The following is a 270,167-nucleotide window of genomic DNA, read 5'->3' as shown; positions in this document are numbered from 1 at the left end:
GTTTGCACTAGGTTCACCCTTGGTGTTATACATTTTATGGATTTTGACAAATGTATCATTACATGTATCCACCACTATGGTATCACACAGAGTTGTTTCACTGCCCTAAAAATCCTCTGTGCTCCATCTATTCATCTGTCCTTCCCCCCTAGCCCCTGGCAACCACTGATCTTTTTACTCTTTCCATAGTTTTGCATCTTCCAGAATGTCTCGTAGTTCAAATTGTATAATATGTAGCCTTTTCTTTTTTTTTTTTTTAAGATTTTTTTATTTATTTGCGAGAGAGAGAATGAGAGACAGAGAGCATGAGAGGGAAGAGGGTCAGAGGGAGAAGCAGACTCCCTGCTGAGCAGGGAGCCCGATGTGGGACTCGATCCCAGGACTCCAGGATCATGACCTGAGCCGAAGGCAGTCGCTTAACCAACTGAGCCACCCAGGCGCCCTGTAGCCTTTTCATAGTGGCTTCTTTAACTTAGGAATACGAATTTAAGTTTCCTCCTTGTCTGGATGAAGCATAGTTTATCCATTCACCAACTGAAGGACATCTTAGTTTTTTTCCAAGTTTTTGCAATTATAAATAAAGCTGCTGTGAACATCCACATGCAGGTTTTTGTATGGACATGTTTTCAGTTCATTTGGGTAAATGCCAAGGAGCACAATTACTGGAATTATGGTAAGAATGTATTTAGTTTTGTAAGAAACTGCCAGACTAGTCTTCAAAGTGTCTCTACCATTTTGTGTTCCCACCAGTAATGAAGGAAAATTCCTGTTACTCCATAGCATTACAGCATTTGGCGTTGTCCGTGTTCTGGATATTGGCTGTTCTAATAGGTGTGTAGTGGTGTGAAATAACAGAAGAAATATTATGTTGGTCTCTGCACCTGGTTTCTGGCACAGAGCTCCTAAACCCCTGTAATTTCCTGTGATAAGAGCACTAGGAGCATCTTTTGTTCTAATATTTGATCTTTGACCCAGGTTCCTGACATAGGGATCTTAAGTCCCTTGGAATTTCCTGGGTGATAGGAGTGTCTTTTGTTCGAAGGAGGTGACTCTGGGTAGGTTCCTGGATGGCTCCTGTGTGGGTCTGCTCACTAGAAAGACCATGATTCAAAGCTTGGAATTTTCAGCCCTGTCCTCCCATTCTGGAAAGAGGGGAGAGGGGATGAAAATGGACTTAATATTTAATGCCTCCATGATGGTTGGGGAGCTTCCAGGTGGGTAAACACATCCACGTGCCAGGAGGGTGATACACCCCAACTCCACAGGGACAAAAGCTTGGAACCCTCCCAGATCTTGCCCTATGTATCTCTTCGTCTGGCTGATCATCTGGCCTTTATCATATCCTTTAATAAACTGGTAAGCATAAGGAACTGTATTCCTGAGATCTGTGAACTAGCAAATTAATCGAATCTGGGAAGGAGGAGGTCATGGGAACCTCTGACCTGTAGACAATTGGACAGAGTTCTGGGTAACCTGGGACTACTACTTGTGATTAGCATCTGAAGTGGAGGGAAGTCTTGTGGGAGTGAGCCCTTAACCTGTGGGATCTGACACTATCTCTAAGTAGAGAGTGTGAGAATTGAGGTAAATTGCAGGACACCCATGTGGTGTTGCAGAATTGCTTGGCATGGGGGAAAAAAAACCCACACATCTGGTGTCAGAAGCAATGTGAGTATGGTAGTCATGTGAGAGTAAAGGATAAACATATAGGAGGACTATAAGGTTTTTCCTATACATGTGATATCTCATCTTTATGTTAATTTTCATTTCCCTGATGACATATGATGTTGAGCAACTTTTCATATACTTATGTGCCATCTGTATATATTCTTTGGTGAGGTGTCTGTTCAGGATTTTTGCCCATTTTTTAATCAGATTGTTAATTTTCATATTGTTGAGCTTTAAGTTTATATATTCTGGGGTTTTTTTGTTTTTGTTTTTGTTTTTGTTTTTTTTAAAGATTTTATTTATTTATCTGACAGGGAGAGAGAGCCCAGGCAGGCAGAGGGAAAGGGAAAAGCAGACACCCTGCTGAGCAAGGAGCCTGATCTATGCGTAGCTCTATCCCAGGACCCCGGGATCATGACCCAAGCCAAAGGCAGACGCTTAACCAACTGAGCCACCCAGGCACCCCAAGAGTTTACATATTTTGGACAACAGTCCTTTATCAGATGTATCTTTTGTAAATACTTTATCATAATCTGTAGCCTGCCTCCTCATTCTCTTGACATTGTCTTTTGCAGAGCAGAAGTTTTTAATTTTAATGAAGTCCAACTTATTAATTATTTCTTTCATGGATCATACCTTTGGTGTTCCTTCTGCAAAGTCATGACCTTATAAGGTCATTTAGGGTTTTTCCTGTGTTTTCTTCTAGGAGTTTTGTAGTTTTGAGTTTTATATTTTGGTCTGTGATCCATTTGGAGTTAGTTTTTGTGAAGACTGTAGGCCTATATCTAGATTCCTTTTTTGGTGGATAGATGTCCAGTTGTTCCAGCACCATTTATTAAAAGAATATCTTTGCTCCATTGTATTGCCTCTGCTCTTTTATTAAAAATCAGTTGGCTATAGTGCTCATTTCGGGAGCACATATACTAAAATTGGAACAAAACAGAGAAGATTAGCATGACCCCTGTGCAAGGATGACACGCAAATTCATGAAGCATTCCATATTTTAAAGAAAAAAATATCAGTTGGTTATATTTATGTGGGTCTATTTTGGGTTCTCTATTCTGTTCCATTGACCTTTTTGTCAATTCTTTCACCAATACCACACTCTTGAGTTTGGGTATTGTCAATCCTCTCTGACTTTGTCTTCTCCTTCAATATTGAGTTGGCTATTCTGGGTCTTTTGTCTCTCCATATAAACTTTAGAATCAGGTTGTTGATATTCACAAAATAAGTTGCTGGAATTTTTATTGGCATTGTGTTCACTCTACAGATCAAGTTGGGAAGAACTGGCATCTTGACAATATCGAATCTTCCTATACATGAACATTTAGTTCTTTGATAGCTTTCATTGGAGTTTTGGAGTTTTTCTCATTTAGATCTGTTTATATGATATTTCATATCAAAAATAAATAAATATTTCATTTTGGAGGGGGCTGCTAATGTAAATGGTAATTTCAAATTCCATTTGTTCCGCTTGCCTAGTATATAGGAAGGTGATTCACTTGGGTATATTAATCTTGTATCCTGCAACCTTACTACAATTGCTTATTTTTTTTTTTTTAAGATTTTTTATTTATTGATTTGACAGAGAGAGACATAGCGAGAGAGGGAACACAAGTGGGGGAGTGGGAGAGGAAGAAGCAGGCTCTTGGCCGAGCAGGGAGCCCAATGTAGGGCTCGATCTCAGGACCCTGGGATCATGACCTGAGCTGAAGGCAGATGCTTAACGACTGAGGCACCCAGGCGCCCCTACAATTGCTTATTAATTCTAGGACTTTTTGTTGTTGATTCTTTTAAATTCTCCATATAGGCAGTCATGTCATCTGTGAACAAATACAGCTTTGTTTCTTCCTTCCCAATATGTATATCTTTTATTTCCTTTTCTTGTCTTATTACATCAGCTAGAACTTCCAGTACAATATTGAAAACAGTGGCTAGAAGGGACATCCTTACCTTGTTCCTCATCTTAGTGGGAAAACTGAGTTTCTCATCATTAAGTATGATATTAGCTATAGGTTTTAGGTAGATGTTCTTTATCAAGGTGAAGAAGTACCTCTCTATTCCTAGGAGCTGTGAGTTTGTATCATGAATGGGTGCTGGATTTTGTCAAAAGTTTTTTTCTGCATCTGTTGATATCATCATGTGATTTTTCTTCTTTAGTCTGTTGATATGATGGATTATATTAATTGATTTTTGAATGTTAAACCAGCTTGCATACCTGGGATAATTCTCACCTGGTCATGATGTATAATTTTTATACATTGTTGGATTCAATTTATTAATATTTTGTGGAGGATTTTTGCATCTATGTTCATGAGAGATTTGATCTGTAGTTTTTTTCTTTTCTTGTAATGTTTTTGTCTGGTTTTGGTATTAGGGTAATGCTGGCCTCATAAGAATAGTTGGGATGTATTCCTTCTGCTTCTGTCTTCTGAAAGAGATTCTAGACAACTGGTATAATTTCTTCCTTAAATGTTTGGTAGAATTTGCCAGTGAACCCATCTGGGCCTGGTGCTTTCTGTTTTGGAAAGTTATTAGTTATTGATTCAATTTCTTTTATAGAGGCCTATTCAGATTATCTATTAGTAATTTTTTTTTAAAGGATAGATTTCTAGAGATAGGATTCCTGGTCAAGAGTTGACCAGAGCCTTGGTGGTTCTCAGTCTTGGCTGGACATTAGAATCACCTGGGGGAGCTTTTTAAAAATCCCAATGCTGGGTGCCTGGGTGGCTCAGTCAGTTAAGCATCTGCCTTCGGTTCAGGTCATGATCCCAGGGTCTTGGATTCGAGGCTTTGTCAGTCTCCCTGCTCAGCAGGGAGTCTGCTTCTTCCCCTCCCTCTCAAATAAATAAATAAAATCTTTTTTAAAAATTTACTTTTCTAAAGGACTCTTTGGCTCCTGTATTGGAAGCAGTGTGATGGGGCGTCTGGGTGGCTCAGTCATTAAGCGTCTGCCTTCGGCTCAGGTCATGATCCCAGGGTGGGCTCCCTGCTCATCAGGAAGCCTGCATCTCCCTCTCACACTCACCCTGCTTGTGTTCCCTCTCTCACTGTCTCTCTCTGTCAAATAAATAAATAATCTTAAAAAAAAAGGAAGCAGTGTGCATAGAGACCAGAGTGAAAAGCAGGGAGGTCTAGATATAGGCTATTATATTTGCATGGGTGAGAAATATAGGCGATTTGAATTTGGGAGGTCAAGGGGCAGATGCTGAAAAGTGTTTGGGTTCACGATAGATATTCCAAGGCAAAACCTATTGAAGTTGCTGATAGATGAGATGTGGGTCATGTGAGAAAAAAAGGAGTAATATATAAGTCCAAGGTATTTGCCCTGAGCCAGTGATGGTGGAACTTGGGTAGAGGGAGGGTGGGGGGTGTTGGAAGTAGGTTTGGGAGTGAAAGAAGAGTTCAGTTTAAGCACAGACCAATCAAAATTGATGTGTCCTTTAGAATGTGTGTAGGAAGCGTTGAAGCAATGAAGATCCCATATGCTAAGAATATGTATTGGGGTGGGGGCTAGGGTATGGAAAAATGGGAGATAAAACACACTGCAATAGGGGCGCCTGGCGGGCTCAGTTAATGGAGTGTGCAACTCTTGATCTCAGGATTGTGAGTTTGAACCCTATATTGGGTGTAGGGATTACATAAAAATAAAATCTTAAAAAAAAAACAAAACTAAAAACACTTCAGTAGATTATACAGGGCCGTGAATGCCAAACTAAGGAATTTGAAATTTATATGATAGGAATGGGAGGAAGTTTGGAAATTTTTGAAATATAATTAATATGATCAGAGCTTAACTTTACAATAACAGTTGTGTGTTTAATAACATGAAAAATACCCATGAGATAATTTTCACTAAAAGTTTAGATGTAGGGGCGCATGGGTGGCTCAGTCGTTAAGCGTCTGCCTTCGGCTCGGGTCATGATCCCAGGGTCCTGGGATCGAGCCCCGCATCGGGCTCCCTGCTCGGCGGAAAGCCTGCTTCTCCCTCTCCCTCTCCCACTCCCCCTGCTTGTGTTCCCTCTCTTGCTGTGTCTCTCTCTGTCAAATAAATAAAGTTTAAAAAAAAAAAAGTTTAGATGTAGTGTGATTATAGCCAAGTTTAAAAAAAAAAAAATCTCACATATGGATAAAAAAGGCTTCATGTATTAAAAAAGAGAGGCTGGAAGGAAGTTATCAAAATGTTTGTAGAGGGCGCCTGGGTGGCTCAGTTGGTTAAGCGACTGCCTTCGGCTCAGGTCATGATCCTGGAGTCCCGGGATCGAGTCCCGCATCGGGCTCCCTGCTCGGCAGGGAGTCTGCTTTGCCCTCCGACCCTATCCCCTCTCATGTGTTCTCTCTCATTCTCTCTCTCTCAAATAAATAAATAAAATCTTTAAAAAAAAAATGTTCGTAGAGATGGTTTAGGTGGTTGGTAAGACTATGAATAAGATTGGATTCTTTTTGCTTTCTTTTCTTTCTGCTTGTCTGTATTTCTCACCTATTTTTAACTGAACATAACTACTTTTATGATGAGAATAAGCTTAACCCAGCAACTTAAATGTGTGCAAGAGGATGCCTCGATGGCTCAGTCAGTTAAGCATCCGACTCTTAAGCTCAGCTCAGGTCTTGATCCCAGGGCTGTGAGTTCAAGCCCCGCACAGTAAGTAAGTGAATTGATGAGTGAATGTGTGCAAGACAGGAGGGAGGAGTACATTAGATGCAGAGAGTGGAGGCAGGGAAATGGGTTGGGTTTACTGCAGCAATCCAGGGGAAATGGAAGGAGAAGTTGAACTGGGGCAGCAGCCATGGGAGGAGGAGGGGAGTGGAGGTATTTCTTGCATTCAGATTGGCTGTGTAAGGGAGCCTTATACAACAAGTGTGGTAGTTAAGAGGAGGGGCTCTGGAGCCAGGCTGCTGAAGTTGGAATGTGAACTTGGCCACATACGTGGGCAAAGTAGTCCTTGTGCTTCCTAAAAATCTGTCAACAGGAATACTAATTATACCTACCCCATGAGGTTGTTCTAGGCAGGAACTGAGTGAATACATATTAACCACTTAGAGCAATGCTCGGCTAGTAGGGCGCTGGCTGCCGTAGCGATTACTCCTACGCCTCACCTGGCCTCACTGGAATCGCTGCTGAAGGTGGTTGCAGAATGTGCAGTGGAGGGCACCTGGGTGGCTCAGATGGTTAGGCATCTGCCTTCGGCTCGGGTCATGATCCCGGGGTCCTGGGATCGAGCCCCACATCGGGCTTCCTGCTCCTTGGGAGCCTGCTTCTCCCTCTGCTTCTCTCTCTCTGTCTCTCATGAATAAATAAATAAAATCTTTAAAAAAAAAAAAAGAATGTGCAGTGGAGGGAAGGGAGGAAGGTTCCTGAAACATTATCCCTAACAGATTAATTTTTTATAAGAATATATTTATATATTTTTAAATATTTTATTCGTTCATTTGAGAGAGAAAGAGTGAGCACAAGGAGGGGGAGAGTCAGACGGAGAGGGAGAAGCAAGCTGCCCACTGAGCAGGACTCTGGGATCATGACCTGAGCTGAAGGCAGACACCTAACCTCCTGAGCCACCCAGGCGCCCCTATATTTATATATTTTAAAAAATCTTAGTAGTTAGAGTTTTTTGAAACTAAGTCGGGCTGTCTCAAATGGTGAGCTCCCAACACTGAGGAAGTTTTAACAAGTGCTGCATGGATCATTGGGGGCTGGTACAGGGCTGTGATTCCAAACTAGTTTTCATCAGAGGATGTACTGCGTTTTTTGTGTAACTAAGTTCATTTCACTGAAAGTACTATCCTTGGGACGCCTGGGTGGCTCAGTTGGTTAAGCGTCTGCCTTCGGCACATGTCATGATCCCGGGCTCCTCAGATTGAGTCCCGCATCTGGCTCCCTGCTCAGCGGGGAGCCTGCTTCTCCCTCTGCCTGGCACTGCCCCTGCTTGTGCTCTCTCTCTCTGTCTCAAATAAATAAATAAAATATTTTAAACAGACAAAAAGTACTATCCTTTAGGTGTGCCTGGCTGGCTCAGTTGGTAGAGCATGCTACCTCTTGATCTTGGGGTTGTAAGTTCGAGCCCCATGTTGGTTGTAGAGTTTACAAAAAATCATCATCGTAATAATGAAGATTAGACAAACCATAATAGACGCTTAATTGTAGGAAACAAACTGACGGTTGCTGCGGGGGAGAAGGGTGAGGGGATGGGGTAACTGGGTGATGGACATTAAGGAGGGCACGTGATGTAATGAGCAATGGGTGTTATATAAGACTGATGAATCACTGACCTCTACCTCTGAAGCTAATAATACGTTGTATGTTAATTAATTGAATTTAAACTAAAAAAATAAATAAAAGGAAAAAATATTAATAAAGATTAGATTTTAAAAAAAGTACTTTCATTTATTCTGAGCCTTCTCTAAGGGTTTGGTGTTCAGGTATTCTTTGTTTTATGAAATATAGTATATATATAGACCAGAGGTTTTTTCCCTAATAGCCTCACTTGGCAGTAGTCTTACTTTTTGGTGTCCAAAATTTTGGGGGAAATTTTATTGGTCTTTGAAATGTAAATTTCTGGGAACTAGGGTTGTGGGGAAAATGAATAATTTGGTGAGGCTGAAGTCAAGGTGCCTTTGAATCCCCTTCTGAGCCTGAGATTCTCTCATTTCAGGGCCACAGGTTGGACCCCCTCATCCCAGTGAGTCATTCTGCAAATGAGAGCTTTTAGGTGGAGGACTGGGGAAAGAGGTGAATGGTTCTGCCCAGCTCTGTTGCTGCAACTATCGTAGAGTTCTTCCAGTACACCCTCTGGGCAGCCAGCCTGTGTGAGGGACAAGCTGCCCCGAGGCCTCGAGCAGACAGCAGCTTCACGCATCCTTGTATGCCAACTTGCAAGCGGATGCTGAGGGCTCCAGGTGGGGAGGCTCTGTGCTCTGTGCCGCGGGGCCAGGAGATGTTCCTGAGGTCAGTCCACCAGGGTCTCTACCCCACGGAGCTTAGAGTCTGACATCCTTTGTATACAAAGGACAGTTTTGTTAGCACAATTCCTCGTATATAAAATGAGGATAATAGTACCATCTAGCAGCCACGGAGCGGCATCTCTCCCTACTTCCCTCACGTCCAGCCAGAGCTGCCAAGAAGACTCCGACTCGGAGACATAGACCCTGAGATCAAAACAGAATGGATACATTAGCAGTGTGCCAAGTTACCTTTGAAGAGAATGGCTGGTTCCAAACCATGACACCTGATTGTCACTGGACCCAAACCTAACATATCTACAAAGAAAGGTCCATTAGCTCTGGACACTTTATTTATTTATTTATTTATAAAGATTTTATTTATTCATTTGAGAGAGAGAGAGGGGAGGGGCAGAGGGAGAAGGAGAAGCCAGTTCCCCGCGGAGCAGGGAGCCCGATGCAGGGCTCCATCCCAGAACCGGAGATCATGACCTGAGCCGAAGGCAGACGCTTAACTTACTGAGCCACCCAGGCGTCCCAGCTCTGGATACTTAAAAAAAAAAAAGGCATGGGCGCCTGGGTGGCTCAGTTGGTTAAGCAACTGCCTTCAGCTCAGGTCATGATCCTGGAGTCCCTGGATCGAGTCCCTGGATCGAGTCCCTGGATCGAGTCCCGCATCGGGCTCCCTGCTCGGCAGGGAGTCTGCTTCTCCCTCCAACCCTCCCCCCTTTCATGCTCTCTCTCTCTCAGTCTCTCTCTCTCTCAAATAAATAAATTAAAAAAAAAATCTTTAAAAAAAAAAAAAAAGGCACGAGGTCACTGAGTAGAGAGGGGGCTGGACCTGGCCTAGTGATTTTCCATTTTGTGGAAAAAGTCACCTCTCCCAGCCCATGCCCCCAACACAGGAATCTTGTTGGCTGCCTCCCTTAATTCTGCTCCTCTACCCCCCCGAGCCCCCTTCTGCTTTGCTGCTGGCTGCCTTTGGGGAAGGGTCTACAAGGAGAGAATGTGCCGGCCAGTGGCCTCAGGTGCCTCTGTCCTGTCCACTCGGTCGCTGTGTCTCCCACTGTTGGTTTTCACTTGGCTGTGTGGGGTGCGCCTCTGTCTTGGGGCACTGGTTACCTTGAGGTTCCCCCAGGAGTGGAGGCCCCCCTGGACATGTTGGCAGGTCCTATTTTGGAGCCTGAGAAGCTGAGGAGGTAGGCCCAGGCCTTGCTGAGGTCATGCCCTGCTTGTGGCCTTGGAGCTTGCCTTCCCAGGCAACACCCCATACCTCCAGTGGTCTTACCTTGCCCCCGCTGGAGTTCCTTCGGTTCAGCTCCCCGGGTTCTTGTGAAGATGAAGTCCATTAGTGGCAGAGAAAACGCATTCTCACATGTTCAAGCATTATAAACATGTAGACTATGACCATCATGATCCAATGGGACCATGTGTGCATAGGCTCTGAAAAGTGTAACCCTATTGCCCTACGCATTACCCGGGTTCTGTTGGGAGTCAAGAACCGTGGGAAATTGACAGTTCGTCTCAAGAGAAATAGCAGATTGGCCACCGACCGCCCCCCCCCCCCCTTTGAGGGTTAAATTGATAATAGTGCCAGGGTTTACCCAGAGGAAGAACTAAGATGGGAACTGAGCGGGGCTGTGGTTCAACAGGTGGCTGCCTCTCTGTGACCCCGGCTAAGTCGGGCTGTTGTTGAGTGGTAACCGGGGCACTTGGGACCCTCCATCAGGAGCCCGCTGCAGACAGCCGCTGAGTTTCCAGTAAAGCTCAAGGGTAATGCACACCATCATGTGGCTCACCATACCCTGAGCTCAGGCTGTTGTTTGTCCACTGGACTGAAGTGAGCCCCAGCACCCTCCAGCTGCCCCTGTTCCAGGGGAGAGGGCTAGTGCCTGCTTAACCAGTTCTTGCCCACGACAGACACCCCTGCCAAGGGGCCCATGTGGGCTGCATCCAGGTTGATGGTGCCCATCTGGAGTAGCTCAAGTGTTCTTTTTCAAGGTGGTGCGTTCTGGGCAACTTGGACTTATGTTTATATTCAGGAATCACCAGGCAGGTGAGAGGTGGCATGGGAGTGGGGGGGTGACAGTCTCCGATTAGCTGCGCTGAGTACTAATCTAAGGATTTAACATGTTATCTCATTTGATTCTCACCCCCAAAAACCCCCGGGTGGTAGATCCTATTTACAGATGAGGAAACCGAGGAACAGAAGACCTCATTAACCAGTCCAAGATCGTACAGCTATTAGAAAGTGACAGAACCAGGATTTAAACCAAGCAGGAGTGGAGTCCGACTGTGGGGTCAGAGCTTGCTTTATTATTATTGTCATTTTTCCGACGCACACCTAAGGCAGAGAGAGACTTGTCAGGGTCACACGGCTGGTATGTGGTGGACCTGGGAGTCAACCCCAGGTCGGTCCACCTCCAGGGTTCACACTGGTAATCACCACTCAATTCTGCATCCGTGTTTGCCCTTAATATTCAACAGTAACGTGCAATATAGCATTATATGTAACGTAGCACGACATTCTATTATAGTACATTCCCCTATTATAGTATAATCTGTTATGAGGTTACAGTTTATTTGATGAATTCTCTGTTGTTCGACATTTAGGTTGTTTCCATTTTGTCCCTATTATAAATAAATGCCAAGTTTTTTTGTTTGTTTGTTTTTAAGAGAGAGAAATGGTAGGAATGTTGTTTGGTTTATCAGTTTATTTGTTTCTTTTCAAGGATTTAGAGCAGATGGGCTGAGCTCTCAGACGCTGGAAGAATTGGAGGCTTTGAGTTGACTGCTTGAATGGGGAATGAAATTCTGATTAGGAATGGTGCCAATGTGGAGAGAAGGAAAGAACAGACCCTGTGCTTCAGCCCAGAGATTTGGTGTTGCCTGCTGAGATAGAAAGTTGGGGATGCATTTCAGAAATATCTGTAATTCCCACTTTGGATATTTTAGTGTTCTCTAGCATTTTCCAGCCCAGTGTCTCATTGACATTGCCCAGATACACGTGGGTGGGGCTGGGCAGAGGGTGAGCCATTTTCTTCTCCAGATCAGCCATGTGCGGCCATCTGGAGTCACACCATCTGTCCATCCCATGTCCCTTGCTCCTTCGGCCCTTTCCAACTCTGCTCCCGTTGAAGTTTCCCCTTTGGTTCCTATGTCCCAGGTCGAAAACGGATGAGGAGGCCTGAGCACATCGTACACATTGATGACCGTCCTCAGCATGAGTCCAGGCCTCACCTCTTGTATGCTCACAGCTTTGTGGGGTGGGGACCTCTACGAAATCGCCATCTTATGGAGGAGGAAAAGGAAGCTTCAAGAAGTTAAGGGCTTGCCAAGGCCACGTAGCCAGGGACTGGTGGAGCTGTGGTTCAGAGCCAGGGCTGTCTGAACGCTGTGGCCACATCATGTGAACTGCCACATCTACTTTGCAGCCTTCATGATACACTATGAAAAGAGGAGCCTCTAGTTCTTGGGGGGAATCTGCAGGAAATCAGCAGGAATATGTCCAGTTACCTGCATGTGTGTTTACCAGATGGGCTCACTTAGAGGTTGTTGGGACGGAAAAGGATCCTGGAAGTATCTCTTTCCTACCTTATTTTTAAAGTATGTCAGACGAGGTCTAGAGAGATCAACGGACATGCCTAAGGGCAAGATGGTGGCCCAACCAGATTAGAACCAAGGCCTGATGCCCACCCTGTGGCTCTCTAGAGGCAAACAGCTCTTAGCTGTACTCTCTCTGGAGCAGTGGGAGCAAAAGCATGTGCCAGGAGGATAGGTATAGAGAAATAGAAGTAGGTTGGTATGGCTGGGCATTGCTAGGGTTCGTGGAGATAGGGAACCACAAGAATCCTCTGATTTCCACTCCCTATTCCAGCACACACCTAAATCCTAATTCCACTGTACGGAAAAATACAAGTGGGGGCAATTGGCAGGAAGGCAGCATGGCGTAGTGATTAAGAGTCTGGGCTCCAGGGGTGCCTGGGTGGCTCAGTCAGTTAAGCATCTGCCTTTGGCTCAGGTCATGATCCGGGGTCCTGGAATCCAGCCCCGCGTTGGGCTCCCTGCTCAATGGGGAGCCTGCTTCTCCCTCTCCCTCTACCCCCCCACCCCCGCTTGTGCATACTCTCTCTCACGCTCTCTCTCTCTAATTAATTAACCAATTTAAAAAAAGAGTCTGAGCTCTGTCATTAGACAGCCCAGGATTCACATCCATCCCTGAGCCTCAGTTTCTTCATCCACAAAATGGGAGTTCCAACTGCTTATCACATGGGGCCATGGTAAGAAGGAAATGAGACAATGCTTGTAAGGAGACTAGCGCAAGTTTGTGGAAAGAAGAGAAGAATCTTGGGGTTGTTTGAGTTGGTAGAAAAAGGAGAACACAAAACTGGTAACCAAATATGTGATTTCAACAAAAGGCCAAGTATTTCTTCATTTCATCTGATTCATTATTTCCCACAGGCATTGTCGGTGGGGTGCTCATTGCACATCCCCACATGGAGGCGAGTGGCTCGGTGGCCTCTCTTCTGGTGAAGAGTGGGGGTGGGCTCAAGATAATACAGGATGCTTTTGACTTCCTGTCTTAAACGGGGTGGGAGATGGAGAAAGGAAGATTGTTAATATAAACTTGAAATCCAGATTCTTTCTGAAGTACATCTCCTCAGCTGTGGGACCTCAGATGAACCCCTCGCTGTCTCAATTGTCTCTTTACCCCAAGGTCATTGAGATGGCCACTTAATAGCCACTTTACATGTGATATCTTATTTAATCCTCAGACAAGCCTGCAAGATAGATATTACCATCCCATTCTAGATAAAGGAGAAGACTACAGTTCGGGGAAGTTAAGTAACTTGTCAAAGGCCACACAGCACACATCCCAGCGAGAGGTGGATCTGTGATGTAAGCCCAGGGCTGACCCCAAAGCCCACGTGCTTCCCGGTCTACCCAGGGTAGATTCAGATTTTGTTGGGTCTAAAGCTTATGCAATTTTGGAAGCCCTCTTTAAGGAAAGCAATACAAAATCACAAATTAATATTACAGATACAAGAGTGGATATTTACTTAGATTTTGCAATGAAGTCACAACATATTTGAAAAACATGTCAGAGCCCAAATATCACAAACATCACAAAATCCAAAAAAATAACATAATATTTGTGATAACTGCTTGACACTCCTCTGTAACACCTTTGTCCTCCGTCTTCTGGTTACATCCTCTTTGGTTGCATTCCCCTGTGCGATGATTTTGTAATCTTTCCCATGGAGAAAATAAAAAAGATAACTCAGTGTTTCTCTAGTGCCGTTGATTGAAAGGTTAAAAAAAAATTATTGATAGTCTAGAAAAGTTTAATTCAGCTTCACAAGTCATTATTGGTAATGTCATATAAATATCAGGATAACTGTCAATTTTGGAAAAACCTCCATCAAAGTTTCTTCCATAAGATTTTAGGGCATTTCATGTTTTCTGGTGCCAGTGATTCATCTAAAATAATCTCCGAATTGGTGATACTTCTTATCCAATTTTGTGTCAGCTAAATGTTATCTTTGTTGTCAGTATCGTGGGTTAAATTGGCAAAGAATTCTCCTCTTTTCTAGTACAGCCTCCTGTCTCCCAACCCTTTAAGATGGAATGAGGATGGTTATATTACTGAAAGATTCATAATTAAAGTTCTTTCTCACAAGTCTATGACCTTTTCAAGGGAATTCATTACAAAATACCGGATGTGAAAACATTTGAAGCATTTGGATGATTTGGCCTGGAAAGAGGAAGGCTGGAGGCAGCAAATGAATAACCACCTTCAAGGATATGAACCTTAGTGAGCATCAGAGTCAGCAGGGTGTATCTGAGCCTGATTCCAGGATCTGGGGAGGGGCTCCGTTAACTGCCTAGTTAACAGGTTCTGCAAGTCACTTTGAGCAGGTTGCCCTAAAATGGATACAAAGACTTAATAGAAAAGTGTGTGAGTGAGAACAGCTCAAACTGCCTCGCTGTGGACTCAAAGTGTGGCCCATGGTCTGGCACCTGCTGTGAGAGCTGGTTCAAAGTGCATCATCGGGGTGGGGCGGGCCCCGTGGGGGCACCTGGCTGGCTCACTTGGTAGAGCATGCGACCCTTGATCTCAAGAGTTCAAGCCCCACGTTGGGCCTGGAGATGAGGGAAGGGAGGGAGGGAGGGAAGGAAGGGAGGGGAGAGAAAGAAGAGAAATGCATAATCTCGGGCCCTACCCAGGACAGCTAACTGGGAATATGCATTTTCACAGAGCTGCAGGTGAATATCTGAGAAGCCCTGGACCAGAAACTTGAGCTAGAACTTCCGATGTGCCTGCCCAGGTTTGGCAGCTGTCTTTGTCCTCTCGGTGTCCTTAGCTTAGGAACTGGCCTCTCTTCTCGCTTCTGGCAGTTGCCGATTGTGTAGATTCGTTACATCTCTGTTCCCCTCCCACCAACCAGACAGCACACTCCTACAGGGCTGAATTGTATTCTTCTTTGATTTCTGGCCCTTCACAGTGCTGGGCACCCAGGAAGTACCATTTATGGAATGCCCACTGCATGCCAAGAGCTTTGCCTCTCTTACCTCACTTGGCACTCACTTCAGGCCTGTAGGCTGAAACGAATATCCCTATTTTATGTATGTATGTATGTATGTATGTTATCCCCATGCCCAACGTGGGCTCGGACCCATGACCCCAAGATCAAGAGCTGCATGCTCTACTGACTGAGCCAGCCACACACCCCAGATATCCCCTATTTTATAGATGAAGAAACTGAGGCTCTGTCACTTGCTTGTCATAAGTGGCAAAAGCTGGGAACCAAACCTAGGGGTGTCCAATTCCAAAGCCTTCAATAAAGGGGATCAGTAAATGTTTCTTGAATCACTTATTGACTTGATTATCATTCAAGCATTCATTAATGTTCTTATTTATTCACTGAAGAGACTCGGGAAGATGAGCAAGTAGAATCTGTTTCTTCTTGGTGAACCCTTTCTAGAACTGGAGCTGTATGGCATCAACCTTCCAGAGGCAGGGGGCTGGGCTGCAGAAGCCCCCAGCCCGTCCTTGGGAGTGGGGAGATGATACTCTTACCCCCACCCCTTTCATAATGTCCTTCATGACTCAGCAAAGAAACCATGGGTCTGAAATCAGAGATGAGGCAAAAAAAAAAAAAAAAAAACACAAAACACAACCCCCAAAAATGTTTTCTTTTCCTGGAGGAATTTCCCTTTCATGTTGCTCATTCCTCTGCCAGGGAATCCAGGAAGCCTTGGGCTTGGGGTCAGCTGTGACCCTCCAGTCTGGTTTCTCTGGGGCTCGCCTCTCCTCCTGACTCCTCCCCAGGCCCCCGGGGAACAGCACCAGGCCTTCTTCCTCAGTGGTCTCTGGCTACGGGCCACCAGGGGCCCGTCCAGCCCAGCTCTCCTTAGCTTATGTTACATGGTTAATCCTGATCCTGGACCCAGATTGTCTGAGTTCAGATTCTGCCTCTAAGTCTTACATTTGTGTGACTTTGGGCAAGTCACGTCATCTTTCCTCTTCTATGAAGTGGGAATAACAGTACATTTGAGGGTTAAAATAATTAATCTATGTAAAGCACTTAGGGCAATGCCTGGCACAGAGTAAGCACTATGTAACTGTTCTTGTTCTTATTCATTATGGAGCAGTTATTAATACCTGGATGAGATCTGGGTGATGTCGTGCTGAACTTCTCTTTCCATTTGTTTTAGCCTCACCCCAGAATTTGCATGGATTCCCAGTTATTCATGCTTTAGAGAGTTTAAGGGGGCAACTGAGTGAATAAATTAATGAGTGAATAAATTAATGAGTGAATAAATTAATAAATTAGAAAGCTCTGGGTTGCTCTCTGAAAATGAGATTATTTTAATGGACGATGAGACATGAGTCAATCGAGTTGATTTGGGAATAACCACAATTCATCTGGAGGAGAGTGGCCCTCTGAGAATTTCTAGTCATGGTGTAGACAGACTTACTACCAAAGGCAGTTTACTGATGGACTGTTAAAATTCAGTATGAAGATCTCCAGACAACAGGGGAAGGAGAATAATTCTTGGCTAGAAGCTGGCTTGTAGTTCTCAGCCCTGGATGCATTTCAGAATCACTGGGGAACAAACATACAGAACCTGGGCCCCATACCTAGGGATTCTGAGGCCCAGGCCTGGGAGTGGAACAAGGGCATCAGAATTCTTTTTTTTAAGATTTTATTTATTTATTTGAGAGAGAGAGCACAGAGGGGTGAGGAGCAGAGGGAGTCTGATGTGGCACTCGATCCCGGGACCCTGAGATCATGACCTGAGCTGAAGGCAGACACTTAACCAACTGAGCCACCCAGGGGGCATCAGAATTCTTAAGAAGCTCACCAGGTAATGAGGGTAATGAGGAATGAAGTCCAACAGTAAGCAGAGACAACCTAATAATAACAGCACATTACTATAAACTAGTGGGTACATTTCTCTCCCCTTCGTAACCATCCCTACAAGGCAGCTTATATTATCCCTGTTTTATAGGTAAGAACACTGAGGTTTGAGTAATTTGGCTAAGGTCACACGGCAGAGCCATTGTTTAATCTGGGTCTGAGTCTGAAGGCCTGAATGCATTGTGCTACATTCCACATGGCAGGAGGTCAGCCTGGAAGAAACTTCCCAGAAATTGAAATTAAGATTGTTCCCTCTGATGTAAACTATAAAATCGATACATAATAGGTCAGAGCAAAGATATGCAAACTGATTTAAAGAGACACAAAGGCTTCCAGAGCCACAGAAGCCTCGACCTTAACCTGTGGCCTCTATTAACATATCTAAATAAAGAATGCGTCGGTGGGGGTGGGAGGGTGCTTGGGCCAATTGGTCTGACCCTCGTGGGCTGAGGGACCGGGTCCCGCCCGGCCAACCCCTGGCCCTGGCAACATCGTGATCTGTGATCTGGCTTCAGCTCTTTCCCTGGGCTTCCTTTCGTTCTCTCCGGACCTCTCGGACTGTTGTATCCTTCTGTGGCTCCTCTTTCTACACCTGTCCCTTAAAAAAAGGTGTTTTCTGCATTCCACTCTCCACTCTCTGAGGACTTCAGAGGTGCATACTCCAGATGTCCAAACTCTAGGCATCAAGGTTAAGGTCAGGGAGCTGGGAAGGACCGGAAGCTCACATCCGAGCTGGGTTGCTTGCTGGCTGTGGACCTTAGAAATTTCTTTACACTGTTGTTTTAGCCTCGGTCTCTTTACCTGTGAAATGGGGTATTAATGCCTACCATACATGATTGTTGTAAGGATGAAAACAGACAATAGGCATTCCAAGCACTCAGTAGGAACGCTATTAATAGTACCTATTTATTACGTCCAGCGGGCATAGGACTTCTCCGTGGGCACTTCAGAAGCAACAAGTAAAATAGAGAACCCTCTTTACTAAATCTGTTCTTTCACTTAGATTCCTAATCAGATTCCATCCAATTCTGGCCAAAGCCAGAATCCGTAGAGTCACCCTGGACTGTCCCTCCACTACAATCCACGTGGCCACTGAGTTCCAGTGATTCAGTTTCCTGCATTTCTCCTATTTTCATAAGCCACCCTTGGAATTTCTCATGAGGTTATTGCAAGCACCTCTCTCTCTCTTTTTTTTTTTTAAGTTTTATTTATTTATTTTTAAGCAATCTCTACACCCAACGTGGGGCTTGAACTCACAATCGTGAGATCAAGAGTCTCATGCTCTTCCGACTGAGCCTGCCAGGTGCCCCAAGGTTATTACAAGAACCTCTAAACTGCTTTCTCTACTTACTCCTCCCCAAACTCCAAACGCTTGTGTACTCAGGTTCTGGTCCAGATGAAAACCCTTTAACAGCTCTCCAGTGCCTTTAGGGCACAGCTGAAATTCTGCTGTGGCCACAGGCCCTTCATGATCTGCCCTGCCTTCCTGTCCCGCCCCCCTTCCTGGCACCATCCTGTCTTGCACCCCCCCTGTTGGCCGTGCTGGACCACACCCCGAATATGCCAGGTTCTCCTGCCTCGCTGCAGCATCACTAAGTTCCTGAGGCTTCCGTCCGTCTTTCCAACAAGAGCGAGCCCCTTGAGCTCTCAACTCCTTTTGGGCATCTCTGGATACCTGGTATGTGACAGGCTCTCTCAGTAGGAGGCTTTCCTAATAAGATTTAATATTTATGGATCTTTGGTGTGGGCCAAGCCCCATTCTAAACACTTCATATCCTCACAACTCTTATGGGGAAGGCACGCTTCATTCATCCATTCTGCTGTGCTTATTACATGGATGGCTAAGCCCTGATCCGGGCACCTGGGATACAGCAGGATACGCAGCATGGCGGGTGCTAGAAATGAGGGGAGGAATTTCTATTTTATTTAGGAAGGTCAGGAAAAGCCTCTCTGAAAAGGTGAAAATGGAACAGAGGCCTGAGAGAAGGAGAGGGTGCTATGTGGGTATCCAGGGGAAGAGTGGTCCAGGCAGAGGGAATAGCCAGGGCAAAGGGGATCATTAGCTCCATTTGACAAATGAGGAAGCCAAGAGTCTAGGTAGGTTGATCCAAAGTCACAGAATAAGTGAAGGAGCTGGGTTTCAAACCCACACTCTGTAACTCTTGACTCAACCATTCCTCTACACTGTCTTTTGCGGGGCACAGTGGGTGCCTTGGCTGAGGGCAGGCTGGCTCTGTGTTCACCATGCAACCCTCTAGCTGGAGCTTGCTTCCCGTGTCAAGGAAAACATGGGCTCATCAGCGGGCTTGGCATTCAGGTTCACTTGGCTCTGGTTTGCTCTTGTGTGTGAAGGCCATTTCTGTGGCCTTCATTGGAGACAATTAAACTATATCTACTCTTCAGGCAGTCTCAAAAAGCACACTTGTGCAAAGCTGAGGACCGGATCCTGAAATATGGTGACTTGGCCATATTTCACATTCCCCCTCCTTGGTCAGTAGCCGGAGCGGCCTCTGTGGACAACTGCTGTACCTCCCCCCATACCTTCCTTCAGACTTCAACAGGAGGATCTGAGGCAAGTGTCTTTGCAGGGGTGGTATCTGAGCTGGCCTTGAAGGACACGGAGCATCGCCAAGAGAGGTGTGGATGAGATATTTAGGTAGAAGGAAGTGTGTGAGTTGTGCAAAAGCATCAGTGCTGGACTGTTGAGTCCATCTGGAGTATAAGTACTCAGAGGATGTGTTTGTTGAGGGAGAGGAGATAAGGCTGGAGGGAGAATGTAGGGTAGATCATGACAGCCTTTTTTTTTTTTAATAGCAGACTTGGCATGCCCATTTCAGATAAGTGGTCTGGATTTTATCTCCGTCATTGTAGGGATTTTAAGGTTTTAAGAAGCAAAGGAAGCATGTGTGCATTCCTGATGTTTTTGAAAGAATGCCTGGGCAGTAGTAGGGAGTGGGGTTGGAGGGGTGCGTGGGGGGAGAGAGACCAGTGGGGAGAGAGAGGACTGCACCAGTCCAAATGTTAGGTCAGAGCAAGAGGCACTGAAAAAGAATGATGTCAGCATCTTTAGCTTGGGCGACTCAGTGGATCACAGTTAACTGACACATAATACAAAGGAGGAGGGACAGGTTTTGAGCCCTTTGAGTTTGAGGCAGCTGTGTGACATCTAGGTGGGGGTGTAGGCTGGGAGTTCGGGCTGGAGGTTAGAACTGGAGAAACATGAGGCTGAAGCTGAAGGAAGAGAGGGGGGTCTCTGATGTGTTTGTGAGAAGAGAAAACAAGGGCCTTAGCTTAAGCCCTGGAAGATGTTTACAGTTCTCGAGGCTGATGGAGGAAGAGGAGCCAGGGAAGGAGCTGTGGAGGAGTGTTTTGGTGAAGGCATCTCTGGGACCGTTTGACATAGCTCAGCAGCGATGGGAAGTGATGGAGGCCATGTCCCAGGGGGAACACGCAGTTGACCTATTCTTGGTTGTCTGTGCAGAGCCACTCAGAGATCAAGAGTACTTCTGCTCAGGCTGGGTTTGTTTGCATGGTCTTGTGTGGACACGTGTCTAGCCTCCCACTGATGAGGGATATCTCCTGAAAGTGGGGATCCTGACTTCTCCCCCATTATTCTCCAGGAAGCTCAGCCTAGGGTTTTGTACACTGTGGGGCTCAGAACACTAATGAGGGGGCTGAATGGCCAACCAGGATGGGTGGCTGTGGTGAACTTGGTCCACTTCTCCTTAAGTTCCTTTTTAAGAGAACATCTTGTTTTATGGAATGGGCGTAATCTGCTCTCTGAATCTTGAGTTGCTTCAGGCCTGTTCCACCCATTGGCCCATCCATCCGCCCATCCATCCACCTATCCATCCATCCAGTAAAGGCTTTTGCTAAAAGTTGAACACTTTGGGGACGCCTGGGTGGCTTAGTCAGTTAGGTGTCTGCCTTCAGCCCGGGTCAGATCCCAGGGTCCTGGGATCGAGTTGTGCATTGGGCTCCCCGCTCAACGGGGAGTCTGCTTCTCCTTCTCCCTCTGCCTCTCCTCCTGCTTGTGCACTCTCTCTCTCTCTGGCAGATAAATTAAATAAATACATAAATACATAAATAAATAAATACATACATACATACATACATACATACATAAATACCGAACACTTTGCACATGGAGTTGTCCATCCATCCATTCTGTAAAGACTTTTGCTAAAAGTTGAACACTTTGCACATGGAGTTGGAGTCCTCCCAGCACTCGTCATGCATTATCTTACATTACAACAAGCCTCTGAGGTAGGCATGACTGCCCTGTTTTGCAGATGAAAAAGCAGATCATTTCCCCCAGGTCACACAACACATGAGGGGTGGATTCAGGCCTAACTCAGAAGTCCCTACGCTCTCAATTACTGATGGTAAGGCCTCCCTAGGAAGGAGGTAATCATAGAATTTATTCTCCAGGGGTGCCTGGGTGGCTTAGTGGTTGGGCATCTGCCTTTGGCTCAGGTCATGATCCTGGAGTCCTGGGATCGAGCCCCATGTCGGGCTCCCTGCTCAGTGGGAAGCCTGCTTCTCCCTCTCCTTCTGCCCGCAGCTCCCCCTGCTAGTGTGCTCGAGTTCTCTCTCTCTCTCTGTGTCAAATGAAGAAATAAAATCTTAAAAAAAAAAAAAAAAATTTCTTCTCCAAACTGGAATACTTGAAAAAAAGTTTTATCAAGGGGCACCTGGCTGGGCTGTGAGTTCAAGCCCTATGTTGGGCATGGAGCCTACTTAAAAATAAATTAATAAAAATAAAAAAAATTAAAAAGTTGTATTGGGGGCGCCTGGGTGGCTCAGTTGGTTAAGTGACTGCCTTCGGCTCAGGTCATGATCCTGGAGTCCCGGGATCGAGTCCCACATCGGGCTCCCTGCTCAGCAGGGAGTCTGCTTCTCCCTCTGACCCTCCCCCCTCTCATGCTCTCTCTATCTCATTCTCTCTCTCAAATAAATAAATAAAATCTTAAAAAAAAAAGTCGTATTGAGATCTAATTTTCATATCATAGAATTCGCCTATATCGAGTGTACAATTCTATGGTTTCTTTGGTATATTTACAGAGCTGTGCAGTAATCACCATCATCTCATTTTAGAACATTTTCTTTCTTTCTTTTTTTTTTTTTAAAGATTTTATTTATTTATTTGAGAGAGAGAGAATGAGAGAGAGCACATGAGATTGGGGAGGGTCAGAGGGAGAAGCAGACTCCCTGCCGAGCAGGGAGCCCGACGCAGGACTCGATCCCGGGACTCCAGGATCATGACCCGAGCCGAAGGCAGTCGCTTAACCAACTGAGCCACCCAGGCGCCCCTAGAACATTTTCATCACCCCAGAATGAAACCCAGTACCCATTAGAGGTCACTCCCTGTTACCATCACCACCCGAGCCCCGGGCAACCACTAATCTATTTTGTGTCTCTATAGATTTGCCTATTCTGAACACTTCGTATAATTGGAAGCATATGAACTGTGGTCTTTTTGGTTGGCTTCTTTCACTTACCATCAGGCTGCAGGGTTTCTTCCTGCTGCAGTAATACATCAGGACCAACTTTCTTGGCGTGAATGACTGAGTGATATTCCATTGTATGGATGTACCGCATCATGTCCATTAGGTTTGTTCACGTGTGGACACGTGCTTCCACTGAATAATAATAATGCTCTGACATCTGTATACAAGTTTTTGTGTGGATAGATGTTTTTTTATTTTTCTTGCATGTATGCTCAGGGGTGGAATTGTGAAGTTATACAGTAACTCTGTGTTTAACATTTTGAGGAACTGCCAAACCATTTTCCAAAGTGGCTACAATGTTTTGCATTCCCACCAGCGGTTAAGAGGGCTCCAGTTTTCCACATCCTCACCAACACTTGTTATTCCAAACTGGGACACTGTTGATGGCAAAAGGGTCCACCATTAATAATTACGCCAGGACAATCAGTAGTAATTGGAACATCTGAACTCTACCTACTTACCAAAAAAAAAAAAAAAAAAAAAGTGAGAAGATTCAATTCCTGATTTCAGGGAACTTTTCTGGCCACGCGATGAGTCAAAGCCCAAAAACCCCCATACTTGAGTCAATTAAAGAATCAAGCAAAGGTAAATTATTAAGAAGGAAAGCAAAGCACATTTTATTTCCCCCAGGAGATTGTGTTCTCTTTAATAAGAAAGAAAGAACTGTCTTATATTTGTACCGTTTAGGGCCCCAGGAGTATCTTGGCATGTCATAGGGTCTCAGTAAGGATCTGTGGAATAAATGAATGAATGAGAATGAATGATACAAACTCTCCTGGAGGGAATGGAAAAAAAGAAAAATAGAAATGAGTCACCTGGCCTGGATTTGTGAGTTTGGAGGAAGTGTGGATCTTTTCTAAAAATGAATTTTTTGGTCGGTGTGGTAACAACACTAATGACAATTTTATTTTAATTAATTAATTTTTACTAATGACAATTTTAAAAGGAAAAAGTAAATAACCTACAATTAGAGGAATCTTAAACCGGATTTTGGGAGGGTAAATGGCTGACAGAAGGTGGGAGAAAGACCTCCTGAGCAGGGAGTCTTGGAACCAAAGTGCACAGCTTTATGCAGAGCACCTCTGTACAGAGGGCTAACCGAATTTGGGAATGAAAGGATGTGTGACCTACGCACCCCCCCACCGCAAAGAGTTTCCAGTGTTTTGTTCACAGGAAACAATGAGAATAATTTAAAAGGACCCTTAGCTGGCTGTGTGCCCTCGGGCAACTCAGCTCCCCTCTCTGACTGTCATTGATCCTTCCGGCTCTAAATTTCCCTGATTATTCAGTCCTACAGCCCTGGAAGCTTCATGGGATTGGTGGCCCAGGAGCTAGGCCTTGAAGGAAGAGCGGGATTTGGAGAAAGGGGCAAGATGCCAGTGGTGGATGATAAGGCCTTGAGGTGGACTGGAGTGCTCTGGCTGAGATAAAATTGGATAGGGTGGTTGGAGCCTCTTGAAGAAGAACTTTAAAAGCCAGGCTGGTTGACTTTTAAATTTGACCCGATAAGCATGTCCTTGGACTGGAGATGAAAGGAGTGTCTATGAGAGATTAATCTGATGGCTCTGGGCCATTGATCTGGATCTATCTGGAAGCAGTGTGAAGACCGAGAGGCTCTCTGGGAAGCTTTTGCAATAGTACTAGAAGCCCAGACCTTCAAAAGAGGGTTTGAAACTCTTGCCAGTCTTACTGTATACATGGCTAGAGAGTTTTAATTTTCCTTCACCATAAGTGATTTATTTTTATTTTATTTTATTATTATTTTTTTTAAGATTTTATTTATTTATGTGACAGAGAGAGACACAGCAAGAGAGGGAACACAAGCAGGGGGAGTGGGAGAGGGAGAAGCAGGCTTCCCGCTGAGCAGGGAGCCCGATGTGGGACTCGATCCCAGGACCCTGGGACCATGACCTGAGCCGAAGGCAGACGCTTAACGACTGAGCCACCCAGGCGCCCCCACCATAAGTGATTTAAACCATTATTTTTATATTACAACAATTATGGCTCTATTCTACACCAGAATCCTAAATGTATATATAAATTTCTAAGGCAGAATGTTAGACTTCAAATAAATTTCAGGTTTGCAGGGGGTTAATTTTGGGATTATGCTACCAGATTCCTCAGATGCATTCTCTCTTCTCTGCTGTAAAGGGTTTACTTTGGTGGCAGGTTTTGAGAAATTTGCTAAAAGCCCACTGGAAAGATAAGAAGGGTGGGATCTTAGTTTCAGGGGTGGCCTCATTTTGGCTCAGGTAATGGATTAGATGTCGGAAACCAAAGAAAGAAATCCAAGATGGCGCCAGAGTTTAAAATCTGAGGACTCAGAAGAAAGATGGTGCTATTCATAAAAATGGACCAGTTGGGTGCCTGGGTGGCTCAGTTGGTAAAGCGTCTGCCTTCCGCTCAGGTCATGATCTCGGGGTCCTGGGATCTAGTCCTGCATCGGGCTCCCCGCTCAGCGGGGAGTCTGCTTCTCCCTCTTCCTCTATTTCTCTCTCTCTCTGTCAAATAAATAAATAAAGTCTTTTTTTTTTTTTAGATTTTATTTATTTATTTGACAGAGAGACACAGTGAGAGAAGGAACACAAGCAGGGGGAGTGGGAGAGGGAGAAGCAGGCTTCCCGCCAAGCAAGGAGCCCGATGTGGGGCTCGATCCCAGGACCCCAGGACCACGACCTGAGCTTAAGGCAGACGCTTAACGACTGAGCCACCCAGGTGCCCCTAAATAAATAAAATCTTTTAAAAAAAAAAGTACCAGTTGAGGGGCACCTGGGTGGCTCAGTCGGTTGAGCCTCCAGCTCATGGTTTCAGATTGGGTCCTGATCTCAGGGTCCTGGGATGGAGCCCAAACCCGCCTGGGGCTCTGAGCTTGGCAGGGAATCTGCTTGAAGAGTCTCTCCCTCTGCCCCTCCCCCCACTCAGTCGCCTTCATGAGCGTTCTCTCTCTCTCTCTCTCCTTAAAATAATAAAATAAATTAATTTAAAAAAATGTACCAGTTGGGAAGATGATGGTTTACCATGAGAACATTGGGAACAGATGACCTTGCTGGTCCCAGAAAAGGACTGGGCAGACTGGACATGGAGAAGGAACTGGCACTTCTGGGTCTTTCTCAGCCTTTGCCCTTGAAGTTCTTCCACTGGCCTGGATGTTTGGCATTTTGCCTGCTTTACTATTGATGTATTCCTATGAGATAGGATGTTTACTATAGGGTTTTTGTAGATGTCCTATATCAGACTAAAGAAGTTCTCATCCATCCCTGCTTTGCCAAGAGTTCTTTTCTTGCTGTGAACGGGTGTTGAATTTTATCAAATGCTTTTTTGGGTATTTGTTGATGTGATCATATGGGTTTCTTGACCCTTTAATCTTTTAGTGTGATAAATGATATAGATTTAAAAAAATAGTCTCTGTCCAAGCATTTTTGGCATAAAGTCAACATAATCATAACATAGTATCCTTTTATATATTGCTGGAATCGGTTTGCTAATATCTCGTGTTGGATTTTGCATTCGTGAGTGTAATTTTCTTTTCTCATACTGTTCTTGTTTGGTTTTGGAATCAAAGTGACACTAAAAAAAAGTTGAGAGGGGAACCCTCTTTTTATATTTTCTGAAAGACTTTAAGTAATACTGAAATTGCTTCAGGCGCCTGGGTGGCTCAGTTGGTTAAGCGACTGCCTTCGGCTCAGGTCATGATCCTGGAGTCCCAGGATCGAGTCCCGCATCGGGCTCCCTGCTCAGCAGGGAGTCTGCTTCTCCCTCTGACCCTCCTCCCTCTCATGTGCTCTCTCTCATTCTCTCTCTCTCAAATAAATAAATAAAATCTTTAAAAATATATATATATCGAAATTGCTTCGTTCTTGAATTTTCCATAGAACTCTTTGCCTGGTTGCTATTGAAGGTCGTGCCATCATGTGGGTGATAGTAGAGAAAGGATTTTTTATTTGAGGAATTAAATGAAACAATAAGGAGAATCTGTTGGTTAAGGATTGGTTAATTCAGCAGTTCAACATTATCAGGGAGACGAATTTATTCTGATATTGCAGCTGTGTCATTGTCAGGTGTCAGCTTCTTCTCTTACTGCAGGATAGCTGCAGTTGCTCCAGGCATCACAACACAGTGGTGAAGAGGGTGGGTTTTGCAGCTAACGAGGGTTCCAAATCCCATAGCTATATGACACTGGGTAATTGCTTAACCTTTCTGGAAAATGGGATTATAATAGTATTTTTTCAAAAGTTTGATATTATATGGATTAAATGAATCAGGGTTTGGTTTTGTTTTTTAACTCTTAGACTAGTACTTTGCACATGGTAAGCATACAATAAATATTAGTATATCTTACTCCATTTCTCACATAGGGCAGAAATGAATTTTTTTCTCTTGTACTCCATTTATTGAAGCCTCTCAGCAGACTTACTTCACATTTATTGGCTAGAATTTGGCAGGTGCCCATTTCTAAACCAGGTGTGGGATTATCATGATTTGGTTTGTTTGGAGTAATTTAGATTCAGCTTCTGAGATGAGTGTCTAGCCTCCTCTGAAATATGACGACCTGACACCTCATCAAACCTGGGTTGCTTGCCAGGAAGAATTTGGAATGGTGATGGTGGGGACTTCTGAGTCACACAAGGAGGAGCAAAGTAGGAGTCCCCATCCCTGTGGGTCCTCCAAAGGATTCCTTGGAATTACCCCTTAGATTTGCCTATAGCCCTTCAGTTTACTTGGTGCTTTTAAAAAAAATTTTATTTATTTAAGTAATCTCTAGACTCAATGTGGGGCTCAAACCCACGACCCCGAGATCGAGTCACACGTTCTTCTGACTGAGCCAGCCAGGCACCCCTCCTTAGTGCTTTTTAACTGGTGCGTGATCTCTGCTGGTCTCAGAATCCCCCTCTAAGCAGTGTGTGTTGTTGTTATCCCTCTTTTGTAGCCGGGAAACAGGCTTCTGGGGTTGAAGTGTGCTTGCCTGGTTCCATGTGTGTCGTCAGGGCAGAACCAGGGCCTGGGACTCAAGTGCATGTCTTCAGATTCCAAGTTCTGCCCTTTCATTCCTCTTCTGTGAATTCCCAACTGTCTGGCATGGACATGCTATTAAGATTATTTATTTATTTATTTTTGAGAAAGAGAGAGAGAACATGAACATGAGTGGGGGAGGGGCAGAGGGAGAAGCAGACTCCCCGCTGAGCAGGGAGCCCCACTCGGGACTCGATCCCGGGACTGGATCCCGGAACTCCGGGATCATGACCCAAGCTAAAGGCAGACGCCCAATCGACTGTGCCGCCCTGACCCCTGACGGGGCTGGAATAACAGCTTTGCCAGTGTGGTATATACAGCTGGGCTCCACCCCGCCGCTGCCCATGGAGCCCACCACTGCAGAGTGCACCAACCCTACTTCCAAGTGTCAGCACTGTGACTTTGCCTGATGGCTTGTTCTGTCTGTCCGAGTCCACCGTGCCCTCCCACAGGAAGCAAGTGGTAGCTGATTAATTCCAGGCCCTTCCCTCCATCCCCAGCAGCCCTCAGCCTCTGGCTGTTGGGAATTGGTGGACACGTATCCCGGCTCCCTCGCCTCTCCCCTCTGGGTGCAGTGACTTCCAGGCAAGCGCTTTTCCTCATATCCAGCAGAAATGAGCTATATTTGCCCACAGTGGTAATTTACCCAGTCATGCACTTTTTACTGCCTTCCTCCCCTTTCCCGGCTCATTTCCCTACTCCCTTTTGGGTGTTTCCTGGGACCATCTCTCAGGTAAATTACTTCCCTGGAATCCTTGTCAGAGTCTGCTTCTTCGGAGCCCAGACCAAGGCAGCCGTACACTGGCTGTCTGTGTTGACGATACCTAACTTCTTTGTGTTTCTCTGTTTGCATCCATCATATGAAGATCGTTAACAGCACCTATATCTCATAGAGCAAATATGGTAAAGCTCTCAGTGCCTGGCTAAGAGAAACTGCTCAGCAAGTATTATTATTATTACTATTACTGTTATTATTACTACCTAAAATTCTGTGGTGTGCCAAATTGGTGGTTACCCCACAGTTGAGACACACTACTCCTTGCCTCTCCCTTCTTATGCCCCACTTACTCTCTGAGCTCCTACAGCCCCACCTCTTCCACCACAGGCTGTCTCCTGCAAATCAGGTGTCCAGGACCACCAGCCCCCACCACTCCCAATGCAGTCCACCCTTCCCATCACATAGAGCACCCCGCATGCCTCTGGTGGGTGTTCACAAATACCCAGGTAAAAGTCTTCTGTTTGAATGACATCTCAGGATTTCTCCATGATGCAGGATCATCACAGTTATCCACTTTACCCTGGAAACTCTTAAAGTGGAGGCTTCTCATTTCTGATTCATGTCCAGAATATTCTAGGACATCTTGGGACGCCTGGGTGGCTCCACGGTCAAGTGTCTGCCTGTGGTTCAGGTCATGATCTCAGGGTCCTGGGTTGGAGCCCTCAGTGGGGCTCCCTGCTCAGTGGGGAGCTTGCTTCTCCCTCTCCCTCTGCTCCATTCCCGATTCGTGTGTGTGTGTGTGTGTACGTGCGCACGCAAGCACTCTCTCTCAAATAAATAAATAAAATCTTAAGAAAAGAAAAAGAGGGCGCCTGGGTGGCTCAGTTGGTTGAGCAACTGCCTTCGGCTCAGGTCATGATCCTGGAGTCCCTGGATCGAGTCCCGCATCGGGCTCCCTGCTCGGCAGGGGGTCTGCTTCTCCCTCTGACCCTCCCCCCTCTCATGCTTTCTCTCTCTCTCTCATTCTCTCTCTCAAATAAATAAATAAAATCTTTAAAAAAAAAAAAAAGAAAAGAAAAAGACTATTCTAGGACATCTTAAAGCCTTCCTGAGGCCTGAGGCAGGGAAGACAGTTGATAAATGTTGATTGTTGATCACAGCTACTGAGTGCTGACTAAGAGCCTGGCGCTGTTGTCGATATTTTTTTCATATTAATTTTTGCAACCACCCTATGAGGTAAGTGTTACTACTGTCTCCAGTCTGCAAATGAGAAGCCTAGCACAGAGAAGTTAAGTAACCTGCCCAAGATCACACAGCTGGCAAATGGCAGAGCCAGGCATCAACCTAACTCTAGAGCTCACTTACTTAGTCATGATGCTAAACCAATGCCAGGACTGTCTGGTGCCTAGAATGAAGCATGCTGGCTTCTTTGCTTCCCAGCTAAGAAGAGCCCAAGGACAGGTCTCTGTTCGCCAGGTATTTTGCTGTAGCAGGTTACTCATCCACATGCTCATCTCACCCTTAGCTGTTGAACAGGAATCTCAGAAAGAGTAATAGGACAGGAAAGCTTCGTGTATTCAGAATCCAGACAGCCAGGAGGGAGAAAAAGCAAATATGTTACATATATAGTCAGTGTTCTAATTTTATGGTAAGGAGAGAGACTAAACAGGTTCAGGCTAGCACCTGAGGTTTCTTTTCACAAGCAATTTATGTGCTAGAGCGGTACCTGGGTGGCTCAGTTGTTAAGCGTCTGCCTTCGGCTCAGGTCATGATCCCAGGGTCCTGGGTTCGAGCCCCGCATCGGGCTCCCTGCTCAGCGGGAAGCCTGCTTCTCCCTCTCCCACTCCCCCTGCTTGTGTTCTCTCTCTTGCTGTGTCTCTCTCTGTCAAATAAATAAATAAAATCTTAAAAAAAAAATGTATGTGCTAGAGATTGCAAACTGCTCCCCGCCCCTCCGATCCAATCCCTACAGCCTCGTGTGTGCCTGGAAAACGAAAGGGATATGCAGCCGCACTCATTACCACAGTGCAGCAAAAGGCTGGAGCTAAGCAGCACCTCCCAGCTTTGGGTGGGTCGTGTGCTGTCCCTGTGCCCAGCCCCACCCCTCCCCAGCAGCTCCCTTACCACCACCAAGTTGCCGTTTATCCTGTGGCTCAGGCTGGCCTTTTTCTTACATCTAGTTTGTTTCATTCATTCATTCATTCAGAAAAGTTCTTTTGGACACCTACTACGACCAGGCACCATTCGGCTTTGGTGGGGTGCAGATATAGGATGTCAGCGACACATAGTAGTGTCTGTTCCAGAAATAGCCCGGGGGTGAGAGAGTAGCGGGAAATGGGTGGGAGCAGATCGCGCAGGGTCTAGGGCACATTGCGACTACTTTGGCAGTCACCGGGACTGGACTGAAGAGCTGCGGGAGCATTGCTGTGTTGAGCCAAGACCGGAGGGGCAAGCGTGGATCAGGGATACCCACTGGGAGGCTATCCCAACTGTGAGCCAGGCAATGCGCCAGGCACCCCAGAAACTATGCCAGGGCGGTGGCAGTGGAATTGGGGGGAAGGGGAGGACTGGAGATGTGTTTGGGCCATAGAATCAACCAGAAATGGGTAAGGGGGTGGATGTAGGAGACCAATAAGGACAAGGAAGGATTGCATTTGGACCAGGGAGGTAGCCGAGGCAGAGGAGAGAAGAGGGTGGGTTCTGGAGATATTTCGAAAGTAGAGCGTCTCTGCTCGGCTGAGGGATGGATGTGGGATTTGAAAGAGAGGACTCAGGAATGACACCACGCGTTTTGGCCTTGTGTTGGAAGGATGGAGTTGCTTTTTCCTGATGTGGGGAAGCCTGTGGGAGAAGCAGGCTTGGAACAGGGAAAAGATTAGGAACTCAGTTTTGGAGAAGTTGAATTTAAAAGTGCCTATTGGGGGTACCTGGGTGGCTCAGTCGGTTAAGCGTCTGCCTTCAGCTCAGGTCATGATCCCGGTGTCCTGGGATCGAGTCCCACATCGGGCTCCCTGCTCAGCGGGGAGCCTGCTTCTCCCTCTGCCTACCCCTCCCGATTCTCTCTCTCTCAAATAGATAAATAAAATATTAAAAATAAGAGGTGCCTATTGGACATCCATGTGGAACAGCCACGAAGGCAGCCTCCTATGTGAAAGAGAAATAGAAAACAGTTCCGCTCACATGGCAGCTCTGATTTCTCTGATTTGGTAGCGCTGCCTGCAGGGTTGTGTTGACTGTGTTGAGATTTCTTTTTTTAAAGATTTTATTATTTTTTTTAAGTACTCTCTACACCCAACACGGGGCTCGAACTTACAACCCTGAAATTAAGAGTTGCATGCTCGACTGAGTGAACTGTGCGCCCCTGTGTTGACATTTTTAAGGTTCACCCAGTCTCAGTGGGAAAGAGGGTTTTTTTTGTTATTGTTGTTTGTTTTTTAGTATTTTATTTTTAAGCAATCTCTTATACCCAATGTTGGGCTCAAACTCACAACCCCGAGATCCAGAGTCACATGCTCTACCCTCTGAGCCAGCCAGGAGCCTTGGGAAAGAGTTCCCTGATCAACAGTGAGTGGGGCCTGTCTCCGGAGCTGGTTAGGCAAATAACCAGCTCTGGGTGTAAGATTTTCTGTTGTGGAGTGGGAAGAAAATGTGAAAAATTCTATTCTACGTATTTTTGTCTTACCCTTTAAAATTTCTTTCTTTCTTTCTTTCTTTTTTTTTAAGATTTTATTTATTTATTCATGAGGTACAGAGAGAGAGAGAGGCAGAGGGAGAAGCAGGCTCCCAAGGAGCTGGGAGCCCGATGCGGGACTCGATCCCAGGACGCTGGGATCATGACCTGAGCCGAAGGCAGACGCTTAACCATCTGAGCCACCCAGGCGCCCCCCTTTAAAATTTCTTAATGTGTTCTACAGTGTGCATGATATCACAGAGTAGCAGGTACGGACATCACTTACAAATTTAGTATCCTATATAGAAATGATATGCTCAGTTTTTACTGAGGAATGGAGAGATACTTCTGAAGATTACTGATTTGAGATATTGTACTACAGATGCTCAAAAGTATGGCCTGAAACACTGTAAACCCTGAAGCATCTCCTGAATCCTTGAAGAAAAAACAAAATTATGTTCAATTTGGTTCAATGCTTGATTTTTCTGCTATACAATATACACTTATTTATTTACTTATTTTATTTATTTACTTACTTATTTATTTATTTTTAAGTACACTCCACACCCAGCATGGAGTCCAACATGGGGCTTGAACTCACAACCCTGAGGTTAAGACTCGGATACTTAACCGGTTGAGCCATCCCAGGTGCCCCTAAAATATACATTTAGACACAACACTACCTGTGTAGTATCTCTCCCAAAAATATTTAATCTTTATATAATCAGTAGAAAACAATCAGACAAATCCAAATCAGAGCACACTGGGTAAAATAGTTGACTTTCAAAAATGTAAGTGTTGGGGTGCCTGGGTGGCTCAGTCATTAAGCGTCTGCCTTCAGCTCAAGTCATGATCCCAAGGTCCTGGGATCGAGCCCACATCAGGCTCCCTGTTCAGTGGGAAGCCTGCTTCTCCCTGTCCCACTCCCCCTGCTTGTGTTCCTTCTCTCACTGTGTCTCTCTCTGTCAAATAAATAAATAAAATCTTTAAATATATATATATATATATAAGTGTTATTAAAGACTTTTATTTATTTATTCTTAAAGATTTCATTTATTTATCCGAGAGACAGACAGAGAGAGAGAATGAGCGGGGTCGGGGAGGGGAGAGGCAGTGGGAGAGGGAGAAGCGGACTCCCCACTGAGCAAGGGATCCCGATGTGGGACTCGATTCCGGGACCCTGGGATCATGACCTGAGCCAAAGGCAGACACTTAACCGACTGAGCCATGAAGGCGTCCTCAAAGACTTTTAAAAAAAGGGTCAGGGACTGTTCTAGAATAAAAGAGATTGAAGAGTTAGGGAACAATGCACGCATGAGCTTTGAGGGGATCTTGGGTTGAGAAGGAAAAAAACCACGAAAGGATATTGGTGGAACAACTGGGCACCTTTGTATATAGATTGTTTATGGTATTGTGTTAGTGCTAGTTTTCTAATTGTGATCATTGTTTTGTGGTTATGTGGGAGACGGCTGCATTCTTAGGAGACATAGGCTGAAATATGTAGGGATGAGGAGTCATGATGTTTGTAATTAGGTCTCAAATGGTTCAACAAAACACACATGGATTTAGGTGAAGGGCATGACTATTCTTGCAGCTTTTCTGGAGGTTTGAAATATTTCAAAGTAGAAAGTTGGGGGAAAACAGGATTCACATATAGGTTCCTTCAGTTCTCAGAAAACGAGGAAATCCAAGAATGGTGTATTAGACCATGTCTATTTTATTTTTATTTTTTTTCTTCCCCCACCTCTCAGACCACGTGTGGTGTACTAGATTGTTTCAGTGACTAGAATGCTGTCTTCTTCACCCTCTCTGAGGCAAAGAATTTGCCAAACCTTTGCCACCGCAAGAGTAATCCCTCGTGTGTTTTATTTGGCAGGTGCCTTCATAGCCATTGTATTACATTTATTATCATAAATAGTCCATATGCATGAAGAAGTTTGTGTCTTTAACTACCACAGTCACAACTAACTTTTTTTAATGGCTTACCATATGTGAGGCACTGTTCTGCGTATTTTACACAAAAGAGCCCGTTTCAGCCTCACAACCACTCTGTAGGGGAGGTACTATTATTATCCTCATTTTCAGAAAAGGAAACTGAGGCAGGTGGTATAACTTGCCCACAGTCATGAAGCCAGGGATGGGGAGTGCGGAGCCCTGTGGCCCTGGGCCCTGCAGCATTCACCACTCACCCCTGACCACACGCTTCACATCATGAGCTGGATCATAGACGTTTGCTAGAGCTGCCTGCCCAGGAGGGGGGCTTCCGCTGCTCAGACTTTTGCTTTCCTCTGAGGGGTTCTGGGTGCATGTCCATAGCAGAAAGGGTACTCCTTGAGAGAGGCAATAATAATAATAATAATAATTATAATAATAATAATAATAATAATTGGGTACCCCTTGAGAGAGGCAATAATAACAACAAAAACGACAACAGAAACTACCATTTTTTTTTTTTTAGGATTTTATTTATTTATTTAAGAAAGAGAGAGAGCATTAGCAGGGGGAGCGGCAGAAGGAGAGGGAGAAGCAGATCCCCTGGGATCATGACCTAAGCCAAAGGCAGACGCTTAATCCACTGAGCCACCCAGGCGCCCCAGAAACTACCGTCTTCGAGGGCTCGCCATGTGCTAAGCCAGGGTGAGACATTTTCTGCCTGTTTAGTTATCCTCATTGGACAAAAGAGGAAACAGACCGAGAGGTTCCAGTAACTCCCTCGGAGTCATAAGACCTGGAGCCAGGCTTTGCACTGCAGCAGCCTGATTCCAGAGCCTTTCCCCACCCTAGGGGTGCCTTGCGTCTACCTGTCCTCTCAATGAGTTTGAAGGTAACTAAGCCACCGAATGGAGACAGGTAGTCAGGCCGGGAGTGAGGGGAGTGAGGGTGGAGTCAGGGGGTGGGAGGTGATGGGGGGAAGGGAGGGGAGCTGAGCCTCCCTCAGAACTTTGTTCACCCCCTCAGTTCCCAGATGGGGACATTTCAGTGTCGCAGAGGAAGAGGAGTGGGAGAAGGAAGAAGAGGAGGAAGAAAGCATTGTAATGCTTCCTTCTTGGAGCTTTTCATCTGACCTGTGGCATTCCATTCCCACCCCTCTTCTAACTTGCCATTTCCTTGAGCAACTTTTTCTAATTGAGTGCACCTGGCAGAAACTCCTCCCATATTGGCCCGGGTCACTGCTTTGTCATTTTTGGGGTTTTTTTTTTGTTGTTGTTGTTGTTGTTGTTCTTAACAAAAAACAAGGGGAGCCCCTATTCCTTTGAGGTAGAGGTGATTGGTGAAGTCCCCTAGGCAGATCAGCCAACATGTCAGGAGCCGCTCCGACCTGGTGCTGCACTGAGCTCACCTGCCTCCTTCGAGGACAGCGGCTGGTAGCTGAACGGCTCCCTGGCCCTGGAGGTTCAGGATGACTCAGCCCTGGGCACGGCAGTCCCAGCCCAGGGTGAGGCAGAGGTATCCCTCAAAACGCCCTGCAGACCAGACTTCCCTTTCCCAGGGTACAAGTTCCCACCCTACCTTCCAGGACTGGGCGGTCTCGGTGTGCCTCTTCGACAATAAATCAACAACTAATAAATCAACACACACTCATGGGAGAAGCATAAGAGGCAGAAGAATGAATTAGTTAAGGGCAGGAACGCTGCAGCCAGACTGCCCGGGTTGAATCCCGCTACTACCACTGACTTCCTGTGTGACCTTGGGCAAATTATTTAGCTACTCTGAGTCTTAGTTTCCATTTATGTAAAATGGGGTGAAATAATAGTATACTTCTCATAAAGTTGATGTGAAAATGAGATGATTTAATACCTATCAGGTTCATACAGTGCCTGGGACCCAGTGAGCCCTCCATAAGGGACTGATACTCTTGCTGGTGGTCACAACACAGTGCTAGGTCTTGCAGAGGAGACCCAGGCATATAGGACACAGTCCCTTCCTAAGAGGAGGCAATATAGCATTAAAAAGGGGACGGTTCGGGAAGAGCTAAGTAGACCTTCAGTATGTTATTTAACTCCATGGGACCTCAGATTTCCCATCCAAAAACCATTCTTAGAGGCTGAGACGGTGGATCATAAACATCCTGCCCAGTGCCTGGCATATAGTTGGATCTCAATACATTTGGATTCTCTTCCCCTTTCTAGGAACTACAATCTGGATAGGGACAGAGAGCAGGTCCAGAACCAGCCAGCCAAGTATACAGGTAGAAACATGTGCAGTTGGATCTGTAAGGAGTTTGGAGGCCAGAGGATTGGTTCCTGTAGTTGGATTGTCCTAGGGAGGCTTCTTGGAGGAGGTTGGATCTGAGTCGAAGGATGAATAAAGAATTGGAGCAGGGGCACCTGGGTGGCTGTTGGCTAAGCGTCTGACTTTGGCTCAGGTCACAGTCTCAGGGTTCTGGGATTGAGCCCCGCATCAGGCTCCATGCTCAGCAAGGAGTCTGCTTGTCCCTCTCCCTCTACCCATCCCCCCGCTCGTTCTCTCTCTGTCTCTCTCTCAAATAAATAAATAAAATCTTAAAAAAGAAAGAGAGAAAGAAAGAAGAAAGAAAAAAGAAAGAAAGAAAGAAAGAAAGAAAGAAAGAAAGAAAGAAAAGAAAGGGCAAGCAGAGAGGATTAATGGGCTGACTAGTGGTGGAAGGGGGAATGAAGAGATGGGGAGGGCAGTGAGAGGTCCTGCCATGATTTTAGAGGTCTGTAGAGAAGAAGATTCTGTTTTCTGTGTCTCATATCATTGTCTAACTGGAGTTTTTCGTGCTAACTTACATACCTCTTGTTGTAGTTGAAGGCCAGTTCTTTTGGAAGTGAAGGGACCATGGTTATTTCACACTGGATGAGCTTTTAGTGTTTTTCTGAAACACTTTTATGCTTGATATTGGGCTAAAGACCTGGTGAATTTCTTCTTCTTTTAAAGATTTTATTTACTTGACAGAGAGAGAGAGAGCGAGCACAAGCAGGGGGAGTGGCAGGCAGAGGGAGAGGGAGAAGCAGGCTCCTCACAGAGCAGGGGGAGCCCGATGTGGGACTAGATCCCAGGACCCCGGAATCATGACCTGAGCCGAAGGCATTTGATTAACCAATGGAGCCACCCAGGCGCCCTAAAGTGAATTTCCATAGACAAAAGCTGCAAGAATTCTGAGGGCCAATTCCCAGTGAAAGTCTTTGGCCGTGAATGCCAAAAATAAGGCATAGTCTGAAGTGCAAGAACCAGGCCAAGGGATGCTTATTGCAGAGAAGAGAGTGAGAAAGAAAGAACAGATTGTTAAATCAGTGCCATGGGAACTTTGGGTGATAATTTGGGAAAAGTAAGGCTAGAACCCCACTTAATATAAGGGGAATAAAGGTAAGTAACAATATATACATGAAAAAAAAACCACCCAACTTTATATACTCATGAAAATGCAGATTTGGGGGGCCTCATGACAGACTTGAAGAATGAAAAGCCCTGAGGCAGGGCCCAGAAACCTGCATTTTCAACAAGTTCCTTAGGTGATAAAAAACATTCATCTGTAAATATTTCCTACATTTTCTTGTAGTGCTTTTATAATTTTAAGGTGGGCAAGGCAGAAGTCATTATAGAAAATATCAGTAGATAAGGCTATGTAAAATAAAAAACTTTTATTTGTTAGAAAAAAGAAATCTCCCATGAACCAAAAGTGAAAGGCAAGCAATGAACTAAAAAAAAAAAAAAATTTGCAACATATATGACAAAGAATAAATAATGAAAAGGGGTAAATATTCTTCACATGTAATGAGCACTTATAAATCAATAAGAAAAAATTCATATAAAAGAATGGGCAAAGGACATAAATAGGTAATTCATTTATATAAGACATGTAGATGTCTAATATGTCAAAATATTTTTACTAATATTCCACTTTTCATCTGTCCAGTTTTTTCTCCATAAAAAATGTGGCATACATATACAGTGAAAGATTATTCAGCCATTAAAAAGAAAAAAATTCTGCCATTTATGACAACACTGACAGACCTTGAGGGCATTATGTTAAGTGAAATAAGTCAGAGAAAGACAAGTATTATATGATCTCACTTTTACGTGGAATCTATGAAAACCAAACTCAGGTACAGAAAACAGATTGTTGCTTGTCAGAGGCAGGGGGGTGGGGAGGTGTGGAAGGTAGGGGAAATGGTGAAGGTGGTCAAAAGGTACAAATTTTTAGTTATAAGGTAGATAAGTTCTGGAGATATAATGCACAACATGGTGACTACAGTTAACTACTGTACTGTATATTTGAAGGTTGCTAAGAGTAGTTCTTAAAAGTTCTCATCAGAAGAGAAGAAACTGTAACTATGTGAGGTGATAGTTGTTAACTGATTGTGGTAGTCATTTTGCAACATATACATATATCAAATCATTATGCTGTCTACCTTAAATTACTCTAACAGGTATATGTCATTATATCTCAGTAAGACTAGAAAAAAACTTTAAGATATGAAATAATGGTGATTTACTCTCTCATCAAAGATACAGTTTTCTTATCTCAACAGTCCTACTCAATAATTCTGAAAGTAAAGAAACACCTTCCTTCAGACAGATCTAGTTTCTGGTTCTGTACTTCAAACGCTACATTTTTTTTTTAAAGATTTTATTTATTTAATTTGACACAGAGAGAGCACAAGGAGGGAGAAGCAGGCAGAAGAAGAGGGAGAAGTAAGCTCCCCGCCGAGCACGGAGCCCCTTGTGGGGCTCAATGCGGGACTTGATCCCAGGACCCTGGGATCATGACCTGAGCCGAAGGCAGCCGCTTAACCGAGCCACCCAGGGGCCCCCAAAAGCTACATTTTTTAGTCCTCCTGCACCCTAAAAGCCTCTTACACTTCCACACCTTTGCCTCCCCAGAACTTCATACCCAATCTTTATAATTTTAAATTTAGTGTTCTCTTTCATGAAAGAGTGCATTGAAATGATTAGCTAAAGCAACTGCATGTTTGTATTTTTGAAGACAGGAGTAAAGGACTTACAAGATCAGATAAGGCGCATGGCATACATACATGTTGATACAAGTGCTCTTGAATTAAAAATATATATAATTACTGATATACTATTTTCATCTCTCCAGTTGGTAGTGTTTTTTTCTTTTTCTTTTTTAAATTTTATTTATTTATTTGAGAGAGAGAATGAGATAGAGAGAGCATGAGAGGGGGGAGGGTCAGAGGGAGAAGCAGACTCCCTGCTGAGCAGGGAGCCCGATGTGGGACTCGATCCCAGGACTCCAGGATCATGACCTGAGCCGAAGGCAGTCGCTTAACCAACTGAGCCACCCAGGCGCCTCTTTCAAATTTTCTAATGTTTGTTCATTAGATCAGTTCAGATTTTTTTTTTTAAGATTTTATTTATATTTTTGACAGAGAGCGAGCACAAGCAGGGGAAGCAGCAGGCAGAGGGAGAAGCAGACTCCCCAAGGAGCAGAGAGTCCGGGGCGATCCCAGGACCCTGGGATCATGACCTGAGCCAAAGACAGACACTTAACCAACTGAGCCACCCAGGCGCCCCTCAATTCAGCTTCTTATCAGGGAAATTTGGTAATAAGAACTGTATCAAAAGCCTTAGAATGTTTCATAACCTTACATTGAGAAATTCCACTTCTAGAAATTAATTCACTTCTAGAAATTAATCATGAGTGTGCACAAAGATATTATGACAAAAATATTTTACAGTATTGTTTCTAGTAGGGAAGAACTAGAAACAACTTAAATTTCCAACAATACAGCTCTGATAAAATATATTTTAATACATTAACCAAAGGCATACTACGTAGCCATTAAAAATGTAGAATATATAATGACATGGAAAAAGTATTAACAGTATTTTTTAGTGAAAAAGAAAAGCTTACAAAACAGCTTGCAATCTTATTCCTAAAAATATGTGTTTATTCATTGAACAATTGTAGAAAGATAAACACCGGGCGCCTGGGTGGCTCAGTTGGTTAAGCGACTGCCTTCGGCTCAGGTCATGATCCTGGAGTCCCGGGATCGAGTCCCGCATCGGGCTCCCTACTCGGCAGGGAGTCTGCTTCTCCCTCTGACCCTCCTCCCTCTCATGCTGTCTCTCATTCTCTCTGCCTCGAATAAATAAATAAAATCTTTAAAAAAAAAAAAAAAGAAAGATAAACACTGACATTTTAAAGGGTTGTCTCTGGATGGTGAAATTGTAGGTAGTTATTTCCTTTTTCTTGTGGCTTCTACATATTAAGTTTTCTGTAGTGTAAATGAATATTCCTATGATATGAAAATGATAGTAAAATGTATTATATAAAAAAGAACAGGGGTATGTAACTGGCTCTGTCAGAAGAGCATGCGAGACTCTAGATCTTGGGGTCGTGAGTTTGAGCCCCACCTTGGGGATAGAGGTCACTTAAAAAGAAAGAAAAAAAACTGAAAAAAAAAAACCCCAAAACCAAAAAACAATTCATTGAGAAAAATGCTTGGCGTAAAACTTGCCTCTTCTGTAACTCATTTCTCTAACAACTCACTTCTTTAGTGGCTCCTTCCTGGGGAGGACCCCAGGAGAGGCAGGGATCTCCTCAGGCCTTCTCCCATTTGGAGCTTTGCGGGAGGCCTGTGGTCAGCCTCTTGGTCACATAGAATCCAGCTTTGGGGAAACTGAGAAGTAACCCAAAGTTTGGGAAGTGGAGAAATGGCAACTGGAAGATTTCATAGAGTCGGGGCCAGGAACTCCCTTCTCAGAGGATCTAGTTTCTCCGCCCATGTTTTCCTCAAACAGAAACTAAGGCCGACTTCAGGGCTTGTCCAAGGCCACCCAGCCAACTTAATGACAAGGTGAGGCCTTGAATCCACGGCCTTTCCGCCCTGTTGTATTTCTGTAATATGCAGATTTAAACCAGTCCTTCTCACACTTAAACTGTGCGCACAGGGATCCCCAGGGATTTTGTTGAAATGCAGATTTGGACCCCGCCGGTCGGGGTGGGCCATTTCTAACCAGCGCGCAGGCAATGCCAATTTTGCCGGGCTGGGGACCGCAGTTTCCCTGGCTGTGGCGCAGGGCACGGATTCTGGAGCCAGACTTCAGCTTCCCAGTCCCAGCTCTGCCACAGACTCTCTGATTGTGACGCTCACTGTGCTTCAGTTTCGTCATCTGCGAAATGAGTCTCCTACCTGACTCGTAGAGTTTGCGTGAGGATTTTTAGTAAGTTGTTACACGTTAAGTGCTCAGATCGGTGTGCGTGAAGAAGTGGCTAGCTTACTATCATTCCTATTCCCCCGAGCCTTCAGGGGGTGAAGCAGGGTCTGACGAATGAATGAGCAACCCTTTGGAAGAAAGCTCTTTCCTGGGCGGCTAGAGTCAGAGAAGCAAAAGGGGAGGGCTGGTCGGTGGGGGAAGAGGCCCACCTCCAAGAAGCTCCTCTCCACCCGGGGCTCAGAAGGGCCGCGAGCGCCGGAAGCCGGCCGGCCCGCGCCCCGCCGACCAATGCGGCCGCCTGGGGGGAGGGGGCGGCCAGCCAGCCCTTTCCGTCTGGGGCTCCGGCGGCCCCGCCCCTTGTGCGTTGCGCCGCTCGAGCATTCCACGGTTGCTACATCGTCGCGAGGGGCGGGGCGCCTGTCAGGGAAGCGGCGCGCGCGCCGGCGCGGGCGGGCTGGGGCTCGGCCGCGCAGTGCCAGCGCCAGCACCAGACCCGCGCCCCGCGCTCTCCCGACCGCCGCCTGCGTTCTGGCTCGCGAGCCCGAGCTCCCGCCCGCCCGTGCGCTGCCCGAGTATGGAGCTGCTGTGCTGCGAGGGCACCCGGCACGCGCCCCGGGCCGGGCCGGACCCGCGACTGCTGGGGGACCAGCGTGTCCTGCAGAGCTTGCTCCGCCTGGAGGAGCGCTACGTGCCCCGCGCCTCCTACTTCCAATGTGTGCAGAGGGAGATCAAGCCGCACATGCGGAAGGTGCTGGCGTACTGGATGCTGGAGGTATCGCCCGGAAGGGTCTCCCCTCCCCCGCCGCCCGGCTCCGGACATCCCCGGGCCGCCCTGTCGGGACATCCTGGTCCCAACAGCAATCAGCAAGATGCTTTGGTGGCTCCGATCCCCGGGGCCTGGCCTTTCACTCGGGCACCCTAGCCAGCCGACTGCCTCCGTGGTGTCCCTTTCCCTTTCCCTTCCCCAGCCCTAACTCTGACTGCCGGTCGTTTGGCACCCTCAGTAGCCCTCTCTTCGGGCCGGGAAAGCGGGACCAGGGCAACCCTCTCCCCTCCGGCTTCTCTCAGCGTCTCCTGCCTCCCTCCCCCGCTCGGATTTCTCAGGAGAGCGCGCCTGGAAAACCCTGGGCTCGGCCGCCCCCGCCCCAGAGTCGGTTCCTGTGTCTGTCGCGGGGTTCTGGCGGGGAAGACGGTGGGGGTGGCGCGCGCGCTGTTCCGGCAGTCAGGGAAATGAAAAGTGCGGGAGGCAGCGGCTGGAGTCTCCTCCCTTCCCTTCCCTTTGGGTGTGTGCAGTGGGTGGTGGTAATGGGGGTAAGGTCCCAGTTCTCCGGCTACCGTGGGTAACTCTTCCGTTTCCCCAACCCCCTCCTCGCCATGGAGGAGGGCAATCTCAGTTTGGAATCCTTCTTAAGGAAGGGAGCCTCTGGTGTACCCCCCCCACCCCCCCAGAGGAGGGGGAAAGGAGGCAGGCAACTCAGAGGACGTGGGGGGCGTCTCCTTGGGGAAGGCGCATCCTCCTCCGTATGTTAGTCCTTGTCACCGAAGGTACACTTATCCCCCCTCCCATGTTTTCGATCCCCATCCATTTCCCTTCAGCGCCCCCCCGCCCCCGTCCTTTAGTGCTGCAGCGTTTCCCATGCCCCCGCCCCAGAAGTGACTGTGCGCCCTCCCCCAGGTCTGTGAGGAGCAGCGCTGTGAGGAGGAAGTCTTCCCCCTGGCCATGAACTACCTGGATCGCTACCTGTCCTGCGTCCCCACCCGAAAGGCGCAGTTGCAGCTCCTGGGTGCGGTCTGCATGCTGCTGGCCTCCAAGCTGCGCGAGACTACGCCCCTGACCATCGAAAAACTGTGCATCTACACCGACCACTCTGTCTCTCCCCGCCAGCTGCGGGTGCGTGCATAAGTCTCCCCACCCCCGACACAATAATACCTCCTCACTTACCAGGAAGAGGAAAGCCAAGACTTCAGAGGCTTTCTGCCCCTGGGGAGGGTAGCGGCAGCTTATTTTTGGGGGCAAAAGGTGGGGCACCGCGGTGGGACAGTCAGGGTAGCCCCAGCCCAGGCTCGAGCTGCCAGCACGAATCGAATCCCCTTCTCCTAACCTCCAGGGGGTGCCATTTCTTCCTGGTCTTTCCCCCAGATAGCAACAAGTCAAACTGCATGTCTATACTCACTAGTACTTTGCCTCTGGGTTTACACAGCCACCATGAGTTATTTATTGGCAGCAAAAGGACATGCCTGCACACCCCCACTGGAGTGGGGGAGTGGAATGTGCTTCATGTGGGGGAGGGGGCTGCCTTGGTTGAGTCTTTGTCCCAGTGTGGACTTTGTGATTAAAAAGCCTCGCAGAGGCGATTAAAGCCAGGCCCTGATTGCTCTCAGGAAGGGCCAAGGAGTTGTCATCCCACCTTGTTTCCTTCCTTTTATATCCCAGAAGAGATAGCTCCTTTCTTGTCCTCGTTCTGAGGAACTTGAGCAGCTGCTTCAGGCCTGGTGGAGTCACCTCTCCCTTTCCCCCTCAGTCAAAGGCCAGAGCTGAGGGACAGCCGGGGAGCTGAGCTGCAGCTGCTTCCGATGTGATCATGCTGCCCCCTCCCCGGGCCCACCCACTCGGGCCCGAGGTCTTTCATAACCCTGTGGGGAGCTTCTGTCACTCCTGTGGTTTGGGAAGTGGCTCCCTGGGCCTCTTGCTGGGAACTTGGGCTGGGCTCTTCCTGAGGCAAGGCAAGAGAGTCAAGGCTCTCCCCATTGAGCCTGGAAAGGAGGGTGGGGGAGCTGCTTGGATCTGGGAGAGGTTATTTAGGGCAGGCAGATCATCTCCTGGGGGGGCCAGGGGGAGAGGATGGGTGAGCTGGCACCTTCCTCCACCTTGCTCTACGGCCCGGCCAAGTCTTCTCCTGACCCTGAGAGGAGTCTCTGGGCCCCATCTCCTGGGAGGAGGGCAGCATGCAAGCTGCTGTGATTGGCTGGCCAAGAAGCCAGGGTACTGGGGGCCCCCCGACTGCTGCTTGTCGAGGAACAGGATTCCTCTTCCTGCCAAGTCGCTCTCAGAGATGGGAGTAGGAGGCCGGAGTTGGGAATCCGGGAGGCCCCACAGCTCTTTGTGATGAATCTGGTAGTTCTTGGCCAGTCTGAAGGTGGAGCCGGTTTCCAGGGCCAGCGAGCGAGATGTTTTTGGAGGGGCTTGGGCTGGAAGGTAGAAGGGGACTTCCTTTTTGTGAAAAGACTGGCACGGTGTGTGCGCCTTTGTGTGAGGGGAGTTTTTCCGAACAGGCCACAAGGACTCTTCCTCCACTCCCTCTGCCTGAGCTGGGGGTGGAGTGTGCAGATGCCTTCCTAGAAGGTCAGAGTTGGAAGGGACTGCAGAGAACTCCAGTCGGTCCAAATCCTTGTGCAGCAGAGAGGCCCAGTGGAGGCCCAGAGAAGGAGGGGGAAGCACTGCCCTGAAGCGGATGAGGAGGGTCTGGGTCTTCTGGCTAGCCCAGGGGGCCTTGAAGCCTACAGATGTGGAAGCTGCCAAGCCACTGCCACTAATAACTCCCAGGGGTGTGTTGTCCACCAAGCGAGGGCGGAGATTTTCAGGAGTTGCCCGGATACCGGGTAAGGTGGCTGCCTTCCCTCACATGGGACCCCCTGCCTCCCCACAGGGAGAGCCCCACTCCAAGTTGCCTTCCACATGGTTCCTTGGAGGCTAGGTGCTTTCTGTTCACTTCTGAGTTAGAAACTGGAGCACTGGGACAAGCATGAGTAGAATGCTGGCTTCTCTGCCCAGCCTCTTTTCTGTAGGGCCCTGTGAGAGGCTTGGGGCTGATTGGGGAGGATGACACTTAGGCGGGGGCCAGGAGAGGGACAGCTGTGACCGGGGACCTAGAAGAGGTTGGGCGGGGTTGCCATTTCTGCCTCAGTAAGGGGCCAAACCCATGAGTTCCTTCCTGAGATAAAACAATGAAGAAATCCTCATGCGTGCAACTCAGAAATGGGGCCGGGACTAGGAACCCCAGACGAGTGGATTGGGGTGGGGCCCCCAGCCTCCCTCCAGGACCTAGCAGTGGTATGTAGGTGTAAGCAGGCGAAGACAGGGTTTGGTCCCTCAGGGATCATCTGGACCCATCCTTTCTGGCTTGGCCTCCCCTTGGCTTCCTGAGACTTAAATGACACTAGCCACTGTGGTTCCAGGTAAAAAGGGTGGAATGGGGTGCTACATCTCAGACCCCCTTCCCCCCCCGCAGTGTCCCACCAACGGGATGTGGGTTGGGTTGGGTTGGGTAACCTCCCCTTTGAGGAACCTCAGGCTTGGTTCAGTGGCTGTGTCACAAAAGGCGTGGCCTCACGTTCATTCTGGTTTCTTCAAGGGGTGTGGACTTGGCTGGGATGCAGAATTGGAGGAGAGGCTAGTGGTGGTCTGCCCTTTCTCAAGTCCCTGGGATTTCGGAGTCTTTCTGCTTCACCTCCGAGGAGGCTCAAGGTTATGATGCTGTCGGTGGTATTTGCTGTAGTCTTTTCAGCCCTGGCTGGGGAAGTGCCCAGAGCCCTGCATGAGGTCAGAAGACCTGCATTGTTGGCCCCCGAAAGCTAACCAAACAGGATCGAAAGAGACTGTTTCTATCAAACATGTAGTTTTGGCACTTAGTAAGCGAACAGTAGGTGCCCAAAGCCAACTCCCCTAGTTCTTCTGTGCCCTGGACCCCCCCATTCCACAGCACCAAGTCTGTACACCCAGAAGCAGAACTGGGGTCTTGACCTTCAAGTTTGATGGGCTTCCTTCCCTGTGAGACTTCTGCTTTACTCCCTACCCTTCCCTCCTCAGCCACTGACTCCACCCTCTTTCCCAACCTCCAGGACTGGGAGGTGCTGGTCTTGGGGAAGCTCAAGTGGGACCTGGCAGCAGTGATTGCCCATGATTTCCTGGCCCTGATTCTGCACCGGCTCTCTCTGCCCCGGGACCGACAAGCCTTGGTCAAAAAACATGCCCAGACCTTTTTGGCCCTCTGTGCTACAGGTAAGATTTTTTGCCAAATGAGGAAATTCCGAAGCCTCGGAAGGGTGGCACGTAACCGGACTGTGGTTTGTATTCTTCTCAAGATTTGTGAATATTCCATCCCCTCTTGAGACTAGGGGACCCAGAAAAGGCAGCAGAACATAATCAGAGCTGTATGGGATTTGAGAGACCCCCCAGTATTTAATAGGGGCTGAGAGAGAAGTGACTTGCTCAAGGTCTCAGTGATGAAGCTGGGAGCAGAACCAAGGTCTTCTTGACCCTGGTTTTGTTTCCACATCAGGAAGAGCCTCATTCACTCCCTGGTCCCTGGTCAGGCTCACTTCCCAACCCCCCTGGACCTGATGGACCCGTGGGAGTTTGCGGTCTACCCTGGTGCCCTCTAGGAAAGCGGCCCTTTCCTGCCCTCCTCCGTTACTGCTCTTCTAGCGCTCACTGCAGGGAGTTTCCTGCCCTGTTCACGCTGCCTGACACTTTTCTGAGCCATAGGAAGTCCACACTAAGCCTTTGCCTCATGCTTGCCTCCCTCTTTCCAAGATTACACCTTCGCCATGTACCCGCCATCCATGATCGCCACGGGCAGCATTGGGGCTGCAGTGCAAGGCCTGGGTGCGTGTTCCACGTCTGGGGACGAGCTCACAGAGCTGCTGGCAGGGATCACAGGCACTGAGGTGGTGAGTGCCGGCCAGGGGAGGCCCCCGGGGCGCCACGGTGGCTCAGCAGTTCCTGAAGCAGTGCTATTCCCTGAGCCCCCAGCAGAGGGAGGCGTGCATCCCTAACCTAGTCCCTGCTCCTGGTTTCAGGAGCCCCACCTTTGGGGCTCGTGTGGCCTTTTATCTCCTGCCTTGGTCTGGGGAAGAGCAGGTGTCTTGGGTGGGTTGAAGGCACTGTCCCTGGGTGCCCTTTTCTTGCCAAATGGTATGCAGGAGTGGGGGTGGAAGATCTGCTGTCACACGCAGGGCTGCTCTCACACCCCCTTGCCACATCCTCTTGGCAGTTTCTTAGAACTGAAGGCTGATTCCTGGGGCTGGGCTGTGGCCTAACCTCCCTAGACTTCCCTGTGTGCTGGAAGGTGTCCTTCCCCCGCATCTGCCATCAGATGCTGTGGGAAGTGGACCCTTAGTCCCAAAGGGGACCTTCTGCCATCCCACCCAGCAGTCACTACTCACCGTTCCCCGTTTGCAGGACTGCCTGCGGGCCTGTCAGGAGCAGATCGAAGCTGCCCTCAGGGAGAGCCTCAGAGAAGCCGCGACCTCCCCCAGCCCGGTGCCCAAAGCCCCCAGGGGCTCCAGTAGCCAGGGGCCCAGCCAGACCAGCACTCCCACAGATGTCACAGCCATCCACCTGTAGCCCCGGAGAGGCCCCCTCCAGTGGCCATTGGCAGCAGAGGAGGGGACACTGCCACCCCCCCTCCCTGCCTGCAGGAACGAACCACGCCACATCTGAAGCCTGAGGGGGCTCCTTCCTATTCACCCCTTGCAAAGCAGAAGGGGTCAGGCCCTACCTATCCCTGCAGCGTGCACTAAGGGGCCTGGCCAGCCAGCCATGTTTGGGTGGCCAGCCAGGCTCCTCTTTTTCTCTGTATCTGACCAGCTCTGCTCCTTCCCTGATCCTAGCTGGCGGTGGGCCAGGCTGGTCAGAAATGAAATTGAAGTAGGTAAAATACATGTACCAGTATTCCTTTTTGAGGCCCCCTTATATCTGGGGCTCTCACGTTCTCAGATGCCATCATGCCCCTAGTGCCTTATAAAGGTGTTGCACCTTCCAGAGTTCTTGCATTTGGACTGGGGTCTTTCTGAAGAAGTTTCAGATATTCTGATAGACATGTGTGAGGGGAAACAGTCTGGAGAGCTCCTCTTGACATTCTTTGGAGGCCCCTGCATAATCCACGCTCACAGCTGCTCCCAGAGGGCCGGCCCAGGCCTCTGTCAGAGGGGCAGAACCAACCAATTCCTCCTTGCTTTGCTTGCCGCTCAGCTTCTCCTGTATGATTGAGGGGGATCAGTGCTGAAGGAAGAGGTGGTTTTAATTTATTAATTGTTTTGAGGACAACTGTAAGAGGGTGTGGTGGGGCCCATCTACCCCACAAGTGGTGGTAACCCTGGTGGTTGCTGCATCCCTCCCCTCTGCTACTGGCTAGAGGATCTTTGTGGCTGAGGAGCTGCTACAGCCTGGAGTGGGGCCATGCCCTCCTCTCCCTCTGGCCCTCTGCCCCATCCTCTGGGGGTGAGGGATGGAGCAGGGATAAACTGGAGGTGACTGAGCCCCTGTCTGGAGAGGGAGGCAAGCCCTGTTGACACAGGTCTTTCCTAAGGCCACAAGGTCCAGGCTGGTGGCCCAGGACCATCATGCTACCTTAATAAAGATTCTGGAATAAACCTGGCTTTGGCTTCTTGGGTTGGATGCTGGCATGGGGAAAAGCTGCTTCTAGAATGCACGATGTAAGCAGAACAGAAGTCAAGGGTCATGATGCAGGGGTTCTCACAGACCATTTCTGTAAAGGGCCAGAGAGTAAATATTTTAGGCTCTGTGGGCCATTTGGTTTCTGCCCCAGATATAGTCAGTTCTGCATTACAATGGGATGTACGCATTCCTAAAACTCACTGCACCATGCAAAATTGCACAATAAAAACCACAGGGCTCATGGGAAAACAGGCTTGAGGCACAATACTCAAAAACTTAATGAATGACACATTTTTTTTAAGAAGGAAATGAAGTGGATAGCCTAGTTTTTACTTTAAATGGTTAAGGAACCTATATACTACAATATGGCCCTTTATCTTGAAAAAGACCTGAAGTGTGTGTGTGTGTGTGTGTGTGTGTGGAAGCAGAGGTTAGAAGGCTGTGGAAGGCAAGCTATGACACCAGGTGTGGGTGTGGTTCCCCACACAAGGTAAACTGAGGCAGTGCTGGTGTTTGAGGCCTGTGCAGTCTGTACTACCTGGCTTGCCGCAGCTGGGCAAGTTTCACGTCGTTTCTCAAAGACAAATGTGCAGAGAAATGTGAAATTCGTGATCGGTTTCTCCCCAAATATATAAACTGGGTTGGAATGAACTCACCAAAAGCAAACAAGAAGGGTTCTAGAACGATTGTACAGCTGGCCCTTGAACAACATGATTTGAATTGGGCAGGTCCACTTATAGGCAGATTTTTTTCAATAGATGCATACACTTATGGTAATGGTAAGCAGGAATACTGTACGGATGACACGTAACTTACACAATGTGTGAACGGACTGTATTATCAGTAAGGCTTCCAGTCAACACTAGGCTACTGGTAGTTATGTTTGTGGAGTCAAAAGTTTTATACACAGATTTTTGGCTACGTGAGGGGGTTACCACCCCTAATCCCTGCACTATTCAAGGTCCAACCTTACTCAACTCTGCTGCTGTAGCATGAAAGCAGCCCAGCCATAAAAATACAAATGGATAGGGATGGCTATGTCCCAACACACTTTACTTATGGACACTGAAATCAATTTCATATAAATTTCACCTATCACAAAATACTGTTAATTTTTTCCCCAGCCATTTAAAAAATGTAAAAATCACAATTAGCTCATGGGCTGTAAGAAAACCAGCATATGATTCTAGTTTGCCAACCCCTGGTCTAAAGCTTTAAGTAGCCAAGAAAGTTAGGAAACCTGTCTAGTGGTGACTCCCGATCTACTCATTCCAGGGCCTGACCTTATTATTCTCTGCAGCTCCAGTTTTCTCTAGGGACTTTCTCCTGTAGCAGTCCACACACAACTGAGACAGGACCATCTTCTGAACCACCTCCTGGTCGCTGGCATTCCCCCAAAGTAGCCTCTGCCTCTATGGAGGCTCTACCTGGAGACACAAACTTACAGAATAAGGCAGGGGGCGGCGGGGGTGGGGTGGGGTGGGGGAGTATCCTCTGTAAACTGTTAAGAATCCACTCCTAGATAGGAACAGGGAAGAGCTTCTCTCCAGCTAAAGAGGGAAAGCAAAAAGATCTCCATTGATCACATCAAAACACAGAAGTTCAATAAATACCTGCCTTTGGTTTTTTTTCCACATCGCAGTGACGTGAACACAACAGCCTGAGAGAAAGAACCTATTCCAAGCCCCAGCCAGGGAGTGGGAACACTGGCGTGGGGCACCTCAGGTCAGGTCTCAGAACGGAATAGGGACGAAGACGTGGAATGGAAGAGGGAGCCAGCCAGATCCTCCAGTCCTCCCTGTCAGGTATCGGGAGTCACAGATGCCTGTGACCTCTCTCACCGTCCCGATCTGTCCCGACTTCCGCTGTAAAAGCCCCGTGTCACCAACAGGGAGTCCTGGGGTCCCCTCATGCCCCTCAGACCAGGGCAAATCACTCTTCTCACTCCATGGCGACAGGCACGTCTTCCACATCTCGGGGGACAGCGCTCTGAAGCTCACGCCTGATCTCGGGGGCCAGCTGTGGATGGGGCTGCAGCCGCAGCAGTTCCAAGAGGGCCTCTTTCTGGTCTGCGGCCAGGTCTGCCTTGTAGCGCTGGACCAAAGTCAGGAGGCACTGGTGCCAGAGCACAGGCAGTTGGCGCCTCTCCGTCCGGAAGCCCAGGAAGTGGAAGACCAGGGCGTCCAGCACGCGGTAGGGCAGCGCATACTTCTTATCCAGCAACAGTCGCAGGAAGATGCTGTTAGCACCGCTGTATTCCATCTCGGCAATTTTCAGCATGGCCGCGCTGGTGGGGAAGGAGATGCTGGAGGGAAGATCCGCCCTCTCCTGTCCCTCCTTCCCCTCTCCACCTCCGCTGGCCCCTGCACTGTGCTATTCCTAAGGGGGCCATCTCAGGCCTTCTTCTCACCTACCCAATCTGACACCCCCTCGGCCCCAGCTACCAGCTCTACGCAGATGTGCCCCAAGTCCCCACCTCTCACTCAGCCCCTTGTCTCAGTATCTGGCTAGAATAGATTCGAGTATCTGAAGATCTCCACCCCTAACGCTCTCTTCCCACGTTCCTCATCCATTCATTCATTCATTCATTCACTCAACTATTTACTGAGCACCTGCCATGTGCCAAGCACTGGGCTCCTGTTTTGGGGGAACTTACATTCTAGTGGAGCAGCAACATGCTCAGGAGCATAAACAAGCCAGAGATCCAGCGCGGTTCCAGCTCCTTCTCCACTCTGTCCGCCCCCCCCTCCCCTCCCCAATCCTGGGATTCTCCTGTCAGGGTATCTCCTGACTGACTGTCCTCCACACCCACCAACACTACCTGGAGTGCAACACAGGGATGGAGCATTTGGTGATGATGCTACCCACAATGATGGCTTCCCGCAGGGTACAGCTGCCAGACTCGCACAGTGGGATCAGGATCCCTGGGGAGGGTCAGAGGGGCGGTCACCTTGAGTCCGGGGTGAGAGAAAGGCGCTAGAGCAGATACAGTCATCTCCCAAGTCCAGATTGTTGTTTTCACCTGCAGGAGCTCCAGCCCCTCCCTCTCTGCAGCCTCCTGGGCTCCCACCTTTAAACCAGGCTCCAGGCTTGAACAGGGCCTTCTTGAGTGCCATGTAGAGGTGGAAGTTGAGTCGTTTGTACTCAGCGATGTCGTCTCGTACCCGGGGGAGCAGGACAAGGTTGTAGAAGCGCTGAGCCATGCGTTCCTTGAGGTTAGAGGCGAAAATCCTAGGGTTTTTTTTGGGGGGGGTGCCGGGAAGAGGAAGGATATGGGGGAGATCCAGGTCACTCAAGAGCCTGGCTCTGGCGCTCTAAATATCACCGTGGATGGTGCACACGAGGTGTGAGGGGTGTGTGGGAGTCAGCTGTGTGCACCCGACACCTGAGTCGGATGAGAGAGGGCACAGGAGGGGTACAAGGTGCACCCAAACAGAGTGAGCACTGTCCTAGGGACAGCCAGAACTCTGTGCTATCCCCCTTCCTTCCCCAGCACGGGTTCTCTCTACCCTGCTGTTACGAGGGACCCAAGCGTGCCTGGGGAGCCACAGACTTCAGGAGCCCCTCTGACACACCAGGGGTTGTCCCCTAATAGTTATGAGCCCCGCTTCTGGAAACTTATCACAGTGGAGTCTCAACGGGGTCCTGGCCCCGAGACATGAAACCGGAAAGCTGGGAAAACAGTGATCTAAAAAGAAGCTCCAGCTAGAGCTCTGGGGCAAGACTAAAATGTAATGACAACGGCAGGGAAAGCCTGTCCCCCCCCAACCCCCAGTCTCTACCTCGTGGCTTGGTACATGGCGGCTGCAGTCCAGGCCTCGGGCTCCGTGACGTAGAGGATCTGCTCCCAGTTGGAGAGCGCAGGGATGATCTTGAAGGCCTTGGGCAGCTTCCCACTGCGGTACTTGGACAACACCTGGGGACGAGGGTGCAGAATCAGCACTGCCAATGACACGGAAGCCGTGCGCCCTGTGCCAGGTTCGTCTCTGTGGTTTTCATGGCTTAGCTCACTTAATGCTCACAAGGACCCTGTAAGGATGTGCTCTTAGCACCCTCATTTTCCAGCTGGGGAGAGGAAGACCAGGGTGAAGGAACCTTCCCCAAGGCCACCAAACACGTGAGTGGCAGAGCAGGAATCTGAGCCCACACACTCGGGCTCTTAAGTCTGCTCTTGGCCACTGTGCCTCATTTGTGTGAGGAGAGAAAGCCTTACATGGGAGCCCACAGCCCCTAGGAGGGTATTCCATCATGGCTCTCCTCTCGGCCCTCACCTCCCGGACCCCCCTGTAGACCTCCAGAACCCGGGGGTCCAGCTGCGGCATGGGAAAGCCTGACACCTCTGACATAACCGTCTCAACTTCCGTCTGCTTCTCGGTCAGCTTCTCCATGATGATGTCAGCCAGGGTACGCCTACAAGTAAGGGAGGTGCGGGAGGGAAGGAGAGAGGGCTGTGGTCAGTCCAAGAGGCTTTAGGCAGCCTGCGCAGCCCCTTGTGAACTCCAGTACATCTGTGATCCCGCTGGGATGTGTGGCCCCAGCCTCCCTGGGCCCTACCAACCACTGCAGAATCCCTGCAGGGTGCAGAGGACCCAAAAGTCATTCAGTCTGGGACAAAGCTGACAGCTGTAGGGAGGTGAAGAACCTGAACTCTGAAGTCAGTCGGCCTGGGTTCAGAACCCAGCTTTTCCTCTCCCTGTATGACCCTGGGCATGCTCCTTCGCCTCTCTATGCCTCAGTCTTCGAGACAGGGATAATAACAGTACCTAGCTCATAAAGTTAGCATGAGGATTATAAGAATTAACGTTTGTACGTTACTCGAACTATTAGTACACAGCAAGTGTGCAGTAAGCACTGCCTATTTCAAACACACCTATCATGTGCCGGCAATATGTGGAGGGCTCCCCGTTACAAAGTCCTGGTGTGACCTCTCTAGAGGGCCAGACACATCTCAGTTACCTTCTAAGATTTCAAGTAGCTGGGGGCCATTAAGTAGGGACTATGACACAAACTTTCCCCCCAATTTCATTTATTAAAATTTATGGAAAGATTTCTAACATCAATGTTATTTTTCTCAGGTTCCTTACACATAGTATATCAAACATAACCTTATCATGTTCAGAATTACTGTTACATTGGGCTTTGGTATAATAATGGTGTCTTTGGAGGCTGCTAAGGTATATTTAAAACGTCTCCTGTTTTCTCAACACCAGGCACGGAGGTAGGGCTTTGCAGATGTTATCTCGTACAGGCTGTGCGACATCCCGTAGAGGTGTCGTTGCTGCCCTTGTTCAGACGCAGGAACTGATACCCACAGAGGTCAGTAACTCCCCCAAGGTCTCACAGCCTTGGTGGGAGTTAAAGCCTGGCCTTTCACGTTCTAAAGTTCAGGTCCTTGACGGTACCCTGTAACACGCCCCCAACTGCATGGGCCTCTGACCGCTGAGTTCACGTGGGTCTGGGCTTGCTTTCAGAAGCTGTCAGCTGTCATTTCTCAAGACTACTGGCAACCCCCGTTTTCGGTAGTTGCAGGCAAGAAAATCATCCGGCCAGTCCTGTCAAAATGCTGTGTTACCAAGGAGTTCTGAGGTGCTGAGTGAGAACCCGAGGGGCTCTCTGGCAGGACAAACACACCAGCCCAGAACACACTTTGTGACGTCTACTTCAGCTGCTGGGCATCAGCGTGGGCAGTGGGCTCATTTCCTCACTCTGTGCTCTCAAACAAGCAACCACAGAACTCCTCCTTCAGCTTTCCTGTCTTATTCTCAGTATTATCAGCCAACGAAAGATGCATTAGCCCCCCAAAGCCTAGAAACACTGTCACGTAAGTATCACAGGGTCAGAATGAACTAGTTGAGGGACTTTTATCCGAGACTCCCCCTCCCCTGGGTCAGAATCTACAGGCTTAAGAGTTTGATGGTAGGACCTTCAATGCCCACATGTTTTGGAACTACCATTTAGGATACATGGCATTACACTGTGCTTCTACCCGGGGGCGAGTCTGCCCACCAGGGAACATTTTGCTGTCTGCAGACATTGTTTGGTTATCACGATTGTAGGAAAGATCACTACTGGTATCCAGGGAATAGAAATCATCCAGATGCTAAACATCCCCCACCGCACAGGACAGCCTCCATAAAAAAAAGAATTATCCAGCCCAAAATGCCAGTAATGCCAAGGCTGAGAAACCCTGGCTGAAATGACGCTGAGAGTATGAACGAGACCTGGCCAAGGAAATCGAGCTTAGCACTAAGGAAATCAAGCAGGCCAAAACCAAATCCAATGGGATGGATCGCCCTGGAGGCATGGGAAAAGGCCCTGGAGCTGTTTTCCCGGGGAAGCCTGGGCAGTTCTACAACAGGTGGACAGATGGGCAGGAGGTCTGGGTCATTCCCACCAAGGAGGGGCCAATTTTGCCAAGTTGGTTCCCCAAAACTAGCTATGCTCAGGCCCTTCCCAAAGGCATGGAACCAAAATTGCCAGGCCATATGCTTCCCTGCAGAAAGCTGCCACAGGGACCGGACATCCCACATCCCAGGCCATGCCAGCCCCACCTGGCAGGAGGGTTCTTGTTCATGAACATCTCAATGGCACGCTCATCCTCAGGGTCCACGACCACCTCCGCATGATGGCCCACCCCTGTCATCGTGGCAGCCTTCTCCAGGGTGGGCCACTCCTCGTCCTCATCATCTGATCCATCCTGCGGGACTCCTGGACCTAGAACAGGAGAGGAAATGGATGAGCAAAGGCAAGCCGTGGGTGAGGGATGTAGAGGTCAATTCAACTTTACCCATCAGGCACAGTACAGGCCTCGCATGGGCTTGTAACAGACACAGACGGGTGCAGTGAAAGCAACGATGCCCCCACTGTCTTCCAGTTCCCAGGGGCTTCCTGTTCCCGATCTTGCTTGAGAAACAAAATGTACAAATATGAGCCAAGGAGACAGCGATGCCGTGAATAATCGTTAAACACGCTACACTCAGTTATATAGCAGGAGCTGTTCTAAACACTGTATTTAATTTTCATAACACCAAGAAGTAGTTATTACTATTCTACCCAGTGTCAGACGGGGACTCTGAAGCATAGGAAAGTTAAGTAACTTATCTAAGGCAGGTAGTCTGGGTTGAGACTGCGCATTCTTCACCTCTGTTCTATACACATTGTCGCACTTCATTATATGCCAACATGAGTGATAGAGGCAGTGTAAACCACAGGCATGTAAAAGGTGATGAGAGCAGAGGACAGTCAGACTCTGAACAGGCAGTACGGGAACTGGAGGAGTGTGCTCCAGACGTGGGTCACAACACTGGCAGGAACAGTTGGTTACAAGAGTATCTAACAGGCAGTAGCAAGAAATAAGGCTAGATGGGTAAAGTAAAGCCAGACCGCGGAGGGCCTTGAGGCCAGGCAATGGAGTTCAGATTTCAATGGAACAACGCCCCCTTTTTAGAACTTATTTGAGAGACAGTGGGCACACATGTGTGTGCGCATGCACACGAGCATGAACAAGGGCAGGGGCAGAGGCAGAGGGAGAAGGAAAGGGAGAAGCAGACGCCCTACTGAATGCAGAGCTAGACACTGCAGGAAGCTCAATTCCAGAACACTGAGATCATGACCTGAGCCAAAGTCAGACACGTAACCGACTGAGCCACCCAGGTGCCCCTGGCACAACCCATTTTTATAATGGACTACTGGAAGGCTACAAGCTGCCTGGGCATCTGAAAAGGGATGTAATAATCCAAGCAGAAAGATAAAATGTTACACGGGAACAGTGCAGTAAGAACAGAGGCAGTGTGGGCGCCTGGGTGGCTCAGTCGGTTAAGCGTCTGCCTTTGGCTTGGGTCATGATCCCGGGGTCCTGGGATCGAGCCCCCATAAGGCTCCCTGCTCAGCAGGAAGTCTGCTTCTCTCCCTCTGCCTGCCACTCCCCCTGCTTGTGTGTGCTCACTCTCTCTGTCAAATAAATAAATAAAATCTTAGAAAAAAAAAAGACAGAGGCAGTGTGTGATAAAAGCTAAATGGGGGAGGCAGATGCGGCAGACTTTTGTCTCCATATGCTAACAAACCCCAAATCTGTGCTTGTAGGTAGATTTCCCTTTACTCCAGACACTCACCCCAGCTCCCTCCTGTATAGCAGCGCTTGGATGAGCCATAAGCAATTCAAACCTCACCTGTCATCAACTGAACTCCTCTTTTCCTTTCAGGCCTCTGCTACTCGCTGTGTTCCATGTCTTAAGTAAATGGTACTACTGTCCACCAAATGCTGAGCCAGAACCTGGTAGGCTTGCCTCATCCCCTGCCCTCACCCCCAATATGCAATCAATTACCAAGTCCTATTCAATTCTACCTGACAGACTATCTCTCATATCCCTCACAGTTCTGCGTAAACCTAGATCAGCGTCATCTCTTGCCTGCAACAATCTCCTAACTGGTCTCCATATTCTCCAATAGCCCCCTACTGTCTTTAAGACAGCTTTAAATCCTGAACATAGCTTCCAAGTCTTTTGTAGATTTGGCTCCTACCTACCTTACTACCATTAACCCATTCACCCAGCAAACAATGAGTGCCTACTATATGTGAGGCACTGTTCTGAGTACTGAAATTAGTGTAAAAGAAACTTACAGAGCTTATATTTTAATAGGGGAGACAGACAATACTAAGTATTAAAATAAGACAAGTGCTATGAAAAAAAGGACACAGAGCAGAGTAGAGAAGTTGGGAGTGTGGAAACAGGAGTGGGGGCTATTTATTTATTTATTTTTAAAGATTTTATTCATGTGGCGCCTGGGTGGCTCAGTCTTTAAGCGTCTGCCTTCGGCTCAGGTCATGATCCCAGAGTCCTGGGATCGAGCCCCGCATCGGGCGCCCTGCTCTGCGAGAAGCCTGCTTCTCCCTCTCCCACCCTCCCTGCTTGTGTTCTCTCTCTCGCTGTGTATCTCTCTCTGTCAAATAAATAAACAAAATCTTTAAAAAAAAAAAATAAATAAATAGATTTTATTCATTTGGGAAAGAGAGAGAGAGAAGGGCAAGCAGACTCTCTGCTGAGCGTGGAGCCTGACGCCGGATCCAATCCCAGGACCCTGAGATCATGACCTAAGCAGAAGTCAGATGCTTAACTGACTGACCCACCCAGGCGCCCCCAGGTATTTCCATTTTTAATGGAGTGGCCAGGACAGGCCTCTCTGAGAAGATGAAGAATCAGGGAATAAACCTACAAAGGAACGAAGACAAAAGGAATAACAAGGGCAAAAGCCCTAACTTATTATGTTTAAGGAACAATAAAGCCTGTATGGACGAAGACGTCAAGGGGAAAGTAGTAGAAGAGGTCAGATTGGCAACAGGGGCAGATCATGTAGGTCTTTGAAGTCCTCCAGCTGTTGCGAGTAGACTCTAAGGGGGATGGGATACTAATCAGGAAGCTACAACAATAATCCAGGTGAGAGATTATGGTGGTTCAAACAGGACTGTGTTCCAAGGTGATGAAAAGTGGTCTCACTCGGGGCGCCTGGGTGGCTCAGATGGTTAAGCGTCTGCCTTCGGCTCAGGTCATGATCCCAGGGTCCTGGGATTGAGCCCCGCATCGGGCTCCCTGCTTGGCGGGGAGCCTGCTTCTCCCTCTCCCGTTCCCCCTGCTTGTGCTCCCTCACTCTCTCTATCAAATAAATAAATAAACTCTTTAAAAAAAAAAAAAAAAAAGAAGTGGTCTGACTCTGGATCTATTTTGAAGGTGGAGTCAACAGGATTTCCTAACAAATTAGATGTGGAGTAAGAAAGGGAGGAGTCCAAGGTTTCTGTCTTGAGCAAATGGAAGGATATCATCCTATTAACTGAGATGAGGAGGACAGTGGGAGGAGCAGGTTTGGTGAGAATATCAGGATTTCTGTTTTGGACACATTAAATTTGAGGTGTCTATTAGACTTCAAATGGGAGATGTCAAATAGGCAGCTGAAATAGAATCTGATTTTCATGGAAGAGATCAGGGCAAGAATACAAAGTTAGGAGCAGTCACTAAGTAGATGGCACTTAAACCATGAAACTGATGACAGCACCAGAAAAGTGACATGAAGAGAAGAGATCCAAGAGCTGAAATTTGTGGCCCATCAATGATAGGAGGCTGGGGACAAAAGAGGAGCCAGCAAAAGATACTGAAGCCAGGAGGCCAGTGTTCAATTGTGTCCAAAACTGCTCCCAGGACAAATGAAAGAGATCTGAGAGACAGATTAAGCGACTTGGAAGTCAACACTTCCACCCTAATAATACTGACCATCTTTTAATTAGTCTCTCTCCCTCTTGAGCACCTAAACAAGATCATTCTTCCTGCTCAGAGCACTCTCCACTCGTTTTTCAAGTCTCAGCACAAAGGTTATGCAATCTGGGAAGCCTGACCCCCAAAAGTAATGCTACTGTTCTAAGAAAAACTATACTTTCTTTATTCTGGAATGTATTATTCTAATCCTCAATTTAATTGTCTCTCTCTTGGGCTAGACTGTAAGATCCTGAAGTCAGGCACGCGGCTATCTTGTTTCCTTCTTTACCCAAACCATCTAAACTCCTAGCACAGTGCAAAGCACGGACTAGACAACTCCCAAGAATGTATAGAACAAATGGATAAATGTTAGGAGCGCTCAGTGGCGTGAGCAACTACTCCCTGTTGGTCTAACTGCGGGGGTGCCTAGAAGCGAGTATCTAAAACTACAAGTGGTTTTAAATCTGCTCCAGAGCTGGGTCTCTCATTTCATTACCTTTGCAAGGGTGTAATGCGGACCCCTTATTTATTTTATTTGATTTTCTTGATTTCAAACGATTTCCCTGCCAGATACCTTTTGGCCGCCTACTTACCCCCATAACCTAACCACCCTTCTCCCGGCACTCACCCCCCACCACTCACCCAGCCGCGTGGTGCGCTCGCGTGGCGCTGCGGGCTTGTCCCCAGTCCCATGCTCGGCCTCGAGTTCCTCCTGCTGCTGCCGTGCTTGCTGCAAAATCCGTCGAGTCAGCCGGGGCCCCACATACTCTTCCTCTTCTCTGGTCCCACGACCCCGCCGCTTTTCCCGGGCTCCTGCCCGCACCGCGTCCCCAGCCAGGATCTGCTCAGCCAGGGGAGCATGTTTTTCCTGACCCGCAGCTCCGCGAGCCGCCTTATATTTGGGCATTTTCCCCCAAAACTTTGCCGGAAAGCTTCACACGTGCCAACGGAGGAAAAGGGGGAAAAAAAAAAAACCTCGAGTGCGCTTGCGCATTGAACTCCCAGTGCCCAAGAGGCCCCCCCGGAGATTACAGCGCCTCCTAGCGTTCGGAGGCCAGGAGTGCCATCAGCGCCGTCACACCCCCTAAAAGAGCTCACGGGTCCTGGAGCTGGTCTCCCGAATAAACTCATTGCATTTAACGTTGGCTCCTATAAGTGGTGGCAGTCCGAGCGATGATTTTCTACTTTCACGGATCGAGGACCTATGTGGCCAAACGTGAACTTCCCCAGAAGCAAGGCGGGGGGGGGCGTGGCAGGAGCCGGGGAGTGACGTCACTGGAGGCGTCACCGAGGAGGTGCCTAGACCCGCCCCTGTTCCTCGTGGGCGCGTCGACTGGACGCTCTGTTTTTACGTCATTTCCGCAGCACCTCCCTCGGCAGAAGCTTGCATTAGGAGCGGATTCACTTAGTGTGGGCGGCCGGAGAATACTGTGGTTCAACTGTTTGTTCCTGCCACCCTCCTGGCCCGATACCATGGGAGTGACTTGGTAGGACAGCAAGGGACTTTGTGGGGCGGCGCTTGGGGTCGGGAAGGGCCCTCGGAGCCTGGAGTATACCCGGGAGGAGGCTCGGGACCAGGGTACGCGGTCCCCCACGAGCTGAGCAAGATGTCTTCGGAGTGTGTGGGTGAGGGAGATACTGTGAGGGCTGCGGATTCTCTGGGCTTGTTTGCTCGAAGATGCTCCCAGTCCTGGAAGGCGGCAGGTGAAAGGTTTTGTCCCAGGAGCCCATCGGTGGTTATGTACCTCCTTCCTTTTTCTTCCCAGGAGGCCATCGGGCTGCCCGGGGTGTGGAACGTAAGGGTTGGAAGTAGGATGCCCGGAGTAGGACCCAATCTGCAGGCGGGGCTAGAGGGGGTGCAGGATAGGCAACGAGGAAACCATCTTTTTTTAGGTTTTTCTCCTGCCCCTCCCTACAGCCACCTAATGCAGTTAGACCAGCCCGTGTCTGGTTCTGGTGTGGCCGTTTTAAGTTCTTCAGTCTAGAGGGGGGGAAAAAGAGAAAATGTTGGGAGTTAGATTGGGGTTCAGGCACGTCACCTCTTCAGGATCCGTTTCCTACTATGTTTAATTGTTGGTCTAGTTTCTATGGACTTTTAATCTTTAACATGATATAAGTAGGGTGGCAGAGAAAGGTATGGCCTAATGCTCTTGGGGGCATGAGTTCCAAAATGCTAGATTTCAGATTTTTTTTTTTTTTGCTTTCTTTTGAATATTGGTAAATATTAGCATGTTTCCAGTCAGAGAGGGCTGGAGGCTAGGATATCCTGAAGTCAGTGGCTGGAGCCTGGGGGAACTACTCTTTCTGGTAGCTCAGGTTCGTGTAGGCATGTCTGTTACTGCACCTTTGTTTTCTACTGTGGATATCATGAGCCTTTTCTAAGTCTTCTAGTGTAAGGGGGATGTGTGAGGGATGGAATGAAAAGTTTGTAGCATAGAGCCTTGGAACCCTGGAAGCCTCTGTTCTTTCAGTAGAAGACAGAGAGAGGGAATGGGCTGTCAGTCTGTTTGGGTCCCTTGTCAAGTTTTTCACACTCCTGGGGCTTCTGACCCCTGTAACATCAATTTAGGGATTCTCTTATTTTTCTCAATAAGGCACATCATCTCATCGCTCATGAGTGTGTTTTCTGACAAAGAGTAGTGACAATTTTTAGCAACAGCAGGACTCCCATTTTTATACCTTCATGTAGTTGATCTTGAGGTAATGCAGTGTCTTCCAAAATTCAGTAACATATGGTTTTTATATAGCTAGGTACCATCTGTAGTAGTTATTAATGTTTTCTCTTGAATCTATTTATTTTCCCTAAAAACATTTTAACAGGCAGCTACGTCTCTAGGGAAGAAATCTAGTATAGTGGATAAGAACACAGACATGGAGCCAGCCTAACTGGCTTCGAATCTTGACTTATACCACACCAAGCTCTGTGACCTGATGCGAGTCACTCAACCCCTCTGTACTTAAGTTTCTTCATTTGTAGCAAGGAGATAAATAATAGCTCATCTTATAGGGCTGTTGTGAGGGTTCAAAGAGTTCATTTGTCTAAAGGCCTTTGGACACTGCCTGGCACATGGTTGATGCCTAATGATTGTGATCTGCTACTCTGAAGGGGAAGCCAGTTTCACTTACCATAGAAGGAAATCTTTTATTTCATTGTTTTGTTTTATTCTTGTACGTACTGTTGCCTCTAGTTCCTAAAAATTATAAACTTGAGACTTGCTTTCTTTTTGATCCTAGGGCTGTTGAATACAATTTTTCGCATTGACGAAATGTTCTATAACACCATTGTCTAATACACTAGCCTTCAGTCACATCTGGCTGTTGAGTCTTTGAAATGTGGGTGGTGCAGCTGAGGAGTTGAGTTTTTAATTTAACTTGTTTTATTAGTTTAAGTGTAAATAGCCACGTGTGGCTTGTGGCTGCTGTACTGGACAGCACACATTCAAAGTGTTCGAGAAATGGTAAAAACATACTAACCCCAAATTGAGATTTTCCCGATAGAGTCAGAACTGAAGGAATCACAAAGGACATCCCTTTCTCATATGACTCAATGTTATGAATTGCTCAGCCTCTGTACCACTTAAAACCTTCTCTTGAACATTGGCACACATGTCCCGCTTGGGAAACACTGGTGTGATAGATAGGAAGTTCACTACACTGATGTGAGTGTCCTGAGATCTGTGTTCTAGTTCTTAGTGGAGCTCTCAGGAACTGTGAGCCTCTATTTCCTCGTCTTTAAAATGAGAGAGAGGGTCAGGGTAGGTGGTCTCTAAGGTAACTCCTGGCCCTGGAGAGCTGTGATTCTGTGGGTAAATGAGTGGCTCAGTGAGTGTACGTGTGTCTCTGGATACTGATGATTTGGTCCTCTCCCTTCCAGTGTGTCCCAGATGCCTGTGGCTGAGGGCAAGAGTGTCCAGCAGACGGTGGAGCTCCTCACCCGGAAGTTGGAGATGCTTGGGGCAGAGAAGCAAGGAACATTTTGTGTGGATTGTGAGACCTACCACACAGCTGCCTCCACTCTTGGCAGCCAAGGTCAGTGAGATGGGTCTGCAGGATGGCTGGAACCTCACTTGGAGTTGATTGACATTCATGTTCGTTGAAATCTTTATGCTCTTTTGCTAAGGGTGGTATTCTTGAACATGTGGCAGATGTTTCTGAATTCATTAAATCTCAGTCCTTCATCTCTTAGACTGGGCCGATGCCTTAGTCTTTCTGCACTTTGCACTTTAAAGCTGTGTTTCTCGGGGGATTGGTCACTGGCTAACTGCATCTAAGCATCTGGGTTACTTGTTAAAGGTGCAGAGTCCTGGGGCGCCTGTGTGCCTCAGTTGATTAAGCATCCGACTCTTGATTTCGGCTCAGGTCATGATCTCAGGGTCCTGGGATCAAGTCCCGCGTCGGGCTCCATGCTCAGCACAGCATCTGCTTAGGATTCTTTCTCCCTTTCCCTTTGCCCCTTCCCCTGTTCTCACTCTCTATTCTCTCCCTCTCAAATAAATAAATAAAATCTTAAAAAAATAAAGGTGCAAAGTCTCAGCTCTCCTTACCGCCTGACTGGTGTTACAAGCCCCGTAATTATACTTCCGCCAGCTCCCTTGATGATCTTTATGCACTCTTAAGTTTGAGAGAGACTCCTTTTAGGCCCAGAAGTCTATGATTCTTTCACAGCTTTAGAGTTTTTAGAACTTTGTGCAGAAGGGCTTTCAGGTTCCTACACCTAGCCAGTAGCCTTGGATACCTCATTGTATGACCTTGACCATTGAATCAACTTTTGTTTCAAATATATTGAGATGGGCTGTGGATGATGGTGGTAGGGAGGCAAAAAGAATCTTTTTTTTTCTTCAAATTTTTATTTAAATTCTAGTTAGTTAACATATAGTGTAATATTGGTCTCAGGAGTAGAATTCAGTGATTCGTCGTTTACATATAACACTGGGTGCTCACCACCCATTTAGCCCCTCACCCACCTCCCTTTATCAACCCTGTTTGTTCTCTGTTGTTCAGGGTCTTTTATAGTTTGCTTCCCTCTCTCTCTTTTTTCCCCCTCCTATATGTTCAACTGTTTTGTTTCTTAAATTCTGCATCTGAGTGACATCATGGTATTTGTCTTTTTCCGACTTACTTCACTTAGCATAATACACTCTAGTTCTATCCACGTCTTTGCAAATGGCAAAATTTTTCTTTTTGATGGCAGAGTAATATTCCATTACATATTTATATAATATATAGAGATTTATTAGATGTGTAAGTTGTATATATATATAGACACATTAGATATATAGATAATAGATATATATATATTTCTCCCACATTTTCTTTGTCCATGCATCAGCCAATGGACATTTGGGCTCTTTCCATAATTTGGCTATTGTTGATAATGCTGCTGTAAACATCAGGATGCATGTACCCCTTCGAATCTGTATTTTTGTATCCTTTCGATAAATACCTAGTAGTGCAATTGCTGGGTCGTAGGGTAGTTTCTTTCCTAAAATTCTTGAGAAACCTCCATACTGTTTCCCAGAGGGGTTGCACCAGTTTGCATTCCCACCAACAGTGTGAGAGGGTTCCCCTTTCTCCACATCCTCACCAACATCTGTTGTTTCCCATGTTTAGAGAACCTTTGAATATGAGTTAGAGAACCTGGGTTCTCTTAGTCTTGGCTCTGTAGTAATTTGACCTAGGACAGTTCTAAAGCACAGTGATGAAGAGGCTAGATCATGGAACCAGAGAACTAAGTCCTAGTCACATACTAACTGTCACTTAGTGAAGTCCCACAACCTATGACTGTTCCTATGCCAGTCATTTGCCTATTTCCCCGTAGATCCATTCCCCATACCTCCCCTGCAGACAACATTTGCCAGGCGCCCTTTTAGTCACCTTTGGCCAGTGAGGGGCAGTGGGGAATTTTAGAGGCCCGAAGCAAGGGAGAGCACAGGATCTCCTCCTCTCCTGCTTTGGGTGGTGTCTCCGGCTGTGACTGTGGTCTCTTCCTTGGTTTTAGCTCCTGCTGGGTGCCCCTCGTGCCTCGCTCTAATGACAGCACATCCTCTCTTTTTCCTTCCAGCCTTTGGGGTGGTAGTAGCTCCCTGTACTGCTAATATTTGAGCGGCCTCACCATTTGTTTGGTTTTTCGGTTTTTCCAACCCTGGTATTTCGTTCCCTGTATTAAATCCCTTCTAATGAAACTATTTGCTATGGGGTCTGTTTCTATACCTTCCTAGGACAGTTTGTCATTTGCAAAATGAAAATATCATAGTACTGATCCCCTAGTGTTTTGCTCATTAAATAAGTTACTATGTGCAAAGCACTTAGAACTGAGGTGGTTGTGTAGTAAGTTTTTAATAAATAAGAGCTCTACCGAGTTTCACCATCAGTAAAATCACAGGGTTACCATTACTTGTGCCTTCAGTAGGAATCAAAAGAGAAAACAGTTACGAAAGCGTTTGGAAAACAAAACATTTGTGCACAGGTATAAGATGGCGTACCGTATCTAAGAAACTACCTGTTGTAGGCTCTGTTTTCCTGATCTGACCTTTACTTTTTAAGGAGCTACAGTCTAGTTGGGGAGAGGACACATTGGCAGCGGACAGGGGTTGGAATGGAAGGAGCAATAAACTTGAGGTCAGAAGGCCCGGATTGGAGTTCCAGTTCTGCTCCTTACTGGCTCTGTGCCTTTAGATCACAAGTTCTCACATGGACCAGCATTAACATCACCCCGAGAGCTCATTAACACAGATTGCTGGGCCCCTCCCAGACTTTTCCACTCAGGAAGTGTGGGCTGGGGCAGAGAATCCGCATTTCCACCAAGTGCCCAGGTGGTGGTGGTGCTGCTGCCCGTCCTGAACCCTATAGGCTTCACTTTCCTTGTCTGTAAAAGCGGGGACAGTAACGCTGGTTCTGCTTGCTTCACAAGTTTGTGCCAATACAGAGATATTTGTTTTTTTTTTTAAAGATTTTATTTATTTATTTGTGAGAGATAGCACAAGCTGGGGGAGAGAAAGAGGGAGAAGCAGACTCCCTGCTGAGCAGGGAGCTCGATGCGGGGCTCAGTCCCAGGACCCCGAGATCATGACCTGAGCCAAAGCAGACGCTTAGCCAACTGAGCCACCCAGGCGTGCCCAAAGATACTTTATTTTGATTTTAAAAATACTATTGTCTGTAAACAACTGGCAGTGCCTTCTTCATTAAAAAAAACCTTAGTTGACTTTCAAAGTATTTTCAAGAAAGTAAGAACACCTACAGACTCGTATGGTATGAATTAAATAATTACAGTGAGTTTGCACAAGAACAGAATGACAGATCAGCTTTGGATGTCTTTTTTTTTTTTTTGGAAGGTTGAAATATTTTGTGCTGGGTTTAGCAGGAGGTGAAAGGTACCCATTGGCAGCAAGCGGTCAGGAGGGATGTGAGGAGAGGTTGGTGCAGAACCTGTTGAGTTCTGGAAGTGGCAGCAGAGTGGAGGCCTGTGTAGAGGTCTCCGCCCTATCTCCTCTTTTCCACTGTTAAACTCTCATTCTTTTTTTTTTTTTTTTTTTTTAAGATTTTATTTATTTGACAGAGAGAGACACATAGTAAGAGAGGGAACACAAGCAGGGGGAGTGGGAGAGGGAGAAGCAGGCTTCCCACGGAGCAGGGAGCCTGACGCGGGGCTTGATCCCAGGACCGTGGGATCATGACCTGAGCCGAAGGCAGACGCTTCACGACTGAGCCACCCAGGCGCCCCTGTTAAACTCTCATTCTTGCCTAGAATATCTTTCCTTCTCTGTGTGGCTGAACCCTACCCTCTCTTCATATCATAGTTCAGGTCCTGCTTTCTCCATGAAAGTTTTTCCTGCTGACTCTTGCACACTTTGATCTCTTTCTGCTCTGGTCTTTTTTCCTTCCAAGAAGATTTCTGGTCTATCCCACGTAAGCACTTTAACGACTGAGCCACCCAGGTGCCCCTATAGTTAAGTCTTAATAAATACTTGGGATTGTGGTAGTCTATTCCTTAATTCTTGCAGTGTATGAGAGGGCGATCTTGCTTTCCATTTTCAGTTGACCAAATATATGTAGCTTTCCTTTCTTCTTGCAGAAAATCTCTAGTAGTGGGGCGCCTGGGTGACTCAGTTAAACGTCTGCTTTGGCTGAGGTCATGATCCCGAGGTCCTGGGATCGAGCCCTACATTGGGCTCCCTGCTCGGCGGGGAGCCTGCTTCTCCCTTTCCCACTCCCCCTGCTTGTGTTCCCTCTCTCTCTGTTTCTCTCTTTCTCAAATAAATAAATAAAATCTTTAAAAAAAAAAACCTCTAGTAGTAATCAACGAGAAAACTCATTTCTCAGAGACCGGAAGGGGTAGACTGGGGCTTGAAACTAGACCTTCTGATTCCACATCTTGAGTCCTTTCTGTGAATGTGCTGATTGCTTCCCAAGTCAGCTGATACATTAAAGTACTCCAGGGGTTCGGGTGCTTGGGTGGCTCAGTTGGTTAAGCGTCTGCCTTTGGCTCAGGTCATGATCCCAGGGTGCTGGGATTGAGTTCCACATCTGGCTCCCTGCTCAGCGAGGAGTCTGCTTCTCCCTCTACTGTTCCCCCCTGCTCGTGTGCACGTGCGCGCTCTCTCTCTCTCTAATAAATAAATACAATCTTTTTTTCTAAAGATCTTCCTAATTTGTCATCAACAGCCGTCTATGAGCCCATCACTCAACTTAAGAACTAAACTGTTACCAGTGCTATTGAAGTTCCCTTGTGCTCCTCATGTTTTCTGTAGAGCAGGGTTTTACTACATGCTGCCTTACCTGCCGTTCTTCTCCCTTCCTCTTTGGAAAAGACTGTTGGTGAGGGGATTTCCCCCACATCGCCCTCCAAGATGGCTGAGGTAATGGCAGATTGCCATCTGGCCATGTTCTGCTCATTTGACTCTATTCCGGGGTTTGCGGAGGAAGATCTTGATGCTGATAGAATCTCTGTCTCTGCAGGTCAGGCTGGGAAGCTGATGTATGTGATGCACAACTCAGAGTACCCTCTGAGCTGCTTCGCTCTCTTTGAGAACGGCCCTTGGCTTATTGCCGACACCAACTTCGATGTGCTCATGGTGAAGCTCAAGGGCTTTTTCCAGAGTGCCAAGGCCAGCAAGATTGAGACCCGGGGTACCCGTTACCAGTACTGTGACTTCCTAGTGAAGGTGGGCACAGTCACCATGGGGCCCAGTGCCCGAGGCATCTCTGTAGAGGTAAGACCTTGGGGAAACAGGAGCAGTATGTGCTGAAGGGCTGCTCAGCAGAGGGCTCTGCAGATTTTCTCACCCCTCTGAATGCAAACAGGTGTTTATGCCTTCCTCATCCCTGTCTCCAGGGCATGTGTGCTCCCTTGTCCCTGCATCTTTTACCCTTTCTTTAATCATTCAGGTTCTGGCCCAGGGTGGGAATGGGAAGCTGGGGTCACAACAGGTAGAAAGCTTAAGAAGGCTGACTTGCTGGAGAAGGGAAGGGATAGTCAAGGGAGGAAGGTAATTGTGATGTGGAGGGACTGGTCACCCATCACAAGGACTGGAGCAAACCAGGGCAACTTTTTGTGCAGGTAACTTTTGGGAGGTGGGCCCTAAATAGTGTGTCTACATCCCTTTCCCTAGTACACCTTAAGATAGGTCTCAGAGATTGTGTAGCAAGATGAGCCTTTCCTTTTGACATGCTGTCGACTTCTTTCGTGGTGGAAAGAGGTGTGTGTGGTGACTTCATCTCTGAGGTATATATTGGAAACCACAAAGAGGGAGTGTGGCAGTAGCTGGCTTTGGGACCAGTAAAATTCCTCAATCTACCATGTGCCCAGCACTATGTGAGATTTAAAAAAAAAAAATAGGTGACCTACAGGGCCTGCCTTTTGAACATGTAGGATTTAGTAAGCGAGCGAAGCTGAAACACACAAACTGTTTTTGAAGTCAGTCCGTAAGACGTTCCGAGGCACATTGCTCTGGGGATTCAGGCCAGTGAGAGCACTGGTGACTTTGAGGATGGGGATGCTTTCTTCTGGAGTAGCATGTAAAGAGGGACTTAAAATGTAGAGATGTGGGGCGCCTGGGTGGCTCAGTTGTTAAGCGTCTGCCTTCGGCTCAGGTCATGATCCCAGGGTCCTGGGATCGAGCCCCGCATCAGGCTCCCTGCTCCGTGGGAGGCCTGCTTCTCCCTCTCCCACTCTCCCTGTTTGTGTTTCCTCTCTCGCTATCTCTCTCTCTATCAAATAAATAAATAAAATCTTAAAAAAAAAAATGTAGAGATGTGGGGAGAGATAAACCCCACTAAGCATTCCAGGTAGAGAAAAGGGCCTTAGCGGTAAATTACTTCTCTGAAACTGCTGGGACCTTTGGGGCCAAGATTTCCTGACCCCTTTTGGCTTGTGATACACCTTGCATTTGCTGAGACCCAGTGGGAACCCACTGTCTGCTTATCCTAAATGTTTCCATTTTTGTAGTACACATATATCGCAGCTCTTTCTTAACGTGTTTCTCCTTATGCTTACTAATTATTTTTCCTGCCATCTTTCCAGTGAAAAGCCAGGAGAAAGGAATGAGAAAGTCTTAAGATGTAGCTCCTTTGACCCCTGGCACATTGGTTGGGAAATTACTTCTTAGGGTCAGTTGGGGTCTTTTGTGGGGGTAATGTTTGGTCTTAAAGAGACTTAAGAGCATATGTGTCTATTTGCCCCCTATGGACACACACACACACACACACATAGATACATATACACTCTTACCTTCTGTTGTTCATTTTCTCTCAGAATTCTTCTGAGCTCTCCTTGGATCTTCATGCAGCATAGCAGGGACTATACCATTCTGAGATCATCAAAGGGGGCCTGTGTCTGTTTCTGGGTCTTGTGGGTTGGGGCTGTAGGTTGATAAGTCCCAAGATGAGAATGTGAGAGATGCCTAAAAGGAATGATGCTGGGTATGTGGAATCCCTAGTGTTTGGCTTGAGTATTTTTCTGTGGAGCAACATTGTGTTAGAAGGTGTGTGTCTTTGGCTTGTGGTTGGAGAAGATGGGAGCAGGGGGCAAGAGGTGCAAGAGAAGCAGAAGACCTTGTCCTTGCCCTCACTCACCCTTGTTCTCTGTTCTTTTGGTCCCCAGGTGGAGTATGGCCCCTGTGTGGTAGCTAGCGACTGCTGGAGCCTGCTGCTCGAGTTCCTACAGAGTTTTCTAGGCAGCCACACACCAGGGGCTCCCGCAGCGTTTGGGAACAGACACGATGCCATCTATGGCCCAGCAGATACCATGATCCAATACATGGAACTCTTCAATAAGATCCGCAAGCAGCAGCAGGTGCCGGTGGCTGGGATTCGTTAGTGACTGGCAACTGCCTGGCTGAGCTCTGTCACCAGGGGAACTGCGCAGGAGGAGCAGGGGCTGCACCCTGAGGCCCCTGGACCCCAGAAACCCAGGGCAGACATGGAGGCTTCTCTCCATCTTCCCAGCTGTGACTTTTGTTCTGGGGATCTGGACTTCCCTCCCCTGACCCTCACACACAGCCCCCCAGCAGCTGCTTCACCCTACGCCTTACTGGACTTGGCCTGTTCTCAAGAATGGTAATTATGAAGAGTGGAGAAGTGTGGAGCTTTCCTGCTTTAGGGGAAAAGGTAGGACAGGCCTGCCTAGTGTTGGTGGGAAAGCAATCTGTATCTCCAACTACTGAGGATTTGGCTTAGGTCCACGGTGGATGGACTGGGCTGGGCTGGGCTGTAATAAAGGCCTCTTCCTCTACTCCAGGGATGCAGGTGGGCTTCTCCTGGAGAAGGAGTAGGAGGCATAACTTGGTGTGATGGCTATCATTTCCTGACCTGTTTGCTGAAGTGAACTGTGAGTTGACTTTTCTAGGATGTTGCCGAAATCCTTTGGAGTCTCCCTCTGGCATCTTTCCATTCTGTTGTGAATGAGGTTAAGCCAGAGGCTAAGCTGCTGTAACAAAGAGAACCTTAAGTACAGTGGCTCCTGGTAGAAGTTTATTCTTCTCTCTTCTAATAGTACAGATATTATCAGATGGTCTGGGGTAGATTTAACTGTACAAGGTCACCAGGACCTCGGTTTCCTTCTGTCTTGTTTAGCCAACCCTGGGGTGTTGACCTTGCCCACAAGGTCAAAGCAGACTCATCAGCTCCATGCCTACAATACACCGGGGAAAGAGAGAGCAAAGCAGTTTCTTTTTAAAGGATATGACCTGGAGTCACTCAAATCAGTGTGGTCACACTTTGCTGAAAGGGACGCTGGGACATAGTCTCTTGCTTGGGTGGCCATGGGTCCAGTTAAAACTCAGGGGCTTCTGTGACTAAAAGATAAAGGAGAATATGGGGGCCCAGTGAGGGGCCTCTGCTACATGGAGCTCAATGGATGTGCCCAGGAGGGCTCTTTGTTGTTATTTTGCAGAGCACCCCCTGTGAAGCTATTTGTGAATTGCACTAGGATAGGGCAGGTGCTAGAGCTAGAGCCACTTGTGAGTTTTGCTGGCTTAGTCACACTGGGCAGTCAGTTCCGCACCCCTTGCCTAAGGGTTCACAGCTTCCTGAGCTCTTGGTCCTCATCTCATTTGAGCCTCTAAGCTGCTCATTGGACTTATGTCGCCTGCTCACCTGACTCTGGCTGCAGAAATGTTCAGTCGGGCTAACATTGATATATACAGGCAGGGATGGTCTGAGGAAACACGTTAATATACTTTACTACAGACCTGTCCTCAAGGATACCGTCCCTCACTGAAGGTACCTCAGAGAAATTAGTTTCAGATCTAATGCCTCTGCAACAGGAATCAGGAGGCGATCATGTTTCCCTTGTAGCTTTGGCTGGCAGGAAGCTCAGATTAACTCTGTAACTGCAGGACCTGCCAGCTGCACTTTTTGTTCTCCTTTGCCCCTGGCTTTTTGTTTGGTTCTTTGTTCTGTTTTTGCTTGTTTAAATTGAGGTGTGTTTTAGATGTCATTTACAGACAATAAAATGCATAGATTTTATGTTTTTGGCCTTCTGATTTATATTTGCTCTTGTTCAGCTTTATCTGTTTGTATTTTTCTGTAGGCCCCCTCAAATCTTTTGTGAGACGAGACAGCATTTTGAATATAATGTATTTTTGAAAATATATAGAGATTGAGTGTGGTAAATATGATTCTAGATGTATGCATTTTAGGGAGGGATTCTGTGCTCTAAAAACTAAAGAAGAGTATAAACTCCCTAACTATCGTTTGCCTTTCAGACACAATCTTGGCTCATACATTTTCAGCATTCTTCACTTTTGTTTTTTTCCCTTATTTCAAGCACACATTTAACCAACGTTAAGTCCAGTGGGCACCAGATCAGTCTTTATGAACTGCCGCTTGGGGTACTTCTGTCCACCTTTGTCCTTTGCGTCAATTAAAGAAAATATATCTCTAAAAAAGGCAGGTAACGCAATACATTTCTTCATTTAACAAATATGGCTCTGCTAGCGAAGTTGCCCAAACTGAGCTGGTAACTAGTGAGAAGGGTCCAGATGTCATCTAGCTTTTGTGTGCAAGTCAGAATGGGACTTCACAGAGTTGTTTAGGATTGTCATTGTATCATTTTTGAAAGTTCAGGTTGAATGAAAGCTTAAGAGCATTGGTATAAATTTAAGGAAAAAAGGGCGTGGTGATCCTCATTTTATAAATGAAAACTTAAACACGGCTGGTTAATGGAGATGCCATATGTTTGGGTTTAAATCTGATGTTTTTCCTTCTACACTAGACTTGCCTTCCTATGCTTTCCCCCTCTTCCCATCTGTAGTCACCCCCAAAAGAGCAGAAACTGGGAAATTCTGAGACCCTGCTAACATGTCATCTTGGTGGGCACCTTTGTCAGAGCCACATAGAAATCTGCCAGTGTCGACTGTCAGAGCTCTGCAGGGCAACTGTAGGACTCATCTAGTCTTCCTTTACTGGGAGATGGGGGAGATGGGGGTTCCCACAGAGGTCATGCTGAGAGAGGAGGCCGCAGTTGAGACCAAATTTCAGGCTCAGGACACCTGGCTACCAGCATGTGTCTAAGTGTGGCACCTGGGCCTCTGTGCGGTGCCAGGTGATTTTAGGTGGAGTGTGGAAAACACTTATATTAATACTTACGTCTTATTCTAATGTATATTAGAAAAAAGCAGAACTAGCACTTTATTCCTTAGGATGAGGGTAAGTTTTTAAGGAAGAGTCCATTTACAAGAACTATTAAGTTCTTGCACAAAGGATACCTGCAGATGGCAAAATCTGGGACGGCAGAAGGCAAATGCTGGGATTTGGGGAACCCTGTATTCCACCTGTGTCTAGCCCATCACTTGTAACCATTTGTGGTTCCTCCTCTGGCTGTGCTTTCCTCCTGTCTCCTGTGCTCTTGTGATTCTCTGTACTCCTGTTCCTAGGCTGCCTCCTGCTTGCTTGCCTCAGATCTTGAGTACCAGGTGGTCAGTCACATTTCCCCGGCCCTCTGTTGGTGTCCCTGCTCCTCTGAAGGAATACTTAGAGACTGACCACTCCTCTCCACCACCAGGTCATCCCCAACCCAGTGTGTCCAGTATTCAGTCATGAGGCTTCAGTGAAATTTTTCTTTCCAAATCCTGGATGATAAAGGAGAGTAGTTAGAAATTCCCACCTACATATGCCCTCCAGGTGTCAAGAGTTGAGACTCTGAGAACATAGGAAGGGCGATAGGCTGAACATTTTGAGGATGTGAACACAGTAGATCTGGAGCCAAGCAGGAATGATGGGTTGCCCCACTGTCTCCACGTGCATACCTATAATTCCCAGTATTGTCTTTCCCTCGCCACAGCCTCCCTCTCTGTATCTGCCACTGTCCGGGCCCCTTGGGCTGCAGGCCCCAGTCACAAGTGCCACGTGGCATGGCTGAAACCAGTTGTATTACAAGTTTGGTCCTCTCCTGGGGGTTGGTGTCTTTGGACTTTGAGTAGTCTCTTCTTGGACTTGGGACTCTCCCCCAAGATGAGTTTCTGCCATTGTGTAGAGCATACCAAAATCAGTCTCTTGGGTTACAAGGGACCCTTTAGGTCACCTCATTTGACCATGGTTCGGGACTCAGATCTTTACATCATCCCTCCCAGAGGTCATGCAGCCTTCACTTGGCCTCATCTAGGGAAATCCCTTCCCTGTGTATTTCATCGCTTTTCTCAATAACTGAGACAAACACAAAACAAGACAGAACATACCTGTCCTTTCCTTCCCGGATCATGGAGACTGTATTGTGCTTAATGAGGGAGTTTCTTCTTAGTTGGTGCTGGAATGTGAGTGGATGGTGACTCTAAAGTAGTGATTCTTACTTAAGGCAGCCTAACCCCCGAGGGGAGCCCCGAGAGGACGAAGATGCCTTGAAAGCTTTGTGTGTATATGTGTGCAGTTTTGGGGGAATAGGATTTACAGGGTTCATTAGAGTATCTCAAAGATCTGTGATCTAAAAAAGGGTCTCTAAAAGAACAGATCCTGAAGGGAAACAGGAAGGCAAAGGTGAAGCAGATGTGAAATACATCTTGCTGGCTTATCGTATGCAAAACCTTCCCCTGCCGCTCGGACCCCTTCTCTAAGGTCTCATCCAGGGATTTTTCTCCTTCATTTCATAGTTCTTCAGGCCTTTTGGTCAGTTTCTGGCAAGCGGGACTGTTTTCCTGCTCTTACCTTTCCTATTGGTTCCCCCTTCTTCTGTCTTTACACAAACATGCATGCAACCTTTTATAAATGGGTAAGAGTAAATATATAAGAAGAATTTTTATAGCTTTCTCGGGGGCCCCAGGAGTAGTTACTCTCCCATTATTACACACTCCATGGGATCTGGTAATTATTCCGTTGTAATGGAACTTGGCATAATGAGTATATTTTCATTGTTCAGAATGATGTCATTGATGAGGCCAAGAAGTAGTTCTGCGTCTCTGTGATGAAATTAGCAAGTTAAAAAAAAATTCTTGAAACTATGAGGGCAAAGATTCCTAATTCTCTTGCATTCTCTGTTTTATTTGCCATCACATTCCTGCCCCATCAGATGGCATAGACCTGTTTTTAAGGTTAATACGAATTCTGCCAAAATTTCTTTGGAGGCTTAAAAAGAATTTAGGGATGCCTGGGTGGCAGCCGGTTTAGTGTCTGCCTTTGGCTCAGGTCATGATTCCAGGGTCCTGGGATGGAGTCCTACATCTGGCTCCTTGCTCGGCAGGGAGCCTGCTTCTCCCTCTCCCTCTGCTGCTTCCCCTGCTTGTGCTGTCTCTCTCTCTGACAAATAAATAAATAAAATCTTAAAAAATGATTTAGGGAATGCATTTATATATCCTGAGGATGTGGAGGTGACAGGTATTCTAAGGCAACTACTAAAAGAGAGAGCACTGCTTTAGGAGACAGGTGCTGGGTGCTGGCCATAGTACTGTCCTGAACTTGCCAGGTATCTTCAGTCAAGTTGGCCTTTCTGGGTCTCATCAGTAAAGTGGGAATAAATGATGCCTACTTTACATTTTTCATAGGCTTGTCGAGGGGCTCAAGGGAGAATAGATGTCAAAAGCTTTATAGGCAAGGAGATGCCCTCTCTGCGCTTGCTTCTTTTTAATGGTGTTGCAGGTACTGGTGTTTGGTTAGGATGTTTAAGCTGGGATGTTATGGGGGCACCCGGCTGGCTCAGTCAGAAGAGCATGCGACTCTTGATCTTGGGGTTAATGAATTCGAGCCCCAGAGTAGAGATTACTTAAAAATAGAATCTTTAAAGAAAAAAAGGGGGGAAGTTATGGGGTCATACTGCTTGATGACAAGTTAAAATTCTCCCCCAGTGCAAAGAATGTTATTGTAATAGAGAATGAGCAGTGAGAGAGGGTCCCAAGAAGGTATATGATAGTATAGGTATATTTTTTGAACCAGATCAGTGAGCACAGTTGTGGCCCATCTCTGGAGGATGGAATTCTATTTTTAAATTTTATCTGTAGTGGTAAGATTTTACTTGTTCTACAACCTGAGGCTCTGCTTTAAAAAAAGAAAAAAAAAAAGTCGGGGTAGAATTGACTGTATCTTCTTTGTGGAACATACCCATCCCTGTTTCCCCTCGTCTCCCAGGCCTTAGTTGTGCCTGTCTCTGCCCTGTTTGTGTGGTGCCATGTGTATTGTGATCACACTCGTTACCAGTTGTGTCTTTAAAGGAAGCTCAGTGTTTGATTCTATTTTCCATTCCTTGTGGATGAACCACTGAAGCTCTTAACTCTGGAACTACACTAAAACCTTTTTGCTAGCTATGCTACATAGCCTTCTCATATTTGAATTATCTAAAATAGCCTTATTCTGCTTTCATCTAATACACAGTTCTCAAACTCTTTAGTCTCAGGACTCCTTGATGCTGTTAAAAGTTCCAAAGAGCGGGCGCCTGGGTGGCTCAGTTGGTTGAGCGACTGCCTTCGGCTCAGGTCATGATCCTGGAGTCCCTGGATCGAGTCCCACATCGGGCTCCCTGCTCGGCGAGGAGCCTGCTTCTCCCTCTAACCCTCCCCCCTCTCATGTACTTTCTCGCTCTCTCAAATAAATAAATAAATCTTTAAAAAAAAAAAAGTTCCAAAGAGCTTTTGTTTACGTAGGTTATACCTATTGATATTTGCCTTATTGAAACTTATAAGAAAATAGAAGGTATTCATTCAAAGATAAAATAAATCCATCGCATGTTAACATAAATATTTTAATGAAAAATAACTTTTTTCCAAGCAAAAAACTTACAAGAGTGACATTGTTTTATATCTTTGCAAATCTCTTGAATGTCTGGCATAATTGAAGACAGTGGATTCTCATATCTGCTTCTTCATTTAGTCTATTAAAATTTGTCATTTTGGTTGAAGAATGTGAATCCAACCTCACAGATGTGTAGTTGGAAAAGGGGAGGAGTATATTAACAATCTTCTCACATAATTGTGTATGTTCTTTGAAACTACATCACAACTCTGCTGTTAGTTGCAATGCAGATTCTCAAATTCTATCAGTGAACTTTTTGTACTGTGTTATATAATAATATTCATTGGTTTATTTTGTACTTTGAAGGGATCTTTTACTGATACCTGATTTTGTAGCATCATGCATTGGTCGTTTGGAAAACATTGCAGATCTTTTAGGTGTTGACACATTTTGTTATACAAGATTTAAAAAATCGTATTTGCTAACATCACCACCATTCTCATCAGAAAAGTCTTGGGAGGCTATTAAGTTCACAGTGGCGGATACAGGTTTGCAGAAATTCGAAGTTTTGCTTGAGAGCTTGAGTTTGATTATTGCTAACAAGTGCTGTCAGGCTCACTTTATCTTTGAGAAAATATGTCAGACACCCAAAGCTGACAAAATGTAGTTTATCTGTTAGCTTTCTCTCAAGTAAAAATGGTATTCCATGAAGAAAGTTACAAATTCAGCTCAAAATGCAGAGAAATTGCACAAGTGCTTTTTCTCAAGAAAAAGATGGTACTTAGGTAAGGAATAGAAGCGCTTTATGCATACATCCATTTAATCACATAGAATAGTATTGAAAAGATGGGTACTTAAATAAAACATAATTTTTAGTATTTCATCATGACATCTAAGGTGAAACGAGTGTTATTTTTTCCTGTGAGCGGGTGGCAGTGAAGAGCACATGGACTGATAGCACAGTTGAGTGCTAGTGCCTTGATATGTGCTAAGGCAGCAGTAACTTTACCCATCGTTACTTTTGTATCATCAGTGCAAATGTCATCACTGTGACAGAAGCAAATAATGTCTTATTATGATGAAAATAGTCTTGATCTCAGGGACCTTGTGAAAGAGTGTCAGGGCTCCACTGGCCACACTTTGAGAACCACTGATCCAATACATGCTCAAAGCACTGGGAGTCTTTTCCCGGTAGATTGCTGCTCTGAGAACACTCCTTCCTTCAGAAGTCTTAAGTGGTTCCAAAACCCGTCACTCAATAAAAGCACCTATTATGCGTCAGGCACTTTGCTAAGGAATTAACATGGAAAAAGATACAATCTTGAATCTCCAATAATTTTGGAGGGGACTTGGGGAGTAAGGGGAGAAAACTGATAATAAAGGAGTTAAAATGTAAGATAAGATTTTTAAAAAGAGAATTAAAGGTGATAGACAACAAAGGGAATACTAAATTTTAGACCCTACTTTGGGCTCTTGAACCACATGGCAAATCCTCACCAAATCAATCAATCGCTGGGTCCTTTCCTTCCATCATCAAACCTCTTAAAAATGTCCAGGTTAATTACCTTTAGACATATTTTTACACTTCAATATGCTTGGCTGCAGGCATTGTAGTTTCATGCTTACACATGCACTCGCTGTTTCTCCCTTCTAATTTTGTTGTTCTTTAGCTTTTGTGCTTCTCGATTTCATATTGACAAATGTGTAGCCTTGAGCCAGTGTAGCTGTTAACCCATATGTTTATTTCTTTTCTTTGTCCTTCTGTTTACATGTAAGCCTTTACCTGCTTTAGCCATGTGTTGGGTGATGTAACAGTGTTGGTCTCTTATTTGGAACTTGGGGGGGCGGGTAACGTCACCTCCCGCAAGTTATGTCAGAACAATGCAGCCTCTGGAGGAGGTATAGCCGCTGTTGTTTCCCTGTGGTCTCCTACGATCTGCTGAACTTCATAAGCTTTGGCTTCCTTGGAGGGATTTCCATAAAACAGCTGGGTCCCGCCTGGGTCATCAGTGGCAAAAGTCAGACACGTGTTCACCCGTCTGGTAGCCAATAGTAACTTTTGCAAACGCAGCCTCAGGAAACCCCAGGGTTCGGAGACTGCTTCTTTCCGAACGACACTCTTTTAACAATCACTGAGTCTTTTAACAGAACAAAACAAAAACATAGGATAGTGAGAAAGGCTTTCCCCCTTGGCAGTGGGGAGAGATGTTAAAGGAGCTCCAAAAGTGTGCGGGGAACTAGTGTAGATAGAACTCCTTCACTGTCCCGCAGGCTGAAGTGCTGGGGAGAAGGGGGCGGAGATGGGCTCGGAGAGTCTGGCCCTTTAAGGGGGAGGGACAGCCTTAAGACTCTGTACCTTTAAGAGTCTCTTTGTCTGGAAACCTCCTTATTTACCCTCCTGTGCTTCAACCAAACTTCGACCCGCGATTCACAACGCCCCTCTACGCCGCCGCCTCTTACGCCAGGCTCAAATCGGCCGCACGTTTGTGGCTAACCCTAAACTTTGCGCCCGCGGCGCGAACCCTCGGAGAGGCAGTCTGTGCCCGGGTCGGGGCCGAGCGCTGCGCCGTTGGCGCAATGCGGGGCCCGGGGGGCGGGGCTCCGGCGGGTGGGCCAATGGGCGGGCAGGGGGCGGGGCCGTGTTCGGTTGTCTCGCGCCCTGGTGACAGCTCGCGCGTGCTGATGATGGCGGTAAATAGAGGGGGGGGTCGGGGAGGGGGCGGAGGAGGCAGGGAGGCAGCCAAGGGGGTAGCTCCAGGGGGTGGGGGGACGGGGACCGGGGAGGACGCGACGGCCAGGGAGCCCATTCTAAGACTCGGAGGCGGGGACAGAGTCTCCGGCACACTGGCCCTCCCCTTTAAAGAAGCCAAATCCTCACACACCGGGTGAGGGGCGACAAAGGCGGCGCGCGCCTCGCGGGCGGGAGGAGCGGCGGCAGGGGGCGGGACCGCGGCGCCGGCGGGCTGGGGGCGCCCGGGGCGGGGGCCGGCGGAGGCGAGAGCCGGCAGTCGGGGCGCGTCGGAGCTTTATTTTGGCGGGGTGGGCGACGACTGGGTTGGAGGGTAAAAAAAAAAAAAAAAAAAGCCTTGAGGGGAGAAGCGAAGGAACGCTTAGGGGCTGTTGGGGGGAACGGGTCTAAGAATGAGATGAGGAGGATTAAGGGGAGACAGGGTTAGAAGGCAGGGAGAGGAGGAGTGAGAAAAAGCCAGCCAAGGAGGTAGGAAGGAGGCAAAACCCAGGGTGGGTGTTAAGGAAGCCGGCAGGGAATGAGGTTAGGAAGACCAAGGCTGGGGTTAGGTGTCAGAGCAGGGGTTTGAGGAAGGGAGCTTTGTAGGGGATGGTAGCAGGGTGAGGGTGCCGGGGGAAGAGTTGGAAGTGGAAGGCAAGGGGGGCAGAGCTGGGGTGATAGTTGGGAGTAGAGGAGAGAGGGTGATTAAGAGCCAGACGTGACAAGGGTGTGAACTAGTGCAGAGCGAGATGAGCTGAAGGACTAGGACCCGCGGTGGGGTGGGAATCGCGAGGTTCTGAGAAAGGTATGGGTTAGTGGGTGGGCGATGGGTGTAAATTCTTGAAAGTGAGGGAGGGTGAAATAGATACTGGGCGAGTACCAGGTGGAGTTAGGAATAAGCATAGTGAAAGGGTGAAGGGAAACAGATGAGAGGTGGGGCGTTTATAGGACAATTCTGGGACCAGACAAGCTGAAAGGAGAAAAGAGTAAGGGTGTAAAGAAGTGATGGCGGTCTGGGACAGGGTAACTGGGGAATTGTGTTAATTGACGAGGTTCAGCCAGATCCAAGGTAAAAACTGAGGTGGAGAGACAGGGCTAAAGGGATGGTGAGAGAAGCAAGGAAGAGATGGGCCCTGGGATTTAAAGGATGAGATGGGGTGTAAGGGAAGAGAACAGGGTTAAGGGAAGCTGGAGAAGTCCTGCTGGATGAAGAACTGGACTAGACTGTACAGGAGTGGGAATCAAATGTGCAGGTTGTGGGGAGATGCTCCAGAAGGTCTGCATGGGTCAGGGCACAGACGCTATAGTTAAGGATCAAGTGTAGGGAGCCTTTGGTGCAGAAGAGGAGGAACCATGGTGAGTGAAAAGAGACCTAGAGATAGGAGTAAACACTGAAAAGTAAGAGTGGAGGTTGCGGGGTTGGGGGGGGGGGTGCAGGAAAGGAATTCTTTGTTGAGAAGAGAACTGTTAAGTGTGTTGAAACTGTGGGTCCTTTTGTCCACAAAAGTAGGAAATTCCAGAAATCTCTTTTTCTCTTCAAGGCATCTCGAATCTGCTTCCACCTTTCATTGCTTTTAATTCGACTTTCATGGCCACTTTGAAAAGATGAGACCCATTTTGATTTGATTTTGTTCTTCGGTGAATGATGAAGCGTCAGCTCGGTGTTGGAAACCTCTGCATTTCGCTAGTGTTGTGATAATGGGAAGATGGGTTTTATTTATTTACAGTGTGGCTCTGCCTGTGTAGTGTGATAGTGTGGTGTTGTAGCAGGGTGTACCTGACAGCGCTGGGCAGAGTGCTTTATCCACAGCATTTTCATTTTCAATGGAGAGCCCACTGTTGTTGAGATAGAGAAAGATGAACATCTTTTTGTTTTGATTAATCAACCAGATTTCTGCCTAATTGTTTTTTGGTGGCTGGAGAATATTGAAAAATCGTTTCAGAAGAACGAAAATAACCAACTAGGGAAGTTTGCTGGGGAAGAGATTTAAATCAGGACTGTGAGGGCTTTGAGTTCCTAAGCTGCCTTTAGCTTTATGTGGGACATTTCACACTGTAGTAGGTTACTCACCCATTAACTAAATGGAATAAAGAAAGGGAGATTTGTAGAATAGTGGAGGATTTTAGAGTGGGACTTCTTTTTTAGGTTAAGTAATGAATTTATGAGTAAATTTTTATCATGAAAAAGCCTCCATACAATAATGCAATGCCTTGGACTGCTCCACTGCCCCTATTTTGTAGCTGTCAATAAAGAAGGCCATATTAATATTAATTTCCTACAAGCTTTTGATTTTTAAGACACTTCTGGAAATTAAAAGGAAGATGAGAAATTTGGGACAAAATTTAGATTATTCTTACTATTTTGATGATTTTTATTCTGAAGCTTTTACGTTTAGCTAAGAATATGAACGATTATTACTTTTTTATTTGATAGTGCCAAAGGATGGCTATAATTTACTTAAGGAAAAAATGCAAACTGATCTTGAGAATCTTATTTGAGGTTATTTTATTAGTGTACATTCAGATATATAAAGATAACTTTTTTTCAAAGTTGTGTAAATTTTGAATTGCCGCTGTTTTATGGGTTTTTGTGTAAATAGCAACGATGATAGCATTTGTAACAGCAAAATTATATTTTGATTAGTGGATATCAGAAACAGTAGTTGTTCATATACGTCAATAATTTAGAATCTAAAATCTATCTGGATTCAGCTGCTATGTTCATGAAATCTGGATTCTCTCAAGCAGGTGTTCAAGGTGACTACATTGATTTTGTAATTCAACAGAAGATTTTAGGAAATTACTATTTTTTGCTGCTAAATTTCAAGAGGATTAGTCTGAAATGTTAACTTTCAAGCTGAACAGTAACTTTGGTATGGGGCACCTGTTTCTGTAGGATGTTCGTGCATATTCCCTTCCTGGCTAGATAGGTTTGGTATTACTAGTAGGTTGTACTCTGCTCATGGTTTTGCCATTTTTATAATGTAGTTGTTTTATACTTGATACCTTCATATAAATAATTTTAGATTTATTTGATGTTGATGAAGAAAAAAATATAAACTATAAGGTCAACCAAGGGAAAGAGTCCATTTAGGTCCTGTCTTTTGTTTCTGTATGCTGTGGTAGTGTGCTAGATACACGGATTCTTATTGGGAATGGTTATTTCTCAGTTGATATTTCTAAAACTGAAAATGGGTAATCTTTTGGTTCAAATAATACTATTCATCAATAAGGACTCCAGTGGTAAATGTAAGCTTTGTTTTCATTTGTTCAAGTGAATTCAGTTGAACTTTATTTTGGTTATAATCTTGTTTGCTAAGCAAAAAACTTTTAAGTTCTATATTCAGATTTGAGTGAGTGGGTTGTACATACTTAAATATTCTTCTGGTTAATTGTAGATTCTTTCGATGGGAAGAGACCTTGAAAGGACCTCTAGTTTATCCTGCAACTTCAGTCAGTATCCCACTTAAATCATCCCAGGTAGATAAAAATTTATCCTATTTTCATAAATCTTCAGAGATAATGTGACAACCTTTGTAGATAATCTTTTCTGGTTATTTTCTCTATTCTCTCTAATTATTTTCTCTACTAGGACAGTCTGCCTTCTATCTAACCAGCATACACCTAATGCTGTATTTGTATGTGTTCTCTGTTGCCCCATTCTCCATTTTTGAGTAAAAATATTTGCTTACTCTAGTACTAAGGAGACCCTAATTCTTCATAAACTTAATAATAATAGCTACCCACATATATGCTTTTATGCCAGCCACTGTTATAAGTTCTTTGCAGATTGTAACTCATTTACTCTTAGCAGCAACCCTATGAGGTTAGCGCTGTTACTGTTCCCATTTTACGTGTAATGAAATAAAGTCTCCTTGAGATTAAATGGCTTGCCCTCAAGGTTACACTCAGACATTTCTATCTTTTTTTTTTTTTTTTAAGTTGTAGAATTCTACCAAGTGGTCGGGATAGGATTTGAACCTTGGCATTTTGCAGGCAGTCCGTGCTCTTGTATTACCTCTGCTTGATCATTGTGAACTGATCTGTCACCATGCTCTTCTCCAGATTAAACAGTGCTGGTTTATTTTATCCCTTAACCTGTCCTGTTTGCCAATCCTTAGATTATCCTGTGGTTCTGTTATTAACCTTTCCTCAGTTGCTTTCTAGATGGGGAACCTGGGACAAACACCATAAAGGCTATGTCTAAAGCAGAGATTACATCAGGGTTCCTACATGCCCTTATTTTTTTCATTACAAAATTGTATTCATAAAACAAAACAACCCCAAACCAATAAAATGCCTAAGTGCATTGCAGATAAATGGTTACCTATCTATCTTTTTCAAGGACTTGTTGTAAACCATATAGGTTTACAGTTGCCCATTGAGGAAAAACAGAACTCCAGTTTCAGTGCAGATGTCCATAGCAAAGTCTGTTCAGATTTTCCCTGTGTTTTTTTTTTAAGATTTTATTTATTCATTTGACAGAGAGCGAGAGAGGGAACACAAGTAGGGGTAGTGGGAGAGGGAGAAGCAGGCTTCCCGCTGAGCAGGGAGCCCAGTGCGGGACTCAATCCCAGGACCCTGGGATCATGACCTGAGTCGAAGGCAGCCGCTTAACCAACTGAGCCATCCAGGCGCTCCTCTCCTTGGTTTTTTACTGTCTTCTCTTTGTGTGTGTCTGTGCAAACAATATACTAAGTATATTTATGTATGCTTTAATTTGGTTAAATAAATTGATCCGCCCTTTTTTTTATAAAGACTTCATTTTTTTAGAGCAGCTTTAGGTTCACAGCAAAATTGAGAGGAAGATACAGAAATTTCCCATATCCTCCCCTTGCCTTCTTACATGCATAGCCAGCCTCCCCCATTATCAACATTCCCTCACCAGAGAGGTTCATTTGTTACAGTTGATCCACTCATTTTTTAAAATAACTAATAATTAGTGTTTACTAAGTGCCCAGCATGAGCTAAGTATGTGAATTATTTGAAACTCTCAACAACCCTGTGAGAGAGCTTCTGTTGTTAATGCTCTTTTTTGTATGTGTGACTTGATATTTTTATGATGTTTCAAGCTTATGGAAAAGTTGCAAAGATGGTACGGGAACTTCTCTGTTCCCTCATTCAAATTCTCCAGTTGTTTTCTTTTTTTTTTTTTAAGATTTATTTATTTATTTGTCAGAGAAAGAGAGAAAGAGCATGAACAGGGGGAGTGGCAGGCAGAGGGAGAAGCAGGCTCCCCAACGAGGAGGGAGCCTGATGTGGGACTCGATCCCAGGGCACTGGGATCATGACCTGAGCCAAAGGGCAGACGCTTAACCAACTGGGCCACCCAGGCGTCCCTCTCCAGTTGTTTTCATTTTGTCCCATTTGCTTTATCATTTTATTTCACTTGCGTATTTTTCAAGAAAATTTGAAGAAAAGTGGATAGGAAGGCCTAATTTTAAAAAGAAAAGGGGGGCACCTGGGTGGCTCAGTCAGCTAAGCGTTTGCCTTCGGCTCAGGTCATGCTGGAATCGAGCCCCACATTGGGCTCCCTGCTTAGCTTCTCTCTCCCCTTTTGCCCCTCCCCCTGCTCCTTCTCTCTCTCTCTCAAATAAATAAAATCTTTAAAAAAAATAAAAAGGAAAGGGAAGAATGTTTTGTTTTGTTTTGTTTTTTTTAAAGATTTTTATTTATTTATTTGAGAGAGAGAGAATGAGAGAGAGCACATGAGAGTGGGGAGGGTCAGAGGGAGAAGCAGACTCCCCGCCGAGCAGGGAGCCCGATGCGGGACTCGATCCAGGGACTCCAGGATCATGACCTGAGCCAAAGGCAGTCGCTCAACCAACTGAGCCACACAGGCGCCCCCGGGAAGAATGTTTTGAATGTATCAGCAAGTCGGTATGTTTGATTTTAGTTGATCTTGCGATGCAAAGGAATCTCAAGATTGGATTGAGAGTGGATTTGGGAGTTTTATGGTTTATTTTCTTCACTATATTCTGAAAAACATTCTTTTACCTGTGAATGACAAGTTTGTAGGCCCCTCCCTTATCAGCAAAAACCATGTCATGGTGTATACCTTTATTGGGAATCTTCTTAGCAGCTGGCATGGTGTGTTCACACAGGGAGTCCTCAGGATACAATAGCTGTTAATGACGTATGGGTGATTATTATTTTTTTTATAGATTTTATTTATTTATTAGAGAGCATGAGTAGGGGGAGGAGCAAAGGGAGAGGGACAAGCAGACTCCCTGCTGAGTGAGGAGCCCGCCGTGGGGCTCAATCCCAGGACCCCAAAATCATAACCTGAGCTGAAGTCATACACTTAATGGACTGAGCCACCCAGGCATCCCGTATGGGTGATTATTATGTGAAAACAGGAGCCACAGGCCTGTTCATCACTGTGACTGAGACATATTTAGGTGAAATACATATATTGAAGATCCTTATGTAGCATCAAGGAGCTGGAAGAGATCTAAGTGCAAAATATACTTCCTTAAGAACCAGATTGCAATTAATACAAATAGGTTTGCCTTATGGTAGGGGAATGAATATAAATATCCTAACATGCTATTACCTTCCCCTAAAATAAGCCTAAATTTTGGGAGTCTTTTCAATTGTCATCATAATAAGGAGATTTAACTGACTCCATCCTACTACTATCTTCCAGCTCATCCTCAGTCTTTATTAAAATGGTAGCCAGTCCATTTCATAAAAGCACGACCTGCAGAATGAGGCCTGTTCAATTTCAGTAAAAGGACTATTTACTGTATTCCGATGTATGTAAAATGCAGCACTTCTGGGCTTCTCCCCACCCCACCTCTTTAAGTGATCATCAAAGCTATGAAGTATAGCTCCTTATTAAAGCTCATTGTAATAATTAAAAATACTTAGCTTTCATAAGGACGAGAAAATTATAAATTATTTGGAAAGCATTCTTTCCAGTCATACATTATTGTTTCTGAGACATGGGCAGTTTTTAAAGACTATAATACTGTTGCTTTGCTATTTACATGTTAATAGAAGTCTGAAAAGTAAGGCGCTCTTCTGAAATTTTCAGGGTTGTTTTTATTATATGTCAAGTTGTAAACAGCATTCCATGACAGGTATTTTCTCTCTTTGTCTTCTATTGAGCTAATTAGTAATTTACACTCTAGTAGCATCTCTTCCAGCCTCACTGTGTGAAAATGCCTGCTACTCTGTGCCTTCCGTGCAGCCTGGGCTGGCAAATGATTGGGGGCAGATGTTGGTTACCACATCAGAAGGATCAGGGATAAAATTTATTTTTGTATTGTGTTTTTATAAACATACAGGCTTTTGTATATGCCCTGTGACTGCCCCGATGCCCACCCCACCCCCATTCAAATAGGAATGTTATGACCTCCTGTAATCCAGAGCTACTGTCCTTGATTCAATTTTGGATTGTTTTCTATTCTGTCCCCCACCCCCACCCCAACATTGTGGGATTTGGGAAGGATTAGCAGCGCAGTCTGGCAGAGTTTAGAGCCCAGGAAGCTGGTCTTCATTGCTCCCTCCCATTGTCAGAATAGAGAGCTTCTTGTCATTGCCTTTAGAACCCAGTAGCACTTCTCTCATTGGGCAAGTTATGTGAGGGGTGGGAGCGCAGCTCTGTTGTTAGTGAGTTAGGAAGATGCTTTCCATACGATACTTGTATTCCTCCAAAGGAAGGATAGGTCCTACCTTTGTGTCAGCTTTTTCAAAATGCAGCCGTGAGTGACCAAAAGATAATTTATAGCCTGGCTTTAGCACTTTGTCACGTTGGTGCTTTGCTCTTTCCTGCCCCCTGCTCTATCTCTTTCTGCCAGTCTCTGATATGGGAAAGATGATGTGTAGTATCTGTCATGTGATCACGTGGATTGGCCATGTGGACACATTAAAGTAGCAAGAGCTTTTGACTTTGAAATAAAGTCTTAAGTATCAGTTTGTTCTATGAAGAATATAAATTTTAATTGAGAATTAAAGGAAGGGTAGGGAGGGGTTTACTGATATATCAGTTTTGAGCCAAAACCTTTCTAGAATGCTAGATAATTTGTGGTACTTATTTTTGCAGTTATGGATACTAATTTATCAGGATAATAAGGTCAGAGTCCCTGTTAGAGCTTAGTAAAGTCCCCCTGACAAAAATTGTTACCTGGAGGTAGCCACAAAAAAAATTAGGTAAGAAAATGTGTGAATAGCTCAGTTCAGCCATCATTGCTAATAGCATTATAATCATAAACATCTAGCCATTGACAGTGAATCAGCGTTTATGAACAGAAGACATCACCTTTATGTAAGCATTTATAGAGTGGGTGGGGCCTCTATTAGTGTTTTGTTTTCAAAATCTAAAATGCCTAGAATATCCCTTTGGATGGTCATTGCTAACATCTACTTCCCTTATTCTCCTCTTTCTGTTCTCTAATACAGCTACCTATATCAGTTGTCTTAATTATATTGGATGTTCATGGCCAGACACTATTCTTGCGCTTTAACATCTAAAAGAGGTCAAAGGTCAGATTCATAAGCAACATTTCGTATAAAACAAAATATCATTGAAGTAGACATCACACAGGAGTGTTGTGAGTAAATAAAGATGACAAAGTGAATAGACATCACACAGGAGTGTTAGGAGTAAGTAAAGATGACAAAGTGAATACATGACTATGGAATTAAATACACTCTTTTAAAAGAAACATTTCTAAAATATATGGCATAGTTTGAAGAACTGATAACAGTGTATTTCAAGTGAATGGTAAGTGCTTTAGTGAAGAGATCAAACTCATTTGTGATTGGCATCATTGTCTACTTCATGCTAAAATCCTGGATTGGTTAAATATTTACCATTCTCCCCAGTTATCCTATTAATGTGCTTCTTGAACTTTTTTTTCCTCCATAGGCAGTTCAGCTTAGCCTACAACTAATAATAATTCAAAATCTATTTAAGATATCAATTCAATAATCCTAATCATTTAAATAAATATAAAATAAAACACATAATTGCCACTTTTTACCTCTCAGATTGAAAGATGATGGTAGCCAGTAGAGGCTAAGGATGTGGGGTAGTTGGAACTCTCACACACTGTTGGTGGGAATGTAAATTTCCTTGGAGGTAAATTTGGCAGTGTCCATTGGAATTTAAAATGTGTTTATCCTGTGACCCAGCAATTCCACTCCTAGAAATCTGTCTATGGATATATTAATACACTTGCATGAAGAATATGAGTACAATAGCATTGTTTGTTATAGGAAAAAAATGACATGTGACATTTCCACACAGTGGAACCACCATTAAGCTGTTAGGAATGCAGTGGATCTCTATTTGCTGATATAGAAAGAAATCCACTGTTAAATTTTATTTTATTTATTTATTTTTAAATACACCTAGAAGCTCTTATTTGTTTGTTAAAGTAATCTCTATGCCCAGCCTGGGGCTCGAACTCATGACACCCAGATCAAGAGTCACATGTTCTTCCAACTGAGCCAGCCACATGTCTCTGTTAAATTATATTTTTATTTTAAAAATGATATATTTTTACCAAAGATTTTATGTATTTATTTGTCAGAGAGAGAGAGCGAGCACAAGCAGGGGTAGCAGCAGAGGGAGAGGGAGAAGCAGGCTTCCTGCTGAGCAAGGAGCCTGATGTGGGACTCGATCCCAGGACTCTGGGATCATGACCTGAGCCGAAGGCAGACACTTAACCAACTGAGCCACCCAGGCATTCCGAAAATTATGTATTTTTAAGAAGTTATGTTACAGAACAATATGTGTAGAATATTTCTATTTTCATAAAATGTAAGGACTGTTATCGAGGTGTTCCCTTTGTTCAGGGGAGTTACTCACTTTTTCCTCTATGTACTTTTTTTTTTTTTAAAGATTTTATTTATTTATTTGACAGAGAGAGACACAGCGAGAGAGGAAACATAAGCAGGGAGAGTGGGAGAGGGAGAAGCAGGCGCCCCGCGGAACAGGGAGCCCGATACGGGGCTCGATCCCAGGACCCTGGGATCATGACCTGAGCCAAAGGCAGACGCTTAACGACTGAGCCACCCAGGCGCCCCTCCTCTATATACTTTTATAGTGTTTACTTTCAATAAGCCTCTGAGGAAGGGGTTCACTGACAACATCTTTATGAAGGGGTCTTCTGTAGTAGAAAGGGAGAAGAAGGAAGCTGGCTGGAGAAGAGAACTGCTTCTTTCATATGATATACATCAGTCAAATTTTTGAGTCAGAAGTGAGGACTGGAATGGCAGAAAGGGGGGTATAATGGAATTTGAGACCATTTGGTGGAGGTTTTAAAGGCAATGATAAAGTCTGCATTTGATGTCAAAAATGATCCTTAAAATGGAGATGATCAAAGTACCTAGTCCGTTGGGTTCTTGTGAGGGCTAAAATAATGGATATAAAATGTGTGGAACAATAACTGACACATAGTGAGTGTTCATTATTAGCTATTATTATTGAATGAAAATACAAATACATTATCTTTTGTAAGCCTGAATAAATTAACATATTGTCTTTTAGTATGTGTGCTGATGATACTGCTGACCCCTCTGACAGGCCATTGCTATTTTTCACCTTTGATCCTCCCACCTACTAACTTTTAGTATTTAAAATCTGAAATACTGAAGGGTTATAACTGTAGAGGTTTAGACATATGATGTCCTACAAATTGCTGTTGGTTTTTTTTACCAACATTATCTTGTATACTAGTTACCTTTTGGGTTTGTAAAAAAAAAAAAAAAAAGAGGGAACAGGTAATTTGGGGGGGAAACATCATTTTCCATGCCCGTGAGATGTCGAATAGATATGTCACTTTGCACTGAATGTGTTCATCAGTTTTTGTTAGCAGCCCTGTAATGAGCGTATTAGCTACAACACCTACATTGGCAGCCAGCAGTCTGCTTGTGAATTCTTTTAGAAAACAGAAATCTGGCGAGAGGTATTCCGGAGCAGTTGAAATATCTTTGGGAAAATCACATAGAACAAATAAAGTAGAAAAAATTTCTCCTCCAAAAAGAAATTGTTTCACCACTTAAGCCCCGAGAAAAGATGTTTTACTTGTGGACTGAGATATGACAATGTAATTTGGTAGGACTTCAGAGTTCATTCTGTATTTCAACCTTTCATTTAACTTTGTCATTTAAAGAATTTGAAGGTATATTTATATTTGATGAAAAAAATTTCTAAAACTATTTTAAGAATGATGGATTTCTCACTTTATAGTATATGAATTCTCTAGTAAATTATTTTTCCTTTCCACTTCCAGTTAAAATGTATCTTAAAGCATATATCTTTTAAAATAAAAACCTTCAGAAATAACATTAAAGTTTATATTTAAGCACAATACTTCGCACTTAGAGTAAATTTTATTGAATAAATTAATGTGTGCATGAATAAAAAATATTTTGAATTTTAACTTTATACCCTGTGATTTGCACACAGTCTAACATTGGTGTATAAAGGCCTTCTGTTCAGCCTCTATTTCCATACCTATTTTCCTCTCCTACCCCACAAGCACCTTATCTAATGTATTTGATGTATGTCCTTGATTCTATATGCATCTTTCTAAAATTCTTAGTGATTTTTTGGTGTACTTATCTTTAACTCCAAAATTGTTCATGACACTACACTATTGCCGAATTTGGCTATAGAATTCTCCCTGTAAAAATGCTGTAGTTCTGGGGTGCCTGGCTGGCTCAGTTGGTGGAGCATGCGATTCTTGATCTCGGGGTTCTGAGTTTGAGCCCCACGTTGGGTGTAGAGATTATTTAAAAATAAAATCTTTAGGGTGCCTGGGTGGCTCAGTTGGTTAAGCGACTGCCTTCGGCTCAGGTCATGATCCTGGAGTCCCGGGATCGAGTCCCACATCGGGCTCCCTGCTCAGCAAGGAGCCTGCTTCTCCCTCTGACCCTCCCCCACTCATGTACTCTGTCTCTCTCTCTCATTCTCGCTCTCTCAAAATAAATAATCTTTAAAAAAATAATAATAATAAAATCTTTAAAAAACAATGCTATAGCTCTTACTTTGGTTTTACTTTTTTCACTGGGCACTGTTTTAAGATCTGTGAATGGTTTTGGGTGTACATTAGCTAATTGCTCCTACCTGCAGCATGCTATTCCATGGTGTGCATCCATTCCCATAGTGATGGGTGCCTAGGCTACCATAAACAATGCTACCAATAACAGTCTTGTTTGTGTTCGTCATGGACATGTTTGAGAATTTCTTTGGGATACAGACTCAGGAGTGGCATTGTAACAGAAGCACTGTCAGGCTGCTGAGTGTACCCACCTCACAGACATTGTATTCTCAACCTCCCAACACTTGCTATTGTCCACAGTTCGAATTTCTGCCATTTAATAATGTCTATTTTAATTTGAATTTTCTAATTACTAGTGAGTTTGAACATTTCTTCATGTTTTAGTTAACTATTTCCCTTCTGTGAAATAAGCATGAAAGAATAAACATAGTATCAAAAATAGTTTTTACTGAAGTGTAATTGATACATAACATTATGTTAGTTTCAGGTGTATAACATGATTTGCTATTTGTATATATTGTGAATTGATCACCACAATAAGTCTAGTAACATTTATCACCATACATTGTTATAAAATTTTTTTTTCTTACAGTGTAGACTTTTTTCTACTGTCTTGCTAATTTGCTTAGAGAATAGATCTGGACATAGTATTTTATTATTTTTTGAAGTTGGAGGAGCTTTTGGTTATGCATTATATTTTGTAAGATATTGATGTATTTTCTCAAACTTCAGAAAAGGAAGAATATCATATTTTATACAGAAGCTTAAAGTATTGTTTTCTTCCTGATTCCAAGGGACTGAAACAAACATATTCTTTTAAAATTTTATTTATTTATTTATAAGTTTTACTTATTTAAGTAATCTTTATACCCCATGTGGAGCTTGAACTCACGACCCTGAGATCAAGAGTCACACACTCTTCCAACTGAGCCAGCCAGGTGCCCCTAAACAAACATATTTTTATGCATTCAACTCAAAAGCTGTAGAGTATGCTACAGTTAAGCCACCTTGCTAATTAATCTATTCTCATTGTCTTCATTTATGCTGAAAGGAGAGCAAGCGTTTTCACCAGAGTAGATTTGGTTGGGAGAGTGCTTCATTTCATTAGTTTAAAAAGATCTCCCCTAGCCACAAATCGTTAGACTATCAAAATATTAGCTCCAGTCTCCCTAGATGTCAGAAAACTGAGTAGTGGGCAACACCTTCTCCACTTGTCTGTTTATTGAAAAGCCCAATGCTTGATCCTAAGCATGACCTTGACATTCATTGACTATAAGTAGATAATACTAAATATAATGAACAAATACTATTTTATATGCATTTGCTACAAGAGGGCTATAGATGTAATTTTTACAGTATTTGGAGATAGAGAAGAGCTTATTTTCTGAGATGCCAATTCTGAGAGTTAGAGAAAGCTGGGAACAGTTCAGATCTGCTGGCGAATCTCACTATTTGTGTCAGTTTTCAAGAAAGGATAAATGTCTCTGATACAAAATGTTGGCTTGTTTCAACAAATCCACAGTACTTGCGCTTTCCTGAGGAAACAATAGTCTCTTAAGTGTTTTCATTTCTTACCAAAATGTGATGCAGTCAGGTTATTCTTTTGACTTTGGTTTAGCATCTGCTTGACTGTGAAAAAGGAATTTTAATTTGTGAAGTGATTGATATAGCCATAAACTGTGAACTTTCCCCCAATAATAACTATAATATGCTTAAATTTTTCCTTTTTTTTTTTTTGCTGGCTTTGAGGTTATGACTTTTGAGTAAGTATCTGTCAGCAAAATATTATTTCCTGCTCTTAATTGTTTTCAAGCAAAGCCACACTCTATGCGAAGGTGTAGTGTGTTTTTTCAAATAACTTGATTTTACTCTACCTTGAAAATTACATTTTTATTTTCTTTTTCCCCAGAAATCTTGCTTGGAAAATCATGTTTTTAGATGTGGTTTTAAAACATTCTTTTTAACCTTTTCAAGAATCTTTTAAAATTTAACATTTATCAGTGCTAAGCTGTATGCAGCATAAAAAGTACCCTACCTGCTTTTCCTTTCCCCAATATTTGGCCTCTACGGGGACCTCCATTTCCTTTTCTTCCAGCTCTTTCTTTTGGTATTTAATGCCACACTTTTAAGCAGTAGGCTCATGCTGCTGTTTTTAAAAGTCTGTATGGCTCATTCTCTAGACCTGCACAGCTCTCATTCTTGGATCTACCTTCATCTCCCTATGTTGGTACCCCTTTTTCCTGGACCCCACGTCTTCCCTCTTCATTGTTTATACTTAAGCAATTCTTCCAGAAGGTTCCTAAGAAAAAGCTGCATAGGATGTACATTTGGGAATCTGGATGTATGAAAATGTCTTCCTTTTGTCTCGTACTTGATTTATAGTTTACCTGGGAATAGAATATAGAATAATTTTCTGAGTTTCACAGGAATTGCTCTATTGATTTTTAGCTTCTGGTGTTGCTAATGAAAAGTCTGATGACGTTCTGACTTTTTTCTTTCCCCTCCTTGGTTAGAGGTGTTTTAGGAGCTGATCTTTGTCTCTGATGTTCTGAAATTTTATGATAACCTGCCTCACTGTGGGCCTTGTTTTATCTGTTGTGCAGGGCACACTGGTGGCCTATTCAATTTGGAAACAAAGATCTTTCAGTTCTGGGAGATTTTCTTGAATTCTTAAATTCTAACCAACCTCCCCCTTCTCTCTCTTTCCCCCAGTTTTCCTGTTCTTTCCCTCCTGAACTCTCTTTATTTGTGTTTGGAATGTATGGACTGCTTTGCTTTTCCTATCTTTTCTATTTCTCATCTTTTTTGTCTCTTCACTTTTTGGAAGATGTCTTGACTTCATCTTCAGACTCTTCTAATTAGTTTTAGGTTTCTGCTATCATATTTTTAATCTCCAAATTTTTTCTCTGAATACTGCTATTTTTAAAAAAGATTTTGGGGGTGCCTGGGTGGCGCAGTGGGTTGAGCATCTGACTCTTGATTTCAGCTCAACCCAGGGTTCTGAGATCAAGCCCTGCATCGGGCTCTGTGCTCAGCAGAGAGTCTGCTTGTCCCTCTCTTTACCCCTCTGCCCCTCCACGTGTACACTTTCTCTCTCAATTAAATAAATAAAAATCTTTAAAAACAAATAAAAAAAAAGATTTTATTTTTATGTAATCTCTTCCCCCAACATGGGGCTTGAACTCACAACCCTGAGATCAAGAGTCGCACACTCCACCAACTGAGCCAGGCATTTGCCCCTCTGAATGTTGCTTCGAAATAGTCTGTTTTTGTTTCATGGGTGGAATAGCTCTTCTCTGAGTATGTTAATTGTAATTACATTTTTTTCTTCAGCCTCCTGCACCATCTATTTCCTTAAAATACCTTGACTTGATCATTTCTTTTGGTTTTTCATTTAGGGGATTTCCTTAAATGTTTAGCCTTGGATGTCTTACTCATGTTCCATAAGGAACCACTGAAAAACTGAAAGCTGGATTTGCTGGAGTGGGGGCTTCTGAAAGTTGACTGATCGTATTATTCATTATAAGGTAGTTAAGAGCTCACTTTTAGCAGTCAGTATTTGTAGGTGTTTTTCTGTTGGCCTACAACAGATGAGAGAATGCTCCCATCCTCAGTTTACACCCCTGGCTGCAACATTTGGGGAGCTGAGTGGGGAAGGAGGTGGAGGTATCTACCTTTCAGAATATCAACTCATCCATAATCCCTATCTTTTTAGACTGCTAGGCCTGCCCCTAGTTGTGCTTGAGTCCAGTGTCTCTAGTTTCCAGAGTAGGCTTCCCAGCCTCTGACCAGTGGCTGCTTGGAGTCAGGGTGGGAATCTTGGGGCAGAACTTTCACCCTGTTCTCCTTTTTCATCCCTGCCTGCTATCCCCACTTTCAGAGGTATTCTGAGCTTCTCTGGTGTATCCCAGCACAATTCAGTTTGATCTGAGGTTCCCCTTAACATGCTCCTATGCTCTGCTAAATCAAATAACCCATCCATCTGCTTTCTGGCTTCCACAAACTTTGTTGTAGTTGTTGCCTCTTCTATTCTTTGTCCTTCAGATCTTGTTTTTACTGCTGTTTCAGTGGAGTTATGGAGAGAGCAGAGAGGTAAATGCAGGTGTTCAGTGAATCATGTTTCACTGAAAATCCAAACTTCTCTAATGCTCTGTTTCAATACAAGACTTAATAAAATGGCTTGTGGCAATTGCAAAATTTTGCTACAGTACAGAAATCTGGATAACATAAATTCATTTTGGTTTTTGCTATCCTCATGGATTAATGCCTAACATGTAGCTTGCTAAAAGAGAATGACACCTGAGTGGCTTTAAGAACTTTACAGAGAGAATAATAGAACTTTTTATGGACATAGTAACAGACCCAGAGTGTAGAAGTGGCCTATTTATGTTTGCTCATCTATCTAGCACTGGAACTGAGTCTCTTCTCCAGTTGTCTTTTCTTTACCACTATGGTTCTATCTTCTCCCATTAAAGGAACTGGAAATAGAAGCCCTTTATCCATTGCTTAGATCACCCAGATGTCCTGTTAACTTGGCATATGCTTTAAGTTTGCAGTCATAAGTGTGGGGGATTTTTAAAATGTTTTTCTTTCTGTTAATTTTTAGGGTCCAGTTTTATTTTGGTGAACCTCAAACTTGAGAAAATGTGTATTTTACCATCTAAAGATGTTTGTTTTGAAGAATTTATAGTAAGCATTTAAAGGTTTCTTTTTTTTCCCTCCTACTATTACATTCTCAGTGGCTTCCAAAAGTTCTTTGAGGGGGGAGGGTAGAAATGCTTTCCTGAATATAATTATAGCAGTTGAAATAATTTAGAACAAATCAGGATGCCTGTTAAAATGTGGAAGTAATGTGGAAAAGGGAAGCAGGTTTTATAAAAATATCAACAGGTTTCTTTGGAGCAATCCTAGAGTGCTTTCTTTACCAGCTTTTCAAAACTCAGTTCTCAATTCTTCTCCTCTAAGGCCTCTTCCTCCATTTTACCCCATGGGACATAAATCTTTTTTTTTTTTTTTAAGATTTTATTTATTTGAGAGAGCAGAGCAAGAGAGAGAGAAAGAGCATAAGAGTGGGTGAGGGGCAGAGGGAGAGGGACAAGAAGACTCCCACTGAGTGAGGAGCCCAACGTGGGGCTCGATCCCAGGATCCAAAGATCATGACCTGGGCCAAAGGCAGACACTTAACCGACTGAGCCACCCAGGCGCCCTGGGACATAAATCTCTTGTCTTATTTCCCCATTCCCTCCTGTATTCTGTATGTGGTACATTTGCCCACAGCACACTGCCAGATTCATTGTATGTTGACATAGAATTCTTTGGGGCAGAACCCCTATATTGTACTTTTGACGAAATTTACTTACATATTTATGGAATGCCTTTGACTGAGGTACTGGGCTCCTCTGTAGGTGCTAGCATCTGTTGGGGGTACATATTAGGTCTTAAACAGATTCCTGATGGTTCGTATAAGTTCACTTTTTCTCTAGTCACTATTTCGAAGCAATTGAAAGAACTGGCTCTGCCCCTTCCTTTGCGTCACATTGGTGGCTAGCAGTAACAGCTGGGAGTAGAGTGGGGGAAAGCCCGTTTGGAAGCTCAGGGGTCTAATGTTCCCTTCTGTCGAAAAGTGAACGTGTTGTAAAAGAAGTCCTCTGAGATTCCTTACAACCTCCAGGTTTCATGGTCATAAAGAGGTGCTCCCAGTGAATTAGTGACACCATTTGTAAGAACTAACCCACAAAGAAAAATGTCTCTTAGGATTGAATGGAGTTCAATGAAAGTGTTTCCATAACTGAGCTAAGCTGTTGCATACATAATCTGAAGTAACCTAGAACACTTAGAATAATAGAGCATTGGTTTTATTTTTTGCTTTTTTTCCTCTCCCCCTCTTCTCCGGTTAAACAGTGCTTTCTCATTGTACTTTGGAAATGTTTTTTAACTTTTATTTTTTCTAATTTTTTATTGTGAAATATATTTTATTTATTTATTTTATATATATATTTTTTATATATTTTTTTAAATTTTATTATGTTAATCACCATACATTACATCATTAGTTTTTGATGTAGTGTTCCATGATTCATTGTTTGTGTATAACACCCAGTGCTCCATTCATTACGTGCCCTCTTTAATACCCATCACCAGGCCAACCCATTCCCCCCACCCCCCTCCCCTCTAGAACCCTCAGTTTGTTTCTCAGAGTCCATAGTCTCTCATGGTTCGTCTCCCCCTCCGATTTCCCCCCTTCATTTTTCCCTTCCTACTATCTTCTTTTTTTTAAAAAACATATAATGTATTATTTGTTTCAGAGGTACAGGTCTGTGATTCATCAGTCTTACACAATTCACAGCGCTCATGAGGGAGTACATACCCTCCCCAATGTCTATCACCCAGCCAAGCCATCCCTCCCACCCCCCACCACTCCAGCAACCCTCAGTTTGTTTCCTGAGATTAAGAATTCCTCATATCAGTGAGATCATATGATACATCTCTTTCTCTAATTGACTTATTTCGCTTAGCATAATACCCTCCAGTTCCATCCACGTCGTTGCAGATGTCAAGATTTCGGTTTTTTTTTTTTTTTTTGACAGCTGCATAATATTTCATTTTATATATATACCACATCTTCTTTATCCATTCATCTGTTGTTGGACATCTTGGCTCTTTCCATAGTTTGGCTATTGTGGACATTGCTGCTATAAACTTGGGGTGCACGTATCCCTTCGGATGACTACATTTGTATCTTTGGGGTAAATACCCAGTAGTGCAATTGCTGGGTTGTACAGTAGCTCTATTTTCAACTTTTTGAGGAACCTCCATACTGTTTTCCAGAGTGGCTGCACCAGCTTGCATTCCCACTTTATGTGAAAAACCCAAAAGACTCCACCCCAAAACTGCTAGTGAAATATATTTTAAAACATGTACATTTTTTTTTTTTTTTAAGATTTTATTTTTAAGCAATCTCTACACTCAGTGTGGGGCTCAGATTCACAATCCTGAGATCAAGAGTCGCATGCTCTACCAACTGAGCCAGCCAGGTCCCCCAAAACATATGTACATTTTAAAGACCAGTGAAACAAAAGCCAGGATTAACCATCCTGTAAGTGTAAAAATTGCCTCTATGATGCTCCCTTACACCCCACCCCAGGTTAACCGCCATCCTGACTGTTATCAAGAAAGCTAGGATTTTGGGTGCCTGGGTGGCTCAGTTGGTTGGGCGACTGCCTTTGGCTCAGGTCATGATCCTGGAGTCCCGGGATTGAGTCCCATATCGGGCTCCTTGCTCAGCGGGGGGTCTGCTTCTCCCTCTGACCCTCCCCCCTCTCGTGTGCTCTCTCTTTCTCATTCTCTCTCTCAAATAAATAAATAAAATCTTTAAAAAAAAAAAAAGAAAGCTAGGATTTTGCTTCTTTTTATTATCTTTTAAATTCTAAACTTGGAAATGGATTAGCTCAGTAATGAGAGGCTTTCAGTCTTACATATGTGTTTTATTTTTTACATGAGGTAAAACTAGAAAAATAATAGATGATGCTATTATGCCATTGACTCTTCTGAGCAATTTCCACATCCTAACTCCCCAGCAGCTCTATGAGGTAGGTGAGGAAACTGAGCCCAGGCTATGAATTGGGTCCCATTGAGATTCTAATCCAGCCAACCTAATGCCTAAACCTACTCTCTTAACCATGACACCTAATTAGGGTATTGTTTTATAATTTGATACAATTATATATTTTTAAGATCTGGGTTTATTTTGAATCTTGGAATACTTTAACCCGATAACAGGGTAGCCATCGAGCTCTGTATTGTTTCTGCTAGAACTGTTCCATTGGAAAGCTCTACAGGGTTTTGGTTCTTGTCCAAACACTCCTAATATCTCATTGCTTGGCACAGATAAATAGTCCATCAATTTATCTAAACCTTATTGTATCTTTAGTAGTATCCATTTTAGAGCCCTTCTGAAATGTTTATTTTATAAATACCAGTTTTTCAATGGAAATTTTCAGGGAAAAACCAACAATATCACTTTATGTTTATACTGTAGTGAATGGTGATATGTAGGTTAGAGTTAGCTTTAATTTTTAAAAGAAGAGCTGTGATTATAGGAAACATTTTTCTAATATTCAAAATTCTTAACAAAATTTTCATGTTTGTAAGACACAGTAATTTTTGGCACTTGTTTAGATATGATCTCCAAGAGATAGCTTCTTTATAAAACTGTTATTGACTCTAGTGAATGTATGTTTCCTTTGCAATGTTTTCTCTAAAAACAACTAGCTGCAGTGAAAAGTCTTTCTTTCCTTTTTTTTTTTTAAAGTAATCTCTACGCCCAGTGTGGGGCTTCAACTCACAGCCCCCAAATCAAGAGTCTCATGCTCTCCTGACTGAGCCAGCCTGCACTGATAATAAGTCTCTATGTTTAAATTTTAGAATCAGACACTGTTTCTGTAGGAGTGCAGATTTACAGCTCTGTCCCCTCTTGAACAAGGTATGTAAAGTGCATCAGGATATTGCTAACCACCAACTAAATTTTACCATGACCCAAAACTTTACTTAAATAAACCTCCTGTTCTTTGCCACAGATGTAGAGTCACTGGAAGTGCACTAATGCAAAGCAATTATCTTGGGCCTAGTACTGCTGTTTTTTCCTGAGTGATCCTGGACTAGTCATTTAACAACCAATTCAAATATCCATTCTTCCTCCATAGAGTGCCACTGGCATCTACCTCGTTGTGAGAATTAACTGAGCAAATATACGTGAAAACACCTCACTTCACATAGTATCTAGTAGGAGTAAAATAAATGTTCATAAATGTTTTCTTCCCATTAAAATTGCTGCTCTGTGCTGACAAAATTGTTGTATAGTATTTAGAAAACGTGCTTGGTAATGACAACTAATGTTTTTAAAACGGTTTGAATGAATGCTGCAGACTGAACTCTACCAATTAATATTTATTGTATGTGGGGAGTAGAAAAGCGGGAGTAGATTTCAGCACAGTGATAGAATAGCAGTTCTGGTGCATGCTAGATGGAAGGCCATTTTTGTGGCTGCCACTGCTGCTCACCAGATTAAATGGGATTTGGTATTGCTTTTGTTTGCACATACTGATCTGGGATGATTGGGGAGAATGCAAGTGTATCTGCTCTTGCTTTTAAGTCATTTTATTTTTTGGTGAGAAGAAATTCACAGGGTGCCTAACATCTCATGCCCTTTAATCCCTATAAGCTGTTAGTTAAGACCAGGATGTTATTTAACTAAAATAAAGATGCTGATACCAAACACATTTTAGGATTCTTTAGCTCCACGGGAAAGATCAGGTTCTTTTATCCTAGTATGCTTCCCCAAGCCCCTGGAATGTTCAAATAATCAATGTCTCTTCTCACCAGAATAAGGATCTAAAGTCTTTGCTATTTTTGGTAGCAAGGGAAGAAGAGCTAACCCATGTGTAGCTCTTGTCAGTTTACAATGCACTTACACATACATTTTCTTATTTGATCTATGCAGCACCCGCAGAAGGGAGTAGAGCTGATGTTATATCCATTTAGAAGTGAGAAGGTAGAGGTCCCAAAACATTAGTGAGTTGCCCAAGGTTACACTGCTAATAAGTGGATAACCTGAGGCTTAAACCCAAGTCTTATGATTCTAAATCTAAGGCTCTTGCACTCTTCTGTGTTCTTATGCCCTTTATAAATAAACAGACCCATCTAGTATCTTATTACTAGATACGGAAGTCAATCAAAGCAGGTGGATTTCTAAAACTTTTTTTTTTTAAGATTTTATTTATCTATTTGAGAGTGAAAGAGAGAATGCACGTGTGCACCGCGAGGGAGCATGAACAGAGGGGAGAGGCAGCGGGAGAGGGAGAAGCAGACTCCCTGCTGAGTAGGGAGCCTGACGCAACACTCGATCCCAGGACCCTGAGATCATGACCTGAGCCGAAGGCAGATGCTTAACCGACTGAGCCACCCAGGCGCCCCTAAAACTTTTTTAAAAATTGTATTTACAGGGGTGCCTGGGTGGCTCAGTCGTTAAGCGCCTGCCTTCAGCTCAGGTCATGATTCCAGGGTCCTGGGATCGAGCCCCGCATCGGGCTCCCTGCTCAGCGGGAAGCCTGCTTCTCCCTCTCCCACTCCCCCTGCTTGTGTTCCCTCTCTAGCTGTCTCTCTCTCTGTCAAATAAATAAATAAAATCTTAAAAAAATAAAAATAAAAATTGTATTTACATTTATTTATTTGAGAGAGATTAAGAGAAAGAGCGTCTGCTTGTGAGCATGAGCCAGGGGAGGGAGAGGAAGAGGGAAAGAATCCCAAGCAGATTCCATGCTGAGCATGGAGCCCTAGACTTGGGGCTCGATCCCAGGACCCTGAAATCATGACCTGAGCCAAAACCAAGAGTCCAATACTTAACTGACTGCGCCGCACAGGCATTTAGGGAAGAAAATTTCTAATGTGGGGCTTGACCATCTTTTAGTCTGAGACTCTGATCTCTTATACATCATTGTATTGGTCCCAATTTGTTTTTATTTGGGAAGGCTAAAACAATGTGAAGTGTTTTGTTCTAAAACAAACAGGTAATGTGGAGAGTTGAAAAAATTATAGTTTACAGTGATAAATGCCATGTGAAGTTTCTGGGTTTGGGGGGTTTGCTTTTTTTTTAATTTTTAAATTTCTTTTTATTTTTTATTTTTTAAAAGATTTTATTTATTTGAGAGAGAGAGAGCACAAACAGGGGGAGCAGCAGAGGGAGAGGGAGAAGCAGGCTCTCCACTGAACAGGGAGCCCGATGTGGGGCTTGATCCCAGGACGCTGCGATCATGACCTGAGCTGAAGACAGATACTTAACCAACTGAGCCACCCAAGCGCCCTAGCTTTTTTTTTTTTTTTTTTTTAAGATTATTTATTTGAGACAGAGTGTATGAGCAGGGGAAGGTGGGTGGAGGCAGAAGGAAAGGGAGAGAATCTTAAGCAGACTCTGCACTGAGCTTGGAGCCCAGTGCAGGGCTCGATCTCACGACCTTGAGATCATAACCTGAGCCAAAATCAAGACTCCGATGCTTAACCAAAGACTGAGCCACCCAGGGGCCCCTGCCATGTGAAGTTTTTAATTGAAAATACTTTGTAAATATTAGAAAGCATATTGCCCAAGAAGTAAAATTTGAGATAAAGGTCAATTTAAAAGAAGAGGTCCTCTATCAGTAATTCATTCAACTGGGATGCCTTGGGTGGCTCAGTTGGTTAAGCAACTGCCTTCAGCTCGGGTTATGATCCCAGGGTCCTGGGATCGAGTCCCGCATTGGGCTCCCTGCTCAGCGGGGAGCCTGCTTCTCCCTCTGCCTTCTCTGCCTGCTGCTCCCCCTGCTTGTGCTCTCTCTCTCTCTGACAAATAAATTTAAAAAAACCAACCAACAATATATATTAAGTCAATAGGTGGGGTGCCTGGGTGACTCAGTCGGTTAAGCATCTGCCTTCAGCTCAGGTCATGATCCCAGGGTCCTGGGATCGAGCCCTGTGTTGGGGCTCCCTGCTCAGAGAGTCTGCTTCTCCTTCTCCCTCTACCCTTCCTCTGCTTGTGCTCTCTCTCTCACTCACTCTCTCAAATAAATAAAATATTAAAAAAAAAGATATGACTGATCATGATCACTCATAATTTAAAAAAATTACTATGACATTGACTTAAAAATATGTCATTTTTTAGACTTTCTACCCAACTGCAGAAAAAGCATTGGTTTCTGAGCCATTGGTTCTTCAGCAGTGACAATGAAAATATGTTTCCACTTCAAAACAAACAACATTAGATGTAGCTTCCTGGCTTATCACACCTGCCTTGTCTACTCTCAGGGCTGTCTTGAGGCATCTGAGAGGTAGGTGTAGAAGCACTTCGAAAACCACAAAGTGCCATAACAATATGTTACGTGCATGCATTCATGTGTGAATCTTCTGATTAATTGTATACTTGAGATGTTTTGTCAGAAGACATTTTGCTACGTGAGTTTATAGATTGGAATAGGCCAAATTTGTGCCTGGGTCAAGGAAAACATTTAAATCCAGCAAGGCCTTGCTGGTAGTAAAATTATAGAGTGAATGGGTGGTAGGAAGTAAGGCTAGAGTGTTGGTGCCTTAGAATACGAATAGAAATGACAGATCTGAACATTTTCTTTGTTTAGTATCCAGCCTATTTGTTCTTTCATCAATATTTATTGGGCACCTAGTAAAGACTAGGCATAGTTTTAGAAATCACTGTTGTTCACAATAAGTAAGACAAGGTACTGTTGTCCTCCAAGGAGTTTACTGGGGAAGACAGTTAGAGACAAGGTGTAACATAGGATAATAAATGTTTGTATTTTGCAATGTACCACATAACTGACCTTGCCAAAAAAAGTATGATCTTGGTTAGATTTTTTTCTAATTTAAATATATTAATGTTCTCATGATCAACTTTTTAAACTTTAAAAAATATTATAAAATACTTAAAATATTTTGAGATATGTAACACATATACTGTATTTTAAATGCGTAATTTATAGTTTATATATTGAATCCTAGTTATATTTAATATTCAACTACATTTGTTTTATATGTGTATGTTTAGGTAACCTTAATTATCTAAAATATGAGTCTCTTTTACTTGGTGAGCCATCTGAACATTCCCTATCTGACTACATTAATATTAGAGAGCTCTTCAAGGAAGGGCATCACTGCTGTCACTTTGATGTTAGTCCTTGGTGCTAGTATTTCTTCAGAGCAGAAACCTAATTTTGAATCCTAGCTCTGCCATTTAGTAACTGTGAAACTTATTTGTGCCTCAGTTTCAGTGTCTGTGAAATGGGAATAAAGATAATGCCTAACCCATCATTGTGAGAAGTGAATGAGTTAATATGTATGAGAGTGCTTAGATGAGTGTCTGGCACACATTTAAAACCGTATCAATGCCATCAGCAGCTATCCTCATCGTTGTTACTGTTATTATTTGACAGAATGAGGTGAGGAAGGTTAAGAATGGACTTTCTCTTCTCAAGCCCTGAAAATTCCTCAAAACTAAAGGTAGAAAGATAAAAAGAAGGGAAAGAAGGGAGCTAAACCTTTGTTGATCATCAGCTATGTGCCAGGCAGTGACCTAGCATTTACCTACATTCTCATTTAGTCATTACACCAGTGCCCTGAAGTATATTCGAAAACAGGCTCAGACAAATTAAGAAACTTGCATAAGGTCTTGTACTAGTAAGTGGACACCATGATGATAACTGGTCTTTGCTATTCTGCATCCTGTACTCTCGCCTTGCATGACACCAGAAAACGTGAGAATTCAAGAAGTTTCACTAGGAGGTAAGCTTGAAATTTGCTTGTTAGGGACTTCATTTTTAATGACAATTTAAAGGATGTCATCAACATTTTGAGTTTGTTCCTACTGTAGCAATTTGTTTTAGGTATCTGTAATTCCACCCCCCCCCATTCAAAAGTATATTGCAGTAGTCTAAATGATGTAAGTGGAACCTAGATGGCAAATATTTGGACACACGGAGTCTTAGTAATAAGTTTTCAGAATTAAGTCGAATTATAATTTCCCAATTTTCAAGATCACTATTGTAATTATTTAAGTCATTACTCCTGAGGTCTATAGCTATTTCATAGGGCTTTTAAGCCTAAACTCCATGTAGCTACATATCCTAGGTACTGATCCTTTTTTTGAATTTATAAATAAAATTCACAAAATTGCTTTTCTTTTGCTGTATATTAGCCCAACCTTATGAATTGTTTCCCCCATAGGTAATAGAGAAGAGGAAACCTAATCAATGGCTATGGAATGATATGGAAGAAGACAGAAAAAACTTGTTTAATGGGTAAGAAGTAAAACTATAATAAAAAGATTAATGAAAATTATTCATAATAGTGTTATGTATGGCCAATCTGTAATCCATGGCCAAGATTGGTATACCATTAGGGTGAGTGATCAGTCACCATATTGGTATTATCCCCATTCTGAACTTTCTCCACCTCCTTCCTTCTTACCGTTGTGAATTTCTCAGTAGTATGAGTTAACTTAAGCTAAGAGGGGACACAGCTCTATTTGAAGATAAAAGTAGGATCTGGAGATCAGCAACCATTCTAAAAAACAGGTTTAGGGTAGGGCTTGAAGCTTATTGGTGGTTGGATTGTCATTTTCCAAATCCTGCCAGTTGCTGTGATGTTAGGCCTACTGTGGCGGTCCTGTTCATTTAAGCAAGTGCAGATCGTGTCAATGGAATGCCACAGAAAGCCTGATAAAACTGTGCCTAAAGTTATGAGGTAGGAAATGTTTTAATACTATAAGTTCATAGATTCTTTTTTTTTTTTTTTTTAAGATTTTATTTATTTATTTGACAGCAAGCACAAGCAGGGGGAGCAGCAGAGGGAGAGGGAGAAGCAGGCTCCCCGAGGAGCAGGGAGCCCGATGCCTGGCTCAATTCCAGGACCCTGGGATCATGACCTGAGCCGAAGGCAGACACTTAACCAACTGAGCCACCCAGGCGCCCCAAGTCCATACATTCTTATTGTCAATAGATAACCAAAACCCTCTCCCTAAAATTTAGTCCCCTCCCAGGGTATATAAGTATATGACATGTATTTGTGCAACCTTCTTCTTTGCCTAATGATTAAAAACTTGGGTTTAGAAGCCAGACTGTTTTTGATTAAGCATCATTAACTTGACATTTGGGCAGCTTAATTTCTTAATGAACTTAATTCCTTGGGTGTAAGTGGGGACAGTAAAATTCCTGTCTCATCGTGATGTTGAGGATTAATTGGATAATACATCTAAAAAACTTGGAATAATGCCTGAAACATAGTAAGTGTTAAATAAATGTTAGCTATAATTCTCATATGTATTCTAGTTAGCACTTTTATGTGTCAGCCCTCCACAGATGAATCTTTTTCTGATATACTGCAGGAGTTAAGCTATCTTGGATAAGGTTAACCCTGGTGGCAAGGATTTTTTAAATTTTCATGAAAGTTTTCTTTTTGGCTTCAAGCTTCGATTCTCTCAGAGTATGCTGCTAGGCTACGTGTGAGAACAGAGTTATACACATTCAGCTCTTCCTGCGTATATAGTGGTATATATAATGATGCATGAATAAAAACTATCTTCTGGGGGCGCCTGGGTGGCTCAGTCGGTTAAGCGTCTGCCTTCGGCTCAGGTCATGATCCCAGGGTCCTGGGATCGAGCCCCACATCCGGCTCCCTGCTCCACGGGGAGCCTGCTTCTCCCTCTCCCCCTCCCCCTGATTGTGTTCCTTCTCTCGCTGGGTCTCTCTCTGTCAAATAAATAAATAAAATCTTTAAAAAAAATAAAAACTATCTTCTGGCTGTGATAGTTTTATCTTGCCCATAGAAGTATAGAACAGCGTTAATGCTGGTTGCATGATTCTCTTGTTTCTAGATAGATATGTCAAATTTCTGTTAAGATTCCTTCAGTCTGTTTTGAAAGACCAGTCTTTTTGAGTTTTTTTCCTTATTTCACAGAATTGTAATAATTATGAAAATGTCTTTGATATCTTTTTCATGGCTTGTCAGCACTTTCTTATATAGTGCAGACAATTACCTATTAGGAAGGGAGGCCACTAAGACAGTCATCTCTTCTTAATATTTTCCTCCTTATTGTCCTGGGGCTTTATTAGATTTTTATGGACTATTCTCTCTGCTGTGACTATTTTAGAAGACTAATATATAAAAACAGAATTTAACATTTACTGAATACTTCTTATGTGTCAGGCATTGTTTTAAGTGCTTTACCCACTTTTTCATTATCTCATTTAATCCCATCATCTACTTATGAGGCAGATACTGTTATCTTCATTTTAAAACCTGAGGAAGCTGAGGCACAGATTAAGTAACTTGCCCAAAGTCACATTGCAAGTGGCAGCTTTAGGATTCAAACCTAGATCCCCTGTTCCAGGGCCTGTAACTGCTGGCCTAGTTAGTAAACTCGTATAAGGTTTGTTAAGGCGGGTGTAAATTTAAATAAGACGATAAAGCCAAATATTTCCTGAAAAAGTCACCATAACTAATCTGATTTTGCTTGCCTGTGGGAAGGAAAATTGGAAATCATGTATCTTCTTAAGTATGGGAAAAATGATGATGTTAGATGATTTTCCATAAATAATTATTTGTCTTGGATCATCCTTAAGTGAATACAGCCGTTTTGCTTCTTTACGAATCATTTGCAGTAGATAGAAAATCATTTGCACCTATCTAAGGACCAATATGTATGTGTTTAAAAGGGGCTAGAATGAGTTGATTTGTAGATTGCCATTTAGCTGCTATTTGTAGAAATGGGCTCTCAGAAAGACTGAACTGTGCAGCAGTTCGGAACTGATTAGTGATTGGAAATTGTTATTTTGTCCTGTTAAATAATATTTGAATGACAGCAGAAAGTTATGCAAGGAAAGGAAAGGCAGGAGAAAGGTGACTTATGGGTCTTATAATGAGAATGTCCCTTAGAAGTAATGGTCTAAAAAGTCAATGTACATTAACAATCGACACTTGTCTAGGAACTGGAAGGAGTTATAGTACATGGTTTTTGTTCTGGGCTATGTCTTGTCAGAGAAGCATTGGCTTTTTTTCCCTTCACATAGCAATTCATTCCCCATTGAAATATGGTAAAGTACAAAGGGTAAGCAACATTTAAAATAACAACATTGATAAAATGTTTTGGCTTTCTTTAAAGTATGGCCACACGTGGTCAGCAATGTTTTCCTCTCTCCTCTCCATCTTTTTAAACTCCCATTTCCTGTTTGAGAATCCCTTCTAAGTGTTGATCAAAATTATGGCTTTAAGCATGCATCTCTTATTCCTGAGTGGCTCAGGGACTCCTGAGATTCTTTCAGGAGTCACAACTATGTTCATAGCAATACTAAAACATTATTTGCTTATGGGTATGTAGCGGAGTTTTCCAAAGGCTCCATGATGTGTAACCAAGTGAATACAGAAACAGGAGAATCTAGCTGTCTTCTTTAATCCAGACATTGAAAAGATTTGCAGAAACGTAAGGCCACTCTTCTCTAGATTTGCTGAGAAGCACTAAGGTTTGTTTCTATGTTAAAATGTAACAGTGACCCCAGTCTAGGCCAGAAAGTTATGGTGCTCCTGTCTAGTGACTGAGTGGATTGGGAGTGGTCACAGACAGTGCCCACCACAAACACCTCCCTGTACGTTCTGGGGACATCCTGAGAGACTGAGGCTATGTCTCCTGATCTAGAGAAGTGAAACTTTTGCTCCTTTTTCATAATTGTGCTAGAGGGTCTATTCCAGATTATAAGGAGCTGTGGAAATCTAGAGAAAGGAGGGCTTGACTTTAAGTAGGAGCACCATCCAAGCTTGCCAGTGACCCCACTGATATGTGCCATATTTGGAGTGTTCTTTGTATTGGTTGCTCCCAACTTTGGGAGGACCAAAGGGACCTTACAGGATAGCCTTTTATTTGACTGTATTAATTGAGCATCTACTATGTTCTAGCCATGTTCTAGGAGCTGGAAATAAGTCAGTGAACAAAATAAAAACAAAAGCGCCGCTGTCCTCATGGAGTTTCCATTCCAGCTTTGGAGTCCTTTGCTGTAGTCACAGCTCCCTCTCAGGGGACTCTCAGAGTTGGCGATGGCCTCTGTGGTGCTCAAGCCTCTGTGTCTTGAGCACTGATGGGTATTTCCAGTGACTGGCTGCTGAGGATAGAGTGGAAACTGCTTGACAGTTTGTGATTATTTTTTTTTATTATTATTTAAAAAAAAAAAGTACCAAATGGTTTCGGATTTTTCAAATCGTACATAGAACAATAAAGGTAGCCTATCTAGTCACCCTTATTGTGGTTATTTTAATCTTGTTTGTTTTCAAGTTAGTGTCACTTTGTCAAGAAATTTAACTTAAAATAATTACTAACAGATGTTAAATTTATTATAATTGTTTTTCATTATTTGAAGAAAAATGTTCATACATGCGTGAGATTTTCCTTGCCTGGTAAGTTGCTCCCAAGACCCTGTAATTTGTTTAATAGACTTTTATACAGAAAGAGATAACTTGCCTCATTAGATTGAGTCACTTAATAATGACTTGAAGGTTAACTAATGCGGCCATCAGACTCCTGCTCACCGGCTGGACGTCTATCATATCACTAACTTCAGTCATTTCCAAATGCAGATGAGTGGGAATATCATTAGAATATTAATGAAAGAGAAACTGACATTCAAAATGTGAATGGCTAAAAATTGTCTCTAAAGATAATTTTAATTTTTAAGATACACTTTAATAGAAGCTTTTTTTTTTTTTAAATTGGGTGGCATTGTGACCTTCCCTTTATTGAAGGTGTTAAAGGAGCTTTTTAATCAGAGTGCAGCAAATGGCTGTTGTTTCTTCACATTGCTACCTGCCAGGCACCCAATTTCCAGCTGTGCCTGGTGTTCCAAAGATCAGAACGTCTAGAGTTCAAATAAAATCCCTCTCTTCTGCCAGTGGGTAAGCCATAGTCTGCTGTTCAGGGCGGAGATGGGGTAAACTGAGGGATCCTTTCAAAGGTGTCCAACCAACCTCTTTTTTTTTTTTTTTTTTTTTAATCCCTTAAATCCCATACCTTACCTCTACCTTCAGAGGTATATGGAGCCTCTAATTTCTGGGCCTTTCCAGGTTCTGAAGTTCTAACCAGCTTGATTGCTTATTTCACCCTGGTGTGAGTAACATTTAAATTTTAGCATGCTTTTGTCTCTTATACTTCGCATTCTTCTGTTTGCTTACCAGAGTCCAAAATTTTGATACCTCTCATGTACTATTCTGTCATCTCTCACTCTTTCTGTCCTTATGTATTTATGCTCTTATTATCCTTTGCTGTGATTTTATTGGGATTTTGAGAGGAAAGGAGATAAATGTGTATTCATTTTGCCATGTTTTACTGGAAGCCCAGGATTTAACATGTATTATCAAGTGCATACAACATACCAGGAATTGTGTTAGACACTTCTCTTTTCTCTAATTCAAAAATCCCTTCAAATTCTATTGAGGGTAGAATATTCATTCACATTAGTGCTACTCTCACCTGTTATTTTTTTAGCACCTTCTATGTGCTAGGCACTATCACATAAAGCATTTCATTCAATCATCACATCCACTCTAAGGCATATAGATATCATACCTCATTTTATTTTATTTTATTTATTTATTTTTAAGATTTTATTTTATTTATTTGACAGAGAGAGACACAGCGAGAGAGGGAACACAAGCAGGGGAAGTGGGAGAGGGAGAAGCAGGCTTCCCGCTGAGCAGAGAGCCCAATGTGGGGCTCGATCCCAGGACCCTGGGATGACCTGAGCCAAAGGCAGACGCTTAACGAGTGAGCCACCCAGGCGCCCCTCGTGCCTCATTTTAATGAATATGGAGACAAATTTAAAGTCACAGGCCCAGTAAAAAGTAATGTTGGTTTTGAGATAGGCTTTTAAAATAAATATGCTTTCTGTATATCAACTATCTATTGGATATTAGATAGATAACCATTGTGGGGCTTTTTGTTTTTTGTTTTTTTATTTTATTTATTTATTTATTTATTTATTTATTTTTTTAAAGATTTTATTTATTTATTTGAGAGAGAGAGAGTACATGAGAGGGGGGAGGGTCAGAGGGAGAAGCAGACTCCCCGCCGAGCAGGGAGCCCGATGCGGGACTCGATCCAGGGACTCCAGGATCATGACCTGAGCCGAAGGCAGTCGCTTAACCAACTGAGCCACCCAGGCGCCCCATGTTTTTTTTGTTTAATGTAAGCTCTGCGCCCTATGTGGGGCTTGAACCCAATGACCCTAAGATCAAGAGTCACATGCTCTATTGACTGAGCCAACCAGGCACCTCAACCATTGTGGATTTTTAAGCAGGGGAACACAGAATAGGATGAAAATGCTGTTTTTGTTTAATGTAGTGATAATATTAAAGATGCATAGTTGACCTAAAAAGATAGGAGGCATCAGCTAGCACTTAAAGCAGTAATGAATGGCCTGCAGTGTTAAGGGCCTAGATTTGGGGGGAGAGAGCAGTAGGAAGCAGCATGAGGAAGGTAAGTAGGTTTAAGAAGCATGTGATGTTGGGCGGGGGGGGGGGGAGGTGCGTTTGAATCCATTCTCTTAAATGAGCTACTGTAACAAAGAACTTAGCCCTGAGTCTGATACTCTCATTTCTGAATACGAATTAGTAGGCTTTGGTAACCAGCTTGACTGTGACATGAATAAGGAGTTAAAGGGAATGTCAAGTTTTCAAGTCAGGTGAATAGGAGTGCCATATCTAGGACTGAGGTAAGGTGGGAAGAAGTGCAAGAGGAAATTAGTAAATTTGAACAACATATGTGAATGTCATGGTTTTTCGGAAATACGAACATCTGACATGTTTTCTGTATTCCTTTCTTTGTTTTTTGGCATTTATCTGAATGTCCTGTAATCATATCAGACACTATTACAGAAAGTTGACTTCATTCAGTCACATGATTTCTTGGTCAGTAATAGTATATACCCATATTTTTAAGCTAATCTTTAGTATTTTTAAATCTTAATTTGAGGGCATTTTTTTTTTCCTTTTTGGAAGCAAGTACTCTGATTTCATTAGCACACAAAGTGTTTTTACAAGTCAATTCTAAAAGACCAGGAACCCGGTGTAAAAGACATGAATGGATAGATCAAATAAAGAGAAAAAAAGATCAATAGTCACCATAATTAAAGGCACACAAGCAAAATATTATTTTTTTTTAATTTTATTTATTTATTTGACAGAGAGATAGACAGAAGAGCACAAGCAGAGGGAATGGCAGAGGGAGAGGGAGAAGCAGGCTCCGCACTGAGCAGGGGGCCCGATGCGGGACTCGACCCCAGGACCCTGGGATCATGACCTGAGCTGAAGGCAGACGCTCAACCATCCAAGCCACCCAGGCGCCCCAAAATATTATTTTTTTAATATTTTATTTAAATAAAAATTACTTAAAGATGTGTCAATCCATGGTACAAACACACATTCTCAAATACTATTGATGGGAGGTGAGGGAGAGAGTATAAATCAGTGCAACCTTGGAGGGCAGCTTGGTGATATCTATCCAAAATTTAAATGCATATATCCCTTGACACGGCAATTCATCTTCTGCAAATTATCTCATAGACACACTTGCATAAGTGTGTCATGATATATGCCAAAGAATACCCATGGTGCATTGTTTGAAAATAGCATTAATTCTTCACTTGTAGAGGAGTTAAATGGATTAGGTAGTCCATTTCATAGAATATGGTATATTCTTTAAAAAGAGTGAGATAAAGCCAGATGTATGGGAAAATGTCCAAAGTATGTTTAGTTAAAAAAAAAAAAAAGATGTAGAATAAGCTGTATGTTAAAGTTTGATTTATGTTAAAAATTATGTTTCTAAATGCATAAAATATTTCTGGAAATGTGCTCCAGAAGGATGTTCAGTTAACAGTAGTTACCTCTGGAGAGGCAACCAGGGATCGAAAGCAGAGGGAGAGCTTTACTCTTGTAGTTTCATATTGTACACTATTAGTTTTATTTTATTTTTTATTTTTTATAGATTTTATTTATTTATTTGAGAGAGAGAGAATGAGAGACAGAGAGCACAAGAGGGAAGAGGGGAGAGGAAGAAGCAGACCCCCTGCTGAGCAGGGAGCCCGATGTGGGACTCGATCCCGGGACTCCAGGATCATGACCTGAGCTGAAGGCAGTCGCCCAACCAACTGAGCCACCCAGGCGCCCTTAGTTTTATTTTTTAAGCATATAAAATTAATATGAAAAAACAAGACTCCAGTTGTCCTTTGCTAAACTTTTTTTTTTTAAGTAAACTACCCCCAACGTGGGGCTCAAACTCACCACCCCAAGATCAGGAGTCACATGCTCTACCGACTGAGCCAGCCTGGTGCCCCTTCTTTGCTAAACTTATAATGAACCCTGGGGTGCCTGGGTGGCTCAGTTGGTTGGATGTCCCAACTCTTGATCTCAGCTTAGGTCTTGATCTTAGGATCGTGTGTTGGGCTCTGTGCTGGGCATAGAGCCTATTTAAAAACAAACAAACAACAACAAAACTCATAATGAACCTTGCTTTTCATAATTTAAAAAAATTATTATAGAAAATTTCAAACTTTATCTATACCCCTTCCCTCCTCCTTACCCTACTCTTGGATTCTTTTGAAACAAATCCTAGACATTATATTATCTCATCTATAAATAGTTTATTATGTGCCTCTAAAAGATAGAATTACTTTTTATAAACATAACGATAATTATCACGCATGTAAATATTGACAGTAATTCCTTAATATCACCAAATATGTCAATGTGCATATCTCCCCAATTATTTCATTTTTTAAAATATTTGAATTTTTGAATCAGGATCCAAATAAAGTTCAAACATTGTAATTAGCTGATGGTATCTCTCTCTTTTGCCTCCCTCCACTCTTTTTCTTTGAAACCTCTTTGTCCTATTTGAATCATTTGTCCTGTAGAATTTCCTTCAGCCTGAATATTGGTGACTGTATCCCCATGTCAGTTACCCATTATTAGATTGTTTACTATGTTGTTTGTAAATTAGTAGTAAAATCCAGAGACAAGTTAGATTCGGGTTCTATTTCTGAGGACGAAATTCTTAGTGAGTGTTGGTGTATATTTCCATTATGAGGTACATAATGTCTGGTTATCTTTTTATTTTTTTTTTAAGATTTATTTATTTGAGAGAGAAAGAGAGTGCGAGCTGAGGGAGGGGTATATGGCGAGGGAGAGAATCTCAAGCAGACTCCCCACTGAGCGTGGACCCCGGTACAGGGGTTCAATATCATGACCCTGAGATCATGACCTGAGCTGAAACCAAAAGACGGATGCTCAACTGACTGAGCCTCCCAGGCACCTATGTCTGGTTATCTTTTGTGTGTGTGATGTCAATAGCCACTGATGATCATTGCCTAGGCCCACTAATGCATAAGAGTCTTCCATAAATGGAACTATTAGCTAGTGGCTTTGGCCAATATATTAAGTATTCTAGGGTATACAACATTTGGATACAGATTATTTTAAATACTTTCTAACTTTTTATATTGTCTGCAGTTAATTTCCATTGATCTGCTAGTTTATCTTTGAACTCTTTTATCATGGTATAAAGTCTTCTATTTGATCAGATGGATCATCATGTTTTTCTTTTTTTTTTTTTTTAAAGATTTTATTTATTTATTTGAGACAGAGAGAATGAGAGCGACAGAGAGCACATGAGGGGGGGAGGGTCAGAGGGAGAAGCAGGCTCCCTGCCGAGCAGGGAGCCCTATGCGGGACTCGATCCTGAGACTCCAAGATCATGACCTGAGCCGAAGGCAGTCGCTTAACCAACTGAGCCACCCAGGCGCCCATGTTTTTCAAACCCCAATTAGAAAGTTACTTTTGGGGTGCCTGGGTGGCTCAGTTGATTGAGTGTCTGCTTTCAGCTCAGGTCATGATCCAGGGTCCTGGGATTGAGTCCCGCGTCTGGCTCCCTGCTCAGCACAGAGTCTGCTTCACCCTCTCCCTCTGACCCTCCCCACTGCTTGTGCTCTCATTTGCTCTCTCTCTCAAATGAATAAATAAAAAAATCATTTTTAAAAAGTTCCTTTTCATTTTTCAGTTTTCTTCTGGATATTTTTATCCCTTCTGAATGTATGTAAAAGGAATCAAAGACCTGACTACTAATAATTTGCCAAAGAGAACACTAGATTAGAAAGTTGTTCACTTACTCAGTTTTTCATTCAACAAACTTTATTAAGTACCTGCTATGTTTGTGGCACCATGTCCACCTCATGTTGATTATAATTGTGATATAGTCCATCGAACAGGCAGTTGTGATGCGACATGGTCGATGCTGAGTAAGGGAAGGCACGTGTGTGTGCTCCGAAGCACACAGAAGTTTCCCCCTACGTCAGTCTTGAAGAGTAGTGGAAAGTTTCCTGGAGGAAGCATAAGTAAGAGCCAGACCAAGGAAGGGGTAAGTAGCCAGGAGAATGATGAAAACGTTCTAGGAGAGGGAGCAGCTTGTGGAAAGGCCTAGAAATGAGAGTAAGCTCTTCCATGGGGGCACTAAAAATAATTTAGAATAATGGGAGCATAGCTGTGGTGTAAGGAAAGTGGGATGGGCTAGAGAGGTGCAGGACCAGATCATGAGAGACTTGAGCCATAGTGAGTTTGGGCTTTATCCCCAAGGCAGCAAGGATGACATATGTGGGTTTCAGGCTGAAGGCAGGAAGACCTATTAAAAAAGCAGTGACAGTACTGTGGGCTAGAACCAACAGTGGTTTGAATTCGGTTAGAGGCGGTGGAGATGGAAGTAGTCTTGTTTGTTCTTTCAGAAAATACTGAGCACCTGTTTCTTGGTAGGTGCTGTTCCAGGCACTTGGGAGTCAGCAGTGACCAAAATAGACAGAACTCCCTGCCCTCATGGAGCTTACACTCCAGTGGGGAGAAAGACAATAAATAAATATATGCCGTGCTTACCTAGTTGTAAGTGCCTGGGAGAAGGATAAATCAGGAAGAGGGATGAGGGTAAGGGAGTGTTGTGTGGGGAACGATTTTTTGTGTAGAGTGATCAGTGATGGCTTCACCGAGAAGGTAACATGTGAGCACATATCTGAACGAAGTGAGGAAGCAAGCCTTGTGGATATCTGAGAGAAGAGCATCTGAAGCAGCAGAAACAGAATTGCAAGGGTCTTGGGATCAGAGGTTGCCTGTTGTTCAGAGGAACAGGGAGGAGGCCGGTGGCTGAAGAGGAGTACGTGAGTGGGAGAATGAAGGGAGCTGGGCCAGAGAGAGAGCTTTACTGGCCGTTGTGAAATTGTGATGGATAGAAATAGAGTCAAGATTCAAATGGAAGAATCAGTAAGATTTGGGGATCGACTGGATATGGGTGGTGGAAAGGAGGAAGGAGATAAGGAACACAGTGATCTCATAACATGAATACTTTGACTTCATTCAAGGGAATAAAGCAGCTGGAGCAGATAAGCTTAGATACCTAGTATCATGCAAATCTCTTTTTTTCTTACAACATTGGGGAAGAGGTAATCTTGATTACACCCATTATGAAGAGAAAAAGTCTCTCACCATAGAATGGATTTTCCTTTGGTTTTGGTGGTTCTCCAGTTAGGGACAGGACTTGACTGCTCAGCAGCCAGAACGCCTGAGTAATGGGGCAGCAGGGCTAGGCCAGATCTGGATGGAGCCCTTAGGATACTGCAGACTGCCCCCGACACATTACCACATCCTATATACACAGACACAGGCGTATCCCATTTGCATTTTGTTCTTCTTTGCAGTCTTTAAGATGTCTGCTAAATTCCTAGTTGACATTAACCTAATTCAGTAGTATTGCAGCTGCTTCTACTGAGAGAGAAGTCATTATGATTTTGTGTCTGTACTAAGCATGGTTTTAGGAGATGCATCCATCCATTAAATCCTCATTTACTAATGATCTGCATAAGTCTCCATGCGATGCCTGGATGACAAAGAGGACAATGACATGGTCATTGTGCCAGGTCTCAAGGACTTGAAAATCTAATAAGGTGGACAAAGGAAATCAGGGATCACAGTTAGGCATGCCATAATATTGAGTGTGAAGAAGGTATGGGGAGTCCAGGGAAGGGTTCCTTAAGCTTTAGGCTAAGTGCAGCAAACTTCTAAAAGAGGCTAACTTCTAAATCCATGAAATTCTCATGTGCTGCCTAATCTGTGGAACACTCCCATCTACTTCTGTCCTTCTTTCCTAGTCCTTCAGACCCATCTTCCTGAGGAAGGTTGTGTTTATAGGTCCCTGTATGACCTTCCTTGTTCTTTCCCAGTTCTGTAGACTGTAATAGCTAGAAGGAAACAACTATAGGGTCAGTTAACAGAAAGCAAATAGTATAAGCAGATTCATATGTAGTTTATTTTATATTAATTCATAATTAAAATTAATAATACTGTTATACAAATAGAACTATGTAGAAGTAGCTTTAAAAATACAGTGGCTTCTGGGGTGCCTGGGTGGCTCAGTTGGTTAAGCATCTGCCTTCAGCCCAGGTCATGATCCCAGGGTCCTGGCATGGGGCCCCTTGCCTGGCTCCCCGCTCAGTGGGGAGTCTGCTTCTCCCTCTCTCTCTGCCCCTCCCCCCCATTCGTGCTCACTGTCTCTCAAATAAATAAAATCTTTTTAAAAAAAATACAGTGATTTCTATAGAACAGCATTTCTCAAGCTTATGTTTATATACCACTGTCATGATTTTTGTCACACAAGGGTAGAATTTGTAGAGTTACTTAATATTTTTCTGTAAGCCAAATTACTTTTTTTTCTAACTTAAAAGCCTACTTGAACCTCATCTTAAAAAATATTCGTGGAGTTATGGATTTTTTGTTATTTTATAAGAGTATATGGCTGCTGTATTAAAAAATATGTGCCCCTGGGGAGTTCCATTTCTGGATGGAACAGGGTAAGCACATGCCACCCAGTCTCTCCCACTGAATGCAGCTAAAAACTGGGTAGAACACATGGAATAGCAATTTGAGGACTCTGAGAAGTCAGCAGTAGCAGGTAGATTAGAGAAGTGCAGGATCTGAAGTACCACCATCCAGCTGGGAGTTTCCTTTTTTATTTCTAGTGTCCCCTGCTGGGACTCCGTGCAGCCCAAACCTGGACGTGGGCACCAGGCAAGGACAGAGAGAGCTCTAGGATAAACCCTCTAGTGCTGACTCAAGTGGAAAAGGAGACTCTCAGCACTCAGAGTGGTAGAAACTACCCCCTTTAAAACATTTGTCACCATTCTGTCGTGCCCCAGCCCCCAAGGAATCTCGTGTTCAGGGGCTGGCCGTGTCAGCAGCAGGGGCTTACAGATGCCTGAAGCTCTAAGGGCGGGGACCCTTCCTCTCGGTTGGAGAAGCTGTCGTCCTACAAAGGTGGGGGTCAGCTCCCATTACTTTTTTCCTTTCTCTGTCTTCCTGCTGCCTAGCTCCCAGATTATGTGGTAGAATGAGATAAGAAAAGCTCCAGGTTTCCGGCTGGAAGACAGGAAAAGGGAGCTCCAACGAACTGAAAAGTACCCAGGAGACAGTGGAGAGGGAGGAACTTAGGAAAGTAACCCCATAAGGTTGTTTGTGATCTCCCGGGCTCACCCCTCAATTGTCACACGCATGGATCTGTTCCCAAACAGCATACCAAAAACTTCTGAGTATTGAGCTATGAGATGAATCACTGTCCGGGTCCTAGACTGGCCACTGGGTTGCGCTCCTGCCAGACATATCGGAATAACTTTGCAAAGACTTTGAATGTAGAAATGACATTTAAATCATACCCCACAGAAGGTTGGTTGGAACTTGGGACCGGAATCCAACCAGGTCAATTGCCTACTAAAGTAAAAATATCAACATTTTCCATGGGATTTAAACAAGATGCAGAGTCTCATAATATTGAAAGTGTCCAGGGCAGAACATAAAATGATTTAGCCTACAGAAAAATGGGAAACTCTCAACCAACGTGAAAGAGACAACCAATAGATGCCTACACTGAGAAAATACCTCTTCTCTACATGTGGATTATGTCCTTCCATCCAATTTGATTGGCAAGCCTTGGCCACATGCCCACTGCCGGCCTAGTGACCATTGCCAGGGAGTACCACGCACAAATGGGCTGACACTTCTCAGGGCCCACCTCTGGAGCTAGTGCTGGGGTCATCTCCTTCAGAAGCACATGGCCCTATGGAGGAAGAGTGGCTACTCAGAGTAAAAAAACAGAAGTTCTCACTTCCAGACTTCATAAAAACTTTACCTAAGTTGGGTTCTCAGATTTTAAGGGACTTTTCTATGGTAAGGTACAAAGAGGATTGAAAAGAGAAAACCTGTCAGATGGCTCAGTACAAATTTCATTAAGCCCTTTGTGTGTTTTCCCTTTGTGTATGATTCTTTCTATTTTTATTTTTTAAGCAGATGGGTAAATATGCTTCAAGGCCAACTGTTATTTTAGCACTGAAATAAATAACTAGTTGAAGAATGCAGGTGTAGGGAGCCACACTTTAGCCTTTGTAGCTGAAGATGACAGCCACTGACCAGTAATTGCTATCTCCCTAGCGGGTCCCCACCAGCTGCCCATACTGGTCCAGGATTTGTAGCTGCAGACTCCATGTACCGAGCTTGGCACAGTTTGCACCTGCTCTCCTCTCTTCAGAAAGAAATATTCCAGGTGCTCATCCATGCTCCCTCGGTTTATCTGTCACTATGATTTCTCTGAGTTCCCAGTGGTGCTGTATCATTTGAAGTTTTGCTTTAGTGTGTCTTCAAAGTGTTTCTTTTTCCGCTTCTGCTTGAGTTCTCTCTGTTCAGCTCATCACACACCAGCAACTTAGGAATGCAAAGCAGAGAATTTTAGAAAGCATGCTTGAGAGAGAGGCTACTGAAAGTGGTGGCAGTTCTTAAAGCCTTAAATGTGTCAAGCTTCAATTTGTGCAGGCCAAAAGGGGTCAGAATGAAGATAGCTTTAAATCGTAAACAAACTTATAGCCATAAAATGGCAGGATCAGATTTAGAGGGACTAAGTTGAAGAGGTGACTAAGAGCCCAGAGTAATAATTTGCCCCAGAGTACCTCTACATTACCTTTATAATATTTGACCGATGGGAAAGGGGACTTTGTGGGAATCAGGTGGAAAGATCTTAGAGAGCAAGCTAGTCATAGTCCGCATTTCTTTGGCAGTGTCAGCTTGTGATCTGGAGAAAGTCACAGGATTAATCTAAATGTTGACACTCATTTCTAGAGCTCTAACTCCGTGCCAGTTATTGCTCTGAGCATTTTACATATTAACTCATTTAATCCTTACAACAACCCTATGAAGTAGAAACTATTATTGCTCGCATATTATGGATAAGGAAATTGAGGCCCAAAGAGTTGATTTGCCCAAGGCTGTATACAACTAATAAGCTCAGAGCTAGAATTCCAACCTAGGCAGCTTGGCTTGACCTTTTAACCACTGTGCTATATTGCCTCTCCGTTTGTTTATATGTATTGCATTAAAAATACCTACCATAACTGGGGCGCCTGGGTGGCTTGGTCGTTGGGCGTCTGCCTTCGGCTCAGGTCATGGTCCCAGGGTCCTGGGATCGAGCCCTCCATCGGGCTCCCTGCTCAGCGGGAAGCCTGCTTCTCCCTCTCCCTCTCCCCCTGCTTGTGTTCCCTCTCTCGCTGTGTCTCTCTCTCTGTCAAATAAATAAATAAAATCTTTAAAAAAAATACCTACCATAGAGCTGTGGGAAACAGAAACTGAAATAATAAAAGTTCTTTTAATAAAAAAATAATAATACTTTCCAAAAGAAAACTATAGCATAAGAACCCAATGCTGGCAATTAGTATGAGAAGCCCATTTCTATAGAAATCTGACATTTAGAGTCAGAATCTTAAGTTAGGTTAAAAGGCCCTCCAAGGCTTTATTCTAAGAGGACTTTATCTAAAACAGTGGTTCTCAGATTTTAAAAATTTCACAGATCTGTCAAATAACACACTTGTGCTCGCACGCACAGACACACACCCCAACCCACACTACCTTCTGCTATCATCACCATTACAGAAATGGCATTTAACACCAAGAATGCTGGTGAGATACAATCTAATAAAGAACAGTTTCCCAGGAACAAAACAGATAGCAATTTTACCCTGGCCAGTGAAGATTACCCAATTTTACCCTGGTCTGAAGATTAGTGGTTGAGGAATTCATTCATCTGAACTGGTGGGTGTAGATCCTCTTGGTTTAGAAGAAAAATTACTTTGGGGTAGAGTGAAGTCCCAAATGACGGCATCAGTCGTACCAATTGGAAGCAGGTAAATATTAGTTGAACTGTAGTTTATCCTGCTTCTTAGTAAAGTTTTTGGTGTTTGCCTTGGCAACCTGAGGTGCCTTTACTTATCTAGGGTTCTATGTGTTTCTTATCTTCCATATGAGATTGTAAACTCTGAAGTCACGAGTCTTGTTTGTGTTGAACAAATGTTTTAATGCTTTTTCTTCTTTTTTTTTTGATGAGGTAAAAATATATGAAATTTACCATCTTAACCATTTTTTTTGTTTGTTTGTTTTAAAGATTTGATTTATTTATTTGACAGAGACAGAGATAGCGAGAGCAGCAACACAAGCAGCGGGAGGGGGAGAGGGAGAAGCAGGTGTCCCCCCAGGAGGGAGCCCGATGTGGGACTCGATCCCAGGACCCTGGGATCATGACCTGAGCCGAAGACAGACACTTAACGACTGAGCCACCCAGGCGCCCCCATCTTAACCATTTTTCAGTGTACAGTTCGTTATTGTGAAGTATATTTACATTGTTGTGAAACATCTCTAGAATTTTTTCATCTTGCAGATCTAAAACTCTGTACGCATTAAACAACAACTCCCCTTTTCCTCCTCTCTCTAGCCCCGGGTAATCACCACGGAGCTTTCTGTTTCTATGACTTTGACTGCTTTAGATACGTCATATAAATGGAATCATACAGTATTTGTCTTTTTTTGTGACTGGCTTATCTCACTTAGCCTTAGTCTTCAAGGTTCATCCATATTGTAGCATGTGTTAGGATACCTTCCTTTTTAAGGCTAATATTCCATTGTATGTATATACCATAGTTTACCTATTCATCCATCAGTGGACATTTCCTCTGATTAGTGATGTTGAGCATCTTTTCAGGTACTTTTTGGCCATTTATTTGTATATATCATCTTTGGGGAAATGTCTGTCGAAGTACTTTGCCCATTTTTTAGTTGGATTATTTGATTTTTTTGTTGTTGAGTTGTAGGAGTTCTTTATATATCCTTATATAACCCCTTATCGGATATATGATTTGCAAGTATTTTTTCTCATTCTATAGGTTACTTTTTCACTCTGTTGATTGTGTTTTTTGATGCATAAAAGTTTTTAAGTTTGATGTAATGTCCTGTTCGTCAATTTTTGCTTTTGTTGCCTGGGCTTTTGGTGTCATATCGGAGAAATCCTTGCCAAGTCCGATGCCATGAAACTTTTCCCCTGTATTCTAGAAATTGTATAGTTTTAGGTCTTACATTGAGGTCTTTAAGCCATTTTGAGTTAATTTTTGTCTGCGGTGTAAGATAAGGGTCCAATTTCATTCCTTTGCATATGGATATCCAGTTTTCCCAACATCATTTGTTGAAGAGACTGTCCTTTCCTCATAGAGTGGTCTTGGCACCCTTGTCAGAGATCATTTCACCATAAAAACAAGGGTTTATTTCTGGGCTCTCTGTCCTATTCTGTTGGTCTGTTTGTCTTTATGACAGTACCACACTGTTTTGATTACTGCAGCTTTGTAACAGTTTGAAATCAGAAAGTATATATCCTCCAACCTTGTTCTTTTTGAAAATTGTTTTGGTTTTTTGGAGTCCCTTGAGACTCCATATGAATTTTAGGATATTTCTATCGAAAATGCCATTGGGATATTGATAAGGATTTTATTGAATCTCTAGATCACTTTGGGTAGTGTGGACATCTTAACAATATTGTTTTCTTTTTTTTTTTTATTCATGAGAGACAGAGCGAGAGAGAAAGGCAGAGGGAGAAGCAGGATCCCAAAGAGCAGGGAGCCCGATGCAGGACTCAATCCCAGGACCCTGAGATCATGACCTGAGCCAAAGGCAGATGCTTAACCATCTGAGCCACCCAGGCGCCCTAACAATACTGTTTTCTAATGAACATGAGATGTCTTCTCATGTATTTGTGTCTAGTCCCGTGAAGTGATTTGGTCCTGGGCTTTTCTTTTTTGGGAGATTGTTTGTTTTTATTGAAGTGTAGCTGGCATACACAATGTTACATTAGTTTCAGTTGTACAACACAGTGATTCAACAAGTCTGTACATTATGCTATTCCCACAAGAGTAGCTGCCACCTGTCACCATACAATGCTATTACGATACCATCGACTATATTCCACTGGGAGGTTTTTGATTTCAGATTCAATTTCCTCACTGACTGTTGGTCTTTTCAGATTTTCTATTTCTTCATGATTCAGTCTTATGTAGATTGGTAGATTGTGTGTTCTTAAGAATGTGTCCATTTCTTCAAAGTTACCAATTTGTTGGTGTGCAGTCATTCATAGTACCCTGTTACAATCCTTCTTATTTCTGTGGAATTGGTTGTAATTTTCCATTTCATTTCTGGTTTTAATTACTCAAGTCTTCTCTTTTTGTCCTAATTAATTTATGTAAGGCTTTGTCAGTTTTGTTGATCTTTTCAAAAAACCTACTCTTAGTTTCATTGACTTTTTTTCCCCCATTCTGTTTTGTTGTTGTTGTTTTTTACCTAATCTTCATTATTTGCTTCCTTCTGCTAGCTTTGGGCTTAGTTCTTTTTCTAGTTTCTTGAGGTGTAAAGTTAGGTTATTGATTTGAGGTGTTGTTTTTTTAATGTACACATTTACAGCTATAAACTTCCCTCTTAAAAGCACTGTTTTCACTGGATCCCATAGTTGTGGTATGTTGTTTTTTCACTTTCATTTGCCTCAAGGTATTTTCTGAGTTCCCTTGTGACTTCTTTGACCTCTTGGTTATTTATGAGTGTGCTGTTTAATTTCCACATATTTGAAGATTTTCCGGTTTCCCTTGTGCTATTGATTTCTAGTTTTATTGCATTGTGTTGGAAAGGATACTTTGCATAATTCCAGTCTTCTTGAGTTTGTAAAGACTTGTTTTGTGGCCTGACATGTGTTTTATCCTTGGAGAATGTTCCAGGTGCACTTGAGAAGAATGTATATTCTGTTGCTGGGTGGAACGTTCTGTATATGTCCGTTAGGTCCATTTGGTTTATAATGTTCAGGTTCTCTGTTTCCTTACTGATTTTCTGTTTGGTTGTTCCATGCATTATTGAAAGTGGAGTGTTGAAGCATCTTACTGTGTTGCTGTCTATATTACGTTCAAATCTGCCAAAGTCTGCTTCATATATTTAGATTTGGTACATATATGTTTATAATTGTTATATTTTCTAGGTGAATTGACCTTTTTGTCATTATATAATGTCCTTCGTTGTCTCTTGTAACAGTTTTTTTAAAGTTTTATTTATTTAAGTAATCTCTACACCCTACAGGGGGCTTGAACTCACAACCTTGAGATCAAAAGTCACATGCTCTTCCAACTGAGCCAGCCAGGCACCTCTCCTGTAACAGTTTTTGATTTAAAGTTTATCCTGTCTGATAGTAGTATAGCGACTCCTGCTCTCTTTTGGTTATCATTTGCATGGAATTTTTTTTCCTTCCTTTTTACTTTCAGATCTAAAGTGATCTAAAGTGAATCTTAGACCTAAAGTGAATCTCTTGTAGACAGCATATAGTTGGATCTTGATTTTTTTTTTAAGATTTTATTTATTTTTGAGAGAGAGAGAGATCACAAGTAGGCAGAGTGGCAGGCAGAGGGAGAGAGAGAAGCAGGCTCCCTGCTCAGCGGGACTCGATCCCAGGACCTTGGGATCATGACCTGAGTCAAAGGGAGACGCTTAACTGACTGAGCCACCCAGGCGCCCCTGGGTGCCTGAACTCACAACCCCCGAGATCAAGACTGAGCTGAGATCAAGAGTCGGACACTTACAACCTAGCCACCCAGGCGCCTCTACGCTTTGTGTTATTGATGTTAGAAATTACATCTTTATATATTGGATACCTATTAACATAGATTTATAGAGTTTTTAAATGTTTTTATCATTTAAATTTTATATACCAAAAATTACTGTAATACAGGTTACTATATTTGTCTGTGTATTTGCTTTTACTGGATAACCTTTTTTTTTTTTTTTTTTTTTAAGATTTTATTTATTTATTTGAGAGAGAGAGAATGAGAGAGAGCACATGAGAGGGGGGAGGGTCAGAGGGAGAAGCAGACTCCCTGCCGAGCAGGGAGCCCGATGTGGGACTCGATCCCGGGACTCCAGGATCATGACCTGAGCCGAAGGCAGTCGCTTAACCAACTGAGCCACCCAGGCGCCCTGGATAACCTTATATTTTTATGTTGCTGTTTTTGTGTTGCTGTTTATTGTCTTCTTTCTAAGGATTCCGTTTAGCATTTCTTGCAGAGCAGGACTTGTGGTAATGAACTCTCTCAGCTTTTCTTATCTGAGAAAGTCTTAATTTCACCTTTATTTTTGAAGGATAATTTTGTTGGATACAGTATTCTTGGTTGACAGGGGCTTTCTTTCTTTCAACACTTTGAATATAGCATCTCACTCCATTGTAGCCTACAAAGTTTCTGCTGAGAAATCATTGAAAATCATATGGAAGCTCACTTGTATGTGACAAATAGCTTTTCTCTTGTTGCTTTGAACAATGTGATGTGTCTTGCTGTGGTTCTTCTTGGGTTTATCTTAGTTGGAGTCTTTTGAGCTTTTTGAATATGTATGTCCATTTCTCTCCTCAGATTTGGGATGTTTTCAGCCATTATTTCTTCAAATATGCTCTCTACCCCTTTCTCTTTATCTTCTTTTTCTGGGACTCCCATAGTATGTACATTGGTCCTCGTAATAGTGTCCTATAAGTCCCTAAGGCTCTCTTCATTTTTCTTCATTCTTTTTTCTTTTTTGTTCTTCTGACTTAATTTCAAATGACCTGTGCAAGTTTGCTGCTTTTTTCTTCTGCTTTATCATATTTGCTGTTAAACCCCTCTAATGATTTTTTCACTTCAGTTATTGTATTTTTCATCTCCAGAATTTCTTTTTTTTTAAGATTTTATTTATTTGAGAGAGAGACAGAGCACAAGTGGGGAGAGGGGCAGAGGGAAGTGAGGGGACAAGCAGACTCCCCACTGAGTGGGGAGCCCAATGTGGGGCTCGATCCCAGGACCCTGAGATCATGACCTGAGCCGAAGTTAGTCACTTAACTGACTGGGCCACCCAGGCGCCCCTCAGCTCCAGAATTTCTGTTTCTTTTTTTTTTTTTTTAAGATTTTATTTATTTATTTGAGAGAGAAAGAGCACAAGAGTATTAGAAGGATTTTGAGTAAATGGTGCGTAGACCAGTCTGGCTGTTTGCATGCAAAGCTACTTTGGAGATTGTTTGAAATACTTACAGAGGTCTGGCTAAGGGACTTGGGCTTTATCATACAGATAGTGGCAATCTGTTAGAGGTGGTAGTTGTGGGGTTTTGTTGTTGTGTAATTTGGAGCCATGGTTAATGTTAAGTATGCATTTGGAAGCTCAGAAGTGCTCGTGGTGAAGGGAAATAATCAGCTTACTTCAAAAATACTAGCATCACTTTTTGTAGCCCTAATGTAGGTGATCTTGTTTGAAGTTTCCTGTTATACTCTGAAGTTCAGTAAAAGTAGCACCAGTGTATCAGAATCTCCTGGCTAGCTGGCACTGGTGCTGCCTACTGCTTTGAAGAATATTAATCGCTTGCGGATCTGTTGTATTTACTCCACTGTTGTCTCTCTTTCTACCATGAACTTACTATTTACTTGAATACTTTCAAAAGTATAAAACAACAAGGGATTTCTGCAGGGGTTAAAGTAGACACTGGATTACCAAGACAAACTTCCGCAAAGCTTGAAGACCTGTGATCACTGGGAGGAAATATGGGTCTTGCTTTGAACTTAGCTACATCCACCACAAAAACAATCCTAAAGAGTGTCTAGAAGAGACAGCTGCACAGGTAAATTTTACTAGACCTTCATGGAATAGATAAACTGTGGAGGCATTAAACTGTTTCAGAGAAGAGATAAAGAGGTAAAGCTACCCATTTCATTTTTTGAGGTTAGTGTAATTTTGTTACAAAAACAGAAGGATGACAGAAAAAAATGAAAGACTAATCACATTTCTGAATATGGATGTGAAAATTCTAAATGAAATATTAGCAAATTAAATGTATCCTTATATTAAAATGCAAAACAAAACATTATGACCAGATGGGTTTTTTTAATCATTGTATGCAAGGGTGGTTCAATATCAGAAAATCCACCACTGACATAATCCAGCATATTAATTTTTAAGGGGGTATGGTCATATAATTTTCTTAACAAGTTCAGAAGAAAATATTAGATGGAATTTAATATTTAGTCTGATTAAAATATTCTTTTTACCAAACTAGAAATAAAAGGGAATTTCCTTAACCCAAAATTAACCAAAACCCCCTATGATAGCTATCATACTTACTACTAAAACTGTGGACCCATTCCCTCTAATGTTAGGAACAGGGCATGGTGCCTACTGTCATCTTACTATTTTGTAATAAATTGTGGAGTTTCTGGTGAATGCCAGAAAAAAAAGAAAAAGAAATAAAAGATATAGAAAAGAGAGGACAAAACTGTCTATATTTGAAGAAGATATGGTTATTCATAGGAAATTCAAGAAAATTGACAAAGTATAAGAGCTAATAACAGAGTTCAGCGATTTTGTGGTTGAACCATATGAAATTAACATTTTTTGTAGGTAAAAATGGTCAAATATCAGTCATTTCATATGATTCAATCTAATATAAAAGTCACATCAGTAGCTATTTATTAATTGTATATTTTTAAAAAGATCCCATTCACATAGCCATAAAAAACTGTCAAGTATCTGGGAAATATCTAAATAAGAAATAGGTTAGTCTTGTGGAGGAAACATATTGTAAGACCTGAATAAACAGAGAGATACCATGTTCCTGGATGGAAAGACTTAACTATCATAAAGAGGTTACTTTTCCCCAAATAAGGTTTTATTTTATTTAAAAAATTTTTAAAGTTTTATTTATTTAAGTAATCTCCACACTGAACAAGGGGCTTGAACTCATGACCCAGAGATCAAGAGCTACACATGCTGTTCTGACTGAGCCAGCCAGGCGCCCCACCTCTAAATAAGGCAATTTGATTCAAGGCAATACCAATCAAAAAGTCAAGAGGATTTTTAAAAATAATTTTGCAAGCCTATCCTAAATTTCATATGGTAAAGAGGCAAAAATGGCTAAGGCTGCATTGAAAAAGAATTGTTGAAGAGTGGCAGTATAGGATGGCAAGATTTGCAGAACTTGTCTCTGTAGTAATCAGAACAGTGTGGTCTTGGTAAGGGACTAATCAGATAGGCCAGCTGAAGAGAATAGGAAAATAAATCCAGATGTATTTTAATAACCTAAATGAAAACTTTAAAACTTTCAGAAGATACTGTAAAGAGAATATCTTTGGGGCGCCTGGGTGGCTCAGTCATTGGGCGTCTGCCTTCGGCTTGGGTCATGATCTAGGGGTCCTGGGATCGAGCCCCGCTTCGGGCTCCCTGCTCCTGGGAGGCCTGCTTCTCCCTCCCTCATTCCCCTTGCTTGTGTTCCCTCTCTTGCTGTGTCTCTCTCTGTCCTATTTATTTATTTATTTATTTATTTATTGTGTACTGAAGAACATATACACTCACCACTTACCCAGCACTCAGATGAGAATTTATTTATGAGAATTTATTATGTCCAATTTATTTATTGGACAGAGAGAGACACAGCGAGAGAGGGAATACAAGCAGTGGGAGTGGGAGAGGGAGAAGCAGGCCTCCCACTGAGCAGGGAGCCCGATGTGGGGCTCGATCCCAGGACCTGGAATCCATGACCTGAGCCGAAGGCAGCTGCTCAACGACCGAGCCACCCAGGTGCCCCAAATAAATAAAATCTTTTAAAAAAATATCTTTTATTACCTTGACTTAAGAAAGGATTTCATAAAATATAAAATCCTAAATTGCATCATACGATTGCATTAACTAAATCTTATTCAGGACAAAAGACACCTTAAACAAAAGACAAGCAACAGACTAAGAGAGGATATTTACAGGTGTAAATTTAAAAGTGTTGTATCCAGAATATATAAAGAAAAGATCAACAACTCAATCCAAGAGTAGGCAAAGGTTGGTTGATCTCTTGGAATATGTAATGCCTATTACTTTATTTCTGCCAATATTAGATATATATATCTGTTGATAGCACCTTCAAAGCAGTTAAGTTCTTACTGGTAAGTTCTCATCTGAGTGCTGGGTTAAGTGGTGAGTGTATGTTTTCTTCAGTTCACAAAAAAGAAAACAAAAATGTTCAATAGTTATTTGAAAAGATGTTCAACATTAAGCTAGTAATTAAGCAAATGAAAATTAAAACAATGAGATATTTCACATTAGATTGTAAAAATCTAAAGTTCGGACAGTAGTCAGTCACATTTGGTTAAGAGCCAGCTTTGGAATCTATCTCACAGCTCAGCCATGTACCAGCAGTGTGACCTTGGAGAGGATTCTTTACCTCTCCGAGCCTTCTTATTCTTCTTAAAATGAGTTTAAAATCACTTACCTCATCAAGTTGTCAAGAAGAATTGATGTGCATTAAATTTTAGAACAGTGTCTGGATATAGTAATGTCCAATAAATGATAGTTCAATTATTTATAATGCAAGTTAATTATAAAAATACCAGAAAGTATCTAGAAATTTTGTCTGTGTTCTACTTAGATCTTAGATAGAGAACTACCCCTGAAATTGCCAGCTAGCTTTTTGCTAGCCCTCGCAGATGGCATTACCTTGGTGAAGTCATAACTAGGGTTTAGACCTTAACTCTAAAGGTTCAGAACCTCAATTTTGTGAGAACACTATATGATGTCCAGTTTCTTGGGAAATGACTTATGTGACCAAAACAATTAGAAGATTCATTTACAGTGAGAAATGTAAGTGTTAAGCATACTAGTACTTGAACTTGGTGGTTATTACATTCTCTCCCTGAAGGCAAGGTACATGGAAAATCAATTTTAGTTTTCTGTGCAAGCAATTGATGCAAAGGAAGTCTGCTGAATGTTTTTAGTGATTAATGGTTTCTGGCCCTCATTTGATATTACCAGGCTCAAGTAGTTGTATTTACAGACTGGGGACTTGTTCCCCTATGCCATGTAGAAAGAGCACTGTTTCATTATTACTCTGAGAATGCTCCCTCTTACCTGTGGTCTTTAGTCCATAGTCAGGTATAGGCTCATATGTCTAGGACAGTCATATTCTCCCTAGGTCTCTGAGGTTATACCTGGGTTACTTTGATTGGGTGTGGGGGCCCCAGAACCCTGCCGTCACTCAGACCTCAGGGTTTTGGTATTTTTAACAGATGGATTATTGTGTTTACTACTTTTTTTTTTCCCTTTCTAACTTCAATCTCAGAAGATAAATCCTTATCTACTCTTTTAGAGACATTTGATACTATTATCATGTGAGAACACAAAGTTCCTTTTTTTTTTAAGAGAGAGACGTGCAGCGCGTGCACACATGTATGCGCACGGGGGTGGGGGGAGGGGCGGAGGGAGAGGGAGAGAGAGTCTCAAGCAGACTCCACTTTGAACACAGAGCCCAACACAGGGCTCGATTTCATGACCCTGAGTTGAAACCAAGAGTTGGATGCTTAACTGTGCCACCCAGATGCCCCATAAGTTCCTTATTTCTTGAACCTACTCAATGACATCAACACCTTAATGGTCCTGCCCTCCTTCCTATTAAGGTCCAGGGCATATCTGGACCTTTGTGAGGTATTTTCTTTACCAGCAGACTCATAAGCTAGACTCTAATTGGAATTAGTAAAGCATTAGATGGTTTCTTAGAGATGTGTTGGTTGGTCTCTTGGAATATTATTTATTATTTTGCTTCTGCCAATATTAGATAGTTTCTATCGATAGTTCCTTCAAAGCAGTTTAGTTCTTATTAGTTTGGGTAGGTTCTCATATGAGTGGTAGGTATAGTGATGATGTATATGTTTTGGTAAGTTTGCTGTAGCTGAGTTAGGTGGTTTGATTGGGCACTTTATTTACCCTTGGCTATAGCCAATTAGTGACCATTAACTTAAAAATAACAAACTGAAGGGGCATCTGGGTGACTCAGTTGGTTAAGTGTCCAACTCGATTTCATCTCAGGTCATGATCTCAGGGTCTCAAGATCAAGCCCCACGTGGGGCTCTGTGTGGGTGTGGAGCCTGCTTAAGATTCTCGCTTCCTCTCCCCCTGCCCCTCCCCCCTAAAAATAATAAAAATTAAAAAATAACAAACGGAAGTTTACTAAGAAGTCAGGCTCAGACAACACATGTTCAGAAATGAAAGGTTTAACTTTAGAATAATTACTTTTCTAGTTATTCATATGTATTAAAAGCTAATGAATTGCATACATCCCTTGTTTCGTTACACCTCACTGATATAATTTGGTGGTTATGTACAATGTTCAGCACAGTTACCAGAGGCGACATGGGAGGGTTGCTGGAAAAAATTATGAAGTTGTGAGGCTTATTGTTTGTGTTCTTATATATTTTGTTTTAGGGCCCTCCCTCCTTGGTGTCCATTATCCCTTATGGCTCAAGTCTCCCTTCTGTGGGGTCTCAAGCAGTGATTCAGACTTTCTCTCCCTCTTTAGTTTCTTCCTCACTGTATTTATCTATACAGCACCCTGTCCCTCAGAGCTCTGCTTTCCACTTCCTGCTATGGTAAATTAATCTGCACTTAGCTGTTAACCATTGATTGGCTTTATAAGATTCTATATTTGCCTTTAATGAGGATGTCATTGTCTTAATCCATAAGGTGGGACTCACTGGCAGGGCAGAAGGGTTGGCATCTCTAAAATAAGAGCAGAGGTGGCTGGGATTTGTGGGATTTAAACTACATGAAGTTCATTGCCTGGGTGTGCACTGGCCGTCTTTTCTCTTGTGTCTGCTTACTATAGTTGAGTTCCCAGAAGCACTTCTGCTTCATTCTTATACGAGAGATGAGGGTTCATGCACAGTTCACGTCTTTGAAAAGCCTTCTATGCCTTATTTGAAAGAAGGCTTCTTTTATATTTTTGCCATGCAGCACATTCTGTGGGACCTGTAAATATTCAATGGGCATACCCCCACTGGAGAGGGAGCGGAGACTGATTCTGCTTCTTTCATCCAGCTGCATTTTATGGTGCTATGAGTTTGTTTCTAACATCTTAATTGGACTTTTACTTCCTTTGCATTGTGTTGCTACTAAAGGTCTTAAAGACCTAAGAGAAATAGATAATATTAGAAAAAAATCTTTAATGTGCTTGGGGAAAATAATGATTTTTCTCATTTTTAATATAAAATAATCATTTATTTTCTTGTTTAAGAGTATTTCATTAAAAATGCCTTATTAAACGAAACTGTCTGGGTAAAATCAAGATCAGACAACCAATTACTGTAAGCTGCTCAGTTAGCCAGCCCAACTTGAGGCCCTATGCAGGCAAAAATAACTGTTTTCAGGGATAGGTGACAGGGTGGCCAGGTCAGCCAGTACTTTGCTTAGAGGCATGCACTTTCAGAGTGCAGTTACATGGCCATTTTATTTGAGCCTCCCTCAAGAACAACTCTTTGAAGTAGATACTATTGCCTTCTGATTTTACAGACTGAGAAACAGGCTTATTGTGTGGCTTTTGTACTTGGAGTGGTATGGAGGGTCCTCCACCATTTAGCTGATTGCCTTCACCGCCCGCTAGCGTACTCTCACACTCACACTTCTTCAGAGAGGTTGGTTGGGTTTTGAGAGTTGTAGCTTGCTGACCAGTAGACTGAAATAATGTGAGGAGCTGTTCCATGAAGGAAGGAAAGATCTCTTGAGAGTTGGGAAAGGCAAGAGCCTGCCCACGAAAATCAGTTCTATGGACAAATTTCGGTAGTGGCCCCTGGGCGAGTAGAGTAGAAATTACCTTGGTACCTTGGCTGATACGAAATTTCACGTGATTGACGCTTGACCAGTGGAGGCTCCACTATATCGAGAGGTCTGCAGTTTGTTGGTCATAAGCTTATGGAGAGGGAGTGAGGGGGGTTCCCTGTGCAATGATTAGTGCTACTAGAATATAATTCCGTAGGTTCTCCATACACCATAAGTTATCATCCGACTGCCTGTCTCTACGTCCTTTTCTAATGAAAACATAATAAACCATCGATGTTCTGTGCTTATCTTCAGTCATCTTGCTGATGCCTGAATTTTTAAGACTGTTGAAACAGTCTCCTCAGTGCCATATCTTTTTAAAAATAGATAACACATGATTTCTTTCTCCCAAAAGGTACAAAGGTTGATGACTGAATCTCCTCTTCGTCTCCATCCCGTTTGCCATCATGGTGTGTGTGCTGTTACTAGTTTCTTGTTTAACCTCTTAATGCACGTGAGGGGGCAGGGAGGTTGTGTGTGTATAGTTTTTTTTTAAACAGTCATGATGGTATATTATATACACCATTCTGCCCCTTTGTTTTTTTCACATACTGTATCTTGAATCGTTGTGCAAATAGGTCTGCCTCTTTATAAAAGAAAGCAAAACAAAAAACAACTGATGGTTTCCATTATATGGCCCATTTATAATTTATTTAATCTGTTCTCCATTAAAGTGCCTGAGTGTTCTCTTTGTAGCTTCCAGTTTTCTCCTTTTGTGTGTATGTAACAAATACCCCTTTGTATCTGGCCCTTCTTTCTAGACATTTGTCTTCTTTGCTCTTGAAATAAAGTGCTCAAAAATTGTGTCTCCACTCATGCAAAATATGATGGCCCTTTGTCCTGAAAGATGTGTTTTGGTGTATTGATGGGGAAGGCCCAGAACTAAATATACTGCTATCATTTTAAGAAACAGGACATTAGGAAGAGGAGGTTCCTATTTCTTGGAACAGCCACTGAAATAACCAGCACTGGCATCTAATCCTGACAATCAGTTTGTAAATTCTAGTCAGATTTATTTTCCATTCACAGAAATTGTTCTTTTTTTTCCTCTACAGGCAGTTCCTACCGTATATGTGTGTCTTCCATACAAATGTCCATGTGTGGAAAGCCCTCTTCAGCCACGTGGGGGAGTGGGAGGAGGGAGATTTCCCAATTTCACTGCCTGGGCTGCAGCTGGGAGAGCAATTCTTGGCATTTCAAGTTGAAACTTTGAATTAATTTTCTCAAAATAATACAGTTGGTAGTTAGCTTCCCTCCTGGTAGTGCTAGTATTCTAGTACTATACTGGAGATACATGATGGACTTCAACTGGCCCACGTGCTATTTATAACATTGTTTCTCTGAGAAGACTATTATTCCAGAGTCTCAACTAGAAAACAACCTGTTGGGTGATGTTTGTGAATATTGGATTGGATCCATGTGGCCAAATTTTGCTTTGCCAAACATCATGTGGCCTGGGAGTAACTTGTGTCTGCCCGGGGTCAGAGATTTCTGCTACTGTTGGCTGAGACCACAGCCAGACTTAGGAAGGTATAAGATGAGTTCCTTGACACCTGGATGATCAGAGTTAGTGAGGAAGGAGCAGAACTGTGAAAAAATGAGGGGGTTTTTCTTTTCCAATAATGGAAGAAGTTTCAGGGAGAAAACATTAGACCAAGCAAGAGCATTTCAACAGACTGACTAAAGTGGCTTTGTGACCCCAAAAGACAAAGATACTCAGGAAGTTCTTATGGGCAAAAATCTGGTAAAGTTATTGAAAGCAACTTTGGGGGGCCTGCAAAGAAGTTGCCACCTGATCCTAAAGGGTATATTTGAGGCCCAGACCAGAGGGTATTTTGCCAGCCATCTTCTGTGACTAATGCTGCTGAGAAAAACTACTGGTTTGATTTGGTGTGTTCGTGTAGGGTGGGGAGGGTGCATTTCAAAGTAAAACTAGATGTGACGATAAAATGATGATAGAGATGAAAGGTGTCCCAAAACTTCTCTAATTTGTGATAGGTTTGTTTCACGGTTTTCTTTTGCTACTAGAGAGTATATTCTTTATTGTCTTAAAACAATTTTTAAAAAAGATATTTATTTTGAGAGAGAGAGCATGGGAGAGAGAGCACAGTCAGAGAGGAGGAGCAGAAGAAGAGGGAGAAGCAGACTCCCCACCTCATGAGCAGAGAGCCCGACACAAGGCTCAACCCCAGGACCACGGGATCATGACCTGAGCTGAAGGCAGACATTCAACTGAACCACCCAGGCACCCCTGTCTTAAAACAATTTTTATGGAACTTTGTAAGCATACCCTAAAATAAAGAGAAGAGCATTATGAGCTCCATGTACCCGTCAACCAGCTTCAACAATTATGAATGTTTTGACAGTGTTTCATCTATCTTCCTGCCACTCCCCCCCAGAATAGTTTAAAGCAGATTCCATACATCGTATTTCACTTATAAATACTTGAGATATCTCTAACATATAAAGACTAAAACAAAGTATAACCACCACACTACTGTCACATTAAACAAATAATTAATGTTTTCTCATACTTAGTCTATGTTTAAATTTCTCCAGTTGTGGTAGAGAGCGAAGGATTACAAAGAGGCATGAAGAAATTTTGGGAGTGATGGATGTGTTCATGCTTTTGATTGTGGTGATTTTATAAGTATATACCATATGTCAAAAACTTACCAAATTATATACTTTAAACATGTGTTTATTGTATGTCACTTATACCTCAGTGAAACTGTTAAAAAATATAGTGATATAGGTAGAGGCAGACAATATTTTAAAACATTTTTTCCCAGTTGTCTGAAAAACATCTTTTTATAGTTGGTTTGTTGATATCAGGATTTAAATGTGAACCACACACTAAATGTGGTTGATATGTCTCTAAGTTTCACATAGTCTATAGCAGTTCCATCCCCCCACCTGCTTTTTTCTTTATGCCATGTATTTGTTAAAGACTTCAGATCATTGATCCTATAGCATTTGCCACACTCGGATTTGGTAATCTGGTGAATTGCAGCCTTGTGGTAGCATGTTCTGTCTCCTACACTTCTCATACCCTGGTAGTTAGATCCAAATGCTTCACTAGACTCAGGTTCAGTTCTTTCAGCCAGAGTACTTTATAGGTGATGCTGCTGTGAACCCCTTATTGCATCCTATCAGCATGTAGCATGTAGTGTGTGATCATCCTGCTTTTAGTGTAAAATGATCAGTGGAGTCTGTGTTGTCAGTCTTACCCACTCCTGATAAAGTTTCCTGGTAGCTTTCACCTAGTAGGAGAAGGAGCTGCTGCTTCACTCCATTATTTCATTAGGGTTAAATTCCTCACTGGGTGTGTTTGTATAATTTTTAATAGCTCTACTAAGGTGTAACTCACATACAATAAGCTACACATATTTAAAGGGCACAATCCAAGAAGTTTTGGCATATGTATACACTTTGACATATGTGTACATTTTTGATGACTGACTGCCTGGCTGCTGTGGAGAACCTAGTGTTTTTGAGGCATACTTCAGGACTACAAGCCAGGATTCCTGTGGTCAGATTTGTAAAGGTTAACCCTGATTGTCTCAGTGGTGGCAATAGAAATTTTCCATGCGGCAGTGGAGTAGAAGAGGGAACCTTTAGTTTGGACCTTGCTTGAACACTAGCCTGTCAAGTAGACCACGCCAAAACAACATCAGGTTGTAGCAAATAGGCCTTTTTGATTGGGAGGTAGCATAAATTATTAAGCTCTGAATTAGACTTGTTTAATGTTTACATTAAACCGGGTTATCTTCTACTCTTGGCTGCCACTTCTCTGTGGAGTCACAGGTAACACTTTTAAGAGCACACGTGCTCCTGTGTGTGTTTTCCATGTGGATTCAGAATTTCTTGTGAGCACTCTTTTTTGGCCACCTTGTCCCCAGTCTACTATAGATCTGGACAAGGGGTTAAGTTTTAGGCACAGACCTCTTTGGCAAGAGTATTAGGCTAATCAGTCAAAAAGTCGGATCTGTCGAAGGCCAGCTAGCTTAGCTTTGTTCCACAGATGGCAACTCTCTAACCCCCTATCAGTCATCTTTTCTATCTTGAACACCTGGAGACCTGGATGAAATTGTATATATTTCAGTCCGTGATCGTCACGGCTACCAAACGAATAAACAAAAAGTGCAAAACACGTTCAATAGCTTCATCTTGCAAATACTATTAATAGTAGTATACATAATGCAGGTATCAGAATGTGAAAATTCAACCTAAGATAGAGACTCTGCAATGAAATGGAAAGATTTCATATTCAAAAGTACTTGTGGGCTCTGAATATACCAAATTGTTGCATTGTATGGGTTTTTTTTTTTTAAGATTTTATTTATTTAATTTGAGAGAGAGGGAAAGAGAGAGAGAGCATGTGCATGCAAGAAGGGTGGGAGGGAGAGAGAGAATCCCAAGCAGACTCCCTGCTAAGTGCGGAGCCTGACGTGAGGCTCGATCTCACAACTGGAGACCATGACCTGAGCCGAAACCAAGAGTCAGATGCTTAACTGACTGAGCCACCCAGGCGCCCCGAGTTCTGTTTTAAATGAGTGAATTTTATGGTATATAAACTATATCAATAAAGTACTCTTTAGAAAGTATTTGTGAAAATTAAAATACGTTATAGAAATGATACTCAACATTGTAGGAATAGATGAAATCACTGAGAAAGAGAGCTGAGGGCAGAGTCTTGAGGAAAGTGTACATTTTAAGGAAGAGAGAGACACGAAAACAGGGAGGGTGTGATTTCAGACATAGGGAGAAAACCAGAGAACAGTGGCTTAAAATTCAGGCTAATGAACTTAGCTATAAAGAAATTGCCAGTGCCCTTTGTGTCAATAGTTCCCATGAAATGAATGTGTTAAGGAGTGAACTGTGAGGAAGATGCAGCTGCACATTATCTTGCCAGAAATAAGGTGGGCAGAAGGAGAAAGAGCCCAACAACAGTGTCAGTGATCATCTGGAGGCAGGGCAGACTTTTGTCTGTATGTCCTTCTTTCTCTGTCTAGACAGGAGAGACTTGTGTGTATCTGGAGAGAAAGGTGAACAAGAGAGCAGAGACTGAAGGTACAGAGGGCTTACATCCAATTCTTGCTCTTACTATGGTCAGAGAAGTTGGTGTTTGGTACAGAGCAGAGCATTTATTCCTTGATGGTTGTGCTGTCTTTGTCATTTCCCTGCTGGGCCACAGGCGCAGCCCCTCCCCTGGACAAAGCAGGGCTGTGGGCCCTGCCCAGAGCTTCCTAGATGAACCCTACTCCTTTCTAATCCAAGAAGGCAGGTCCTAATGCAAGTGAGAGAGACATTACCACATGGGCATAACCTGCACTCTGCTCTCACCCGCGATTAGACACTCATTCCTGAACACCAGTACTTGGTGGCCGAGGCCAGGTGAGCCGTGACACAGCTCACAAGGCTCGGGCACACCCAGCACGGCAGCATACGGTGACCTGGGGCTGCCTTCCATCCCCGCCCTCAGGTCAGAGAGCTAAAGAACATGTTTAGTCAGAGCCTCTGAAACCCTCTCAGAGAGTTCTGCCTCCCTGGGAGTCTCTGAGCCATGCTCTGACTGATAAGTCACCCTCCACCACCACCCCCACCCCCCCCACATCCTGGGAGAAGGGGAGAGGCGGTGTGTGGGGGACACTCCACTCCACTGAGCCACATCCCCACACATACACCGCCTTAGCAAAGGGCTTCTGAACACTTTCTTTCACTAACCTCATCCCTCTCAGGCTCTGCTGCAACTTTTTGTTTTTCTTATTTTGTATTTATTGCCTTTGTCTTGTTTTAGCCAGCATCTAAAAATTCAAAAGGCTAGTTTCATTGTATTTATTATACAGCCTTTTAGAGCCCTGAATAATACTCTAGGATGTAGCGTTCTTCCCTTTTGGGTTATTAACTGTATCTTTCATCTTTTCCTTAATTGTATGTTGGTATTAAATTATATTTCCCCATATCTCTTGGAAATAAAATGTTAACTGAAAATAAAATTCGTTTTTAATACTTACTTATAAAAATGTATTCACTGTGCCTTTTCAAGCAGTCTTTGTGAGTTTGGTGGTACGTGCAATTTAGGGTACATTTAGTAAGTTGAAGGGTTAAAATACCCTGCGCTGTCGCATATGGCAGTGAGCAGAATCGCAGATGTTGATGATACCACGTAATTAGTATTCTTTTATGTAAATGAAGGCTGTCAGCATGTTACCATAGTGTCTACTCTCTCTGAAGCTGGAATTTATGCCACTTGGTCTCACCAAGACCAGGCAGGATTATTCCACTGTCCTTAGTTAAGAACTGAAAAGAAAACAATACGATGAGAGAGAGAAAAGAAATGGAAATCTCCCCAAAAGAGATTATTTTTTTCCTATTTGGTTTTTGTTGATTTCTCCCCCAGAAGTTTTATTCTGATGATGCAGTTACACATTTAGAATCGGCTAAGAGATTTTCAACATGAGAACAATTGGACTAGTCCAGTTAAAAGACAATCATATTTTTAAACTATAGATTTTTGAAAGATGATTGTAATATTCAGTCATCTCATACAGAGACTTTAAGAAAAATAATGGGATAAGTCTAGAAGTTCCTTAGCAGAACAAAAGGCATGAATTGAGGATTTCATTACCTTTTAATTTAATATTTAGTGATATTAACTATAGTAGAATGCTTTTAAATAGTGATTATGTTTTTTAGCTCCAGTTGATTCATATTTTTAAAATAAAATTATGGTAATTAAAGAAGCAGAAGCTAATATTTTGTCCAAGTTTACCCCATATGCAGATCAATCCATGGTGTACAGGACAGTCATTGAAAGTTGCTGATCTAGGGCGCCTGGGTGGCTCAGTTGGTTAAGCGACTGCCTTCGGCTCAGGTCATGATCCTGGAGTCCTGGGATCGAGTCCCACGTCGGGCTCCCTGCTCAGCAGGGAGTCTGCTTCTCTCTCTGACCCTCCCCCCTCTCACGCTCTATCTCATTCTCTCTCTCAAATAAATAAAATCTTTAAAAAAAAAAAAAAAGAAAGTTGCTGATCTACTTAATGATGGAGAACTGTTAAGGCACATCTTGTTCTTTGCCAGTTACACTGCAAGTTTATCTCTTGGATATTGGGTGCCTGTCACACTGGGTGATGTCTGTTTTAAGTGGAAATGTTAGGACTGTTCTGAGCTTTGGGAATTATGAAGGAAAAGGTGTACGTGTCAGAAAAATGTAAAATAGAATTCTTTATGCCTGTTCTTAAAGTGGTCAGAGTATGTATGAGAGATAAGTTAAACACATTCTTTCTTGAACTGAGTGTACCTGGATTGTGTTCTCTTTATTCTTTATTCTGTATGTTGGTTAAAGGGGCTTTTTTCTTTTGTGTCACTTTTGGGTAGTTTCCATTTCATGATCCAGATATGGTTTTTCCTCTAGAGAAGCTAGTCTGCCTAGCTTAAATCACTGTGGTGAGGTGCAAAGTAGCCCTGTGTTTTCCTGAATGGATTTACTCTGCCATATGGCAGGTTAGTGAGTCACCACGACAGATTTGTAATGGGAAAGGGCTGTGCAGGAAGGGATGTGCGTGATCAGCAGATTTATAGATCAGAAAATGAAATCAGAGGAAGAATTTCCAGAGTGCCCTTTCCATTTGACAGCTCTCCAATGGAGAGGGTGTGGAATGGTTTTTTAGTGTTTTTCTATTTTGGCTTTTGGTTGTTCCAGCATATTTTTTCTAGCACAGGAGTTGATTTTGCAAGGCATCAGTGCTCCCGGTGTTGTGTTGCTGTATTCCTGTTCACAGAGATGGTCTCTTTATAGGATTTGAAGCTGTGCTGTTTCATGTGATAAGATCTCGGTGACAATTAAATTCCTGAAGACACATCAAGGCTCCTGTTGGCTAAAATGGGGATCTGCCAGGTTTTGAGTCCTAAGAAGAGGCTATTCAGATATGATTCAGCGAGTACTGAATCTTTTGAAGGAAAGAAAACAAAAAGAAAAGCCGAGTGAGCTAAAGATCATATGTCCTGGTGTATTTAAGTCTGTGCTATCCAGTATTGCAGCCACTAGCCACATGCAGCCACTATTTAAAGTTAAATTAATTAGAATTAAATAAAATTAAAGGTTCGTTCCCTCAGTCTCACTAGCCACATTTCAAGTACTCAATAGGCACACGAGGCTAGTAAATATGGTATTAGACAACACAGATAAATTATGTTTCCATCATTGCAGAAAGTTCCACCGGGCAATGTTAGTCAAAGTGGAAGCTTTTGAGAAAGAAAATTCTTTCTTTGGTTTCCATGAGGACATCTTCATCCCTAAATAATTTACTGGGTTAGTGCAGTGGTTCTAAGGTTTTAATGTACAAGTGAGTCATCTGTAGGGCTTATTTAAAATGGAGATTTGAGACCCCTCCCCAGACTCTCATTCATCGGGTTTGGAGTTGTGACCAGAAATCTGTACATATAACAAGTATCCTAGGGAATTCTGATGCTGGTAAGTGGCTCAGGAACTACATTTTTAAAAATGTTAAGTAAGTGAGAAACTTGGGAATTGCCAGTCTCTTGCTTTCCTCCCCCCCCTTCATTCTTCCATTACTGACTTTCATTTGTGTCCCCAGTAATTGGTTGTAAGCATCATGTGTACCCAACTGGAACTCTTGATTGTAGTAAGTAGCAAAAAGAAAATTCATTTATTTACCATCTCATCTTTTAATGTATGTGTGTTTTAATTTGGCTGTGCCCTATAAAAAGTAAACAAATGGTTATTTCAGTACCATTCTGGACTGTGTGGGAAGGTAATTCTGACAGAACACCTTTGACCACTAAGAGTAGAGCACCCACAAAATTATAATGGAGTAAAAAAAGAAATATAACACATGGTCCTCTCTGAAGATAATATCTAGTTAGGAAGTGGATAAATACATCCAGAGAACTGTCTTAAAGGGCACTTAGTAACAAATCAATAATTTGAAAAATAATGTAGGAGAAACTAAATCCTGAAAGAACTCAAAGGAAAAGCATGATCTGATCTGACTGAAAATCATCTAGGTTACTTCCTTTGTATGATTTTAAGGGTTTCTTATGTAGGGACTTGGCCTTTGCCAATCTGGAATGGGCAATAAAAAATGGGAAGGATCTCTAATTTGGTCCCGTGGTATAGTTGTGGGGCTTTTGGCAATAGTACCAGGCCAAAAAGGGCATCTGGAAACCAACTAAAGGGACTACTCAGAGTGTACTGGATTTAAAACTTCTCTGGGTGGGACGCCTGGGTGGCTCAGTCTGTTAAGCGTCTGCCTTCGGCTCAGGTCATGATCCCAGGGTCCTGGGGGGGATCGAGTCCCGCATCGGGCTCCCTGCTCGGTGGGGAGCCGCTTCTTCCTCTACCCCTGCTTGTGTTCCCTCTCTCGCTGTGTCTCTCTCTGTCAAATAAATAAAATCTTAAAAAAAAAAACCAAAAATACTTCTCTGGGTGACTCCATAATCATGGAACTTCATTTGCTCACAGAAATGAAAGTGGAGAAGAAATGGGGGTGAAGGAAGTTCACTTTATAAGAGGAACTACCTTTAGGGAATTTCAAATACTGGTACTGGGAAAGAAAAAAAAAAAAAAAACCTGTCAAGGTTCCAAAGAATAAAAAGTTTTCTTTTAAAATAATTGTCTATAAAAAATAATAAATAAATAAATAAATAAATAAAAAGGAAAAAAAAATAATTGTCTATAGCCTCTTCTCTTTGGAGAAATTGCCCCTTAGGCTTCTCTGAGGAACAATATTTGAAGAAGCAATGTTAGGAAGACAGGAAGAAAAAGGGAAAAAAAGCTCAATATGTTATTTTTTTAAAAAGCATTTTCACGTATATCATTTGGAAGATTTGCTTTTTTTTTTTTCTTTCTCTTTGCTTGGTAGTTTGGTTAAACCAGTAGCCACTCCACCACTTGTTCTAAGAGTCAGATCTGTCTAATTCTGTACTTACCTATACTTTCAGTAAAGAAAGTAAACATTTTCCCACCTTTTCTACAAGATGTACATGTTCTTTTCACATTGTCTTAGTCCCTCAGGATTGCTATAACAAAAATACCATAGACTGAGTGGCTTATGAACAGCAAACATTTTTCACAGGAGGCTGGGAAGTCCAAGATCATGGCACCAGATTCCATGTCTGGTAAGGACTTCCTGGTTCGTGACCGTTAACACTGGCTTTTCGCTGTGTCCTCACATGGGTGAAGGGAGAGGGAACTGTTTCATAAGGGCATTAAAAAATCCCATTAGTGAAGGCTCATCCCATGAGGGTCAACCCATTCATGACCTAATCATCTCCCAAAGGCCCTGTGTCCCCTATGGGGGGAGTGGGTGGAAGGTGTTGCTATTTTAGCATATGAAAGGGGGGTACACAAACATTCAGACCATAGTAGACCTATAAAATGTTATTTAGATGGGGGCGCTTGGCTGGTTCAGTTGGTAGAATACGTGACTCTTGATCTTGGGCTTGTGAGTTTGAACAGCACATTGGGCGTAGAGCCTACTTTAAAAGAAGTTGTTTAGATTGAGGCTTACACACTACCTCCTTAGAGAGGTTCTTTGGACTCAAGAAAATAAAAATGATACTTTGTACTGTAGAGGACTTTCTCTTTCTTACCTTTATCTTATCCTGTTACCTCTGCTTTGAAATACATTGAAACCGACCTAAGATTGCCTTTTTGAGGGTCTTCATCTCTCAGTGGTATATGAAACATGTCTCTCCTCCCCTCTGTCCCTTTGTGCATACAACTAGGATCTTGATCAGTACAAGATATAGAGGCTTTCACTTCCAGGACATCATCAGTTCAGAGATGGTTCAGAATACAAGTTTCTTTCCCCTGGTGGCCAGCTGAGTACAGTGTGAACTAAGGGTAATGCCATTTCCTCAGGAGTACAAATCAGCCTCGCATAAAAATTAGCTGATATTTAAGAATTAGTACAGGCTTAGAAAATGTAAAGATTCAACTTGGTGCTAAACCCTCCCCCCAGTATTTTTCTTTTTTTTTTTTTAACTTCCTTCCAAAGGAACCAATTTTGCATTGAAAAGTAATGAGCATTGAACTGAAAATGGCAGTTGCAAGCCTTTTTCTAGGGAAATGTTTTGCTGAAACCTCTCTCTCTCTCTCTCTCTCTTTCTCTCTTTCTGGGGGCTCGGTCGTGCCAGGTTGAAAGAGTGGAGCCTTCTGTAAGACATGGATAGATGCAAACATGTCGGGCGGTTGCGGCTCGCCCAGGACCACTCGATCCTGAACCCGCAGAAGTGGTGCTGCAGGGAGTGCGCCACCACCGAGTCCGTGTGGGCTTGTCTCAAGTGCTCCCACGTGGCCTGCGGCCGCTACATCGAGGATCACGCCCTGAAACACTTTGAGGAGACCGGGCACCCGCTAGCCATGGAGGTCCGGGATCTGTACGTGTTCTGTTACCTGTGCAAGGACTACGTGCTCAACGATAACCCGGAGGGGGACTTGAAGCTGCTCAGAAGCTCCCTCCTGGCGGTCAGGGGCCAGAAGCAGGACCCGCCGCTGAGGCGCGGCCGGACGCTGCGGTCCATGGCCGCGGGCGAGGACGCCGTCCCGCTGCAGCGCGCTCCTCAGGGACAGCCGCAGATGCTCACGGCTCTGTGGTACCGGCGCCAGCGCCTGCTGGCCAAGACGCTGCGGCTCTGGTTCGAGAAGAGCTCCCGCGGCCAGGCGAAGCTGGAGCAGCGGCGGCAGGAGGAGGCGCTGGAGCGCAAGAAGGAGGAGGCGCGGCAGCGGCGGCGCGAGGTGAAGCGGCGGCTGCTCGAGGAGCTGGCCAGCGCCCCTCCGCGCAAGAGCGCGCGCCTGCTGCTGCACGCGCCGCGCGCCGCCGCCCCGCTCCCCGCCGCGCCGCGCGCGCCCGCCGGGGGCCGCCCGCCGCCGCGCCGCGCGCCCGCCATGGCGCCGGGCGTCACGGGCCTGCGCAACCTGGGCAACACCTGCTACATGAACTCCATCCTGCAGGTGCTCAGCCACCTCCAGAAGTTCCGCGAATGTTTTCTGAACCTCGACCCTTCCCAGACCCAACAGCTGTTTCCCAAGGCCCCCAACGGGAAGGCTCCGCTCTCGGGCAGGCCCGCCGGCGGCTCGGCCACCGAGCTGTCGGCCAGGAGCGATGGGGCCGAGGCGTGCGAGCGCGAGGGCCTCTGCTTCAACGGCGGGGCCTCCATCAGCAGGAGCCTAGAACTCATCCAGAACAAGGAGCCGAGCTCAAAGCACATTTCCCTCTGTCACGAACTGCACACCCTCTTCCGAGTCATGTGGTCCGGGAAGTGGGCCCTGGTGTCGCCCTTCGCCATGCTTCACTCCGTGTGGAGCCTGATCCCCGCCTTCCGCGGCTATGACCAGCAGGATGCGCAGGAATTCCTCTGCGAGTTGTTGCACAAAGTGCAGCAAGAGCTCGAGTCCGAGGGCACCACGCGCCGGATCCTCATCCCCTTCTCCCAGAGGAAGCTCACCAAACAGGTCTTAAAGGTGGTGAACACCATATTCCACGGGCAGCTACTCAGTCAGGTAGGTTGGCCCACCCTGCCCCCGACTCTCCGCCCAGGGAGGCTTGCTGGTTAGAGTCTGGGCTTCCCGTGAGGGCCTCCGCCAGGTTACTGGGCGGACGAGGATAGCCAACATTTGCTGTAATGCCGCGTAACGGAGGGTGGCCATTGTACCTTTCGTGCTGTGCGTTGTAATGGCCTTGTTGGTGAACTTGCGTCCTCTATCTGGGCAGATTTTTAGTTGAATTTGCTGTATCACGTCATTTTCAGTGACTGTCTTTAACCTTTAATGACAATATAGGTAATATAATATCCTCGTTGTTATAATTAAGAACCTATTGTTGGTGTGCCATCCTTGATCAATTTCAGGAAATTGAACAGTTTGCCTATAACCCTGGTTTCACAGTTTGAAAGAGCCTTCTTCCTTCCAGAACATTCTTTACATACAAGGAAGGGAGATGGCTAGGAGGATGCCAAAGGCCTAAGCAAGTCCCCCTTCTGTTCCCCATTACCTGTCATTTTCTGGATCGTAGGCCATGTAGGGACATAAGCAAAGACTCATAGATAAGATTTTGTGAGAATGTGCGGAAAGAATTTTTAGAGTTAAAAAGGTGGGCAACGTAATGGATTCAGGTAAAACATCTACATTATGTTACTGAGGTATGTGTCTCAGTATTTAGGGTTAAAAGAATGATGAATGGGTTGGGAAGAGTTTTATTTAGACTTTTGTTTTTTAGCACGTAAAGGGGGCGTACTTATGGGCACTTCCTCTACCTGCTGTGGGTCCACAGGAAGAACAGTGCATCTGGGAAGGTTATAGTGGGAGAGGAGGTCTGATCATAAGGCACTTTGAGGCTCTTTGAATACAGGGATCCGTGTAGGGATAATACTGCCAGAAACAAGGGCAAAAAAGAGAGGCAAGTTGGAGTGGGTAGAAGTAGCAAAGTCGGGATGAGGAAGGAGTGAGGATGAGAAAAGCAGGCAGGAATCTGCCAATTCTCTATCTCAGACTGATCCAAGAATGGTCCCATGATAACTTCCAGTGTGTACTGCCACAGCACTGAATGGTAGAGCATGCTTTGGGAGAGAAAGAGAAAGGGTGGGTAATAATCTCTGTGCTGTGTGGGTTTCCAGTTCCAGCTAGCATCATAGTTAGAAATGTATACCAACAGTAATAGGTTCTAATGCTCTTAAGGCTACATTTATTATTTTAATAAATTAAAATTTTTTTGAAAACTTATGCTTCTTTTTGCTAAGATATGTGTTTTGTACAAATCGAGCAAAAATGTATGTGGGAAACATGGAGGTTATATAACCTGTAAATCAATCTTTTCATTCTAGGTCACATGTGTATCATGCAATTATAAATCCAATACCATTGAGCCCTTTTGGGATCTGTCCCTGGAATTCCCTGAACGGTATCACTGCATAGAAAAGGGGTTTGTCCCTTTGAATCAGACAGAGTGCCTGCTCACTGAGATGCTGGCCAAGTTCACAGAGACAGAGGCCCTGGAAGGGAGAATCTACGCTTGTGACCAGTGTAACAGTGAGTGCTTGGGGGTAGAAGTGGAGAGGGAGAAGGGGGACGTGCATCTGGAAGATCGGTGTAAGGTGCTGTTTTTGCTCTCTTAGTCAAAAGTAACACTGATAATATTGAGTGGTTCTAAAGCATCTTTTAAAGATTTTTTTTCTCCCATTTTCCTGAAAACAAGCATGTGGACATCATATGTTAAAAAACAAAACAAAACCTAAGAGTTGGGCTTCCTTTGACTCCTACTGTGATTGACATTAGTTGTTATCTTGGGAGGCATTTGAAAGTGTGGATCCTGAAATGGGGACTCTTATAAGAACGTGAGTACTTAGCTTCGTAGTGCTACAAGGGTCCTGCTTAAATTCATGAACCTAGATCTGACAGTTCTGATTTCATCTAAAGTCAGTTGGCATAGCTTGTTTGAGGGTTACAGTATCAGAAATGTGTGCCTTGTACTGAATTTGCAGATTTCAATCTGCAGATCGTCAGAATTGATGCAATAGATTGGTACGAGACCAGGAAGGCAAGTCATAAGGTGCATCAGCTTCATGGTTACTTTCTATATTTGTTTCTTCATATGCCTTCACATGCCATGCATCTGGGGAAGGTCATAAGAGTATTTCTCTGTCACGGCTCTCATTTTAAAGTGGAACTCTTTGCATGTGGTTGGTTACATAGGCACCTTTTGCAGAGCTCCTTCCATCTTGCCATACTAACCTTAGTGCTTTTGCTAACCCAGCACGTACAGAGGAAATGCGGAGCAAATACTTAGAAGCTTGAATGTGAGTTTTTTGGCATATCAAGATTTGGAAACTAAAATTAATGGATTCTGTAGATATCTTGAAATCAGTTTGCAGCCATAAAATAGTTTGGACTACAAGTTTTGAGAACCACAATCTTATGATGACTCTTAAAATATTTGCATATGGTCTTTTAAAATAGTGAACTGTGGGAAACCTATTGTCCCTGAAGAGTCAGGACAAAAATAAAAAGTCATGCTTGATATTATTCTGCCATTTTTATTTATTTATTTATTTTTTAATTTTAATTTTTTTAAAGATTTTCTTTATTTATTTGACAGAGAGAGAGAGGGAGAGCACAAGTAGGCAGAGAGGCAAGCCAAGGGTGAGGGAGAAGCAGGCTCCCCGCAGAGCAGGGAGCCCGATGTGGGGCTCGATCCCAGGACCCTGGGATCATGACCTGAGCCGAAGGCAGACGCTTAACGACTGAGCCACCCAGGTGCCCCTATTCTGCCATTTTTAAACAAAATTTGAAATGCTGTACTTGGATAACTACAGTCACCTGCCCTGTTCCTTATTGAGATATAAAGGTCGTGACTTAAATTATCTTATTAGAGCAGTATCTATTTGATTTTTTTAAGGTAGTGATTCCTAAAGCTTTTTACTTGTGAGGAACAGAAGGATGTTAACAACTTTAACTCCATCATTCTCGGACAAGGCAATCGGATTAGGGAGGAAATACTTGTATTTATTTTTGCAAAAAAGGATTGTTTTTCTGGTTGCCAGATGTACCAATTTATCAGGATTTCTCTAGGCAAGTTCAAATAGTAGCAGGGAAGGAAAGCAATGGCAAAAGGTACAAGATGCATTGTTGTAATGTGCTTGTGAAGTTTCAAAACTACCAGGCTTCTACCTCTCCATGTGGCCAGCTTAATCGAATGGAGACAGACCTGATCAATCTCAGTTGAATCAGTAATTTCTTTTTCTTTGTGAATTTCATTTTAGGGAAACAAAGCCGGATTCTATATTGTCTTCATCTTAGCTCACATACTCCCTCTACCGAGAGTGGCAGTCACTGCCAGGGTTCCCAGGCAATAATTTTCGAAAATCTGCTGGTGAATTAGAATGTAAAATAAGGTCAGGCCCCTCTTTGAATTCTCTTTCTGTTCATGCCCCCACATATCATGACCACCAGCCCTATTGAAAGGATCTCTGGCACACTCATTCTGCTGCAGTCTGTTATGAGAACAAGCAGCTCCACATCCTATTGTCCCAGGGAGCCCCGTGAAGCATCATCTGGCTGTGATTTGCTGCCTTTCATGAGTGGTACAGACAGGACTTAGATGTCAAGCTCTTCAGACACTGAGACCATGATATCTCAAAGACCATTAGCAGGCACCACAGTGAACCACTAGTTTTATATTCCCATCCATTCACCAGTCTAATTAATATAATAACCGAGCAGTCATCAGTAAATGGGTATAGAGAAGGCTTCCGATAGAAATTAAGAGAACTTTATTTCCGTTGTTTATTTAATGTAATTTAGAAATGCATTCCCCTCACAATTCAGTAGCTTTAGAAACAAAATGAGAGTCTGAGCACTGGTTCTGCTTGGGACTGGATGAATTTGGCCAGTCTGTCTACCTTGTCCTCCATGTCCAGCCGTGTGCTTTTATCCAAGAAACATGTTTCAAAACCTAGATACAGCATAAAACTATAAAACCAGCAGTTTCTTTTCTAATATTTGTATATGTCACAAACAAATCATGCTGAAGAAAGAATCTGTTTAAATATTCTGTCCTTCGGTAATCCTGTGCCCTCTTACTTTTTCCCCAAGCCTGAAATATATGCATTATTCCCCATTTTACAGGAGAGGAAACTGAGGTTGAGAGTTTTGAACAGCATACAACTAGCCGTGAGCAGGAAATAGAATTAGGCCTACTTGATGAAAACAAAAACTCTTCAAGTTACATTCTGGCGCATCATAATTTAAGTGATAAGCGCATATATAAAGGCATAGAACCCTGACGTGCATCTACTCTGCGTGCATGTTGTTGCAGTGACCTTCCAGTATATTCTATTAATAAATCCCTGATATCAGGAATATACCACCCGAAACCCATACCAGTTTTGGAGGTTGCTGATGCAAAAATTGGGGAGTGGCTATATCAGGATTACGTTTGGTTGTTTTTCAGTTAACTCAAATAATAATGACTTAAAAATAGGATATAATTTTTTTTTCCTGTTCCATAAAAGAAGTCTGAAGGACATTCAGGGACTAGCATAGTAGCTGCGTGGTCACTGGGGACCCAAGCTCTTTTCACCTTTCAACTTGCCTAGTTCAAGGCTTCCACCCCAGGGTTAACTCGTGGTCCAAGAGGAACAGTTACAGTCACCCTAAGAGTGCCGCCACCCAGTCATCCCTTCCGAGCCTGGGAGAACTGCCATGGCCACACCAGGCAGGCACGTGGGGCTGGGAAATGCAGTCTGAAGAGGGTCACAGTGCTGCCCCAGATGAAACTGAGGTCCCAGTACTGAGAAATAAGGAGAAAGCATATTGGGTGGCAAGTCATTGTCTCTGCCATAGCCAGGAAAGAACGAGACTCCTCACCATCTATGTCTTATACCTTCCCAAACCATATAGGCAAACGACGAAAATCCAATCCCAAACCCCTTGTTCTGAGTGAAGCTAGAAAGCAGTTAATGATCTACAGACTACCTCAGGTCCTCCGGCTGCACCTTAAAAGATTCAGGTGAGCTTGCTCTGGGGCCTTCCAGGTGGCTGTGAGCTGTGGGGATGATAGCTGCCTCAAAGGCTTTGGTGAGGGCAGATGTCTTCTTTGGTGTTGGGAGGGGAAGCCTATTCCCTAGAGACCTTGCACTGTCCATGGCGACTGAATGCTTCCTGCCCAGTAAGGCATGTTAATGGGGGTGCCCAGGACAGGGCTTCAGCTCGCACAGCCCTGTCTCATCAGCTAGCCTGCACTGGGTGTCTGCTTGGGAGATTCTCTAGCCCTACTTGGGCTTATAAAGAGTCATTTTCAGAACCAAGTATGACATAATCTGTGAAAAGAAGGGCAGACAGTAAACTACAAAAAGATTATTGCCCAACTGCTTGTTTTAGGGATTTCTAGTTTCAGAGTACATCATGGAACATTCACAGGAAATATATGTGGGCATTGATCACTGTTTTATTGATGCAAAAGCCACATCTTGAAGATTATGTTTTCTCAGTTCCATTTTTTACCTTCCTCTACCTAGGATAACGTATGCCATTTTTGACTAGTATGAACTTTATATCCATGCTTTAGGTGGTCTGGCCGTAATCATCGAGAGAAGATTGGGGTCCATGTCGTCTTTGACCAGGTATTAACCATGGAACCTTACTGCTGCAGGGACATGCTCTCCTCTCTTGACAAAGAGACCTTTGCCTATGATCTCTCCGCAGTGGTCATGCATCACGGGAAAGGGTTTGGCTCAGGACACTACACAGCCTATTGCTACAACACAGAGGGAGGTGCGTGCGCTTGACTCTGTGGGGTGGGGGACACGGAAAAGGGTTGGCGAGTCCACATTCCATTGCTTTCCTTTTATTTCATCTATAGGGATATTACATACATGAAAATCTAGTGGAAAGAATTATGAAAGTTGAATTCAAATTTTGGATATATCACCAAGTGACAACAGAAGATTGTTCTAAGAACTGACAGGAACCAACACATATAAAAGTACTTAGCATGGTTCCTAGCACATAACGCTTAATTAATTTTAGAGGTTTCTCATTGTTATTAATACTTCTGCAGACCTCCATTTCCTTCGTGGTTAAGCAGAAATGCTATGACTTTCATAACCTCATGGAGATACTGTATGAATCTCACCAGCCCCAGCTCCCAATAAAGCTGAAGACATTTCCTGAGCACTTCCTATGTCCTTACCATAGGAGGTATGGGGGGTACAAGGGCCCCGCTGAAGGAGCTTTCAGTCCTTGTCCCCCCAGAGCACAGCCTCCCAGCTACTGTGCACTGAGGTGGGTGGGCTGCGGCTGTGTTTTTTGTCATGAACCCCTCAGCCCTTAAGGCAGCTGGGGTGAAATAACTTTTTATTCCTTCTAAATTCCCCTTTATCACTCCTCCATGTACATTTCACCTCGCCCCTCCTCTTCCCTTCTCTTAGCCCCCAATCTTCAGGCTACTTTTGTAGAAGGCCCTAGTGGGCAATGAAAGAACCTGAATAAAATGAGGACAAAAATTACAGTCAGTCGATACTGTAAGTAGTATCGAGGGTGGGCTTGGGTGGAGTCAAAGCCGGTGGTCGCAGGAAAGTCTGTTGGTTTCGTTTACCAGTCTTCCACACCCCCTCCCCAACCCGCGCCCCACCAGTCAGGGGTTGGTTCTGTTCAGAACTCCTCTGTCCCTTTCTTCATCTCCGGGTTTTGCCTGCCGATTGGAAATATGAGTGGGGTAGTCACTTTCTCTCTTTCTTTCCTTTGGTTTCCTAGGTTTTTGGGTCCACTGCAATGACTCAAAGCTGAATGTATGCAGTGTCGAGGAAGTGTGCAAAACTCAAGCCTACATCCTTTTTTACACTCAAAGAACAGTTCAGGGCAATGCAAGAATTTCAGAAACCCAACTCCAAGCTCAGGTGCAGTCCAGCAACAACGATGAGGGCAGACCACGGTCCTTCCCCTGAATGGGAGGCACATTTCAAGGACTGGCTTGCTTTTAAACTATTGGTGTTCGTATATCTTTCCTCTTACAGGAAATAAGGTTTAGTGCAGGAACAGAGTACTAGGTTTGCCTCACTGGGGCTACAGCAGAGAAGGTGCTAGGTGACTCATGTTCTGTCATAAAATCTGTAGTCACTTTCTTTTGAATGGATTTGGGAATTCCCTCCTTTGATAACAAATCAAAAGGAGTAACTTCTATGAAGATTCTTTCATCAGTTGCTTCTGAATAGAGAGGATCTGGGTGGAGGAAAGAGGGGGTAAATTGATCATATGCAGCCGGGAGAGCAGCCATGTTTTCTTTCCATTACGCGATTCCCCCACTAATCAGGACTTCCTTGCGGCCCCAGAAGAACCCTCCTGATGTGAGCAGCCCTGGACAGAGCACGTGAGGTGGGGCCCTGGGCTGGCAGTTTGCTGGATGGGATTGGTTCCAAGGCAAGAGGTGAATAATGCTTTGTCCCCACAAAGGAAGTAAAGGGTTGAAACCCCTTTCAACCCCACAAAGAGTTGAAAACTTCCAGACTTCCTTTTTTTAGGGGATAGCAGTGGAAGAGTGGAATGGGATGCATAGAGCAAATTTGCCCCATGCAAAACGGGAGGTTTTTCAAGTGTCCTACCCTCCCTGGCTGCTGCTGTCATTTAATCATTCCACGTCGTCTTGAGACTGGCATGAACGTCCCTTCATTCTAAAGGAGCAGTTCATATGGGGAAGCAATAAACTGGTCCATGACTTGTTCTTTGTTGCATGCTGAGCCTAAGGGCACCCCTGGCTACCCAGTTCTGTAGCATGTCTCTGGTTCGGGTGTAGGCTAAGCACATGGTTTGGTGTAAATTGGTCATTAGGCCAGTTGTCTGAGGCTGTCTCAGAACTCAGTTGAGGGTAGGCAGGGATAGCTGGTGGTCCAGGCCTTATCTGAATGCCCATCACCGGTTCTCACCTTGGTGCAGCATGCAGCTTTTCTTAGCCTGCAGCTTCTTTCTTGCACCTGGAGGGCTAGAACATTCTTGTTCAGCACAAGGTTTGGGAACTTCTGCTTTCCTAGGGCTTAGGAATCTGCCCCCATATGTCCGAACAGTTCATGCTGCTGGTCCTGGCCTGTTTCCTCCCAAATTTGATAATCCCTACTGTTTGTTTACCCACCTACACTCAGTCCATCAGAGAGGGAAAAAAAAAAAAAAGAGTGCCCTGTCCTTTACTTAAGTGCTAGTGAAATACATATTTCTTTTTATACGGGGTCAGTTTCTAAGTGGAATGAAATTGCCCGGATGGAAACCCTCCTCCTCATCAGGCACTACCGAATTTCCCTTCTCAGTCCTGCAGTAAAAGTGAACGCAAACCGGAACTCTGACTGCGGGGGCTGCTGCAGCCCGCCTCAGCCTGTCACTATGAATGCTCATCTTCTGACTGAGTGTATCATATTAATGTTTCAATTCAGGTAGAAGTCACAGTTGTCACTTGAAGGAAGCAGATGTGGAGGGAGTTGGGGAACGGTGGGAGGTTGGGAAAAGAGCGGGTAAGAATGAGAGTCGTAGCTTGGGGGGGGTGTTGATGAGCCCCATTTCCAGAGCAGATCTGTAGCATTTGCTGTTGACCTCTTTTGAGATGGACTCTCCCATAGGACCTGTCAGACAGCACTGAGACATGGAGGAAATTCAGACAGAAAATGGCTCACCCTGATAAAGAAGGGGGAGTGACTATATTTTAAATTAAACTTGCTTTTTCCAACACTGTGAGGTTTCTGTAATATTTAGCTTTTATTTGGAAGCGATAGCGTATGGCATTTTTTATGCTATTTGGTTTATATTGTCTACTGCAGGCTTCTTTGTACAAGCTTGGCCCGGGCTCACCCTCTCCTGGACACTGTTTTAAAGTGTCACAGCTGCTCATGCTGCCAGAGGCTCTGAGGTAAAGCTATACTCTAGATCCACATTTTTTAAGTTGGTAGGATTGATGATGACTTCTTATGGCAATGGAAAAGCCCATTAACTCAAAAACAAAAACAAAAAAACAAGCAAAACCCCAAGGAGAGTAAAAAGGAAAATATAAATTGTGCCTCATCTTTCTTTGAATGCTATATTTGTTATTCTAGAAAAAGAGAACTTACAAATGGAAAAGAACTAAATAGAGCATCTACTTCATCCCTCAGGCTGTCCAGGGGGAAATACTTAAGAAAAATGAACATTTAATGGAAAATTCAAAGATCTTCAAGTTTAATTTTTAAAAATAGTTTTATACCAAATATTTATAAGAATTATGAAGCAGGTTTAAGGACTTTGTGAAATAAATGCTTAACTTAGCTGAGCACCCTTGTTATCCAATTAGTGAAATTGTTCGAAATGAGTTGGAGTAGAAACCACCCCCCGAGTCCTCACTGAGCTGCGTACTCTCGAAGGTGCCCCTGCAGTCACAGACACCTCAGGTACCCAGAGGTAGCAGCACTAGACGCTGTTGAGAAGTTAGTATTTATGGAGATTTTTATTAAAGAGTTCCCTGCTGCATAAGCCAATGGCTGTTGTGAGGGAAATGTCCCTTTGCCTTTAATTTATTTACATATTGGAAGTAGATGGATTTTTAGTTGCATCTTACTTTAAACTGAAACATTCTCAAGAGAAGATAAGAACCAGGTAGACGTTGACTAGATGCTGCCAAATCAAACCCGAGATCTCCTAACTGAACCTTACGGGGCCTGCTTCTCCCAGGCAAGTAGTTAGAGTCCCGTTCCAGGAACCCTTTGTAGTTGGCTGGTGTGTTTACTTTCTGCTGTAGCCAGCCAAGATGAATGCACCCTGGCCCTCAAAAAGGATTTTTACCTCAATCTAGTTTGACCCTCATACTTGTGGTTGCCTCTGAGATGAGCAGCCATGCTAGTGTTTTAAAAAAAAAAAAAAAAAAAAAAAAATTTAGGAATGCCCTCAACAGCCAGGAACTGAAGCTCTTAGTAAATGGTGGGCAGAGCTCTTGGCAGTTTTGATCCAGCCCCCTCTCAGGCTGAGGGGGGCAGTGCCACACTGAAAAGAATTTCCAGATGTCTCTTCAAATGTCATGAATAAAATTAGAAACTGTAGAAGTGTTCATGTGTCCTATGGACTCAATAGCAGAGTTTATTTTTGTTTTTAATGGCAAGGCTTCTAGAGTCAATGATTGTATGAGTTCCCTACTCTGGCTACACTTATATAGCTTCATCCAAGTGCAAGAACTAATGACGTGGATTGGCTGGCATGGGGCATGGCCCTGCCCAGGCCCCCGCATAAGCCTGAGAGAAATCAACAGTAGTACAGAAGGAAAACTTGGTTGGGATGGGGGGGGCGGGATGCGGGTGGGCAGGCAGGGAGGGGGGAGATGGAGTTTGTTTTACTTACTGATAAAAGCTTTGTGAACTAATTTTATACAATTCATAACATTTGGTGCCTTGTACCCAGTTACGGTTTGCATGGGATTGAAAAGATTAAGGGAAAGGATGTCGCCTTGTCATTTCGGGTGGCAAATGGGTCTGTATAGTGTAAAGGACATTTGGTATCAGACTTTTTAAAAGCATTTCATCTCATGTGTGTGAAAGATAATTATTCTTACCAGCAAGTTCTAAAATTTTACTGTAATGTCCAAAATCTTTGGATTTGTGACTATTCATCAAATGGCTGCTTTTCAAGGCAGACTATGTACCCCGTTCTTTCTCACCACCCCTTTTATGTTCCAAACATTAACTCGGTCCTTTTCGGGTAGGCTGGGAGTGCTACCTCTTCCCAAACATATACTCTACCCCTTTCGGGTTATACAAAGGGTTATACCTTATGAGTGGAAGGGTTGCTTTTCCAGCTGGTTGGGAGAGCACAAATGTTCAGAAAGGGCCTTTTTTTCTAATGCTGGGCAACTTACAGAAGTCAAACAAAAATCATTCCTCCTGAATCTTACCTTCATTAGTTCTGAAGTTCTTTTGCACAAAATTTCAGGAAGCGGTGTAGTACACAATCCCCTATATGTGAACCTTTAGATTGTAAGGCAAGCCAGTGCACTGTGTAATAAGCAAAAGAGAAGGCTCAAAGAACCTGTCCCAGCCCCCTGGCCCCTTTCCCTGGCAGGCGCCGACTGGGATGGTGCTGAGTGGCTGTGGAAGGGGAGAAGACCCAGTCTGCTCACCGGCAGGGCTGTTTACAGCCTGTTCCTTTTACTCTGACCTTAAGGTTTCCATTGAGCTCATGAGACTTCACCAAAGGGTGTTTTAAAAGCTCACCACCTGAAGCACATTTGATAATTGGTTCCTTCAGCCTAATTAGGTGAGGAGGTCGTACTTTTGGAGCAAAATCTCCCATGGCAACTAAGGTGGTTTTTTTTTACTGGGTAAGTATGCATCTCCCTGGTGGTTCAGATTCTTCTTGAAATCAGCACTAAAGCTGAAAGCGCCTTCTAAGTATGACTGTGAGTTTAGTTTAGATCTTTCACGTTTAACCATTCTCTTGGTCTAGGGCTTCGACTTTAACCTAGTGTTTATTCCTTCAACCCACACATTGCTCTAAATACACCATAGCTACTCTAGCATTGAGGCAAATGGTCATTTTTGTGGACTGTTTCCTTACTTATTTCTGCTGGCATATTTCCATTTAAAATCTAACCAGGTAGTGTAAGAGCTTTCTGTAGTACTGTGTTAACCAGCCAGGGTCCAAAATCATGTGACAGATGTGAAATTGACTTCGCCTGGGGAGAATGTTGTGTTGGAATGGTGAAAGCCAACATTTTAATTTACAGAATTAATGACTGTTCGTCGAAATTCTGGGAAATTGTAGATTTGATAGCTTTACTTGCTAAATTCTTAACACTTTGAGGAATTAAGCCAGTTTAAATGAAACCTTACCTTGCCAGTATTATGGCTTTATAAACCAACTAACAGTAAACACTGTTACTTGAAGCTAAAACATAAAAATTTTGAGTGAAATATGAATTATGCTTTGGAAGCTGCCATGTCTTAATTTTTGCTGGATTTTTATTTTCAACTTTTAAAAACTTTATAAAATAGAACTGTTCACAGTTATGAGTAGATCGGGTCACAGACTTCAAGGATCTGTTTCATACCTATGAAGAAGAGACAGGAGGTGCTGGTATTTCTTGTCTTAGCAGTGGTCTGATGCAGATCTGAAGGGGCTCAGAATCTCATCTATGGCTTAAAAGTTTCCTTCCTGGTCACCATCTGGGAGGTGATGCCTTCAAACCTAAGCCCTGCTCTCGTGTACGTGACCCTTCCTCATCTTAACACCCAGTAAGAAGGGTGTTAACACCTGTCAAATCATCTGTGGTCCCAGTAGATAGATTCTTAGAGGGTACTGGCTTCATGGTAAGCCATCCACAGTCCTGAATTCACACACGCTCAAACTCCTCCCCAACAGATGGGACCTATCTGATTACTGCAAGAGAATGGTGCTTTGTAAAATATATATACACAGTCTAATTCTCAAACAGATTTCTGAGCGAGATTTATGCCGATAAGGTCAAAAAAGTGGACTGTTTTGTCCTATTTACCTTCTGTGAACAGACTGCTAGACAGCTGTCAACTCTTCACAATTAAGGCCACTGTGGAGCATTCATACTGACCCCCCCCCTTTCCATGTCCTTTAATCCCATACCAGTTGCATAGGACACTTGGCATGGAAAAGCGGGATTTTAAAAAATGACTAGTAGATGGGGTGCCTGGCTGGCTCAGTCAGAAGAGCATGTGACTCTTGATCTCAAGGTCATGAGTTCGAGCCCCACACTGGGTGCAGAGAGATTAAATAAACTTAAAAAATAAATAAATAAATAATGCCTAAAATAAATCAACTGGGGAGGGGGGGAATGCCTGGGGAAACTGTCTTTATCGCCACATCTCTCTGAGCCTACATGAGTCTTTTCCATGCCAGTTCTTTACATACTCCATTTCCAAAGAACTCCTAACTCTTGGACAGTTACACTATTGCAAATTTAGGGTCAGAAAACCTCTATTTCCATGTGAAGAAAGCAGCTTCCTCCAGCAGTGTCACTTCAGTGCCCACTGCCCAGGCTTGCTTACACCTTGCCTCCACTGCACATGACTGCCCTCCTTCGACCAACAAATCCCACTTGACGACAGCAACAATGCCCCTCTGGTGCCTGGAAAACCCACCTGGTGCACTAAAATGCTATGCAACACCAAATGGCTTCTTCCCCTAGTTCTGCTCAAAAGTGGAAATTCCTCAAAAATAAGTTTCACCTTATGTTGACATCAATGTACAGTGGCTACAGTTTCCTTCTTTCTTTTTTTTTTTCCTTTTAATATGAAGCAAACCACCTCTGTTACAATCCATGTTTGGGGGCTTGTTCCTGTCTCTGGAGTGTGAAATATAAATCATGTTTTTATGATTTTTGTAAATCTTGACTTTTTACACCTTGTTTTTGTAAGCTGAAGTTTCTTATTAAAAGAATAAAATGATTCTTTGTGTACAGTCTTTATTCCAAATATTTGTTAAAATACCATTAGGTATTCCTCAGGACAAGAGCAAAGATCACCCCCTGCAGAAACTTAGGAACTATGTACAGAACTTTACAGAACAGAGGACAACACTTGGGTTGCAACGTGACTGCTGACCAGAGAACGGAATTCTGAGTGGGCTCAGTGGAGAAAAGGAAATTGGGAAGGGAAGGTGCCCGTCTGAATGAAACTTCAACTTCCATCAGGGCAAGTCTTGTGCCGGTCACAGATTGGAGGCTCTGTTTTTGGAAGGTTCAAGGAGAGCACAGGGGGTCCCATGTGTCTGCAATCAGACCACAGGACAACACGTGACATTAGAACTATAAAAGCACTGGAAGGAAATTAGTAAGAGACTCAAAATTTCTTGCAACATCTGTAAACACATTTAACTAGGAATAATAGCCACGGGACTTCTGGAAGTCTCCTTCCTGTATTTTGTGAATAGATTATATAAATTACTGCTTCTCTCAACCTCTAGAGCTCCTAGACACGCAGAGCAGTAGTTAAGTGCTTACCTATTTGGCTACACCCCTGGCTGAGGTGCCATTAGGTCAATGTCACTCAAATTCCTGGCCAGCCAAACGCCTGCGGCAAAAAGTCCCAAATTGAGGATCAAGTTCCTGGAAAAAGGAAGTTTCATTTACCCTGTGGTCACGGAGTCACTTGTCTTTAGTTAACGAAAGATACTGGGGGAAAAGACTGACCATCACCACCCTGGAAAAACCTTCCGAGGCAAAAACACTGGGTTCTAGAATCGCAGGAACGTAGGGCTTTACAACGGTAGGCTGCCCAAGACCTACATGGTTACTGAGAGTTCGTTTCTCTAGCTAATAAGGGCAGGATCTAATGCAAAGGCCTTAATAATTAAGCACTCGCCCAGGGCCGAAAAGCTTGTTTGTGTTGGCGCCTCTTTTCCCCCTGGTCCCCCTGGTCAGGGTGAGATTCTCTAGACATAGCCAACTAACTCAAAAGATCGCTTCTGTCGCACGAGAACTCTCCCAGTCAAGGACCGCTCCAAAGCACAGCCAAAGCCACTAAGAGGCCAAGATGCTGGCAATATACAGGGGCCAGCCTGGGCCAAGAAGGGAGGTAGAGAAGGTAGGCAGAGGGGCTCGGAGGACCAGAACGGGACAAGTTCCCGGGTCTTCGGTTACCTCCGGAAATCGTTCCTGTCGGTGGCGAAGCGGTAAACGCCCCGGAGCCAATCTCCCACGTTGTCGGGAATTTCGGGTGCTTCATTTGGCGCGCCGGCAGCGCTCACGCCAACCCCGCTGGAAGCCATAGCAGCACCCTCGGGACCCGCAAGGCTTCTCCCGACGCACCGTGTGGGCGCCGGCGCAGCACGCAACTTCCGGTCTCGCACTTCCGCCGGCGACGGGCCGGCAGGGGGCGCCGCTGCTCCCCCGGGGTCGGGCGCGTGGGGGAGAGGGAGAACTCCCGGGCTGCGCGTCCACGAGCTCCGCAAGGCGGGGAGCGCGGCCCCGCACTACCGTCGCCGGGTCGCGTCCCACCCCGGCACCCCCCGGCCTTCGGCTCGCCAACCTGGGCACCGCCACACGTGGTCTCTGAGTGACCACTTCATTGGCTCAGGAAGATGCTGAGCATGGGGCTGTCCTAGCCTGTGGGGGTGAGCCTAGGGGCTAGTTCAGCAGGGGATGCGTAGCTTTGCGGGGTGGGGTTCCCCAAGAAAGTCTCCGTCAGAAGTGATAGATTTTGCAGGCTTAAGAGGGCGCACACCAAGTTTGTGATCTGGCCGCCTCTCCCAGGCGTGCCCCTGATTGCGTTCAGTCTAGGATTTTTAGAGGGGGGGAGGAGAGCCTAGCTCTCCCACCTAACAGATCACATCCCCTCCCCCTTCTCCGGGCTGCGCCACTAGCAAATGGTGCAGTGCTTCCTGGAGGTGTCGCTGTGCCCAGCCTGGAGGCTTCCGGGGGTCTTCCACGGACCGGGAAGGCGCTGACCTAAGAAAAAGCCTTCGGGTTCCGAGTCAGAAGAAGAGGAGCAGGTGGGGCAGGGGGCGTCCTCCTTGGCATCGAGGGGCGTCTCCCGCCCTTTGGTGGGTGCCTCCGCCTCGTCCCCAGCTCGACCCTCCTGCTCCGGACTGGATCGAAGTCGCCCCCTCTGGGTTTCCGGACTGGAGCGGGAGGCAGCGGCGAGAAGGGCTGCCCGGGAGATGGTAGCGGCGTCCAGCGGGGCGCAGTCTCCCTCTGCAACTCTCTCGAGTCTCGCCTCCCCTGTTCCGGGCCGGGTCAGAAACGCCCATCTCAGAGCCTGGAGTCTCCCTCTCCCGGATCCGAGCGGGGCGGGCCCAGAAGCCAGTTCCAGCCAGGATCCGGCCTCCCGCCCCGCCCCCGAGCCGTGCGCGCCGCCGCCGCCGCCGCGACTCCTCTCCCGGGCTCCCCCGCCCCTCCCCGCCGCCGCCCACCAGAGGGCGGCCGCGTCCCCAGTCCGGGAGCGAGTCCCGCGCCGCAGCCCCAGCGGTGGCGCGGGGTGGGTTCGGGAGGCCCTTGGAGCGCTCCGGCCAGGGACGCGCGGTGAGAGCTGCGGGCCCCGAGGCTCGGGTCTGGGGGGTGCGGTGCGGTGACGGGGGCGCTGCTGGAGGGACGGGACGGCGTGGGACCGGGGCGAGGGTCCCAGCCCGGGAGAATCCCCTCCTCAGCCCAGCCCAAGCCGCTGCCCCCTTCCCCCTTGATCTGCACCTTCTCCCTTACCAAGCGGCGCCCTCCCTTCCAGTGTTGGGGCCTGGCTCGAGCCGGCATTCGAGTAGCGACTCTTAAAGCAGCGGGGGCAGCAGGGGCGGCCCCCCGGCAAGGCATAACGTCCCCCGCCCAAGGGCCCGGCGCAGTCCTGGCAGCAGAAGTGGTTCTCGTGCCAGCGCCGTCCCTCCGCCTCGGTGCAGCGCCGGGAGAAGATCAGCTGGGAGAGGGAGGGAGAACAGCTCATTCATTCATTCATTCATTCACTCATTCATTCACCCAGTAACCACGCCTTATACCCAGTTAACGCTAAAGCACGTCTACAGACATCCCATTTGATCTACTCTTCCACTCTCGGATGCAGGGAGGGCTGATTGGCCTAGCCAGAATCCCGCTAGCAGGTGGCACAGCCTGAAGAAGAGAGACCCCGGTCGCCTGGACTCCCAACCCAGGGTTCCGCGCGGTCTCTTATGCTGACATTATGGCAGGTCCTCGCCTGATCAGGCACAGCACTGGGCACCCGAGATGAACGGCTGTCCAACAGTCCCTGCTCCGGAGAAATTCTCTCAGTCCAAGAAAAGCTGGGGGACTCCGTTTGCAGTGGGGGAGGGCACAAGGCAACGGGTCCCCACGCCCAGAACTCAAGGTCCCAGGCTGGTTCTGAGTTCTTCGCTCCGCGGTACTGGCAGAGGTGTCCCCTTACACCCTGCCACGTTGGGCCCTGGGCAGCCCCCTCCCAGCAACCCGCGTCTGGCCCGTACCTGGTCGCAGGCCGGGCAGCGCGGCCGCAGCAGCTCTGCGTGATGACGGCCGCAGTAGAGACGCCCGTCGTGGGAGAAGTAGATGAGGTGTAGCAGGGCCTGGCCGCAGGCCTGGCAGGCAAAGCACGCCGGGTGCCAGCCGCGCCGCTCTCCGGCCGGGGCTGCGCACACTCCGTACTCGCCTGGCCTCAGCGGCTCCCTGCACTGCCAGGCGGGGGGCCGGGGGGGGGGGGGCGGGTTGCTGGGCTGCACAGAGGCCACACTCGCTCCTAGCTTCCCTCCTGGCTCTTCCACCCCAACCCCAACCTAACTGTTCTCCCCATACGCCCGGCAAGCCCACCTCCACTGCAGGCCCCACCCAGAACCCCTAAACTTGGCTTCTCTTTTTCAAGTGGGCCAAACTGTCAATCCCCAACACCCGCCCCCCGCCGGCCCCCCATCCCTGGAGCTCGCCCCTTCTGCAGAAGTGAGAAGGCAAAGGGGAATGGGGGAGGGCACTACATACCTTCTCACAGGTGTGTTCTGCCAGCTTGGGAGGTACCAGGCAGGCCACCCCCTGTCCCAGGGCCTCCCGCCTCCGCTGGGCACAGAAGAGCCGCAGCTCGGCCAGCTCATCCTCCCCAAGGGCCAGGCAGTAGCGCTCCTGCAGAAACAGGCCTCCACTGAGACTGGGAGAGCCCCAGCAGGCAAGACTGGAGCTTGACTGGAGGGAGAAGGCTTAGCTGCTGGGTCAAAGGAAGGTTGTAGAAGCTCCCGGAGGTGCAGAAGATAACAGCGCAGAAGGGCATTGAGAAGGAGAGGGAGAGAGGGAAGAGAGATGGAGGGGTCTACCCCAGTCTCACCTCCCCCCAGGAATGGCCACCACTCAGGTCCTGACAGCCCACAGCACTGAGCCCTGTCACCACAAATTTAGATCCCTACCCCCAGTGAGCTGGGGCTCACTATCACTTTCTGTTGTTTTTCCAATTTATGCCACGTTCTCCTGTCTTGCCCCCCTCCCTCCCGGAACTGAAGTGTAAGCCTTTAGTCTGGGCACACATAGGGCCTCAATAAATACTTGACCACACTCTCTACATTGGTACATTCCATTATTGGTTTCAAAAGTGGTTCATGTCCATTTTCTCATTTGCTCTTCAACTAAGCATTGTGGGCAGGGCAGATGCTATTGCACCCATTGTGTAGACTTGAAAACTCAGGCTGGGGATGGGGGATGACTTCTCCAATCAGTGGCATAGCCAGCCAGGCCCTAGATCCATGTTCTCTGGCTTCTGGACCCACAGTAAATAGAGAGAGGGAGGTGAGAGCTCGGGACGCTGGAGAGAGGGAGAGACCCACATCACTGTCCTGTGGAGGCAGCTGCTGCAGGAGGATCCGAAGCCCAGGCCAGTTGGAGGCCCCGCCGGTGTCCAGGCCAGGGAGCCCCAAGCTCAGAACTTTAGGATCCTGAGGAGATGCAGCAGGAGAGGGGTGGTTAGGTTTGCCTTCCTCTTCTTTCCTCCCTCCTCACTGCCACCTCTTCTCCAATCTGGAATGACTTCCAAGCACCCCCTCCTTCAAGATCAAGATAAGGACAGCTGATCCACTCTGGCATCTGTGGTCTGATTGAGGCAGGTTGGGGAGCCCCCACGCCCCAAAATGGAATCCTTTCTTATGCTTTAAATCACCCCTCTTTACTTCATTGGGCCAAAGCCTACAGTCTGCTTTGACAACACAGACCACCCCCCCACCCAGAGATAATGTGTATTCATGTAGGTAAGTTTAAAGTCAAACCCCCGGTCTCCCATCCTGAGGGGGCTGTAGAGACAGAGATTCCTGCAAAGAGAAAAGGGCCATGGGAGGCTGGGCACAAAGGCTAACTACCTTCCAGGTGGTGGAAGTGGGAGGAGGTCTGTAGGATGGAGGGCACGTTGGGTCTCAGAGGGAAGGGAAGGGCTCCCACTACCTGAGCAGACGTCTCCTCAGGGTGCTCCTCTGGCAAGTGGCCTGGGTCACTGTCTGAGTTGGCTGGAGGACCTGGCTCCTGAGGGCTGAGGCTCTCCCCCTCGTGGGGCCAGTCAGAGTTCAGCCCTGACATTGTGACAAAGTCTGCCCAGAAAACAAGAACACCTTCCATTTATTGGCCCCTTACAATGTGCCAGGCCATGCTAAGTGCTCTGCAGGAATTATCTCCTTCCATCCTCCCAACAACCAGAAGACATGGGTGGTATTCCTGTTCCCATTGTATAGATGGCTACACTGAGGCTCAGGGAGCATAAATGCCTGAGGTCACATAGCTACTAAGTGGCTGAGCCAGATCTTGAGGCCAGGCCTTTCGGCTCCAGAGTTTCTGAAGCTCAAATTCTGGGGTTGCCCAAGATTGGGAAGGAGGCAAGAGGAGGCTTTTCTAGTGAGCCTTTGCGCAGACTGGCCCCTTCCCCGCCTCCCCAGCCTTAACTCCGCCATTCCTCATTGTGCACTGACTACCCCAGTGAGCCTGAGTCCTCCACACCCCCAACACAGGCCCCACTTTTCCAGCTGTAGGCTCAGGCCAGGTAAAAGGACCACGTCACCAGGAAGCCCTTCTCAGCCCTTCTCAGCCCCTCCAGCCAATACCAGCTCTCCCTTCCCTGAGCTCCAGAAGTACGTACAGTCTGCACCCCGAGGTTTCGTACTAATGTTTCTCTTTGTGCCCTCTGCCCGTCTCAGTTCCTCATCTAGTCTCTAAGCTCGAGGACAGAGGAAAATCTTGTGCTTCTGGCTTCTACCTACAGCAGCAATTTCCAGTTTCACCGGATAATTCTCAACACATCTCTCCAGCCCTCCTTGGGGCCGGCCCTAGCAGGACCAGAGTATCTTGGGGGTGGGGGTGACTACTGAAGTAGAAAAGGGATGGGCCCTGCCCTCAAGGGGCTCATAGTCCAGTGGCTAAGAGATGAGACCCGGCAGAATGAGGCTGGGGCTCTGGGCAGGTATATACAGCACCTTAGGAAGAAAAAGAACCAGAGCAAACTTTTCTATAATGTTTACTTTGTGCAAGGGACTATACTAGCATTTTACATACTATAATGCATCCTCAAAACAATCCTATCAGGTAGTTTCTGTTATCCCATTTGATGGTTGAAACAAATTGAGGTAAACTTGCCTAAGGTCACACTAGAAAGCTGAGGGATGTCCTAGGTTGAGGTTGCCTTTGAGATCCGGGATGGATTCTGACAGCAGCTGGGCACAGGAGGGCCTCACCAAATCCCAGGTCTCTAGAAGACCCAGCTGTGGAGTTGGGAACAAGGTTTGGACTGTAACAGTTACATTGCTTCCCAGCCCTGAGCACCCACCCCCGCACACCTTCAGACGTCCTGAGCCACCCATCCCTGCTTCCACACCCATCTGCTTCCTTCCTGTTCTGTCCCTCTGGTCAGTTTCCTGTGGAAAGCAGCCACGATGGGCTGTTTACGTTCAGGGCCAAGAGGAACCACTTCCCCTAAAAGCACCGCCCCTGCTCCAGGCAGCAAGAGGCGTTTGGGAGAGGGTCCGGCACAGAATAGGGGCCATCTGGGACCTCAGAGTGGATTTGCACCCTCTCTTCCAGGTTATAGTTTGTATGAAATTGCCGCCCACAGAAACAATGCTCAGAAATCAGCTCTCACCCCTCACCCTTCCTCCCCCCGCCCCACCTCTACTCAGCACTGGACCAGATCTTACTAACACGCTGGATTCCTTCAAGAATTACCCTCCCCTCAGGGCTGAACCCCTTCTGCCCCCCCCCTCCCCGCGCAGGTGCAACCGGGCTCAAGAGTTCCACCTTCCCAATTCACCCCTGCCTTCGAGGGCAGAGCCGGCGCGGCCCTAGGGACTGGGGAGGTAAAAGGATGGGAAGGTTTCCCGCGGACAGTGAGAGGGAGAAGAGAAGTGTCCGGTCCTGCCAAGTACCCTCTCGACAGATCCCCAAAGTTTTTTCTTGGACTTCCCCGGGAGTCCGCTGGGGTTCCCAGTCTGGCTGCTGGGAGTTTACGGGAGGGAATGGGATTCCGCTGGGGTCTCACCCTCGCTGCGCGCCGGTGTCCGGGCCGTTCTGGACAGACCCCGCCGTCGGTCCCCACACCCAGTCCCCACCCCGAGGCCTCCCCGACTGCCTCTGCCCGCCCCGGGAGCGCCGCCCTTCCTCTCCCACGCCCCTGCCCGCCCCTCCCGGACTGGCAGAGCTGGCGGCTCGGGAGAGCCTCTGGAGTTGCAGCCTGAAGGAAAGAATTTGGGGGATCTCAGGGTGGAAAGTGTGCAGGCTCCACTGCCCCCCTCCCCACTTCCAGGGGTTTAGCGCCGGTACCGCGCCCCAGCGGGGACAGGGCAGACACCTGGGAGCCGAACAGAACGCTTTTCGGAGCGAGCAGGTCCCTCCCAGACCCTCCGGCGGGTCTTCTAGCCCCGCCCCTCTCTGGATGTCCTCACCCTCACCCAGTTGCCTCCGCCTGTCCCCAGCCCTTTTTTAGGGATCCCTCGCCTTGCCCTTCTCCCTTCTGTCCCTTCAGGCCCTTCCCCCACCTTTTTTGTCTCTCCCCCACCCCGGTCCCTTTTCTGATCCCGGGAGTGGAAACCTCTGGTCCCATCTCCGGTTCCCTCCTCAGTCCCGCCCCGCGTCTCGCGCCCCGCCCCGCCCCGCCCCGGCACCGCTCCGCCCCGCCCCCGCCCCGCTCCGCCCCGCCCCCGCGGGGCTAGCTTCGCGGTTGGCCCGGAGCGCCCTCTGGCGTCTGCGCATGCTCCCTGCTCCCGACTGCAAAGTCCTCCAAAGGGACCTTCTAGGCTGCGCGCCGGTCGCCCCCGATCGGGTCCGCCCGCCCGCAGCGTCTCGTTGGTGCTGCCGGTGACCTCCGACCCCGCGGCCGCGGGGCGGGGCGGGGAGGTCTTAGCTCCGGGCGGGCGGCGGCTGCTGCAGCGGGACCCGGGAGCGGGGCCCGACGCCGCCCGGGACGCGGGGCGATGTGAGTCGGGGCGCGGCGGGGCGGGGACGAGGCGGTTCCACCGAGGCCGCACCGCGCCGCGCCACAGTCTCCGCTCCCTCCCGAGGAAGCCCTGGGCGGGCGGGCGGGCGGTGGAGTCCCGGGGCTGGGGGCGGGGATCCAGGGACGGCGCGCGGCCCCAACCTCCCCCATTGCTTCCCGGTATCTATAGAAATTCCCCTGACAACCCCGCAACCTAAATCTGTCGCTCACTCCCCAGAACCACCCCACCCCCACCCCCCGGACACACCTTCGCTTGTCCTGGAGCCCTTGGAACCCCCTCAGTCCTGCGAATTCTCCTGATAACGCCCGCAGAGCCACCATTCTCCGGGATGCCCCCAAATGCTTCCAGAGCTCTGCGGTTCCTCTGATCCTGCATACGCCCCATTCTCCCTGCACCATGCTTAAATGCAAAAAACTTGCCCACGATTTCCCGAGCTCTCTTATATTTTGAGTCCCCATAACCTACCCTGACACTCCCATCTCCAGTCCACACCTATCCCAGACCAGAGCCCCTTGTTCCTGTCCCAGCCAATGTAACCCCCCCCCCGAAGTGTCATGATATATTCTGATATCTTAAAGACATGTCTTAAAGGCACCCTCCCCCATCTTGCAACCCTATAATTCTTGGTTTCACCCCAACTCCCTGTTGGTGGCTCAAGCCTCAGTATTTTCCCAGCTGCCTGTCTTTAGGCTGCGCACACCTCCCTCAGCCTGCTTCCTTCTAGAGAATAAGCCAGACCAGGAGGGTCCTTTAACCTGGGAAGTTGTAGGTGGAAGCAGAGCACAAGAGGCCCTGGGAAAAGATACTGCCTTTGGAAAGCAGAAGGGTGGGATTTCAAGGATCTCCAAGGTTCTGGCTTGTCAACTTGTCCACCTGGGGCTCAGATCTCTGAAATTTTGATTTATTATTAGCATTTATGTTAGAATTTTAGGCCTTTTGGAGCTTGGGGGACAGAAAATTTGTCAAGCTTCCAAATGTGAGATTGAGGGAGCTTAGCTTGTCCTGGAAGAGGCACATGTCCATTTTCGTGATCTTTTTCCTATGTGCTTACCTCTAGAAGTTATTTAAGGGAGAAGCCTCACCGTTTACAAATGTTTCCCTTGAAAACTAAGGCCTTGAGATGGGAGGTGGGGGATTGCCTTGCCAGAGTCTCCCAGATAGTGGCCACAAAACAGACTAGAATATTGGTTTCCTGAATCTTAAGCCAGCGTTCTTTCCAATACATCACAGTGTCCTTTTGAGAAAGTTCTCTGTAGAGTTAAAGTTCTCTGCAAAGGTAAGGTGGTGGTTTTGGTGTTGGCTGTAAGGGGATTCAGATGGGTTCTAGAGGCAACTGAAAAGGCGCCTCAGACTTCAAAATCATTGCTACTAGGGGAGTCACTCACTCTCAGGGCCTGTGGGGCTTGGAATTCGTGGCCCCTTTGCCCTTGATCTCACTTTCTTCGTTGTGTTTCTGTCCCATTAGGACCTGGAACAGATATCCAGGTGGGATGGACTGACAGCAAGTGAGTTTCATTAACAACTGGGGGTGAGGATGGAAGGTTTCCACTAACCTGTGGTCTCTATCTCCTGTGCTAGGTGAGCTCCAGGTGTGTCCCAGAGGGATCCAGGTGACTTCTCTGCAGACTACTTGTCATGATGCCCCACCAAGAACAGGGGGAATAAAGTGGGGGTCCTTCCCCATGCCCCTCCCATGGTCAGCTCCCCGATGGCCTGGGTGAGGTGAGAGCTGTGTATAGGAGCCACTTTTCTGGAGTTTTCCAAATTGGGCGGAATGGGGGATACAGGTCAGGATTGTTTAAGACTTTACACATACAGTGGGAGTTTTGGAAGAATATCTGATCTTACAGATTCTTTTTATTTAAAGATATATTTATTTATTTTAGAGAGAGAGAGAGAGAGGGAGCACAAGCAGGAGGGGCAGAGGGAGAGGGAGAAAGAGGCACCTAAGCAGGCACCATGCTCAGCGTGGAGCCTGATGCAGGGCTCGATCTCATGACCGTGAGATCACGAACTGAAATCAAGAGTCAGAGGCTTAACCCACTGAGCCACCCAGGTGCTCCTTACAGATTCATTTCTTGCATCAAGTTGCAGCCCCTTCTGGTTGGGATTGTTTTGTGCATTTGTTTGCTCCCTTAGGTCACTCCAGCTTGGTGGTCTTCTTCCCATTCTAGACAGAGGCCCAATTATTGTGACATAAAATCCAAGTGCTGTAATCTTGGAGGGAAAAGTCAGATAGTAAGGCCTCTGGTCTCCCCCTTAGACAAGGGAGCAACCTGAGCATTTATTTTTTTAAGGAAGAAATACCTAGTCAAGGTTTTAAAAAAATGTGATCTGTTACAAGTTCAGTCTTCTTACTGTATCTTTTGAGCATGATGTGGTGCCTCATGGAAGAGAACATCAGAAAGATAAATTTGAAGTAGATGTTGGGATGGTGGTGAGGGAAGAAAAGAGAATTTGGGTGATGTGGGAAGGGTGAGGTGGAAAAGAAGGGGGAAAAAAAAGGAAGGTCCAGGCCAAAGTGTGGGGGACCCCCAAGTTACAGTTTCTGTGCTGAATCTGGATGAAGGACCAGGACTGGCACCCTCTGAAGTTAATCACTTCTTCTGGTCCCCTGCCTTTTTATTTATTTATTTATTTGAGAGAGAGGAAGGAAGAGAGAGCGTGAGTCGGGGGAGGAGCAGAGGGAGAGGGAGAAACAGACTCACACTGAGCATGGAGGCCGACGCAGGGCTTGATCCTACAACCCCAAGATCATGACCTGAGCCGAAATCAAGAGTTGGACACCTAACCGACTGAGCCACCCAGGCGCCCCTCCCTGCTTTATCCATGCTTTTCCTGCTGCCCAGGCTTCCCTTCGCTTTCATTACATCAGTCAAAATCCTCCCTTCTCAAGGTCCAGATCAGATGTTACCTCTGAGAAGCTCTCTTCCATCCCTCTGTCAGCATTAATCTTTAACACATCCTGACTTGAATGTTTATTCAGTGCATGTCTGGCCCTGGATTGAGAATGTGAATTAGAGGAGGGACAGCGTCCTACTATGTCCAAGAGTAGGTGATCACAACAAGGTGGTTCTGCCAGAGTCCCCAGAGTGGGGCTCTTCAGAGCTGACCTTGATGACCTTATCCCTTACGTTTTGCCCTAGGGCGGACTCGCTGCTCTGACACCATGGGGAGCTGCTGCAGCTGCCTGAACAGAGACAGCGTCCCGGACAACCACCCCACCAAGTTCAAGGTACCCACGGCTCCCTCCTCTCCCGAGCTCCCAGCATGGCCTCCCGGGCTCAGGCCAACCTGTCCAGTTGCCTTTGCCTCCCTAGAGAAGGTGAAGTGACAGGCTGAAGTGGTGGCTCCTTAAGACTCCTCAGGGGCCCAGGCCACTGTGCATTGTGTGGCTCTCTTATCAAGAATGAAGACATACTGGGATGCAAAAATCGTGCTTTTGGAACATTCACTCCCAGTATCCCTTTTTAGCTTTACATACAATTTTTTTTGGAGAAACCCAACAAAAGTCTACGTGTGTGAGTTAATATACATAAAGTATGCGTAACACACAGTAAGGCCTATATTAGCGTTTGCTGTTGGCTTTGGGAAGCTAAGGCCAGGCGCAGTGGAGCTGGGCACCCCCTGGCCCCTGCCACCACTCACCTCCCTGTAGAGGCGTCCCCTCCTCACCCCCAGCTTGTTGAGGCACAGCTTCTCCTGCTCGCCAGAAGAGGGAGCCCTTGGCAAGGTCCTCGAGTTGGGGAGGTGGTGGAGGAGGTCTGTGTTCTGTGGCCCGGGGCCTTAAGATTTTGAGCTTGCAACCGAACCCGCCCTCCATTAGCATCCGGTCCTTGGGCACAAGCCGTGGACCGTTGAGGTCCTGTAACCTTGGTCATCAAACCGTCTGACCTTGGAGGTCAACCGACCGCCCCTCCCTCACTGCCCGAGTAACAAGGCTGAGGCCTAGGGAGGGGCGGTGGGTCAGTGGCGCTGCTTCATCCGCTTGGGCTCCCGCTGCCACGTGGCTCAGGGACCCCTTGTTGGACTCCCCCGCTGACCCTCCTGGTCCCTGCCCGCCAGGTGACGAATGTGGATGACGAGGGGGTGGAGCTGGGCTCCGGGGTCATGGAGCTGACGCAGAGCGAGCTGGTGCTGCACCTGCGTCGGCGCGAGGCTGTCCGCTGGCCCTATCTCTGCCTGCGGCGCTATGGCTACGACTCGAACCTCTTCTCCTTTGAGAGCGGCCGCCGGTGTCAGACGGGCCAGGGTGAGTACAGCTCCTGGCGCGCGCTGGGCCGGGGGCTTGTGCGCCTGCGCCGCTACCGGGGCAGGAAGCCAGAGCTCGGGACCGTGGGCGAGCGTGTTGCCGTGGCAGGTGCTGCCCGGAGAAGGGAAGCGTGATGGCCAAGAGCGCGGACTAAGTGGACTCCCAGGCCAGTGCTCGCTTTCCTCAGGCACTGCGGCTGCGGCCTGGGTCCTCTCTTGGGGGCATTCGTTGCACGGGCCCGTGGGAAAGAGCCAGTATTCCCAGGCCAGAACCCGTCTGAAAGCAAGCGATTCCTCCTTCCTCGGTTATTCCAGTTTCGAGGGTACCCTTTGTCCCCTCTGTAGGAACAGACTTTCTTCTGAGCCCCCAGGTCATGTACCCTGGAGCCTGTGAATAATGACGACGGGTCAGGCTGGAAGCTTTGCTTACCTGGCTTGGGAATGATAGGCTTGGGGAGGCCGGACTCTTTGGGTCTCTGATGTACAGACTAAGCCCCGAGAGGTTAATCTTTGTCTCCTGTCCCCTGGAATGTGAGGTGTTCTTCCTTCCTCCCCTTCGTCCCCGCAGCCAGGGGTCAGAGAGTAGTGGTCGTTTCGGGAAGTCAAGACTCCTTGAAGGAGGAGCATGGTCTGGGCTTATCTCATAGAGCCCAGACCTGAGCTCTGCAGAAGGAACCCAGCCCGGGCTTGCATTAGATGCAGTCAGGGCTGTGACTGCGGGGGAGGCGTGAACAGGCTTCTCTGGTGAGGCCACCGTCACAGCAGTGAGTCTCTTACGTGCTGTTGCCTGGGAGCCTTCCCCTCCACGTGTCTTCCCCTTTGGGCTCCTGAGGCAGAGGAGCTTACACTGGCTGAGCAGAAAGAGGACAGGAAGGGACTTCTCATCGTGGTGTTTCGCCCACACTTGGGATTCCAGAGGGGCGGCCCTGGGCCCCCTACACCGGCTTCTCCTAAAACTCCAGGCTTTCCCATCCTTTCCTAGCCCCTGATATACCTTGCCAGAAAAGTCGTTTTCCTTCTCCTCCCTTCTCTCCTTGCTGTCGCATTCCTGCAAACCTCAGTTGTCCCATATCCCAGGCTGGTTTTATTGATCTTTGTTGTGGATATATGCACACACGCACCCCAAGTAGCCTCCCCGAAGTGCCAGGCCCTACTGTTGCCAGGATGGGGTGTGCAGAATCTCAGGCTGGCCCGACACCCCAGGGGCATCTCTGGAGCCCTTGAATCGCAGGTACTCAGCCCAGTGCCGCCGTCCCTGGGACTGGGAACTGCTGCGTTGCAGTCTGAGGGGCTCTAAGGGTAGCTGCATGAAGAGCCGCCTGGTGGCCTGGCCCTGTGTGCCCTAGCGAGTCTGCCCATTCTTTCTTCCTTTCTGTATCAGGGGCCTATCCAAAGTAGACGTCTGTCTCTGGCCGGGCACTGGGCTAAGTGCCCAGTGAACAAGCAGTGAACAGGACAGACTCTCCTGCCTTCAAAGAGCTTGGACATGGTTGGGCATCAAGCCGAGGGTTGGGCTCGATTTTCTCCGGGCAGCAAAGGGTGGTAGGCGGAGGGAGATGGGGGCCTTGTGTGAAGTGGAATAGTCACTCATCTGACACAGTGGCGCCCCCACCTTATCTGCAGGGGAGACCCCCAGGGGGTGCCTGAAACCACAGATGGTACCGAACCTGTACATACTCTGTATTTTCCTATACACGGTGAGAGGTTAACAACAATAATAATAAGGTAAAACAATTAGAGCAATGTACTGTAATGAAAGTTACGTGAACGTGGTCTGTCTCTCAAAATACGGTACTACGCTCACCCTTCTTGTGAAGATGTGGGAAGATAACATGCCCACGTGATGCAGGAAGCGAGGGGAGTGAGTAGGCAGTGCAAGGTAACGGTAGGGTCCTGCTGGCGTTCTGACAGTACGTCTGCTTCCGGACCCCGGTTGACTGGGGGTCCCCGAACCCGCAGAAAGCAAAACTGTGGATAAGGGGCAGCTACTCTCCTTTTTTGCTTTGATGTTGACTTCTCCCCTCACCTGTGAACATGATCGAGCCGTGGAGGAATGCAGGTGAGGTATGAGATCTCTAGCCGATGGTCATGGTTAGTGGGGGGGACAGCAGGGGGCCTTGGGCCCAGCTCCTCCCAGAGCTCTTGGATCTTAGGGTGTGCTCTGGATGAGGAGGGGCCCTCCTGCCCCCTGCAGGCCTGGGACGTCATGCGTCTATTCAGCCTCTCTGGTGCTTGCCTGTTGGTACATGGTCAGAGGAGCCTCAGTTCTTCCTCTCCTCCTTCAGGGATATTCGCCTTCAAGTGCTCCCGGGCCGAGGAAATTTTCAACCTGCTTCAGGACCTGATGCAGTGTAACAGCATCAGTGTGATGGAGGAGCCGGCCGTCATCACCCGCCACAGCCACCTGCCTGAGCTCGGCCTCCCTCGGGCACCACAGCCTCCCACTGGTGAGGAGACCCCCCTCCTCAGCCTCCACGCCTGTACACACGGGCACAGGCCCAGGAAGTGCCAGGCCTGGAGGCACAAGTCAGGCAGGCAGGTGGGACAGCTGGGCGACCCAGCCTTCCAGGACAGTCACCTGCCATCTGATGACTCTTGGGGATGAATAAGTCCTGGTCTGGGCCAATCAGGTGCCTCAGGCTGAGGCTGGGGAGTCCTGGGCCTTGTAATGACTGATGGTCTGGGAGCAGACAGGAAGACATTGAGTTTCCATGGAAACTGCAGTCTGGAGCTATTTTGCTTCCTTCCTTCTGTCTACTGGGTCATACCCGTCTACCTTTCCTGACTGGGTGCAGGCATCTTTGCCTGTGACTGTTTTTCTGGAGAGGCTCCCACACCTTCTGCTTGTTTATTCCCTGAGTCCACACTGAGCTCCTGCTTGGTGTTCTGCTCTCCATGGGCTGGCCCGTGGTGGGGCAGAAGATAGAGAAATGCAGTCCCTGATGTCTGGGAGCTTCCCTGGAGCTCACTGGCAGAGCTAGAATGAGGTGAAGGGACAGTTCAGTGATGACAAGGTGGCCTTAAGTGTTTTAGCTAAGGCTGGACTGGGGGAAGTGGGGCTCACGCTGAGCTTTGAGGGAAGGGGCAGGGTTTGAAGAACAGAGAAGTGAAAGAGAATGAGGGCTGCCGGGTCAGCGGGGCTAACCACCTGAGGGGCCCTTGGAGTGTCTCCCCTCCCCCAGAGGACTCCCGGGATGCCACATGCACAGTCGCAGGTGGTTGTCAGGTGGTGTAAGGACCCCCCCCCACCCCCGACGTGGGCTTGTCTCCTGTGTGCCCAGCTCTAGGTTACACTGTCTCCAGCTTCTCCAATGGCTTCCTTGGCTGCCCGGGAGAGGGCCCGAGATTCTCAGCTCCCCGGCGCCCCTCGACAAGCAGCCTGCAACACCCCTCGCTTGGGGAAGAGTCCACTCATGCCCTCATTGCCCCTGATGAGCAGGTGAGCAAGCAGCTGCCCTGCTCCTCCCCATTGGTCTGGGTGGGGAGGGGGGGGGTCGGGAAACATGGCCCCTCCTAAGGATCATGGGAAGGGAAGAGAATGGATAGGGTCCCTTACTGTCCAGAAAAGGGTTGCAGCTTCCCTGGGAAGTTTGGAGGACCAGGAAGAGAGGGAAACTCTAGCTCTTCTCCCTGTGCTTCTCTTATGCTGTCCCTTCTGCTCTCTCCTTCTTCCCTGCCCTTGCGCCCTCCTGCTTCACTCGGACCCCTTCCCCCAGTCCCATACCTATGTCAACACGCCAGCCAGTGAGGATGACCACCGCAGGAGCCGGCATTGCCTGCAGCCCCTGCCCGAGGGCCAGGCGCCCTTCCCCCCACAGCCCGGGGGCCCTGACGCTGGGGACCCCCAAGTGTTCCTGCAGCCGGGCCAGGTGAAGTTCGTGCTGGGCCCCACCCCTGCTCGGCGGCACATGATGAAGTGCCAGGGCCTCTGCCCCAGCCTGCATGACACCCCCGCCCACAACAACAACAACGAGGGCGCTTCCGAGTGCCTGGCCCAGCCCAAGTGCACCTACGAGAACGTCAGCGCGGGGCTGCGGCCAGGGGCCGGCTGGAGACTGAGCACGGAGGAGCCGGGTTGGAACGGCCTCGCCCGCCGGGCCGCCCTGCTGCACTATGAGAACCTGCCCTCCCTGCCCCCTGTGTGGGAGAGCCACGCCCAGCAGCTGGGGGAGGAGGCTGGGGATGACGGAGACTCGAGGGACGGCCTCACTCCCTCCTCCAATGGCTTCCCTGATGGCGAGGAGGACGAGACCCCACTGCAGAAGCCCACCAGCACCCGGGCTGCCCTCCGTAGCCATGGCAGCTTCCCTGTGCCGCTGACCCGCCGCCGAGGCTCCCCGAGGGTCTTCAACTTTGATTTCCGCCGGCCGGGGCCCGAGCCCCCCAGGCAGCTCAACTACATCCAGGTGGAGCTGAAGGGCTGGGGTGGAGACCGCCCCAAGGGGCCCCAGAACCCCTCGCTCCCCCGAGCTCCCGCTGCCGCCGCCCACCCTCCCCGCAGCTCAGACTCCTACGCCGTGATTGACCTCAAAAAGACCGTGGCCATGTCCAACCTGCAGAGGGCGCTGCCCCACGACGATGGTACTGCCAGGAAAACGCGGCACAACAGCGCGGACTTGCCTCTGTAGGGACCCCTCGCGCCCCGCCTCGCGCTCCGTCCCCTGAACCCACGCCCCGGGTTCCAGGTTGCTTTGCAGAAGGGCGCCGAGGTGGAACTAGACGCTTCCCAGCGCCGGCAGGCGTCCCCAGAGATAGCAGCCACTGAGTCTCCTGGTCTCCCAGGCAGGGGAGAGAAGAAGGGTGACCAGGCGAGGAGGGAGTCATGACGGAAACTGTGAAGGGTTCCTCGGATGCATTACGTCCATCTGTCTTGTCTGTCGTCTGTCTGTGTGTTCTCTTTGGTTGAAATTTTGAAACATTTTGTACCTGTTGATTTTATTTATCAGTTTATTTTTCTATTTATTGTTTTAAATGTAATTTAACATATTTATTATTAATATAATTATTTTTAAATTCTGGCTTGGTGGGTGATGTCCTGTTCTTAGGGAGTCATTTCCAGCATGGTTCTGGGTGGGAGTAGGGGAGGCCTACTAGAGGGAGGGGCTTCATTCTGGGAAATCTGGGGGTGGTTGTGGTTATCGTGACAAGTCTGTGACCATTTGTTTCTCTGCTCCGGGAAGCCCTGACCCAGAGCTTAAAGTTGCCAGGGATGGATGTGCTGTCAAAGGAAAGCCACAGGACAGCTGGAGTCCTGGATGCCGAAGGGGGATCTGGAAGGGAAAACTGCCCTAATGGGAACAGCCTGACCCTCCTGAGTTGGCAGGGGAGGGCAAGGTTGGGGGAGGGGAGGGCCTACATCAGACTTACCTTCTCTAGGACCCCCTGCTGACTTCCCTTCTGCCACCAGGCAGGTCCCTGGGGGTACTGATCTCCTTTAACACCTTGGCCCAGAGGTGGACCCTGGATCCTCCTTTGGCACCCCCAGCACGGCTAGATCAAGGCTAGAACTTTATACAGGACTTTGCTAAAAGCCCAGGAATAGCAAAAGGCAAAAACAGAGAGTAATATATAATCAACTCATCGGGCTTGCCTAGTTATTTTCCCAGAGAACTGCTCCCCAGGAATGGGCGCTTTGGGGCGCCTCTACCCTACCACAGGGGCGGGCCCTAGCAGAGTCACCACGTCTGAACACCTGCCTGGAAGCCTAGGGCCTGCACAGGGCTGCACAAGGCCCCACCTGGTGCAGTGTTGCAGGAGCTCCCTTTCCTTGTCCTGGGGCTGCCTCCCCCTCCTCTCGCCGGCCTCCCTGCCTCCAAGACTCCATTTCTGTCTCAGCCCCCTGAATGATTAAAGGAAATCCAGCATCTGCGATAAGCCACTCAGGGCCCAGGGGAGGAGTGGGAGCAGTTTGTCCAAGACTTAGGGACAAGCCTTCTTGTCTGTGGTCACTGTTTGTGCCCCAGCTCCCTGCCCCGAGGAGAAAGCCGACCTGTCCTCCTCACTAAGGAAACCGGCCAGGGTCGGGCCTACCCGATTCCCTCCCCACCTGCTGTCCAGGACAACACTGCCCGGGCTTCACTTCCGGGACTGCCCTCTACCCTGGGTGCGGATTGAACGGACCAGCTTCCAGACTTCCCCACCCCTGAATGTCACTGTCTTGTCAGGGAAATGGGCGAAGAGAGCCAGCAGGATGGGGCTTAGCAGGGTCCTGGGGTGGAGCTGCTGCTACTTTCCCAGAGCTGGCACCGGACCCTTCGCTCTACCTCCTTCTGACCTCTGGACGGGAGGGAGGGCTGCTCCAGGCTGGGTTCATCGCATGCACTCTGTCCACCCTGCAGTAGCGGATGATGTCTCTCCTCAGCCCACCCAGGCAGCTCCGTTCTGCTCTCTGCGTATCCTCCCCGCGCTAGTCCTACTCCTCCTTTGGGGGCCCCTAGTCAGGAGTGCTGGTTTCTCCAAACAGGAGGGCCAAGATGGGGGGTGGGGGCAGGTATGGCCGTGCCGGTGACTCACCGGTCTGCTCGGGCTCCTCCTGACGGTCGCTGCTGTGGGGGAGCCATGCTTGCGTCAAGAGACCAGGTTGTGGTTCTGACTCGGCTATGATCTCTGCTCTCTTGAGCAACTGGTCACCCCCAGCGGGCCTCGGCTTTTGCACCTAGAAAACACGGAGCTGGTTGTGAGAAGTAGCCAATGAGATGATGAACACACCACGTTGGGAAGGAGACAGCGGGCAGGCTGTGTGAACAACCCAGCTGTTCCAGAGGGAGAAACCACTGGAAGTCACCGCTCTCCAGTCCCTGAGACCCCAGGCCTCCTGCTGCGCCCCTGCTGACCAGGGCGAGGAGCAGCTGGCCTCCTCCTCTGGGGTAGCCAAGTCCTGGTGGCTCCCATGTGCGTGTTTGCGGAGCCTGGGGGTCCAGAAGACTTAGCCCAGGAATTGGCTCCCAGCCCAGTGTGGCTGCCAGCCTTCCTGCTCCCCTCCCCCAGGGTCATCGCCTCTGACCCACAAGATCAACTACAGGAATTTTCCTCTGGCGGGGCAGGCGGGGTGTGAGTGGACAGCTTTCCAGGCGGGAAGTGGAGGCTGGGAGGGATGCCCAGGAGGGCGACCACTGCTCCCGTCGGGGAGCCTGCCCTGCTGAGGTCAGGGTGTGGCGTCCTGATGGAATCATTTTACAGATCATCACCAACATCAGTGAATGTTTGCTGAGTGCTCAGTTCCCTGCTTTAGAAACAGGCCCTGCCCACCCCCTGGGCTGCCCTCAGGAAAGGACCAGAGCCAGCATCCTGTCCAGGAGTGACATTTCAGGTCAGACCAGGAGGGGCCCTCCCCAAGCCCACCCCTGGGTAATAACAGCACTCCACAATGGTATAAACACAGTTGGCTTTCCAGAGGGCCCTGTAGACTGTTTATCTCTCTCGGGCTCACCGGCCTGCATTGTTATCACGGCTGGGCAGAGGAGGAAACAGGCCGAGAGGTAAAGTGACTTGCTTCAGGCCATGAAGGTAATGAGTGGCTTGAGCAGGGGCTGCATCCCAGGTGTGTGGCTTTCCATGCCCCCACCTGGCCTGAAGGGGCTTCGTTCCCTCCGGTGGGCTGCAGGAAGAGCGTGTCGGGTGCTCTGGCCTGGAAGACTGGGCCTGTAGGAGTGTCTGCAGAGGCCACATTTCCAGTGCTTCACCTCAGGAATCCTCGTCAATTCCCAGCCGAATTCCCAGCCGGGGCCTTGCCTGGTGGACAGGTGAACGTGCTCCCCCTAGAGCCTGCCCCCCACCCTTCCCCCTTGACTTTGCTGTTTACATTTTTTTTTTTTTAATTTGAGTATAGTTGACACACAAGTTACATTCATTTCCGGTGTACAACTTAGTGACTTGACAAGTGTATACATGATGCTATGCTCGTGAGTGTAGCTTCCGTCTGTCCTGTCAGTTGCTCTTACAGGATCATTGACTGTCTCCCAATGCTGTGCCTGGTACTCCTGTGACTTACTACCCCGTAACTGGAGGTCTGTACCTCCCACAACCCTTCCCCCATTTTGTCCAACCCCCTACTGCTCCCCTCTGACAACCATCCATGTGTTCTCTGTATTTATAGGTCTGATTCTGCTTTTTGTTTGTTCACTTTTTTATTTTTATTTTTTTTAAAAAGACTTTATTTATTTATTTGACAGCCAGAGAGCGAACACAAGCAGGATTCCCACTGAGCAGGGAGCCCGATGCGGGGCTCGATTCCAGGACCCTGGGAACAAGACTGGAGCCGAAGGCAGACGTTTAACAACTGAGCCACCCAGGTGCCCCTAATCACTTTTTTTAGATTCCATGTACGAGTGAAATCATATGGCATTTGTCTTTCTCAGTCTGACTTATTTCACTTTGCATGATACCCTCTGGGTCTACCCATGGTGTCACAAATGGCAGGACTGCATCCTTTTTATGGTTGCATAATGTTCCATTGTATATGCCACATTTTCCTGATCCACTCGTCCATTGATGAGCACTCAGGTCTGCCCCCTTTCCTCCTGCAAGGCCTCGGAATGGCTCCTGTTCTGTCGATGGCTGTGCAGGAATCGGTCCAACCCTGCCTGGCCCCGCCGCCCTCCCCTGACCTGTGTCTGGGCCTCACAGGAGGCTGGCTTAGGCTGGGCCAGGGCTTCTCTGAGCTCTGGGGTGCTCTCTGAGCAATACCTTAAAGGGGAGTCATACTCACAGGGGAAGGGGTTTTTATAACGAGGGACCCCCGGACTCCAGAAAGGAGGCTGAAGGGAAGGGAGAGCTGCAGCTGGGGCGGAGGGCCTGTGTGGAGCCCCAGGGGCTCTGTATCTGCAGAATCAGACTCCAGGATAGAATCTCGTGGTTCAGCTGAGCTAAGAGCCGTCCAGGGATCCTTTTGACAGGATTCTTGGAGATATCTATCAGGTTTTTGTTCACATGCTTCCCGGGAGGGGGAGATAGCTATCTCAAAAGTCCTCCCTCCTGTCAGTGTTATGATGTCCCTAAATGCCTCTCATTAGGGCCTAATTCTGCTCACAGATCCACACATGGCCATCTGGTCCCTCTGCCAAGGGTGCTGAACTTTGAAACTTGGCATCACCCCTTACTCACAACTGCACTCCTTTGTGCTTCAGTTTCCTTACCAGTGACAGAGCAATAATAACAGTCCCTCTCTCATGAAATCGCTGTGAGGATCAAAATAAGAGAATGTCTGCCCAGCACGAACCATGGCAGCTGGTGCATAGTAAGTGCTCAGTAAATGGCAGATACTTTCACCAGAACATGGTTCTTTCTGGCATAACCAGAAAGGTATCCACTCCTCTGTCCACCCCTCTGTGCTCTAGTTTGACCCAGAATGGAGTGCATTACCCAGGCTTGACCCTCCCCTTCCCTCAGCCCAACGTCTTCCTTGTTCTAGACATTATACTTCTCCTAATGTGACCCAAGTTAGCACTCCCTTCACTGGCAACTTCTGGCTCTTGGGACCTTAGAGCTGGCCTGAAACCACCAGCTCTTTCCATAGGGACGAGCTCATCCCCGGCCCCCATCTGATACTAGAGTCCTTGGCTTGTTACTTCAAAGTCCGAACTGTCCGTTCATCCAGGTGACATTGCTTCTTGGTCGTTGGGTCTGTCCTGGAATTTAGAGGTACCAGCTCTTGCCATGAACATGGAGGTGACGGGAGAGCATAGATGGGGGCTGGAAGCATCAGAAAGAAGGGTCTGGGAGGGGGTTCTCCATGGACCATGGAGCATGAGGCTGCATCACTGGGGCCTTCAGCCTAGCTCTTCTCGAAGCTGTACTCCGCCTGCTATGATTGACAGGAAGCCTCCCTGCCACTTGCCTTGCTCACCAGGTGAACCCCCTCTCTTGGCCTCTCTGGGCCCGGTTTCTCCAGGGACAGACATTGCTGACCCATGGCCCTGTGGAGGCCTATGGAGAGTGGCTGGGGAGGTCAGGCGTGTGAGAGTATGGCTCGTGCTGCCGGTGGAGGTTGTCATTATGCTCATTCTTAAGGGATTATTAATATAATGACTGAGTTAATGAGCAGTGTTTGTGGAGGGAGGGGCCCCTTAGCCCCACCGGGGGCCTGCTGAGTGATGGGAGTGTTTCCTCAGCCATCCCTCTCCCTGTGGCCTGTCCCTTTAGCTAGGGAGGCATGGTCCCTTGGGCGTGTCATTCTGTTGCCTTCCTCCACCTGCCCCCCTTTACCTGGCTCAATTCCTGTCTGGGTGAGAAGGCCCCAGGAGTGCGGCTGGGACAAGGTGTGGGGGCAAGGAGAAAGGAACCTGGAGACTCTGACTCTCTGGGGAAAGGAAGGGAGGCGCCTGGGTGGCTCAGTTGGTTGGGCGTCTGCCTTCGGCTCAGGTCATGATCCTGGAGTCCCAGTATCGAGTGCCGAATCAGGCTCCCTGCTCAGCGGGGAGTCTGCTTCTCCCTCTGACCCTCCCCCCCCTCATGCTCTCTCTCTCTCATTCTCTCTCTCAAATAAATAAATAAAAGCTTAAAAAAAAAAAAAAAGAAAGGAAAGAAATGTGGTGCAACTCTAATTTTTGCCTGGGTGCTGCCTGGGCTGGGGAGAGTCTGGCAGCCAAGTCTGGGGAGGGCTTAGAAGGAAACAGGAGCCTGGATGGGAAGAGTGGAGGGCATCAGGCATAGGGCTGGGTGGGGGTGGGGAAGAAGTTCCAGGTGTTTTTGAGGCTCTTTGCCTCTCTGGCCCAGTGGGTTGGTTCTGGCCTCTTTTCTATTGAGCTCCATTCCCCCTGGGACTAAGGGGCCTGAGGAATAGATCAGTGTATTGATATATCAGGGTTGGGGTGGGGGCACGATGCACAATTGTACAGGTCTAGTGGTCTTGATGTCCCAAGAAAACTTTGGACACAGTGGGTCCAGGGTTTGGAATCCGGATTGTATGGGCTGAGTCCCAACAAAGCCTCAACTCTCCAAAGCTTGCAGTTGAGGAAGTGAGGCTCACACAAACAGGAGCATGGGATGTGCGCCTCTGCCATTCGAAAGCTGTGTGACCTCAGGCAGATCACTCACCCTCTCAACCCGTTTCCTCATCTATTAAGGGAAACTAATAACACTAACCTCATAAGTTGTGTGTTAAATAAGAAAGTGCACATAAAGCGGGTGCTTGGCACAGAGCCCAAGTTTAGCTCTGTTATGGTTGTCACAACAATAGCAGGTGATGGGGGAAAGCTCGTTAAAGAGGTGGACCATGAAGGGTGAGGAGGATTTAGGGGAAGGTCAACCAGACCCCTTCCAGACTCCCTCAGAATCTGGAAAAGGTAATGTTCAGCCAAGAAAGCAATAGGGGTAGCTTTGGGAAGTGTCCAAGGCCTCTGGATCCTTCCTCTCCTGGGGCTTTGGGTTCTCCTTCCTGTTCCAGGTCTTAGTTTCCCTGTGTAGTGGGCATGGGCAGCCAAGCCCTCCAGGTGTCAAGCTGTTGGGGAGAGGTGCCCATACCTGCTGAGGGAGGTCCCTACTGAGGCTACCCATCCCCAGCTCCCTGTCCTGGGTTCCAGCCCCTACCTTGCCCAGATGTTCCCCACAAGGAACCCTGAGTAGAGGGAAAAGCCCTAGTAGGCTGTGCACTGCCACTCACAGGCCGACTTCTCCAGAACCTAAACTAGATTGGCCAGGATCTGGGCTGGGACTACAACCATAGCTCCAGACATGGAGCTTCCTGGATCCATTATCAATGTTTGGTTTGGTACTTTTGGGTGGGTCCCAGTTCCTACTCTTTATCCAGGCCCTGGTGATTAGATTCTCTGGCCTTTGATATGCCCAGGCCTGGGACTCCCCTCCCTGCCACCCAATCGCCACACCCAGGCACTCTCCACTCACTCACCCAAGGAGACCTGTGTGTGGCTAAGTCCAGCACAACTCCTCCTTGCAGCCCATTTAAACCTGCTCAGCCCTCCCCACTGCCCGCTCCCAGCAGGGTCTCAGGACATGGGGGCACAGGAACACCTTCCTAGCCCCTCTGGACAGGCCTGGGGGCTTAAAGGAGAGACCGGTTAAGAGCCAGAGGGAGACTCTAGAAGTTCCCAGCCCCATGGCCAAAGTGGGCCACTCTCTCTGAGGGAGAAACTGAGGCTGTGCACACCCACAGGGTGACCACATGAACAGGGCAGTTAGGACTGGCCTGATGTCAAATGTCTGTGGTAAAGTCAGACCTCTGGTCCGCATTTCTGCCTTTGGGAAATAGAGTCACATATAGGAGCTTTCCTGGGTCTCAGCTGGGCTGAGAGGAGGTCGCAGGCTCTCGTTCAGCAAGGGCTGAGGGGGGGCAGCCCCGATGGGCAGGGGGAAGGGCAGGGAGGGAGGGGCGGATGAGGAGAGGGCAGGATGGTTTGGAGGAAGAGGGGAAGGAGGGGGAAAGGAAGGGAGCAGGAGGGACAGCAGGGAGGGCCGGCAGGAGGATTAGGGGGAGCTCCTCCTTCCTGCCCTGTTCAGAGGAAGGTGTGTGGGGGCGCGTGGAGCACGTGGAAAGGCAGCAGCCTCTGTGGGGGAGCAGGAGCTCGTGCGCAGACCGAGGCTGGAGGTGAGCACCTCGGGGCAAGCACAGGGCTTCCCGTGCACGGATGGTTGTGCGTGCGCATCCGGACAGCGTGAGTGTGGGGTCCTCCCCGCAGTTTGCATGGCGAGCCAGGACACCCGCGCACGCGCACGCGCACACACACACGCGGAGCCCTGCAGAGCCCCGTGAGCGGACCTGTGTGCGCTCTGATCTCGTCTGTGCAGGTCAGCCGCATCCAAAACAGAATCCCCATCGGGGTCTGCCAGACTGACCTCACAACCCACTAATGAACGGGATGGACGGCATTTGGTGGTTTTGTTTGCTTGTGAAGATGTTGTTTATTTATTTGAGAGAGCTTGAGCACGAGGGGTGGGGGAGAGGCAGGGGGAGCGGGCGAAGCAGACACCCCCGCTGAGCAGGGAGCTTGAGGAGGAAGACTGGGACGGGACTCGATCCCAGGACCCCGGGATCAGGGCCTGAGCCGAAGGCAGACGCTTAACCAGCTGAGCCACCGGGCGCCCAGCATTTGTTTTTAAAGTCATCTCTTCGCCCCACATGGGGCTTGACCTCACGACCGCGAGGTGAAGAGACGCGTGCTCCACTGACTGAGCCAGTCCGGTGCCCCTGGACAGTGGTTTGAAAGGCCTTTTGCCTGATGGGCGGGGGGGTCTGCACACAAAGCGAGCCGGGATCAGGAGAGCTTCTAAGATTGGACTTCCGATGTGTAGGGAAGAGGGAAGCTGAAGCCACAGTGGGAGGCTCTGAAGTTATCTTTAACCTGAAGTAAGTCCCTTGCTCCCCCCAGGGGTCCCACACAAGGAACCTGGGACCTCAAGAGCCGCCTTGTACCAGCACGGTCACTCACTAGGCTCCTGAGCCCACCCAGCCTGCTTAATCTAAGGGGCTCACGCTGCTAATTTGCAGTCTTTCCCTGAGGTCTCTCCCATTCCTCTGCCCCCAACAATCCTATACAGACCCGGACCCAGCCCACATTGCCACCCCTTCACATACCCCAGTCAGAGGATCAGGACACAGCTCCTTTCCTCAGGGACCCCAGTCTGAGGGGGAGACACAGCCCTGCCCTCAGGGAGCCCCAGTCTGAGGGGAGACACAGCCCTGCCTCAGGGACCCCAGTCTGAGGGGAGACACAGCCCTGCCCTCAGGGAGCCCCAGTCTGAGGGGAGACACAGCCCTGCCCTCAGGGAGCCCCAGTCTGAGGGGAGACACAGTCCAGCCCTCAGGGCCCCCAGTCTGAGGGGGGAGACACAGCCCTGCCCTCAGGGAGCCCCAGTGTGAGAGGGAGACACGGCCCTGCCCTCAGGGAGCCCCAGTCTGAGGGGGAGACACAGCCCTGCCCTCGGGGAGCCCCAGTCTGAGGGGGAAAACAGCCCTGCCCTCAGGGACCCCAGTCTGAGGGGGGACACAGCCCTGCCCTGGGGAGCCCCAGTCTGAGGGGGGAGACACAGCCCTGCCTCAGGAACCCCAGTCTGAGGGGGGAAGACACAGCCCTGTCCTCAGGGAGCCCCAGTCTGAGGGGGAGACACAGCCCTGCCCTCAGGGAGCCCCAGTCTGAGGGGGGAGACACAGCCCTGCCTCAGGAACCCCAGTCTGAGGGGGGAAGACACAGCCCTGTCCTCAGGGAGCCCCAGTCTGAGGGGGAAGACACAGCCCTGCCCTCAGGGAGCCCCAGTCTGAGGGGGGAGACACAGCCCTGCCCTCAGGGAGCCCCAGTCTGAGGGGAGACACAGCCCTGCCCTCAGGGCCCCCAGTCTGAGGGGGAGACACAGCCCTGCCCTCAGGGAGCCTCAGTCTGAGGGGGAGACACAGCCCTGCCTCAGGGAGCCCCAGTCTGAGGGGGAGACACAGCCCTGCCCTCAGGGATCCCCAGTCTGAGGGGGAGACACAGCCCTGCCTCAGGGAGCCCCAGTCTGAGGGGGAGACACAGCCCTGCCCTCAGGGAGCCCCAATCAGAGGGGGAGACACAGCCCTGCCCTCAGGGAGCCCCAGTCTGAGGGGAGACACAGCCCTGCCCTCAGGGAGCCCCAGTCTGAGGGGGAGACACAGCCCTGCCCTCAGGGACCCCAGTCTGAGGGGGGACACAGCCCTGCCCTCAGGGAGCCCCAGTCTGAGGGGAGACACAGCCCTGCCCTCAGGGAGCCCAGTCTGAGGGGAGACACAGCCCTGCCTCAGGGAGCCCCAGTCTGAGGGGAGACACAGCCCTGCCCTCAGGGAGCCCCAGTCTGAGGGGGAGACACAGCCCTGCCCTCAGGGACCCCAGTCTGAGGGGAGACACAGCCCTGCCCTCAGGGATCCCCAGTCTGAGGGGAGACACAGCCCTGCCTCAGGGATCCCCAGTCTGAGGGGGAGACACAGCCCTGCCCTCAGGGAGCCCCAATCGGAGGGGGAGACACAGCCCTGCCCTCAGGGAGCCCCAGTCTGAGGGGAGACACAGCCCTGCCCTCAGGGAGCCCCAGTCTGAGGGGAGACACAGCCCTGTCCTCAGGGAGCCCCAGTCTGAGGGAAGACAGAGCCCTGCCCTCAGGGAGCCCCAGTCTGAGGGGAGACACAGCCCTTCCTCAGGCTGCCCCAGTCTGAGGGGGAAAACAGCCCTGCCCTCAGGGAGCCCCAGTCTGAGGGGAGACATAGTCCTGCCTCAGGGAGCCCCAGTCTGAGGGAAGACAGAGCCCTGCCCTCAGGGAGCCCCAGTCTGAGGGGAGACACAGCCCTTCCTCAGGCTGCCCCAGTCTGAGGGGGAAAACAGCCCTGCCCTCAGGGAGCCCCAGTCTGAGGGGAGACATAGTCCTGCCTCAGGGAGCCCCAGTCTGAGGGAAGACAGAGCCCTGCCCTCAGGGAGCCCCAGTCTGAGGGGGAGACACAGCCCTGCCCTCGGGGAGCCCCAGTCTGAGGGGGGAGAGGTAGCCCTGCCTCAGGGAGCCCCAGTCTCATAGGAAAAGCTTCATCCCTACTTTTGAAAGCCTTGCTAGGAAGAACAGGAGACTCATGCAGGAAAGGCCAGCACACCTACAAAGCCCCATCCGTACAGAAGGTATATAAAGCAATCTCCTTGGGCATTTACTCTTGAAATCCTGGTAATAGTCCCAGGAGCAGGTACTACCCTCACTCCCACAAATGATCACTCAGCCTTTTCTTAAACCCCAGACTTGGTCCTACCTGCGGGGTGTCTCCATTCTAATTGCCCAGGGACAGGGTTGAAGCCAAAGCAAGAGGCATGGTGGGCAGTGGGTTCTCCTCAGGTTCCTCCCACCTCCAAACGTGGTGGGCTGTGCCCCTCTTCTCTCTCAGCCTTCCACCCTGCTCCTCATGAACAAATATGCAGTGAGCATCCTCTGTGCCTCCACCATCAGGGACATGGAGGAAAGAAGAGACACCACCCTGCTCTCCAAAAACCTGTGATAAATCGCTTATGTGTGGAATGGCAGTTGAGTGTGCAAAGCTGTGTGTGTGTGCGTGCGTCCATGGGCTCAATGCCATGTACGTCAGTGTTTCTCAAATTGCAGCTCACAACCCTTTAGAAATCAATTTAGGTGATTGGAACAAACACTTTAGAAAGAAATAAAACAGAAAAATTAGGGTGCACACATGTACCATGGGCTGGAATTTTGTATGGGGCAGTGAGGCTTTTGTTTCCAGTATGTATTATATGTATGTGTATAAGGTGATGGTGTAAAATACATTTCTAACTGTGGTAAAGAAAAAAAAAAGCCTCGGGGTGCCTGGGTGGCTCAGTCGTTAAAGTGTCTGCCTTCGGCTCAGGTCATGATCTCAGGGTCCTGGGATCGAGCCCCACATCGGGCTCCCTGCTCGGCGGGAAGCCTGCTTCTCCCTCTCCCACTCCCACTCCCCCTGCTTGTGTTCCCTCTCTCGCTGTGCCTCTCTCTGTCAAATAAATAAATAAAAATCTTAAAAAAAAAAAAAAGCCTTAAGGCCTCAGCTCTGGTGGTTGAGCCTCTGCCTCCCTTGGTATACCCGCCTCCCTGTCATAGTCCAGCCTCATGGCTCCATCATGTCATCCGTCTACCTCAGGCCCCTTGTAGGTGCTATGTCACCTGCCAGAGCCACTCTTCTCTACTTGCATTCATGGTGCAGAATGCAGCAGTGGGCCCCATTATCCCCTCCACCAAAAAAAGGGGTGCAGATACGGAAGCTCAGAGAGGTCAAGTGATTTGCCCAATGTCACACAGCTAGCCAGAGGTGGGTTGGGATTTGAATCCAGGCTTCTCTGAGTTCAGAGCTCAGGTTCTTGCCTGCTGAGCACCTCAGTTTTTTTCCTCCAGGTCAGTGCAGTAACTGCCTCTTGGGGTTCCAGCCCAGGCACCAGCCCTGGGAGAGCAGTTGGCCCCTGTGGCTCCCAGATGATGCCTTTCTGAGGGTCTATACTCCATGTCTGGCATGGGCAACTACAAGGGGAGCCGGCCACTGCTGTATAGACTGTCTCTGCCTATCTCCCTGGTGGGAGGCACGCCCTCTGGTTCTCTGGATCTCATAGAAGCTGGGAGCCCCTATTTGTCACTCACTTCAGCCAAACCCAGCTTCTCAGGGCTGAGAACTAGGACACCCCAAATAAAGTGGCTCTGTGGGCTCCAGCTTTGGGGAACAGGCAGGTGGCTGGGGTTTGAATAAAAGGGGGTGAGGTCAGTTTGGAAGGAAGCTGAGCCATGGATGGGGAGCCCCCACTTGGCAGGACTACTGACGCTGTGCTTCAGTGTACATGACCACCCCTGGGCAGGGTCTAGGTTGTACAGGGGGAGGCTAGGGTTCCTGGCTGGACTTCATCTCTAGCAGATTGTCCCTTGCCAAGGGGTCCAGGGCAGGGGAAGGAGGAGGACAAATCTAATCCCTAGAGACCCCAGCACTGGGGCCCTGGGCCCTCGGGTAGCTAACTACGGGCCCTGGCCCTCCCCGAGGTGCCCAGCCCAGGGGACAGGCGCCGGAGAGGCAAGGATTTCAGGTTGCCATTCTGCTGCTTCCCGACCCTCCTCTCTTAGGAACCCTTCCTTCCTACACTTCAGTGTCCGTGAAATCACGCGTGTGATGTGTCTGTGCTGCATCTGCACTAAATATATTACACTTGAGTTGGTCAGCGTGGAGCAGACCAGAGGGTGCCCCGCAAGCCCTGAACCGAGCGGCGTGGCCTCGGGGTGGGAAGGGTGCCATGCCCTGTGCCCGACCAGAGATGCAAGTTTGAGAACTCGAGCACGAGTTCCTCAGGAAGCTTAGCTGCGAATGCGAGAATAAGTACATGGGCTTCAGGGATAGGCCCCATGAGGAGCGCCAGCCGTGCTTCCAGAACGCCTGCCCCGACGGCTACTGGGAAATCGCTTTAGTGGCCCCAGGAGCCAATCTGTCTCTCCAGGGTTTTCCGGCCAGCTGGCAGGGAGAACACGACAGACACCTAGCTGGGGGGATGTGGCAAGGTGGATGGGAAGGCTCCCATGATTCTGAACGGAGTCTGTGTTAATCTGGAAAGGCTGCATTGACCTCCAGAGACAGGATGGTAGGGGCTGCCTGGGGTCTGATGACGGGCTTTTGAAGAGGCTTGGAGAAGGAGGTGTGGATTGGAAGACAAGACGGGTCCCCTCGGGAGGAAATGGACACAAGAAGACCACAAGACCCTAGTCCTGGCTCCAATTTAGGTGGCGGTGATGACCTTCAACTTCGTTAATTAGCAGCACAGCAGATGTGCCCACCCATCTTTCCGTATACATTGTTTCTAGTTGGCAGAAATAGTCATTAAAAGACCAGAAACCGTGGTCACTGGAGGTACTGCGGTCTATTCCTCAACCTTGGTTAGTAACAAGACATCACACACTGCCATGGTTTTGCACTATAATACCTGCATTTCTAATTTTGTACGCATGCAGCCAGTGATCTGAAATTTTTTTCTGTGCAGGCTTACCTTGTTGGCATGATTTTAGTGAGCTGAAACTATCCAGTTGTAAAGCTCTTTTTGTCCTCCATTTTAATTTTTAAGTTTATGTCATTTAAAAACAAGTCAAGAAATTAAAATTTTTATCAGAGGGTTTCCTCCCCCCAAAATCAGTTGTTCTTTTGGAATTTTAGTTGTGTCGGTTACACAGCTTCATTTTAGATAGCCATTCTTGGTTATTCGTTTGTTTCTGTGTTTTTGTAGTCTATGGCGTTTCAAAACTGCTGATATGTTGGCATTATTTGTAAACTAAAAACCTAGTAGTGTAGAGCTGTCTGCGACAGCCTTTTATTTTTATTTTATTTTTTTTTTTTAGAGAGAGAGAGAACACATGTGTGGGGGTGGGAGGTGGGGTAAGCAGAGGGAGGGAGAGAATCTTAAGCAGGCTTCTGGCCCAGCGGGGAGCCCAATGTGGGGCTTGATCTCAAGACCTTGAAATCATGGCCTGAGCCAAAACCAAGAGTCAGATGCTTAAGGGACTGAGCCACCCAGGCGCCCCTGCCACAGTCTTTGAACACAAAGTTGACAGTTGTTAAAATTGCAGTATCCTTTTAGAGTTGCAGCTATTCTTCGATCTCTGGTTGAGTTCGCAGGTGCTCAGAATGGTTTGATAGCTATCCAGCTGAATTCCTGGGACCAGACGAATTGCTCCTCCACCATCTTGGACTCTATCTTGCAGTATCCCCCTTTTTTTAAAAGACTTTATTTATTTATTTGTCAGAGAGAGAGAGCACAAGCAGGGAGAGGGGCAGGCAGAGGGAGAAGCAGACTCCCCACTAAGCAGGGAGCCTGACGCTGGACTCGATCTCAGGACTCTGGGATCATGATCTGAGCCTAAGGCAGACGCTTAACCGACTGAGCCACCCAGGCGTCCCTTGCAGCATCCTTTTAAATGTTGATAATCGGCTTTTTCTTTCTCCCTTAAACATAAAAATTTCTAATTGGTATTAATTCTAATCTGTCCCAGATCTGTTTTACATTCTGTTCTGTGATCACGAGTTTGTGTGGAGATATTCTCCGTAGATGGTAATAATCTAGTGAAATGCCTAAAGAAGTCCCAGGCTGGCTTCTGTTTTATTCAGGGATTTTTTTTTAAGTCAATAAGAAAAGGGATAATGAAGCTTCTTCATGTATAAAACAGCATATTAAATTGGAGATATTGAAGGGGTGCCTGGGTGGCTCAGGTGGCTAAGCATCCAACTCTTGATTTGGGCTCAGGTCATGATCTCGGGTTAGTAAGATTGAGCCCCGAGTTGGACTCCATGCTCAGTGCAGAGTCTGCTTAAGATTCTCTCTCCCTCTGCTTCTGCACCATCCCCTCCACCACACTTGCGTGTGCGTGTGTGTGTGCATTCTCTCTTTCTCTAATAAATAAATAAACCTTTAGAAAATACTGGAGATATTGATGAATCAGCTATCACAGTAATATTGTATTAAAATCATATTTAAGGTAGCTGCTTTTATGTGTATTTTATTATGTTTGCTTTTGTAAAAACAATACTGGGTGATGAAAGATTAGACAGAAAATGTTCATCTGTGCAGAGGGTATATTTTCTTCATTAATTGTTCTGGAAAAAAACTCACAGGTTATATATATGGTATTTTCCAAAAGGATTATTAATAAAACCTTTTGAGATGAAATAGTTTGACTATTTTATTTTTTAATTTAATTTTATTATGTTACGTTAATCACCGTACATCATTAGTTTTTGATGTAGTGTTCCATGATTCATTGTTTGCGTATAACAGCCAGTGCTCCATTCAATACGTGCCCTCTTTAATACCCATCACCAGGCTAACCCATCCTCCCACCCTCCTCCCTTCTAAAACCCTCAGTTTGTTTCTCAGAGTCCATGGTCAGTCTCTCATGGTTCATCTCCCCCTCCGATTTTCCCCCCTTCATTTTTCCCTTCCTACTATCTTCTTCTTCTTCTTCTTTTTTTAACATACAATGTATTATTTGTTTCAGAGGTACAGGTCTGTGATTCATCAGTCTTACACAATTCACAGTACTCACCATAGCACATACCCTCCCCAATGTCTATCACCCAGCCACCCCATCCCTCCCACCCCCACCACTCCTGCAACCCTCAGTTTGTTTCCTGAGATTAAGAATCCCTCATATGATACATGTCTTACTCTGACTGACTTATTTCGCTTAGCATAATACCCTCTAGTTCCATCCATGTCATTGCAAATGATAAGATTTCATTATTTTTTTTTAATTTTTATTTTTTTTAAAAGATTTTATTTATTTATTCATGAGAGACAGAGAGAGAGAGCGAGAAGCAGAGGGAGAAGCGGGCTCCCAAGGAGCAGGGAGCCCGATTCAGGACTCGATGCCAGGACCCTGGGATCATGACCTGAGCCGAAGGCAGACGCCTAACCATCTGAGCCACTCAAGTGCCCAAGATTTCATTATTTTTTGATGGCTGGGTAATATTCCATTCTATATATATATATATATATATATATATATATATATATATATATATATATATATATATATACCACATCTTCTTCATTCATTCATCTGTCAATGAACATCTAGGCTATTTCCATAGTTTGGCTATTGTGGACATTGCGCTATAAACATTGGGGTGCAGATGTCCCTTTGGATCACTATGTTTGTATTCTTTGGTAAATAAGGTCATCCCATTTAAGATTTTTTTTTTTCTTTCTTTTTTTTTTATTTACTTATTTGACAGAGAGAGAGAGGCAGTGAGAGGGAACACAAGCAGGGCGAGTGGGAGAGGGAGAAGCAGGCTCCCTGCCAAGCAGGGAGCCCGATGCGGGGATTGATCCCAGGACCCTGGGATCATGACCTGAGCCGAAGGCAGAAGCTTAACGACTGAGCCACCCAGGTGCCCCAAGGTCATCCCATTTAAAACACACACACGTATGTACGTATCTGATTGATGAGGGAGGTGTGCCTTTCATTGTGTATAGGTCTTATAATTCATAAACAGAACCTGTATCTCAGAATAAAAATATGTTTACATATTTAAAGTCATGCATGGTAAAGAGTTTTAAATTATTATAAACAACAGCACATCATAAAAGATTATGCTGATCTTGTGTAACTAAGGACTATCAGTGGATTTGGTTGGTATTTGGTGTTGTGCAACTCACATGTTGACATACTCGGGGCCCTCATTTCCCCTGAGGGAATGACCTTTTAAGTGGTCCTCAAAGTGGTGTTTTAAGATTACTTTACCCCAGAGCTCTTTGGTTTTTGACTTCTGCCCTTAATTTTATTTATTTATTTATTTATCAGAGAGAGAGAGAGAGAGAGAGAGAGAGCATGAGCAGGGGCAGCTGCAGGCAGAGGGAGAAGCAGACTCCCTGCTGAGCAGGGAGCCCGATGTGGGACGCTTAACTGACTGAGCCACCCAGGCATCCCTGCACTTAATTTTTTAATAACATGATGATGATGGTACATTTTCCTCTATTGCTTCCAGCTAGGGGCTTTCATTCCACTAGTAATTAAGATAAAATGTTATTAGGGGCGCATGGGTGGCTCAGTAGGTTAAGCGGCTGCCTTTGGCTCAGGTCATGATCTCAGGATCCTGGGATCGAGCCCCACATCGGGCTCCTTGCTTGGCGGAGAGCCTGCTTCTCCCTCTCCCTCTGTCTGCCACTCTGCCTACTTGTGCTCTCTCTCTCTCTGTTAAACAAATAAATAAAAATCTTAAAAAAAAAAGATCAAAGGTTATTAAATGTTCATATTGCCATCCTTCTATAAATACTCGATTTTTCCTATCATTTAGCACACCACTGCTTAATGCCAGCATTAAGATCAGGAGTCCTTTTTCTCCATGAGTGCAGGCTTTGAAAACTTTTATTAAGTCATTGATATAGTTTGATATTTTTCCATAGTCTATATTTTTAAAAATTCCATCATGGCATCATCTTTTCTAAACTCATCCCCATTAAAACTTGCCTTAAGCTACCAGTTTGCCTTTGCCGCCACTAGCCATACTGTATGTTTGTTTGTTTAATTTACTTTCACAATAAACTCCTGTGCTGTGAAAAATAAGTAAATGTATTACAATCAACACATGACTATGCACAGAATACACTCTGGTCCTTATCTCATGTGAGGGCATCTCTGCTTCTATCCTGCTGGGGACAGTGGTATCACAGGCGAGCCTGCCAGGTCCCCATTCGCTGGGAACTCCCTGAGCAGGGACCACCTCCCTCCTTCATTTGGGGGCTTCTCCTAGGGCAGGTGTCCTGTCTCCTTTCTTCTCTTCCTTCTGCTCCAATGGTGACTTTATAAGACATGAATGGAAGTACAATATGCATACAGAAAGGTGCACAGATCGTGAGTACACAGCTCGCTGACTTCAACAGACCTTGGAAGGGGAGCTCCGGTCAAGAAACAGAACATTGTCAGTGCTCCCCAGGTCCCTTTTCCTCTTTAGCCCCGCCTCCAGCCCTGTTTCATTAAGAGAGAGACTCCGACTCAGCTGAGAGTTCTTGGGGGCCTGCCCCCTGCTAGCACTTTCAAAATCACGGCGGCCTTATTAGATGGTTGCTGCAACCCTGGGGGCAGATGTTATCCCCACTTACAGTCAGGGAAGCTCAGGCTCAGAAAGGGTAAGTGAATTGCAGGGGTCAAGGGGTCAACAAGTGGTGGAGATTGGTCTTCTCAAGCGAATTGCGTGTCACATGTGACCATCACATTCTTTAATTTGTGCAAAGAAGGGTGATCAAGAGTTCATGGTAGGGTCTATATGTCATCAGAAATAGATGTGCGTGGACATCTCTGAAATTTGCCTGGAAACATCCCTTGCTTCTTCTGGGGACTTTGTCTACACTATTCAAAATGCTTCCTGAGGGAGCCTCCAGGTTCTCTCAGGGCCCTGCTGCGGGCCACAGTTGGCTGGTCCAGGAGTGGGTCAGGGATTCAAGGAATCCTCCGGGAATTCTGGTTTCCTTCTTTCTCTGGAAGTGTGAAAGTTGGCTGTCTGTGGTCAGTAATGTGGAGAAAGCCGGCGTACAGTGAGAGAGGGGGTGGGGGACAGAAGCAAAGTGGGAATGAGAAGAAGCCAAAACGGCCTAGTGATGTTTGGATGCTGGCTTCCAGCTGACCCGGAGGCCCTGCCCCATCTTTCCCCTTCCTGCAGCTAGGTGGCAGTGTGACATGCCCCCCACCACCCAATGCCTCCTCCCCCGCCCCCCCCCCCCCCCCCCGACTTTCCACGTAAGCCAGCCAGGCAAGCTGTGGTCAGGGAGCAGGAGTATGTTAATCAATAGACTGGAGAGAAAAACAATCAGTCTGTCTATTTCTCCGTGTCTACATACACAGCTCAATTTCCAGCTGTTTGAGATACAGATGGATGAACGGCCTCCTGGGTAGAATGGGGATAAGGTAACCTAACTTTTGGGATTGTTGTCAGGGTTGCCTGACCAAACAAATATAAAATACCCTGCCCCGCACACCTTCTCATGATGAGATTGATACTAGCCCTTTATCTGATAAGACATTTGCAAGTATCTTCTCCCATTCCGTAGCTTGCCTTTTAGTTTTGTCGATTGTTTCCTTTGCTGAACAAAAGCTTTTTATCATTTTAAAGATTTTATTTATTTATTTGAGAGAGAGAGCAGAGCAAAAGAGTGAGCACACAAGTGGTGGGGGGGGCAGAGAGCGAGGGAGAAGGAGGCTCCCCACTTAAGCAGGGAGCCAGACGTGAGGCTCGATCCCAGGACCCCGGGATCATGACCCAAGCCAAAGGCAGACACCCAACCGACTGAGCCACCCAGGCGCCCCCCCAAAGCTTTTTTTTTTTTTTACTATTATTAATATTTTCATTTATTTATTTATTTTTTTATTCTTATGTTAATCCCCATACATTACATCATTAGTTTTAGATGAAGTGTTCCATGATTCATTGTTTGTGCATAAAACCCAGTGCTCCATGCAGAATGTGCCCTCCTCAATACCCACCACCAGGCTAACCCATCCTCCCACCCCCCTCCCCTCTAGAACCCTGTTTGTTTTACAGAGTCCATCGTCTCTCATGGTTCGTCTACCCCTCCGATTTCCCCCGCTTCATTCTTCCCCTCCCGCTACCTTCTTCTTCTTTTTTTTTTCTTAACATATATTGCATTATTTGTTTCAGAGGTACAGATCTGAGATTCAACAGTCTTGCACAACTCACAGCGCTCACCAGAGCACATACCCTCCCCAATGTCTATCACCCAGTCACCCCATCCCTCCCACCCCACCCCTCACTCCAGCAACCCTCAGTTTGTTTCCTACAATTAAGAATTCCTCATATCAGTAAGATCATATGATACATGTCTTTCTCTGTTTGACTTATTTCACTCAACATAATACCCTCCAGTCCTAATTGTTCATTTTTTGCTTTTGTTTCTCTTGCCTTTAGAGACCTGTCTAGCAAGAAGTTGCTACGGCTAAGGTCCAAGAGGTTGCTGCCGGCATTCTCCTCTAGGATTTTGATGGATTCCTGTCTCACATTGAGGTCTTTCATCCATTTTGAGTTGATCTTTGTTTATGGTGTAAGAAAGTGGTCCAGTTTCATTCTTCTACGTGTGGCTGTCCAATTTTCCCAATACCACTTGTTGAAGAAACTGTCTTTTTTCCGTTGGATACTCTTTCCTGTTTTGTCAAAGAGTAGTTGACCATAGAGTTGAGGGTCCATTTCTGGGCTCTCTATTCTGTTTCATTGATCTGTGTGTCTGTTTTTGTGTCAGTACCATACTGTCTTGATGATGACAGCTTTGTAATACAGCTTGAAGTCTGGAATTGTGAAGCCTCCAGCTTTGGTTTTTTTTTTTCAGCATTACTTTGGCTATTTGGGGTCTTTTCTGGGTCCATAACTGATTTTAGGATTTCACAGATTTGTTCCAACTCTGTGAAAAATGCTGAACGTGGCTTTTCTTAATGTGTGGAAATGTGTTTTATAGTAATCTTAGTGACAAGAGCAGAACAGAAGCAGTGTTTGCATACTGATTACAGCTCTGTTAAAACCCAAGTGTGTACATTAAGAACGAGAAGATAATGTACAACAGTGAAAATAGTTGTAGTTTCAAGATGTCTTGATTTTTAAAAAGTTGTATTATATGGGATGCTAAATGAAATTTAGCGTCCAGATTGAAAGGAAAAAACCAACAAAACCCTCCACTAAAGGGCTTAGGGATTCTCATTTCAAGATTGATTGAGGGGCGCCTGGATGGCTCAGTCATTAAGCACCTGCCTTCAGCTCAGGTCATAATCCCGGGGTCCTGGGATCGAGCCCTGCGTCAGGCTCCCTGCTCTGCGGGAAGCCTGCTTCTCCCTCTCCCGCTCCTCCTGCTTGTGTTCCCTCTCTCGCTGTGTCTCTCTCTGTCAAATAAATAAATAAATAAATAAATAAATAAATAAATAAATAAATTCTTTAAAAAAAAAGATTGAGAATGGCTGCCTGGAGCGCTACATTGGGAAGGATCCTAAGGTCTTGGCTCAGCACTGTGGGAAAGAGTGATACGTCTGATTAGTGATGTCTGCCAGGGGAGAGGATTAGCAGTGGCAGTGGGCAGCCTTGGTCCTTTCCATATTCCCAAGACATTCCCAGCAACCAGTATGACTTTTGTGGACACTCTGACAAATGAATGAGCTGTTGAAGGAGCCATGTGCAGGAAGAGACCTGGTCTTTTAGTTACAGGCAGTAAGATTTGGGACAAGTCACTGGGAGAGAAGATGGTATAAAAGAAATACCATAAGAGAAGGAAAGACAAAGTCCTCCATTATAGGGGCCAGTTTGAGTGTAGGTGGGCACCGTAGGGAAGGCTTCGTGGCATTTATACTGGGTCTTGAAGGAGGCGGGGGTTTTGCAGGTGCCGATGCTTGGGAAGGCATCCCAGAGAGAGGGCACACCATGGATAAAGGCGTGGAGGTTGGCAAATACCATGCTTCCTTGGGAGAAAGCAAGGCGGTCACTATGCCTACAGGATAGAGGATGTGTAGGGTAGTGTTGGAAGCTGAGCATGGAAACGGGGGAAGGGGCCAGACTCAGCATGTCCTCCAGGCCAGGGTGATGAGTTGGGATTTTATTTCCTTAGCCAAAAGGGGCCTTTGATGAGTTTGAGGCAGGTGGTGCTCAGAGGGAGATGAGACCAGAGGGTGCTGAGCAAATGCTTCTTTCCGGGGAGACCATCACAATGAAAGGATCCCAGACCCTAGATTTTGACAAGATCCCTTTGGGGTGTGGGGGCAAAATCACAGTGCTGGGATAATCCCAAGATAATGAGGGGGGGGAGATAAACTAGCCTGATCAAGAACAACTCCATGGGCTCCAGCTACTGTTCAGGATTTCCCGAGCTCTGGACCAGGCATAGGGAGGTGGAAGCTGCCGTCTCTGTCCTCTGGGAGCTTCTAGTCTATGGGGGAGGCAAACATACCCCAGGAAACAACTGGAGACTGATCTGAGAGTGTATGAGATCCAGCACCAAGGGGAGAAGGTCAGCTGGGTGTGCAGCATTTAGGGGCAGAAGAGAAGCGTGGGCGGAGCCCGTGGGTCAGGCTCCCTGGGTGTCCTTGGTAGGAGGCGGTCATAGATGACATCTAAGCTGTCCTCAGACTGCATATCCCCCGATCTGGGAGAGGCATTAAAGAATGGACAGAATTTGGACAGGTAGATGGGAGAGAAGTGGGCTTTCCACCAACAAGTGACTGGGTCTTGGGGGTCAGGCCAGAGACAGACGAGGGCTTAGAATATCTGAGGACACTGAGGAGCCTGGCTGCTATCAGAAGATCAGGTTGGGGTAGAGGTGAAGTTGCAGATCCCCGAGGGCTGGGCAGCCAAGAAGGGAGCCCTGGCTTGAAGCAGTAGGGCAGGGATGCTCAGAAGGGATGTGGGGCCACTGGGCTTTGGGGAAGGTTAGCCTGGCAGCTGTGAGACTCCTAGGGACTACCAGATAAAGAAATGGTTGCTGGAGGCCCCATGCTGGGGAGCCTGGCAGGACTCAGAAGACTTAAGGGATCCCATGGATTCTGCTATATTCATAGAATTGGTCAAGCTCGCAAGAACCCTATGCCTTTCTTTGGCCTGCCCTTCCAAATCTGCAGACCCCCTGCTCCAGGGAATGCAGTCCCTCACTCCCTTGCCTTCCATCCTAGAGCCCAACGTGTCCCTGGGGACTGCAGGGAGGAATGGGAGCTGCTTTGGCTTTGAGACACAATCAGGTAGGTATATCCCATTCTGTGCCAATCCTGGGAAGACCTCTAGTGCCCCCTCTCCCCTCCCCCATCATAGGGCTAGGGGAGGCTCTGGGGCTCTGGCTGGGCAGTAGGTGGTGGTGGCCCGAGGTGAATCTCCCCCATTGGCTGGATTATATCAGTTTTTGCAGGTCTGGTTGTGGCCTTCTGCCTGGGGCTTGAGGGCCTGACAAGTGTTTGGAGCCCTGCACGTGCAGTACAAGGTGGCAGAGATGGGTTTAGCTTGGGGACTTTTTCCACTCACCCCAAACTGGGGAGCTCTCCTGTGCCGGGCTGGTGAGCACTGGGCCAGCTCCAGGTCATCTCAGCCCGTGAGAAACTTGTAGCTGGGGGGGCACCTGGGTGGCTCAGCCGTTAAGCATCTGCCTTCGGCTCAGGTCATGATCCCAGGGTCCTGGGATCGAGCCCCGCATCGGGCTCCCTGCTCGGCGGAGAGCCTGCTTCTCCCTCTCCCTCTCTCTGCTGCTCTGCCTACTTGTGCTCTCTCTCTCTGTGTTAAACAAATAAATAAAAATCTTAAAAAAAAAAAAGAAACTTGTAGCTGGGAAGCAAGGAGGGCCGGGAGATGAGAGAGAGGCACGGGGTGGACCAGACTTAGGGGCGGGACTGGGGCACATGGGGGCTTGGAGGACAGTAATGGGGGGTACAGGCATTGGCGGAGCACTAAAGACAGGGGCAGAATCTCAGTGGGGCTGGAGAAGAGAGACCACGAGGAAGAGAGGCAAGGTCTGGCATGTCCCCTCCTGCCCTGCCCCAGGCCTCTTGTTGTTGCTGACCTGTACAAGGGGAACACCCAGAGGCCAGTGTGATTTACATCGTGGGTGTGTCCCGAGCACCTGCTGAACTATGAGGACAGACTGTCCAACTGGGACTCCGTTTGACTGGGAAGCCTCCAAAGCTGCTGCAAATAGCTCTGACCTCAGCCACTGGCACGCCAGCCCCACCACCGGCTTCAGAGCTAAGGATCACTACGAGCAGCAGCATCTCGCTACCACATGGTATTACCATCATCCTAGGTACCGGCCCCATCATCCCCAGCCACCCGAATGGCACCCCACAAGGTTTGGGCGTGCTGGGGACCAGGACTTGAGTCAGATCTCCAAGGACATCACCTATAGACCAGCGATTCTCAACAATTTCGGCCCCTAAGGGGACATTTGGCAATGCCCAGAGACATTGTTGGTTCATAACATTTGGACTGCTGGTGGCATCCCGGGTGGAGGCCAGGGATGCTGCTAACCATCTAAACAGCACAGAACAGCCCCCCAACAAGGAATCATATGTTCCAAAATGGCAATAGTACGGAGGATGAGAAACCTGTCTATGGAGGTCCTATGGCCCTCCATGGACCTGACTCTGGCCCTCGCCCCGAAATGTCACATCATGCCTCTGTTCCTGGACAAGAAGAAATCCTCACCGGTGCATCTTATGGAAACTCCTATTATTCACACTTCTTGGCCTCCACAGCTTGTTTTAAAAAGTGGCCACCCTCAAGAAGGAAAACACACAGGGACGCCTGGGTGGCTCAGTCAGTTAAGTGTCTGCCTTCGGCCCAGGTCATGATCTCAGGGTCCTGGGATGGAGCCCCACATCCGGCTCCCTGCTCAGCAGGGGGTCTGCTTCTCCTTCTACTCTGCCCCTCTTCCCCCTTGTGCTCTCTCTCTGTCTCAAATAAATAAATTGAAAAAAAAAAAAAAAAGAAGGAAAACACCTAAAACAACTGATAGGCGGAGCACAGGGTGCACCTGGGATTGAGGTCAGGTGCCTGGGGCAGGGAGGAAGGGACTGGGCTAGAACCCGGAGGTATAAAGGCAGGAGTGCTCAGGCCTTCACTCCACTGCATCAGCCCGACTTGGAGTGGCTCTTCCTCTGTGGCCAGTTGGGAACCGGCATCATGAAGTGGATGGTGGTGACCATGGTCAGCCTCCAGCTCTTGGAGGCGGCAGTCATCAAGTGAGTCCGGGGCCTGGCCTCTGGAGCCGGAGTCCGGGCAGAAGTCTGGAGCCCTGTGAGGGGTAGCCTGGCCAGGGGCCGCCCCACCGGTCTCTACTCTGGAGTTTCTGCTGGGGCAGGGAAGGCTCCCTGAGCAGGTGTAAGCTGGGAACTCAGAGGTGGGAGGCGCTACAGCCTTTGCCCTCATGAAATGTCTGTAACCAAACCAAAGCAGGGTTTGTCCACCAGATGCCCTGCAAGCCAATGAAAAAACTGACACCGAGCTTTTGCCATGAAGTGAGATAGGCTCATTTATCGGTGTGGAGCTACCCAGGAGAATGGGGAGCTAATGCTCAAAAGTCCCATATGCCCTGATTCCTTGCAAGTGAGGTTTTGTTTTTTTTTTTTAAGATTTTATTTATTTATTTGACAGAGACACAGCAAGAGAGGGAACACAAGCAGGGGGAATGGGAGAGGGAGAAGCAGGCTTCCTGCCGAGCAGGGAGCCCAATGCAGGGCTCGATCTCAAGACCCTGGGATCATGACCTGAGCCGAAGGCAGATGCTTAACAACTGAGCCACCCAGGCGCCCTGCAAGTGAGGGTTTTTAAGGGGAAATAATCAGAGATGAGGGGCTTGAGGTCATGGGTTCTTCTGAAGGGTCATTGATTGGGTCAACCTCAAGATTGAATGACTTGTCTTTCTGGCACTGGTCTGTCTGGTTTTTTTTGTTTTTTTGTTTTACTTTTTAAAGATTTTATTTATTTATTTGTCAGAGAGAGAGCGAGTGAGCACAAGCAGGGGGAGTGACAGGCAGAGGGAGAAGCAGGCTCCCCACTGAGCAGGGAGCCCGATGAGGGACACAATCCCAGGACCCTGGGATCATGACCTGAGCCTAAGGCAGACACTTAACCAACTGAGCCACCCAGGCACCCCTGGTCTGTCTGGTTTCATCAAATGTGATTGGGTGGTCCTTCCCTTCCCTGCTCTGGATCTGCAAAACATCCCAGCAATGTGTGTCAGTGATGCTATCTTTGTTAGCAGAAGCAGGGGTTACACACCTTGCGATTGGGCAGACTAATTCATTTCTTGCTCTCTTGGGCTTCCTTTTCATTATCTTAAGCAAAGCATCCTGGTGTGTTCCCAATAATCTTTAACTATGGGCTACATGCCTTGCTGTGGACTTAACCTGCTGATGGTTGCAATTCCAGGCAAAGGAAAAAGCACAGCTGCTTCCCCATCTGATGAGAAAAGATGGACCTGGGACAGAGTCGGGGTGACTGCTATCCACACAGACCCTGAATGGCAGGTGTGCTTTCTTCCTCCAGCAAGGGACGATGATTTCTGGATAGGCAGACGTTTGCTAAAAATTCCCTTAAGGCCCACTATTTATTTAGCAGATGGCACAGTCATCTAAGCAGAGACACCAGGAATGTAATGTGTACATGCTGAGGTGTCAGGAGAAAGGGAGCGAGGAGGTGTGGCTCCCAGGACATGGGGAGGGCACCCGGCCTGCACAGTGCCTCCTGTCTCATCCGTAAGGACCGATGCCTCTGCTGAAGACACGGCTCCTCGCAGAAACCTGTGTGTAATATCTAAGTTCTGTAGAGGTGGCGAGCCTGAGCAACCATCAGTCTTCGTAGCTCAATGTGAATGGGTTCAATGGAGAACTGGGGGCGAAGGCAGGGTCCTGAGGGAGTGGGGGATCGGGTGGGGAAAGAAAAGAAAGGAGTGGGACTTCTGGAGTCTGGAACGAGCCTGGGTGGACCGCAGAGACCCCCTAGGCAATGGCAGCAATCAGGTCTTGGAGGAGGAGAACCAAGGGAGACAGGGGCAGAAACCCAGACTTCATCAGCTCCAATTCCAGAGCGGATCTGGGCTCCAGACCACCCAGGCCAACTTCCACCCTGCCTGGTGTCGGGAGAAGAGCAGTGATCGGCCCCAGGCAGGGGCAGACCCAGAATCCTGTCTTCTGAGTCCCAGTCTAGCGCTGTCCGTCCCCATACTGTGTCACATTCAGCCGAAGCCAGCTGCCTGAGGGCCACCATAGGAGAGGGTAGGGGTGAGCTCTGCCATCTCTGAAATCTTTCTTAAAATGCATATCTCCTGGGTCGCCTGGCCGGATGACTCGGTAGAGCATGTGACCGTTGATCTTGGGGTCCTGAGTTCAAGCCCTACATAAAGACAATGCATATATCCTGCCAAGGCTAATGGCTGAAGTCCCCCCACCCCCTTCCAGGGAAGGAATTTATGGGCTATCTGAGAACAAAGGGCCAGGACATTAAGGACCCTCGAGATGGGGTGCGGGTATGCGTGGGTGAAGGTATTTGTTTTCTGAATCTTGGAACAAGTCCTGAGAAGAGCTTTGAAGGAGAGAGAGGGAGAAAGAGACAGAGGGTCAGACCCAGGGAAAGAGCCATGGGGACAGAGAGAAAGGGATGGTGGAGCTAGAGCGGGAGCGAGAGGGAGACACACAGAGACACACAGTGATAGGCACAGGGGACACAGGGGCTGGGTGCCTGAGGGATGCGGCTGCAGGTGGCACAGCAGGGAGGGACAGAGGCACTGGGACTGTCAGAGGTGCTGTAGGAAGGAGGGAGGGCCCTACACTGACGCCAGCCCTTCTGCAGAGTCCCCCTGAGGAAATTAGAGCCCATCCGTGAGACCATGAAAGAGAAGGGCTTACTGGGGGAGTTCCTGAGGACCCACAAGACTCCCCCCACACCTAGTGGTACCCAGAAGTACCACTTCGGCAACCTCGGTGTGGTCTACGAACCCCTGGCCTACCTGGGTGTGAGTCCTGACCCTCCGTGGGGGTTCCCTCTCATTGGTGCCAAAGGCTGAGGCCGGGCCCTGGGGGTGTGCTGAGCTATCCTCTCTGTACCCTCCCACCTGGCCCCTGGGGCCTGCTCCCGTCTTTCACACCTGCTGGCCCCAACTAAGGGTCTGTGTGTTCTGGGCAAGTATGGAAGATAGGCTTGGGCCTCTGCCTCTGGGGTAGGTTGTAGGGCAAGGTTTCTGTCCATGCAGGAGGCTGGGCCTGAGGGTCTCGGTATCCCTCCAGAGCTAACAGCCTGCCCCATGGCCCCCCAGAGTCTGTACCTTGGGGAAATCGCCATCGGGACCCCACCACAAAACTTCCTGGTCCTTTTTGATACCGGCTCCTCCAGCCTGTGGGTGCCCTCGGTCCAGTGCCAGAGCCAGGCCTGTGGTAAGTGCAGGACTCCCTAGGGGGAGTGGTTGGCAAGGGAGGCCACTGATAGCCCTGGGGGAAGGGGAGACCGAGGCCGGGATTGTGGGGCCTGGGTGCTTCAATCCTGAAAGTCACGGACTTGGCCAGGGTCAAGGGTCATGCTCAAGACAGAGGGAAGAGGCTGGCCCCAGACCTGGGTGGTTTCTTTGTCTTCCCTCTCACCAACACATGCTCCTTCACCTGCTCCAGCCGGCCTGTCCTGCTCCGTCCATCCCACTCTGCTCTGCTCCATTCTGTTCCCCGCAGACCACACCATTCTGTCCCGCCAAAGTCGACAACATTCTTCCTATTCCACTCCACTGCTTACTAAGTTATCTCGCTGCCTGTCTCCTAGACACAGGGGAGAGCAACATAGGATCTGGTCCCTGTCTTGTAGTTGTATTTGGAGACAGGCCATGTTCCCCTCCTTAAGGCTGCCCTGGTCCCTGCCAGAGCCTTAGGGTTTGAGTCCTGGCACTTCTTGTCCAAAGAGTCCCTCATTGGCCATGTCCCTAGGTATCTCAGGCCAGGTTCTTGATGGGCTGAGGGTGGAGGGAATGCAGGGATTCCTTGGAAGTTCATTTGCTCCTAAAGCTGATGAGTAATTTCTCAGGTGGGGATCTGCAAGGGGGGCAGGGAAACAGAGAAGGATTCTAGGCAACCTACCTACCAAGGGTCACGGTCAAAGGACAACCCAAGATTCTGTAAGTCAGAGGGGGCTTTGAGGCCAAGCCTGGCTGCCTTACACGGGCCTTCCCATGCTGGGAAACCCCTCAGCTGGCCACCCCGAGACCATGTGTCCTGGGATGCTGGGACTCAGGTCAGCAGCCCTCCGCTTACCAGCCTGCCTCCCCAAACCCTCCTTCCCACCGCATCCGGCCGCTCCTGCTTCAACCCCAATGTGTCCTTGACTTACTCCAGCAACTGGCAGACCTCCTCTGTGCAGTATGGCAGTGGCAGCCTCAGCAGTGTCTAGGGCTAGACACTCTGAGGGTGAGTCCGCTGCAGGCCGCTCCGCGCCCCAGGATGTGGGAGCTGTACCCGGGGCTCTGACCTGGCCTGGAAACTCCCAGACCTGAGTCTGATGGGAGCTTAGCCAGAGACCGAGAATACAGAGAAACACCTAGTGCTCTACTGAGTACAAATCAGGTGATGAGTACACCAAGCACCCCTTCATGCAGTCACCGAGCCCGCACTGAGCTCACCCCGATGAAGTGGATGACCAGGTCCTTTGGTTAAGGAGCTTAAAGCTGGGTGGGGGGGAGCAGGGGGAAGAAGATGGAGGTGGGGGTGCTGCAGCAGCAGCTGGGGAAGGCCACTTGAGAGAAAACCTAGCTCTTGCAAGATGTGTCAAGAAGGCAAGGGGCAGGGGTGAGGGAGGGATGAACAAGGGAGCCTCAAGGGTCTTTGTGGAGGAGGCTTATAGGAAGATGAGTGGAGTTACACTTGTCACCTCCCATCCCCTGTGTCCCTTCCAGGTGCAGAGCATCCAGGTCCCCAACCAGCAGTTTGGCCTGAGTGAGCATGAGCCAAATCCCTATTTCCTCCGGCTAAAGTTTGATGGCATCATGGGCGTAGCCTACCCGGCCCTGGCCGAGGGTAGGAGCACCACGGCCCTGCAGGGCATGCTGCAGGCAGGCCTGCTCTCCAGCCCGGTCTTCAGCTTCTACCTAGGCAGGTAAGAAACTGCTTGCGGGGTGGGGGTGGGGGGGGGGGTCCTCAGCTCCCAGGCAACTCCCCCCACCCTCCCCAGACCCCAGACAAGTGAGCTCAGTGCTTTGGGGTTTGGAGGCCTCCCAGTAGGCATTTGGCTTCAGCTACTGCTGTGTCTAGGACTTTCCTCCTGGGCTTGGAACCTGTCCCCCTGTCCACACCCTTTCCCTCATCCCTGTGTCTATCCTTCAGAATCTTTGCCTCTTCTGGGTGAACTTAGCTTTGAGTGTGGCTGCTCATTCTCAATACCTCTTGGATTTACCTCCTGCCCAGAGCCACAGTTAGCTCACTGCCTTCTGGACACTTCTTTTGTGTACAATCTATTGCATCATCTCCTTTGATGTATTGTTCTTTCCAGATCCTGGAGTCTTCTGGTCAAGGTTCATCATTTGCCCCTAACAAGGTGTTTTCCTCACCATAAATACAAGCAATGCAGCCGTTTAGTGTGGGTGGCCCGGAGCCAGGTGGTGGGGGCATGGTGAGTGGCCTGGGAGGGACTTTCTTTCCTCCAGAGTTAGCCAGCCACCTTCTGGAGATAGTCAGCATCTGCTATCTGGCCTTAATCATCTGAGGCTGACTATCAACAATGTTACCCTGTTCCTAATGTTGCTGACTTAGTCTCACCTCTGATTATAATTCATTCTGAGTTTAGCCCTTAGGAGCTCTGCCCAATTCCACACTCAGGTTCGGCTCCCAGCGAAGGCTGAAAGGAGCAGGGAATATCCTTCCCTCCTCCCTGCCAAGGCCCCACCTCCCTCCAGTCCCAGCAGAAAAATGACAAGCAGGGCTCAGGGTCAAACTCCCAGTGACATACAAGAGTAGTAGCAAGAGGTGGAAGGGAGAGAAGGGTATATGGGACGGGGTGGGGGCCACACAACCAGTAGCTTCCCCAGAGGCCCTGCCTCTGGAACCAGAGGCACTGGGAATTCTGAGGGGCTCAGCGTGGAGCTGCAGTGAGAAAGGGGGACATAACCCATTCCCTCAGCAGGCCTAGTGTGAGGGGTAGACACAGCCTTGCCCTGGAGCCCAGGACTGACGGGGAGACACAGCCCTGCCCTCAGGGAGCCTCAGCCTGCAGCCAGGGCAGGACCTCTATTTCCCTTTGAGAGTGAATGCTCAACAGGAAATCTTTTCTATAGCCATTCCCTGATTCACCCTTCCCTTTGCCTTCCGCAGAGATATGAGCTCTCAGAACGAAGCACTTCTCATATTCGGAGGGATAGAGCACAGCCTGCGCAGGGGGCCAATCTACTGGGCCCCCGTAACCCAGGAGCGCTACTGGTAGATCGGCCTGGAGGAGTGTGTCTGCGCTGAGGGCTTGAGGGCGTGGCAGGCTCCGAGGCATTTCCTGTCTCTCTCTCTCTCTCTCTCTCTCTCTCACACACGTAGGTACTGCTAGGAGGTGGGGATAGGGGACCCCTGAGGCCTGCCCCCACAAAGCCACAGCTTTCCTCTGCTGGAGACTGAAGGTCCAGCTCAGCCTGGAGAAGTAGGTGAGATAGGCACAACATAAATGGGGTAGGTCTGGAATCTCAAACATTATAAACCCTGTGATCCAACACTATGTGCTTACTAATTGGAAACCATGGTGTATATGGCGGGGGGGTGGATTAATGTGGTCATAGTACTTAAACCGTTCAGTGACCCCGGCTTTCAGTGTTTCTAGTACCTTCCTTGGAACTTTAAAGAAAGACGTTCCATGGCCATTTAGGTGGCCTTGAATAGACTCTGAATGGTGTGAGGCAGGGGGACGGCTGGATTGACCTTTGCAGAGTCCTTACCTTCCTGAGGTATACCTGGATTCTGTGGCTGTGGCTGTTTGGCCCTCAGTGGTGGGGAAAGCCCACTTCTTAGATGCCCTGAGCTGGAGGTGCTGAGTGCGTTCATCTCCTCACCATTCAGATTCCTCACTGGCGGCCACGCCACAGGCTGGTGCTCCCAGGGCTGCCAGGCCATTGTGGACACAGGCATTTCTCTGCTCACCATACCCCAGCAGTACCTGAGTGCCCTTCTGCAGGCTACAGGGGCCCAGGCGGACCAGTATGGACAGGTGTGTCTGGTGGAGGCATCCCCCTTCTTTCGCAGAGGCCCACTGGGAAGATTTATGATTCTTTTGGGAGTTGCCCCACTCTTGGCCTCCATGCTTCCAGCTGCTCCCAAAGGCCTGGAGGTGGGGGTGGGGGGGCCCTGGGAGGACTGGGGCTGGGGGCCTGGAGGCTGATTCAGGGGGGCTGGAGGCTTGTGCTGAGAGGGTAAGGGGTGGTTACTACTGGGTAGAATTTCCTTGGAGCTTCAGCCCCTCCAAGGAAATGGGTTAAACACTTCCCAGGCTTTGGATAAGGTCAAACTAACTGAAGTGTGGGGCAAAGCGGGGCAGCATGACCAAGGGCACTGAGGTGAGCGGGTTGGCAGGTCCTCTCAGGCACCTGGGCTCTGTTCCTCTCTGTAGCTTATCATGGACTGTAACAACATCCAGAACCTGCCCACATTGACCTTCCTCATCAGTCGTGTGCATTTCTCCCTGCCCTACCACTCCTACATCTTCACAGTGAGTCTGCAGGGACGTGACGGGTGTGAGGAGGGGCTGGGAGCCTGAGACGCTGGGTCTCCTTACCACGTGCCATCACCCAACTGCTTGCGAGCCTGCTTTATTTTCTGCACTCACGGATTCCAAACCCCTACTGTGGCACGAGGCTGTGAAGCAGAAGAGTGTCATCTGCTATTGATTACCATTATTAATGAGTGCGGAGAGGCACTGGGGTGTTTGTCGAGCACTTACTAGGGTCAGCACTGTGGGAAGGCACTTTGCCTACACTGTTTCCCACTGAAGTGTCAGACCATTCAAGGAGGGAGATGCTAATTTTTATTTTACAAGTGAAAACTTGGAGGCCCAGAGAGATTAAGAAACTGATGCAAGGCTACAAAGCTAGTCAGGGTGAAGCTAAGGTTGCGCGCCAAGTTGGTCTGGCTTCAAGGCTTTGCCAGCAGGCTGACCTCCTCCAAATCGGGAGCAAAAGGGAGGCGGGTGGGAACTCGGAGAGAGGAGACTGCAGATGGTTACTGCAGCCTGCATTTACCCATTGCAGAAATCCCTCCTACTCTGGGGCTCAGTTGGCCTGTGAGCCCTCAGGGGCAGCAAGTCTGGCTCCCTCATTTCTGCATCGTGCTCCTGGCCTGGGGCTCAGGGCTGAGCAGTGCCTGGTCCATGTGTGAGCAAATGAATGAGTGCCGCCCTTCTGTGTTGTGCAGGGCAATGGCATTTGCACCATTGGGGTCCAGGCCACCTACCTGCCCTCCAGCAGTGGCCAGCCCCTGTGGATCCTCGGGGGCATCTTCCTCAGGTCCTACTATTCCATCTTCGACATTGGCAACAACAGGGTGGGCTTTGCCACTGCCGCCTAGACTCAGTGCCTGGACGCCTGGCTTCCTTCTTCCTCTCCACCCCCACCCTGCAGGGGCTTCTTCTCTGGATTCAGCCTTCTTTCTCTGGCTTCTGGGCTTTCTGTCATAATAAATAGTTCTTCTCCATGTTGGCCAGCGTGTTGTTTTAGAGGGCGGTTGTGGCCTGTAAGGCAGCTCCTGGTCACAGGGAATGGGAGGGAAGAGTGAAGTCAAGGGCAGATGTGCCTCTGCTGGAGGGCAGGTAGGTGGCAGGAGGGCAGGTAGGTTCTCCCTCAGGGGCTAGGAGGTTTGTGGGGGGTCACTGAGGTTCTAAGAGAGATGGGGCATAAGGTAGGGCTTGGGGAGGGGCCCTGTACCCCTCGGGGCTTGGAGTCTCTTCACACCTTCTCTCTGCTAGTGGTACTGACACTGAGGCTGGGCATTCCTTTGTGATGGGCCAAGGGGCCCTACTGCCACAACCTGAAATGCTCTGCTGACCTAATGGACCGAACGACCAGCAGAATCACCCCAGGCAAGTCCACTAGCACTGGGACTAGGCCTCCCATCCTCCCACACCTAGGCCTTCATCTCCTCACCTGTGATCAAGTTTGTACTAGGAGCTTCTGAGAAATGCTAGATGCCTACGTACACTTGTGACAGTCATGGGTCCTTCCGGGAGGGGGGTGATGCGCCCAGAACCAATTTCCAGGAGGGCTTCAGAAGGTCTGGGCTGAGTGAAACAAATTTTCACCTAGAGCCCTTTGCCCCAGGCGGGAGCAAGCAAGGACTGACGAGGCTTGAGGAGGAGGAGGAGTATTGGAAACTCAGAATGGGAGGGTTGTAGGCTCTTTGTACATTTCTTTCACCCCGTCCTTCACCAGGCTGACCCCAACCTTGCTCCTTACATTCAGGGGCAGGAGTGAAATACAAGATCCAAGTCTGGCACTCCATTCCAAAACACGAGGGAAACTGAGGTTTGCCACCTAGTAGTTTCTATAGCAATAGCACACCATCTGGGACCTTACATCTTTCCTAGACTCTGGGAAAGATAGCATGCTGCAGGCCTCTCCTTGGGATCAGAGAGGCCACGGCGTGTTTCATAGTGAGCTCTCTGGCATCTCTGAGTAAGAAGAGAAAAAAAACTTGCAGAAGGGGCAGAAACGAAGTGGAACGTAAGTTCCAAGTCAACAGCCATGCCCGTGTACCTAGGCCAGGGCCCACAGAGTGGGACTACAAATCCCGGCGTTCCTGCTGGACCCGCCGGGAGGGACTACATTTCCCCGCGGGCGCCGCGGTAGGCCCGCGAGGGGCGGAGCAGGGCGGGGCGGACCGCGGGGGCGTGTGCTGCCCTCTGCCGGGCGCGGCGGGAAGTGGGTGCGGATTGACAGCGGGAGCCCGGGCGCCGGGCGCGGGGCTCGGTGACAGCGGAGGCGGCGGCCGCGGGCTGGACCTAGGGAGCGGCGGCGGCGGCGGCGGCGGCGCCGACGGCAGCTGGAAGGGCGGACGGGGCGGGCCTCCCTGGTGGCGCGGAGCCGGAGGAGTCCGGGAGGGGGCGGCAGGCGCAGCTCGCGGGCCGGACACCTGAACTTGGGACAAGTTGCCAGAGCCGCGGGGGACAGGCGGCGGACGGATTGACCTTCAGAGCTAGGTGAGCGGGACAGGGGGGCAGGGGGTGCGCGGAGGGCCCGGAACCCCGGACCCAGGCTCCCCCGCCCCCATTGTGGGTGCGGGAGACAGGTGGGTGGATGGGGGTGCCGGCTGAAGAGGGGACAGGGCGTGTGTGTGCCGCGCCGCCACCCGCTCGGCTGTCCGTCTAGTTCGGGACGCTCGGCACATGGCCGGAGCGGCGCTGTCGGAGGAGCCCAGGAGCCCCTCCGGCCCCTCACTGTAGGCCCGGGCCGGGGGCGGCTTCTCCGCGACCTTATGTAACCAGGCGGGAGGGGCCGGGGCGGGCATGGGCCTTCCCGGCTCGGGAGCTGGGAGTCGAAGGGGCGGGAGGCGTGGGAGTGAACTTGCAACAAGTTTGAGGGACGTGTGGGCCTTGCGCCTACTCCTTCTCCACCCGAGGCGGCTGGGGGCGGGTGGTACGGGGGAGGGCGCCGGAGGCCCGAGAGGTGAGCAGGGGCCGAGTCCGGCCGGGCCAGGCCCAACCTGGATGGTCCCGGGGAGTGGGAGGGCCGGGGCGGCGCCACGCCCCCGGGGCTGGGCTGCTGGAGGGGGCGGGGGAAGTCCCATCCCTCCCTCCCTTCCTGTCTCTTCCCCCCCACCCTCGGTGTCTTAAGAAGCGGCCGCTGCCCGCGTACCCTGGTATGCCCCAGCTGAGGCTTTTTCTCCCCTTTGCATTATTCCACGACCTCTGGGAACCCCAACCCCAGAGCTCACCCTTCGCGCGCCCCTCTTTCTGCTCCCTGGAGCTCCCAGCCATCTGCCCGCCCCTGAGTACCCCCCACCTTCTTGGTCCCGAATCCCGGAAAACACGCCCCCTTCCCCTTATTCCAGCTGTTCGTACCGCCCAACCCCTCGCCGTCCCGCCCCCCAAGTCCGCGCTCGGTCTTCTCCCCACCTCCCCGAACCCGGGTCAGCGCCGGGGGCGCCGCGCGTGCACTTCCCTCCTCGGAGGGAGCGGGTTGATGCCAGCTCCGTCTCCGCCCCTCCGCCCCTCCGCTCCTCCGCCCCTTCCCAGCCGGGGTTCTGGCTTCACGCACCGCTGCCCCGAGCTGCTCGGGTTTGCGAGAGCAGGTTCGCGCCGCAGCAGCCTGGCGCGCCCCAGCCCCGCGCCCAGGGGGTAGGAGGGAGGGAGGGCGGGCGCCCGGGGCGGGGCTCCTCTGCACGCGCGCCCTCGCGGCCCCGAGCTCCCCCTCCCCGTTCCCTGGCGGCTGCTCACCGCGGAGTCCTTTCCAACCCGGTCCACGCCGGCCGGGATTCTCTCGCCTGTCGGTTCTGGGGACGGTTCGGCGCAGTTTCTGGTCTAGACTTGAGCGCAGTGCTTTCTTTGGCTTTACGCCCTCTGGGAAGTGTCAATTAATTACCGCCCAGCTCCCACCCTGAGAGTGAGGGGGCCTTAGTCGAGCAGGGAAGGGGCAAGGAAAGGCCGGTGCAGGGCCTTAGTGATACTTCTCAGATGTGGGCTCAGGCCCCTGCACCCGCCCAGTCCAAGATTCCACTGGCCCAAGACCTGGCAATTCTTGGGGGGGGGGGGGTGCTCTGGTTTCCTCTTGGGCGGCCAGATGTAGTTGGCTCAGATCAGAACGCAGTTTCTGGCTCCTCAGCTTGTTTGCTCTGAGGCCCTCTCGGTGCCCAGCCTGGTGGATAGTCTGCAGGCCCTGCCCTCAGGCAGATAACAGTCGAGGGGGAGAGATGCCAGCAATAAAGGCCGGTCTTAGACAGCGGAAGGGGAGAGCCCTGCGTGGTAGTTTGCTGGTATGCTAGCACCATGCCTCAGTCCCCAGCCGTAGGAAAAAGAGCACTTCACTTGGCCCCTTTCTTTCTGCAGGCCCCCTGGCCGCCGGGGTGGGAGAGTCAGGAACCAGAAAGCGTAAATGAAAGGCTGTTTGCGTGCCTCTGTGCTGGGCTTCTCTGGAAGGGAGCTGATATTGCTTACAGTTTACAAGGCCTGTTACAGCTGCAGTGCTATTTTGCCCTCAGCTCAGCTCTGGGAGGTGCAGACTAATCGGAATCCTGTTCTGGGTCCCATGGAAGTGGTGCAGGGCATGGGGCAGGGGACACCCCCTCAGGTGAGCACCAAATCCATGGAGAACCAGCTGGGCTTCTGAGGGCTAAGGGCTGGGTGACTCACAGTCAGAGGTGGGGCAGGGAGTGGGCCAGGGCAGGCAGCAGCCCATCCAGTGGCCTGGGATGGCAGGGATACCCAGGGCCCACCCCCATGGCCAGTCAGGCCCCCTTTGAGCCTCAGCGCTGGAAAGTAGGTAGGAGGGGCCTCCCATCCTGCAGGCCTGGCTGTCCTGTCCTTTGAGGGTCTGGCTTCTGGCCCTGATTTCTCTGGGGGCTTTGTTTATGGCTGTAATTGGATCATTAGCTGGAGTTTATAGAGTTACTTAGCACCTGCCCCCACAGGGAGTGGCCCAACCACCCCCTGGCTTCTGTCTCTTCCTTTTCAAAGTCAACTTGGTTTCTGCCCGCAGCAGGGGTTTCCCCAACTGCAGCTGGTATGAAAGCCAGGTTGGGCCTTTGTCCTAGGGATGGAGGGCAGTCAGCACTTGGGGCCCAGCTTGGGGCTGCCCTGGAGATGACCATGGAAGTTGGGTTGACCTTCTCTGACACAGGGAGGGAGGTCAGGATTTCCAGAGCTGCCAGAAGTGTCCACGCCCCAGGATGCAGCAAGTGCATATGTATGTAATGTAACATGTCTGTCTTCCTCTGAAAAAAGAGAAAGAGGTACACTTCTTCCAGGCTGTTGTGGGGATTCAGGGTGGAGTGGTGTCTGGCACATGGTGAGTCCATAGTATTGCTCTGTGTTTCACTCTGGGCGTGTGTAATTGAAAGGAGTTTGTGTGTGTGTGGTTATGAGATGATAGATATCTAGGTACATGTGTATAGATGAATCGTCTATGTGTGCGGCTATGAGAGTATAATCACACGATATATTAATGGAATATTCGTCTAGTCTCTTTATGCTATAACAGAACAACATTATAAGAAAATTTAGTTATAAATAATAGTTGCCAACATTTATTGTGTATTTACTCTTTAGAGTGAGGTAGGAATGATTCTTTTCATTATCCAGATTCAGAGAAGTTAAGCAAGTTGCCGGAAGTCACACAGCCTGGAAGTGGTAGGGACTCTAACCTAGGTCCAACTGCCTCCAAAATCCATGTTCTCAATCTCTCACGCAGGCCTCTTTGGGTTTCTCAGGACTTCTGTCTTAAGAGGTGGCCAGCTGGGAGTCTGGCAACCTTCTTTTCCCCATGCAGGGTCTCCTGCTCCCAGCGGGGGGTGGGAACTCACTGAGGCCTCTGCCCCAGGGCAACACCTGTCTCCTGGCTGTTCTTCTGAACTCTGCTGACACAGGTGACCAAAGGACCTCCGGTGAGGACTCTCCTGACCGGTGCCAGGGAGGAGAGGAGTTCAGACAAGGCTCCCTGGGTCTCCCTGGAAACCTCACACATTAACTTATGGTGCAGTCCTCACTCGGCACTTGTTTACTCAGATGTGGGGAAAAGGCTGTGGCAGCTACTGAGTGAGAATGAGCAGCCGCCAAAGTCACGAGGACACAGGAGTCCCCTCATAGCCCGCCTGTATGGCTGCAGCAGGTCCCCGCTGTTCTCAGCCTCTGTTTCCATGGCTGGGAACCGAGATCATCTGTGGGGTCCCCTGCAATGTGAACCTTCTACCCATCTCTGGCAAAGGCATCCCGGACAGGAAAGGCTCCCCAAAAGGAGGCGCGTGTGGTATGGCGCTGGGGGGCTGGGGGGGCACCGCTGAAGCTCAAGGCTGGCCCCAGGCGGTGCGACCAGACAGTTTCTTTTGGGACTTAGTCAGAGCCGGCATGTACTGAGCACTGAGCTAAGTGCCATGTCGCCAGGAGATTGTTGAGAACCAGAGCTCTAGGGCCAGGCTGCTTGTCTTGGAATCCCAGCTCTGCCACTTCCTAGCTGTGTGACCCTGGGCAAGCTGCTTAACCCTGCTGTGCCTCCGTTTGCACGCCTGCAGAGCAAGGATCATGCTAGCACCTGCTTGCTAGTGCTACAGAGAGGGCTGAGTATTGTTTTTTTAAGATTTTATTCATTTATTTTAGAGAGTGAGAGAGAGAGAGAGAGCTCGAGCAGTGGGAGGGGCAGAGGGAGAGGGAGAGAGAATTCCAAGCAGACCCTGTGCTGAGCGCAGAGCCCGACTCGGGGTTTGATCCCAGGGCCCTGAGATCATGACCTGAGCTGAAATCAAGAGTCAGACGCTCAACCGACTGAGTCACCCAGGCACCCCATCTGGGCTGAGTATTTTGTTGCATGCTGCATGTATGAGATCTAGAATAGCATCGTGCTTAAAAATATTAGTTATTAATCTTAACAGACTCTTACAACTCACTCATTTCTTTATTTCTCGTTTCCAAGTGAGGAAATAGAGGCATAGAGAGCTCTAGCGAAGAAAAAAAGACCTATGAGTTGCAAACAGGACTCCCCTGCGCATCTAACACTCTTGAAAGAAATGCCTTACACGGGGCTTTGCGGCTTCTGTGGCTGTAGCCCCCATCATTCCCTGGTGACCACACCCAGCCTGGTCCCTACATTTAACAAGATCATATAGGGAAACTGGGGATGCTTACAGCATCTCTACCGCCCCTGGCCTGCCCCGCCCTGCCATGCCCCTGGGGATTCCTTGGGTAGCGTCTGGCCTGGCCGCTCACTATCCACTCCTGACCCATGGCTTTTCCCCTGCGCTTCTGCAGCCTGCCCCTCCACTCTGCCCCAGAGGTTCAGATCCCCTTGGCTGCTGTGTGAGTGAGGGCAGCGGTAATATCCCAGCGATAGGGCAGCGGGTGACAGCAGAGGTCACCTGAGAGGGGCAGAGTCCTCACCGGTTTTCTTTCCTGGCTCTTAGGTGTGGGCATAAGGACGAGGAGAAAGGAGGTCTCACGACCCCCACCTCCCGTCCAGCTTCTGGGGGGCAGGCCTCCTTGTTGGCTTTTATCCTGATAGTGGAGACCCCAAAGTAAAATGTGATGCCCTGGGGATTAATCCAAAATTCCAGCAGGTTTTCCAGAAATCCATGGTCCATATTTCCTCCTCCCAGTCCTTGTTCATGCTGGCCCCTTCTCCTGGCACGCCCTCCTCTGCACTCCTCCCTCTAACCAAATCCCCTGTCCATCAAGGCATACCTTCCTGGTAGCCTTGGTTGGATATTATGCTCACCTGGGGAGCTCTTAAAAAATACTGATACATCAGGGGTGCCTGGCTGGCTCACTTGGTAGAGCATGCCACGCTTGATCTCAGGGTCATGAGTTCAAGCCCCACACTGGGAGTAGAGCTTACTTTAAAAAAAAAAAAATACTAGTGCACCTGAATCTTGAAGGAGGAGATTAGGCAACAATATGTTAAAAATTCCCCAAATGATTCTGATGCCCTTTCTCCAGGGCAGCAACTCTCAAATTCGAGTGGGCATCAGAATCACCTGGAACAGTTGTTGAAACACAGATTACTAGGGCCTTACCCCAGGGTTCCTGACTGAGTAGGTCTGGAATCAGTAGGGCTACAAATTCCTGGAATTTGTATTTTGGATGAGTTCTCAGGAGATGCTAATGCTGCCGGTCCCCAGACCACTGCTTTGTAGCTTCCCAGGCATGAGCTTTCTGTCTCCTGGGTCTCTGATTGCTTTTGGGCCTCTTAGGCCTGTCTCCTTTCTGAAGCCAGGTCCCAAGGGGCAGGGACCACTGTGACACCATTTGGTGGCTACTAATCCCTGGTATAATCAGCCTCCCTTCCCCACCTTGGCTCTGTGCCCCCACCTCCTGTTAAAGTGAGCACGGTCCAGCCTTGTGGTCTCGGCACCACCCTCTGGGACAGGTGCTCGGGAGATAGTTGCTGCTTGAACAAGGTGAGATGGGGTGGACACCAAAGGACAGCACTGTCCCCAAGAGGCATCAGAACCCGGGGCAGGATCTAAAGCTCCTGCAAAAGTGCTTGGGGCCAGAGTGGCATTGCTGGATTAGCGGGAGGTGTCCAAAGTGGCCCTTGGCTCTGTTGAAGTGAGGCTTGGAAAGACCCACCATGTGACTTGACTTTCCTACCCCAGGGTGGGCAAGTACGGCATCACTGCTTGAATTGTGTTTTTCTTTTCTTTCTTTTTTTTTTTTTTAAGATTATATTTATTTATTTGACAGAGAAAGAGAGGGAACACAAGCAGGGGGAGTGGGAGAGGGAGAAGCAGGCTTCCCGCTGAGCAGGGAGCCCAATGTGGGGCTCAATCCCAGGACCCTGGGATCATGACCCGAGCTGAAGGCAGACGCTTAACGACTGAGCCACCCAGGTGCCCCTGAATTGTTTCTTACTACTAATAAAAGTGATAAAACATGCACAGAAAGCAGCCATGCCCTTCTCCTTCCTTACCCAGACTGGAGATGTTGGGGGGGCTGTCACTGTTGGATGGAGGGGTGTCTCTATCATCATCTAGGAGGTCCTGGGCCTTGAGGGCAGCAGATAGTGGGGCCACCTTGGGGGCTCCCCCCTGGGCTCTTGGGGTGGATCCTTCCTTGGAAGCTGGAGGAGTCATGATGGGAGGTGACAAGAGGCAGTGGCAGGGTCTTTGGCCCTGCAGGGAGGTGGCAGGTTGGGCTTGGTGACTGAGCCGATCAGTCGACAGATGAATGGAACCCTCCAGCGTCAGCACCTTGAGCCCAGAGATTGGATCTGTTTTGTGTGATGCTGTATCTCCAGGCCCAGAAGAGAGCCTGGTATACAGTGGGTGGTCAGTAAATTTTTGTGGAGTGAGGGCATGAGTGTGAACTGAGCCCCCATCAAGTGCCCAGAAATGAGGACACAACAGGTCTCTGCCCTGCAGGCAGGGTATCAGCTTCACCATCTAATACTCAGGGATGGGTACACAGCTGGACAAGGAGGAGCTCCCTGCCTCTGCCCCCCGCCTGGCCACCTGCTCTCCCCAGGATCCAGGTCCAGCTTCACTCTGGTTTAGGGCTGACAGTCTGTCCCTTCCTCTAGAGAGTTTGCCAGCATCCCCCCGCCCCCCCGCCCCAGTTCTACCAGTGGGTCTGTGGGGTGGGGCTCTGGTTTATTTTCTCCTGTTTGCCAAGGGAAGTCACAGCCTGTCCTCTGCCTTGTTTATAATTGGTTTGGGGACAGCACCTGCCCCAGCCCCCCCTTGAGTCCCTGAGAGGTACAGAGTGGCCAGGAGGTGACACACTATCCTGTCCAGTCCCTGTTGCCTCTCGTCTCCTCCTGGCTCTGGCCAGGTATGCTCTCAGCTGCCCCTGTGGCAGGGTGCGGCTGGCTTTGCTGTCGGCCGACTGGGGCTGTGGGGCTGGGAGCTCTAGAAGCTAGCTGGTGCTACCCCCATATTTTGGAGAGTGGAGGACTGAGGCCTGGGGAGCGTGAGGGAGCCTCTCCAGCACCCTGTGGCCTGGGGCACCATGAGGGTCAGCAGGCACGAACTGAGCACCTCCTGGGGGCCTAGTGCTGTGCGGGCAGAGCAGGGTGGGTGGGAATGAGAACACAGCACCTCCTTCAAAGCTGACAGCCCAGCGGGGAATTGCAGGACCCCCAGACGACAGAAAAAGGCAGGTCGGTGGAAGATAGTACAGAAGTACATATAAATGAATGGAAATGTGTCCAAGCCTGGCCCTTCACTCTGAAAAGTATTCTTCCTTGGTCGGGAGAGAGTTTTTACCAAAGGGCTCGTGCCAGCATTGAGACCTTGGCTCAGCCCTGCCCACCCTCTGGACCCCCAAAAGGGCAGCTCTATTGCTCCCTGGATCCTCTTATCTGCGGGTCACCTCTGCAGACCCAGGAAGCTTCCCTCCTGGACAGAGTCCTTCCTTCCAGGAGGCCTAGAGGCTGCTGGCCACCCACCTGCCGTTCTGAAGCCCCGGGCCACGGGGGAGATGCTAAATTGGGCCCAACAACTCAGACCTCTTTGGGCCTGCCTGTTGCTGCGCCCCCAAGACTTGACCTGGGATCTGGGGCAGTGATTTTGCCTGCCCCCCCACCTCTAGCACCTTCTCTCCTCCCCTCTTTCCTTTGCCCCCCACATTCCCATCCCTCGGAACTTCAGTCTACTTCCACTGCATCTGGATCATGGGCCCTCAAAGTGTGTATGTCTCTCTCTCCTGCTCGCCCTCTTTCTTTCTTTTTCTGCTTCCCACCTTTTGGTGTTCGGGGGGGGTGCTTCATGGCCTTCCCGGTGTCAGCCTATGAACCCTGCTGGTGGGGGCCCAGAAGAATGGCCTAGGGCAGGGTGAGACAGGTGTGAAGGTGCCCAGCCTGATGCATCCCCCTGCCCTTGAGCAGCCAGGGGCTTGCGGTGGCTGGGTCACCCTGAGGTGGTGGTGGGGAGATGGGCTGAGGGGCAGCCAGCCCTGGCCAGCTGGGGGAGCCCCTCCACAGACAGCCCTGGGCATCACCAGACACTTCAGACCTGTGACTAACTATAGGTTCCCCTCCAGTTTGTTGGGGGTAATTATAATGGTTTTCAAAGCCAGGAGTGAGAAGATAATATTAAAACTTTGGTTTCTATTTATTTATATCCCATCCTTTTCCTCCACTTTTTATTGTGAAATACACCATCATTGCTGATAAGAGCATAAACATATACGTATGCTGTAATAAGTAATTGTAAACACCCAGGTAACCACTGCCCAGATGAAGAAACAGAATGTAGCCTGCACCCCAGAATCAGCTTGTGTGCCCCGCCTCTGTCATAACCCCTTCCCCCCAGAGGTAACCACGATGCTGATCTTTCTGATCATCAGTTCTTGCTTTTTCTTATCACGAAACCACTGATGTCTGCGATCTTTATCGGAAGAGGTTAGTTTTGCCAGATTTTGAATTTGATACAGCTAGAACGACACTGAGCATGCGCTTTTATGTCATGTTTTTTTTTCCGTTCCACATTTCGTTTGTGAGATCATCCAGGTTATGATGTGTAGTTATCGTGTTACCTTCTCCCGTGCTGGTGCGTGTCACAGTATCTCATCGTGGGTAGAAATTGCATTCCCCTTCTCATCTTTCTTACAGATCTGTTTTTTGTGGATGTTTGCTGACCTGCATGATCTACTCATACATTGGTATTTATAAGCAATTTATGAGAAAAGAAGCATATACTGGGGATGCTCAAAATTTTGTACTTATAGCAGTGTCTGGTCAACATGGCTGAAAGACTATGACAGGGGCGCCTGGGTGGCTCAGTTGTTAAGTGTCTGCCCTCGGCTCAGGTCATGATCTCAGGGTCCTGGGATCGAGCCCCGCATCGGGCTCCCCGTTCGGTGGGAAGCCTGCTTCTCCCTCTCCCACTCCCCCTGCTTGTGTTCCCTCTCTGGCTGTGTCTCTGTCAAATAAATAAAAGAAAGAAGAAAGAAAGAAAGGAAGAAAGAAAGGAAGGAAGGAAGGAAGGAAGGAAGGAAGGAAGGAAGGAAGGAAGGAAGGAAGGAAGGAAGGAAGGAAGGAAGGAAGACTATGACAATACTGAATGCCAGGGGGGCTACAGGTTGGGGGTAGGAAGATGGTCTTCAGAGGAGACCCCCGATGGAGTGGCCTCTGCCCAGAGGGTCCCAAGGCCCTCTGCCTGGCACATCTGGCAGAGGAGGGGGAAGGCTCTAGGGCTAGAGCCCTCAGCAAATACTGTGCACCTTAGAGTTGGCAGGTGCCTGTCTTTCAAGGTCTCCTTGGGCAGTCTTTCTCAACTGGTGGTGATTTTGCCTCCCAGGGGACATTTGGCAATGTCTGATGACATTTTTGGTTGTCACAACTCAGGAAATGCTACTGGCATTTAGTGGGTAGAAGCCTGGGATGTGGATAAACATCCTAAAATGCTCAGGGCAGCCCCCCAACAAGGAATCATTTGGCTCCAAGCGTCTGCGTTGAGGTTGAGAAACTCTGATCTGGGAACAGAGCCAGGAGACTGATTTGCCATGAACTTGCTGCATAGCCTTGGGGAAGTCATTTAAGTGCTTGAAGCCTCGGTCCCCTCCTAGGGACACTGAGGGTATCGAGGGGGTCTGCCCTCTCCCCTTCCTGAGGCTGTCGTCAGGACTGGGGAGAGGGTGCCTGTGTAGGCACTTTGGGAGGCATCCCTGCCAAGGGGCCTCTCCTCCTTGTTTCCTGTGTGGTAACAGCCCCTCCCCCTTGACTGTGCTCCCTGTCCACTGAACTGGAGGTGTCAGGTGACCAGCTGTGAGCTCGGCCCTGGTTCCTGCTATTCCAGGCCTCAGGGCTGTGGGGGAACCGCCCTGAGGGCCCCAGCCTTTTGATGAGGGCAGCAGAAATGAGGGGCTCTCTGGGGAACCCCAGGGCCCGGGTAAAACCATTTCTGACTTTGTCCTTAGCTGGGTGGGAGTCCAAGGTTGTGTGGAGTGATAAGAGGTACCTGTCATACTCTTTTATCTGAGGCCCTGTTGCTAGTCTGGGCTGTGAGGGGTGGAAGCCAGAGGTCATTCTTGGGGGCTCTGTACACCCAGGCCAGCCTCCTGCTCACCCTCTGTGTTCTTCCGGAGTTGCTGTCCCAGGGAGGGCCCAGGGTTGTGTCAGAGTCTAGGTCAGAGCCCCCTGGGCCTCTCTGACCTCCCAGTTCTGGAGCGCACTTCACCTCAGTGGCATCTCCGGCCTTCTCCACAAACCACGGCCGGCCGGCCTGATCTTCCTACTACACTGTCCCTTCCTGAGCCATACTCTCATGAAAGGGCCCAGTAAATGCACCCACCCTGAGGGGTAGGTGACTAACAGTGGCTTCATAATCACCAGCCTTTCTTGACAAGGAATATTACCTATCAAAGGTGGGAATCCCTTAGGCACCAGAAAGAAACATTAGTGAAATGTACGTTTCTTTGACAGGCTGTTAGAGAAGTACTTCGGGGACTGAGGAACCTCTGAAATCACATGTGTAGCAAGAGCGTGTTGTCACAAGTGAAAATTGGGTGGTGGCTCATATCTTCTCAGAACTTCATAGAATAATCTTGGTCTCGGGGTCCATTCCAAGGTGGGCTATATAGTAAGACTGTGAACCGGGTGTCTGGAGGCCCTGGGAAGGCCCAAGGCCAAGGTGGTAGATACGTGGTCAGTCAGGAAGGTGGTGGACTGTGGGGCTTCAGGCTAAGAGGGTCCGTGTCTCCAGAAGGGGCTGGGAGGGTATGTAGGTTAGGGCTAGGCCTGCACTGGACCTGGTAGGGTTCCTGAAAATTCTTGCCCCTCTGTGCCTCTCCATCTTGGTGCAGGGGCAGCGTGGCCTATGCCCTGTGAGGCCTGGCTGTGTGGTTAGTGGGGAGCTGTCAGAGGCTCAGTCTGGGAAGAGGGAGGGCACTGTAGGGGTCCTAGAGCCTAGGGTGGGTGAGATGTGGTGAGACGAGTTGGGAGCCCGTCTGCGTTGGGTAGTCTTGTGGGTGTGCGAAGCCTTCTGGGCGGGCATGCGGTTCCCTCCGTACTGTGAGTAATCCTCGGCCACACTTGCAGCTCCCAGGGGATTGTGCAACTTCCTCTCAGGCTGAGGTGCAGGGGGCTGGGTGAGAAACAGTACTGGGGAGAATGAGGAAACTGGGTCCAGCGCCCGGGGCAGGGGCCTGGCCCTGGGCTCTGGCCCCCCAAGGAGCTGAGCTTTCCCAGGGGCTCCTTGCAGGGGACTGGCCTCTCCCAGGTATGAGGGAGTATGTGTGCGTGTGTGTGTGTCTCCTGTCTTTGGGGAGGTGGGTGAGTGGGGGTGAGGCCCCAAGGGCTGCACTGGCATTGGGGTACCTTTTGAAGAGGGATAGGGGAGATACTGAGTAGGGTCAGGGTTGGGGAACCGGGTGGCACAAAGGAGGGGTCCCTGGCCAGGCTTGGGGGGTGGGGAGAAGGGGATGGTGGAAAGTGAGGGAAATGAGGAATCAGAGGAACTGGGCCACCCCGGGCAGTTGACCTCAGCCCTGCCCGCCTGGTCTCCACATCTCCAAGCTTGTTGAGAGGCTCTGGTGAGGAGGCCATGATGTGTGTGGGCAGGCCACAGTGCACACGTCCTTACCGCAGGGATTGGGAGCAGATACTCTGCTGGTCCCCCTGGCTTCGAATCCTGGCCCTGCCACTCTGCAGCTCGGTGATCCTCCTAAGTCACTTAGCCTCTTGGTGCCTCAGTGTCCTCATCTGTAAAATGGAGCTAAGAATTATAGTGCCTACCATGTGGGTTCATTCTGGGGATTAAAAGACTTAATTCATGTAGAGTGCTCAGGGCAGTGCCTGGCACCCAGTAAGCAGGCGCTCTGCACGGGTGAACCTTTTCCTGGTGCGTAAGCATGTTTGTGAACGGCGAAAACCCGCCCGCTGTTCATGTGATTATTTTTGATGGCAGGGTGATTATTTTTGAGTTGGCACCGGGGATGATAATAATAAGCACTCATATTTCCCAGGCCTTACTTCATTTCAGGTGCCGTGCCAAGTGCCTGACCTGCATCAGCCCCTTGAGCCCTCAGAGTCCCCCTTTGGGGTGGGTGCTGTGTCATCACCCCATTTCATAGCTGGGGACGTGGAGGCACAGAGGGGGTGAGTGACTTGCTGCAGGGCAGTGATATCAGTGAGGGGGGACTGCAGAATGGTTTCCTGGAGCCCTGAGATGGACCCGCTGCCCTGTCCCAGCCCCTCTTCTGGGTTTGGCTGGAGGTGGGTTGGTAGGAGGGAGCAGGGTCTGCCGTGAAGGCAAAGGCGAGAGAGCCTCAGACCAGTCTCCAATCAAGTAGCCAACTAACATGGAGTTCACTGAACACACGGAATGGTGTTTTTCGTGGTTGAAGTTGGAGTGAGCTTCCTGCCAGTGTGTGGACTCAAGAGGAGCTGAAGACCCTCAGCTGGGAAGGCGGTGTGGTGCAGGAGTTATGAATGTGGCCCCAGATTCAGACAGATCTGGCTTTGAATTCTGCCCGAGCCATGTACTGTGTGATGGGCCTCAGTTTCCTCATGTGCAAAATGGCGGGAGTAAGAGTCCCTGCCTCTTTGATGGGGAGCATAAAATGAGATACCATAATAAGGTGTTAGCACAGGCCTGGCCCAGAGTGTCTGCCGAATGGATGCCTTTATTAGGCACTTGTTGTACAGAAGGTCATGGGCTGGGCGGGGAGTTTGGGCCACACAGAGCTCCCTAGAGGGCTATAATTTGAACTGTGGATCACGGCCACTAATGGGACCCTAATTTCTGGCCATGAAATCAGCTTAGTGGCTCTCAATGAACTTTTTTTTTTCTTTTTTAAAAGATTTTATTTATTTATTTGAGAGAGAGAGTGAGAGAGAGAGAGAGCACAAGAGGGGGGAGCGGGAGAGGGAGAAGCAGGTTCCCCGCTGAGCAGGGAACCCAGTACGGGACTCGATCCAGGGACTCCAGGATCATGACCTGAGCCGAAGGCAGTTGCTTAACCAACTGAGCCACCCAGGCGCCCAACATTTTTTTTTTTTCAGTGAGAAAGAAGATATAGAGAGAACATCCAAGTGTATTGCATGGTATTGGCCAAGTGTTGTTTTGTGCAACTTTTTGGTTTCAGGTTCATATGTGTGTATATGTGTGCTTGTGTTTGTGTGTGTGTGTGTACTGGGCCAAATAAAGTATATTTTTCTGCAGATCATGGTCAAGATATTTGGGGTCACTTCCTTAGAGGTTATCTCCCTCTTGTGCAATGTTTATGGAGCACCTACCGAGTGCAAGATCCAGCCCTACATGCCAGGGGCCAGACTGGGAATTCTGGGCCCAATTCTTAGTATGGTGTATGTGGGTGAGTGGGTCCTGTGGGGGGTCAGTGGAGGCAGAGGGTGAGGTGGCCAGGGAAGGCTTTCTAGGTGATGACATACATTGGATAGGGACAGTGTGGGGGTGACAATGCCCGGGGTGAATGGTCGACTCGGGGTCTGGAACTAGAGAGCCATCTTGGGAGGTGGGGACTCCCTGTCAGTGGAGGGCTGCAGGGCCAGGCCTGACTGGAAGTGTCCGTGCTAGCTAGAGCAGAGGACTGGGTGGGGGTCATCCTAGGGCACTGGGCAAGGGCTGTGGCCATCTTCTCTGGCTGGGGTGGGGTGGGGTGGGAAGACTCAAGATTACTGATGCTCCTCCTATCCCCAAGACTTGCAGGATCCACAGTGACTCAGTAAGACCCAGGACCCATGCCTTAGCCATTTTCTCCCCTTGCCTGAGCCTTGGGAGCCTCCTGAGCACTTTCCCCTCTACTGCCCCAGCTGGCTTTAGTGAGTCTGGCCTGGAACCTGCATCAGCCCTGAGCTTCCCTGGTCCAGGGGCCAGAAGCCTTTCTACCACTTAGATCTCTGCCCAGGGCCAGCTGGGGCCTCAGTTTCTTCATCTGTAAAGTGGACATACTAACCCCTGAGCAGTCGGCCTTCTGGTTAGTGATGCTAATCTTGTGATCTAATGTGGATGAACCGGCTGTAGGAAGTGTGGAGGGTTCTGGGTGGGTAGTCATTGTCATCTCTAAGGCTGAGAGAGCTAGGAAAGGTCATGAGTACATCAGCTGCCTGGCTGGAGAGCCCCCACCTCCCCACCCCGTGACCTGGGGCTTTGGGGCAATGGTGGGAAGAGGCCTGTGACCCACGGTGAGCTGGGACTATCCCTGGCTCTGAGGGGGAGGTGGCCTTTCAGAGTCCTCAGAGAATGAGACCCAGGTCAAACCTGGGTCTGGGAACCCCAGTTTCTAGAGTCCTCCCCTACACAGGGCACCCTAGGAGCCCCAGCTTGGAAGTGTTGCCAGGTGGAGGGGCAGTGCTCCAGGACTGATTGTCGGAGGCCAATTTCCAGGAAGCCATGGGTGGCTTCTAGCCTGCTGCACCCAGAGCCCAGACGCTCAGGTATGAACTCCCATAGTAGAATGTGGTATCTAATGATAGGTCCCATATACTGAGCACCAGCTCCCAGATATTGTGTTAAGCGCTTTTGTACATTTGCAAATTTAATCTTCACAGTAGCCTAATGCACAGGTCTCTTATTATCAGGTTTTATAGGTTAGCAAACTGAGGCCCAGAATGGAGAAGTCTGTCACCCAAGGTGACTTAGCCTAGTGAGTGGCAGAGCTGGGCCAAGGCTGTGAGTTCTGTATTCAGGTTGCCAGGGTTGAAATCTGGGCGGTACCACTGACTGGCTGTGTGACCTTGGACACAAGTGACTGAATCTCTTTGACTATTAGCTTCTTGCTCTGAGAGATGGGGATAACATCAGCGCTTTACTCAAGTGTTGTTGTAAGAATTATAGGAGACAATGCAGGTGACCTGCTGCCCATAATAAGGGCCCAGTAAGTACAATCTGCTTCATCATCTCTCCTGCCCACAGCAGTAACCTACTGCATGACCTGGGCCAGCTGTCTGCTACTGATCCCTTCCTCATGTAGGGGAGGAAAACTTTTCCCTCCTTCCCTTCTAGGTTCTTTGGCTGGCCTAATAATTAAATCGACATAAGACAGATTGACCGAAGGAAAACAAATTTAATTTTGTATGTACAAGATCACCAAAGATATGAAGCTCCAAGAGGTGACCAAAGCAGGCAGCTTTTATGCCATTCAGACAAAGAAACAATACATTTGTGAAGAACTGACAACAGAAAGGGGTTTGGGCTTGGGGCAGCTAATTAGTAAAGAAGTAACAAGGGTTGTTTATACAGCCTTCTGGGCCCTGAATTCCCTTTTTCTGGTGATAAGGATGTCTCTCTGCCTCCTGGTACAGGGAGGGTACCTTTCAGGTGGGAGATTTATTTCCTGCTCTCAGGGGGACAGAGGAGGGGCAGTGTGTCCTTCTTGTACCTGCTGTCTCTTCAGTAACTTTAATTCAAAATAATCAATATGCTAAAGCAGCATGTTTTGGGGTGGGATGTCTTGTTACCCTTTAGTTTTACCTGAAGTCTAGAAGCTGAGCTGGTAAAGTGCTCCATTATGTCATTGAATTAATCTTGAAAATAGGTTAGTTCAGTTAAACAGTTGTGTTTCATTGTAGGAGGTAGTGACGCACCTGGGCTCCTAAAGTAAAGCCTATATCGTGTGAGAAATCAGGTATTTAATAAGGCATTTTTATGGAAAGAAAAGAAAAGAAAACCAAGGGTGAGTGACCAGAGCCGACTACAATCCCAGTTTCTGAATTCTGAAGGCAGCCGGTTGAGAAGGTTTCGAGATGTCAGGCTCAAGGCATCTTCAGACGGAGTGAGGGCAGACAGGGGCAATCTGCCAGATCTTCGTGGTTTGCAGTTGGAATATCTCTGGTGATCTTTTCCGAGTGGCCCACACAGCAACAGGCATGAAGATTGCCTGTGCATGAGCAGTTGTGGTGATTTCTCTGAAGTTTCCCTCAAGTTGTTCACACTCTGTAGGGCTTCAGGGAAAAGGGCAGCTTTTTTTTTTTTAAGATTTTATTTATTTGTCAGAGAGAGAGAGACAGAGAGAGCACAAGCAGGGGGAGTGGCAGACAGAGGGAGAAGCAGGCTCCCTGCTGAGCAAGAAGCCCCATGAGGGACTCAATCCCAGGACCCTGGGATCGTGACCTGAGCTGAAGGCAGACGCTTAACCGACTGAGCCACCCAGGCATCCCAAAAAGGGCAGCTTTTGTTCTTGGTGACTACGTTGAGAGTGGAAGAACATTGGGAGCGTTAGTTTGGAGAGTTGTAGCCAAGTATTGGAGGAAACAGGTAGAAAAGAAAACTTCATTGACAGTTACCAGCACTAGAATCTGATATCCAAAAGAATGTACTATCATTTTTCATTGAAACAATTTTTTTTCTCTACAGTTAACCCCATGACTACCAAAGGTCATCAAAGTAAGACTAATTTGTTTGCAAAATGGTTTAGTTTGAATAAACTTAACTTACTATTTATAGAAATGCAGCAAGAACTTGCAACTGACTGTATAGAATCTTTTCATCTTCTCTGTTGGAACTTTTCATAAGGAATCTCAGATTGGACTTTTAAAAGTCTCTTGAGGTTAGGAAGTGGAGCCAAGGACTTGTCATCGGGTTTTACCTGCAATAACTCTAGATTTAGGTTAATTCCTCTTTTCCCCAAATCCCCAAAATATCCTGAGGTTTCTGCGCCTGCCAGGAAGTGACCTTCCTTACTCACCTGGTGAGGCTGCTGGGGAAGCCTGTAAGCAAGGTAGCAGGCTGATTTTTCCAAGGGGCTTTATTGGCTCCATAAAGTCAACCTTAGTTCCTTGAAGCTGTCTGGCCATATCGGAGTCAATGCATGTCTCCCAGTCAAAGCCTTGGTAATATAGCCAACATTTCCAGTTGTGTCCTGTATTTAGGAGAATAGATGTTTGTTGAACTTGTGTAAATAACTATATTGCCATGAAAATAGGAATACTCACTAAGAGTTTTCAAATTCTGGAGGCATCAGGTAGGGAGAAAAAGGTAAATGTTTCAATTCTACTTACAAAGGTATAATTTACCAAATTGCTGTAAGTCATGGTTTTCTTGTTTATTTATTTATTTATTAAAGATTTCATTTATTTATTTGAGAGAGAGAGAGAGAGAGCACAAGTAGGGGGAGTGGGTCTCCCCACCAAGCAGGGAGCCTGATGCAGGGCTCCATCCCAGGACCCTGGGATCATGACCCAAGCCCAAGGCAGACGCTTAATCTAGTGAGCCACCAAGGTACCCCAAGTCATGGTTTTCTTAAGAGAGAAAATTTTTTTAATCTGGAAAAAATTAAATATTACAGATCCAACAGTGTTTTAAATAAAAAGTCATAAAAATTATAATCATCTCTATCAGTTAACTCAGTTTCATGTAATTAAGTTTTGTTGATATTGACCTTTTGTTAATAGTTTTATGAATCCAGTTTTTTCCTTAGAGTTCTGCCAGGTTTTGCCCATTCAGTGGTATGTCCTGAAAGTTACCAGAAATCCGTATTCTAGAGTACTTGTCGGAGTCCTTTCCTCGACTCTTTCTGAAGATGAAACACTTTTGTAAAAGTGTCAGAGTAAAACAAGAACTTATATAATTGACAAAAGACTTAATACAGTTAAAGATCTGATGAAAGCTCATTACAATGTTATTGACAAGGATAATTGATTATTTCTGTGACATACATTTTATGATAATAACTAGAATTACAAGTGATAAGATTATATTAGGACATACCAGATTTCTAGGACTTTTATACAATTTCTGGAACACTTACAACATGTATCTATACAAATACAAGATAACGAAGACTTAATATTAGCTTTCTTTGACAGTGCTTCCCATGTGATTTAACATAGCAATAGGTCTAATTAGTTTAAAATTCCCTCCCACCACCTTTTTAAGTTTTGTTATTGTTTTTGTTTGTTTTGAAAAAGGAGAAAGGACAAATCTTTTTAGATGTTCCAGAGACCCTCTGGAAAAATCCCAAAGTTAGTTTGAGGTCAAAAGGTCTTTATTTAGAATTTGATTTGGGGGAAGTTTGTCAAACAATATTAAAAAGAATGCTTACTAAAAAGATATAGATCATAATGAAACAATACTTATCTATTTAACCAAAGTGACAATAAAATATTTTATTTTATTTTTTTTAAGATTTTATTTATTTATTTGACAGAGAGAAAGAGAGAGACAGTGAGAGAGGGAACACAAGCAGGGGGAGTGGCAGAGGGAGAAGCAGGCTTCCGGCTGAGCAGGAGCCCAATGTGGGGCTCAATCCCAGGACCCTGGGATCATGACCTGAGCCGAAGGCAGACGCTTAACAACTGAGCCACCCAGGTGCCCCAACAATAAAAGGCAAATAGAGAAGTTTCTATAGTTGTGAGCAAAACTTAGCTCTTTTAATATTGAGAAGACTTAGTTTTCTTAAGTAATCAAAGGCCTGATAATAAAGACAAACTCAAAAGGTTAAAAAAAAGGAGGGGCAGAGAGGGGAAAAAAAAAGACTTAAAAAAAAAAAAAAGGGAAAAGTCCTTTTATAATCTCTTATCAGGAGCAGACCAATAGTCCAAGAAAACTTTGTCCTTTTAGCAGTTTTAGTTTTATAATAGCCAAACTATTGATATTGAAACTTAGTTTTTAAAACCCTTCTAGTAATAATTTGATTTTAGCCAGATTGGTCACACAAGGTAAAATTCTCTCACTCTCTCCCTTTCTTTAATTTTTTAAAAAATGTATCTTCATACCTCATACCTTCTTCTAACCAAAAAACCCACACCCTACTTTTTTTGCATAGAGTTGTTTCCCTTACTATTTCTAGTAGTAGTGATTACATATATTAATTAAAATGTTTAACCCTTAGGGGAGCCTGGGTGACTCAGTTGGTTAAGTGACTGCCTTCGGCTCAGGTTGTGATCCTGGAGTCCTGGGATCGAGTCCCTGGATCGAGTCCCTGGATCGAGTCCCTGGATCGAGTCCTGCATCGGGCTCCCTGCTCAGCAGGGAGTCTGCTTCTCCCTCTGACCCTCCCCCCTCTCATGCTCTCTCTATCTCATTCTCTCTCTCAAATAAATAAATAAAATCTTTAAAAAAATAAAAATAAAATGTTTAACCCTTAAAATTTTTAACTTATAGGGCACCTGAGTGGCTCAGTCCTTAAGCGTCTGCCTTCGGCTCAGGTCATGATCCCAGGGTCCTGGGATCGAGCCCTGCTTCGGGGTCCCTGCTCCGCGGGAAGCCTGCTTCTCCCATTCCCACTCCCTCTGCTTGTGTTTCCTCTTTCGCTTTGTCTCTCTCTGTCAAATAAATAAATAAAATCTTTAAAAAAAATTTTTTTTAACTTACAGTGAAAACGAACAAGTAAACAATGGTGAATTGTATGTTACACCAGCAGTCTATAAATTGGCAAATTTATAGATACATCTTAAAATTTCTAGAAGCATGTGTGTTTTTAAATAGTACAATCCTTTTTTTTTTTTAAGATTTTATTTATTTATTTGACAGAGAGAGATACAGCGAGAACAGGAACACAAGCAGGGGGAGTGGGAGAGGGAGAAGCAGGCATCCCACTGAGCAGGGAGTCCTGATCCCAGGACCCTGGGATTTTGACTTGAGCCGAAGGCAGATGCCGAACGACTGAGCCACCCAGGTGCCCCTTAATCGTACAATCTTTTAATGTGGCCAAGACATGTTTAACAGACTGAAATATCTTTAGACAAAATTAGGTAAACTTATGTTCAGTAATTAATGTTTAATATTTTATCTTACTTGGAAAGGATATTGATATTCAATGAATTTCTGTTATTTAACTTAGCAGAACTAATGGTGGAAGTTATCAAAAGATTTGGGAAACTATTTTTAAAGTAGACATACTAGGACGCCTGGGTGGCTCAGTCCATTAAATGTCTGCCTTCGTCTCGGGTCATGACCCCAGGGTCCTGGGATCAAGTCCCTCATGGGGCTCCCTGCTCAGTGGGGAGTCTGCTTCTCCCTCTCCCTCTGCCTGCTGCTCCCCCTGCTTGTGCTCTCATTCCCTGACAAATAAATAATTTTTTAAGAAGTTGACATACTATAAAACACAATTATTGTTGAAAAGTGTAAGTAAAAAAAGTTATTAAAAAAAGTTTGTGTAAACATTCTTATCCCATTCATCTATCTAAATTACCTGTTTTAAACATTACATTTAGATTACCCACAAAAACTTCACGAGACATTAGACAAAATCAGACATCATCCAAAGCTATTTTTCTCGCTGACAAATTTTGTAACGGAAAACATAAACTTACTTGACCAGTAAACCATGGTAGAGTAAAAGTTATATGTTTGCATCATAATTAATGCTCATAACTCTGAAGTCACATCTATTTTAATTAAACCAACAAGCTTTAACAAGCTTTTAGTTCCCAAGATTATCCCAGATCAGTGTGAACCTAAAAAAAAATTTGGTTTAGTTTTCATATTTCTGAGTTTTAGTATTCTCTGTCCTTGGAAGTGCTTGCTCCCCAACTCAGTAGAGCTCTTTTACAGATTAATTTTGGCAATACCATCTGGAGGTAGAAAAATATCATGTATCTACAGCATACACATAGACACATGTAAATATACAGAGAGACACAAACACAGAGACTTTATAGCCATCATTCTAAAATTTTAGCTGGGAGGGTGCCTGGGTGGCTCAGATGGTTAAGCGTCTGCCTTCGACTCAGGTCATGATCCCAGGGTCCTGGGATCGAGTCCCACATCGGGCTCCCTGCTCAGAGGGGAGCCTGCTTCTCCCTCTGCCTCTCTCTCTCTCTCTGTCTCTTATGAATAAATAAATAAAATCTTTAAAAAATAAAATAAAATAAAATAAAATTTTAGCTGGGAGTCAGGTGCAATAATACAAAACTCACAAGTTTATAGAACAGTTGGATCCAAATTGCGTTTCCGGCAGTTGGAACAAGTTAAGCTTCCCCATTCAGATGGCTAAAGCTTTTTTACTTTTTATTTATTTATTTTATTTATTTATTCATTTATTAAGAGTGTATTTATTTGTCATAGAGAGAGAGCACAAGCAGGGGGAGCGGCAGGCAGAGGGAGAAGCAGGCTCCCCACTAAGACCGATGCGGGGCTCAATGCCAGGACCCTGGGATTATGACCTGAGCAGAAGGCAGTTGCTTAACCAACTCAGCCACCCAGGCGCCCGGCTAAAGCTTTTTTAAAAGGACATTTGTGGGCAAAACACAAGATTTTGCATTAGCCCAATTTTCAAATTGTTCCTTTTTTCTCTGCCGATGAAAAACTTCTCCCTAAAAGTTTGCACTTCAAAGAACAGCTCTTAAGTCCTAGAGAAGATGGGAGCAGAAAATCCATATTACAAAGGTACAGAGAAAGGATCTAAGTCTTTTCCAAGGAGTTTTGGGGGTATATTTGCTTCTTTTCAGAGATCTAGAGTAATTCCTATTTATATTTTTCCTACTTTTTAAAATTTTTAAATTTATTTATTTGACAGAGACACAGCGAGAGAGGGAACACAAGCAGGGGGAGTGGGAGAGGGAGAAGCAGGCCTCCCGCAGAGCAGGGAGCCCGATGTGGGGCTCCATCCCAGGACCCTGGGATCATGACCTGAGCCGAAGGCAGACGCTTAACGACTGAGCCACCCAGGCGCCCCTTTCCTACTTTTTCTTAAGTGCAGGATAACTCTGTTTCCAATGTCCTCATCTTTTACAATATCTGTAGGCATTCTGAGATGAGAAAATGAGGTTTGGGGATTGGTAAAGATAGGTGGGATTCGAAGTGTGTCTAGACCCACATTTCTGGCTTTGTAGAGATTTGCAAGACAAAGACGGTCATTTCCAGTTCCCTAAGAACTGGATTGTGGCCTGAATATCAAGGGACTGACCTGCCCATCCAACTAAATTTGCTTCTTTGTATCAGGGAGATTTCCAACTGAGATGGGAAAATGTCTACATCCTAGAGAGTCTGAAAGTCTATCTGAAGCGTTTAACAAAGGCCTTCTTGGACCACTTCACCTTAGGGGGGAAAGCCTCTATTATTGTTCCTATTATTGAACATCGGCCTCCAGCTGATTCATTTCCTGATCATTTCAGGAGGGCCTGGGAGAATTTCTAGTCATCTGTTTTCTCTGTGAAGAGGGGGAGGGGTGCTTTTCCCCAGGGAGGCCATCTGGCTTGTCTGATAACTATAGTGTAATCACGGGTGGGGAGAATGCTCCTTAGCAGCCAGTCGAGGTCCCTGGGAGTGGGGTTGTGAGTGACCACTCATCTTTCTAACTCTTCTTTAAATTTGGTAGGATCTTCTCAAAGTGGAGACAAAAGGGGCTTTGTAATTTCATCTTGTTGAAAAGTCCTTCAGGCTAGCCACCCTATGCCTTCGTGTCTTCTTTTTAATTTGATCTTTCCATAGGTACCAATAAGATAATTATTTAGAATGAGAGCTCTCAGTTTTTGTGTGTATGTGAATATAAAAGTTTGTCCAATTCAAAGAATCCATAGTCATTGACAAGGAGGATCTTATATTAATCTTAATAGTGACTCGAACCAATAAGCCTTTTAATGGCTTAACCCTGGGCATTAGTGGTGTTCCTAAAGAAGGTGCAAAAGATGCAACCCTTGCAAGAGCCAAGAAGTTCACCCAGTGTTAGTCTAAGAAAGCAGACCTTTGTCATCATAGGTGGCAATAACGGTGTAGTAAAAATGGCATCTCCATGGTCTTTCATGGGAACATTAGATGTCTCCAGTTACAGACCTGCTAATTTGTGAGCCCGGGTGGGTGCTACTGGAATGAGACTTCTCCAGCACTACCAAGACAGTGCAGGTTGAGACGACAAAGGCCTTTGTTGGATTGGGACCCTCTTATGACAGATTCCTCTGAGGGTTGGCATTGTCAGACAAAGAGAATGCTGCTGTGGCTTGGTGTCTTGGAACCCCAGTCTATTCAACTGGCCATCAAACATATGACGGGACATGTGCCTTCCTACTGGTGAAGACCAGAGAGAATATTCTCACGGATCCCAAAGCCAAGCTCTCAGGACGTAGAATAAGACGAAAGGAAAGGAGACCTCTGGTTCTTCTCCGAATGACAAACGACACAAGACAGAGACAGGAGAAGACAGTGACAATCTCTGATTGTCAGAGGATCAATAGAAAACAAAAGTATTTATAACACATTTTTACTAGAGTCCCTATACCCAAGGAACTAGTTGACACAAATATTTGCCCAATCTAAATTTAGAAAAGAAAAGGACTTACCATTCTTGCTTTCACCAGATCCAGCAGGCAGAGATCTGGGGGACTGACGTGGTTAAGAAATTTTTACCTTCTGCTGGCTCCTGGGAGAGGTCCCAGAATCTCTCAGCTGTTCCCGGAGTGAGCATTGTCCAGCCAGCAAAGAGCCCCATGTTGGACACCAAAACTGTAGGGGAGGAAAACTTTTACCTTCTTCCCTTCTAGGTTCTTTGGCTGGTCTAATAATTAAATTGACATAAGATAGATTAACAGGAGAAAAACAAATTTAATTTTGTATGTACAGGAGCCCCCAAAATATGAGGCTCAAACAAGTGAATGAAGCAGGCAGCGTTTGTGCCATTTAGACAAAGAAATAATACATTTGTGAAGAATTAAGAAAACAAAGGGGTTTGGGCTTGGGGTAGCTAATTAATAAAGAAGTAACAAGGGCACCTGGGTGGCTCAGTGGGTTAAGCGTCTGCCTTCAGCTCAGGTCATGATTTCCGGGATCGAGTCCGGAATTGGGCTCCTTGTTCAGCAGGGAGTCTGCCTCTCCCTCTACCCCTCTCCCTGCTCTTGCTCTCTCTGTCTCAAATAAATCTTTAAAAAATTAAGAAAAAAAAAAAAAAAAGAAGAAGTAACAAGGGTTGTTTATACAGCCTTCTGGGCCCCGAATTCCCTATTTCTGGTGATAAGGGTGTGTCTCTACCTCTTGGTACAGGGAAGGTACCTTTCAGGTGGGAGATTTATTTCCTGCTCTCAGGGGCACAAAGGAGGGGCAGAGTGTTCTTCTTGTACCTGCTGTCTCTTAAGTAACTTTAATTCAAAATAATCAGTATGCCAAAGTGACATGTTTTGCTCTCCTTCACTTGCCCCTCTCAACAGGACTGTTGAGGATCAGTCAGGATGAAACCCTGAGTGGGTTCTGAGGGAGACCTTCATAAAACAGAAGTGCCAAACTCCCTGAAACCCCAGAGCCACTAGGAATTTTGAGGGGCTTGCTGCTAACTGCAAAGTCCTGATGCATTTTGTTTGGGCCTGCTTCAAGCTTTCATGTTTCCTGCTGGCTTTTATAGGCATTTGAATTGGTGACCCCAAATCTACTCCAGGGGACCCCAATTCTCCCAGGTGTGTTCTGTGGAAGGGTTTGGTGGTCAAGCAGGTAGGAGAGGAGGAGTCAAAAAAAGCAAAATGGAAGAGAAATAAGTCAATTAGAAAAAGATAATTATCATATGATTTCACTTATATGTGGAATTTAAGAAACAAAACAGAGGATCATAGGGGAAGGGAGGGAAAAATAAAATAAGATGACATCGGAGAGGGAGACAACCCATAAGAGACTCTTAACTATAGGGAACAAACTGAGGATTGCTGGAGGGGAGGTGGGTAGTGGGATGAGGTGACTGGGTGATGGGCATTAAGGAGGACACGTGATGTAATGAGCACTGGCTGTTATATGCAACTGATGAATCACTGAAATCTATCCCTGAAACTAATAATACACTCTATGTTAATTAATTGAATTTTAATAAAATTTTTTTAAAAAGACGAAACCAACCCAAATGGTTTTCTTTGCTGTAGGACTTGTCAGAGGCTTTGATATGCTGATACTCATTGTGTACCTCCAGTATGTGGTTGTGATATACTGTAGGGTATCTCAAAGGCCTGGTGTTCAAAGCTCCATTTTCCAGACCTGGAGTGAAACCTAGGAAATGATTTCCCCAGATCATGCAGTTATCTCTGATAAACCTGGGACTAGATCCCAGGGCTCCTGCCTTCATGGCCAGTGCTCTGCCCAGGACATCCCCGCCTTCCCCTCCTTCCTCCATTCTTCTCAGAGAAATGTTGTACGTCGTGCCACTCCCTTCCTGAAGGCTCCTCACCTTTTTCTGGCCCCTTCCCTCTGGCTGCCAGCAGGATTAGAGGGTGTCCTATTCCCTCTGGGCATTCATTGATGGGACATGGGGCTGTGCCCAGCACACAGGCTCTGGGGAGCTACTTACCCGGCTAATGGATGGCAATATTAGGCTGCATCCCAGCTGGGGGCGCCCTGGCAAGTTAATTGGGTTTTCTGAGTCCCGGTCTCCTCAACTGTGTCAGGAAACTCATCACTTGGTTTATCATCTGGAGTTATTGAGAGGCTCGGCTCCGACACTGTATGTGAATGTGCTCTATTCGTTTTCAATTCATGTACAGATGCCGTTGAGTCTAACTCTTCTTATCGTTTCTGAGGGGCAATGAGAGAAGAACATGGAAAAAACGGGGGAGACCTCCAGCTGTGGGATCTAGCACATTCGCCCTCCTAAGTTCCGTCTCCACCCCCACGCTTGCTATCTGCCCTTTATGGTGCTGCCATCCCTCCGAGGTCCCCCACCCCCATCACTTACGAGGTGGGCCGTTCTGGCTGCTTCTGGGACCCATTCTGCAGGTGAGACAGGAGGGGTGGGACCTGGGGCACCGTTTCCTACTTTCCTGTGGGGGAGTTGATGTTCAAGTTGGGGAGAGAAGGTCAAACATCTCAGGGCCTCAGCGCAGCTCTGTCTTAAGCAGGGTGGCCTTCTCCAGCCCTGCCTGCTCCTTGGTACCCCCCGCCATTCACCTAGGGCGGCTGGCCACCTGGCCTGTCGGGTGGGAGGACATGTGAGCGCACCCGTGTCTCCCGTCAACCCAGCAGTTGGGGTATAGATCCCCTAGGTCCTGTGTGGACGGTGGTGGGCTCTGAGGGAAAGGCCAGGAGATGGGCCAGATAGGGCCTGGGTGATGGGAGGAGACGGTGCCTCCCTGGCTGAGTGTCCTCTCCCAGAGGGCTGTTTGCCCAAGTTATTCTTAGCACTGACTCATTTACAGAGTCTATTTTTAGCCCTGTTTCTAAGTGTTGCCAACATCTGGTGCAGCTAGTACTGAAGGGGGTAGGGGTGCAGAGGCGACCCCTTTGGGCATTGCTGGGGACTGGGGAGAGAGAAGAGAGTCTTCTGCTTCCCGCACCTGTCACGACTTGAAGCCGGGCATGCAGTTGGTGTCCTATTTGTGCTTGTGCCTTGACTGCTCTCGCACTGTCTCATCCTTCCAGCTCCAGCTCCTCTGGCTGGGGTGGGGGATGAGTGCTCATCGGGTAGGCTTTCCCAGGCCCACCGCTCGGACATTCCAGTTGGCTTCTGACCCCTGCAGAGAGGGGCCTCAGAGGAGGGGGGAAGCCCCCAGCTTGGGCCCCTGTTGTAGCCCCCACCAAAGGAGGAGCCAGCAGACGTTATAGGGGAGGAGTGGACTGCCTGGGGCCCAGTCCTGGCTTTGCTTCTGCCTAGCTGGGTGACCTTGGGCAAGTCATCCACCTCTTTGTACCTCAGTTTCCTTATCTGTGGGATAAGGATGGGAGTCTAGTGTTTTGAGGATTAAGATAAGAACATATGAAATGCTGAATAGTAAGTGCTATATGTAAGGAGGTAGTGGCATTCTTATTACTTTTGAGAATTGTTATTAGTATGAGCTTCTCATTATGAGAAGCTCTGTGTGTGCCCTCTTTGGATGTCAGAATGAGTTGGGTAGGAGGCTTCTCAGCTTTTCTCTGAGTGACGTGAGGCTGGGGATGGGGCTCAGAGGGAGGGGTTATACACAGGCATTGTGATAGCGACTTCTGTAAGGCTGTAGTCAGGGGCGGAGAGCAGAGAGGTGGGTTGGAACATGGGCTTTATGCTTCATGGGTTCCATGAGTCGCTTAACCTTTGTGAACGTCCATTTCTTTCCCTACAAGACAGAGATGATAATAGGCCATAGAATTCTTGCTGGGCCCCCTGTGGGAGCCAGACCCGTGAGAGTGTGTGCCAGGTGGGGTGTGTTGCTGTGGCCCTTTCTCATGAGAGGGATGTGGTACCATTGCCTGGGGAGTCAGGGAAGAGAGTGTGACCTCGAGGCTTGGAGAAGGGGGCCTGTGATCCTGGCTCTCCTTCAGCTATGTGATGATCTGCACACATCACTGGCTTCCCCTGGGCTTCCGTAATGCAGAGAAAGCTGGTTTTGAGGCTCTTCCTCCCAACCCCAGGGAGCGATTTGGAGACTATTTGAACTCATGGGGTGGGGAGGCCCCCAACTAGAGGCCAGGTGGTCTGGCCCTCCCCCATCCCCACAGAGCTACTTCATTTTCGAGGTTGACATATCAAAGATCTAGGTACATTTTATCTGAAAACAGGGTTCTGCTGCTAGAAACAGCCCCGGAATCTCTGGTGGGTGACTTCCCAGGCTTCTTGTCATCTGATGGGCATTGAATCTTGGAAGTGACCTGTGCAGGGGGGTTCCGGCATGCCGTGGGCACTGGTGTGCAGAGAGTGCTGGGGCTCCCCATGGGGCGTGGGGGCACGGAGGGGGCTGCCTGGCTGCTTCCCTGGGGCGAGCTTTGAGCATTGCCCTGGCCTGGCTGCCTGCAGGACAGGGGTGCCTTGAAGACAACCCTCAACCCCAGAAGCAAAATCTCACGGGAGGGAGCGAGGGCTGAGATGGGGCAGAAGGGCCCCTGGCCCAGCACTGGCACATAGTAGGTGCTCAAGAAATACTTCAGAATGAATGAAGTGGTACCAGTGCAGTGTCCCAGAAAAGCGGTCCCCCTCCTGTGGTGGCAGAACCTCCCCTACCCCTTCCTCTTCCTTCTGGCCCTCGCTCCGTCTTCTCTGTCCCCTGCTTCTTTGACCAGCCCGAAGCTGCCCCAGCCCTGGGGTCCAGGCTCAGCCGTGCTCAGAAGCTTGAACAAAGACACTTCCTCAGTCGGAGCCCCAGTTTGACCATTGATAAAAGGAGGGTGATGGGCTCAGCTTCAGAAGGTCCCTTCTGGCGCCCAGCCTCTGTTCTCAGGGCAGCTTGCACATGCGTGCACGCACACGCACACACACACACACACACACACTCAGCTCCATGAAGTGGGCCTGGCTACTGAAGGTCCTCTTCCTCTCCCCAGGCAGGAGCCCCCTCAGGTTCTCCTGAGTTGAAAGATGGGGTGCCGCAGCGCTCTGAATGGGGCCCCCAGGCTATGATATGCTGGAGCTGGGGCTTGGCTGGGGACGTGGGGGCCTGTGGGTGTGAGAGGAAGGGGGGCATCTGACTGTGTCCTCTGGGCTGCAGCTGCCACCGCGACTTCTGTGTGTGACCTTCTGGGAGTGTGGGTGGCCGCCCATAGGGCACATATTTGTGTCCTTCGTGCCTGGGCGTGGGGGGGTGGTGTGTGAATGGAGGCAGGAGGGAGCAAGGGCGATTATCTCCTATTGCCTGGAGCTGCCAGGGCTCTGAGGAGAATGGACAGTGATTTCATGCAAAGGAGCCCTTCAGTCTCTGCATTTTGGCCAGGACCTGAGGGATGGGGTGGCCTGGCTTCCTTCCTTCCCCTCTGCCCCCCCCACCTACCCGCCAGAGGCCTGTGCTCCCCCTGCTCCCACGTCAGGGGGAGGGAACCGCCTTGATCTGCAGTCTGACACCCCTCTCAGGGGTTTCACGAGTTATCTGTACCTGTAGCTACAGGAGTCAGTGTGGGGACCAGGAGGGCATCTAGGCCTCAATTCCAGGCACTAGGTAATCCCCTAAGCAGAGGAAGTAGCCTGCAGGGGCCCCGGCTGGGATGCTGTAGTCATTACCCCGTACCAGCCCAGTGGTTTTCCAGCTTGAGAAGACCTGCCAGGGAGGGGAGAGGAGAGGCTCCACCTGCCCACCATCCCTGCTGTCTCAGCTTCAGCCTGCTGGTGACTCATTCCCCTGGGGAGTGAGCCGGCTTCTCTCCCCTGGGTCACCCGGGGCCTTGGTGCTGAGCCCAGGGCCCCAGCAAGATGGGCGGGGGGAGGGCGGGTCGGGGGTTGGGATTGAGGCTCTCTTTCTGGGGAGAGGGTCTCAGCAGACTTTTCTTGTACCTCCTCCTGGCCCCGCAGACTACCTTCCTTTGCCCACAGCGGAGGTCACAGTCCCACATTATGTAATGGGTCCGAAATGCCTCACAAGTGAGCAGCCCAGTGGGGCAGCTGGATCCAGGACTCCCTAATTCCCCAGTGCCAGGCACTGAGCATGTCCCCATTCCACTGCCTGGGCTCATTGAGGGAGTGGGTGGTGCCTGCCTCCCTACCCACCCCCCAGTGGGGCTGTGCAGCCTGGGAGGGGTGGGGAGGCCCTCTCCAGGGAAATGAATTCCTGGCCTGACCCCAGATGCCGGCCTGCCCAGCTCTGCTCCCGGGCAACGCTGGGTGTACACACAGCCCCATTGTACGCCTGGGCTCTGTGCCCGCCGTGGGCTGGCACCAGCTCTGTCAACAGCAGTGGCTCCTCAGTTCCTCAGCAGCCCCTGGTGGGGAGGCAGGAGGCCCAGTGATCAGGGTGATGAGCGTGTCCTGAGTGGAGGGGCGGGGACCATCCAGCTACTTGAGGAACCAGATGAATACATTTGTTCCTGTCCTCAAGTGTGAGGTACCAGAGCAGGGAGCATTAGCCCCCCATTGGTGTTGGGAAACCGTGGCATTGAGAGGCATCAGTGACTTGCCCAAGGTCACACAGCTACCAGGCGGTGGAGCTCGGGGTTGAGCCCAGGCAGCCTTGGGGCCAGAGTCTGGGCTCTCTACACCGCTTACTCCCACTTTAGGGTTCAGAAAAAGGCAGGCCTTCTTCTTTTCACAGCCCAACTTTGGGGGCTGTGGCAGGCCACTTCCAGAAAGTATATGTTCCCAGGGTGGAAGGGGGCCCAGGAATGTTAGGGTCTAGAATCTCCGTGTGCTTGTGAAAAGTGTGGTAGTTAATTTTCAAGGACGATGTAGGGGGCTGAGTGGGCAGAGCAGGTCTCCAGAGCTGGAAGGCAGCTCTGTGCCTCAGTTTCCCTGCTCCACCTGCATTGTATATCTCCTGTGCGTCTTGCGAGGGCACAGGAATGTAGAGATGAGGTGTGGTGAGGGCTGGGGCCTGGACCCTCGCACTTTTCCTCTGCTCCACAGACTGGTGAGGAAGCCCCCCTTTCCCAATCTAGATGCCCCTGGAGGCAGGGTGCCACGGCTTCCAGTTGCTTCTATTCTGAGAGTCCATCCTGAGCTGCCCCATCTCCTCAGGTTTCCCAGCCCAAAGGGACCTGAGGCCAGGCGGCCTGCAGAGGGGCAGACTGGCTCTAGGCTGTGAGGGGGGTCCCGCTTCTGCCTCATGCCCGTGCCCCTCAGGGCAAGATGGCAGGTGCCCAGACACCACTCTTATGGGGTCTGTCCCATTCTCACTTTCTGGGCTCACCTCTACCCCACGAGCCCCACCCCTGGGGCTGGGCAGAGCTGAAACTTCTCCCTTTTCTCAGCCCACCCTCCTTGTCCCCTGTCGTCCTGGGCATGGGGCCTGGTCCCCTCCTTTGGTGCCACCTCGGCCCTCTTAAAAATGGACTGGGCATTCTGCAGTGACCACAAGATTGTGCAAGGCCATGGCTGGGCCATGGGGACAGGTGGGGGAGAGAGAAACTGGAAGGGGACACTGAAGCCAGCTCCCTTCCCACCCTGCCCCAGAGCCTTGTCTTCCTCCCCACTCCGCTGGGGCTCATCTTTCTCCATTTGTGCCATTCCTGCCAATCAGCCAACACATCTCCATCCGAGTGGACACGTCTATGGGCTTCTGGACACCAGTGGGGGTTGGACATTCTGTGGAAGGGGGATGGGGCAGGGGGAGCAGCTGGAGGCCCAGACGGTGTTGGGGAGGAGCGAGGAGGCCTCCTCAGCTCAGCCCGGGGCTGGGTAGGGAGGGCATTCTGGATGCCTTGAGGCCTGGTAGGGAGTTTGGCGAACTTTGTCTGGCGGACAGTGGGGCGCCACTGGGGGTGACGGAGCAGGGAGCGACTTTTCTTTGTTGCACAGTCCATTTTGTTTCCACTCCCTTGTTCTCTCAGGGCTGTTTTCTTTCTCTGTTTCTCCAGAGACAATAAACCCTTCTCTCTGCTCTTCAGCCCCTTCTGTCCGATTCCTGCTCACCCCCTCCCACACGTCCATACTCTGTTCTTGGCTTCCTCTGCCTGCCATCCTGGCCTGCTCCCCCTGCCCTGCTTTGTCTGGCTTCCCCTCCCTGTCCCTAGCCCCTGACCCGGCTTCCCTGGAATTGGGCCTTTGAGGAGGGGGCTACGGGCCTGGCGGGACCTCACAGGGGCCTGGCGTGATGAAGACTGAGCCAGGAGGATGCCCCCTGTTCTGACATAGCTCCCTGTACCCTTCAGAGAATGACCCGCCCCCAATAGTGTGGCTAAGTCTCCTGAGGAGGATCTTACTTTTCTTTTGTCAGCCTGATAAATGGAGATACGGATTTCTCTAACAGATAAATTAGAGAGTGATGGGCTTTCATGTTCTTGTTATTAAATTTAGTAGAAAGGATATGGACCCAGATGGGAATCAGACTGCAGACAACTCTTGTGTCTTTTCTGTCTCCTTTCAAACACCCATCTACTATCCATGTATGCACCCATCCGTTATATCCATCCATGCACGCATGCATCCATCCATTCGTCAAATATTTATTGAACACTTATATTAGGTGCTTTACATTGAATCCTTACAGAAATTCTCCAAGATGGCCATTTTCTGCATTTTACACATGAGGATAGTAAGAGCCTGGGAAGTTAAGTGAGTTGCTGAAGGACACACAGACAATAAGCGACACATCTGGAATATTCAGCTCCACCTGCTTTAAAACGTATGTTCTTGGTGTGGAATCAAGTGGCTGCCCTTGGTGTCCTCAGTGCCTAGTCCTTCACATGGAGCGTAACAGCCGTGCTATGGAATGAATGGGCGTGCTAAGGTTCTAGAATGCCGGGGTTCTTGAGTTCTCTCCTCAATGCAGCCTGGGGTCGGGAGGCACTGCTGGTCTCTAGTCCTCTTGGCATTTGCCACCAGTAACCTCATGGTTGCCATCACCCCGCTGGAATGGGGGCTTCTTCACCACATAAAGTTCAACCCTGGCTCGTCCTTGTTGCTTCTGTCCATCTTGTCAGCTCTTCTTCTGGGGGCGGTCTTACCTCTAACGGGTGGGAAAGTTCTAGGTACGTGCTTGACCGTTGTCCCGTCTCCCCCAGCGACTGGGTTTGTACGCACCCGCCCCGCAGCTTCTCCACGGGATGGCCAGCCCCCTTCTAACTCTGGCCCTTTTACTGGCCTTTCTTTCTAAGCTCTAGAGTTAGCTGCTCAGTTTCAGGCCCTGACTGCCTCGTCAGGGCCCATTGGCTGAGACAGGGCTGTGAGTGCAGGGAGTTTACCTGGGAGGTGACCAGCAGTGGGACAGGCTAAGTGAGACGGGGAAGGAAAGGAAGCCAGGACAAGGTGTGCTCGGGAGCGGGTGACCACTGTGGCACCTGAGGCTCAGGCTCACTGGGGACCCCCGTGGAACCTGTTTTAGAGTGACCCAGGGACGGGGGGTGGGGCGGGGGGAACTGGGTGCTTATTGCCTAGCTCCCGTCGGCCCATGGCTAAGGGCCGCTGGGGGAAGGTGGGATGCTACCTCGGCTGGCTCGGCTGGCTTGGTTGGCTCCTACACGGCTTGGGGGGGCGGGGAAGGTGCTGGCAGCTGGAAGGGGTGAGGCTGGGGCCCTGACAGCCTCAGCTGCGCTCTCCAAACCTAGGCCCGGTAGTCCGGCCTGACCCTTGGAGCATGCGTCTTGCCAAGCCCTGTCTCCCCAGCTCCCTTCTTTCCATGCCCACAAAGCCGTGCCTCCCAGCTGCCCCGGGCAGACGCTGTCCCCCCGTCCTGGGAGCCAGTCACCAGCGCCACATTCATTGTGTTCAACAGAGACTTAAGGAGCTTCTACTATGTGCCTGTGGCCACGGATAAAAAGAGGAAGCTGTTAGGACCCCTCCAGGTGCTCACAGCAGAGGAGAGGGCCCCAGCGCACATGAGGTCCTTCCCATGTGCCGGACACTGGCAGCCATTTCCAGTCCCCGGCCGAAGTGAGTGGACTTCTCTGTGCCGCATCCTCTCCAAGAGGGCAGGACGGATGTGCTGGGGAGCACAGAGCCCGGAGTCCCCTCCCAGCCCCAGCATCCTGAGACTGTGATTGTAGCGGTTTTGCTGACTTCCTTTTCCTTTCTCTCAATGCCCCTGCCTCTTCCCCTCCTGGGGCCACTAGCCCCATGGCTGCCACGTGGTTGTCTTCTAGTGCCCTCCCTCCACGTCCCTATGAGGAACAGGATGCAATGCGCGGGGCAATTGGGGGGGGTCGCTTTATTCAAGGGCATCCTTCTGTGTCCCTGGTGAAGGCTCTGGCCGGTGCCTGCTTCCTGGAGAAGGGCCTCCTCCCTGCTGACTTCTGCTCCCACCCCACAGACTCACACTGCAGTCTCAAGCCTTATGGGGCTGAGGGCATGGGAAGAGTTAAGAGTGGGAAGTGGTGTGTAGGTAAGGCCTTAGGTGTGGGAGTGCGGGGAGGGCGGGTGGGGGGTAGGGCGGGGCAGGTGCTGGGCCTGGCGGTGGGTGCATCAGGCCACAGGCAGGCAGGCCAGATCCTCGTCCCTTTGATTTCTCTCTCCAGCCGCCGCCCACAGCCTTTCCCCTCCAGGTTGGGTCAGGGTGCGTGTGCCAGGGTGGGTGGCAGGAGTTTGTCTGCCCATGTGGGCCAACCTCGTGACCTCTGACATATTCTCCCTCCATCTACTGTGCACCTGCCCCACTTGGATAGAAGGGTGGCTGTGCTCTTGGGGGCTGGCATGCTGGTGTGAGGGCTGGGAGGAGGACGGACACGGTTTACGTGGGACCAAGAGGTGGACTATATGATGAGGCTTTCTGTTGGTGGCTCAGGTTGGAGCTGAAGCGACTGTGGTCCAGGGAGGAGGTATAAGGCAGGTACAGATGGCTGCCCACGTCTCACCTCTGTGGGGGGTGGGGGGGAGGCAGCCGGACACAGGTGGGTGGGAGATCACGAACGGGGGAGAGCAGAGTGACGGGCTCCTCCCCCAGCCCAACATGCACAAAATCTAGGGCACTTGGTTCCTCTCTCTGCCCGGTTAAGGGAACAGTGCTGCTTATGTTTAAGGACAGAAACCAAAGGTGGGCCAGCTGCTGTGCGAGTTTGGAGAGTAAGACTGGTGGTGTTCCTGTCCTAGCTATGCGTGCAGCGGGGATAGAGCAGGTGCAGGCCGCTTACTCACTCTGTGCGTGGGCCAGGCCGTGGAGGCCATTGCTCCTGCGGGGGGAGAGGTTGGCTGTCGGGCCACTTCTCTGGCTTCCCAGATGGAGAAGGGGTCCAGGTACCCACCGGAGCATACCTGGGCAGGACGGAAACGAAGCTGAGTTTGGGGTCTGGGGTAGCAGGCAGCACTGGGGAGGCCCTGGGGTGGGTGAGAGCTGGGACAGGACCCAGGCAAGGGAACCCCTGATTTTGTACTGCTGTTGATGTCCCCAGAAGGCCAGGTCGGGGGGGGGCGCACAGGGGAGGAGGGCCGATGTGCAGTGAGCAGAGGACAGCCTGTCACCATCCTGAAGCCTCTGTCCGCGCCGCCGGCCGCCCTGTCCTGCCCCCACCAGGCGTGAGTCAGACCGAAAGCAGAAGCTGCCAGACATTGCACAGGGTGAAGCGAGGCAGAACCAACTGTGCTATTTTGGAACCTGGTTAATTCCCCTCCTGTCCCCCACCTCTCTTGTCTCAGGGCTCCCACCCCCCCCTCCTGGCCACCAGCACTTGCCTTCCGCAAGGGGTCAGTCAGGTTGGGACTTGATTTCCTCTGGCATGGGTGGGGCGGGGGCGCTTCATGTCCTTCCCCTTGCTGGACCCCATCCCTGGCCGAGAGGTGCTGGCTTTTAGGGAGCCACCTCCTGGCACTGGGGGACAGAGTGCCCCCTCCCAGCGGGAGTTCCAAGCCCACAGGCAGGGCACCCAAGGGAGATGATGGTGGGCTTTTGGCACGCTGCCTCCCTGCGCCCTCCCCCGCCCATCTTTCCCCACCCTCGAGCCAACTGTCAGCCTCCCCAGAGCTGGGAGCTACCGGGGCTTCACGGGGCAGCCTCTCCCAGCAGCGAACTCTTGGAGGGGTGGGAGGGATTTCCGGACCCAGAGGGGAGATATTTTGGGGCCAAGGGCCTTTCCAGAACCCATGACATCACAAAACCTGCAGCAGTCCCCACTGACCCCCTAATCTATGCTTCTTTCTTGGGCATCCTAGGCCTGCTTGAGGTTCTGGCCCCACACTTTAGGGTTTCTTAGGAGCCCGCATGAGCCTAGGGCCCCTGGCAGTCCAGATCGCGGTGGTGAATGAGGTCAGTAGGGTGTGTGTTTCTGAACCGGACATTGAGGTATAGAGGTGAGAGCTGCCCCCATCTGCGGGTAGGGCGCACAGCGGTCCCTGCCCGTCGGGAAGCGACATGGTCGGAGAGGGGGTCGGCTTGGCTCCTGTTCTGTGTGAATGTGTACGTCCAAGATGGGTGTGTTGGATGCACAGCCTCCACGGTGTTGCTGCCTCCGGGGGGACCCTTAGGTCAGAAGCTTCACCCTGCTATTTACTCTCCCAGCCATCTGGGGTGGGAGGTTTCATGCTTGGGGGGGGGTCAGCAGGCATGTTGCAGGTGACCAATCAAAATGTGGGTCCTTGTCGACCTCAGATGAGCAGGACTTGGGTTTCTCATGGCTCAGATGGATTTGGGGCTTAGGCAGGTGCGAGCAAGGGTAAAGCAGTAAGGAGGAAAGAGTGGTCTCCTAGGCCTGCTGCAGGGGGCTTCAGCACGCCCCCTGCCTCCTGTGGACCACACAACACACCCATGTGGGCGCACACTGTCCTTCTGGGGCCGTGTAAATGGGACGGTAAGCGTGCCTGTGTGTGCAAGGGTGTGTGTGTAGGAGATGCTGCGGGTGTGTGAATGGGCGTGTCTCATGCAGCCTGTCTGGATTGCTTTTCCACCAGTAACCAGATGAGTTTCCTGGCTGCTTCCCCACAGACCCGGACCGTTCCCCCTCCTGCACAGGCCGGAGCCCCAGCACCGGGCGAGCACTGAGTGCAGAGCCAGCCTGGAGCCCTGTGTTCCTGCCTCTGCCTTGGTCTCTGGGCCTGAGAATCAGGGCTCTTTGTTCAGGGGAGAGCCATGCTGTCCCTTCAGGTGTTTCTCCCCACCAGGAGCCTGCACCTCCCCACTGTCTTTTTCCACCCCTCACCCATTTTCATGCTTGGAAGCAGGTGACCAAGCCCCCAGAAGGCTGCAAGTGACTTTAATGCACCCACAAATCTCCTAGAATGCTATGTTAAGATGCAGGTTCTGACTCAGTAGGTCTGGGTTGTCCTGAGAGCTTGCATTTCTAACCAGCTCCCAGGGGATGTGAGGCCTGGGGATCCTGCTTTGAGTGGTGAGGACTTAAAAGGCCCTGAGCCATCTAAACTCTGGCCAGACTGACGCTCCTCACCCAGCCAGGGAGCTGACACTCACGGGCCACCCCCTAGGTGCCAGGAGCATCTCACGCTCCTTGATCCCTTCACCTACTCTGAGGGAGGTGGCATTATCAACATCCTGTTTTACAGATGGGGAAACTGAGGCTCTGAGAGACTAAGTTCCTGTCCCGGGTCACACAGCTGGTAAGTGGCAAAGCCAGACTTGAACTCTGGTCTGTCCATCCATGTCCAGAGCCTATGAGCGTATGAGCATGCCACTAAAGCCCAAGTGTCTTCCAGAGAGCTCAGAGAGCTGCAGCCAGGGGGGCTGGGTGAGGGCATGGCACACAGTGGTCAGGAAGCTGTAGGGGGGCAGCCCTGGGAGGCTGAGGGCAAGCAGGGGCTGAAGGGGAAATAGTGCTGGAAGGACAAAAGCTGAGTGAGGCTGGCATCCTGCCCCGCCTGCCTACCCCGGGGCCCCTCCATGAATGGGCTTGCTATCACTTGCCTCTTCAGGCCCCTTTCCAGACAGACTCCCCCCTCAGGCACCTACCCCATTGCCCTGCTCCCTGCGTTCACGAGCCTGGGCTGGGGGAGGTCGGGTGTGCGGACTCCTGACCGGACGCCCCATGCCTACCAGCTGTGTGACCTCAGGCAAAGCGTCAACCTCTTCTGCGCCTCAATTGTTCCTTCTCTGAAATGGGAGGGTATACTACTACTTCCTCACAAGTGGGTGGGCTTGCTTTGAGGGTGAAATCCGTAATATCTACCAACTCAGAACTGTGCCTGGTGCGGAGTACGCACTCAGTACAGGTAATAATGAACGCCTGTTGGTTTGTACCCAGGAGACTGGAGGCTGCCCTCTGTACGCGCAATGTGGTCGTCACGCTCATGCTCATAGGTGTTCTCCTTCCTTCCTTTCCCCTCGCCTCTGCAATGTCTTCTTTCCTTTAGCAAAACCTGGATACTTCGGTTATAAAGAGATTGCTTTCCAAGTCCTCAGAGGCAGATTAAACTCTTTTTATTTATTTATTTATTTGAGAGAGAGAATGAGATAGAGAGAGCATGAGAGGGGGGAGGGTCAGAGGGAGAAGCAGACTCCCCGCCGAGCAGGGAGCCCGATGCGGGACTCGATCCCGGGACTCCAGGATCATGACCTGAGCCGAAGGCAGTCGCCCAACCAACTGAGCCACCCAGGCGCCCCCAGATTAAACTCTTGAAAAGGAAGCCAAACAGTAGTTCATTGGCGGTGTATGAGCCAAGCCACGGCAGGGACGAGAAAGGCCGGTGTGGGGCTGGGGCAGCAAGGTTGGAGAGGAAGCCTCCTAGGAGCCGGGGCCGGCGTCAGGGCTTGTGGGTTGGGTGCGCCGTGGCCCCCGGGCCTAGGGCAGGGAGGGCTGGGGCAGGGGGGCTTAGGTGCCGGGGCTGGGTTGGGGGTGAGACGTCAGGTGGAAGCAGAAGGCACTCCGCGTGCTGGCTGCGTAAGCCTCTGCGGATGCGCCCTCTCCTGCCCAGAGTCACTGAGCCTTCCTGGCCCAAGCACCGGGCCGAAGAACTAGGGTGTGTGTGTGCGCGTGGGACTGCAGTCTCCCGAGGAGGAAGGAAAGCCAAAGCTGGGTCCCCAAGGCCGCCACAGCCCTGGTGTTCCCACGTGCTGGGCAGCAGCAGGAGATTGATGGTGACGACCAGTCCCCGGCCTGCAGGCTGGCTCCACAGCCACGTGGCCTTGGCCACATCCATGCCGTCCGGAGGCTCAGCGTGCCCGGACAGAGCAGGAGGGGGCCTGCCAGGGACCCCGTCCTGCCCTCTCATGTTATCAACCAGGTTCCAAGGCCCAGAGAGGGACAGGACCTGCCTGAGGTCACAGCTGGGCAGGGGGACAGCCAAATGCAGGTCTTCTAATGCCGCTGTGTTCTTGGGAAGCATCTGAGGCTTTTGTGCCGGGCCGAGGGAGCCCTGCGTCTCGTTCTGGGAATTCTGATGGGTGGGATGGGGTAGAGGATCAGAAGAAAGCTGATTTCTCTGGAAGCTTCCTTGTACCTGGGGAGACTGGTAGGTGGCCAGGAAACAACTGGAGAAACAAGCAGTGTAGCCACAGGCGGGATGCTCAAGGGGACCAGGTGTCCAGGAGGTGGGGGCAAGGGAGCAAGGGGAGGAGGGGAAGGCAGCTGCCCGCTGAGCGGCAGAGTGAGGATATGGCAATGTGTGTGTGAGAGACAGACAGGCAGGCAGAGGGTCTGTATCTGTGCATATCACAAGGGTAGACTAGGAAGAAAGAAGAAACCTTTCTAGTTCCTTCTCTCCATGCTTCCCTCAGCTACATGTCCCCTGTCCCCCAAAGCCCAGTGACAGTCTCCCTGGGGCAGGCCTCATGCCAGGCTCCCGCTGGTCCCTGTGGGACAGGACAGGCGCCTCTCTGGTCTGGGATTGCCTTTGAAACCTCTCCATGTGCCGCACAATTGCTGTGCCTTGCCCCGGGCCAGCAGGCGGGCCAGCCAGCAGGCGTCAGCTCCCACCCCTTCCTGTGGGATGTGAGCTGGGACGTGGGGCTGATGGGCCTAAGCTGTCGGCACTGGAGGCCACTGAGCAGGCCAGGAGCTGCTGTAGCTGCCCTTCGCCTCCCCTCCCCTTCCTTTCCCTCCTCCCCACCTCCTGCCTGAGTTCAGAGATTTAAAAGCGAGCCCCTACCCCCCCCACTCCTCCCCCCCAAGCCCTGCAGCGCCCCCCCCCACCAAGGCCTCCTGTGGTAGGTCCCCTCGAGGAAGGTGCCCTGCGAGTAGGGTGCGCCCTGGGTTTGAGTTTCACTGGGCTTCCACTGATGTGCTCTGTGCAGACCACCCTTCTAGAGCTTTCGTTTCCTCTTAGAATTCACTGTTTGTTCCCCAGTCTTTATTCATCACAAACAGGGGATTGTTCAGCCTGTGCCAAGAGTGGTCCCACTTGGCCGAGTGATTATATTGCATGAGAGAGACAGAGGCCCACGTCCCACTTGATAGCCTTTATGTCTGTCCAAGGTCAGGTGACACTCAACCAGGGGATGGAGGTGAGACGGGACAGTCCCTCTAAGGGACGGTCCTGGAGGGAATTTTCCCCGGGTGATGAAAACGCCCTCCGATTTGATCGGGGTGGTGATTATACAGGGGTACACACCTGTAAGAATGCACCGAGCTGTACACTTTAAATCTGTGCATTTTGCTGGGATAAATTATATCTCGGTTAAGGGGGAAAAGGCCAAAACATTAAAATAAAAATGTTAATTACTGACCTCTACTTCTGAAACCAATCATACATTATATGTTAATTAATTGAATTAAAAAAATAAAATTAAATAAAAAAATAAAAATAAAATAAAAGTGTTAAAAAGCACATACCACTGACCCCATTCTTGCTCCTGGTACCAAATACCTTCCAGTCAAACAGTGCACACTTAGCAAGGGTGAGTGTGATTTCCGTTTGCTCTTTTTCTTTTCTTTCTTTTTAAAGATTTTATTTACTTATTTTGACAGAGAGAGACACAGCGAGAGAGGGAACACAAGCAGGGGGAGTGGGAGAGGGAGAAGCAGGCCTCCTGCTGAGCAGGGAGCCCAATGCGGGGCTCGATCCCAGAACCCTGGGATCATGACCTGAGCTGAAGGCAGACGAGTAACGACTGAGCCACCCAGGCGCCCCCGTTTGCTCTTTTTCAATCTTGGAGGCAGCCAGAGGGCCCCACTGTTGCCTTTCATGACCTCCAGGGAACCACTGGACCAGATAACAAATCACCTGAATTATGAAGCATCTCCAGAGTGCCAGGCACTGTGCTAAGTACCCTGCCTGCCCATGGTCTCTTTAGAACCCGGGGGTAGGATCACTATTACCCACATGCCTCTCCCATTGCACTGCAGTGAATCATGTGATATACAAGCTCTGGAAATGGAAGTCTTATACAAACGCAAGGCTTTTGGAAAGGAAACAGAGAGGGTGCCCAGTAATGGGAAAAGCTGGCCAGAGGCCTTCCTGCCCTGTCCCATAAGGAGAGACAAGCTGGGGTTGCTGCTAGGCTGCTCTGCCCCAGCCTGGGGTCTTGATACGGTGTGTGTGTGGGGTGGGGGGGGTGGGGGTGGGGACCATATCTCAAAAGAAACTTGAGAGGAACAGTAAGAGGAGACTGGTCCAGGGATGCCCTAGGTGGGCATGGACAAAGGGGACAGTAAACAGTGACAAAGTGGTGACATCTCTCCCCTGCCCACATTTACATCCTTGCAGAGGATCCCATACCTAGCATCCCAACTTAGGTCACAACCATTCTGGGAGAGGTAGCCCCAGCTGCTAAGCCCCACTTGACTAATGGAAAGACTGAGGCTAGGCTGAGACATTGAGTCAGGCTCCTGGGAATCTTATCCTCCCCCCACCCCCTCCCCAGCTCTCTTTGGGACTGGGCCAGTGGATGCCCCCCCTCCCCCAGGCCCTGCAGGGACCGTGACCACCTTGGCAATTTCAAATGGCCGCGGCCTACAGCATGCGGATTGTATGCACATTTTTGTTCTGTTTCTTAGTTCATTAGGCCTTCCTTTGCCTCTGCCAGAGGGAGTTCAGAGAAGACAAAACAAACCAGGTCCTGGAATCTTCCCCTCTCTTCCCTTCCCAAGGCTGGAAGGTTACACAGGGGGTCACGGGGTCCTTCCCCCGGCCTCCGGGAGCCTCAGGACCTGTTCAGGAGGCCTTCCTTTAGTGGTTGATTTGATTTCCCCTCCAACACCACTGGGCAGGCTCCTGCACAACTGGTAGTTTGTAAGAGCCTGGATCAGAAGGAAACTTCTTCCAACCACAGAGACACAGAACGTAGTAAATGGCTTAAACAGACATCCCAGCGGCTGGGCTAGTACCCTTTGTTGTTTCAGCCACGAGACATGTGTTTTTCTGGGAATTCAGGAAATTATCTCTGCCCTTTGAGGAAAGGCAGAGTTTTTTCTGCTTGCATTTGGGGATTCTAGACCATTCCATCGTCCCAGGCACCCACTGGGCCCCTGGGCTGGCTGAAAGAGATCGGGCGACTGAAACCCTTTGATGGTAGGGGGTTTCTTCAGTGGGAATCCCTAAAATACAATGTGGCCACTCCTGCCCCAAATGCAGGATGGAGGGGCCTAACTCTCAACCCCAGGGGCCGGCCTTACCACTCATTAGCTCTGTGACCTTTGGCAAGTGACCACCTCTCTGTGCCTTTTTCCTCATCTGTAAAGGAGTGAACAGTTTTGGAAGTAACTGTGATATTCCAGTGAGGTGCTTCAGGCACACCTCGCACATAGTAAGTACACCATCGGTGTTAATTGTTAGTATAAAATACTGTTTTCTGATTAGAAACATGTACATGTGCATGATAAAAAAAAGAGTAACATTCCAGAAAGTAAAAATTAAAAAAAAATTCATGATTGATTGCATCATCAAAAGAAGTTTGATATTTTCATATATTTCTTCCCCAAAGGGTTTTCTTTCTTTCTTTTTTTTTTTTAAAGATTTTATTTATTTATTTGACAGAGAAAGACACAGCGAGAGAGGGAACACAAGCAGGGGGAGTGGGAGAGGGAGAAGCAGGCTTCTCGCTGAGCAGGGAGCCCGATGCGGGGCTCGATCCAGGGACTCCAGGATCATGACCTGAGCCGAAGGCAGTCGCTTAACCAACTGAGCCACCCAGGCGCCCTCCCCAAAGGGTTTTCTACATATAGTTGCACATGGTGATGATCAGATCTTATGTACAATTTTGCCTTCTACTTTTTGTCACTTGACATATCTACCCCCGGCTTACCAACTGGAAACGTAACATTCCATCGGGAGGAATACAACATAATTTATTTAACCATCGTACTGCAGGACATTGAGATTATTTCTCATTTTTCTCTATATAATATGGTGGGCATCTTGATGCAGAAAAGCCTTTGTGTGTGGGATCACCTCGTCGGGCTGGTGGCTACTTTTGAAGGTTTGAACCGTATGGCCAGATCGCTTTTCCAGAGAGGCTGCCCCTACCCTCGGCCCCGTTGTGTTGAGGTTGTGTGGTGCGGAGGGCATTTTAAAGTCCCTGGAAGCCACACTTGGGCAGAGCTGAGGGCCATTTGTTCCATTCTTCTTTTAAATTATAAGGTCTGCCCTCATTCTTATGTAAATTTTAACGACAGTATAAACACACATGCAGAAAAGTGTGCACATTGTGAGCCACAGACCGCCTGCATTTTCATAAACTTGACCTTCCGTGTCGTCAAACCTGCATCAAATCACAGAACACTCCTAGTGCCCCCACTGGCACTCCCCGCAAGGGATCCTGATTTCTCACCGAAGACTCGTTTTGCTGGTTGAACGGTAGAGACATTGACGGTGGTGGGTGCGTTTTTGTGGCTTCTTTCGTTGAGCATTGTCTGCGAGAGGCGTCTGTGTGGTGTGTAGCATTGGTGGGCTCTCCCTCACTGTGGAGTCGCATTCCAGTGTGTGTGTACCGCAGCGTCCTTATCCATTTCCCTGTTGATGGACGTCTGGCGTTTTCTGGCTTGGGCGCTATCCGTAGGGCTGCCGTGAATGTTCTAAGTGTGTCCTCTGGGGAGCCATGGATGATGCTTTGTTGGGTGTCCACTTAGGGATGGAGTTGCTGAGTCATGGGACGTCTGCTTCCTGCTCCAAGTCCAATTTTTATTTATTTTTATTTATTTATTTTTTAGATTTTATTTATTTATTTGAGAGAGAGAATGAGATAGAGAGAGCATGAGAGGGGGGAGGGTCAGAGGGAGAAGCAGACCCCCCGCTGAGCAGGGAGCCCGATGCGGGACTCGATCCCGGGACTCCAGGATCACGACCTGAGCCGAAGGCAGTCGCTTAACCAACTGAGCCACCCAGGCGCCCTAATTTTTATTTATTTTTAAAGATTTTATTTATTTATTTCAAGGGAGAGAGAGAGAGAGAGCATGTGCACGCACACTCACACGAGTTGGAGAGGGGCAGAACGTGAGGGAGAGAGAATCTCAAGCAGACTCTGTGCTGAGTGTGGAGCCCCCCATTGGGGCTAAATCCCATGACCTCGAGATCATGACCTGAGCGGAAATCAAGAATCAGATGCTTAACTGACTGAGCCACCTGGCCGCCTCTTCCTGTTCCAAGTTTTAAAGGATCACCCGGAAGGCAGAAGACTCTCCAGAGAAGTTCAGGCCCCACAGTTAATTGAGGGGTCCTGGCTCCACTTAGAGCAATTTGAGGAGCACTGCATGATTGTGCTCCCTCTGAAGGCTCATGTCTGGGGCTGTAGTGGAAACGGAGTTGGACCTGGGTCCTGGCCCTCCAGCTCCAATTGGCATGTGACTTCTGACCCTCTGGTGGCCACTCAGTGTCCCCACGAGGGTCCTCGGCTGGCTTAACAACCGCCACACTGAGGAGGGCAGGGCTTGGGCCAGACTCTGGGTGGAACTGAAGGAACCCCACCTTTGGATATGACTGGAAGCAGGTGGGGCCCTCACAGCCCCCTGGAAACTGCCCTGCTTTCTTTTCCCCTTGTATGAAAAGAATCACAGGGGGCGCCTGGGTGGCACAGTCAGTTAAATGTCTGACTCTTGGTTTTGGCTCAGGTCATGATCTCAGGGTCGTGAGATCGAGCCCTGTCTCGGGCTCAGTGCGCTTGGCGCAGAGTCTGCTTGGGATTCTCTCTCTCCCTCTCCCTCTGCCTCTTTCTGCCGTGTGCGCTCCTGTGCTCTCTCTCTCAAATAAATAAATCTTTAAAAAAAAAGTAAGAATGAGAAACTCTAAGAACCCTGTTTACCACTCCCCAGCCCGCAGGTAACCACTCTGAACAGCTGGGGGTATTGGGGGAGCCCAGAATAGAAGCTTGAGAGTGGGGGCTGTGAACCAGGCAGCCTGGTTTAAGTGTCCATTCTGCTACTCATCTGCTGTGCAACCTTGGGCAAGTTATTTCACCTCTCTGTGCCTCAGTTTCCCCCCGGAAAACTGGAGGCAATAGTAGTGGTCACCTCATCGGGTTGTTGTGAAGAATGGCTGAGTTAATATGTGAAAGCACATAGACCAGCCCTGCCCCAGGGCAAGCATTCAAGAAACCTTCTGATCCTCCTAGTCTGTTCTACATGTTTACCCATGTTCTGTCTAAATGGGCTCAGGCTCTACATTTTATTCGTAATTTTCTTTTTCCACTCAATGCTCAATCTTTGAGGTCTTTCTAGCTGAAGCTTTTCTGTTCTGGGATCCTCTCTCTCCTTGCCTGTCCCTCGTGGAGGCCAGTGATTTCTCCCAATTTTCCCCCTCCCCCTGTAGACATCTTCCCTTAGGAAAGCTTCGGAGCCAGTTCATACTGATGTGTAAATGTCTGATGAGGGAGGCCCCCACACAGGCTGAAACCAGCCTGGCCTTGACCAGAGATGTGCATGGCTTTGGAGGCAAGCCTAGCGTCTGTCTGTTAGTGGATGCCTAAGGGCATGCTAGGGAGTCCCACACACCCACCGTGTTTCCTTGAATCCTCACAACAACCCAAGAGGCAGGTGCCCTTATTGGCTCCATTTGACCAAAGAGAAAACCAAGGCACAGAGAGGTTAAGTGGCTTTCCCAAAGTCACCCAGCCAGTATGGGCGCAGTGGTGGATGGAGGTGGGGAAGGGCTTCAGCTGCCTCTGCTGGATTGGGAAGCTCATTTTGGCCACAACAAGCTGGAACCCAGACGCAGCTTAGGGCAGGGGTAGTCAGGTGGGAGGTTCTGAGTGAACAGCAGGGCGGGGGAGGAGGGGATGGCTGGTGGATTCTGGGGGGTGCAGCGAGGGGCGGCTCTTGTGGTCTTGGCTGAAACTTCAGTCCCTGCTACCTCTAGAACTTTTCTAGCGGACTGGGGAGAGGCAGGACTTCTCTGGGGTGTTAGACCCCATAGTCCCCTCAGGAGGGTGTTACCTGGGGGTGGGGCCAGGGGAGAAGGTTCTCCAGGGAAACACCTAGCCCTGGTGTCTGCACACAGTGGGCACTCAAGGCTTCGGGTATTACCGAATGCATGAATGGTGGGCCCTTCCCAGGCCGGGTAGGTCTGGAGGTCAGATGCGGGGGAGGGTTCGGGGGTCATTTTGGTTCTCCTGCATCCCTCCTCCTAGTTCTTCCTGCCCAGACTAGGTGCCGGGGGAGGCTGGGAATGGTCCCACAGGTGTTGAGAGTGAGCAGGTGTGCTTGAGGGCTGGGCAGGGAATGGTCTCTCCTGGGCCACCCCATCTGCCCCCAGATCCCCTCAAGTCCCTTCCTTAACCCTGTACTCATTCCTGGCAGGGCCAGGGGAGGAGGCTGGGCTGCGGAGGGAGGAAGCAGCTCTGTGACTGGGGTGACAGCTTTCACAATGGGGGGAGCGGGGAAGCCTCACTCTGCTGTGCCCCTGGGCTACCCTCTGTCAGAAGAAGGCGGACAGGCTAAGGCTCCCAGCACCTTTCAGTGCACAGCTAGCTCGCCGGTCACAGTTCTCTGATACCCTCTCTCCCCGGAGGCTCACAGAGATCTGGATGGCGTTGGTCGGGCAGGGACTGCCACTGGCATTTTACCAATGAGCAGAGCGAGAGGCTGAGCAGGATGCAGTCCAGGTTCTCCCGGGGCAGAGCCAGCTCTAGCTCAGCCGGGGACGGGCACCCAGCCCTTTGTCAGAGCAACAAGGGGCTCCTTCTCCCCCAGTCCTCCCCGTGCCGGCTGGCACTGCCAGGCCCTGTGCCACCACCCCCCCAACAGGGACCAACTGAAGTCAGATTGTTCCCCGGGGGGTGTGAGCATGCAGGGCTGCAGGGGGTGCAGCTGCAGGGCAGTGGGCTGGGCTGGGCTCAGAGCCCATGAGGTCTGCAGGGCTGCGGGGCGGGGGTGGCTGGTGAAGACAGGCCACCCCTCTGTAGGAGCATAGGAAAGGGGTAGAGGCTGCAGCTGCAGGACAGAGAAAGGGGTAGAAGGAGGGGGTGTCTGCTCCTTTCTCCTTGGGGGTCTGTCCTGTTGGGAGCTGGGCAGAGAGACCCTTGGGGCTGATTCACTAATTCCTGGCCTGGGGGGCAGAGAAGGGAGGAAGGAAGGTGAGTAAGGGTCACTGAGTACTCAAAGCTCCGAGGTGGATGGTGCGGACCTCCTTTGCAAGGAAGCAGCTGTGATGGTGGTGGGAGCCCTGGGTCGGGGTCCGGTGGCTTGGGCTCCATTTGTGGTCCTGAGCCAACCAGACATGCAGCCCGGGACAAGCTCCCTCCCAGCTCCGTGTGGAGACACCCCCCCGCCCGTGCCCTGCCCCAATGGGCTGGGGAGCCCTGCTGGACTGGGTCCCAGCTCTGTCTCTGTCCCCATATACTTAACTTCCCTGTGCCTCTGTTTCTCCTTATCTGTAAAAGGAGGATAATAACCAGAACTACCTCGTGGGGCCATTTGAGGTTAAAGTGCCTGGAACAGCGCCCAGCACAGAGTAAATGCTCAAATAGATGCAAATTATTACTATCTCCATGATCCAGTGATTTTCACTGAGTATTTGCCAGTACCTTCCACGAGGTACTTAGTGACAGTCTGATGTCTGGCATTAGGCGATGCTGCTTTCCTTTGCTACCCCCCCCCCCCCCCCCGAGGTCTGGGTCTCATTCTTCGGCCTGGGGCACAGCTCTGGCCTCTGGTCTGTACTACAGCTGACCCTCTTAGTCCTGTGTTTATCCTTTACTCCCCCACTCAGCCTACCAAGTGCCGTGTGCTGTGCAAGACACCATCTTTCCACTTAACATGTTCACCAAGCTTCTGACGGAGAACTTGTTTACAGATGAGGAAGCTGAAACTCAGAGAGATGAAATGACTTGCCCAAGGTCACACAGCCAAGACGTGGCAGAGCTGGGACTTAAGCCCATGTCTGCCCTGTTTCATAATGCTTGCTCAACCACAAAGTCATATGGCCTCTTGCAATGTCCCTGAGATGGGACCCTCTGCTGGAACCTTTATGGAGTTGGGGAACGCCTGGGGGCTCTGTACTGCTCAGGGAGTCTCTTAGCTGGGAGGGACCTTAGAAATCACCTAGTCCAACTGTTTCATTTTGTGCCTAGGGAGACAGAGCCTCCAAGGGAAGCGATGTGCCAGGGTCCCTCAGTGAGCTAGGGCCTGCAGCTGGGCTCAGTCTGTCTTTTCCTCCCCCTTTCCAGACTAGGCCTGGGAGCCTCAGTCCCCCATCCCACTGAGACCCCTCCATGATCAGGGCTGACATCCTGGGTGGTGGGAGCCCTCCCTGGACCCTTGCAGGCCCAGGTGCCCTAAAGCGTCCCTTTGCACGGGCTTGTAATGGCCTGTGGACTTGCTTTTCTCATTCACTGGACCTTAGACTCCACGAACTCAGGGACTATAGTTAGCTTGCTGCTGTTTTGCCAGTGCCTGATTCATAAATAGGGATCATTCCCTGCACACAGTCACGGTACGTCTACCGTGTCCCAGGCCCTAGGCTAAAGGCTGAAAGCACAGCAGAGAACAAGACAGACAAAATGCTTCCCCTGAGGGGAGTTTGCATTCCTAGTGAGAAAGAGATAGACAGTGAATGAAATAACTAAGCAAAAATGCATAATGGTTAAGATGGTGATAAGTGTTACACAAAGAAGGAAGGGGCATAGGGAGTGTTGCAGGTGGGGGGGGGGCAGGTAGGAATTTTGCAAGTTTGAATAGGTTAGTCATGGAAGGTCTCTGTAAGAAGGGACTTTTGAGCCTTTGAAGAGGTGAAGGAATGAGTGGTATCTGGGGGAGGGGCATCCCAGACTGAGGGGAGAGCAAGTGCAGGCCCTGAGGTGGGAGCGTGCCTGCTGTGTGTTTGAGGGATTATAAAGAGGCTGGTGGGTGTGGCTGGAGCAGGTGGAATAAGGGAGAAAGCAGGGGGGGATGGGGTCAGAGGGGACTGTGAGGTGGGGACGGATCACAAGAGGGCCTTTGAGGGTAAGGACTTCAGCTTTTACTCCAAGCGACATGGGAGCCATTGATAGTTCTGGGCAGAGGGAGGGACAGGATCTGACTTAAAAGGTTTAACAGGATCCCTGTGATGACATGGGAGCCATTGATAGTTCTGGGCAGAGGGAGGGACAGGATCTGACTTAAAAGGTTTAACAGGATCCCTGTGATTACTGAGTTACGAGTAGAATGTTGAAGGGCAAGAAAGGAGGGAGTCTGAACATTAGGAGGCTCCCTCAGGAAGCCAGATAAGGCCCACTCCAGGCCGGGCCCACATCGCGGGCGGGGAGGTGGTAGCAGAGGGGATGTTCTTGGGGTCACAGCTGCCAGGATCACCATGTGGCCTGATGGAAAGAGGGGAGTCAAGAGTGACTCCAACCTTCTGGGGCCGATCAGCTGCAATGAACAAAGAAGAGAGGGTCTCCGTTTCTGGCTCAGGAAGCGGGAGACTCGGGGTCAGGTCTCAGCTCTGTCACCTTCTTGCTCGGTGACCAAACCCCTTCTCCCCTCTGGGCCTCAGTGTCTTCTCCTGTTCAATGGCTGCAGGTGTCCAGGACCCGGTGCTCTGAAGCGGGCCGCGCCTCCCAGACCTGCCCCCCGCCCGCAGGGAGCCAGTGCCCGTGGCCGCCATGGCGTCGCGCATCGGGCTGCGCATGCAGCTCATGCGGGAGCAGGCGCAGCAGGAGGAGCAGAGGGAACGCATGCAGCAGCGGGCCGTCGTGCATTACGTGCAGCAGCAGCTGGGCGGGCCGCCCACGCCGGCCATCAACACCCCCCGTCCACTTCCAGTCTCCGCCACCTGTGCCCGGGGAGGTCCTGAAGGTAGGGCCTGTCCCGAAGGCAGGGCCTTGTCCCCTCCCACCCTGGCTCCGGGACCCCTAGAACCCTTGCCTTCTCCCCCCCACCCCCAGGTGCAGTCCTACCTGGAGAACCCCACCTCCTACCACCTGCAGCAGTCCCGGGACCAGAAGGTGAGGGAGTACCTGTCTGAGACCTACGGGAACAAGTTTGCCGCCCACATCAGCCCTGCCCAGGCCTCCCCGAAGCCCCTGCCGGCTGCCTCCCCGGGGGTGCGGGCTGGACATGTGATGTCCTCCTCAGCTGGCAACAGTGCTCCCAACAGCCCCATGGCCATGCTGCACATTGGCTCCAACCCCGAGAGGGAGGTAAGTGGCTGCCATGAGCAGAGCTGGTGCTAGGTGCTATGCTCCTGGGACGCCTAGTCTAATGGCAGAAGCAGGGTGCCGTTGTTAAGAGTCCCTCCCAGTCCGAGGGGAGACACAGCCCTGCCCTCAGGGAGCCCCAGTCTGAGGGGGAGACACAGCCCTGCCCTCAGGGAGCCCCAGTCTGAGGGGGGAGACACAGCCCTGCCCTCAGGGAGCCCCAGTCTGAGGGGGAAAACAGCCCTGCCCTCAGGGAGCCCCAGTCTGAGGGGAGACACAGCCCTGCCCTCAGGGAGTCCCACTCTGAGGGGAGACATAGATCTGTCCTCGGGGAGCCCCACGCTGAGGGGGAGACACAGACCTGCCTCAGGAACCCCAGTCTGAGGGGGGAAGACACAGCCCTGCCCTCAGGGAGCCCCAGTCTGAGGGGGAGACACAGCCCTGCCCTCAGGGAGCCCCAGTCTGAGGGGGGAGACACAGCCCTGCCCTCAGGGAGCCCCAGTCTGAGGGGGAGACACAGCCCTGCCCTCAGGGAGCCCCAGTCTGAGGGGGGAGACACAGCCCTGCCCTCAGGGAGCCCCAGTCTGAGGGGGAGACACAGCCCTGCCCTCAGGGAGTCCCAGTCTGAGGGGGGAGACACAGCCCTGCCCTCAGGGAGCCCCAGTCTGAGGGGGAGACACAGCCCTGCCCTCAGGGAGCCCCAGTCTGAGGGGGAGACACAGCCCTGCCCTCAGGGAGCCCCAGTCTGAGGGGGGAGACACAGCCCTGCCCTCAGGGAGCCCCAGTCTGAGGGGGAGACACAGCCCTGCCCTCAGGGAGCCCCAGTCTGAGGGGGGAGACACAGCCCTGCCCTCAGGGAGCCCCAGTCTGAGGGGGGAGACACAGCCCTGCCCTCAGCGAGCCCCAGTCTCCCAGGAGAAGCATCATCCCTACTTTTCAAAGCTTTCCTAGGGAGAAACAGGAGACTCATAGAGGAAAGCCCAGCACACCTGCAAAGCCATGTCCAGACAGAAGGTATATAAAGCAATCTCCTTGGGCATCTTGGCTCCCTGGGAAGAGCCTTGGCCTTGGGCCTGTGGTACCTGGACAACTCATCCCCTCTCTGGACCTTTTTCCTTTTCCCTCCGAGATTAGCAGGTTAGGTGAGGTGGGTTCCAAGGTCCCTTCAGGTCAGTGGCTGTCCCCGTGCCCCTTCCCTGTGCCTTTCTCCTAGTGGGCCCTCCCCAGATGGACTTTTCTCTCTTTCAGTTTGATGTCATTGACAACATTATGTGTCTGGATGACGTCCTGGGCTTCATCAATCCTGAAACTCAGATGCCCAACACGGTACTGCTGGCCGGGGTGGGGTGGGAATGTCAGTGGGAGGAGGTAGAGGTTCTACAGTGGCCCTGAGCCTGGAAAGAACTCGAGACAAGGTCCTCACCTGGGCAGAGCCGTCTTGCTGCGGAGATGACAGTCACCTCTGTCAAATCATGTGAGCAGAGCCCAAGGCCGAGCAGAATTATGACTCCAGAGAGGCGTGCCTAGCCTGCGTGCACGATGGGGCTTCAGTGGGGAGTGGTGGCTGGCAGTTGGGGAAGTCTTCGGGGGGTGGGGTAGGGGACTGGGCAGGAGGTAGTAGTGCTGGGCCTCACCAGAGGGGAGGCAGGGAAAGCATTCCTGGAGGGGAGCAGCATGGCCTCGAGCTGATGAATTCCTTTGGGATCTGGGGCTTCCCTCTTCTACAAAGCCTAGGACCCAGCGGAGGACAGGCCTGTGTCCCTCACCCCATGGGACAAGTGATAGGGGGCTGGCTTTGTCCCCTCCCTCCAGCAGCCTCCTGGCAGTGTGAATGCTCTCTGGGCCTCCCAGACAGAAGTGAGGTAGCAGAGGGGAATGAGCCAGCCTTAGACTCAAGAGGCCAAGTTTCTGGCTTTGGCTGTGACCCTGGCAAGTCCCTTAATTGTTCTGAAGCCCACTTTTCTCAGCAGCAGAATGGGGTTGATGCCGTCTACCCACAGGATTGTGGGAAGGTTAGATAAAGCAAGGAATGGGGGCTGGCTCTGCACAGGGTGACAGATATTTGCCCCGAGCAGGTGGAATTGTGGGCGTCCCTGCCCCTTTTCGGAAGGTCCTAAACCTCAGCTGCTCACTCCTGCCCCTCGGGCCTGCGCCTATTACCCTGACTCTGGCCCTAGCTCATGCCACTGAGGGAAGCCGCCAAATCTTGCCGTAGGAAGTCCAAGAGTCAGTCCTGGATCCCCGCCGCCCTGGCAACATTGCCCAGTGGCTCAGCCGGACTGGTCGGGGCCAGTTGGGTCTGAAACCTGCTGCCACCCGAGCACTGAAGGCTGGGAAGAGGGAGAGGGCCAGAGGGCACAAGTGTCTGGTCCCCTCGGTGGTTTCCACGTATGTGGTAGGGTGCCTGTGTCCTACCGAGGCTTCTGGGCGATCACCCCAGAGCTCCAGTCTGTCCCCGCCGGGCCCCTGCTTCACCCCCCACTGGCTGCCCATTACAAAATGCCAGCGTCTTTGCACATCCGATCTGCCCCCGGCACCCTGTCCGCTCCCGTGGGGACGGCCAGCTCTGTCCGGCCGAGTCTTTGCTCAGCCCTCAGGCTCTTCCTCACTTCTCTGCTCAGGACCCAATTCACGTTCCACACCCTCCAGAAACCTTTCACAAACTCCCAAATAGATTAGGTGCTTCTCCTCTGGGCTTCCCAGTGCCTGGGACTTAATCCCTTCATCTGTCACCCCTCAGGGCTGATCACTCCGCAGGGGTTCCAGCCACTAGGCCACTAGGCCACGCCTCACTCGGCTCCTAACCCTAGACTTGCCCATGGAATTGCCGGGTGACGAGGGCCGGGGTGGATTCTGACATCCTCGAGCTCCTCTGGAGCCCTTAGAGCTGGAAGTGGGGCGTGGGGGATCCTGGCTGTCCCTGGGATGATGGGCCCTGGGGAGGGACCCCTGCAGAGGGCGCTGCTCACCGCGTCCATCTCCCCGCCTCACCCCACAGTTGCCCCTGTCCAGCAGCCACCTGAATGTGTACAGTGGTGACCCCCAGGTCACAGCCTCCCTGGTGGGCGTCACCAGCAGCTCGTGCCCCGCTGACCTGACCCAGAAGCGAGAGCTCACAGGTACCACCTCCCCGTCTCCCCGGTGCCCCGGCTCCCCATTCCTCCCTCTTCTTCTCCCTCCCTCCCAGCTCCTCTGTCCTTCTCCCCTGACCTCCAGATGCGGAGAGCCGGGCCCTGGCCAAGGAGCGGCAGAAGAAAGACAATCACAACCTAAGTGAGTCCAGCGCAGGCGCCTTCTGTCCTTGCGCTCTCCTGGGCTGCCTAAAAAGCCTCTGACTGGAGCCTCAGGTTGGGGGTCGAGTTTACTTTAAAACAAAACAAAACAAAACAAGCCACTCTGACCTGCATGGGTTGGAAAGGCTTCCCTACCCAAGACCTTAAATCCTCCGTTGGTGGGACTGGATGAGTTCAGCACGGCCTTCTTCCCACTGGCCCTCTTAGGAGGGGATGGGAGAAGGGCCCAGAGGAAGCGATATTCATGAAATCCCCAGGATTTAAGAAGGAGTGGGTTTATCAGATCAGATTGGTTCCTTTAGCACGTGGAGCCTGGGAACTCTCTCGGGAAGGAGAGGGCCACTCTGCTGTGCTAACAGCTGACCGGGTGCTTCGGCCTCGCAGAGCCCCTTGGTGGTTCTGGCCTCGCCCGGGCCCCTCATTCCCATAGCAATCCGTTCTGTGGGTCACTCATTACTTCCCAGAAGGGCCAAGGCACCACTTCCTGGGCTGGGCCCTTCTCCCCGGTAGGGTCCTCATCCTCCTAATTGCTCCCTCCGGGATTTGTTACCTTTAGTTGAAAGGAGGCGGAGGTTCAACATCAATGACCGCATCAAGGAGCTGGGAATGCTGATCCCCAAGGCCAACGACCTGTGAGCGGTTTCTGGGGGAGAGGGGGAAAAGGGAAAGGGTCGGGGGCTGGGGGTGGGGCAGCCCCAGCTGATGCGTATTTTCTGCACCCGGGGCCTGTGCTGGTTGCCAGGGGCCAGGGCTGGGAAGAGAATCCCTTGGTTGGAAGCTTATCATCTATTAGGGGAAAGAAGATTCCCCCCTCCGCCCAAATCAGACCAGCTTGAGACACATGAGCAAAATCACGGAAGTGAGGCTGCTGGGGTCAGCGCAGGGGGGTGCTTCCTGGAGGAGGAGGAGTCATGCTGGGAACCTTTGGACTTGGACTGGCACAAAGGGGGCCCAGGGCTGGGAGGAGTGAGAGTCGAGGACAGGTGTGGGTTTTGGTGGCAGGAATGGAAGGCCTAAGGAAGGAGGCTGCTCTGAATTGTTGGCTTCCATGGGATTAGTGGGCTGGGTAGTGGCAGTGAGGTCACCCAGGAGGGTGTGTTGTGTGCAGACGGAGAAGGGCCTCCTCCACAGATGGGGGTTGGTCGTGTCTGGGGTTTGTGGGCCGCTTTGGGATTGGCGGCGGAAGCTTCGGGAACCAAAGCAGGGTTTTCTTTTGGCCCGCCGAGCGCATGGCGAATACTTGGCCACTCGGCCGAGCCTGCGCCTCTGCTTTTGCCTGGCCTGCAGGGACGTGCGCTGGAACAAGGGCACCATCCTCAAGGCCTCTGTCGATTACATCCGGAGGATGCAGAAGGACCTGCAGAAGTCCCGGGAGCTGGAGAACCACTCGCGGCGTCTGGAGGTGACCAACAAGCAGCTCTTGCTCCGCATCCAGGTCGGGCCCATGCACTTGCACTTGCTGGGTAACTCTGACTCCTGGCCCCAGCCTGGCTCTCGACCTCAGGGGCAGTGCATACGCTTCCGAAGTTGGGGGAATGGGAATGATGCCCATGAAGAGGGAGGATGGACGTAATGGTTTGCTAACAAGCCATCCCTGGCTTTAAGCAACAAGGACCGGCTAGAGGTTCTGTTCTGTGAGACCCTCATTCTGGGACCCAGGCCAGTGGACAGGCGTGTCTAGAGCTGGCTCTTAAAGCCGTGTACAACAAGGTGACACTTGTTGCCTCTGCTCACATTTCCTCGATCCATGCAAGTATGTGCCTACACCTAACTTCGAGAGGGTGGCAGAGTGCAGACCTACCGTGGGGGGGGGGGGGGGAGGCGGGCAGAGAGCTAGAACTGGGGGAGCGCCAAGTCTCCCCACTGGGGACAAACTAAAGAACAAGGCTTGGGAGACTCCTGCCTACCACCTGGAGCTGAGGGTTCTTTCTAATCCTGGCTGTGCTCAGGGTCTCTGCCTTCTTTGGATCTGAGGCTGGTCATCTATACAAAGGGCACACGGATGGCAGCTTTTAAACTTCTTGGTCTCTCATAGGAGGTAATACAGTGGGCGTTGCAATCCAGCATGCATAGCCACACTCAAAGGGAAAAATCAAAGTTTCATGAAAGAACCCTCATTCTTAATAGATGCAGTGCATTCTGATCATTTCTATTCTAGTCTAGTCTAGGCAAGCCTATTTCAATTGAAACAAAAAGAGAGAGTGAGCTGGTCAAGACTCACTACAGTGGTTTCACAACCCACTAATGAGTTGTGACTTGTAGTTTGAAAAAAACACTGGTCTAGACTCTAGAGCCACCCTGTACTTGCTTCCAGCTGAGCCATGTTGGGTGCCACAAGGGGAGGGGCAAGGGCTGCAGTGGGGAAACTGGGGGGATAGGGTAGCTGGCGCCTGTGGCTCTGTGTCCCCAGCCCCCCTCTCTGTGCTCCCCCCCCCTTGCAGGAGCTGGAGATGCAGGCTCGAGTGCATGGCCTCCCCACCACCTCGCCATCGGGCATGAATATGGCTGAGCTGGCCCAGCAGGTGGTGAAGCAGGAGATGCCCAGCGAGGAGGGCCCTGGGGAGGCCCTGCTGTTGGAGGCCGAGGTCCCGGATCCTGAGTCACTGCCAGTTCTGCCCCCCCAGGCCCCGCTGCCCCTGCCAGCCCAGCCACCTCAGCCACCGTCCCCATTCCACCACCTGGACTTCAGCCACAGCCTGAGCTTTGGGGGCGGGGGCGATGAAGGGCCCCCAGGCTACCCCGAACCTCTGGGGCCAGAGCATGGCTCCCCGTTCCCCAACTTGTCCAAGAAGGATCTGGACCTCATGCTCCTGGATGACTCACTGCTACCACTGGCCTCTGACCCTCTCTTCTCCACCATGTCCTCTGAGGCCTCCAAGGCTAGTAGCCGCCGGAGCAGCTTCAGCATGGAGGAGGGCGATGTGCTGTGACCCGGGCGCCGTGCTGGGGAACAGGGGCGGACCTGGGGGCTGGGAGGGCCGGGGCCACCTCCCTCCCGCCCCTTGGGCTGCAGTTGTGTGTGACATAGCCCACTGCCCTGCCTCATCACTCCTTCCTGTTGGCCTCCTGTTTGGACTTAGTGCCTGCTTGGCAGCGTGTGGGGGCAGGAGAGGCCCCCTACCCGGCTCAGTACTCCCCAGGGATCGCCCTCTTGATGGGGCTGGGTAAGAAGAGGCCTTCAGCCTGGCTCCTGGAGGTGAAATCATGAGGGGAAGGGAGGGGACAGGTGTGCTAGAGGTAAGAAGAGGTGTCCTAGGAGGGTTCTGTCTTCTGAGTCTGATCCCCACCCCTGCTGGTGAAGGAGGACACGCGAGAGCAGGGGGTTCAGGAAGTTCCTTCTCTGAGGCAATGACTGGTCCAGGGGGTGCCTAGGCCTGCCTTTCTGGGACTCAGATGACCACAGGTCTGTCCTCCAGCCTGGCACCCCCACCCCCCTTTGGTGCTAACAGCTCTCTACCAGATGGTGTGAGGGCGGGGGTGGCCGGAAGAGGGGGCGCTGGGTTCCTGCTAGAGCGCGGGGTCACTGCTGGAAGAGCAGCTCCCTCCAGGCTCCCCACTTTGTGCCTTTAGTAAACACTGTGCTTTGTACATGCTTGTCCTGTCTCTCTGGAGTGGTCTGGGGTGGACACAACAGGAGGATTCAACCCAATGCCCACCATTGGGGGGGTCAGGGTAGGGGGAGACGGAGAGGAGGGAACAAGCCCATCACCTGGTTTCCCCCACCTCCCAGACTTGCCTCAAGGGAAGCCGGAGATGTAGCCCAACTTAGGGGGGGCTTGGGGACTGCAGGGGTCATTATCCCTCCTCATGGCCACAAGATGGCGCTGCAGCCATGCTGGTTCCGCACCTCCAGCTGTGGCCTGAGACAGCTGAGCTGGGTGATGTGGGGGAACTGGTTGCTCACAAACCAAGTCTTGTGTTCTCAGCTGCTGCTTTGGGGCACCCTTAGCCCAGACTACCATTGGCCCGGGGTGGGGGCATGTTTCTCCTGTTCCCGAATGCCTGTTCTAGTGGTCACTTCTCCAGATTTTTCTCCCTCCCTAGGTGGGCGGACCGACACCTGCTTGAGAAGGTCCAGCTGCCTGCCCCATGGAGGCAAGGCTGGCCCCTCTGCTCTTTGACAGTGTCTCTAGCAGGACAGGCTCCCTAGTAACCGAAGAGCTGAGTCCTCCTCTGGGTTTGGGGAAAGGGAGACCCAACTGAGCTAATTTGGGGGGAGTCAGGAGTATCGGGCTCTGGGTAGAGTCGAGGATGAGGGCCCTGTTCCCTGCTCTGGCCCTGTCTGCCAGTGAGGCCTCGGCAAACCCTTTCCTCTCTCCAGGCTTCTGTTCCCCAACCCCAGCATAATTCCCATACGCCTCTGCTCTAAGATCCTGGGATTTTATGACCTCACCCAGGATGGGGAGGTGGGCTTGGGGCAGTGAGGGGCAGAGTGGCAGCTTCTTGAGTCCCAGCTGTCTTGGGGGAGGGAGGAGAGGGTCTTTTTGGGCTTTGCCGAGTTCTCTCCCGACTTCCCACAGTCTTCAGGCAGAGACCAAAATGGTTTTCCCCTCATGGGGCCCTGAGAGGCTGAAGGGGCCTAATTAAAAAAATTAAAACTCCCAGGATAAAAATGGCTAAGAGGGCAATTTCCTCTGCGCAGAACTGGAGATCAAATCAACATTGGAGCAATTAACGTGTGAGGGGAGAGAAGGAAAGGGAGCTGGGCATGTGGGTGCTGATGGTGGCTGGACTGGCGGAGGCTGCAGGATTAATCTCAAGGTCAGATGGAGCCGTGGATGACCTTGAGGAGTTTGAGCCAGCCCAGGCCCCTCCCCACCCCCCACTCAGCCCCTCCTGGACTCTCACTGGGAGATAGGTGATGGGCCCAGGCTTGGGCCATGTTGACACTGGAGGGGGTAGGGGTCTGGGAACTCCCAAGTCAAAATGAGAACTCTTTCCGACACTGTTCTCCTTCATCCTGGGGATTCAGTCAATGGACTGGAGATCTGCCCTTCTGCTCCCTCATGCAGCCCCTCAAGACCGCTGTATTACCCCCTCTCCACCTGCCTGCTGGCATCCTGTCCCCTAGGTCCTTCAGCCGGGCCACCACTTGCAGCCTGGGAAGCAGAGTCTGGACCGGCCTTTGGGCCCAACTGAGGGTGTGAGGGGTTCTGCCCACAAGAGGGCGCCACAGAGCCAGGACCTGGCCGCCGCGGGCACCCACTAGTGGGGCATGGCGGAGTCTCAGCTTCATTGTCCGCTGCGAGCGGTCGGCCTGGGGGCCCTGCTAGTCCTGTGGGTTTGGCTAAGGCACGCACAGATGCTCCCTGTAGCATTCCAACAAGCCACCAGCAAGGGTTCGTGTATCCGAGACGGGTCTGCGTGACCCTTAGCTTGTGGCTGAAACGGAGTCAGGCCGGCAGCTCCACACCGGTGGTTACGAACATCTCTGATGAAATAAGAAGGTAATGCTTTCTTCAGTCAGGCTCTTTATTGGTAGACAAGACCCTCCCAGACTTCCAGTCCACGAGGGGGAAATTATTTTTTTAAAAGGTAGAGTGGGTAAGCGGGCTGGTGTGGATGGGCCGGTCCAACCCCCTCATCTCACTGAGGAAGCCCCGGCCTTGGGAACAAGCAAAAGTGTCAAAAGAGATTGGGGTCGGGGAAAGGGGTCCAAGCTAGGTAGGGGAAGGATGAGAAGCTGTCACACCCTTAGGTCCCATGTGGGGCCCCGCAGTGGGAGGCAAGGTGCTGGGCATGAGGATCCTGCCATCCTCAGCTCCACTTCCTGTGTCTGTCTGTCCCCACCAGCCGCCACCTTCTCACCTCCTTGTACCGTGAGGGAGTTGGGATCTGAGTCCCACAGGCTAAGACAGACACATTCGCTGGCATGTC

The 270,167-nt window shown here is 48.3% G+C and overlaps 9 protein-coding genes, 1 non-coding gene and 1 pseudogene across 23 annotated transcripts; 8 read left to right on the top strand and 3 right to left on the bottom strand.

Annotated features, from left to right (window-relative positions):
• The first annotated feature begins 2,567 nt into the window (after positions 1–2,567).
• On the top strand, positions 2,568–2,674 carry LOC123838002 (U6 spliceosomal RNA). Its single transcript, XR_006789346.1, has one exon. It is a non-coding gene; the product is annotated as a U6 spliceosomal RNA (small nuclear RNA).
• A 38,824-nt stretch (positions 2,675–41,498) lies between these two features.
• Positions 41,499–48,459, top strand: CCND3 (cyclin D3). Of its 2 annotated transcripts, XM_064597597.1 has the most exons (6): positions 41,499–41,857; positions 42,154–42,356; positions 42,754–42,976; positions 45,925–46,084; positions 46,619–46,755; positions 47,267–48,459. In XM_064597597.1, the coding sequence occupies exons 1-6, from the start codon at positions 41,660–41,662 to the stop codon at positions 47,429–47,431; spliced, it is 1,086 nt and encodes a 361-aa protein (XP_064453667.1). In that variant the 5' UTR covers positions 41,499–41,659; the 3' UTR covers positions 47,432–48,459. The 2 variants fall into 2 exon arrangements, with proteins under 2 accessions (XP_064453667.1, XP_045722847.1); XM_045866891.3 differs by lacking the exon at positions 42,154–42,356 and having other exon boundaries at positions 41,507–41,857; positions 42,761–42,976.
• Positions 48,460–50,066: 1,607 nt separating this feature from the next.
• Positions 50,067–59,921, bottom strand: BYSL (bystin like). Its single transcript, XM_045866890.3, has 7 exons — positions 59,371–59,921; positions 55,036–55,198; positions 52,756–52,894; positions 52,267–52,400; positions 51,555–51,715; positions 51,306–51,408; positions 50,067–50,771 (listed from the first exon to the last, which is right to left on the bottom strand). The coding sequence occupies exons 1-7, from the start codon at positions 59,633–59,635 to the stop codon at positions 50,426–50,428; spliced, it is 1,311 nt and encodes a 436-aa protein (XP_045722846.1). The 5' UTR covers positions 59,636–59,921; the 3' UTR covers positions 50,067–50,425.
• Positions 59,922–60,072: 151 nt separating this feature from the next.
• Positions 60,073–71,691, top strand: MED20 (mediator complex subunit 20). 2 transcript variants are annotated; one of them, XM_045866893.3, is made up of 4 exons: positions 60,073–60,215; positions 62,603–62,757; positions 67,684–67,937; positions 69,827–71,691. In XM_045866893.3, exons 1-4 carry the CDS (start codon positions 60,202–60,204, stop codon positions 70,040–70,042), a joined length of 639 nt encoding a protein of 212 aa, XP_045722849.1. In that variant the 5' UTR covers positions 60,073–60,201; the 3' UTR covers positions 70,043–71,691. The 2 variants fall into 2 exon arrangements, with proteins under 2 accessions (XP_045722849.1, XP_064453668.1); XM_064597598.1 differs by lacking the exon at positions 62,603–62,757 and having other exon boundaries at positions 60,087–60,215.
• USP49 (ubiquitin specific peptidase 49) lies at positions 70,199–158,692 on the top strand. Of its 5 annotated transcripts, XM_064597591.1 has the most exons (9): positions 79,172–79,262; positions 82,504–82,585; positions 99,547–99,604; positions 104,881–104,954; positions 143,917–145,282; positions 146,602–146,806; positions 150,176–150,284; positions 150,843–151,048; positions 152,030–158,692. In XM_064597591.1, exons 5-9 carry the CDS (start codon positions 143,945–143,947, stop codon positions 152,218–152,220), a joined length of 2,049 nt encoding a protein of 682 aa, XP_064453661.1. In that variant the 5' UTR covers positions 79,172–79,262; positions 82,504–82,585; positions 99,547–99,604; positions 104,881–104,954; positions 143,917–143,944; the 3' UTR covers positions 152,221–158,692. The 5 variants fall into 5 exon arrangements, with proteins under 5 accessions (XP_064453662.1, XP_054361823.1, XP_054361825.1 ...); XM_054505848.2 differs by lacking the exons at positions 79,172–79,262; positions 99,547–99,604 and adding an exon at positions 79,002–79,068; XM_054505850.2 differs by lacking the exons at positions 79,172–79,262; positions 99,547–99,604 and adding an exon at positions 79,003–79,068 and having other exon boundaries at positions 150,843–150,897; positions 152,030–152,208.
• On the bottom strand, positions 158,692–160,019 carry TOMM6 (translocase of outer mitochondrial membrane 6). Its single transcript, XM_045866886.3, has 3 exons — positions 159,885–160,019; positions 159,246–159,350; positions 158,692–159,013 (listed from the first exon to the last, which is right to left on the bottom strand). The coding sequence occupies exons 1-2, from the start codon at positions 160,010–160,012 to the stop codon at positions 159,254–159,256; spliced, it is 225 nt and encodes a 74-aa protein (XP_045722842.1). The 5' UTR covers positions 160,013–160,019; the 3' UTR covers positions 158,692–159,013; positions 159,246–159,253.
• Positions 160,020–160,602: 583 nt separating this feature from the next.
• On the bottom strand, positions 160,603–166,724 carry PRICKLE4 (prickle planar cell polarity protein 4). Of its 8 annotated transcripts, none has more exons than XM_064597595.1 (8): positions 166,703–166,722; positions 165,309–165,433; positions 164,130–164,272; positions 163,523–163,630; positions 162,693–162,830; positions 162,188–162,391; positions 161,442–161,646; positions 160,603–160,964 (listed from the first exon to the last, which is right to left on the bottom strand). In XM_064597595.1, exons 3-8 carry the CDS (start codon positions 164,259–164,261, stop codon positions 160,603–160,605), a joined length of 1,149 nt encoding a protein of 382 aa, XP_064453665.1. In that variant the 5' UTR covers positions 164,262–164,272; positions 165,309–165,433; positions 166,703–166,722. The 8 variants fall into 8 exon arrangements, with proteins under 8 accessions (XP_064453665.1, XP_064453664.1, XP_064453663.1 ...); XM_064597594.1 differs by lacking the exon at positions 166,703–166,722 and adding an exon at positions 166,207–166,321; XM_064597593.1 differs by having other exon boundaries at positions 164,130–165,433; positions 166,703–166,724.
• A 283-nt stretch (positions 166,725–167,007) lies between these two features.
• On the top strand, positions 167,008–176,184 carry FRS3 (fibroblast growth factor receptor substrate 3). The gene is made up of 7 exons (XM_045866880.3): positions 167,008–167,139; positions 168,740–168,883; positions 170,308–170,396; positions 171,227–171,413; positions 173,698–173,859; positions 174,694–174,851; positions 175,129–176,184. The coding sequence occupies exons 3-7, from the start codon at positions 170,331–170,333 to the stop codon at positions 176,038–176,040; spliced, it is 1,485 nt and encodes a 494-aa protein (XP_045722836.1). The 5' UTR covers positions 167,008–167,139; positions 168,740–168,883; positions 170,308–170,330; the 3' UTR covers positions 176,041–176,184.
• A 12,146-nt stretch (positions 176,185–188,330) lies between these two features.
• Positions 188,331–189,612, top strand: LOC123842163 (core-binding factor subunit beta-like; annotated as a pseudogene).
• Positions 189,613–200,996: 11,384 nt separating this feature from the next.
• On the top strand, positions 200,997–209,499 carry PGC (progastricsin). The gene is given in 9 exon segments (XM_045866879.2): positions 200,997–201,055; positions 203,664–203,826; positions 204,127–204,247; positions 205,144–205,235; positions 205,696–205,943; positions 207,155–207,277; positions 207,881–208,028; positions 208,428–208,526; positions 209,228–209,499. Coding segments are annotated over 9 exon segments (1,206 nt in total). The 3' UTR covers positions 209,381–209,499.
• A 1,371-nt stretch (positions 209,500–210,870) lies between these two features.
• On the top strand, positions 210,871–267,878 carry TFEB (transcription factor EB). The gene is given in 10 exon segments (XM_045866876.3): positions 210,871–211,007; positions 260,381–260,607; positions 260,609–260,656; positions 260,746–261,000; positions 262,246–262,323; positions 263,996–264,116; positions 264,214–264,270; positions 264,847–264,922; positions 265,578–265,725; positions 266,732–267,878. Coding segments are annotated over 9 exon segments (1,416 nt in total). The 5' UTR covers positions 210,871–211,007; positions 260,381–260,463; the 3' UTR covers positions 267,221–267,878.
• The last annotated feature ends 2,289 nt before the right edge of the window (positions 267,879–270,167 follow it).

Source organism: Mirounga angustirostris, unplaced genomic scaffold (genome assembly GCF_029215605.1).
Source record: "Mirounga angustirostris isolate CCGP_5_RB_7025 unplaced genomic scaffold, mMirAng1.0.hap1 SCAF_8, whole genome shotgun sequence".
In the NCBI taxonomy this organism is placed as follows: Eukaryota; Metazoa; Chordata; class Mammalia; order Carnivora; family Phocidae; genus Mirounga; species Mirounga angustirostris.
The sequence above is the reverse complement of the archived record's forward strand: the minus strand, read 5'-3'. Positions and strand labels throughout refer to the sequence as shown.

What these genes read in the sequence shown, in the direction of transcription:
- USP49 (XM_064597592.1), top strand. Translation starts at nt 143,945, where the DNA reads ATGGATAGATGCAAACATGTCGGGCGGTTGCGGCTCGCCCAGGACCAC. An exon ending in CGCTTGTGACCAGTGTAACA is followed by an intron (nt 146,807 to 150,175) that starts GTGAGTGCTTGG and finishes CAAACCATATAG; the next exon opens with GCAAACGACGAAAATCCAAT. An exon ending in CTGCACCTTAAAAGATTCAG is followed by an intron (nt 150,285 to 150,842) that starts GTGAGCTTGCTC and finishes TCCATGCTTTAG; the next exon opens with GTGGTCTGGCCGTAATCATC.
- CCND3 (XM_064597597.1), top strand. Translation starts at nt 41,660, where the DNA reads ATGGAGCTGCTGTGCTGCGAGGGCACCCGGCACGCGCCCCGGGCCGGG. An exon ending in TCTCTCCCCGCCAGCTGCGG is followed by an intron (nt 42,977 to 45,924) that starts GTGCGTGCATAA and finishes CCCAACCTCCAG; the next exon opens with GACTGGGAGGTGCTGGTCTT. An exon ending in TTTGGCCCTCTGTGCTACAG is followed by an intron (nt 46,085 to 46,618) that starts GTAAGATTTTTT and finishes CCTCTTTCCAAG; the next exon opens with ATTACACCTTCGCCATGTAC.
- FRS3 (XM_045866880.3), top strand. Translation starts at nt 170,331, where the DNA reads ATGGGGAGCTGCTGCAGCTGCCTGAACAGAGACAGCGTCCCGGACAAC. An exon ending in ACCACCCCACCAAGTTCAAG is followed by an intron (nt 170,397 to 171,226) that starts GTACCCACGGCT and finishes CCTGCCCGCCAG; the next exon opens with GTGACGAATGTGGATGACGA. An exon ending in TCATTGCCCCTGATGAGCAG is followed by an intron (nt 174,852 to 175,128) that starts GTGAGCAAGCAG and finishes CCCTTCCCCCAG; the next exon opens with TCCCATACCTATGTCAACAC.
- TOMM6 (XM_045866886.3), bottom strand. Translation starts at nt 160,012, where the DNA reads ATGGCTTCCAGCGGGGTTGGCGTGAGCGCTGCCGGCGCGCCAAATGAA. An exon ending in GACAGGAACGATTTCCGGAG is followed by an intron (nt 159,351 to 159,884) that starts GTAACCGAAGAC and finishes TCCTTTTTCCAG; the next exon opens with GAACTTGATCCTCAATTTGG.
- BYSL (XM_045866890.3), bottom strand. Translation starts at nt 59,635, where the DNA reads ATGCCCAAATATAAGGCGGCTCGCGGAGCTGCGGGTCAGGAAAAACAT. An exon ending in CGAGCGCACCACGCGGCTGG is followed by an intron (nt 55,199 to 59,370) that starts GTGAGTGGTGGG and finishes CTCCTGTTCTAG; the next exon opens with GTCCAGGAGTCCCGCAGGAT. An exon ending in AACAAGAACCCTCCTGCCAG is followed by an intron (nt 52,895 to 55,035) that starts GTGGGGCTGGCA and finishes CCTTACTTGTAG; the next exon opens with GCGTACCCTGGCTGACATCA.
- MED20 (XM_045866893.3), top strand. An exon ending in CTCCACTCTTGGCAGCCAAG is followed by an intron (nt 62,758 to 67,683) that starts GTCAGTGAGATG and finishes CTGTCTCTGCAG; the next exon opens with GTCAGGCTGGGAAGCTGATG. An exon ending in CCCGAGGCATCTCTGTAGAG is followed by an intron (nt 67,938 to 69,826) that starts GTAAGACCTTGG and finishes TTTGGTCCCCAG; the next exon opens with GTGGAGTATGGCCCCTGTGT.
- PRICKLE4 (XM_064597593.1), bottom strand. Translation starts at nt 164,300, where the DNA reads ATGGAAGGTGTTCTTGTTTTCTGGGCAGACTTTGTCACAATGTCAGGG. An exon ending in TGCCTCCACAGGACAGTGAT is followed by an intron (nt 162,831 to 163,522) that starts GTGGGTCTCTCC and finishes CTGTTTCTGCAG; the next exon opens with GAGCGCTACTGCCTGGCCCT. An exon ending in GCTGCCCGGCCTGCGACCAG is followed by an intron (nt 161,647 to 162,187) that starts GTACGGGCCAGA and finishes TCCCTCTCCCAG; the next exon opens with CTGATCTTCTCCCGGCGCTG.